The 288,358-nt window shown below is 38.2% G+C and overlaps 5 protein-coding genes, 1 long non-coding RNA gene and 2 pseudogenes across 10 annotated transcripts; 5 read left to right on the top strand and 3 right to left on the bottom strand.

Moving 5' to 3' along the window:
• Positions 1-61,131: 61,131 nt before the first annotated feature.
• Ndufb6 (NADH:ubiquinone oxidoreductase subunit B6) lies at positions 61,132-73,237 on the top strand. The gene is made up of 4 exons (XM_027931132.2): positions 61,132-61,430; positions 63,310-63,402; positions 69,857-69,901; positions 73,061-73,237. Exons 1-4 carry the CDS (start codon positions 61,251-61,253, stop codon positions 73,127-73,129), a joined length of 387 nt encoding a protein of 128 aa, XP_027786933.1. The 5' UTR covers positions 61,132-61,250; the 3' UTR covers positions 73,130-73,237.
• Positions 73,238-74,492: 1,255 nt separating this feature from the next.
• On the bottom strand, positions 74,493-75,358 carry Smim27 (small integral membrane protein 27). The gene is made up of 2 exons (XM_027930980.2): positions 75,191-75,358; positions 74,493-74,857 (listed from the first exon to the last, which is right to left on the bottom strand). The coding sequence occupies exons 1-2, from the start codon at positions 75,233-75,235 to the stop codon at positions 74,735-74,737; spliced, it is 168 nt and encodes a 55-aa protein (XP_027786781.1). The 5' UTR covers positions 75,236-75,358; the 3' UTR covers positions 74,493-74,734.
• Positions 75,067-85,657, top strand: Topors (TOP1 binding arginine/serine rich protein, E3 ubiquitin ligase). Of its 2 annotated transcripts, XM_071600686.1 has the most exons (3): positions 75,067-75,236; positions 76,674-76,868; positions 82,123-85,657. In XM_071600686.1, exons 1-3 carry the CDS (start codon positions 75,234-75,236, stop codon positions 85,051-85,053), a joined length of 3,129 nt encoding a protein of 1,042 aa, XP_071456787.1. In that variant the 5' UTR covers positions 75,067-75,233; the 3' UTR covers positions 85,054-85,657. The 2 variants fall into 2 exon arrangements, with proteins under 2 accessions (XP_071456787.1, XP_071456788.1); XM_071600687.1 differs by lacking the exon at positions 76,674-76,868.
• A 13,673-nt stretch (positions 85,658-99,330) lies between these two features.
• On the top strand, positions 99,331-100,884 carry LOC114089136 (TIP41-like protein; annotated as a pseudogene).
• Positions 100,885-103,738: 2,854 nt separating this feature from the next.
• On the top strand, positions 103,739-166,709 carry Rigi (RNA sensor RIG-I). Of its 3 annotated transcripts, none has more exons than XM_071600684.1 (19): positions 103,739-103,978; positions 117,879-118,013; positions 124,644-124,825; positions 125,683-125,830; positions 126,961-127,083; positions 128,695-128,790; positions 129,460-129,613; positions 130,090-130,348; positions 132,615-132,777; positions 134,324-134,428; positions 137,753-137,910; positions 139,010-139,145; positions 141,527-141,675; positions 143,801-143,891; positions 148,257-148,424; positions 149,511-149,662; positions 162,405-162,548; positions 164,588-164,916; positions 165,043-166,709. In XM_071600684.1, the coding sequence occupies exons 1-18, from the start codon at positions 103,873-103,875 to the stop codon at positions 164,894-164,896; spliced, it is 2,778 nt and encodes a 925-aa protein (XP_071456785.1). In that variant the 5' UTR covers positions 103,739-103,872; the 3' UTR covers positions 164,897-164,916; positions 165,043-166,709. The 3 variants fall into 3 exon arrangements, with proteins under 3 accessions (XP_071456785.1, XP_027786823.1, XP_071456784.1); XM_027931022.2 differs by having other exon boundaries at positions 165,841-166,155; XM_071600683.1 differs by having other exon boundaries at positions 164,588-166,709.
• Positions 166,710-173,433: 6,724 nt separating this feature from the next.
• On the bottom strand, positions 173,434-230,699 carry Aco1 (aconitase 1). 2 transcript variants are annotated; one of them, XM_027931020.2, is made up of 21 exons: positions 230,576-230,699; positions 213,710-213,828; positions 212,509-212,677; positions 211,349-211,486; positions 206,057-206,126; positions 205,746-205,929; positions 204,715-204,854; positions 203,017-203,188; positions 200,393-200,493; positions 200,098-200,214; positions 198,651-198,810; positions 197,265-197,400; positions 196,447-196,531; positions 195,585-195,741; positions 193,993-194,117; positions 192,360-192,464; positions 191,318-191,460; positions 189,506-189,653; positions 178,288-178,410; positions 175,165-175,350; positions 173,434-174,262 (listed from the first exon to the last, which is right to left on the bottom strand). In XM_027931020.2, the coding sequence occupies exons 2-21, from the start codon at positions 213,804-213,806 to the stop codon at positions 174,134-174,136; spliced, it is 2,685 nt and encodes an 894-aa protein (XP_027786821.1). In that variant the 5' UTR covers positions 213,807-213,828; positions 230,576-230,699; the 3' UTR covers positions 173,434-174,133. The 2 variants fall into 2 exon arrangements, with proteins under 2 accessions (XP_027786821.1, XP_071456786.1); XM_071600685.1 differs by lacking the exon at positions 230,576-230,699 and adding an exon at positions 228,959-229,020.
• LOC117794734 (uncharacterized) lies at positions 190,511-194,752 on the top strand. The gene is made up of 2 exons (XR_011704124.1): positions 190,511-190,739; positions 193,253-194,752. It is a non-coding gene; the product is annotated as an uncharacterized lncRNA (long non-coding RNA).
• Positions 230,700-282,641: 51,942 nt separating the features above from the next.
• LOC114089317 (sodium-dependent phosphate transporter 1 pseudogene) lies at positions 282,642-284,235 on the bottom strand (annotated as a pseudogene).
• Between the last annotated feature and the right edge of the window lie 4,123 nt (positions 284,236-288,358).

Here is a 288,358-nt window from a genome sequence, read left to right as displayed (position 1 = left end):
GCTGGCTAAGATCCAGGATTGGCCAGGAGACCTTGCTGATTGACAGTGGTTCTGTTAGCTGATTGGTGGTTCTTTCGTGCACACGGGTTGCTTGGTGCTTTGTTCCTCAGCCACCTCCACCAACCTAACAATTGTGACATGGCCACCTTGAAACTAGGAATATTTGCTGGCGTTTAAATGACAATTATTAAAATTTTAGTTTAAGAAAAAAATTAATGATGCAAGAACTGACATTTTCACCCTGTTCCTAAGCTCTGTCATAGAGGTAAGATGAGAGGTGAGGGTGCACCAAGTCATAGCAAGATGTCGACATTGAGCCAGAAGGCCAACCTGGGCTTCAGGCTGAAATGCTAAAATCCACTTCAAATGTATTAGAAATACGGTTCCCATTAACTCAAGTTTCCAAAGCAACACTTACATAACTGGAAAAGTACAAATTGACCCACTCTTGCTGAGGCAGACAGCATAATCAAGCTCAAAAAAAAAGAAGAAGAAGAAGGAAGGAGGGGAGGAGGAAAGAAAAGGAGGAGATGGGGGAAGGGAAGGGAGGAAAGAAAGAGGAAGGAAAGGAAAATGCAAATTTCCCTGTAGGGAACACAGTGACCTATCAAGTACTTTTATAATGAATGACCGAAATGAGAGACCACAGCAACCCTGAGAACATTCCTCCTATGGGCCTTTTTAAAAAATATTTTTAGTTGTAGATGGACACAATACCTTTATTTTGTTTATTTTTATGTGATGCTGAGGATCAAACCCAGTGCCTCATACATGCTAGGCAAGCGCTCTACCACTGAGCCACAACCCCAGCCCCTATGGTCCTCTCTTAACAGTGGTTTCAGTCAGCCAGAATGCTGAGACTTGGTACTACTACTTGGTATTTTAGTTTTCCAGAACTGCCTTAACCAACAAATTCAATAAGATATTGGTGAAGTACAAAGTGGGTGACTTTAGACAACAAAAGCATATTCTCTCACAGTTCTGGAGGCTGGAAGTCTAAAATTAAGGTGTGGACAGGGCCAAGCTCCTTCTGAAACCTGTGGGGGAATGATCCTCCCTGGCCTCTTCTTTTTTTTTTTTTTTTTTTTTTTTATTGGTTGTTCAAAACATTACAAAACTCATGATATATCATCTTTCATACATTAGATTCAAGTGGGTTATGAACTCTCAATTTTACCCCAAATACAGATTGCAGAATCACATCGGTTACACATTCACATTTTTACATAATGGCATATTAGTGACTGTTGTATTCTGCTACCTTTCCTATCCCCTACTATCCCCCCTCCCTTCCCCTCCCATCTTCCCTCTCTACCTCATCTGCTGTTGTTCAGTTCTCTCCCTTGTTCCCCCCACCTTTCCCCTCACAACCTCTTTTTTTTTTATTTTTAATTTTTTATTGTGGGTTGTTCAAAACATTACAAATTTCTTGACATATCATATTCCACACTTTGATTCAAGTGGGTTATGAACTCCCATCTTCACCCCATACACAGATTGCAGAATCACATCAGTTACACATCCATTGATTTACATATTGCCATACTAGTGTCTGTTGTGCTCCGCTGCCTTTCCTATCCTCCACCCTCCCCCCTCCCCACCTCTCCCCTCCCCTCCCCTCCTCTCTCTCAACCCCCTCCACTGTATAACCCTGAGGGTCTCCTTCCATTACCATGCAATTTCCCTTCTCTCTCCCTTTCCCTCCCACCTCTCATCCCTGCTAAATGTTAATCTTCTTCTCCTGCTCTTCGTCCCTAATTTTGTGTAACATTGACTCCCTGGCCTCTTCTAGTTTCTGGTTACCCCAGACATTCCTTGGCCTGTGACAGCATCATTCTAACTCTCTGTCTTCACAAGGCATTGTCCCTGTTTTCCCCCATGAATGTCTATCTCTGTCTCCAAATTTCTCCTTTTATAAGGACACCAGTCATTAGATGAGGGCTCAACTCAATGTCCAATTATAATTTGACTTCCACTATTAAGACCTTAAAAGTTCACATCATAAGGTACTAGAGGTTAGCACTTTGACATATCATTTTAGAAGGATACAATTCAACCCATAATGCATGCATGGGGTACTTTATACCTGGAGTAGGTAATTTATTTTATCTAATTTATAAGGCTTTTAATATGCCTCCCCAAAAGTCATCCAGTTACAAAAAAAATCACTAATCTATAGAGAAAATAAGATTAACCAAAAATCAGCAAATGTTTTACCATCATAAATGTGCTTTTGCACATATTTTAAATAATTGTATCTATATATACATAAGTTATCACAGTATTAGTGGTGAATAGCTGTGTAATCACAAAAGATGGAAAGCCAGTAAAAAGATGGAAATTACAAGGATATTAAATAGTTTTTTGTAGTCAGTATATTTTATAAATGCTTTAGCTTTATAACATGCCTATGAGGTTGTAGCTCAGCAGTAGAGTGCTTGTGTAGCACCTGTGGGGTCCTGGGTTTGATCCTTAGCACCACATAAAAAACAAATAAACAAAAAAAGGTATTTGTCTATCTACAACTAAATAGTGTGTGTGTGTGTGGGTATATATATATATGTGTGTGTGTGTGTGTGTGTGTGTGCGTGTGCGCGCGTATCTGGAGCCCCACCTGGACCTATCATGCTGGAGTGTTATAAGAATGAAAAATATGTCCCAGAATTATGGCAGAAAAACATGATTAGAAGTTCTGTGTAACTCTTCAATATGTTTTGACACAGTGCTAAAGTGGGCATGTATTCTTTTTTTAAAAATTAGCTGTTGACAGACCTTTATTTTATTTATTTATATGGTGTGCTGAGAATCAAATCCAGTGCCTCACACATGCCAGACAAGTGCACTACTGCTGAGCCCAAACCCCAGCTCCTGGGCATATATTTTTAATATATAGTGAAAGTTTGAGAGAGAATCGTCCCCTATCTCCTATATCCTCATATGGATGTGTGCACACTCAATGCACACATCTGGCAGTAGCTCATAAAGCAAAAATTCCTTCTGTATTTTCCCTCAGACTCTTTCTTACCCAGCCATGTGATCAGTCTTCCTCTCTCTCTCTTCACTTTCTACTGGAGAATAACCAAGCATAACTTGGAGAATAACAGTCTCTCTGATTTCTTTAGTTTTCCTTCCACTGTGTCTATTTCCCAGATGGTGAAGAGCAAAGGAAAGTCTGGGAACCAATCCAGCAAGCCAAATGCATCCTCCTTAGAAGGAAAAGTAGTAGAGGCCATGATCCTCATAGATTGATATTTTGCCAATGGCTACGCTTTAATAATTTTTGACTGTGTTCCATTTTTAATATAAGGTGAATGGGATCATGTCTTATTTATAGAAGACAGTTTCTTCCTGCTGCCCTTAAATAAATGTTGAACCAATATTTTAAAATATCCATCTGACTGAGCACCAAGTTACTAGCCTCCTGAGTGCACCCACACGTGTCTGAAGTTTTGGGAAGAAGAGTTTTTGAAATTAAAAGCAATAAGATATTGGTGAAGGAAAGCAAGGTTGAATAGTATGAGATTCAATGTGGAATGATGATGACTGAGAAAAGATATGGGGGAAAACGTCCATAAAACCATTAGAGGCATGGAGAGTACATGGAGATGAGCCTAGACCCCTGATCCCAGGATATAGTAGAACTAAGCCAAAGATGTGTGTTTAGAACCAAAAGGGAGGTTTGATCCCAAACCCCAATTTTAAAGTTTATTTCTTGTCATTTAAAGCCGTAGCCTGATGAAAAAGGGATTAAAATGAAGTCATGAGTCTCCACGGCTCCATGTTGGTAGTACTTAATATGGCCTCCCAAAGCCTGCCTAAGGAACAAAAACTTGCTGTGGCCGAGTGGGAGTGTCTACTAGAGGGAATTTCCACTAAAAGAAACACTAGTAAATGTGCTGAGTACCAACATCTGGCCCAGTGAAGAAGTTAGGAAAAGGCTTTATCACCCATTATTCTTTGCCCCTTACATCTGGGGTGTCTTTACTAGAAAACCAGATGGTTGCCTTCTCATCAGAAGGTTGTTTTCTGTGATAGGCAAAGTTGTGTAATCCCTCCCACACTAGCCCCATAATTTCTCCTATTGTATCATTTTGGGAATGAAAACTCCAAGTATACAACATAACCAGGAGTAGAAGGATATGATTTGGGTTCAAATCACAGGCTTGGATGCATATTAAGCACAGAAGAAACATTTTGGGAACGGAAAGAGAAAGGAAGAGCCTCTGAAAGTTGTTCTTGCTGGGGCGAAGAAGGTGGTGCTATTCAGACCCCACCCTGGGACAGGGGCAGAGGAGGCTTCTTGCTCCCTGGTGTCTGTTTCTCCCTGACTTCAGGAGGAATTCTCACCTGACTTCTGCAGGCCTCTGGTATTTTGGTGCCTCAGTGCACAAGGAAGTGGTATTCTCAAATGCTGAGTTATATTTTTGGTGATCATAAGAAGACCCATGGATAAATATAAGAAATCTGGCAACTGAGGCAAGTTCCTCCTTCCCTAGTTGCTGATGCTTAAGGCAGGATGGTTGTGAAGAAACAGATCTGCACAGTGGTTTCCCCCATTCCTTCTTCCTGAATAACTGAGAGTACCTACTGCTCCTAAGCAACACTGTCTCCTGTTGCTGGACTCACTTATAGCATCTTATAAACAAGTGAGGAACAACTGCTTCCCAGGATTTGCTATGCAATTCTCAGAAGTGTTTGGGGTTTGGTGTAGGACATAAAGAAATTTGTTAAAAGCCCAGATTCTTCAGTGTTTTCGGGTGGATACTGAATACGTTAAAATGTTATGATATCACAAGAAAAAGTGGTCCAACGAGGATGGTTTACAATTTGTAGACAGGCATTTTTAGTTTCCTTCCTGATATCTATTCCACATTCTTAGTTTCTAATTGAACTCTTAATTTTTATTTCAGGATTATTATGATTTGGATGTGAGGTATTCCCTGAAAAGCTCATGTAATTAGTCATTTCAGTAATGTTCAGAGGTGAAATGATTAGATTATAATAGCTGTAACTTCATCAGAAGATTATTCCATTCGATGGATTAATAATTTTAATGGATTACCGGGTGATAACTGGAGATAGGTGGTTGGAGAAAGCAGATCATTATATTTTATCCCTGGGTCCTCTCTCTTTCCTTCCTGTCTGCCATGAGCTGAGTAGATTTCCTCCACCATGCCTTTTTGCTGTGATGTTCTGCCTTACCACAGGCCCAGAGCAGTGGAGTCAGCCGACCATGGACTGAACTTCTGAAACCAGGGGCCTAAGATAAGCTTTTCCTCCTTTAAGTGATTCTTGTTGAGTAATTTGATCACAATGAAAAGCTGACTAACCCAGAAATGGTAATGGGTCTAGTTTAAAAAAAAAAAAAAAGACAACAAATCACTTTGCTAGACTACTTTGCAGGTAAAAGTGGTCATGTGACCTTCTGAGAGTTAAAAGGGAGCCATTGGAAGGAATTCTTGAAAGTCTTTGAAAAAGGACACTCTTACGTGCCTGAGGTGTGCCTTGGCTTTGTTGTCTTGCCTTTTATAACTTCCCCTCTTTCTGTCTGGGATGAAGAGGTTATAAGTATTTCTCTTACAGCTGAATATATCCCTGACTGAAACCTAACTCTCCCCCTCACTTCTGCCCCTTCTCACATCAATGGTTAAGGAGCTGGTTTGGGGGATTAGGGGATGAAATTCACAAAAGAGGATTAGGAAGTTAAATTTTGGAGTATGTTCCAATCTTTGTGAAATAGTTCCTCAGTGTTAGACAGGGACTGTGACACTACTTGGTTCCTATCATCTCGGGAATGAGGTGGGGCCAATTAACTTCCCTAAGATCCCAAAGAGTCTTTATTTGTTTATGTCACCTAAGGGTCTTGGACAGTGAGGATGATGGGACTTGGAAGCTGTAAAATCAATAAATATAGGAAGGTCTGTCCTCTGTGATGAAGGAACAGAGCACTATAAGAAAGAAGAGATCTGGAAAAAAAAAGAGCAAAACTTGTTGTCTAAAATGATTTTTTTAAAATGCTAGGAAATCCAAAGTAAAACAGGCAGAATTAAAAATCTGCATTGGAGGTTCCGAAGAGATTTGACACTTTCGAATGTTAAATCTATAATTTGTTCTAAGTAATATTAGAATGTGTTAAAGGGCAAAGAGCTGAAAAAAAGAATAAAATGGTTATGAAATACTGGAATCAGAGATGAAGAGATAAAATTAAGCAAATGAACACTGAAACCAAAATTGTGATAGTAAATAGTTCTTGAGCTAAAAATGGTATCTGCATATAGAAGGAGCTTGTCCTAGTACAAAAATGACCAGGGATAGGGGAATTAAGTGAATTATGTTTTATTCATGAGGGACTATGTTTTTAATGTAAAGTAATATTTATGAAGTATTTTATGCTTTGGAAAAATGTTTATACTAAAATAGAAAGTGAAAAAAGCCTAAAGCAAAATCACCTACATAGTATCGTATTTTATTTAGAATAGTTGCTGGCTATAAAATATCTCCCAAATCTTAGTGACTTAACATGATAAAAGTTACATTTCTCATCCACAAAACAATTCAATATAGGTGTTCAGTAGGTGGCCCTCCACACAGTAATTTAGAAACCCAGGTTCCTTCCATCATATAGCTCTGATTTTTATTAAATATTCTCCATTCAGCTGACAGATGGGGAAACATTTGAGATGGGCACACTTTTTTCTCAACCTTTGTCATGCACTGCCCGACATTTCAGTTAACAACAGATTGCTTATACCATGGTGGTCCCGTGAGATCATATCTTGGATTCTGTTGCCTATAAAGGATCATTTAAAACATTTTAGGTTTATTTCCTTCCAGTTTTATGTCTATCGATTTTTTTCATAGTTGAAACCATATGAACAATGGCCATTTCATTTTCCTTATATCATGATTTGATATATATCTTTTATATTTGGAGCTGAGCAATTCCTGTCACCTAGTGATGTCACACCTGAGGTAAGATCCTAGCACAACACATTACTCACATGCTTGTGTTGGTGCTGTCATTATAATACAAGTATAGCCCATACCATTCCATGCAGTACATAATACTTGATGTAATAAGTACTATACTATTATTGTTATTTTAGTGTTAGTGTAAAACAGTGAGCTGGGGAGTGCTGGTAGCAGCCTCATACATTTTATCCTTGTCTCTTGGTTGCATCAAGACACCAGATGGAGTGACTGACCTAGGCTTGTGTAAGTACAGTCTCGAAGCTAACACCATGACAAAATCACCTAACAATGCATTTCTCAGAATGTGTCCCTGTCATTAAGTGACATGACTGAACAAAGGCCTGGAAGGCTACCCATCATTTCTACTTACATGCCACCAGCTAGAACAAAGTCATACAGCCACACTTCACTGGAAGGGAGGCTGTGATGTGTGCCCAGAAGGAAAATGAAATGGCTGTGTTGAAAGCCATGGTCCATATGGTTTCAACTGTGAAAAAAAAATCCATAGAAATAAAACTGGAAGGAAATAAACCCAAAATGTTTTAAATGATCCTCTCTCAGCAGCAGAATCAAAGATATATATGTATATATCAGCCTTTGCTTCTTCATTGTTTCTGTACTTTATTGAATTTTTGTCAGGAGTGTATATTACTTATATTAACAGTTCCTTGACATAAATTGGAATTAATGATAGTACTTTACCACTTAAGTTGTTTTTGGAATAGATCAAATCATGATATAAAATGCATAACATAGTACCTGGTTTTTAGTGATAGTTTAATGTTATTATGTGGAAAGCATGAACATGGTCCACACTTTACATCTTTGTACTAACCAAAAGTCAGAAAAGACTAACATGAATCATAGATCTTAACCCACACCATATTTTCCTAACACTTAAAAGATACAGAAAGACACTGAGCATAGAGACAGTCTTTTCCTGAAAGAGGCTGAAGCCATCATAAGCTTGCAAACTCTGGAGTTTGCAAGACTGTACCTTTTTTTAGTGTATTGGATTGGGTTTTGGTTTTGGATTAATCCATGAATTTTGAATGTTGTGTATGAAAAACCTAATTCATAAAGAGAGCCATTTTCATTTTGAAGTGCTCTCATCTTTACTCCATCAATTATACAGATAGGAAAATATTTACATGACTACCCTTTATTCTCCAATCAGCTTCATTGTACACAATATGGGTCTTTTTTAAAGCTTGATCTTGGACTTCTCAGCTTCCAGAACTGTGAGGGATAAATGTCTGTTATGTAAGCCACACAGTCTATGGCAATTTGTTAGAGCAGTCACTGTCTTGGAAACTATATGCAGTGACGTAGCATAATACCTGTGAACATGGGTTCTGGAAGCAGGAAAACCCAGATTCAGAGTCTGGCTCTGCCATATGCTGACTGCGTATCATGGGCAAGGTACTTAAACTTTTGTGCCTCAATTTCTTCATCTGCAATACAGAAATGATAATATCTACCTCATGGGGTTATGAGTAGTCAAAGAAAACATGCATGTAAAGTTTCTTAATGCTAGACTCAATTATAAACACTCTATGAATGTAAACTTATCATGATCATGACAACAATAATTATTAGCATCAGACTAAAGAGCAGAATTCTGAGAAGGAAATAAATTGTGGGCATAAAAATCAAGCCTGATAAAGACTGAAAGGTACTCAGTAGACCCAGCAACTGGAAGGCCATTGGTGGTGCTAGCAGATGGGGGTGAGGCTGAGGCTGAACTGCAGTGGGGTGCAGAGGGAATAGAAAGTTGGGAAGAGAAAGCAGAAGGGAGGGGTGTTGGTTCTGACAGGAGATACTTTGAAAGAGGGACAGTGAGACAACATCTACCATATATGCCTTTTGCCCCCAAGTATAATGTGTAACAGTGTAGCAACTTATAAGGACAGTATATCAGCAACTCCCCAACCCCCTACAGGAAGTTTAGTCTTTTGCCTCTCTGGATTGGTACACTTCTAAGCTTTTCTTATAAGAAGAGAAAAATTAAACCCCAAATCTGTTTGTGGCTTCTCTGTAGTTCGCTATATTACAACTTTAAATATTTAGAGGTTTCCAGCATGTATAGCAATCTGATGATTTATATATATATAGATAGAGAGAGAGAGAGAGAGAGAGAGAGAGAGAGAGAGAGAGATCTGTAAAAAGCAGAGGACATTTTGTTAAAAAACTAAAAATTTATAGCTGGCATGGGAATGAATGAGGGTGCCTTCACTCATGTAAACCAAAGATGGTGGATTCAGAGATTTTAATATCACATACTAAATTGCAAGCCCATTTGGCACATGACTAGCTATCAATACTGGTAAAATATAGGAGCTGGTATTTATATTTTTCTGTGCCATTTGGAGAATTTATCTGTATAGTAATAAGCTTTCCAAGCTGGAACAACAAGGAAGATGCTTGAGTTGTAATATATTATTATTCCACTTAGTACCATATTTTGTGCCAGCAGTCATACTTTACCCCAGATCCTCCAAGTAATTTCAGTTCATCAGCCAGAAGGAAGAATAATTCCTCAAGGATAAGGACCGTGGTTCCTGCTTCTCTCCAGCTGAGCCAAATGCTGTGCCTTTACCTAAAAGGGGCATTGGGTACATTGCATAATGAAGTATCTGGAATATTTACAGAGCCAAGGAGATCTTTAGTTCTCTCCCTTGGGGGTGCATTTGGAAGTTTTAATAAACTGTTACTGTGGGGAACTAGAAAGGCCCTGGCCTAGAGTATGAAGTCTAATAGCAAATCCTAACTCTCCTACATGTGGCTGAGTCACCTCATGTCCTCTCTAAGCCTCTGTTTATCCTCTATGGAGCAGGGCAATATATCCACCTCATGGATAGTTGTACAGGTGAAATAAGAGGCCAAGTGTCAGAATGTCTAAGTTTCAATACACTTCTACCAAATGTGGGATTCCTAGCATATCTCTATTTAAATCTATAATATTTTGAATTCTTCCTGTGGACACAAACTATGTGATACCCTTTAAGTTTCATCCCAAATATGAAGGGAGTTGTGAATAATCTGCTGACCATTATTGCCACAGCTGCACAGCAGAACATGAATGTGAAATGATGTGACTTGGCAGCCCTGGAAGTCAGGACTCCTGGCTATGCCTCCAACCCACTGAGTGACCTTGAAAATGACATTGACTCTCTGAATCTGCTTTCTGATTTGTAAATCATGTGCCTGGGGGCTCATGGTCACATGGAATAGATGCATTCTAGTTTTCTTTTGTCTTGAATATTCTTGATGGAGATCAGAAATTTCTTTTAGAATTCTGAACTATTGAGCCATACTTATTGCTCATGGTAATTCATTAAGAAGCATTATTATCACCAACAACTCTAAATGATTTCCCCTTGAAGAATTTAGCAGCTAATGAAATCATTCACAATAAATGAATTTGCTAATTAAAATCTGGTATGGTCATCTCAAGAAAATAATTTGTTTTATTATAATTAAAATTTATCAAAAAGTTATCATTATCAGTTCCTGAATTGTGTGTGCTTGGATATCTGTTGATATACAAGTAAATAGATCCCTGCCCTCTGTAAAGGTAATCTAAAACAGGGTCAAACATGAGCACAAGCTATTTGGACATTTGAGAAAACGTGGAAGGGGATGTGCTCTGATCACTTGCTGTTTTGTGATGCTGTTCAGCATTGCTGTCCTAAAATATAACTTTGCCTACAAGGATCCTGCAGGCTAAATTTCAGCAGCTGGGAACCTTCCCAGACTGTCATGACTTTTAGGTAAGCTGCTGCAGGCAGTGACCAGCAGGCACCTGTCCCCTGAACCAGGGGGAGCTTACAGTGATGTGATCCCCAGCCCAACAGGAACCTAATGGAAAGTGATAGGTCATAAGATCCAAATAGTTTCATTACAATAAATGTGGGACTTATTTAAAAGTTGTATATACACAAAAGAGTCACCTCAACCCTCAGGAATTGATATTGTTATTACTCTGGGGCTATTGACACAGACTAATAGCGAAGTTACAAGTAATGATTCTTAGTGGCTACTGTATCTGCCATCTCACGGGGACCTTCTGTATAGTGATTGAGCTCTTTGGCCTTTGCAGTTGTCTAGGCTTGGATTCAGTTCTTACTTTTTCTTCTTACTAGCTGTGCAATCTGGGACTTATTTTCTCATCTGTAAAAAGAGGATAATAATTGTATGTACTTCATACAGTGAATGTGAAAATTAAATTAAATAATGTATTTTATATGCTTTGTAATGTTCTTTCAACATTGTAAGTCCTGAGGTATTATACTTTATTACTATTTTGTGTTCCTCTTATTAATAATAAAAACAAGGGCTATGTAAGGTTAAAAAAGTTGCCCAAGGTTACCCCATTAACAAATGGCAGGGCCCAGGTTAGTACTCAGGGCTATCTGTTGTTTATAACCTTGTGAATCAGTCATTTTGGGGCAGAACCTTGTCAGGGGCCAAAAAGCAGGACCCTGGGCAGTAGGGCTTATTAAAGTATTTTGGCCAATGTGATATCTTAGAATTGCCAAGCACCCCAGGAGGATGAGCAATATTATTTCCAGAACAAGCTGATGATGTAAATGTGTAACTTAAAGGAATATAATAGGTACAAGGAACATCATTTTCTGACAAGATTCTCAAATGCGTATTGCTGAGAAGAGATGGCCAGTTTAAGAAATAATCTTCAGGTCTGGGGTTGTGGCTCAGTGGTAGAGCACTTGCCTGGCATGTGTGAGGCACTGGGTTTGATTCTTAGCACTGCATAAAAATAAATAAAATAAAGGTTCATCAACATCTCTCTTTCTCTCTCTCTCTCTCTCTCTCTCTCTCTCTCTATATATATATATATATATATATACATTATAATATTCATGAGTGTTCATTTATTAGAAAATCTCTCCTGTGTTTTTGGTGAATAAGATAAAATGATATGAAATGGTAATGCATCTCAGTTCCCACGGGTCCTCCTGAGGGTACAGCCATAAGTTCCCTGTGGCCAGAAAGTCTTTCAAAACAAGCAGAACTTTGGGGCTGTTTTTCCTCCTCCTTTAGGCCTTTATGTCACACAGCTAGAATTTAGTATTGAACTGGAACCAGAGCACACTGTAGAATAGTGTCCAAGGCTCCACTGGGAACTCCCCTGGCAAAGGATGTATCTGGTCCTTGGTTCTTAGTTCACACTGATGCTGCTGTGGACTGGAACAGAGAACATCAGAAAGTTTTCAGTGGCAGTCCTATATGGCTGTTTTTTGAGAAAGCCCTTTGAAGTTGGAAAAAATACTGTTGGCCGTTTATTTGGCTGTGCTGTAAGGAAAATTTCCACTATACAAAGAATTCAATACAAAGATTTTACTAGATGGGAATGACTGTACTAGCTTGATCAAAACTGTAAAGTAGTAAGGCATAACAACTAACATTTATGGAGTTTTTAAGAAACTCTGCATACTACCTAAGGAAATTCACCAGTCTTGGGTGATAGGTACTATTATTATCTCCAGCTTGTAGATGATATGTAGAGTTCAAAGGATTCATCCAAAGCCACAATTCCCATAACTGAATGAGAGATGGAGTCTTTCAGAATCTTTAAGAGAGCTCAAGAAGAATCTGGATTTCAGAACCCAAATCCATTATTGCAGGCAAACCTCCTGAAATATGTAAAGATCTTCTTTTATTTGAACCCTAGAAGCTTGCAAGTGTGCTCATCTGTTCAGGGTGGGGTTGGTATTTAAATATTGCATTTCTTAACTTGTGTCACAGACAAGATTTAAGGTTGAATAGTTAAATTGTTTAAAAACAAAATATTTGTGAAGCACTTCGAAGGTGCTCATTTACAAAATTGATATAAAACATTGCTATGAAACATCAGGATTATAAAGAATCTCAGAAGAAACACATCTTTCCCCTCTCTTATCTTTCTCCCATGTCACTCATCATTCTCACCAATTCAATTAAACAATCTTACTCTTAGCAGAACACTGTTAGTTTTTAAAGCTTTATGCCTTTAAGACATTCTACAACTTGGGCATCTTCCTAGCTTGGTTTCTACTGCTTTCTTGATTAGACCAAAATGATGTCAATTATATACTGTTGCATGTCTACATATCCTCTACATTTTCTCTCTAGACTTATATATTTAATGATACTACTTACTTATTTGTTTTCTCTTTCTTTCTTTCTCCTTCCTTCCTTCCTTCCTTCCTCCCTCCCTCCCTCCCTCCCTCCCTTCCTTTCTCCCTCCCTCCCTCCCTCCCTTCCTTTCTTCTTTCCTTTATCAGAGATTGAACTCAGAGGCAATCAACCACTGAGCCCCATTCCCAACCTATTTTGTATTTTATTTAGAGACAGGGTCTCACTGAGTTGCTTAGCACCTCGCTCTTGCTGAGGTGAACTCGCGATTCTCCTGTCTCAGCCTCCCGAGCTGCTGGGATTCTAGAAAAAATGCACTGGCTTGTTTTTTCTTATAATGATTTGTATAAATCTGTCCTATCCAATAAGGCAACTACTGGCTAAGTGATGCTTTTGAATCCTTAAGATATGGCTAGTGTCAATGGAGAGGTGCTATAAGTGCAATACACACTAGATTTTGAAGGCAGTACAAAAAAAAAAGAGAACTTATCTCATTAATAAGGTTTTATATTATTTGCATGTTAAAATCATATTTTTGGATAGATTGGTTTAATGGAGCTTTTTAAACCAATTTCACCTCTTTCTATATTTTTAAAGTCACTATTAGAAGCTTTAAAATAGCATGCAGCTGGCATTATATTTCTATTGGACAGTGCTACACAAGAGCATAGATAGATTAAATAATAAAGAAGATGTAAGTAGAAAAGTTGATTAGATCCAAATCTTGGAATGTCTTGAAAGAACGTTTATGAACCACTCTGAGTTGCCAAATTATTTCCTACAGCTTACAGAAATGCATAATATCTTCAATTGAGTTTCCTGTCTTTATATTACATAGTAAGTACAACTTTAACAGGTCTATACTCACAGTTGTTTGGACCAGTCACCCCTTTCCAGGTCTTTGCTTGTTGTATTTTATGAAATAGTTAAGTAGTTAGAAAAAGCTACCAAGAACAGGGGTGAGAAATGAAGAGGGCACAGTTCTATGAGGTACTCAGGTAACACTGTGTAATTTCCATCCAAGAGAAAGGAAAACAAAGGCCCTACACGATGAGCTCGGGATGAGTTCTCTGGCAGTTCTTTGGCCTGAGGCATAAGATCTACTTAAGTGGGTCACAGACTGTTAATTTCCATTCATAGGGTCTGTTTCATCTTTCGGTGTCTCAGCTCCAAGGGGATGCTTTATATAGTAGTGAAGGCATTTGTGGAAGGTGTCAAAGTTTCCAGAGTGGTCACCATTAACTTCCTTTGTCAGTATTTCTCCAGCTTCTGATGAGTTTTCAGCAGAATCTGAGCTACTCCCCTGGAATCCAACCAGCAAGCTGTTATCAGAATTCTCCAGCCACTCCTGGATACCATTGCCAACGAGCTGGAAAGAATTGTGTAGGAGGAAAGGCCAGCCTTGCTGAGTCAGGCAGCTTCTTCAGCTCGAGGTTGACTGGTAATTAGTGTGACTGCAGCTATGGGACTACAGGAGACAGAGTCAGCCCAGACTTGGCTCCATCCAATTCACCCACCACGGGAGGCCTTGTCTAGGATAGTAAAATGTTTCAGATCCATGCAGAGAAGAGCCAGGCTACATTCAGGCAGCTAGTGTAGTTACTAGCCCTCTGGATTATAGGGTTCCTTGGGTGCAGTTAGATTATGGATGAAAGAAAGAATAAAATCTGAGAGCTATTAACACCTGTGCTACCCACAGCTCATGCTTTCCATTCAAATCTAGACTAGATGAGAGTGGGTACTCCAAGGTGAATACTCCCCAGAGTAACTATAATTTAATGGGAACCATATGTTATTTTTAAGATTCTAATAGTGATCTTAAAAATTAAGAAATAAAGAATTTAATAATATATTTAATCTATCCAAAATACTATTTCAACATGTAAACAACATAAGAATTTATTACTGAAATATGTTACATTCCCTTTTTGTACTAAATCTTCAAAATCTGGTGTGTATTTACACTTATAGCTTCTCTCCATTGGATTAGCCATGATTTAAGAATTCAAAAGTATCATTTAGCCAGTGGGTGCTTTATTGAATAGGACAGATTTATTCAAATAAGTTGCAAGAAAAACCAAATAAGCAAGTAGAATTATTGAATGTCCAAATCTCACAAAACAAAACCAAAATCACCATGGGCCTTGGAGTCCAAAGAATTAGGGTCAAGTAGTGATTCTTCAAGTTAACTATGTGATCTTGGCCAAATCACTTAGCCCTTCTGAGTATCAATTTCCATCTGTAAAATGTGCATATACTACTTTCCTTCTGGAGTAATCAGGCTTAACTGAAAGAGTTATGTAAAACTACCTGGCATCCAGTGCAAAGAATACAATGAATCCTCCTTTTCTTCCCCCTTCGTGTGTATTGTGAAAGAAGTAATAAATATCTTTCCTGTGAAACCAAATTCCAACTTTTGCATGATAGTGCTTACCCATGTTATTTTTTAAAGCTATTTCACTTGAAGATTATTGAATTATGACGATGATGAAGAAGGAAGGAGGAGGAGGAGACTTATTTTATTCAGCACCTACCCAGTGCTTGACCTTGTAAAATCATCGCAATGACCCCATAAGGCAGGTATTGTTATCTCTATTTTACAGATAAGGAGTGAGATTAAGAAAGATGAAGTGGCTTGCCCAAGGATATGAAACCAGATAGTAGTAGACCTGAGATTTATGTGACTAACTTCAACATTATCGCATATAACCACTAAATTATTTTCTATCAATGCTATTTGTTCACCTTATTTTTCCTAAAAATCAAGATTTCCATGTCCACAAAAGATACCAAGATGTGCTTTAAAAAGTAACCATTCCAAATTTTACATGTCTTAATTCTAAAAGTTTAATCATATTTAACATCTCATTTAAACAAAAATTATACTTAAACCAAAGACTGAAAGAATTAATTGCAGGGTAATGTATTTAATTTAGAAATGATTATAGTGCTCAAGGTTTTATTATTTACAGTTTATTATTTTTGAAAATGTTGGAGATATGCAAGCTTGTTTGTATTCTTTTAAGATTCTAAATGTTACTTTGGGTTTGTATAAGAGCTCAAAAGTTATGTAATATCCAATTGCTCCAATAGCACAAAGTATGAGACTGATAAAAGTTGAGAATATGAAAAATAAAAAAACCCAAGAAATTATGCAAAGCAATTTCCCAAATTAAAGAAATAATGCGGCAAATAAAGTGACAAATCTTTGAGCATTTTTTTCATTAAGTTAATAGAGTCCCATTATAATTTTTTGTTTGTTTTGCTCAAAGGAACAAAAGTCATCCTAATGCCAATATTATAAAAAGCTGTTTGTTCCTTGGACTTACTTTTCTAAAATTTGTCCCTGGTATTGCTCAGTCCATGGCTGTACTGCACTAATCAGTAACTGTTTTCTCCCTTTCTCTTGTTTGCTTGCTTGCTTTTTTATACTGGAAATTGATCCTACAGGCCTTAATCACTGAGGCACATCTCCAGCCCTTTTTATTTTATTTTTATTTTGAGACAGGGTCTCGTTAAGTTGCTTAGGGCCTCACTAAGTTTCTGAGACTGGCTTCAAACTTGCGGTCCTCCTGCCTCAGCCTCCTCAGTTGCTGGGATAACAGGCATGTGCCACCACAACCAGCCCATGAACAACCGTCGATCACACTTCTCTCTTGAAATACTTTCCTAATTTTGTTTGAGACATCACTTTCTTTTGGCTCATTCCACTGTTTGTTCAGGTCCTCATCATCTACTAATTGCTAACCATCGGAATGCTGTATGGGTTACTGTTGAAGGGACAAACGAGGCAAGGCACCGAAGACAGCAGGAAACAGTTTTATTGGCTGCAGCCAGGTTCAGAGGGCACAGCCTTTGCTGTAATCAATCAATCCCCTGAACCCCGAGTTTAGGGAGTTTCAGTGTTTTATACCCAGCATGTAAGGGGAGGGGCTCAGAAGTTCACAGTCTGCAGAAGTTCACATAAAAGCAGCTTTTTCTTTCACTGTTCTGGGCATGTTAACCCTTCAAGGACAACACCTGAGAAGGGGGGAGCTTCTTCTCCTCTTTCTATCCTCCCCCTGCCAGCTGTTACCATGGAGCCCATTTGTAACTTATCTTAAAAATGTAGACATCTCTGTGAAGCCCAGCTCAAGGCCAGAGGCCTTGTTTGCACATTTCTTCAAAGTACTATACTGGATACGTTTGTGAAAAATTAGTAAGGGGGTGTCCAGCACCTGGAGTGCTGGTATCTTCTCGGCCAATGGCCAAGTAAACAGGGTGACATAAAAAAAGGAAGTTTATCTACAATGGACTCTTTTGCTGACAGTCCTAAAATCAGCCATGGGGAAGAGAGCTTTTCTGTGGAGAAAGGGGGTGCCACTTCATTACCTCTAAAACCTTTTTATTTCTTTGTCTTTATTTACTTTCTAGATAACACCCTCTCCAGCCCCTGAGCTTTGAAAGCATCCATACCCTAATAACTTTCAACTTTACAATTCTAGCCCTGACTTTGTTTCTAAATTACAGATTTGTAGTCAACCATCGATTTGAATCCTCACTGAATAACTGACAGGACTCTCAAACTTAACCAGCCCCAAATCAAACTCCTCATTCAATCTCCATGTGCAATCTTCTATAGCTCAGTAAACATTTTCGCTGTCTATCTGGTTGCCCAGGCAAAAGTCTTACATCAGTTTTCTGCGACACCTCCCCCATTCCAGTTCATCAGTACATCCTGTTCACTTCCCTCCAAAATACTGAATGTCCAAAATGTGAGCACTTTGGATACCTCCGCTGCTGCTGTTCTGGTCCAAGCTTACATCATATCTCCCCCTCTTGCCTGAGTTATTTCAGTAACTTCTCAGCTGGACTCTCTTCATTTTTGTTATTGAAGCAGAGTAACCTATTTAAAATTCAGGTAAGATCAATTCACTCTTTTGCTTCCAAAATTTTTAGTAGTTCCTCACCTCATTCAGATTAATATCTGAAGACAATATAATGGCCTGCAAGTCCCTACTTGGTTTTTCCCTCAGATACTTTTGCCTCACAATTTTATCCCTTGCTACTTGCCCCACTTGGACACACTCCATCCCGGCTACACCTAAAATTGCCTAGAACAATTACCTATCTCAGTTTTGATGGTTATTTACTCGAGTGTCCTTACTTTGAAAAGTTCTTCCCTGGCAACTCTGTCCACCATCCTAGTATTCCTATCTCCCTTATATTGCCTTATTTTCCCAAAGCACACCACCTGATACAACAATATGTACTTATTTATTTGTTATCTTCTCCATTAAAATATTGGCCCATATTTTAAGTTCCAAGATGGGAAGACTAGATGATTTCAATCAAATCTCCCACTTGAAGACAATTTAAAAAGCTGAAACACACACACACACACACACAGAGAGAGAGAGAGAGAGAGAGAGAGAGAGAGAGAGAGAGAGAGAGGCAGGAAAGTATCAGAGGCCTAACAGAGATAAAGTAGAGCTTTTTTTTTTTTTGGAAAAGAAGATATGCTGATGGGTAAAAGGAATCCGAGAAGCAGTGCTTCACTGAGACCTTGGGAAAGCACCGCTCTGTATCCTGGAACACAAGAGCTGCCATTTTGGCTCTGAAGCTCTTTGGCAACTCACTGGCTGCAGCTGAGACATAGAGCTAAGCTGCGAGGACTCAGCTGCATGAAGGTTTGGGAACTGGCATCCGTCCCTCTCAAGGACAGACATGCCCTAATAAAATATCTTCTTCTCTGGCTTGGAATCATGGGGTATGGATTTTATTCCATCCTGCAATCTCCTCAAATCGTGCCCCACACTGAGAATGTGTTCAGGTGTCCATAGGGGAGAAAAGAGAAGATCTTCTGGAGGAAAAGACATCATCCTAGATCTCAAATGATCACTAAACATAATTTCAGTTTGTTCAACAAACTATGAAAGATTATAAAGCAAGTGAAGATTCAAGACATTTTAAGACAGAACGAAAAAAAATAGTAGGCAACAAAAACAGGAATATAAATATTAGAATTATCAGGCAGATGTTGTAAAACACCAGCTAATCTGATCATGTTAAATGCTTTGCTTAATTCATAAGAGGTGACATTGTAAAATAGGAAAAGAGCCAACCAGAAATTATAGAATTGAAAATACAATAAGTAAATTTTAAAAAAAACCTACTTGGATGGGTTTAACAGCAGATAACACATGACTGAAGAGAGAATTTGTAAACAGAAACTGCGACAGAGGAAAATATATAGAATGAAGACTAAGACTTTTTTTAAAAAAAAGAAGAAAATGCAGTAAGAAACATAGAGGATAAAGTGAAGAAGTTCTCACCTTCACCTAATTGAAGTTTAAAAAGGGTAAGAGAGAGAAAATGGAGCAGAGGTAATATTTGAAAAGATGATTTCAAGGAATTTCAGAGAAGTAATGAAAAGACATTGATTTGTTATTCGATAAAACCAAAGAGGTCAAAGGGAGATAAATTGGATTAAAACCCAGATATATCATAGTGAAACTGAAGAAAATTAATCCAAAGACAAAACCTTAAGCATAGGTTACCGAATATGTTAGAACAAAGAGACCAGGCTGGACGCAAACTTCACAGATCATTTCAGTCTTTATTCAGGAACGGGACCACACCTGCAGGAATGGACCCACTTTCCTGATGAAAAATGAGCCACTGAACAAAGGAAGGGACTGGGCTTATGTAGGTTATACTGAGAGGTGACTTAATTAGCGAAGGTGTCAGCTTGATCATTCAGGAATTTGGGGTCTATTTTACTGAGCAAAATGGGAGGGAGTCTAGGATCAGCAATCAATTTCTGGGATTTATCTTACTGGACCCGATGGAGGGCCTGGTGTCAGTGGTTGGTATCTGCAAAGGATTTGTTTACAGAAAGATTAATGCTTTGGCCTCTTCCAGAGACTGCCTTTCTAGGTTTGATGAACACCTCTTCCCCAGGGTTTGTTTTATCACTGGGAAAGAATGTATTGGGAAGGATCAATGGTCTCAATGTATGGCTTTCCTCTCACTCCCCTTTTCCCAGGCCTCACTATTTTGGGGGTTTGTCGTTTTCCATATACAATAAAATGTAAGATAAATGTAACAAAAACAATTAATTCCTATATTAATGTGAAGTTAAGTTTGTATACATGCACATCTTGAAATAATATTTACAACATCCCCAGAAATACAAAGAACCCAGGAATAAATCAACAAAAGATATATAGGATATTTATGAGAAAAGCATTATTTTTTTATTTGTTCTAATTAGTTATACATGACAGTAGAATGCATTTTGACACATCATACATAAATGGAGTATAACTTCTCATTCTTCTGGTGGTACATGATGTAGAGCCACATAGGTCATGTAATCATATGTACACATAGGGTAATAATGTCCAATTCATTCTACTATTATTCCTGCCCCCATGCCTTCTTTCACTCCCCTCTGTCTAGTCCAAAATACCTCTATTCTGCCCCCCTACACACACACACATCTTATTGTGAATTAGCATCCACATATCAGAGAAAACATTCAGCTTTTAGTTTTTGGGGATTGGCTTATTTTGCTTAGCATAATATTCTCCAGTTCCATCTATTTACTGACAAATGCCATAATTTCATTCTTCTTTAGGCTAAGTAATATTCCATTGTATGTATATAACATAGTTTCTTTATCCATTCATCTGTTGAAGGGCACCTAGGTTGGTTCCATAGTTTAGCTATTGTGAATTGAGTGGCTATAAACATTGATGTGGCTGCCTCACTGTAGTATGCTGTTTTAAGTCCTTTGGGTATAAACCTAGGAGTGGGATGACTGGGTCAAATGGTGGTTCCATTCCAAGTTTTCTTAGGAATCTCCATACTGTTTTCCATAGTGTTGCACCAATTTACAGTCCAACCAGCAATGTATGAATGTGCCTTTTCCCCTACATTCTTGCCAACATTTATTGTTGCTTGTATTCTTGATGATTGCCATTCTGACTGGAGTGAGATGGAATCTCATGTAGTTTTGATTTGCAATTCTCTAATTGCTAGAGATGTTGAACATTTTTTCATATATTTGTTGATCGACTGTACTTCTTCTGTGAAGCGTCTGTTCAAGGGCAATGTTGAATAAAAGTGGTGACAGAGGGCATCCTTGTCTTGTTAAAGTTCTTAGAGGGAATGCTTTCAATTTTTCTTCACTTAGAATGATGTTGGCCTTGGGTTTAACATAGACAGCTTTTACAATGTTGAAGTATGTTCCTACTATCCCCAGTTTTTCTAGTGTTTTGAACATGAAGGGGTGCTGTATTCTGTCAAACATTTTCTCTGCATCTATTGAGATGATCATATGTTTCTTTTCTTTAAGTCTGTTGATGTGATGAATTATATTTATTGAGTTTCATATGTTGAAACAACCTTGTATCCCTGGGTTAAACCCCACTTGATTGTGGTCCACTATCTTTTAAATTTGTTTTTGTATTCAATTTGCAAAATTTTATTGAGAACTTTTCCATCTGTGTTCATCAGGGATGTTGGTCTGAAGTTTTCTTTCCTTGATGCGTCTTTGTTTGATTTTGGTATCAGAGTGATACTAGCTTTATAGAATGAGTTTGGAAGGGTTCCCTTCTTTTCTATGTCATGGTATAATTTGAGAAGTATTGGTGTTAATTCTTCTTTGAAGGTCTTGTGGAACTTGGCTGAAAATCCATCTGGTCCTTGACTTTTCTTAGTTGGTAGGTTTTTTAAAAATGTTTTATTTTTTAGTTATAGTTGGACACAATACCTTTATTTTATTTATTTATTTTTATGTGGTGCTGAGGATCGAACCCAGGGCCTCAGACGTGCTAGGAGAGCACTCTACCGCTGAGCCACAACCCCAGCCCCAGTTGGTAGGTTTTTGATGGCATCTTCTATTTAATGCTTGAGGTTGATCTATTCAAAATGTGCATGTCCTCCTGGTTCAGTCTCTGGAAATTTGTTGATGTCTTCAAGATTTTCTAATTCATTGGAGTATGAATTTTCCAAATAGTTTCTAATTTCTGTATTTCAGTAGTGTCCGTTGTGATATTTCCTTGTTCATCATAAATTTTAGTAATTTTAATTGTCTCTCTTTCTTTTCATTAGCATGGCTAAGGGTTTATCAATTTTATTTATTTTTTTCGAAGAACCAACTTTTTGTTTTGTCAATTTTTGAATTGTTTCTTTTGTTTCAATTTCATTGATTTCAGCTCTGATTTTAATTATTTTCCTGTCTTCTACTGCTTTGGGTGTTGATTTGTTCTTTTTCTAGGGCTTTGAGATGTAATGTTAGGTGTTATTCATTGACTTTTATTATTTTAATGAGTGAGCTCAAAGCAATGAACTTTTTTCTTAGCATTGCCTTCATGGTGTCCCAGAGATTGTGATATGCTGTATCATTGTTCTCATTTACAGCTAAGTTTTTATTATTCATCCCTGATTTTTTCTGTTATCTATTTGTCATCCAATAGCATATTATTTGGTCTCCAAGGGTTAGAGTATCTTCTATTTTTTATTTTATCATTGATTTCTAATTTAATTCCATTATGATCTGATAGGATGCAGGGTTTTATCTCTATTTTTTTTGTATTTGCTAAGAGCAAAAAGCATTAAATTTTATTGACAAATATTAAAGGAAGCTTAAATGGAGAGAGTTACCATGTTCATCATGTTTGTGACTAGAAAGATTCAGGTTACAGAAATTCAGATCTCCCCAAACTAATCTACAAATAGAATTCAATTCCAATATATAAACCCAAGGATTTTTAATATAAAAATTTAATATAAAAATTTTTAATATAAAAAAAGTGGAAATTAACAAGGTATTTCTAAAATTTGTATGGAAAAGCAAAGATACCAAAACTATCCAGGATGGTTGTTAAAAAAAATCAAGGTTGGGAGCACAGCCTATGTCAATCAGATGTATAAGTATATTTTAAATATAATTAAGTGTGGAGAGTCACCAGGATACAAATAGACCAGTGAAACAGAACAGAAATTCAAAAGGACCCATTGTTATATGGTAATCTATTTGATGAAAAAGCCATCTATTGTGTCAAAACAATTGATAATGAGAGTAAGAGAAAGATAGAGACTAGATTTGGACTTTATCAAAAACAATACATTATAGATGATTTAAAAGCTAAATAAGAAGCAAAACTTTGAAACTTTTAAGAAAAACACTTTTTAGATTGAGAAAAAAGCATAAAGGAAAATTTGATAAATTTGACCAGACTAAATTTTATATTTTATATTAATCAAAGACACAATTAAAATAGATGAAAAGACATGACACAGATTGTGAAAAATTATTTGCAAGAGAATTTATGATATATGAAGAGCTCTACATGTTACAAAAACTACAACCAAAATAATACTTTAAAAATTTTAGGTGAATACAGTTAATTGTAAGAAAAATAAAAACAATTAGTCAATAAACATCAGAGCTACCCTTCAATAGGAACCAGAGAAATACAACTTAAACTCACTATATCATTATACAGTCATTAGATTAGGAAAAATTAAGACCTCTGATAATGCCAAGTGTTAGAAGGGATGCACAGAAATGTGAACTATTTCTCCCTGCTGCTGGGTATGTAAACTGCTTTGGAGAACAATTTCAGAACAGTGAAAAAGCACTTATTGTAAAGTTTAGTAAAACATTTCTAAGCGCATACCTTAGAGAAAGTGTCCTATATATGCACATGGAATAATGGAATCATTTTCACATAGTAGGAACAAATTTGAAATTATTTAAATGAACATTGATAGGAAAATAGATTATGAAATAAACCGTACTATAGAACATTACAGAGCCATTAAAAAATGAATGAATTAAAGTTGGATGGGTAAACATGGCTGATTATCACAAACATGCTATTCACCCAGGAAACACAATATGATGCCTTTTATACAAACTTTCAAGGCATGAGAATACTACAGGTTATTTAGAGAAGCATACATATATAGTTACATGTATAAAGAGATCATAAGAATGATATATCAAATTCAGAGAATGGTGAATAGGGAGAATTAACTGGTCTGGTGGTGTTTTAATTCTTTATTTGTGATGCTGGGGAGTAATGTTTTAATTCTTAAAATGAATGTTCATTTTATTTTTCTCTATATCTTTTGGCAAGCCTTAATATTTCATAATAAGGTATTTCACAATAAATTTCATGATATATACTATTAAATAAAGACTAGAAGCATATATTCCAAAATATTCATTGCATTTATCTCTGGATGGTAGCATTATTTATTTTCTCTGGATGGAAGGTGGTTTTTATTTTCTTTGTTTTTCAGGTTTATATTTTCTAGTTTGTATTACTTTTATTTTACAAACATCTTTAAACATAGAAGAATGCTATAAAGACCCAGAACTTCCATAATGTCTTTTCATATGTTACCTTTGTTGTTCTATAAGACACCACCCCTAAACTGTAGTGATATTTTATTATTACTGGTCTGTTTAGGTTTAGTGCTGTTTAATTGGTACCTAGTCATCTCTTGGTGCATGCATGCGTTTTACACACACATACACACACACACACACAACCCCTGCTTAATGATTGCTTGTTGAATTGGAATAAGTGAACAGTGACTAACGTCCAGTCTTTAACATGTGTTACATGATGTCCTCCAGCCCTGTAAAATCCTGCCCATTTCAAACTCTTTCTCTAACTTTTATAAGAAGACACTACTACTCGCTTCTCCAAACAAAATATGCTTTCTCTGAGTTCTTGGCCTTTATCCATGTGCTTCCCTGTTCCTGGAACACACATCCCCCATTTGTCTGTGGGGCAATCATCTATTAATCTGTCAAAACACAGTGTTTCTTCTTCTGTGAAACATCCGTGGTCCTCTCCCTTCGCTCATTAATTCACTCTACTGTTACTCACTGTGGTAGTAGGTTGAATAATGGTCCCCCGAAATCTCCCTTTCTTATCTCTAAAAGTTGTGAATTAATTATCTCATATGGACAAAAAAAAAAAGCCTTCAAAATGTGTTAAGGGCCTTGAGGTGAGGAGAAAGAGTCAGAGTGAGAAAGCAACGTAGAGACTGTAGTAGAGGCCTGAAGATACTCCACTGCTGGCCTTGAACAGGAGGAAGAGGCCATTGCCTGAGAATGCAGGATGCAGCTCCGATAGCTCGAAGAGGTAAGGAATGGATCTTCTCCTGGAGATGCAAGAAGGATCAATCCTTATGATGCTGATTTTTGCCCTGTATGACTCATTTAGAACTTACAACATCCAGAACTGAAAGTGAATAAATCCACATTGTTTTAAGGTACTAAGTTTACACTAATGTTTTTTTAAAAAAATTTTATTTACATATGACAGCGGAATGCATTACAATTCATATTACACATATAGAGCACAGTTGTTCATATCTCTGGTTGTATACAAAGTATATTCACACCAATTCGTGTCTTTTTAATGTACTTTGGATAATGATGTCCATCTCATTCCACCATCACTTCTAACCCTATGTCCCCTCCCTTCCCCTCCCACCCCTCTGCCCTATCTAGAGTTCCTCTATTCCTCCCTTGTTCCCCCTCCCAACACCACTATGAATCAGCCTCTTCATATCAGAGAGAACATTCAGAATTTGGTTTTTTGGGATTAGCTAACTTCACTAAGTTAACACTAATTTTTTACAGCAGTAATAGAAAACTAATATGCTCATGTAACTATTTGTCAAACATAAAGCTAGGCATCAGAAGCAGGCAAATACGACAGACACAATCTTTTAAAGAAGTCTAAACAACCAAACAGAATACACACACACACACACACACACACATACACACACACATATATACACACATTCATATATATTCATTATAACAATATATTTACATTGATAGCAATTACTTTAGATTGATGGGGACAAGAAAAGTCTGCTTGAGCAAATTACATTTCAGTTGGAACCTGAGAAATAAATAGGGCTTGGTTATGTGAAGAGTGGGGAATAGGTATCCGAAGGAGCATGTGCCAAGGCCCTGACAAAGGACAGTGTTTGGATGGTGTGAGAAGAGGCTGGAGATGGGCAGGGTCCCAATCATATCAGGCCTTGTCAAATACATTAGAATATGAACTTTATCTTAAGTGAATGGGAAGAATATGTAAAATAAGCAAATGATATATCACAGTTACATTTTAAAAGATGACTATGAATTCTTGGTAGGAATTAGATTAGAAGCAGGCAGCTACAGTAAAGAGGAGCCCCATAGAAGGCTATGCAAGGAATAATGTGTGGAGAGGGAGAGATTTAGTGGATTCAACATTCAATTTTCAGGCAATGCTTATAGTAAAAGTGAATCTGGGGATGAGGCGTTAAGGATATTTACTGTGTTTCTAACATGAGCATATGGACAGATGTTTTGTACACTTTTCTGAAATGAGGACCCCTGAAAGAATGCATGGAATAGGGGTGGTTAAGAGCAAATATTTAGCTTTTAAAATGTTAAATTGAGGATCCTATGGGACAACTGAGCAGAGATGTCAAGTAGGCAGTAATGAAACATGTAGAACTGTGAAAAGATGTCTCAGATGGCACTTTAAAGTCATTGTTTGGTTGAAATAGTATCTGAGAAGAGAAATCTCTAGGCTAGAGAAAAAGATACCTAAGGCTAATCCTGAAAAAGCTTTGATATTCAGGGTTCAAGTAAGGGGAGAAGAGGTAGCTAGGCAGATTGAGAAGAAGTGCCCAGAGAAGGAGACTAAACAAAAAACCCAGGAGCGTGGAGTCAACAAAATCCAGGAAGAGTAGAAGGCAGGAATGTTGAATGTCAGCAACAAGCAATAAAGATGAGAACTGTATAGCATTCTGGCATTGACCAGTGTTGGCAGCCATAAATGACTTAGCAAGAGCAAATCGGCCTCATGGGAGTCAGACTAAGGAATGAAAGAATTATGGGGAAGTGGACATTATGCAGGCAATTTTTCAAAACATGTGAATAAAGGAGGACCAGGGAATCAGATGGTAGCAAGAAGGGGATGCATAATCAAGGGGAAGGTTGTTCTTTAACAGGCGTAGGATGGAATTGCAGATTTAAACCAGTGGAGAGAGAGCGAGAAGCAAGAGTTCTGGGAGAAAAGGAAGGTAGCCCACAGAACCAGCTCCTGGGGAGGCTGGAAGAGTGGATTTGTCCCCAGAGGAGGGATGAGTTTGTGCCAGGAAGAGAACACTCCTCTCAGAAGAAAAGAGTACAGATATTGGTAGTTTTGTGCTCTGGGAGGCACTTCCCTTCTGATGACCCCCCATTTCCATCATGCAGGTCATCTTCTGAAAGTGAAATGAACCTGAAGGAGGATGCTCTGAGATTTTAAGAAAGCGGAGAAGTCACTGACTACTCATGGATGAAGATGAAGTGAGAAGAATAGGCCAGTTTCTCTGTGAAGCCAACTCTTTGCCTCCAACAGGTTCCCACTTGGGCACCACAATACCCTGCTGAGCAATTATTTCACCTCTGAGCACCTTAAAGGCAGAGACCTGGCCTTTTTCATCTCAGCAATTTCAGTCTTGCTCCTGGTGCGTAGAAGAAATGAAACCAAAGCAAATGTACGGTGAGTGGATAAGGAAGTGATGAAATGGAGAAGTGTTACAAAACAGAACTGATGTGAAAATGTCTGACTGATGGTATCTGACATCATTGCCTACCTTCTGAGAAATAACAGACCCCCCTGGAGAATTTGCCACCATGAGCACTGATCTTTCCAGGGATTGCAGAGCCAAGAAGAGAACAAATCCAGTGAAGCCAGAGAAACTGGGTCAGCAAGATATTTACTGGTAAAGGCTTCTTTCCTCAGACAGATAAAGGCCAAAAAAATCTGAAGAAAGTAGAAACCACTAAAATATTTCCTAATATTCTCCTTATCAAATCCAGAATCTAGAAAAAAGAAACTTTTTCAAAAACAGAGAACATTATCAGATATGATCACATATCTTATTTTTGCACGTTTTGGTTCTTTCTGAAAACAGAACATTTTGGAAAAACAAACATTTGAAAAAATGCACATTTTATAAGTAAGCGTGTTATACAAATAACTATGTACAGTGATTTTTTAAAACTATATGAAAGCTACAAAAATTAAGAAAATGTGGTATTAATGGAAGGTTAGACAGAATAGAAAGACAACCTAGAAATAGACCCAGACATATTTGGTCAATTGGTTTTCAAGAAAAAAAAAGGTGCCAAGGCAATTTTATGAAAGGAGTAATAGCCTTTTCAATAAATGGTACTGAAATAATTGAGCATATATAAATGAAATTTCACTCTGTACCTGTCTGGAGACATACCTAAACTTAAAATCTAAAAGAATAAAATTTCTAGATTAAAAACTAAAGAAAATCTTTTTGACTTCGGACAAGGCAAAGTTTCTTCAGATATAAAAAGCATGAAACACAAAAGAAAAAAATGATAAATTTGGAGTTCTTAAAAGCTTCTCTTCTTTGAAAGACATTGTTAACAAAATGAAGAAGAAATTCACAAACTAGTAGAAAATACTTCCAAAACATAAAATTCTTTAAACATTCTCATAATTCAAGAAAACAAACAGATCACGTCAGAAAATGGGCAAAAAAATCTGAATAAGCTCTTCAGCAAAAGTGAGTTACAATTGACAAGTAAGAAAATGCTCAATGTCATTAGTCACCAGGGAAATGTCAGTTAAAACCACAAGTTCATAAAATTACTCATCAATTTTTAAAAACCTGACTATTCCAAATACTGGTAAAGATGCAAAGCAATTGTACCTCACATCCATTGCTGGTGGGAAAGCAAAATAATACAGCCATTTTAGAAAGTGGCTATTAAAAAGTTAAACATACAGTTATCGTGTGACATACACTTATCATTTGACCAGAAATCCCACTTCTAGATGTTTACCCAAGAGAAATTTTATTAGTGTTTTTTGTTGCTACAATGAAATACTCAAGCCTGGATAATATATCAAGAAAGAGTTTTATTCAGCTCACAATTTGGAGGCTGTAATCGTGCTGGTGCTGGTTCTAGTGAGGCCCTGCCTATTTACATTGCCTCTCGGCAAATAGCATCAATGGTGGGGGGCATCACGCTGAGAACACATGTAAGAGGAAAATATTGGATGGTGAGACAAGAAACCAGAGAACAGAAAGGATCCAGGCTTACTCTTTTATCATAACCTTTCTTGCAGGAACAAACTGAAGTTCCACAGGAATATACAGCAGTGTCTCTGATGACTTCATCACCCTTCACTAGGACCCACCTTTTAAAGGTTCCACTATCTTTCAGCATCAACGCCCTGAGGACCACACTTACAACACATGAACCCTTGAGGGACAAAAACATCCAAACCACAGCAGAAATGAAGATGTAGGTCCAATCAAATACTTGTCCACAGCTGGTTATAGTAGTTTTATTCACACTAGCAAAAAAGAAAAAAAAAACAACAGGAAATGTTTTTCAACTGGTAAATGGATAAACAAACTTATAAATGCATAATGGAATATACTCAATGATATTTGCTTGGAAGAATCAATTTTTAAAGAGCTCACATTGACCCTTTCAGAGCTGCTCTGACATTTTGGTTGGCTCTGTGAATTGCTGACAGAACACTCCCTGCGGAGAGCAGGGCAGGCAGCCCCATCACTTTACATTCTCCCATTCACTTGGCTCACTTGGTTCCTCATCTGACTTGGTGCTCTTTCAGTCATTTCTGCTGTCTCCTGTGGTTTCACTCAGGTTCCCTGTGATAACCAAGGATGTTTTCACAGAGCAGCATTTGCTGTGAAGCTCAGATGTCTCACTGATTTGTCCAGTGTTCTGTTTGACCCAGAGCAGGAGGGAGGGATAGACTTGTAACTGGGGGCAGGATAGACTTGTACCTTGTGCTTCTCATGGTGCCCCATCGTCTGCAAGCACGGGGCTTTATATAGTGTAGCTGCCCAATACCCATTTGCTTTGGGTACCAATTTGGTTTCTTTTTAAGATGTTAAATTTAGTTCCTGTGTGTGGAGCAGAAGCAAACCAAAAATGCTGTAACAGGAGTCATGCTTTAATCCCTGGAAGAGAAATAATAATCTGAAGTCTTCAATTTAACACTATTGGCTATGTTTTTATTCATTTGTATATTCAATAAATATTTCTTAAATGCCTCTATGTCCTAGATTCTGGGCCACATTATTTAGGCTAAAGGGATGTATATCTGAGGACAAAATTTAATTGTTAAATTTTCAAAGATATATATTGGTCTTCATATTCTTTGCTTCTTAGTAAATTTATTTTTTCTTTTCCATTTTTGTAAATAAGAAAATAGATGTAATTATGTTTGAATACTCTAGGAAACTGATTGGCAACTGTCTTTTCTGTCCCAGAATATTTGGAGGCTTTGGTTCATTTTCATGAGTAGTGTAGACTGACATATAAGAATTCCAGAAGGGTTTCAGGGATGTTTGGGTTCCAGGTCACCTGTCCTGTCCCCTTTCTCCTCTAGTAGCTGGCTCAGTATTTTTCCCAAAGGGAACAGTTTTTCCATATTCTTCTTTCATGGGAAAGAGTGTATTGTTTGGCTTGGCTTTTTGCTACTTCAAGTTTTCATTAAACAATAACTATATTCAGGATGTTAAACCCATACAGTTAAATTAAGTTTTTTCTGCTAGTGTATTATTACCTAATAATAATACCTTGTTTCTTTTCTCCCTCCTTCCCTCCTTTCCCCTCCCCCAACCTCTTTCTGTGCTTTCTTCTGATGTTTTGTTGATTTGGGTTTTGTTTGTTTGCTTAGTTTTGGATATTGCATGTATTATCAGTTATTGGTGGGAATAATCATAAATAAATCATCCAATAATGTTTGGAAACTTTACATGGGCAATTGAATCATGTTTAATTTTATTGATGCCAAGGGGTGAATTTAAATCATTTAAGACAATGTTTTATATTTAATTTTTCACTTGAAAAAATAGTTGACATGTGTAACATTATGAAAAACAAAAATTGATATATCCCCATTATAAAACTCTCCCCCAAACTTCCTATTTTGCACTGATATATTACAACCCTAATGACCATGGTTGTACAGGACACTGTGGAAGAGAAGGGAATGGAGGGAATGGTTTAGATAGAACCTAAGTGATGTTCATTGCTGGGATTCAGGTATGTCTGGCCACTTCTGTCTGCTGCAGGGGTCAGTGAAGAAGTGGATTTTCTGAGGATCTCTAAATCAGGAATATGCAACCAGTGAAGCCGCACATTTTCAGCCTTTCAATACCATTTGCTATTACTCAAGAGTTATCTTCAGGAGACAACACCCAAAAACCTGACCCAAGGTAATTTTTATTCATTAGATAACAGATCTCTTTCTGTGGGCAGGGAGAAGGGACTGAGAATACCCTGGCCTCCTCTGAGAAGCAGCAAACTCTTCCTTTTTATTGGATCTTGTAAGCCAGAGGCTCCTCTATCATCCCTAAGTGACTAATAATGACTTCTCCCCAGCGGTGGATAATGAGGCTCGTGAGCTCAATTTATCTTGATTTGAAAAATAAAGCAACGTGACACTCTTTCTGGTTATATTTCTTGATCTGAAACTAGTGTATAATAGAGATTTTACACAGGATTTTAAACAATGAAAGGCATACACAAGGGCAGTTAGACTTTTTATATAACCTAGAAATGAACACAGGCACTCAAATAATCAAATTCTCAATACTTGCATGTTATCCTATGGAAGTCTCAGTGCTCTGTGAAAAAATATAGAAGGGAAATGGGCTGCATGCAACCAAATAGAGAGGTGAGCATCTTATTGTTGAAAGAATGATTCATTAAAATTTTATTTGGAAATGTGTTGCTTTTTATTTAAGTGAAAAAAGAAATTTCTACCTGATGGGCTGATCTGCCTGCCTTGAGGATGAGCCATCTCCATTCCTCAAACTTGGAGACCACTTCTTTTGAGTACCTCATATTTGATCTTTTAAACTATTTTAGAAGTTCAAGCTTTCTCTGAGGTTTTGTCTTTTCTATTCTTTTTAAAGTAATACTTTCAGTTATTTGTCATTCAGTAATTAGTTCTATATCCACCCAGCGTTCTGCACATCCAGAAGAAATTTAATATCATAAATGGTGAAAAATGCATTAATTCTAAAAACTCTTTAGCAGCCTACAGTCAGTTGCTATTGATAATTTTTATTGTGTTTTTTAAAGAATGTCTTTAAGACAAAGCAGTATGCCTCTCTAATAATACACCTTGGCTTTATCTTCTGCATATGCCATGTCCAATAGCTAAGGCAAGCTTTTACTGAGTTTTAAATCTCAACATGATTCATTTTCTTTTTAACTTATTGCCATTGCTGTTATTAATAATAAATGCTTCTTATGTATGAACACAGTGACAGATACTGATGAAGCATAAAATTCCAATTCTTGCTCTTCAATTTAAAATAGAAATTGCTTGCATTATTGTTGGAGACCAACTCCAACAGGGGGTCTCAGGAGATGAATGGATGGTGAGGAGTCGGCGAAAGAGGGGTGGAGAAACAACACAGACACCAAAGTGAAGGTGTTGATCCCAATCTTTACTTGTGAAGTTGATCATATATACTTTTCATTTTGGCAGGCTCACAGTACTTTGTGGTTACAAAACAGGAATCATTATTCAAAGAAACAAAATATTACGTAGCTACAATTAGAATAGAAGAATGTATCTTGGCTTATGCATAAGCAAGCATTTGTACTTCCAGTTCGCGTTTTGCTTTGAGCTGTTTCTGCTTAGTTAACTTTTAATAATAGTTAGAAATGTCCCAAACTATTGGCCTATACCTTGACTATTTTTTCTTGACTTACTGACTGGAACCGGTGCCATGGTTACGGCAAGTGGTTGACTTGTTATTAATTTTAATCAAACAAGAGTAAGAGCACAAACCATTGTGCACAGGAACAAGAACAAGTTGCCCAGTACCAAGCACTAATCTGTCTTCTTAACATTAATTTTTCTTCTCTAGATTTTAATTTAATTTCTCAAAAACTTCCTTGACAGGAATACAGGGAGTTTTTCACTAGACATTAACAATTTACACTCCACAGCTGAATCATTGCATTTAGAGCAAACAAATGCCTATTTCAGAGCTACCACTGAGGGCATCTTTTCTTTAGAAGTAGTTGCATTAATTGGGAAAGTCATGTTTTTTCCTTCATACTTAATGGTCATATGAGAAATTGCAACTATACTTATTAAAGGAATACAAAAACAAGTCAGCCCATTCCCAGAAACATACTGCGCTCCTCCAGAGGATGGACGCCTTGCGCCATCCACCTCAGTAGGGGCTTGCCATTGCCTGAGTCAGGGGAGGGGTGCAGCACATTATACATACATCAATTAGCTGTCCCAAAATATTTTCTCCTGGGATACAAATTATCACCAATAATGCAGATATGTGCTTCAGAAGATAACTCTCCTGAATAATCTGGAAGTTCTCCAACTCAAAGATTAAGACACTAGTGTAGTTTTTCATGTAGTTTTGAGTTGAGTTGAATGAGATAATTTTAAAAATCAATTATTCTCCAGACATAGAAATGAAACATGTCTTATAAATGTATACTCAATCTAATATAAATATTTATAAATCATGAGAGATCTAGAGAATAAATCATATTTGTAAATATATATAATTTAATAATTATATTTATGAATTAATATAAATTATATTTATAAAACAATAATACTCTAATTGGCAATATTTATATTTAAAAATAGAATTGTGCAGAAAAGAAAAATTGTGAGAAATAAGAATGCTTGGAATAACAGAATTATTTCAGAAAGAATTCTCTATGAATTCCCACTTGCATGGTATATGTATATACTCACATGTACAACAACAAAAAACTGGATAACTCCTTTGCCTAAAGAGCATTCCCATGCTTAACTATTAAAAACATGATTTTAAGACTGATCTCTATATCTTTTTGTTTTAACACATATTATAAGAGTCCTAAGGACATAAGGAAAAGGAGAAGCGATTCTGAATATGATTGTTAAGCACAATAGACTAAGAAACAAGGAAATCAGGAAAAACCGGGAACCATGTTTCTACAAGTACAAGAAGAAAAAGGCCCAGAACCCTAAGTTGCTGACCTATAGATCCTAATTTTCAACACATGCCTATGAGTTGCCAAGCCACATCTCCTGTCTGACTTCTTCCTGAGTTGTTCCAGTGTGAAGTATTTCTCATACATTCCTATTGCTCATACATACAATTTCTACAGACTGCTGACCACAAAGGCAGAGTGGCCAGCCTGTTGGTGTCACTCTGAAGTGGCTGTGTATAGGGGCTTTTGATAGCTAGAGTCCAGTCTGACACCTTCTAGAAATCCTATTTCCAGTTCTCTGTGTCTTTTGGACAAGCCCAGGAATCATGTTAAGACTTCTGATTTCCCTATTTCTTGATATCCAGTAGGAAGTGGAGATTGTAACTGGCAAGTTTGGGACATGGCTAAAAATATCTTTGGATGATGGTATTTGAATCAATAAATGTTCCCATTATTTTATTTTGAAAAGTCCAATGATGTCCTTTCTATATCAGTTGCCATTTAAGAAACTTGAGATCCTCCAATTAAGATCCCTAAAGTCTTTTTGTCCATGTCTTCGTTGCTATCTTGGGGCAACCCTGATGCCCTCAGTGGTAGCTCTGAAATAGGCATCCTTTATTTTTCTTTTTTATTATGAACAAAGTGGTTTCAACCATAGCTTATGGTTCATGTCCAATGTTCCTTCTGGTTTTTCTAATTTTATTATTATTTTTTAAAACCCAACATACTAATATTAAGAAAACACAATGTAGAATAAATATGAACACATGCAACAAACCCCTGTGTTAAAGTGCCCTTACTGATGGGCTCCTATTCACCCTTGGCTCAGCCCAGGCCCTGTGGCTCAGAGAGGGAGGAAGGCACAAAAAATGGGAGTGCGGTCGAGTTGTGTTGGTGGGGAAAGCAACGTGTAAATGCTGATTAATTGGGTATAATCAGAAGTTGCCTTAAAAAGGAAAGGGGAAGCAGGGCGCAGTGGCACACGCCTGTAATCCCAGATTTAGGAGTCTGAGGCAGGAGGATCCCAAGTTTAAAGCCAGCCTCAGTAGCTTAGTGAGGCCCTAAGCAACCTAGTGAGACCCTGTCTCTAAATAAAAAATATAAAAAGGTCTGGGGATGTGTCTCAGTGGTTGAGCACTCCTAGGTTCAATCCATGTTACCAAAATACCAAAAGAGGGGTGGGGGGGGGGCGCACTGGCGCCCTTATTTCCTGTCTTCAGCCTACTAGGAATCTACTAGGAATGCAATGGAAGAACCGCTTGTTTTTCTTTTGGGAGAGAGAAGTAAACATTGATCCTGTTCAGGTCATATTTTAAATCTCTATATAAGCAGCCAAATCTAATCCTAACTAATACAGACCTCATCCGTATTTAAGAATTAAATATGTACACCACAAGATGTACATGCTTAAACTACATATGTGTGCATAAAATTATCTGTAAGTAACAAACTGGTTAACAGTGCTCATCTCTGGGGGTTTGGGATCATAAACAAGAATGGGGAAGGGGCAGTTAATTCCTTTGTATTCTTTAAATTTTGTCAGTAAGTATGTGTTTTCAGGGAAAATTAAGATATTTCTATTTTTATAAAGAAAAGAGCTTTCTTGATCATTTCTTAAGATCAAAATACTGAGTAAACTCCCTTTCTTACTAGTCTCCTCCAGAAAAAAATGTCATCAAAGGTTATCAGCTTCTCACCCATCTATTTTTCAAAGCTTCCAGCATCACCTGGGAGCATTGCTTTCCCCTCCCGCTGTTAATATTCCAGGTCTTATAAAAACAAGTATCATGCAGTTTGAGAGGAAGCTCCATTTAATCATGGGGTAAATAATTGATTCAAATAAATAAGAAGGCACACACGCTACCTTGACAATAAAAGTGTTTTTCTTCAAATAAGACTTCTAATCATCACCAACAGTCGGTTGTTACCATGACTACTGTTCATTTCTGAGCAAGAATGGTCTGGAATGGGTTTCAGCAAGATTTGGAAAGGAGCTTTGACATGATTGGAGGTCCTGGAAGCCCAGGGATTTTTTATCTGAACATGCCTTGGCCATGCTAAGTCTCTCTCCCAATTGTGTTCAATTTTTCTGGATAACACAAAGAAACAAGTTCACAAGACATGATAAGAGGAAGAAGAACATGTAAAGCAGAAAGCGAAAGTCCCTCATAATTCTAGACCTCAGAGATAAACACTGCAGCTGCAATGTCATTGGTGGGATGCATGTATTGTATTTAATCATTCCTATGTTGATGAGCATTTAGATTGCTATATTTTTCTCTTTAATATACTCTACAAAAAATATCTTGACACATAGATCATGTGACCTTAGTGGAACATCTCCTTCAGAGGAATGCCTAAAGGTGAAATTTCTGAATCATTATGTCTGCAAATTTAATATTTTAAGCATATTGCCAAAATTACCTTCCAGAAAAGTTGCACAAACTCTGCAACCAACAATAATATCAGGATGTCAGTTTCCTTCTGCTGTGCTAGCAAGATTGAAGATGTGTGTGTGTGTATATTAGATATTTTCTTTTTAAAGTGATTTGTCAGTTCACATGGTGTTGACAATAGCTATGGTTTTCTATTGCTGTGTAACAAACTACCACAAATAAAACAGCAACCATTTTACTATATCATATGGTTTTGTGGGTTAGAAATTAGGACAGGACTCAGCCAGGTGATTCTTCATTCCACATGATGTTGAATGGCATTTTGGGATGGTGTGGAGTTGGCACCTGAGATCATCCAGGGGTTCACAATGGTCTTATTCACCTGCTTGGCATCTGGGTGGGATAGCTAGAAGGGTGCACTGAGGTGTTCTGGTCCTTTTCAATGTAGTCTCAGAGCCTCTCTCTAGCAGCATAGTCCAACTTCTGAGAAGCGGCTCAAGGCTTCAAGAACCTAAAGTAAAAGCTGCCAGTCCTCCTAAAGGGTAAACTCAGAGCAGGCATAGTGTAACTTCCACCATCCTAAATTAGTCAAAGCAGTTACAGGTCATCCCGATTCAAGGTAACAGTCATTAGGCCCAACTCTCATTGGGAGAAGTGGCAAAGAATTTGTCCCTATTTTTAGTCTGTCACCAATGTTGACATTAAATCTTCCCATTTCTCAAGGAACTCCTACTTGGATGTAGTGTAAAGCCCTAAATATGTTCTTTAATTTAATTTTTAAGTATATCACCTAAGATCTTTGCATCTATATTGATACATAAGACTGGTTTGATGTTTAATGTTGTTTTTAACTTTTGATGATGAGGTTATCTTAAGTTTCTGGTTTGTTTTTTATAATTAACTAAGTTTCCCATCTTTAACTTTGAAACAGTTTGGAAAAGAGGACAATCATTTTTTTTTAATAGTTGATAGGGTTTACCCACAATGAGATGTTTTTCCACATTGAATCTAAAGTTGTATGTTGTGGCTATGTGTATGACCTTGGTAAAGGCCTTTGTTAAGGAAGAAAAACATAATCAAACAAAAAAAAAGAAGGTAATACTTCTGGAAAGATTTGTGGTAGTCACAAGAAGAAAATTTTAGACCTAATCTTAATTATTTTCATAAAATTAAAAAAATAGGTTCTTTGAAATAAAAAAATGAAAGCAGACACTTATAAAATACTGAGATGAGACCAGGGTTTAAACAAGCGGTTAAGATAGAGCAATATGCCAAGTATGGCTCCTTGGAGCATCCTTAATCCTGGCAATAGGAATGTTCAAAAAATATTTGTTGGTGATGTGAAGAATAAATGAATGAATTAGGAGAATCATTTCTCATGTTGTGGTTTGGTCTCATGGAAACTGTAGGAGGGGACCTTGGGAACTCATTGTTGGCATTGCCTTGTTATGTGCTTGTCTCACCCCACTCCACACCTCTTAAGTCATCACTTGTTGACTCTCAATGCAAGGCTCCAGGCTGATTGACTCTCCTCTTGGTTTTTCTCTTTCCCTTGCTTTCTTTCACTCTCTTCATTCAACATTTCCCATATGAGCATTGTACTCAAGGCTGAGGGTATAGCTCAATTGGTAGAGTGCTTGCCTTGCATGCACAAGGTTCTGGAAGTCTGAACATTGTACAGGCAATACTTTTTAAAACTAGTTTATTTCCACATCAACTAATCACTATGTGTCCTTAAATTTTAGATGTTCTCAGTGTACAAGGCAAAGGAAAAACAAACTTAGACTCATAAAAGGTTATGTCCAGAAGAAGCTTTGGAACATCTGGTGATACCCATCCCATTAATTTTGTAGGTTGAAGGAACTACTGAGCTGATGGAAGGAGCAAGATTCATCTAAATGTATGTTCAAGAGACATGGATGTGGTTATTAGAAAACAAAAGACACTCTTTGAGGAAAAATTATCAGATGAAAAACCAGTCAAACTATGGGAATGGATAAACGAGAAGTAAAAAATGAAGTAGAATAAATAACAGTGGGATGTATGTTGAACATTTGAAGTCTTGAGAACTTAAATGTTCTATTTAAAAATTTTTTCTAAGTCACTACCTGGATCCAAAAAATCCTTCAGAGAAATTTTCCTTGATGATCTCCAAGATGTGAGCTCTTTGCAAGCAGATAAACAAACACATTCATCTCTTGTACCTCCAGTACCTATACTGTCCCCATCTCTGCAAAGTTAGGATATATGTGCTGCTTCCATTGATCCTTTAATGTGTAAATTCAATAATTCTCAGTAAGTTTACAGATTTTTGTAACTATTACCACAATCAACTTTCAAACATTTCCATCACCCCAAAAGGAAACTTTATGCTCATTTGCAGTCACTCCCCCTTCCCAGCTTCATCCCTGAGCAACCACTAACTTATTTTCTGACTCTTGCTCCTGCTATCAGCTCAGCTGTTACTTCTATCTACAAAGTTAATGGGATGGGTGTCACCAGATGTTCCAAAGCTGCTTCTAGATATAACCATCTAAGATGAGTTTCCTATGATGGATATTTCATATACATGGAATTGTATGGTATATGGTCTTTCCTGTCTATTTTCTTTCACTTAACAATATTTTTGAAAGGCAATCATATTGAAACACATATTATTGCTGGAAAAAATACTCCATTTTATGGATATACCATATTTTTGTTTATCCATTCACCAGTTAATGAACATTTGACTTATTTCCACTTTGGGGATATTATGGATAATGTTTCTGTGCACATTTATATAAAAGTCTTTGTGTGAATATAGGCTTTCATTGCTCTTGGGTAGATAAGTAGGAGTGGAATTGGTTGGCTCTATGATAACTCTAATGATTTAAGAAGCCAAATATTTCACAAAGTGGCTGCATCATTTTTTGTTCTCACTAGCAGAGTACAAGAATTAGTTTCCACATCTTGGCCAACACTTGTTATCATCTTTTATCCACTGGTTTTTAAATATTGTAAAGACTATGTAGAACTCCACACTGCCTTTGTAAATCCTTACATACATATCCTAAACCACACATCAAGAAGCAGATTAGTTATCCTTTATACAAGCTTAGAACTCGCATATACCTTTTGGCTACTGTATTAAAATCTAAAACTCTTCTACTTTCGTAACAATATCACTCTATTTGAAGCCTTGTGTGTGTGCCAGAAAATATTAATTATACTCCAATATCCAGTCTCCCCTTCTTATATATAAGTAGAAATTTTAGGTGGACACAGCCAATGAGAATATTTCCCAGCAACCTTTGCAGCTAGATGTAGCTATATGATGACTATTCAAATGAATGGGATGTGAGCAAAAGCGTTTTGTGCTTTAAAGCAAAATACATGAACCAGACTTTTACTTCTCTCCACACCTTTACCTACTGGAAAGTGGAAATGATGGAAAAAGCCAGAGTAACCATCTTTAGACCAAAGATAGATGCCAAGTGTTGAGATATGCAGGGCATCAAGAGAGAGGAGGCCTGGGCCTTTGGTGATTGCAGGGCCTCAATATCAGCCCTAGATTTGTAACCTGGACTTTAACACGAGAAATAAATACCTTGTTTAACCCAGAGTTGTTTTGAGGTGTTCTGTTGTAACAGCCAAAATGCAAAATTACTAACGTCTAGAATGGCTCTGTAAGATGACTACAATGTGGGTCTCAAGTATTAAATCTGATCATATCAGGAAAGGCAGGGCAAGGAAATAGAAAGAGTCTGGACTCAAATAAAGACATGGGAGTTTTAGTATTAATTTACCTCTCTTCAGCTTTGTGACTTTAGACTAATCTCTTGTCTATTTCTCTGTTCCTCAGTCATAAAATGAAGTGATTTTGCAAGTAAACAAAATATTTTTTAAATTTGCAAATAAAAAACACACGGTTGCAGAAATACTTCATTATATTAATATCTATTGAAAAAAACAACTCAATAAAAATTTAAAGTATATAAAGTATATAAAAGTGAACCTTCAGTATCATCCTTTTTAAATAAAATAATAAGATGCTAATTGTCTTCAGCAGCTTCTTCATTGAGAACATTTGCACATGAGGCTAAGAATTCTCCATGTATTAAATTTTTAAATCCTCCCAATGGATTCCAGTATTATCTTCATTTTAAAAATAGGGAACTTGTGGTTTCATGAGGTTAAATACCTTGCCCTGTCATGCAGATAGTAGTAGAGCCTGGATTTAAAATTCTGAGCCCAGAGTATGGGAGCTTAAACACGGTGCCCTACTCAACTACCAAAGAATCAGAAGTAATGGCTATTAACCATGCAGCCTCTTCAGCCATTGTAACTAGGAGAGAGTACTGTGCTTCAAAATGAATCCACAACTCTTTGTAATTTGCTCGCTGGGTTAAGGTGACATGTGGAGCAATCATTGTGAATCATCCAAGGAACACAGGCAGAATCAAGCTAATGTGAAGCACACCTGCCAAGTGCTGAAAAGAAGATAAGCAGCCCTCAAGAACCTGTGACCCAGCAATACAGCACAGCGTGATCACTGGACTCCAAGGACCAAGTCTCCTGAACTTTGGCAAGCAGCTGAGGTTAAGGGGGGGGCTCAGGCTCCAAGATGTGCGATTTCCTGCCCATTGCTCTTTGCAGAGACAGATCAGAGAAGCTGAGCCTGATGGACTCTGAACCCTGGCTGGGTTTTTCTTTTTCTGGCAACAAAATTAAACCTGCACCTAGGGATTTATCCACCCTTTTGCTGATCTCAATGTGAACTGTACGGTTAAATCCCCATTCACAGTACTGACTCTGTCTCCTAGGGTGTTGTTTAAAATATGGCTAAGCACTAGTGGAAAACATCAAGTTTTGTTGAAGTCAGCACACAGAATTAATCTCTAAAAGTAATGAAAGAATTATTTTCACTTTGTAAGATAAATAAATGTGAAGTACGGTAATGTCAGAGATGTTCAGCTCAGCTGCTTCTAGGACACATCTTGGGGAGAGGATATTGTGTACTTGGAACACATTTTAATGCCACTCTGATATCTTGTGTGATTATGAGGATGATTTGGTAGTTCTTCTTTCTAAAGTCTGTTATATGAGATTTTCACCCTGCAACTATCTATTGTTAGTGCTTTTTAATGTTGGGAAAGGTAAAAACTTCAGTTTGGACCCTTTTTAAAAAGCTCTTGGAAACAAATATATGATTAAAGTAAATACAAAATTAGAAACCATCTTAATCCTTCAGTCAATTAGAAGGCTCTCCATTTTTTCAATCCATCATTAATTTTTATTTTACCCTGACACTGAATTTCATGTTCTGTTTTTCCTAAGTGTGTCCCAGGAACCACCTGCCTGGAGTCACCAGCAGTGTTCAATAAACATTGTTCTGAAAGTTTGAGGTAAAGAAAATCAGATCAGAGAGCATTCCTCCTTCACTATCTAATGAAATGGACCAAATATATTGTGTTTTAGAAGGCCAAAAATTCATCAGCAGCAGATGAAAATAAAAAGAGAAAACTTCAGGTAAGAAAGTTTGAAAGGCAGCTCCTAACCTTGCTTACCACTCCTGCTTTCCAGAAAGAGAACTGAAGAAAGCTGTCAACAAAATACTGATACTTTTCTTCAATTCACCTTGATATGAATTCTCAGCTAGGGAAACCATCTAAAGGACATACCTGCCCCACACTGGGAAGTCTGGTCCCTATAAAGGATATTGCTCAGAAGAAAACATATAGTCAGGATCCCAGCAAGAACTGAAGGTAGCTCCAGAAGAGCTCTCCTTCTTCCCTCGCTCAAGTCCTTAGGCTACAGAAAAGTAAATAAAAATAATTCTCAGCCCTCATATTATTTTCCACAGGGGCAATAAATAGCTTATAGGGAAGAGAATCAAAAAGAACTATAGGAAAATAGGGAAACTGAAGAGTTATAAAGAACTGCCCAAGTTTAGCTTAAGAAAAATGAAAATAAATATTATGTCAACCTTGTAAATGTGCCATGGAGGGGAGAAGGGGATGGAAGAAAGAGAGAGAGAGAGAGAGAGAGAGAGAGAGAGAGAGAGAGAGAGAGAGAGAGAGAGAGAGAGAAAGAAGAAGAAGAAGAAGGAGGAGGAGGAGGAGGAGGAGGAGGAGGAGGAGGAGGAGGAGGAGGAGAGGAGAAGAGAGAGGACAGCAGACAGCCAGAAAATAATCTGAGCAGAAGTGAGACCACTAAGTAGAAGAAGGAAGTTGGGGGAGGGAGGAGGAAGGGTAAGGGAGTTATGGGAGATGTGAAACTGATCAGTTATGCTTTATGCATGTACAAATGTGCTACAATGAAACCTGCTATTCAGTATTATTATGTACCGATAAAAAAGATCTTATAATCAAGAGGAAAAAACAGCTGTATATCAAGAAAACAAAAAGTAAGTAAATAATAAAAGTAATTAAACAAAAAGAAAACAAAATCCAAAAGACAGAACACAACTCCCCCAGATTGCCTTGTGTGAAATGAAAAATTAATAAAGATATGTTATCAATAAAATTAGAGCTCAAAGAAAAATGCCAAAACAACAGAAAGCGAAGAAAGAAAAATTGCCAGTGTGAGGAAACCAATCAGAACCAAAATCAAATTCTTACATATCAGCAAATAAATTAGAAGCAAAAGAACAGCCTAGATACAGATAAAGACTTACTGGCATCGAAGAAAGGCTTAAAAACATCACTATGAGCACAGCAGATAATTACAAAGAAATTAAAACAATAAGAGACCAAATAAAGTGTTCAGATCCAGATGATACAAAATACAATTATTACCCCTGAACTAGCATACTCAACAACAGAAGAATAACAAATATTCAGAAATGTAATGAAGAAAAGTTTCCACAAAGTGAAAAACAAAATCTGTCACTGAAAAAAAATATACTGTATTCCTAGAACATGTTTGATATAAAATAATAGACATTGATTAATGTACTTAACTTTAGGGATAAAGAAAGATTTTCTGAATCATCCAAGCAGACAAAGCTAGCCACCTACAAGGGGGAAAGATGAGGCTGGCATCCTTTTGTTGCTGAAAGCTTAGTCCTTGTCCCCATGCCAATCCAATAACAAGGACACAGTTTTGAGAAAAAGGAAGAAGAAAGTTTATTGTTTTGCTAGCAAAGGAGAAACAAAGAGGACTCCTGTCCCAAAGGCTGTGATTCTGCCCATCAGTAGACACAGGGGGTTTTTTAAGAGATGATTCAGAGGCTACATTCCACGTGTTCTTTCTTGGAGTTGTAATTCACTCATTAATTTGGGAGATAGTCATTTCTGAGATCTTCTGGATTACTTTGTTCCTATGGTGGGTGTGTACTCAGGGACAGATAACTCTTCCTAGGATGGGGAAGAAAGGTAATCCTGTTTCCCTTGAGATTAGGGAAAGGGAGAGATTATGAAGGAGGAGGAGAGAAGAGGAGAAAGAAGCATGTCCATTTTAAAAATAAGTAGCACTCTATATTCAAAACTTGAAGTGGACCATGGTTATACTGCCTTCCACAGAAGATGGATGAGCAGTATCTACAAATCTCTATGGAAAAGAAAGTGGGACCCAGTGATATTATACAAACCCTGTTAATAGTCAAGTTGGAAGGCAAAAGGCAGACATTTTAAAGCACACAAAAGATAACAAAAATGGGGAAAACTGACACAGAAGGGAGGGAAGGTGGGGAAAAGGAAGGAAAATAGTAAACACACACACATCTAATACAAGAGGTCACCTCCCTGAAGTTTCTGACTAGCACAATTGGAGCAGTGGTGGTGCCAATCACCAGAAGCCCAGTTTGGCAGAGGTCTTGAATAGTAGTATTTGACCTATGTAATTTAAAGGAACTTGGAACAGCCAAAAGACAATATCAAGTAAGTGAGAGAACCATAACTCAAAACAAAAGCAGGGTGTGGGGAGGTGTTGTATTAATTGTTCACAAAGTGTGAGTCAAAAAAAAAAATCACACAGGTAGATCATTAGACACAGTTGAGCCCGAGTTAAAATTATGCTATAAGAAGGTCATACTCTGGTCTTATGAGGTGTATTTTGCCTCCATAGTTCTTGGATGCTAAATCACAAGTAGTCAAAACAACAGTGTTGGATTGTAGCCTGAATGACCAGGTGGTTGGTGATACCATTAAGAGAAACAGGGAATAACAAAATAGTGACTTAGGAGTTGTCCTATATCCACCTCTCACTCACCTCCCACAGCTGACTATTCTCACTGCCTGGACTATGTGCCTTCAAAATAGTTCTTGACTGTGTTCTTGTCTCTCCATTTTCACTGCCACCACTTTAGTCAAAGCTACCATTTAACTTTTGCCAAGTAACTGATCCTTGTGCTTCCATTTCTAGCTCCTTCCAAATTGTGCCCTCCAGAGCAGAATGGTCTTTTTGACATATATGATACCGTTATGTTGCCCCCTGCTTTAACATACTAATGGTTTCCCATTGCTCTTGAAATAATCTGGCTATACATTTACGATGTACTTTTTTATCTTTTCAAAGAACCAATTGCATTGATTTCTGCTCCTCACTTTTCCTTCCCTTATTTACATTTCGTTTGCTGTTGCCTTTTTAGTTTCTTAAAGTGGAAGTTTAAATCATTGATTTGAGGTCCTCCTCTACCTTCTTCTTTTTTCAACACTATTATTTAATGCTATCACTTTCCCTTTGAGCCCTGCTTTTACTTAACCACAAGGTTCAATGTGTTTTGATTTTATTTTAGTATCAGCTAAGAATATTTTCTAATTTTTCTTATGGTTTCTTTTTTGACCCATGAGAAATTTGGATGTGTGCTGCTTAATATCCAATATCTCTCTTCTGTTGTTAATCAGTTTAACTTTATTGTGGTTAAACAATGTATTTATATTATTTTGATATTCTTAAACTTGGGGCTTATTTTTATTACCAAGAATGTGGTTATCTTGGTGAATGTTCTGAGTGCATTTGAGAAGAATGCATCTTCTGCTGCTCTTGTGCGATATATCTTATAAACATCAATTAGATCAAGTAAGTTCGTAGTGTTATTTAATCTCTTATATTATTTTTTCTTTGTATTCTATCAATTACTGAGAATTTTGAAGTCTTCAACTGTAATTGTAGATTCATCTATTTTTTCTTTTTATTTCTATGATTTTTTTTCTTCATACATCAGAAGCTCTGTTATTATGTACATACACAATTATGATTACCAGTGTCCTTCTGTCCCTAGTAGTGTTCTTTGTTCTTGAAATGTACTTTGCCTGAAAATAATGTTTGAATGATATATATTTTTTATCCTTTTAGTTTTAACCTATCTGTATCTTTGAATTCACAGTATATTTGTTTCTGAGACTCCAACTTCACGTCTTGATATTCTTCCCCACGTCACTGATACTGTGTTTGTCTCTTTTTTTCAGTCTTTTCTTTCTGTGCTTTTCACTTAGAATAGTTTCTATTGTTCTTTCTCAAGTTCACTGATGTTTATTCTATAGTATTCAAGCTGTAACTAATATCAATAATTGTATTATTGATTTCAGAGATCATATTCTTATTTTACAGAAGTTCCATGTACCTCTTTTTTGTCATTCATCTCTCTCCTGATCGTAATTATGTTTTCCTCTAACCTCTTGACTAGATGGGGCATATTTATAATAGCTTTTTAAACTATTTGTCTATTAATTCCATTATTTGTCATTTTTCTTTATCTCTATAGATTGGCCTTTTCCACTAGTCTTCTGCATGCCTAGCCTTGGCTGGTGTACTGATTTCTTAGACCTTTTTTCTCCAACCTCGAGAATTTTTCTCTTACACATGCCCAGATCATTACTTAGCTGAAGACTTCAGAGCTCTCTCTATGTATTGCCCTCCTTCTCAGAGATTCTCACTGCTTTGGCCTCCTCAAACTTCAATCTATCTCTCCTCAACTTAGTGAGATTTCCTTGTTCTGCTTAGGATTTCTTTTCATGTACTGCAACCTAGAAATTTCCTCTAGCAGAGAACTGCGACAACTGTGGAGCTTACCTCACTTATTTACTTTCTATCAGAGATCACAATCCCACATTGCCTGTCTTCCAGTATCTTAAAACCATTGCTTCGTATATTTTGTCTGATTTTTCTAGTTGTTTCAGAAGGAAAGGTAAATCCTATCCCTGACATTTCATCCTGGCCAGTGGTGGAGTTACAAACACAATACCCCAGCCAACTCTAATCCTTTGACTCTGGGCTCCTTACTTTTACTCCCCACACAGACAAAAGCACACAGAATTGTACAATATTTCTTTGATTTATGTTTTAGTGGATAAGGAAGTATATGGCTGCCATACATTTGGAAGAGTTGGGATGGAAAGTGTTTTCAATGTAATACCTGAGATAATTCAGATGGCCATAATACTGGTGGGAGAGTATCCTTGCCTGAGTGTAGAGCTCTAATTTTTCATTTACAATTGTGTGATTAGAACTATTCAGTAATGTTGAGTGTAGTGTGAGAGCTCCATTTAAAATGCAAGAAGAGGGGCTGGGGTTGTGACTCAGCAGTAGAGCGCTAGCCTAGCACGTGCAAGGTGCTGGATTCGATCCTCAACACAACATAAAATAAATAAATAAAATAAAGGTATTGTGTCCAACTACAACTAAATAAATAAATAAATAAATAAATAAAATACAAGAAGAATCCTGAGGGATAGTAGGAGTAGAAGTTCTTTCTTCTTCTTTTTTTAAAATGGTCAATCACCTTTTGTTTTTTTAATATTTAGCTGTAGATAGACACAATACCTTTATCTTATTTATTTTGTTTTTATGTGGTGCTGAGAATCAAACCCAGCACCTCACATGTGCTAGGCAAGTGTTCTACCACTGAAACACAACCTCAGCCCCAACGGATAGAGATTCTTGTGTTGGCTTTCTTTGTTTCTGGGAATAAACAAATATTATACTATCAACTTGCTGGAGGGAGGATGAAAGCAGAAGTTGTTGTTGGTCTCACCATTGATATCCTTTGAGTAGGAACAAGGGTTGGGAAAAGGAAGAAATGAAAAGTAGGGTCCACAGTTCATTTCCTTGACTTTCTTTACCTGTAATCAGATGAACTCACTTTATGCTATGAGGGTCAACAACCTGATACAAAAAATGGCAGTATTAATGGATGCATGGATAGGGGAAAAGAGACAGTAGCGTCCTCTGTTTTGTCTCATCAGCAATTCTGTAAATGCCTTATAATGGCAAACACCAGGATCTGGGTACTAAATATTGGGTTTGAAGCTTTTTATTATAATCATCTCATTTCCATTTCAGAGAATATTTTAATTGGGTGGTTTGGACTTATTTGGAGTTGTCAGAATTCACATAACATAGCAGAATAACCTTAGGGATTTTAAAATGTGTGTCTCAAAATAGAGTTGGGAAAAATAGAGGTAGAATCTGTGTTGGCTTTAAAAATCCACTTGGAGCAAGGGAAAATTACAGCTTGGGCTGCTTTCTGAACTCTTGGAACACTACTGCTGATGCTGCATTTTGGGGAACAGGCTGTCATTTTGGTGCAGGTCTTTCATTTTAAATGATTTGTTCAAATCGAAATACTCTCTGTTAAGAAAACTTTGGACTAAATTATTTTACCAAAACATTTTCCATGTCATATTAAAAGATGAAATTTGCCACATCAATAGTATTTTAGGAAACGCAGCTACAATTGGTAATGAAGTGCCCTAAATACTTGAAAAAGTCTGAGTTGCAATAATCAGAAAGCAGCTTATCTCTAGCTTTGTAATGTTTTAAAACAGGGCCATCTAGTGGAATCCCCTAACTGTGAAACCATGAGCTCACCTTCTAAGACCTACTTTTGAGTTTTTAAAATAGCATTTTAATCCCTCTAAACCCAAGTTAACTGTCCCTGATACAAATAAGCCTTCTCATAAATAAATATATTTCCACTTCACTGACTAATGGGGTAATACCACGTTCTGTGGATTCATATTCAATTAAGTTTCCAAAAGTTCTAAGTTGTTTACTTTTCCCCCTCCTATGGAAAATAGTCTTTCCAGCCTGTCTCTGATACTATCACCCCTTCAATTATGAAATATCATTGCTGTATTAAGGAATGTTAATATAAGACAATATTAGAGTTATATAGAATGGTATATGACAGCCAGGCATGGTGGCACATGCCTATAATCCCAGTGAAGCTGAGGCAGGAGGATCATAAGTTCAAGGCCAGCTTCAGCAACTTAGTGAGGCCCTAAGCAACTTAGTGAAACCCTGTCTCAAAATTAAAAACAGCTGGCCATGTGGTTCAGTGGTTAAACACCCTGGGTTTAATCGCTAGTACCAAAAAAAAAATCATATATGATAAAGAATCAATATGTTACAGAAGTAACCGGGCTATATATGACCCATCAAAGGCATGGTTGGCATCATGTGAGGTGTCAAAGTGTTTTTCCATAGACTGGTTGGAGAGAACAGACCTCTGAGAAGGAGTATATGTAAATCTATTAGCCAAAAGAGGTGAGACACTGACCACCAAATTCATTTTATTACCTTACTGGAAACAGCTAAATTCCATTTCCCAGCATCCCTTGCAGTTAGGCGGGGGCCCTGTGATGGGGTTCTGGCAAATGGAATATTGGTAGAGGAGTTACATACTCCTTGCAGTCCTGGCTCCTGAAATATCCTGCATCATCAGGATTTCTTTGCTCCCTCCCGACCCCCATGTGGTGTATATCATTTCCTGGGCAGGCCATGGGAGCCTCTGGTGGCCTGGGTTTGATGTGTTCCATCAACCTAAAATGAAGTATGTTGTGGATGTGAAATATACTTCATCATGTTAAGCCAATGAGATTTTGGAGTTGTTTGTTAATTACCCTGATGAATACAGGAGAGAAGAAACTGCAAGAAAGGAAAGAGGATGATAAGAAGAAGAGGCTATACTTTCAGAGAGTTGTGTGAGCATGCTGACTCTTTCCTGCACATTTCAGAGTGTGCACATGAAGGACAAATATTTAGAACCTCCAGCAGAACAGCGGAAATAGAACCACAAAGTGCTTTCTGACAGAGTTCAAGCTTGTGGAGTCAGAAAGGCAGGCTATGAATGGAGAGGATGATGCTTAGATGGAGACACTTCCCACAGCTCTAGCCATGATGAGTGCAGTGTGAAAATGTCTACAGGATGGGCAATTTGGGAACAGGCCCTTGTCAGCTGAGCCAGACGTTTACTGGTGTTATATCTTCTTGCGTGTTGATTAAACTTTTAAATAAACTCCTCCCAGATGCTCTGCAAGAAATGATATGTGCCTGTTTCCATGTAACTGATGTTCAGGTATATTCAGGTTTTCAAAGTAGGATATTTTCACTGTACCCACTTGCAGAAACCAGACTTGGCACAGGTTTAACGCACAAGGAGGACTTTAGATGGACAGAAAAAACAGAAATAACTGTGCCACAGGTAAAACCATATTGGCAGAGAGAAAGACAGCAAGCATGACTGGGAGCAGAAGGCAAAGAGAGAAGAGATTGAGGTGACATTACTGGATCAAGAGACTGTTGGTCTTGTAGTGTAAGATTGGGGTAGAGGAAGAGGGGAAAATTGAACAGTATATAAGGAGAACAATGAGAGCTTTGAAAAGCATCACTAAAATTTGGATTCAGAACTACAAGCCAAAGCTCTCAGATCAATCAAATCAATAGACCAGCTGGACTTATCCAGTCATTTGCCCTGGTAGCTGCTGTCATTTAGTTTAGTTTTTTTTTTTTTTTTTTTTTTTGGGGGGGGGGTAGTTGTAGATGGACAGCATGCCTTAAATTTATTTGTTTATTTTTATGTGGTGCTAGGGATCAAACCCAGTGCCTCACATGTGCTAGGCAACTGCTCTGCTGCAGAGCTACAGCCCCAGCCCTGTCATTTAGTTTTCCCCAATGGCATACTCATGGTCCTTTCAAGGTGAGAGAAGATTTGCCTACCTCGATCCTAACTCTGAACAGTCAGAGAGAATGAAGATCACTTGTCCATGCTTCCTCCTTGCATATCCTTGCTCCTCCTCTGTCTGATAACAATGTCTCCTCTTTCTGCATCTTAGTTCTATGCTGTCTTCTCTGTCCTGAAGCCTCACCTAGGTGGTTGATAACTCTCTCTCTCCGAGCAGCCAGAGTACTAGATATATGCCTCTGTATTTCCTGCTTATTGAAAGTATTATCTGGGTCCCACATTATCCTGTATATTCACTGAGGTGGGGACTTTTTAATGCCATATGTGAACACTGAGGACAAGTCCTGCTGTCTGGTAAGTAGCAGAATAGTATATGATGAATGCATGAATGAGTGAATAAATGAAAAGTATATAATTCATTTTCCTCTAAAAATTAGAAAGGTTAGAGTTCCATTCACATCACCAGAATTGTTATATACATTACTTATCTATATGTCTTCCTTTATTAGATAAGACCCCTTGAGTCTTATTCATAAATTTATTCTCAGCATAGTTCAGTTGTTTAGCATACATAAAACATGAAGCCAAATGGTTCCTGCTATAAGCACTCACAAATTACCAGGATTTGATTTGATGATATGTGATCTTGGAAGGAAAGCAACAAGTGAAAACCTATACTAATGTGACTAGATTGTTGCTAGAAAAGGGCTTACGTATCCACACATGGTAAGAGGCAAACTTAGAATTAGAAGTTTGGTAGGATTTGGATGATGATTATGATATACACATTTGAGATCACCAAGTTATGGGGAACTTTGCACTGGCCACAGGAATGTTAGGGGTTTGATACTGAAACCTTTCCTTCCTGAATAAGATAAATCAAATTGAGCCCATTATAATTAGTCTCTTCCTTCTCCGAGTACACTTGTGAATTAATAGGCCAATAAAAGTGAGCCACTGTTTCTGATATGGTACACTTGGGGGATACTTGGACCAGGGAGGAGCCCACTTCCATCTGATAGACAGGAGTAGCCATGCTGAGCCCTCCTGTGGCAAGGACTATTGTGGGCTACATTCCATTAGATCATAAGATACTTTGAGATCCAATGTGACTTGGTTACCATCTTCCAGCAAGTGAAGTCACTGACCTTGCATTTATATCCATCCACATCCAAGACCAATAGAAAGTGTCTGGATATATGGTTTCTTTTCATTCTTGATCCTCTAAGAAAGTAAATAAATACACAGGCTTCTTTCCTCTACCCACTTTATAAGTCCTAGTATTAAGAGCATTTCCCATTTGCTCATGAGTGCCTTGGGAGGAAGCGAAAAAGACTACTTCTTCTTACCCTGACTTCTCTAAAAAACTTAAGAGTCAACAAAAATGCGGGCTCAAAAGGTTATAATGAGCACCAACAAAATATCTTCATGAAAGTACTGTATAAACCAGAAAGTTCCATGTCAATCATAGATACCATAATCAAGGTTTATCCACAAAATGTCTGCACATTGCTTTTCCTGAATAAATATCTGCATAATCAGTATGGGAAATATTCCTTCCCCCCAGATACAGATAGAACATTCAAGAAACATTCAATGAACTGAGCCATGTTAATAAGCATTGGTATAATTTTGACTAAAATAAATATTAAGGAAAGAATTTTATCTAGATTTGTGACTCAACTCTCCATTTTCTTTGTTTCAGTCTAGACAGTGCTTCACATTTTCCAGGTAGATAAAATGATGATAGTGGCCATGGTGTTACCTGAAGTAGGTATAGTTTATTCATGCCAGAGAGAGAGAGAGAGAGAGAGAGAGAGAGAGAGAGAGAACATGAGCAAAGAAGCTGGGAGAAGAACTCTTTCAGCTTGTGACCACTGCTTCATCATGCTAATGAAATGCCTGAGTACAGATAAGAGAACAAAGAAACCTTCCAAATATTCTCATTACTCATGTCATTATAGAAACCCATGCATCCTTCAAAGCAGATATGTGAAGATCGAAGATAAATTATTAGCAGTAAAGAAATATAACATTATTTCAGAAGCACAAACAAAAGACAGCTACATTTATACAATGAAGAGTTGTAATGTTAATTAAATTTTTTAAGCAATTCATTTCCTTCTTACTAACAGTAAGGACTTTAAGACACCTGCATCACATCTAAATAAAAAATGAAGGCAAATTTAATCAGTTATTATGTAAATTTGCATCAAAACCAGTGGAGATGATTCAGATCCTGCTCCTTCTCCCTCCAAAAACCATTGTTCACCCAAGAAAGTCAACTAAAGCTAAGGAGGAAAGAGACAGAATTAGTTGCTAAATGGGGTGGTGTGAAGAAAAGAAAGGAAAGAAAGAAAAAAATTATCCTTCTGAAAGATTTAAGAAATTTTGGGGTTTAAACACTTTATCCTTAATATCTTGTGAGGTATACATCCTATGAAATGTAATATACAAGGTTGAAATTGAAGAATGATCTCGTGTGTGTGTGTGTGTGTGTGTGTGTGTGTGTTTTACTGGAGACTGAACCATGGGCCTCACATATGGTAGGCAAATGCTCCATGACTGACCTACATCCCCAGCCCTTTAAAAAGTTTTTATTTTAAGACAGGGTCTCACTAAGTTATCCAGGCAGATCTCAAACTCACAAGTCCTCCTACCTCAGCCTCCCAAGGAGCTGGGATTACAGGTGTGAACCACTACAGTTGGCAGACTCTGACATTTAGGAATACTAGATTGTTTCTCAAAATACTAGAAATAAAGGTAACAAAATAAAAATAGAATTGTCATATGATGCAGCAATCCCACTTCTGAATACATATCCAAAGGAAATGAAATTAGTATGTCAACAAACTGATTGCACTCTTCATGTTCATTGAAACATTATTCACAATAACCAAGATATGCAGTCACCCTAAGTGTCCATCAATGAATGAATGGACAAAGAAAATTCAATGGTTTGTATACACAATGGAATACCATACAGCCTTAAAAAAGAAGGAAGTCTTATCTGGGGCAACATGAATGACCCTGGAGGACATAATGCTAAGTGAAATAAGGAGGCACAGAAAGACAAATACTGTACAATCTCACATGTAAAGTTAAAAAGTTGAACTCAGAGAAAAGAATTCTGGTTACTAGGGGGATAGGGGAGAGGAATTTCAAGGGATTGGGGAATTGTTGGACTCAACAAAGGATACATTTCAGTTCGACAACAGGAATAAATTCAAGAGTTCTATCATACCTAATGGTGATTACAGTCAATAACAATATATTCTATATTTGAAAACTGCTAAGAGTACATTTCTAGTTTCTTACCAAAAAATAAGTGAGGTGATGAATGTTAGCTTGATTTGATCATTCCATATTGTATTCAAAATATCATATTGAACTCCTTAATACATAAAATTATTATGTCAACTAAAAATATATTAATAATTTAAAAAAATAAAATACTAGATCTTACAAAGTTGTCTCTCTGGCCCAAAAAGGCAATGCAGTATTTATAATAATATGCCTACTCTACATTTCCTTACCTTATTCCCTTTTGGTAATCAGTAACTCTAAAGAAACAATCCTGTGTAATGTTATGACAGCATTTTTCAAATGCTTAAGTAATGTGATAAGCCCTTTTAAAGGAGGGAAAACAAATTCTTGTATATCCACCGTGTTAAATTATTTTAATTATATCTTTGCTTATATATTCACACCTATCAAGTTACATATAAACTTGCTTTGAAGAGTTTGTTTCATTTATGAAACTGAAATTAAGTTACAAATCAATTGCAAATAAAAGCATAAAACAAATAAAAGTAATGGACATGTTTTAATAAAACAAAAGCAATGGAGAGAAGCCTTTAGGCATTTTGTTTTATTGTGAATTGCCTTAAGAGTTTTTTTTTTAAAAACTTATACCTTTATTTATTTATTTATGTGGTACTGAGGATCGAACCCAGGACCTCCCATGTGCTAGACGAGCGCTCTACCACTGAGCAGGAACCCCAGCCCATTGCCTTGAGTTTTAACATGCTATAACATCAATTGAGTCATTGAGCATGTGCACCCATGTGCATATATAATTTTGGGGGGCATATATAATTTGGAGGTAATAATTCTATTAATTCTATAATTTTTCAGCAAACAAGAATGTCCTCTTGTGGCGATGTCTAGTAGTCTTTCAGGTATTACAGCCCATGTAGATCCACACTTCCCAGTCTTGGTAAGCTGAATATTCTTTCCCAGATTTATTTTTATTCAACTCAGCTTTGTGCGTTTCACAGCCTTAGGTAAATTGGAAAGGGTGGCAGTAGCCCATGGTATAAGAATATATCTTTCTAAACAATCATGATTTCATTTCTTTCTCTTTTTATTTTTATTTTTTTTCTCAAATGTGGTAGTGGTACTGTGGACTGAACCCAGAGGTGCTTTACCACTGAACTATATCCTCATTTATTTTTGTTTTTGAAACATAGTATCACTAAGTTTTTGGGGTGGTCTCATTAACTTGCTAAGGCTGGTCTTGAACATTTCAATCTTTGTGCCACAGCCTCCCCAGTCACTGAAATTATGGGCATGTGCCACCACCCTTGGCTATAGCAACACACATTTAATAATAAAAAAGCATAAAGAAAAAGTTTCTATTTTCCCTATTTATCACCTCACCTACTTTTTGAACTGTTGTTAGTGGGTGTACACAAAGTTGGAATCCACTATTCCTAACATTTGAATGATTGCAAAACATTTATTCAAAAAATGTGCCAGAACTTCACACTGCCTCCAACTGGATCCCTTGGGATTATAAACACACATGCAAATTTGGGGATTTGGCTATAAGTAAACTGGATAATATCACACTAAATGTTAAACTTTATTATTGAAATAAAAACAAAATATGAAAGTTGCTTCTGTGTTAGTGATTTTAATCAATCACTCTTTTGGTATTGGTACTGGGGATCTAACGCTGGGGTACTTTACCAATAAGTTGCTGAGGCCTGCTTTGAACTTGTGATCCTCCTGCATCAGCCTCCCAAGCTGCTGGGATTATAGGCATGAACCACTGCACCCAGCCTAACTAGTTACTCTTTCTAGAGGACTGATTAATATCACTTACCACTGAAAGTGCAGGGATCCAATTTGAAGTAAAAACTTGAGTAAATGAACATTACCTTGGACTACTAAAGGCTGAAGACATCAGATGAGTTATTCTGTTCTAATCTTGCAATGATACTAAAACAGTGGTAGTCATGACAACTGTGCTCCCTAGATGGAAACTAAAATTCAACTAAGGGTACAGCTCAGAATTTCACTTCTGGTACACAGAGTATGTGACCTTCTGCCTCTATCAATACTGAACTTCCCCATGAAGTTGTTGGTTATACTGGTTATGTCTCCAAGACTCTTTCAAAATAGGGATTTGAAGGAGAATGCCCTGTCTTGCACAACTTCACAGATTTGTTTTCAGATCAACACAGGCAAATTTCCTCTTTGTCATCTTGCAAATAATGATGGCTTGTTTGGTAGGGTAATACAAAAGTTTTTGAAGCTAAAGAATAAGATAAAAGAGGGCTAGGGCTGTAGCTCAGTGGTCGAGCACTTGCCTTGCACTGTAAAGCACTGGGTTCTATCCTCAGTACTACATAAAAATAAATAAATAAAGATATTGTATCCATCTACAAATAAAAAATATTATTAAGAAAAGAATAAGATAAAATAATCTAGTAGGGAGATAAAGGAATTTCCAGAGAAATTAAAAAATTTTTTTTCAATTATTTGGCTTAAGCAGTATTTAAAGAGAAGACATCATAAAGGCTCTTAAAAGAGAAAAGGGGAACTTTGATGTGGAACTCCTGTCTCAATTCCTGCTGACAGACTCAGTCTGGTGGTCAGGTTCTGTGCTCAGATCAGCTTTCTGTTCAAACCACATGAAATCCATGGTCTCAGTCTCTTGTTGGTCCCAACTAGCACACTGCCAGGAGCCAAACCAAGCCCCCTACTGGTTTTATAAACATAGCTGGAAGGATAGACCTTTACTAGACAGATCCAAAGTTATAAAGGTAAGTTTTACTGACAAAAAATATTTCCCCAATGTATCTCCTGGCCCTGTCTTTCCCAGCCCACTAAGCTTTAGATCCTTTCTAGTTTTGTGGACTGGTTATTGAGTCCTTATGTAAAACCAGTTTTATTGTATTTATAATTTTTCAGCAAACGAGAGTGTCCTCTTGTGGTGATGTCTAGTAGTCTTCCAGGTACTACAGCTCATCTGGATCTGTGAGTCCATACTTCCCAGTCTTGCTAAGATGAATATTCTTTCACTGATTTATTTTTATTCAACTCAGCTTTGTGAGTTTAACAGCCTTAGGTAAATGGGAAAGGGTGGCAGTAGTCCATAGTATAAGAATATATCTTTCTAAACAATCATGATTTCATTTCTTTCTCTCTTTTTCAAATGTGGTAGGGGTAGGGAGAGGGAGAGTGTAGTAATCTCCCAGAGTAAGCCAGAATGCTGATCCCAAATTCAAGAAATTATTAGATGTGCTTAATTCTACTCACAAAGGAAATATTTATTTGGGTTATCAAATGCCTCCTTGGAGAACTAAATATAGTCCTTCTTAGGATAGGAAAGCACTCAGGGATTTACTTTCACTGGAATATCAGTAGTTTGGGTCTCATCATAACAGAGTGGAGGGCTCTAGCCTCAATAGGCTGCAAACATTTTAGAACAAACTGTAGCTGTCATGGGACAGAATTCAGATTAATAGTTGCTTAAAGATATAGCTTACTCAATACTTCAAGCCATAGATATAATTTTTTTTATATATGATAGAATTTCAAATATATACAAAACAGTACATGAAAGGAGAATATAATGAGCACCCATTTGCCTATCAAATAGCTTCAACAATTGCCAACTCATTACTAATCTTATTTCCTCCATTCCTCCTTTCTCCCTTCACAATTATTTAGAAATAAATTCTATATCCTTTCATCTATAATTATTATAGAATGTATCTTTAAAATATCAGAGCTCTCTTTTAAGATATAACCACAATAACATCACATAAAAAAAATAACAATAATCCTTTAATATCATAAAATAGTGAGGTAGTATTCAAAATTCCCTCTGCCTCTTTTATTTTCTGGATTCTCCCTGTGTCTCTTTTTCCCCTCAATATATTTTTGTTTAATAAATGAAGTCAGTGGCATGTAGTCCCTACAATCCGGATTTATCTACATGTAACATATTGGTGGTCTATAAGAAGCGCCTGTCTACTATGATCTAGAAACACAATCAGACTCAGGTTCAATTTGTTTGGCAAGGCTACTTCATAGGCAGTGAGGCCGATTTCCACGAGGGGGCGCAATTACTTTCTTTTTGAGACCTGTATGACTATTGAATGATCACTGCACTGATTGATTCATTAATGAACTAAGGATTATAAAAGATGATAATTCGAATTCTGCCACACCTTCTTCTTTTGTTAGTTCTTTAATGATTCTCTGAGAAATTTTCTCTCTTCAACCATTTTGTTACTTTAAGATACAATTTATATAGAATGAATAGAAAATATACGCTTGACATTTTTCTGATTTCAAAATAATGAGTTGGTTTCCTAATGTCATCCAAAAATAACAAATTAAAATGTTAAAAACCATTTTGAATTCTTGTATGTGTACATATTTGATATTTTAAAATTCACTGAAGCCATATTTATTGATGCTCAAAAATTTCCATCTTTGACCTGTGGGAATCTATTCAAGTTGGCTCCCGAATCCTTTTGACATGAACCTACTAGTCTTTAAAAACTTCCCTCCTTTATGGAATGACAACAAGTTCCTAATTTTATTTTATGTTTCCTAACCCAGACCTAGAATCCCCTATTTTTCCAAGGCCGTGGTTCTCAAAGTACGTTGTGAGGAGTCATGGGAGTACCTGTGATCCTTTTATGGAGACTGTGAGATCAAAATTATTTTCATGATAATACAAAGATGCTACTTTCCCTTTTAAACTCTCCTTCTCTCACAGTTTTTTAGGGAATATTCCAGAGGGTACATAGTGTGTGATATTATGACTGAATACAACAGTAATTATAGAAATTATGCTGTAATTTATCGATAGATATTAAAAGCATTTACAAAAATATAAAACAATAGAATTCCTCTTACTAAATAACTTTTTTTAAATATTTATTTTTTAGTTATAGGTGGACACAATATCTTTATTTTATTTTTATGTGGTACTGAGGATCAAACCTGGTGCCTCACGCAAGGTAGGTGAGCACTCTACCTCTGAGCCACAACCCAAGCCCCACTAAATAGCTTTTAATGGGTATATTGTTATTTTAAATGGTTTAATTTCAAATGCAGTATACATCAATAGATATCCACATAGATAAAGCTCTTTGGAGTTTTCAACAATGTTTAAGAGTTTAAAGAAGTGTCTGGGACTGTGGTTGTGGCTCAGTGGTAGAACGTTTGCCTGGGTTCGATTCTCAGCACAGCAAATGAATAAAGTAAAGTTCCATCAACAATTAAAAAATACAGAAATATATAAAAAGAAATGTCTGGAGCAACACATTTGTGAACTGCTGCTTCCAAGAGTCTTTTCTTTTTGATGGTAAATGCGAGCACTGGAGGTGTAGCTCTGTGATACAGTGCTTGCCTAGCACACCCAAGGCCTGATCTAGGCGCTAGGGATGCTTGTGGTTATTGGGTGTTTTAGTCAGTTTTTTCACTGGTGCAACTGAAAGACTGGACCAGAGCAACTGTAGAGGAGGAAGTGTTTATTTAGGGGCTCATGGTTTCAAAGGTCTCAATCCACAGACAGCAGGCTCTATTCCTTGGGGCTGGAGGTGAGGCAGGACATCATGGCCGGAAGAGTGTGGCAGAGGGAAATAGCTCACATGATGATCAGTAGGCAGAGAGAGGTCTCCACTTGTCAGATATAAATGTATACCCCAAAGCCATGCCCCTAAAGCCCCACCTCCTTCAGCCACACATTACCACTTTAATAGCCACTCAAATTATTTACTATCTGGGGATTAATTCACTGACTGGGTTAAGACTGTCACAACCCACTCATTTCTCCTCTAAATCTTCTTGCATTGTTTCACATGTGAGCTTTTGGGGGACATTTCACATCCAAACCATAACATGGGGTTAGCCATTAATTTAAAGTCATTATCAACCGGCAGACCTAAGATAAAATGTTGTCTATTTTAAAAGATAATACTTCATAAATTCATACTGTTTCTGCCTATTCAGAATCCAGTACTATGGGTTTTTTACATAGCGTACAATGTATGTATTCATATCCTTTCTCCTATACGAAAAATAACAGTTCTTTACAATACTAACTAAATTTATTTTCAGTGTCATGAATACCAAGACCACTTCCAACAGTGTATTGCTTAAAACAGTGTAAAATATCTATATCTATAGATATAGATATTACAGTTCTTTTGTTGTTGAGGTTTATCCCTTTATGGATGTACAGAAATTGATGGTTTAAATTCTTTTGGAATTGTGTCTTTTAAGATCGTGTCACATTTAGGGCTGGGGTTGTGGCTCAGCAGTAGAGCACTCACCTAGCATGTTCGAGGCCCTGGGTTGGATCCTCAGCACCACATAAAAATAAATAACATAAAGGTATTGTGTCCAACTGCAACTAAAAAATAAAAATTTAGAAAAAAGATTGTCACATTTAGATCAGTTAAACTAATGTGTTTTATTTTACGTTTGATTTTAAGGGTCTGTCTTTTGTTAATTTAATTTTGTGTTATAATGATGTGAAATAGTTTCTTGGCTTTAAGATCAAATGTATGAAATAAGATACATTCAGAAAAGTGTAGTTTCCATTCCTGATTTATTCTGTTCCTTTCCTCTCCCTATAGGCAACATTGTTTAAAATATCAATTGTTTTCATTTCCATTATTCTTAAAATTTAAGCAATATGTATTACGTATGCGTGTATGTAGTGTGTGTATTTATACAATATGCACTTCTCTCCATTTTGCTTTTTTCACTTAATAATATATCTGGAGATCATTCCACAGCGGTATATTGAGTCCTTCTTTAATACTTTTGACCACTGACAGTAGCAGCACTTTATAACTTCGTGGCACAATTTTATTCAAACAGTCCGCTATTAAGGAATCTGGGGAATAACTTCTTGTATCGTACTAACATAAATCGTGCTACAGTAAGTGCTCATGCTCATCTTTTAATATTTTTACCACATCTTTGGGACAGTCTTACAATGGGATTCCTGGTTCAGAGGCACCTATAAAATCCTGCCAGATATTAAGTTACTCTTTTTGCTTCCCGCTGTGCAGATGGAGGAACAGTCAGACAGTAGCCCAAGGTCCCTTTACCAGTTACTTTTATGGCTGGGAGTTGAACTTGGTGTAACTATCTGCTGACTCTCTAGGTCATGGAGAAAGGAGTTCTAAGGTAGGAGAGAAAAGCCCAGAATTTTGCATCTGGACAGACATTCACTGAAACACATACGCTCATCTTTCCAGCTCGCGGGACACTAGTTGTTCTTCCTCTGACCTCTCATAGTCTCTGCTGGGCCCCTCCACTCTAATCCAAAACTCAGGAACCAGCCTCGCGCGCATGCGCACACGCTGCTTTCCTTCAGAGGAATTTGGCGCTACTGCAGAGGCGGGACCAGGTTGTGACGTCAAAACAGCGCGCCCTTCCCAGGCGTCCTCGCAAGGTCGCTCTGAGGAGCGGGAGCGCGCGGGACAAGACCCTGTTTCGGGGGCGCGCTGCGTCCCTTTGCTTTACTACCCGCGGCGACATGACGGGGTACACGCCGGATGAAAAACTGCGGCTCCAGCAGTTGCGAGAGCTGAGGCGGCGATGGCTGAAGGACCAGGAGCTGAGCCCCCGGGAGCCTGTCCTACCTCCCCAGAGGATGTGGCCTATGGAGGCATTCTGGAATAAGTTTTTGCAGGATAGGGCCCCTTGGAAGAATGTGGTGAGTTACGGACCTCCCCGTCCCTCTAAGCATAGCCCGCAGCGGCCACACGGAGGACTGACACTGTTCTGAGCCAGCGAGTCCCGGTAGTTCCCCGAGGGAGAACCGGGTGTGAAGTCTCAGGTTTATCCAGGTTGCTCGCTCCTCTAGAGGTTTGGGCAGGGAGCACGTATATAGCCTTGGGAGAATCGCACCCTTCGGCTGTCAAGTGTAGTGAGGAGGCGGCGAATCAGGTTTTTATAGGACGCTGCACGTGTGGTTCTTTGGACGGTAGAAATCTCTCGGAATGACAGCCAAGGATTCACGGACATGAAGGTTCTGCGATTTTAGTATTTGAGCGTACTTGTCTGCCTTTTAAAGTTGAGGTTATAGAGACAAACACTGTACCCAACTACCAGAAGGCACAATGACCCCCGGGCTGGTAGTACAGCCATATATGATTGTACAAAGGCAAGGTCTTGTTGGTACGTTTAGTGAGTCATATTTGCAAGCCCCCTTTCTAAACCACAATTATGTACTTCTAACACACCGTTTATTGTTGTTATATTCCTGGACTTCGCTAGGCAGAAAATTACTCATTTAAAGAATGGTCTTTATTTTCAGGATGCTTGGGTATTTTCTTGAAGTCTTGTTAAGTCATATCAATGTGATATTTTTAGAAGTCTTTAAAATATTATGTCGGAATTACTTTCAGTTAGGTGCAGCACTGGCTAAATAATAGTAATAATGCTTGTAAGCAACATTGGGTGCTTGCTATGTGTGTGCCTAGCAGTCTGCTGAGGGTTTTTTTGCTTTTGATTGTTTTTACATATGTTCCCTTTTTTCTTTACTCCTATCGGATAGAAACTGTTCCTAATCCTCTTTTTAATATGAGGAAACTGAGGCCTACAAAAATTCAATGATTTACCCGTGGTCACAGAGCTAATTGAAGGAGTTGTTGAAATCCACATGTATCTACCATCTTACTTTACTACAAAGTTTAGTGCAACAGAATTGGTGTAAATTTTTCTGAGAAAGTGATATATTTATAGTGGTAAAATTAAACTGTTTAATTCATACCTTCGCAGTATTCCATATTGATTTTAGCAGTCACTAGTTGAAAGGTGATATCTCACCCATCAGCCAGAGATTTAAGAAAGTAAATAATCATTTGTTGAATTCCATCTCTGCTTACTTTGAGTGGATCATTTCTTCTATAGTTATAAGTGTTATAATACTTAGACTCTAGATTGTCCTTTCCTTGAAAGGATAGGTGTGTTTCAGTCAAACTGGCTGCCGTCAAATAATTGAGTTCAGGTCTCTTTTGTCTTTGTTTTACAACGGTATGTCAGAAGGCATCTCACAGTGAGTTTGGAATACCCCTATCTCAGTATGTAAAATGTTCTTTTTCCAGCACTGGTGTACTCAAGGTTGTTTGCCTTTCTCCTAGAATAATGCAAGTAATATTGGTTGTCAGTACTAAAATTGATAGATTAGAGAGATGACTTTACTTGAAAAATTCTGTAGGTTGATAACTCGGACTAAATCCATTAAACTTATTCTTTCATTATTTATGCCCTGATTTATCTTTAACAAGTTTATAATGTTTTTAGAAATCTTTAAAAAACAAATCTATAAATGTCTTATTATAGTCTTGTAAAATGCTATTTGTCTTAAGCCTTATTTGCTCTGGACTCTGTTCATAATCCTATAGCAGGCCTACATTTAGTAAAAATATTTGAGTAAGATTAGCAGCAGACTGTAATAAAATATGCCCCAGTTAGAGATTTGTATAATAGTCATGACATTGTTATAGCAATTTTTGTTTTTGTTTTATTTTTTTAACCACAAACATAAAATGAGATATGTGTTTATTTTGTATATGTTTTTTTCTCCTCAGATCTATAAGGTATACAGGACCAGTATCTTTGCTGTTACTTGTGTACTTATACCCACCTGGATTGTTCATTATTATGTCAAATATCATGTGTCTGTAAGTATGTTTTAAGCATGTGCTTTTCAGAATCTATTTTTAATATTATGCAAAACAGACTCCTATGTGGGTATGCTGTACTCCCTATTCATATAGTGGAAATAATCTGCCACTTAATAGCTGATTTTGAAGTACTTTGAATCCTTTTAATTAAAAGGTTTAATGAAGATTATAAGTAATTAAGTATGGTTTTTCAAAAAAAAAATTAGTCTTTAGCCGGGCACAGTGATAAAAGCCTATAATCCCAGCAACTCTGGAGGCTGAAGCAGAATCACAAGTCCAAGGCCAGCTGGGGCAATTTAGTAAGACCTCATCTCAAAATAAAAAGGCTGGGTGTATGCTTAGTGGTAGAAATCCTCTGGGTTCAATCCCCAGTATGATGGGGTATGTGTGGGGGTTATTCTTTAGAGTAGTCTACAACTTAAAAATCCATTTCCTGGTAGAAATAGTGTTTAAATGATTAGAATGTGACTGACCTAATGATACTAGTGTATACTGAGAATTCTGAGCTGGAGAGGAAATAAAATAATAGAATGTTTTGAGCATAGATCTAATGTAAAATTCAAAATAGGCAAAGGTTATCTTTGTCATGATCCCGTTTTCATTTCCTTCATTTTTGTCTGATTTTTCATAATTCTCTTTCTTTAGAATCCAGGATAGCCATTAGCTTGAACTTGTTAAGTGAAAGTTCTTATGTGGACTGATTAAATGGAGCCAGTTGCCATATTTTAAAGGATAGGGATAGCACAATCAGGTGCATGGTATTGGATCAAGGCGAGATGAGGGGGGGATGTAATTTCTGGAATGGCACGGAAGGGGGAGCAACAGTGGCTGCGGTGTGTGGAATGCTGGAACACAAACATTGGGGAGGGCATTCTTGTAACTGAGTGAGGGGTTAGATCCTAAGTGGATTGTAGGGGAGAAGGCTGAGCACAGCTCTTTGGGGAGCAGCAGTGGGAATAATCTGTTGTAGGAAGTGGAACTTAGTAGAGGAAGGAGGACATCTGGAGGAAAGGTGGTATGAGACAGTGATGGAAGTGGCAACCCAGAGTAAGATGAAGAACCCAATGATTTGAGGTTATAATATTGGGGGTATGGTAATGGTAACAGTAGATTTGTTACCCCTAGGATGATTGATCAAATAAGTAAACATATTGATGATACTAGAACTCAGAATTCTCACTGTTGGAAAAAGAATTTACATATATGAAAAGAGAGAATTGGAAATATTGGTATGAACTCACCACTTTTACTATGTATTCTTAAATAGATATAGAAATAAATATTGGATATAAAGGTGTGTATGCCTGTGTGTTTTCATTTCCTAGCTCTGTCTACTGAGAAGGCCTAACTAAGGCCCCTTAGTTATTAGGATGCCTACCAACCACGTCATATTTTCTAAATGCATTTCCCAGTTGAAAAGCTGTAGAGCTTCTTGGAGAAATGGCTTGATTCCAGGGCCAGAGCAGAGAGTACAAAATGGGTCAGAAAGTAAAGAAGTGCTCAAAGAATAATAGGGATATATGAAAAAGACACTGAGTCAGGTTGAAAGGACTCTTCCTGGAACAATTTGAACATCAAAAAATAAATAATAATGGAATCATCTGAATAAATAAAATGAAAATCTGTGAGTTCATACTCATATAAATAAATTGCTTAATGGTAGAAAACAAAAACTTTTTGCAATAGATTGCTAAATAATAAATGGATGAGAAATGATAGAAAAGTCACCATTTGAGAATAATCATAGTAATATTTAATTACTATGTTAAAATTAACCTTAATCATCAAAATACTTACTTGTTATAAAGGAAAAAAGAATAACTTTGTAGTGACGAAATCCGGCAGGCAATACCATAATGTTGTCAGTAATGGGACAAACTGAAATTATGTAATTCTTGAAAGGATGTGATAGAAGAAAACAGCATGAATTTTGGGATATTTCTACCAGAAGTGCATAATCTGAATTCACTCAGGAGGAAACAACAAACCCATATTGAGGGACTCTTCTGCATATTTATTGCTTGTTTCCTTCAAAAGTGTCTAGGTCATGAGACCTTGAATATCTGGTTTCATGAATATCTTAAAAATTGTTCCAGACTGAAGAAGACTAAAGTGAGACTGCCAACTAAATGGAATTCTTGATTAATGGGCATAATCTCCTTAGTCAAAAGAACAAAGGTGACATTGGCAGTCAGAATTTTAAAGAGCCTACATAATCAGTGGAGAACAAGTCATGTAAGGGGTTTTCTGAAAAGTCCAAATAATTGTTGAAACAATAATTGAAATTGGGTGGGTTCTTTAAATCAAATAGATGAAGTGATATATTAATGTCAATTTCCTGATTTGATGGCTGTATTGTAATTATTTTAAGAATATTGCCTGTAGGAAATATATAATAGAGTTACTAACCAGTCAGGCAATTTACTATAAAGTGATTCAAGAAGCCCATTGCAGTGGCTCATGCCTGTAATCCCAGCTGCTTGGGAGTATCTCAAGTTTAAAGCCAGCCTCAGCAACAGTGAGGCACTAAGCAACTCAGTGAGACTCTATCTATAAATAAAAAATACAAAAATGGTTGGGGATGTGGCTCAATGGTTGAGTGCCCCTGAGTTCAATCCCTTGTACCCCCCAAAAAAAATGATTCAAGAAAAAATTTATTTTTGTCAATCTTGCAACTTTTCATAAGTTTAAAGTTATTTCAGAATAAAATCAAAACAAAAGTGAGGGTCTGCCTAACAAGTTATATATAATCTTGTTGAGATTTGCTTTCTCTTAGCCTGTTGAAAGAGGTGTGAAATAAATAAGGAAATCTGTTTGAGTTCTCCAAAAATCATCTCTTAACATGATTTGTTCTCTGTTGATTTTGTAGAATCTTTGATTGATGATGTCATCTTTGTTCTTTTCACTCCTTGATAAATAATATAGAGTGCTTAGTACATCCTCTTTCTTTATTGCTGAAGAAAAAAAATACAGGAGTAAATTCCTGACTTTAAATGTATATGATGTTAGACAATACATATGATTTAGGTAACAGTATGGAGGAGAAAAGTTATTCCAGGTAGAAGGAAAGACATGGAGTCAGTAATGAACATGAAAATGTTCCCAAGACTGAGAAGATGACTAGAATGGAAGGTTTCTGTTGATTTGGTAGGCTATGATCAATTCATGGGAGGTCTTAAAAAACTTGGCAGAAGAAGTTGATTTGTATGTGTTAGGCTTTGGGAAGCTCTCCATTTTTAAGTGGGAGAATGACTTGATGAATGTAAGAAAAAACATTGCTGTCTAGGGTGAATTGAAGGGAGGAAAGTCTGACATCAGGTACATCAGGTGGAGGCTGTTGCAGTTTAGTAGGTGGTAAAGTGATAGGAATCTGGTTAGTGTGAAGACAGCAGGAATGAAAAAGAAAAGTGAAGCCAGGAGACATTTTTGAAGAAAGAAACATCTGAAGTTTGGCAGCTGATTGGGTTAAGTATAAAGGCAAAGTTATGTCCTTTATGACTGTAAAATTTCTAGCCTTGGAGTTTATAAGTGGAGAATCTAGAAGAGAGTGCTTTCTGGTGATAAGAAGAAAGTTAATTTGTTTAGGATCATGTTCTGCCATAGCAATTTTTGGAGATATCCAAGTGGACATGGTCTGTTTTATGTGTTAAAATGTGAGATTATTTGGGTCTGGTAAAACCAATATAAAATCTTTATGCAACCAATAAAGGGAGATAACAATTTATATCTTCACAGGTCAGGTAATAGTTTATATTTCTATTGTTGAAGGGTTTTAAAATGTTTTTATATTTACCTATAAATCTATAGACCATTTCATATCATTATATTTCTATTTTATTTACTTTTTTACTATTTTAGCATGTAAGACCCTAGAAGAGAAAGATATTACTTTATGATTTTTTTAATATTTGTTTTTTAATTGTAGTTGAACACAATACCTTTATCTTATTTATTTATTTTTATGTAGTGCTGGGGATTGAACCCAGGGCCTCGCACGTGCAAGGCGAGCACTCTACTGCTGAGCTACAACCCTAGCCCCTTTATGATGTTTTTCTAATATCCAAAAGTGACTTTTATATACAGAAAGAACTGGTTACAGTTACTAGGAATATAATCTAATATTAAGTTAGTTTTAAATTTTAAAAATCTATTTTTTCTTAATTCTTATAAAATCCATTTTTAAAATTCTGTTAAATTCTTTATACAGCTAATAAAATAAGAACAGTCTGCTTTCTTTGTTCTCACCATCTTTGGATTAATTGGTGTTGAACTCTCCTAAAACAATTCCACTTACAAGTAAATATCAAATTCTCTTATAGGCTTTAAATGCTTTTATAGATTTTATATATTCAATTTTATTTTTAAGTATTTATAGAGTAAATTCATAACCCTAAGAGACAAAATTTTTTTTTAAATTTATGATCACAAGTCTAAATCAATTATACGTTTTAATTAGAATCCTAAACCTAATCTGTTGAATCGTTTAATAGCCACATTATCTTACACAAGCACACTCACTAATCAAAAAGATATTATATGGATTGTCCCATGTTTTCAGAACTTTTAAAAGTTGACATTTATCTATTTATACTTTGGGTTTAATTTACTTTATATATCTATAACTAAATTTAGGATTTAAAAGATCTTATCCTCTAGGAGAAGCAAATTTAACAAGCTGCGGTTACTAGGTTGATAATACAGTACATTCATATGCTTGCTTATCTGAGGCATTAACACTTTCAGGTGATTTTTTTTCTTAGCCAGTGTTAGACATTTAATTAATCGTTTTGTGCCAATAGAGGTCCCAAGGCCATTCACCTTATTCTTTCTCTTGATTTGGGTAAGCACAGGTCTGTGTCTTCAATAAGATTGTAACCAGTTTTCTTCAGCTAATTTTTTTGCTGCCTACCTGAATTCTACATCTCTCTGAAGAAATTTCAATGTCTTCTTGATTTTGGCCACAGTTCTTAAAAGATTTTAGTCTTCACATGTATTCTCTCATACTCTAGTTCCTCATGTCTTATATCCATGGCCTATGTATGCCAATGACCTTTAAATAGTCTGGTGGTGTATCTTGTACAGATGTACATGATTTGTAAGTACATTTATTCAACAGTTACTTAGCACCTCCTGTGTGCAAGGCACTGTTGTATTTATTATTAATTAATTAACAAACTTATTTATTTATTTATTATTTTGGTACTAGGGATTGAATACAGAGATGCTCAACCACTGAGCCACATTCCCAGCCCTTTTTTTATATTTATTTAGAGACAGGGCCTCCCTAAGTTGCTGAGGCTAGCTTTGAACTTGAGATCCCCGTGCCTTAGCCTCCTAAGCCTTGGGATTAGAGGCCTGTGCCACTGTGCCCAGCAAGGCACTGTTTTAAACACAGGGATACAGCGGTGAACAAAGCAGATTGCATACCTGCCCCCACTAAATGCTTATTCCCATTTTGGAGACTGGCAGTAAATACATGAACAAAGAGACATGTAATGAAAGTTACAGAAGGTGATCAAATCTCTATAATAAAAATTAAGCAGGGTAAAAGATTAGAGAATGATGGGGGAGAGAAGGAGGAGGGGGAATATAACTCAGTGATAGAGTGCTTTCCTAGCATGCATGAGGCCTAGGTTCAATCCCCAGTACAAACAACAACAAAAAAACAGGGGCCAGTGTTTTAATTTGAGAAAGTGATATTTGAAAAGAAATAAATGAAATGAGGTCATGAGCCAAGCAGATATGTAGGAGAACATTTCAGGTAGAGTAAGCAATAAGTATAAGGCTCTGAGGCATAAGCAGGCTTGACTGATTTAATAGCTAGGGAGCCACGGAGGCTACAGTACAGTGAGGGAGGGAGATGAGTGGTAAGAGATCAGACAGGTAGCCAAGGGCTGGGTCATGTCGAGTCTCAGAGATCACAGAAATGACTTTGAATTTTTCTCTAAGAATTATGAAACTTTGAGCAGAGATATGGTACATCTTAAAAGTGTCACTCTGCTCTGCCTGCATTGTAGAGGATACAGAGTAGAAGCAGAAAGGTTAGTAGGTGCTATTGAAATAGTTCAGGTGAAAAAAATAATAGAAGTTTGATCAGGGTGGTATTACTAGAAATGATGAGAAGCAATTGGATATAAGGTACATTATCAAGGTAAACCAAAAGGATTTGCTGAGGGGTCAAGTCTGTTGGCCTTTGGAATGAGAAGTGTCATTTACTAAGATAGGGAACATGGGGTGGGACAGTTTGGCGATGGGGAAGTTAATGGTTGGGACTGGTTGAATTTGAGATGCCTATTGATAGCCAAATGGAGATGTTGAATAAAAAGTTGGATGTATGTATGAGTCTAGAGTTCTATGAAAGTTTGGGGCTTAGGTTAAAGCTTTGGATAGGATTTATTTTATATTTCAAACAAACTCAACACCATAATTAACACAGTTACTTTCATTACAGAAAAAACCATATGCCATTGTTGAAAGGAAGCCCAGAATCTTCCCAGTAAGTCTCTAAACTCTTAAACTCTGAATTTTCTTTTAGTCATTATCTGTGCCCCACTTCCACTGATCATTAGACTAAAATGTTCTTTTCCTCTGTCAGTTTTAAGTGTGTGTTCTCTCTCTCTCTCTCTCTCTCTCTCTCTCTCTCTCTGTGTGTGTGTGTGTGTGTGTGTGTTAAATTAGTATGAGGTAGCAACTACAGTTGAAAATGGGAAGCGGACACACTAATTTTCAACACTCGTTTTATGACCTGATCTTCCTAAAGTGAGTTGAAGGTATCAACAGATTTTCACTGGTACTGTTTCATGTTGGATGAGGGACTTAGGGCACAAGGCTGAGCAGGCATCTGAGCACAGTGACAGTAACTGCATTTCTATTTTTTTCAAACTCTAATTTTCTTGTGGGTTTTTTTTTTTTTTTTTTTTGGCCTCATTTTCAAGGTTTGACCTGAAGCTCTCTGTGAATTTAAAATCCATTAATGTGCTTTAAATTTATGCTATTAATATGTAAGGCTTACTAATTTAAAATAAGTCATTTCAGGGGCTAGAGAATGTAGCTCAGTGGTAGAGTGCTTGCCTAGTATGTGTAATGTCCTGGATTTGATTCTCCAATACCACCAAAAAAGGGAAGAATTTTCTAAAATGAGTTAATTCAACATAAAAGACTACTCACTGGTCAGCTGGTATTTTTATTAGCTGTTGGTAAGGTTATTGTTTAGTATAGGAAAATAATTCATGTTATGTTCATGTCCATTTCTAGTCAACAGATAATGAATAAACTATCATTAACTGTAAAATCTAATCATGAAACTCAAAATTCATTGATGTATTTCATAATAAATCATTATCTATTACATCAAGGGAATTTAAGGGAAAATCACCACAATTGGCTAACTGTCCTAGTTGTAACTCTGCTTTAGAAAAGAAGAGGATTTCTTCTTTTACTTTCTTATGCATATTTGATGTGTGTTAGGGCCTATGTTGTTTCAAAATAGTAAAATATCTTGCTGCTTTCATCAGTTGGGTAAGTTATATTTATTCTTATGTTTGCTTATTTTTTATTTTGCCATTTCTATTCAAAAGGTGAGCTGTGTTCAGAAGACCACATCAATGATTCTGTAGCATTTCTTTATTTTGGGGATTTTTTTTTTCTTCCCTTTGTTGTGGTTCTTTACTGTGTCTGTACTGTTGACTCCCTAAGAATCTCCCTTTTTGAGAACCTGAAGACTGCCTATTTGTACATGTTTTAGAATAGGATAGGCAGTAGCAATCTTATAAATTTTTGGCTTAACAAGTTTATTTCTTGTCATCACAAATGAGTGTGGATCAGGCAATCCACCTGAGTCTTATAGCTCTGCCTCTGGAAAAGAGATGTCCAAGATTGTGGTAGGGGAAGAAAGCACTGGATATCTAAGGGGATGATTTTTAAAGTAAAAGTTTGGAAGTAGCTTACATTACTTCTCAAATCCTACTGGCCAGAAAGAATTCCCATTGTCCTTAGTGTCTATGTAGTTTTTAATTTAATTAATTTTTGTTTCTTTTTTGCCATTTCCCTGACTCTCATACATGGTGGAATCTTTGTCACAGTCTGTACTTGCAGTCATCAGATAGCTTTTTACTTTCTTCTCCACATATATACAGCATACTCAGTTCCTAGGGAGAAATCCCAAAGTCCTATTCCATCATGGTAGCCAGCACAAATTCATGATCTCCAGATAATTCTCAGAAGTATCTGTTAGGTTCAGATGTGATTTTTCTTGATTTGAGGATCAGTGAACCCAAAAGGCAAGTATCCCTTTCCTGCCCTAACCACACCCATTGTTCAGTGGTAGATTGTGGGTAGCACAGCAGTCACTAGGTGTGGCGGTTCCAAAATCTTAGAAGTCAGATGCTCCTCTGTGTGCTAAGTTACTTGAATAGGTACTGATTTTGTCTTCTAGATGGAACACCTTTGTTCCTTGTTTTTCCTGGTCCCTGGCTTTAACCATGGGGTTCTTTATTATCAACCTAGACCATCTGTAAATGGATATTGGGAAGCACACCCTCCTTAGCAGTTGTAGAGCCTTTAAAATATGCCTCCTGCTCGCAGGTTGAGTGCCAGAGGTGGTTTTATTTTCAAACATTCATAGGCTCTGTAGTCTGTATGTTTGGCATCTTTGGCCATGCATTTCCCTTAACATTCAGCAAGCATAGAAAAATACCTGGTAGATCTCATCTGTTTGCTTCTATATGGAGGTCATCTGAAATAGAATGGTTCAAAGGCTATTTTCACTTCACTCTGGTCTTTGCCATGGGACTGAATCTCTCTGCTTCCTAAGTTTTAATGGCATCTGTTGCTCAAAATCTGTTAACCATTACTATTTAGGAATTCCAAAGCAATTTGATTTTCTAGTACTACAAGATCCTGAATTTTTAGATTCTCTCCTTTATTTCTCCTCTCAAATCATCCACTTCTTTCCCAAGCCCATGTTTCTTAAAGTACATGCCCACGGCAGCCAGTAGTATCCAAATACATATATATATTCTTTTTTCTGAAAAGAAGTTCTCCTAGAACCTCAAGTTCATTAGGCACTTTGCTTCCAAGTTATTATAGGAGATGTTTTGCTAAGTAGTTTGCCCTTGCCTTTTGTTTCCATCTTTTTAGCTTTGAGTGCCTGTGCATTTGGCACCAAATGGCCAAACCAGTGCACTGTGGCTCGACTTTCATTATAGCAGCATTAAATGACCTCAAGGCCCCAATTTTTTGTGCTACTGTGCTAACAAATTGTAATCAAAACATATGTGGCTTAAATATAAAACTAGATTGTTTCTTCATCAGATGACAGTTCTGAGCAGCACCAGCTCAGGAAATGGCAGGGTGGGAGTGAGGAATGGGACAATTCTACTCTACTCAATCACTTGGGAACTGTCAGACTGAAAGAGAATCTGTTATCTAAAACATATACCTGAAATTGAAGCTAAGTAATTTGTTGAAAATTATACAGCTTGTTAACGAAGGGTCCAAGATTCTTCATACTTGGTTCTCACTTCAAAGCCCGTGCTCTTTGACCAGATAATGCGAATGCTAATTTTTCCATGCAAGGTCTGAACATAGACTAGAATAAAACTACCACTTCTGCAGACTTTAGATTTTTCTAATAAATGCTTCTTCATTTTCCCAGGGTGATACAATTCTGGAGACTGGAGAAGTAATTCCACCAATGAAAGAATATCCTGATCAACATCACTGATGACTACTTAAAACTTTCAAAGGTTTATGAGCCCAAGTTTGTTCCTATTGTCATATTTACTGAATATACTTCCTGGAAAAGTAACTAATAAAGTTTATTCTCAGAAAAGTATCGTCATATTTCTTATAAAACATTGTACAACTTGCAATTCTTTGAATAATTTTAACAATAAGTAAAACCCAGAAATGTCAAAAAGTAATCTGGGCCTCCACCTACTTTTTCTGGCCATTTTGACTTGAGAAACAGGATGTAGAAAAGTAGTTAGTCACTGATTTTCCCCCCTTACATAGTCTTTACTCCAGTTTTGGTGAGGGTATGCAACAGAGTAAAATATTGCAATAAGAAAATATAAAGACAAATTCCACATTTTTGTTTTAGAGATTAAAAAAAATTTGTAGTTGTAGATGGACAGCATGCTGTTTTATTTTATTTTTATGTGGTGCTAAGGATGGAACCCAGTGCCTCACATGTGCTAAAAGCAAGAGCTCTGCTACTGAGCTACAAACCCAGCCCCTAGAGTATTTTTAATTAAGAATTTTAGAAACTAGATTGAAAAACTTCTCATTCTATCTCTGTAAGGATGGCCTTAGCCTAAGCAATTCCACTTTAACTTCATTTAAAAAAAACCTAAAGTCCCACCAGGCACCAGCCTACAGAGCCCTCCAATATTGTTGTCAGGCATAGCCTGATAAAGACAAGTCAGTTTCCACAACCCTGATAAAACTAAGTCACTATCATTTGTCTTCACCCTGATAAGAGTCAATTGGATGGGAACCACCAAATTGTATGTCCTGACACTGGAATGAAAAAGTCACTAAGAAACCTGGTATCAGCCGATTGGGACTCAAAAGACGAGCAAAAGCCCCCAAATTTAGTATAAATGATGGAGCAAATGTACAAATATTCCCACATGCCAGAGAGCCTGATGAGGACTCAGACATCCCAACCCTTATCTGCCTGATCTTCTGCATGGGCCTCACTGCGCTCAAATTCTACAGCCACATCTTGACTCTGGTGAGAATGTTGACTTCTCCTTAAGACCCTCTCAACCAGATGTCAGCTTCACCCCAGGAGAAGACTTTAGAGGTTCCTGACCTGATCACTGCAGTCTGAGTGAGTGTACATCTGCTGGACTTAAGGCCTAAGGCTTGAGATTTTAAGCTTAGCATGCAGGGGGAATGTCTTTAATTAAAGTCTGTCATGATTACATATGTTTGCAGTGCTTAGAATTAACTTAGAATCGTTTGCTTTGGTTATATGTCTATTGCAGTACCCATCATTAAAGACTGTCATTTTCTTGATTAAGAATCTATAGAGTGAAATTGAATGATTTGAGTGAATAAAGCATTGAAAAAGGCAGAAGCGCATGGACATTCTTTATTTCTCCCCTCGAATGTAGATGTCGCACTCTTGCCCATCCTGAGAATCTCTGGTCTGACACTCAAAAGCTATAAGATCTATTTGAAAAATTATCCTGTTTGTGCTTATTATAAAAAACTATACAAAAATAAATCTGGGAAGTGTGGATTTTACTTTTAAATCTACATAGGTGTCAGATAAGCATGAAGAAAAGAACTGTATTGCAGAGAATTAAATCCAAAAGAACTACAAGTTTTCATTCATCCCGAAGATTTTGTCTGGGTATTCTTTCCTTAGCTGTCGTTGAGCAGCTACTGTTGAGGCATAGATGACATATCCCCAGGAGAGTAAAACGACTGCAAGCAGCAACTGAAAAAAAAAAAAAAAAGAGGAAGTAAAAGCAAAATATTTATATAAATGAGCGTAGTACTCCCGCTCCCGTCAAGTTACCACGTACCAGGTGAAAACGGGAATTATAGTAACAATCTAATAAATGGGAGTTCTAGGCGAGTACACCCAGCAGCTCTTACGTAAGAAGCGGAAGATCGTGTCCTCCAGGAAGAGGCGGAGTCGAGTTGAGGGAGTGAGACGCTCAATTCAGGAATGGGTTTTAGAGTTTCTGAGCGCTGAAGAAATAGGGGGCCTTCCTCCCGCGGGCCCAGGAAGTCAACGCTGTAGGGCCCCGCCAGTCACTGGACCTACCACTGAATAAATCCAGTCCAGGGTGCGGCGACTCACTGGCTTCATGGTAAGGAGGCGACGGTCGTAAGCGGGAATGCGCGGAAGCCTCAGGCTCTAAAGAAAACTCCGGGGCGGTGGCTGCTGGGCGGCAGCAGCCATCTTACAACCGGGCCCGAACGTCCGCCCACGCGCGTCTTGGAGCGCTTCCTAAGGGCCCAGCGGTCCTCTTCCGCCCGGAGTTGGGCTCGGTCACGTGGCCGGTGTTAGCCCGCCTTTCAGCGAGGGGGGGGTAAAATAAAGGAGAAAAATCTGTTTAAAATTGCTTTCCTGCTGCCAGAGATAGGCATGCCGCAACTGATTTCCTTTACAGATGTAGTGCAGTAGTGACTCAGAAAAATGTGCCATTGTGCGCGTTTAAAAGTTTGAGAAGTAATCCATGTTTTAATGTTACACCGGTGTCTACGCTGAAAGAATTAACGTTTCCCCTTTGTTCCACATAATATAGAAGGTCGTGTGTTGTTCTTTGACACAAACAGAAATACCACCATTTTATTTTATTTAACAGATGAGTTGCTGGCCTCTTTGTTAACTGAACCCTCTGAGATATTGAGAATGCACAAGCTTGTTGATGTAAATGGTATTTCTAAGAAATATGTGGTGTTACCAGGCATAATATACAAACTAATCAACAAGTGTTTGTTGAACGTTTGTTATGAGCTTAGAACCACATCTTGTGTGAGCTGTTAGGCCCAAAGTACCGCAGTTTGGCTCGCGAGACCGAGTCTTAAGTTCAGTTCTAGAATGTTGGGGACGGTGGCTTTTGAGGCCCGAGTGGTAGAATTTGGCAGTGGGCCGCCTTAGCTCAGGCGTTCTTTCACGGTATAGCTTAGATACCATTTTAACAGGATTTTAAGCCAGATTTGGGGGAGTAGGAAAGGGAAAAGCGGTTCTTTGAAAGAAAAACGTTGTTTGGGGAAGAGTTTGGGTAAGTATTTTTCCCCAAACCACAGATCGAGCTCTCTGAAGACTTTTAAGAATGCTGGTTGGGCTGTGGTTGTGGATCTCACTCGAATTCCGGTGTTAACTTCCTATCTGAGCTATCGGAGGTGGAACACTAGTTCCTTTATACATGGTAGAGATCATTAAGTAACTTCTCCCAGAGTTTGGTGGAGTTTGAATGTTATTTAGTTATTGTGCGTTTGGGGTAAGCTGGGAGCGAACATTTATTGTGTGACCCAGTAACCTCGAGTGATTTATCAATCGTTTGACACAGATCTGTGCCTCAGAGGGTCTTGTTGCTCAACCCAGGGGAACTGAGCCAGGGGGGAAGGGCGGTGTCTTGGGCTTAATGCGTTAAACCCCGCCCTCAGTGCCGGCGCTTGTCTACTGCGCATGCGTTACGAAAGCTGCTGCTGTGTTTTGACGCGCCAGGGGTTGGGGGAGTGGGTCTCGCTTTCTGCCCCGCCCCCAAGCTGCTTTTGGTGATGAGCATTTTACGTCACAGGGGTCGCAGCAGCCGCCAGGGTCTCCGCTGTCTCGCGAGGAGGGTGAAGCGCCCCCGCCTACTCCCGCACCGGAGGGTAGGCGGAGAAGTCGCCGGGTACGCCTTCGTGGATCTTGCCGTCACCGACCTAGCCTCCTCCGCCGTGGGGAGCTTGCTTCCAGCGCCGCAGCCGGGCCTGCGCCGGCATCTTCCGAGGTGAGCCAGATCGGGAACAATGAGGCGAGGGGGTCGGAAGTGCTGGGCGAGCTGGCGCTCCCCACTGGAGCGAGGCCCTTGCACGAGGGGTTGCAGCCTCTCTGGGCCTCAGCAGGGTAAAGGGTCCTAGCAGGCGGCTCCTGCTGCGCACCTGTGGATTGGTGCGGGTGGGCGGGTGAGGGTTGCGTTTCCAACTAGCGCTCCCGAGGGGCGCGAGCTTAGCGGTGTACTGGAAAGAGCTTGGACTCTGGGAAAAAACAAACAACCGCTGAGTCTGAATCGTGGCTTTGCCGCTGATAGGGAGTGTGACCTTGGCCAAGTCCCCAAACCGCAGAACCCGTCTGTATAATGGGAATAACTGTTTTAGTTCGTGGTGGTTATGTAATAACACATGATGCTGTGTTCCATCCTCGCCAGCGGCAGTTCTTAACCTAAGGAAACCACTATCAGGGTGACTATTGGAGTTGTCTGTGCAGTGGTACACATTCTGGGCTGGGCTTGTCTGCCTGTGATTTCATCAACAATCCAGTTAGTTGCAGCTTTCCTCATTCGCAGACTAGAAGAGAACAGTGCTGAGATGAGGTGCACAATGACTTCAGAGGAAAAATGAATAGAATTTATAGTAGGTAATATACCTAGTTATTTAAGACAAATTAGAAGCAGCTCCCCAGGACTTAAGCTAATAATGGTGAGGCTTTTTTGTTTTGGAGGGCCTTTGTTTTTATTACATGAAATCCAAACCTCTGCTGTTGGCCACAGACAACCGTGCTTATCTGGAATGAGTGGCTTTAGAGGGGAAAGGTTTCTCAAGCATTTCTTTTTTATTGCTGGAATTGAAATGAAATTTGGTAAGATGTGATCAGTAAATTGTATAATTTTGTATACCCTTTTGAAATTGGTGATAATACAGTTCAGAAAGGTGCAGAGATTTTTTTTTTTTTTTTTTAAGTAACAAGGAGTAAGACTGAGATTGTTTTTAATATTTTGGATGTCTTTCTAGTTCATCTACCTGTGAATCTTATTAAGTATATTATGGTTATTTAATTATTATAGACTGTCCTCTGAGCACTTATCAGTTACCAAAATTAACTTTTATTTTCACATAGGGGAACAGTGTTGGGTTCTTTCTGTGTATCAAGAGTTGTGCTGAGTGTTACAGGAAATATATCCCTTCACACAACCACCTTTTCAAGTGAGTTTGAAAAGGTTGCTGTTACTTTGCAATTTTAGAATTCAGAAATTAGGTTTATAATTTAGGTTTTGAGAAATAACTTCCTCCATGTCATACAAGTAAGAAGTGGTTTGATTTTCAACATTGACAAGTGCTTTAGGATTAACATTAATTATTCAAATGTAATCAGATTAGTAAGTTTTATATCCAGTGATAATTTAAGGAATGCTATAGAAGATGACTTTATAGAAAGTCTGGCTTTATAAAATATAATTTTGCAGAGCAGTTTTATTTCATTTTCATAGCACATCTATGACCTTCTTTAGATTCTAGCCTCCCAATTCTTTTTTTCGTCCATCTGTTTTCCTTAGATACCTCATGCCTGTTGATTTACCTTTAATTCCCCCAAATTATAACATAAAGAGTTCTTATCCTTGTTAGAACCAGCAAACAGATTTAAAGATTTGATAAAGGAAAGGTTTGGCTTAATCAGTTCATCCTCAAGATGAGAACTTTATTTTGGATTTGGGAGGCTCTTAAAGAAGTGGGATCAGAAGAACTGATTAATCTCCTCTATGGGGAAATTAATTTGCATTCCTAATTCATAAAGTGCTAGAGAAACCTTTACACAGGTGTTTTCTCAAACCTGCAGCCTTAAGTGTGTTTACCATTAGGTCCATCTTTACAACCTAAATCTAGAATCTCTCCTGCAAACTTCCCAGTGTCCTAGCCATACCAATTTTATGCCTTAATTTTATTTTTTAAACACCTTTGTTGAGCTATAACTTATATTCCATCATAAGCTTTGCCTATTCATGTAATTCAGTAGTTTTTAGTTTATTTAGAGTTGTGCAACTATCATCATAATCTAATTGTAGAAAGTTTTCACTATGCCAGAAAGAAACCTCATTACCAGCATTCATTCACTTTAGATTTCCCTATTCTGGACATTTCATATAAATGATATCATACCATATGTGGGTTTTTTGTGGCTGATTATTTTTTTCATTTGATATAAAAAAAAGGTTCATCCATTTTGTAACATGTATCAGTATTTCTTTTTATTGCCAAATAATCCATTTTATATATAAACCACATTTTATTATTCTAATCCAGTTGATGGACATTTTACTTTCCACCTGTGAACTATTATGACTAAGGCTGCTGTGAATATTTACATGCAAATATTTGGACATGTGTTATTTATCTTGGGTAAATATCTAGATGTGGAGTTCTTGGGTCATATATGATTTGTTTTAACAAACACTTTAACTTTCGTGATAATTTGGAAGAGGTAATTATCAGCAGATTTGAAATGATTCAAATATGACATATTTGATCTGCTTCATTTATCATAATTTCTGACAAATACCATTCCTTGTAGCTAAAGATATTCCTGTGTAGAAATACGAGAACTCTAAGTTACTCTTTTTACTTATGGTGGAGGATGTTGTTGGTCTGTCTTTAGTCATATGCTGTCAGAGTGGTTGATAGGCTTATAAAAACTAGAGAAGAAAAGACTTAAGATTTTATTTTTTAAAAAATCAAACTTTTAAAGATTTTGTTCTATTTGAATTTCAAGTTTAATATTAATGTCCAGGCTGGGGTTGTGACTCAATGGTAGAGTACTTGCCTAGTAGATGCCAGGCACTAGGTTCGATCCTCAGCACCACATAAAGAAAATAAATAACTAAAATAAAGGTATTGTGTCCAACTACAACTAAAAATTAATAAAAAATAATGTCCTTTAATTTATTCTGGGTACTATATTTTTTGGAGGGTGGAGGGTAACAAGGGATTGAACTCAGTGGCACTCAACCACTGAGCTAATTTCTCCAGCTCTTTTTTGTATTTTATTTAGAGGCAGGGTCTCATTCAGTTGCTTTAGCACCTTGCTTTTGTTTGCTGGCTTTGAATTCGGGATCCTCCTTGATCCTCCTGCCTCAGCCTCCGGAGCCACTGGGATTAAAGGCTTGCCCCACCCTCCCAGCCAGGGTAGCAGTTTTTATGTGAACAAGAAATGTTCAGTAAATACTAAAATTCTACCCTCCAAAGAAACAAATTAAGATAAAATGTATTGATTAGAAATTCACCAGCCTTTTTTTCCAAATATAATAATCCCCTTACCCAGAGGGTAAAATTAAAATATAGAGTTAATGTGAATTTCTTTGTTTTACAGAACTAGTTTTAGGTGAAACCTGGTCTTTAGTCCAGGTCATCTGATAACCCCTTCAGTTCCCTTCCTATTTTTGCCTATTCCTTCCCTCTAAGCCATACACACTATCCCTGGATCCTGCATGTTTTTATGCCCCTCCCCACAATAGGTGGATTAAAAAAGCATTATAAGTAGAAGGAGATGCTGAGAAATGTATGCAATAAAAAGTTTAGAATACAAATAATATTGAAAAGGGTTGGGGATATAGCTTAGTAGTTGAGCACTTAACTAGTATAGTGAGACCCTGGGTCCCCAGTACCACAAATAAAAAAACAAATGGACAAACGCAATTAGTATTACGTATGTATAATTGTTTTTCCAGACCTGGTAAATAATGAAAAACAGTAGGGATTTTTGTATTTCCAATCCAGAAAATAGAAGATTAGATGTATTTGAACCCTTGAAGGAACATTTATTCATTATTAATTGATTACCTTTTAAGTTATGATTCTGGGAAAACAAAGATGCCCTAAATGAGCAAATTTAATTTGAAAAACGTGGTGGAATTTTTCACTAATACAAGTGTTGTAAGGTTTTTCTTTTTTATAGTTGTTACGGGCAATGAGTTTTTATTATTTAGAAAATTGCAGTTCTGTTATTTAACTAACTTAGCATTTGGCTAGTGATGGAACTTACTATGATAGAGGAGCAGAAGAATATGAATAATAGGCCTAGGGAAACATGAAGAAATTAATATTTAATATATGCAAAATAATAAGTGCAGAATTTAGCAAAATAAGATTTATAGATAGCAAGTTCAGAATTAATGCATGTTAGATTTCAGACTGGCAAATTTATTTTGTAACTTATGAATTGATATAAACTGATGAATTTAAAGAAAACAAATCTTTAAGATCCTTATGATCCCTGTGGGCAAAGATAATAGGAAAGGGGACTGAAAACATGATTTCAAGATACTTTGTGGTGGGTTGACTTTGGGTTTAAAAAAAGGCTAAGGAAGGGTTCTTAGAAAGGAATCAGTGATTAACTGAACATAATAGTGTAGTAACAAAAGTGTCAAAATAGTAATGATAGTATAATAACTGCAGCTGATGTTTACTTAGCAGTTACTATGAGCCAGGCACTGCCCTTGAGTGTTTTTAATATTTATTTCACTTAATCCTTACTAAAAGATTGTTTCAGTGAATCTTTCACTGAAAATCATAGAATTAGTTTAAATAGATAAATTTTATTTAAATTAGCTCACTAAAGCTGTCTTTAAAAAGTACATATACAGTATTACCACAAGTAAAATAAATGGGTAGTATGTAATGTTAGGGGCATGTGTATATGAAAGCCATAAAACTGTGCATAAAAATGAAATAAGCTTAAGGCTGTGGTGGTTTTGCTTTTATTTTCCAGAGAGAAGGGTAAGAGGGGAAGGGATGTTTTAAAACATGTTAGTTGTTAAATCTGAATAGTAGATACATGAGCACTTGTTATATTTTCTCTTGTACTTTTCGTACATGTCAACTATTTCTCAAATTATTTTTTAAAAGAATAATAAAATGTTACATAGTATTTTTGAGCACTTATTATGTACCAGGTCCCCTTTCTGATGGCCTTTTACATCTTTACAAACCCATTAGGCAAATTTCTGTTGTCACTGACCTACAGATGATATGAAAGCATAGAGATAGTAACACTTGATAGTATGCCATAGGATTCAATTCTGGAAATCTGCCTTTTCAGGGCTTGTGCTTTAAGCACTATATTATTATGCTACAATGCCTCCTTATAGTAAAATAAAAATAAGCCGCTCAAGTGTTTTCATGAAGTATGTTCCAAGGTTTTTATTTTGTTTTTGTTCAGATTTTGTAGTCATTACTCTTTATCTGGTTACTGATATATTTCTTTCCCTTTTACAGATAATGGCATCAGCTGCTAAAGAATTTAAAATGGACAACTTTTCACCTAAAGCTGGCACTAGCAAATTGCAACAGACAGTACCAGCTGATGCATCTCCTGATTCTAAGTGTCCTATATGCTTGGATAGATTTGATAATGTGTCTTACTTAGATCGCTGCTTACACAAGTTCTGTTTTCGCTGTGTTCAGGAGTGGTCAAAAAACAAAGCTGAATGTCCACTATGTAAACAGCCCTTTGATTCTATTTTTCATTCTGTGAGGGCAGAAGATGACTTCAAGGAGTATGTCCTAAGACCTTCATATAATGGTTCTTTTGCCACCCCTGAAGTTCGACGATTTCGCTACCGTACAACAATGACAAGGGAAAGAAATGCTTCTGTTTATTCACCTAGTAGTACCATGAATAGAAGAACAACTACTCCACCAGATAGTGGAGTGCTGTTTGAAGGGTTAGGCATTTCATCAAGATCTAGAGGTGTTGAAATTCCTCAACTTATGAGACAGATTTCATTAAGGCAATCTACTGCAGATGAAAGGCCTTTGCGGAAAATTCAAGAACAAGATATTATTAATTTTAGACGAACTCTCTATCGCGCTGGTGCTCGAGTTAGAAATATAGAAGATGGTGGCCGCTATAGGGATATTTCAGCTGAATTTTTCCGTAGGAATCCAGCTTGTCTTCACAGGTTAGTCCCTTGGTTAAAACGTGAACTTACAGTTCTTTTTGGAGCTCATGGATCTTTAGTCAATATTGTCCAGCACATCATCATGAGTAATGTTACTCGCTATGACTTGGAGAGTCAGGCATTTGTGTCTGATTTAAGACCATTTTTACTTAATCGAACTGAGCATTTTATACATGAGTTTATCAGTTTTGCTCGATCTCCTTTTAACATGGCAGCTTTTGACCAACATGCTAATTATGATTGCCCTGCTCCATCATATGAAGAAGGTAGCCATTCTGATTCTTCAGTCATAACAATATCTCCAGATGAGACTGAGACCCAAGAGCTGGATATTAATGTAGCCACTGTTAGTCAGGCACCTTGGGATGATGAAACTCCAGGACCATCTTACTCAAGCTCAGAGCAGGTACATGTTGCCATGTCTTCCCTTTTAAATACTTCTGACAGTTCAGATGAAGAACTTGTCACAGAAGGAGCCACGTCTCAGATACAAGGAGTACAAACCAATGAAGACCTAAATAATGACAGTGATTCTTCTTCAGATAATTGTGTCATTGTTGGGTTTGTTAAACCACTAGCTGAGAGGACGCCAGAACTTGTTGAACTGTCCTCAGATTCTGAGGAGTTAGGCTCTTATGAGAAAATAGAAACAGGGAAGACACAAGAACAAGAGCACTCTTACAGTACTGGTGATAGTGATGTTAGTAGATGTTCATCTCCACGCTCTATTCTTGGAAAAGATGAGCAAATGAATAAAGGTCATTGTGATTCTGGTACAAGAATCAAATCAAGGAAGGAAGAGAAACGATCTACATCATTGTCATCTCCTAGAGACCTGAGCTCATCTATGAGAGGAGACAGAGTATATTCCCCGTATAACCATAGACACAGAAAGAGGGGAAGATCCAGAAGTTCGGATTCTCGTTCCCAGAGTAGAAGTGGGCACGATCAGAGGAATCATAGAAGGCATCATGGGAAGAAAAGAATGAAGAGCAAACGATCCAGAAGCAGGGAGAGTAGCAGACCTAGAGGAAGAAGAGACAAAAAGAGATCAAGAACTAGAGATAGCAGTTGGTCAAGAAGAAGCCAAACTCTTTCTCTAAGTAGTGAAAGCACAAGCAGATCAAGATCTCGTAGCAGTGATCATGGCAAAAGAAGATCACGGAGCAGAAATAGAGATCGCTATTATTTAAGAAATAATTATGGAAGCAGATATAAGTGGGAGTATACATATTACAGTAGAAACAAGGACAGGGACGGTTATGAATCGTCTTACAGAAGGAGGACTCTGTCCAGAGCCCATTATTCTAGACAATCTTCAAGTCCAGAATTTAGAATTCAGTCCTTTTCTGAAAGAACAAATGCTAGGAAAAAGAATAATCACAGTGAAAGGAAGTATTATTATTATGAAAGGCACAGATCGAGGAGCCTTTCTAGTAATAGGTCAAGGACTGCATCTACAGGGCCTGACCGGGTGAGAAACGAAAAGCCTGGAGGGAAACGAAAATACAAAACACGGCATTTGGAGGGTACTAATGAAGTTGCTCAACCATCTCGTGACTTTGCTTCTAAAGTAAAGGACAGTCATTACCAAAAATCTACATCAAAATTGGATGGAAATTACAAAAATGAGAGTGATAGCTTTTCAGACAGCCGATCATCAGAGAGAGAAACAAAACCTAAGAAAAGAAAAAGAAGAACCCGGAGCTTAAGTGTAGAGATAGTCTATGAAGGGAAAGCTACCGATACAACTAAACATCATAAAAAGAAAAAGAAGAAACATAAGAAGAAGCATAGGAAACATCATGGCGATAATATTTCACGTTCCCCAGTTGTTATTACTATTGACAGTGATAGTGATAAAGATTCTGAAGTGCAGGCAGATATGGAAGAATGTGACAATAATTGTCCTCAAGACCCTTTACAAAATGAGTTTTTGACTCCTTCCTTGGAACCACTTGAAACTAAAGACGTAGTCACAATAGAAGATGAATTTGGTGTCCTGGACAAGGAGTGTGATATCACCACACTTACCAACAACTTGAATAATGCCAATAAGACTGTGGACAATATTCCGCCCCAGCCAACTTCAGTTGAACAAACTCTTGATGTAAGAGAAGAGAGCACCTTTGCCTCCGATTTGGAAAACCAGCCCAGTAGTGTTGTATCTATTCAAACTGAGCCATCAAGGCAATTGCCATCTCCACGGACATCATTAATGTCATTGTCTCTCCATAGAGATTGATGTCTTAAAACTGCCAAAGCATCTCATTGAGGATTTTGATGGTATAGAAAGGAACATTGTTATCTATTACAGTCTATTTAAAGATGACTTTTGGTGAAAACTCTTCCCCTTTAAAATATTTTAAGTGATTTTTTTTTGTGTGTGTTAATTTGTAAAAATCATTATTTGTTCAAAAAGTATGTATGTCCCACCCTCAGAGATAAGCACTTTTAAGTAAAGAAAATGATATTGCTAGTGGTTTATTTAAAACTTTGGATCCTTTTTAAATAAAGTGTAAATTTTAGAAATTATTTCATAAAGCCATATGGTATTGACATATTTTTAAGGTAGTCAATGAGTATTTTTGAATTTTTTTTTTTTGAAAGTTATTCTGGAAATGTGTTATAAGCTAGGAGAGTCCCTTTGGACAGTCTTTATTTTTCCTCTTAAAATTTGTATGATTCAAAACATTTCTTCAGGCTGAATTGAAGCATTTTAATCTACAGTTTATCTTGACTTCTGCCAAAAGGAAAATTTAGTATCCTTTATATACTTGTTTATCTGGACTGCCAGTAAAACGTGTATTCAACAAAAGAAAATAAAATAGTAACATTTAAAACAAGAATTCAGGAGTTTTCCTATGCAATAGTAAAATATATGTGTGTGTGTATATATTATTGGAGTCAAATTGGTGAAAATAGATGATCAGCATTTATAGATGTCTCAGTTTCAATGAGTATTTTAGTTACTTAATCTGATTTTGAGTATCTTGCTTTCCGTCTTCAGCAGAATGCATTTTTGGAGGATTTAGCTTATTAGAGAAACAAAAAAAGCTTTTAACCAAACTTTGTGTTATTTTTTTTATCTTGTTTTAGAGAAGATAAAACTGCTCTACATCTAGCCTAATGTAAGATTGCTAGAGAACAGTAGAACTTGAATTAAATCTAAATTGAGCCTTCAATTTGCCTTGCTCTACTCCATTCATTCTTCATTGGAAATTGGAATGTCTGCTGTGTGGCAGGGTTTGATTAGATTTTAGTGGTAGAGCAAAGCATATATATCTCCTACCTTTGTGGGACTTATAATAGATTGTTGATTTAAGACAATATATTTGTAAATATAACATTACAAATTACAACAAGTTCTAAGTACATAATAGGGACCTTATCTCAGGTGGAAGTGATAGTTGGAGTCTAGAAAACAAGTAGACACTGAGTAGTTTCTGTTAACAAAGGAAAACCTGTGCAATGATCAGAAGTTAGAAGAGGAGCCCAGCATATCCCAAGAACTAAAAGAAGGCAGGGTTAGCCAAAGGACAGTTTGGGAGCAGGTTTTGTAGACCATGTTAAGAATTTGTTTATCCTAAAGGGCATGGAAAAATGGTTTAAAATTAGAAAAATCTAAGTTGAGGTTTTTAGTTAACTCAGCCATTGATAAATAATGGGAAGACTATAGTTAATCAAGGAATAAACTGAATTATAAAATTACTTTGTAGCTAAGGTGTTCGAGCTCAAAATGCTCATCTTTGATTCCTTTTTCAGCCTTCTCATCAAATCACCAAATCTTTTTACTAAATATTTCTATTGTGTGTCTATCATCCCAGTTTCAGCAGCAGGGATTTCTGCCATAGTGGGTCTCCTTGTATCTACTTTTGTTCCATACCCACCTATTTCCCTCATCTATTCTTTTTTGTAAAAAGTTTATGAATATTTTTTAAGTTGTTAATGGACCTTTATGTGTGATGCTGAGAATCAAACCCAGTGCCTTCCACATGCTAGGCCACTGAGCCACAACCCTAGACCGCCTGTCCTTTTTTTTTTTTTAATATTTTTTAGTTGTAGTTGGACACAATACCTTTCTTTATTTTTATGTGGTGCTGAGGATGAAACCCAGGGTCTCACACCTGCTAGGCGAGTGCTCTACCTCTGAGCCACAAACCCAGCCCCTCCCATGCCTATCTATTCTTGAAGTATTCAAGAGATCTTTAAAAAAATTTTTGTTTGGTTTTCATTGTCCTACTTAAAATCCTTTAGTAACTCCCCATTATTCTTAGGATATTAAAAGCAGACAAAAAAAATCCAGCAACATGGTAATGGTCTATAAATCTGTGTGCTTGGTCAAGCTCCAATCCATCCTTCATTGTGTTTCTCTTACCTCCTTTCCTCCCTCAAGCCACACTAGCCTGGTTCAGGTCTGTGGAGGTGCTGTGCCTTGGTATATCAGAACCTTCATACATGGCATGTTTCTCTTCCTGGGAACTTAACTCTCTCCTGGCTGACATCAAGGTGTGCCTCTTACCTATTTAGGTGCTGGAGATTTTTTAAATAGGCTAAGACTGCTGTCTACTTTCAGGAAGCTTCACTATCTATAAACTTCAACCTAGTAGCATATTATTTTCATCTGAATTTGGTGTCTAATATTTTATCTCAGGTTTTCAGTAGTTTTTGTAACTTGATTTCATTTTGATTGTTCTAAGAGAAATGCAACCAAGCCTTTTGTGCTTACTCACTAATGATGAGTTCACAAACACAAAAACTTGTTACTACCTAGTTTTAAGTTCTACTTCCTCAGCTCTCTGGGTTAGCCAGTCCAAGGGCTTCATTAGCCCATCCATTCTCTAGTAGGAGTAGTGTGTACAAAGGTGCAGGGACTTGTTGGAAATTCTTCCCTTATGAAGAGTAATTTCAGTCCTCTGTCATTTTGGGCGTTGACAACACTAAACCTTTAGTATCACATCTCTGGACTTTATAAGTTTTTCAGAAGGCACTTAGATTGCTGGAACCCAAGTTTGATCTAGTTTGGATTATCCCCAGCCCCAATCTCTAACCATCGGAGTAAGGAGTGGGAAGTAGAATTCTTTTGTGGTATCATTCAGAGCATTGAAAGATCTGTTTGTAACTAAGTTTGTTATACCGAAATCAAGGTGAAATGTTAACTGATCAAATTGCTATAATAATGTAGATGTCATTGAGATTGAAATTTATGTGCCCCTCCCCCAGAAGGCTCCAATCTGGGATTTTATTTTTTGTTTTCCTTAATCTGAAATTTAGTTCTTTTTTAGCCTTTGCCTTTCATACAACATTTGACACTAGATTTTATAGAATATCCCCCAGTTTCTGATTTTATTTACAATTACATTCAGATTGTGTATTTAGGGCTAGAATACTACATACATGGTATTGTATCAATATCATCTGGAGGCACCTGTTTGTCCCTTGTGATATTAATTTTGATCATATGGTTATGTTGTACAGTATCTCCACTGTCAGATTTTTTTTTCCTTTGTAATTAATTTGTAGGGAGATTCTTTGAAATCATGTAAGCATGCTGTTGCTTATGTAAATTTACCCTTATCTAAATTTTACCATTCTCGATGCTTCTTGGCTGAATCAATTTTTTACTGTGATGGTTTTAAAAATGGTGATTTTTCTAACTCCACATTTTGTTTTATACTTACTAGGTGGCATTTTTTCTGTAAGTAGTTTTCCCTTTGTTTATCTAGTGTGGACCTATGGATCCTTATTTTATGCAATGGGTTGTATTCATTATTTTGTTCTTACTTATGTCAGTGCTCAAATTTTCCTGTAGTTAGCCAGCGAGAGCATCTTCAAACTGGCTTCTGTGTACTTTGAATATATTCCAGCATTTTTTAAGCATTCAGTTTTCTGGTATAACAAGAATATTCCAGTCTCATTGTTTACCTTCTCTGAAGTCAAGCATTTCTTTAAGGAACTTGAGGGGCACTCTGCTTTTATCTATTACTTGTGGACTTTATAGTTCACCTCTGAGGACAATCTTGTTTCCCAAATTTATTCAAAAAGCTCTACTATAATTCCTACATACTGTTATCAGTGATCAATTTAGATTAACAAGAACCTTGCCATCCTTAAAGTGTACCTTCTTGCTTGAAGAGAAAACTGTCCAAATCTCTGCTTGACTTTTAAAGGTTGTTTAAATAATTTTTTTTAACTTTTACCTCTATTCTCCTTAGATTACACTGTGTTCATTTCCACCACTGAACACCTTGTTCATTCTTTTGTAATTACCCGAAAATTACTTTGTCTCCCTAGCCATCCAGCACTTTTAAAGAAAGTTTCTTAAATTGTGTCTTAAGTTTTTCCAAAATCAACTAACACTTCTCTGCAATATTTGTTTTTTCATAACCATATATTTACATTATTAAACCATTTCATAAAAACCTTAACTACATACTAGACACTGCACAATAGATGCTAGGCATTGTGGAGTGATATAAGATAGGACTCTGGCCTCATTGGTGAGTTCAAGTACAGAGAATTGCTAGATGCATCAGTGGCCTTATCTATAAAGTGCATTAAAGCTCAACATAGTGAACTAAGTCTGCCCAGAGACAGCAGCAAAGTCTAAATTGGCAAAATAGCATTGGATCTTGAATTCAAGAACATTGCAAGGCCTACAGTGGGCAGAGGAGGAATTTTACATTCCAGCTTGGGGGACAGTTCTGCAATACCACAGATTTGTGGACATGTGATGTAGTTGGGACAGTACAATATTTAAGAATTGCTGGAATGAAGTGTGAATAGGATGTGAGATGAAAGTTAGTAGTAGTCTAAACAAAGTATTGAGCCACCTACAAAGATTTCATTTGATTCTGTAAGAGGGAAGAATTTGGGGCAGAGGAGTATCATGAAGTTCTTTTGTATGTTCAGAAATATTAATGAGGGAGTTGAAGTTAGAAATATGAAGAAATCAGATTATTATATCATCCAGCTGGCCTGAGGAAGTCAGTCATGAGAGCAATTTCAGTAGAAGAGTGAGTTTATTTTATAGAAGAATGCAAAACTAAGTGGAGTGTTGAGGAAAAAGAACTATTCCTGGAGGCCTAGCTAAGAAAGGAAGAGTATAGAGTTGAAACTAGAGGAGTATAAGCTCAAAGGAAGGTTTGTGTTGTTTTAAATTTAAAATGGGTCTTTTTTTTTTTTTTTTGAAAAAAGACCCCTGGAGCCAGACATGTTGAAAATAAAGGAGCAGAAAGGGATGAATCAAAGCTCTGTATGGAAAAACATCCAAAACATGGGTGAGTGAAGTAATGGATAGAAGCAGAGGCAAGTCATACTCTCAAATGGCAGAAGGAGGTGAAAATGGACAGATTATTTGTGGGTAGATGTACTAAGATAGGTAGTATATGCCATAAAGCCTCTGTATTAGGAAGAATGCCATCCAAGAATGAATGATGTGTGGGGAGTAAAATTGGGCTTGAGATGAATAAAAAACCCCTTACAGAGCATGGAGAAAGATTTGCTGATTAGTGTGTTGAGGCTTCTCTGGTGGGGATATTTAAATCTGGGAAACAGATTTTTTTTTTTTTTCTTGGCTTGGTGTAATATTCAATACTGGGAGTAGAAACAGGAATTGTTTTGAGATGTAGTCCACATTCCATATTCATATGGAGATGGGTTTATCTGTAAAGTTCGGCTGGATATGAGCAGTAAACACATGGGCAAGAGATGTGGAAAATACTGTGGAGAGCAGCTGAACTGATGCATCCTGGTGTTGGGTTGCAATAGGGCAGGAGGTGAAATAAGAGGTGACCTGTATTCTTGGAGAACAGAGAAATATCAAGGGATTTGTTTTCCAGTGAGATTCAAGTAGGTATAGGGACAGGAATAAGATGACAAAAAATGTTTCAGCGTGTTTAACTCTAGTGTGCTTAACTTGGAAGTGTGGCTGAGATGAAATGGGTGGAGGCAAAGGTGATTGGAATTGAAGGTAATGATCTGCAAGGTCATTAAGTGTCCTCTAAATGAATAACCCTCAGTGATGGCAAGAGAGGAGGGGGGAAAAAACCTAGTTGAGTCACATAGATTAAATTCTATTCTTTATATGTGTTTCTTTACAGCAGTTGGCATGTGCACACAAGTAATTAAAATTGAGTAATAATAAACGATTACTTAATCATCCTGGGTTTTTTAGTCAATACCGGAGCCACATAGGTATGGAAAATAGCAAGCAGGATATGGTTATCTTAAAAAGTACAGTAAGTGTCAGGTGCGGTGTAGGGGAGGGGTGAGGCAGGAGGATTGCAAGTTCAAAGCCATCCTCACAATTTAGGGAGGCTTTATGTAACCTAGCAAGACCTTGCCTCAAAATAAATAATAAAAAGGGCTGGGGATGTGGCTTAGTAGTTAAGTGCCTCTGGGTTCAATCCCTGGTACAAAACAAACCAAAAAAAGACTTGCTTTAAAAAAAAAAAAAAAAAAAGTATGGTAAGATTGGGTGTTATAATGTAACAAAAATTAGTAAATTCTTTTCTGCTTTCCCTACAAGGATATTGGGGGGTGGTAAATACCATTGGATCTGACTAATAAAACAGGTAAATGGAATTCAAGTGAGACTAAGATTTGTCTAAATTCCTCCCTGTAGAATCTGCATCTATGATTGCTCTAGGACACTGAGTGATATATTTCTGTATACACACAAGGGAGTAAAACAAGACATGTTATAGTATTTGCCTGGAGGAGGCTGCTTATCTGCATGACCATCTTCATTTTAAATAGGTAAATATCTCTCTTAGAAGGTCTTTGCTTTTCTACCTGTAAAATGTATTTGCTCATCAAACATTGGGTACTTATAATCCAAGACTATAATAAATCCTAGGGATACAAAGGGTGAGTAGGATGGAACCTGTGGGAATTTTATTTTATTTTTATTTTATGTTACTGGAAATTAAACCCAGGGCCTTGCACATGCCAGGCCAGTGCTCTACCACTGAGCTACAGCCCCAGCCCACCAAAAGGAATTTTAAAGGTGTGAGTGAAACAATTAGATTTGTTCCTAAGAAACAACTAGCATTAATGAAGAAGAAAATTTGGAGCCAGTAAAGTCTTGCTAAAAGACCACTAAAGAACCTCTTTGAAGTAGCTCAAAACTAGAAGTCAGAAGAGCCTGTGACAATAGAGATCCAGAGAAAAAGATGGATTCAAGAGATTTCTGAGGTAGATTAGACAAGATTTGGGCGACATTTAGTTGGACATGGGCTGTGAGGAAGAGTTAGTCTAGGATGACCAAATGATGGTGAGAGTTTGGTGCATGAAGACATCAATATCCAAGGTAGGAAATACAGAATAGGGATAGATTGGAAAGGGAAATGGATTCAGTTTGAGACTTGGGTGCCTCAAGCTGTGTTGTCCAATATAGTAACTACTATCGAGCACTTGAAATATGCCTTGTAAAAATGACAAACTGAACTTTATATTTTATTTAGTTTGAATTTAAATAGCCACAAAAGACGAGGTGTGGTGGTATATACCTCTAATCCCAGCTACTTGGGAGTCTGAAGCAGGGGGATTCCAAGTTTGAGGCCAGCCTGGGCAAGACCTGTTTCAATTTTTTAAAAATAAAATTATAATGGCTGGAGATGTAGCTTAGTGGTAGTGTGCCTCTGGTTAAATTCCTATTACAATAAATAAATAAATAAAAATAAAGAAGTGGTCTGTACAAAAACAAGCCACTTACTAGATTTGGCATGCAAGCTGAAGTTTCCTTGTGCTACTTGAAGTAGCAAGCCTTATTCTGGATGAGCCCAACTCTCCCATTGTGCCTCTGTGCATCCTGCCATGTGTTCCTGAAGGAAATCAGTAACTGTAGATTGGTGTTGCCATAAAAGCAGCTATCAGTCTCAATTTTTTGTTGCTATTGGTCTTAGAGATAAGGGTCAGGTCTTCATTCCTGTGGTGTTGAAAATTAAACACCTGAGAAATGCTGAGGCAAGTTTAGGAAGCAAGTTTTATTTAAGAGAGGGACAAAGTAGCAGACTTCTCCTTGTCAAGGGGGCCCAGAGCTGGCTGCTGATGGAGTGGGTGTGTCTTGCTCTTTTACCTTCTCTTTCTTCTCTGTGTACTTGCCTAAGGGCAGGAAGGAGCTGCAACTCCTTGTACTGGGAAGTGCAATCCCTGAGGTTAGACACCCCTACTGTCTTGTCTTTGATACCAGGCCCTCATCTTAACCCCCATCATTCATTATCTACACTGACTGCCAGACCTTTTCCCCCTGCCTCAGTTTGTTGAAGAATGTGACATTTCTTGTCCCTTCAGGCCCAGCAGGACTGCAGGCAGATTGCTTTTTGGCACAGAAAGCATGTGGAGGTTCAATACATTGGGCTCATTTTATAGAATTATTCTCTTAACTTCAGGTTCTGACCATCCTCATCTATTTGTCCTCTTACAGTATGATACATAAGTAGGCAAGTTTTTTTCAGGTGTTGTTTCTCATTGCAGTTGTTATATTGGGTCTTTCACACCTTTTCCTCATTAAACTTCCCATTTCTACCACCTACTTTCACTAATTAGCTGGGCATTTCTGGTCAGTGCTAGGCTCAAACACAAACCCTGTTTGCCAAAAACAGTACCTCTCCAGGCATGCCTTTAATCCCAGCGGCTTTGGAGTCTGAAGCAGGAAGATCTCAAATTCAAAGCCAGTCTCAGCAATTTGGTGAGGCCCCATCTCTAAATAAAATATTAAAAAGGGCTAGGGATGTGGCTTAATGGTTATGTGCCCCTGGGTTCAATCTCTGGTACCAAAAAGAAAGGACGGGGGGAACAAAACAATATTTCCCATTTGTTAGAAACCTCCCTGTCTGGTTGGTCTTGACTAACATTCTCAAGTGTCTTTAGATAAGTGTGAGTCTTCCGATCTAAGGTGGCCTCAATTAGGGGTACTGGTCTCCATGTTTTCTCGTCTTTGAGCAAATTATTCTGAGCTGTTTTACATGGTGATCACAGGAGTCCACTCGCGCGAGAGCAGAATTGCACGTCTCCTGAAACCTAGGTTCAGAATAAACACCTTCCCTTCTACCTTCTATTGCCTTTAGTAAAGTCTTGAGGTGAGAATAGATTCAAGGTCTGGGGTTGTGACTTAGTGGAAGAGCACTCGCCTTGCACGTGCAAGATCCTGAGTTTGATCCTCAGCACCACATAAAAGTAAGTGAAATAAAGGTAGTGTCCAACTACAACTAAAATAAATATTAAAAAAGAGAATAGATTCAAGGAGAGGTGGGGGGAAGTCTCTGTTGCATATAGGAGGAACTACAACGTTACATCATAAAAAGGTATAAATATTGGAAAACTGAAGAATTACTTTCATGATGGACCACAGTATCCATTTTCTCTCTACTCAATTTTCTTTCTCTTTATCTCTGGTTCTCAAACATTAGCTTACTTCAAAGTCAACTGATGGGTTTATTGAAATATATTTTTTGGTCTCCACTCCTGGAGTTTTTGGTTCAGAAGATATTAGATGCCAAGAATTTACTTTTCCAACATGTTTCCAGGGTTCTGATGCTGATGGCTTATAGGTTATAGCTGGAGAAGTCTTCTAAATGAATCCCTTCATATTTGAATTTCACTTACCCTCAATTTAGTAAGCATTTCAATTTTAAAGTTATTCTTTTTGCCCCCACCTTTACCTTATTTTTCAATGACTTTCTTCCCAGAGTGAGGTCTGTTGACTGGCAGCATCAGTATCACTAGGAGCTTAGAAATATAGAGTCTCAGACCTTACTGGATCTGCACCTGCACTTTAACAGATGTGTAGGTGATGGTGCACATTAATGCTTGAGAAGCACTGCCTATAGACCATTCTTATCAGCAAGCTAGTGTGCATATTTTCAATTTCTTCCTCCAATGCTGCCTCTCCACTCTTCCCATACTAATGACATCACACCACTCATACAACTGCTCAGGCTAAACAAACGGGAGTTGTGACTCTTCTCTCTTATCCTACATCTGTCTAACTGATCAATAAATTGTATGGGGTTTTAGGATTTCATATTTTGCAAATTCACCATAACCATTACTACCTACCGTCCTTGTCCAAAATGCCACCATCTCTCATTTGGTGCAAGTGCTGCTTATCCAGTCTTCTTACACCCTTGTCCACCCGAGTTTGTTTTCCTCCAATCACCACAGTGATCCTTTAAAAATATGAGTCGAATCATGTTGTTCTTCCTCTCAAAATCCTGCAGTGATTTCCCATTATATTTAGGATTAAAACCAAAGTCCTCATCACAGTCTGTAAGGCCTCTGTAACCAGCCTTAGCCACTTCTCTCTCTCTCCCCTAATTCATTCCACTCTAGCAACCCTACATACCTCCTTTTTTTTTTTTTTTTTTTAAACAGTCCCAGTTTCCTCCTGCCTCTGGGCCTTTGTTCTTTTCTGTTCCTTGTGAGCAGAATGCTCTTTACCCAAAAGACTTGCTTCCCCTCTTCATTGTGTCTTCTCTGACCAACTAGTAGGCTCCATTATTACTAATTCCATTATCCTGTTTTATTTCTGCTCACTGAACTTATTACTATCTAACACCTACCTGTCTGTGTCCCACACTAGAACACAGTAAGCTCTATACCCATCTCCATGTTAGTCATGGTGGTACCATTCTCAAACCAGATACCTGAGTGTATCCTGTATTTTTTCCTTTTACTTTCTATCCAATCACTAAAATATATCGCAAACAATTTACTGTTTATAGTCCCTGCTGCCACTGTCCTTATCTATGTCCTCGTCATATTTTACTTTTGAGTCACCTTCCAACTGATCTACTCCTTCTGGATAGGAGCCAGAGAAGTCTTTTGAAACATGTAGTCTGATTTCTGTCTTGCTTAACCCTGCAATGTGTTCCCACTGGACTTCATTCCTTCCCTTAAAGGCCTGGCTTACCTTTTCATTTCCTCTGTGTACCATTTACTCCATGTTCTCAAAGTTCCGGATACAGATATCTCTTCGTTTTTTTAAAAACCCATTTGGGCACTCTCTCTGTCTGGCACCCTCCTTGCCCTGTTTTTTTTTTTTTTTTTGAATAGCCTGTTCCATCTCTTTTTTGGAGGGGCAGGGATAGTTGGTACCCAGGATTGAACTTGGGGGCGCTCAACCACTGAGCCACATCCCCAGCCCTATTTTGTATTTAGAGACAGGGTCTCACTGAGTTGCTTAGTGCTTTGCTTTTGCTGAGGCTGGCTTTGAATTTGTGATCCTCCTACCTCAGCCTCCTGAGCCAATGGGATTACAGACTTGCGCCACCACGCCTGGCTTCCATTTCATTCTTAAGGGCTCAGTTAAAATGTGTCCTGCTCAGAAAGGTACTCCTTTACCACTATACAAAATAGTTTTCTCCATATCACTTCACATTTGGCAGTTACCTAAGTAAATGTGTTTTAATATCTTTATTGTCTTCATCCCTTAATCACTCTAGAATCTCATAAGAGACTCTTTCCATTTATCTCTGTATGTTACATGCTTTTCACAGTTATCTGACACATAGTAGATATTTCTGTAAATGTATTGAATAAATTAATGCCCATGTTAAGAGAAGGTCTAAGTCTTACCATTCTGTGACACCCCTCTTCTTTCCTGGCCTTTGTCAAATTTTACTTATGAATCAGCCTAATGATTCCATTTGGGGACTTGAGTTCTTTCAGATATATATTATAAGTGATGTTTAATAAATTCATTGTCATTCAAGTGTATGTTATTTCACACTGGAAACATAGAAGGAGACATGTCTTTTTAAAAAAGAAGTTTGGGGTCTGATTTCTTTTTCCCAGTTAAAAATCCAAACCCAGATATAGCTTGTATGGGTAACAGTTATAAATGTGGACAAATATAAACAACAACCACTTTAAGATACTGAAGAAAAGTAAAAAAGCAGAAGTTGGAGGGAATTAGGCTCTTGAAATATAGGAATTGCATTATATGAGAATAATTTATTTGGCTTTTCATCTAAGCCCCCCCCCCCGCCCCATCTAGATGGAGGCTAGAATGCAAGCAGAGAACCGCAGTCATGTCTTAGAAGATGAACCCTAGAACAGCTGGAGTGACTGGATTTTGAGGGAGAAATATCAGAAAGGCGAAGGGAGATTCCTAAAATTTATATTAGATTCACTCAAATCTCTATCTGACCTTAGAATGTCTATGTGCAGGGAAAATTTCCAGGAATCTACATAAGAAATAGTTGGACGGGGAAAAGCTCAACAGAAATCTCAGCTGCCATCATACAGAAGACAGATTTTGGAGGGTGAGTCCCTAGGGAGGCTGAGGCTTTTCACTGAAACCCCTGCAGAGCCACACCTTTGCAGGGAAGACCAGGACCCAGGACTAAGATTTAACTTGGATTAAGGCCAAAACTGAGGATTGGGGGACTCAGTGGTAGAGCACTTGTCTAGCACATGCATAGCCCTGGGTTTGACTCCCAGCAAACCCAAAATAGGGGAGGGGAGTGAAGCTGAAACAGACCTCCCACAACAAGTAAGTGAAGCTTCTTTTAATTCAAAGTGATCAGCTAGTAATTTAGTGTCATACTAGAACAAAAAGCAACACACTTGAGAATAAAATAATAGAATCTAGAGATTCTATAACATATCCATAATATTCAGTGCAAAAATTACTAGACATGTGAAGAGTTAAGGAAAAAAAGGAGTAACAATTTTTTTTAAATAGCCCAGAAGAATGGGATTAGCAAACAAGGACTTTAAAGACACTTAAAAATATGTACAATAACTTAGAGAAAAGATGGTTAAATGAATAGGTGGAGGTTCTGAGCTGAGACACAGGTAGTGGGGGGCAATAAAAGAACCAGTGGAAATCCTAACTGTAAAAATCAGTATTTGAAAGGAAATATTCACTGGAATCCTTAACAATAGAGAAGCCAGAAGGGAAATGTCATCAGATGTAAATCCATATCTTCAAGAGGGAATGGATAGTACCAGAGTGGCAAACAGCACTGCAAAATAGAGAAGACTAATTTTTTTTTCTTATTTAAAAAACAACAGACTATTTACAACAAAGCTGTATTTACAGCAACATTGTATGTGTTTTACAACATACAAAAATAAAATTTCTGACAATAGTACACAAGATATGGTAGGACAGATGGAATTATGTGGTTATAAGGAACTTATATTTAACCTGTGTGATATTAATTCTAGACTGAGGTAAATGAAGGATTTATGTTGTAATCCATAGAACAACCACTAAACTACACACACACACACACACACACACACACACAGTGTGTGTGTCTAGAGACATGGCTAAAAGAATACCAAGAGTTATGGCTAAAAGATAATAAAGTTATGATTGACTAATCCAAATCAAAAGAACGGAGGAGCAAAAAACAAAACCAGATGCAATAAACAGCAAAACTGAAGTTCTGAACCATATATATATATACACACACACACACGTATATGTGTGTGTATTTATTTATTTATTTATTTGGTGGGTACTGGGGATTGAACTCAGGGTCACTTGACCACTGAATCATATCCCCAGCCCTATTTTGTATTTTAGTTAGAGACAGGGTCTCACTGAGTTGCTTAGCATCTCACTGTTGCTGAGGCTGGCTTTAAACTCATAATCCTCCTGCCTCAGCCTCTTGAACAACTAGGATTATATGTGCGTGCCACGGTGCCCAACCTAAACCACATTGATAATTAAATGTAAATGGATTTAGTCCTCTGATTAAATAGCAGTGATTGCTAGACTGGCTAAAAAATCAAGATCCAACCGTATACTGTATTCTAGAGATGCTTATTAAATATGAACAGACAAGATGAAAGCAACAGGTTGGGAAAGGATATACCATGCAAACAGTAGGTATAAGAAAGGTGATGTAGCTATAAGAGTATCACATGAAGTAGACTGATGTAAGAAGTATTCCCAGAAACCAAAAGAAACTTTTCATAATGACAAAGAAAACCAAAATTTATCAGAAAGACCTAACCATCCTAAATGTGAATGCTTCAAATAACAGCTACAAGATTTATGAAGCAAAAAAGTGTAGAACAAAAGGGACAAATGGATATATCTATAATTGTAGCTGGAGATTTTAACACCCTGCTCAGCATTTGATAGAACAAGCAGAAAGAAAATTAGTACAGATTTAAGAGACTTGGGTAACTTTATAAATCAATCTGACATAACCGACATTATAGAACACTATACTCATGAACTGCAGAGCACCATTCTTCTTACGTGTGCCTGATGTATATCAAAGGTAGTTCATATCAGAAAACTTCAAGACTGAAATCTTACAGCATCAGCCCTCTGACCACAACAGATTAAAATCAGAAGTCAGTAGCACTAAACCATTTAGAAAATTCCCAGTATTTGAAAAACAAACAATACTCTTCTATGTAAGCCATAGGTGAAAGAAGAAATCACAGGGATATTAGAAACTATTACAAATGGAGGGGCCGCAGGCATCAGAGATATGGTGATTTCTGCCACTCCTGTGTGTTCCAAGCCCCAGGGGCTCACCTTGCCAGAATGGTCCACAGCTTGCAGAGTAGCCACCAGGACTTCTCTTTCTGACTCTGGAAACTGAAGGCCACTAAGACCCACCTCATGAAGTCAGCAGAGATTTAAAATGATGTTAGAAGACAAGGTTTTAAGAATCCAACATGGGCCAGATGCAGTGGTGCAGGCCTGTAATCACAGCAGCTCAGGAGGCTGAGGCAGGAGGACCACAAGTACAAAGCCAGCTTCAGCAATTTAGCAAGGCCATAAGCAACTTAGGGAGACCCCTTCGAGGGAGGGAGCGGGGTGGGAAAGAGAGAAAATCCAGCATGGCTCTGGCTTTGGGATTGAGTTCAATGCTAAGGATGCATTCAGATGTATAAACAACTACCAAGGAATGCTTGAAGTAGCCTGTGCAGAAAAGTAGCTGGAAAGCAGAAGTGAGGGTGAACACTCGAGAAAGAAGTTACTAAACCATATGATTGGACCTATACCGAAGCAGGCCAGAGACCCCCCCCACCCAGAAGAACCCTGCCATAACTAAGCTTCTCCAGAGACCCTCAAAAATTCTGTTTAGATAATTGTTCTTAGACTATCTGCAAGAATTTCTACAACAGTTTTCAGGTGGAGAGTGTGTTTGCAGAGACCAAGTGAGGGACTCCAGCCTCCAGCCTGGGTCTGGAACCTTGATAGAGGCATTTGCATCTCAAAGGACTGTGGGAAGAAAGGAGAGGGTCACTTTCCCTTTCCCAGACACTGACTTTCAGAGTGTCCTTGGCCTGAATTGGGTGCCCAGAAGAGTAAAAAAGCTGCTTTTATGTGAACTTCTACAGATTGTGAGCTTCTGAGCCCTTCCCCTTACACACTAGGTATAGAGTTCTAAAACTTTTTTTTAAGAGAGAGAAAGAATTTTAATATTTATTTTTTAGTTTTCGGCGGACACAACATCTTTGTTTGTATGTTGTGCTGAGGATGGAACCCAGGCCGCACGCATGCCTGGTGAGTGCACTACCGCTTGAGCCACATCCCCAGCCTGAGAGTCCTAAAACTTTCTGAACTCAGGGTTCAGAGGGGTGATTTAATGGAGGCAAAGAGCCCCCCCTTTTGAACCTGGCTGCAGCCTATAAACCTGCTTCCTGTTAGGTGTCCTGCCTGGTCTGTCCTACTTAAATGCAACAGATGATAAAGGTTATAAAGGAATGTTACTTAGAGAATCTCTTAATAGAAAGATACTTGCAACAGATCATACAGATACAGAGAAATTGAAAGCCAGAGAACAGACAATTCTTTGAAGAAGTTCTCCTATTTGAAGATGTACTTCATTATCATGGTGTTTCAGGTCTGTAAAAATTAGAGTTATGCTTTCTAGCTTTTTTTCTGCTGTTGTGGTTTTTCTTGAGACTCGATGGGGGTGTTTATCAGAATAAATGACACTTGGCTTTACTATTAGGTAGAGGAGACCTACAAGATCATTACCTATAAGATCATGAGAGCAAAATTGCTTACTTAATGCATGTCCCACTTTCCCTGTTCAGGGAACCTAATGAAATATCACAATATTTACTAATAAAGGAGTCTGTTTGAGCAGCTAATAAAGAATCGATCTTAATCCTATAGACACTAATAAGAAAGTACACCTGTGGAATAGAAGGTGATACAGCATATACTCACTGTGGAATCTGACTGGATACCTTGACTATTAGGGTGCATTTTTATCCTGAGAATTAATTGCCTTATTTATGTTTAGATTTTTTATAGCCTTAAAGGAAAAAAAAAAAAAGATTGTTGGTTTCAATCAACTGTTGTTTGAACTACCTTCAAATTCATACTCCAGTTTTAGATATTCTGAGGTTAAATTTGGATTTCTGAATTATCACAGAGTGTGACCACAGCAGTAATGGTGTGCATATATCTCATTGGCGTGGGTATAATCTGCAACCATCATGAAACACCTGCCTTCTGCCATAAAGCGGTTAATTGAAGTAATTGAATCCCAATGCGTTCCAACTGTCATAGAATTCCAGATGGTGCATCTTCATGTATTAGCTCTTCCCTTTGGACTTTCTGATGTTTATTCTCACTTATGCAGAATTGCGAGTTGCTACGGTTTAATGATCTTCATCCACGAAATTTAAAAAATGTAATTACCCCCTAATTTTAAATTACCTTTGAGATTTAAAAATATTTTAGATATAGAACCAAACAAACAAACAAACAAAAAACCTAAACCTAGTATTTTGGAGAACTGAAGCTGTTACATACATAGAAATATATGAACCTAGGGTATCAGAATTGTCTTTCCTCCATCTATAAGTGCTTTTTGGCCTGGAACCTAGGTAGTACAGAATTTTAAATTGTACAAAAGTAAATTTCAAGTCCATTTGGTTATTTTGATGACAACCCTTTAAATATATTATATTGATTTTTGCCTTTCTAGAGTCTCTTTATAAGGAAAATTGTGTAAGGAATTACTTGAAGTGGATTTTTAAAAATGATATAAAACTTTTTTTTTTAAAGGGCAGGGGGGGAATCACCCTCTTTTTTTCTGACTTGAAATAATTGTTGTGTATATTACACTTGACGGAAAAGTCATAAAATAATATTTAATTGAAAGTATTAGAAAAGTTCTTCAGGTATTGGCTTGAAGATTAATTTTAGTGAAAAAAATACACTTGGATATTAATCACTGCTCTAATTTTGGTATGTTGTGGTGAGCCAAAGAGGCAGGGTAGATTTGGTCACACATAATTTTGGAATGTGTCAGCCTTCTGCATTACCTCCAAGGTATAGGGAATCAGAATTTGTTGTTCATTGAATACTAAATGTACTCATATTTAATGATTTCTCTTAGGACAGAAAAAAGTGTATATATACATAATATATTGTCAGCTTTGTTTTATTCACAGATCTGAACAGAATAGACTCAATTCGTGCAAGTTATAAGAAATGAAAAATTCATAAGAATGTTTATTGGAGTTTCTGGGCAACATCATATTATACATTGTGTGCAATTTTTTTTTTTTAATTGGAAAGATGTACCCAAATGATTAAAACAGCAGGGTACAAAATGCTGTTCAAATTCAAAGGAAGTTGTTAACCCTGCCAAGTCTTAATTCTTCCAAATGACAGGAAGCTTGAGAGGAGCAGGACTTTACTAAGACTGAATACTTTTAAAGTACAGGCGCTTCCATCTAGATTTTGAGACACCTGATCATGGAAGATAGCCATTTTGTAAGTTGTAGGTAATGCTTTCCATTGGAGATGAATGAGCTCTCAGGCTTCCCCTAAGAGAATAGGAAATAAAAGTCAGAAAACCGAAATGGAAACTAGAATAGGAAATAAAAGAGTCAGAACTAGATCTACACACATGCAGTCAATTAAGTGTTCAACAAAACAAAGAAAAGTTGTCAACAAATGGTGCTGGTATGTATATCAGAAGCATGGAAAGAGTGAACTTGGATCTCTATGTCATACTGCCCTAAAATTAATTCAAGATAATTATAGACGTAAAAGTAAAAGATAAAAATATAAGGAGTCTAAAAGAAAAAACAAAGTATCTTAATGACCTCCTGGCAGACAAAGATTATTTATTTATTTTTGCAAAGATTTATTAAGGAGCAATTAAAGCTCACAAAAAGCAGTAGACAGAAGAAAATGCTGATAAATTAGATTTTGTCAATGTAAACTTTTGCTCTTCAAAAGACAGCTTTAAGAAAATGAAATGGCAAGCCACAGACTGGGAGAAGATACTTCGAATACATTTTATTTGACAACTTTGTACCCAGAATAAGTAACTCCTGTCAGTCTATTGAAACACAACAACAACAACAACAAAACTCTCCAAAACAAAGCAAAAGATAGGGACAGACGATTTACAAAGGAAATTACATGAAAGGCCCATAAGCACAAGCAAATGTGTTCAGCATCCTTATAAGGAAAATCAAAACTACATTAATAACCACAATAATAAATGATTTCACATGGACCAGTGAGGAAGTTAACAAAGAAACCAATGCGTGTACTGGATATGTGTCTACTGCAGCTCTCTTGTGCGAGTGGGAATGCAACCTGATATGGTCACTTTGGTAAACAGGTGGCCATTTCCTAGGTTAAAACAATGCTGTTTACTAGGGGATCCAGCTGGGAGAAGAGGTAAAACCGGTACATGTCTTCCAAAACTCATCGTATTGCACACTTAAGCTGTGCACGTTTTACTGAAACTAAAACTGCTATCATTATAAAAGCGAAACCAAAAAATAAGATACATAAACATAAAAGCAATCCCCAGGGCTGCTCTTGGGGGCCTCTGGGTCGGCCAGCTCCCCGGGGTCCGCAGAAAAGGAAACTGAGCTGCGCGGAGCTGGGAAGGTCCCGTGCCTCCCCAGCCCCAGCGGCCGCTAGTTTCGGTTTCCGTTTTCTCAGTTGTAATTAAGTTCCCCAGCCGCTCCGCCTCTCAGCTAGGATCCATTTCTGGGAAAATCCCTACCCTCCTGGCGGTGGCCTCCTCCCCTACAGCTTTAAAAGGGAGCCGGCGCCCAGCCTGGCAGACCCTGCGCGGGAGCCGAGGCCGGGATGACGACCGAGCAGCGACAGAATCTGCTCACCTTCAGAGACTATGTCAGGAAGATTCTGGATCCAACTCACATTCTCTGCTACATGGCCCCCTGGTTTAGGGAGGGTGAGTGGTCTCCAACGAACCCCCCTTGCCTTTTACCTGAAGTCCATAGGCTAACTTTCTTTCTTTCTAACTTTACATATGACAGCGGGACGCCTTACAACTTTCCAGGAGCTGGGTTAGTGGCCAGATCCCCACAGCGTTTTATACTGGACATCAGAGTCTGAAAAGCCGTGGGAAGCCTAGCGCGGGGACCGGGCCGGGGGACTTGAGTTGCTGCGAGGTGGAATAACTTGTTGGGAGAGGGGGGTGTGTGTGCAAATGTATTTAGGTTCAAAGCTGGGGAAAGAAATGGTCGGTCTCATTTATTTCCGCTAATAATTTAGACCACTATGTGCCCGGTGTTGTACTAGCATCAGAGACTGAGAAATAAGATACAGGCTCCTCTTTAGTATATTTTATAACCTGAGATTTTTGAGATAAGGGTGGCAGGAAGGACAAGGACACATATACCCAAATGATTAAAACAGCAGGGTACAAAATGCTGTCCAGGTTCAAAGGAAGTTGATAACTCTGCCAAGTCTTAATTCTTCCAAATGATAGGAAGCTTGAGAGGAGCAGGACTTTACCAAGACTGAATACTTTAGGCTAAAGTACAGGCGCTTCCATCTAGATTTTGAGACACCTGATCATGGAAGGTAGCCACTTTCTAAGTTGTAGTGAATGGCTTTTCATTGGAGATGAATGAGCTCAGGCTTCCCCCAAGAGGAGAAAGGGAGGTGGTGATTGGAAGGAATCCAGGTGAGAGGGGATCTGGCAGTTTCTTTTCAGTCTCCAAGCAACTCAATGTGAGAGAATTTTTGAAATTGCATTAGAATAAGGCAGGTTATTCCAGCCCTGATGTGCTCTACAAAACCAAACCACAGTTGTGGAGAAAGAAGTGAAGGAATACTACCAACAAAAGTGGACCTCCGTTTACTGGTTGGCCTAAAGAGAAGTAATAAAATGGTATTCCAGTGACCAGAGTAGCTTGGGCCTCTGAAAAATATAAGTACATGGAAAACAACTCTTTTAGGAATGCTTGGATGGAACACTATCAAAGTGGTGTGAATCCTATTGTTTTGTGTGCTCATGTATTGACTCAATGAACGCTGAATAAGCGAATCATTTCAGGTATTATGTTAGGGTTGGAAGTAATTTACTAAACATATTAATTAATAGGAAGCATCATATTGAGCAATCAATGGTGAGCATAGTAGAAATGGTCCCTGCCTTAACAAATTAGTTATCTGCCTTCACATATACATTCTAACTAAATATTAAAATAAAGCACAGTAAGTTCTTTGACGGAAAACCATAGGGTGCTGTGGCAGCACATAGCCAAGATGTATACCTTGTCTGGAGAAGACAGGCAAAACTTTCCAGGTATGTGCCATTTGAACTGAGGTCTAAATTGGAGTCAGGAGACCAGCAGTTGCAGGTAGAGCTCATTATGTGCAAAGGTCCAAGGTGAAAGATAAACCAGTGTGTGCTAGGAATCCAGAAAATATTCACGTGATTTAGGTTGTGGAGAAGGGAGGTAGGGGTTGAGAGAATTGAGGCTTGAGAGGCAGGCTGAAGTGGGGAATGCCAACAGTCTTAATTGAATTTACGGTGTAGAAAGATAACTGGCTATAGTTTGAGGAATGGATTGGAGGAGTAGGAGGAGAGCCAAGAGCAGATGCAGAGATCCAAGATAAGGGAGTGGCAAACTGGAGGCAGACAGGCCAGATGAGAGAACAGAAGTCTGAAAGAATGTTTGAAGTGGATAGATTGAAGAGACACTTGGAAAGGATAATCAATAGTACTCTTGTGGTGAATAGGTCAGGGCTACAGCAGGCTGGAGGAGAGCTTCGGGTCTCTAGCTTAGACCTCTGAGTGAATGAATGGTGGTGAGATAGGTAATTTTGGAGGAGGGACAGGTTTGCAGTAGAAGATGAAGGGTTCAGAGTTGGACATGCTGAGGTTGTGTGCTCTGGTTCATCCAAGAAGAGAGATTCATCAGATGGTGAACAGCATAGGTCTGCAGTTCAGGGGAAAAAAACAAAACAAAACATCTAGGCTTGGGGAGTCATTTGTTTAGAGATTTTACTGGAAACAGTGAAGAATAGGTAAAATTGCCTTTTGGATAGTGAGTGAAAAGAACCTGGGACAGAATCCTGAGAAAGCCCATCCTTTATGAATAAACAAAGGAAGACAGAACTGGGAAAGAACATCCACATATGTGGACATGGCAGTGTTATAGACTTGATCTTGTCTTTGACTTTGGCATTATAGCCATCTGTGGCCTGCCATGGCAATGGTTTCTGTGGAATGGTGATGGGTTGAAGGTGAACTAATTGTTAAGAATAGACTAAGGAGGGGCTGGGGCTATAGCTCAGTAGCAGAGCGCTTGCCTAGTATGGGTGAGGCACTGGATTCCATCCTTAGCACCAATAAAAATAAACAAAATAAAGGAATTCTCTTCATCCACAGCTACAAAAAAAAAAAAAAAAAAGCAGCAGAAGAAGAAGACTAGAAATAAATAGCTAAGGGAAGAAATTAAATGTAGGCAGTTCTTTTGAAAACATGATTGTACTTAAAAATTACAATGGAAGCAGTGCTTTGTAGCATGTTCACACAGATCCAGACCCTACAATTTGTGTACATTGTGATTCCAATAAAAAGAGAACAAAAAAGGGTAAAAATAAATGGAAAAAAATTGAAGGAATTTTTTTCTAAGAAAGAAGCAGTGTGTAGTAAATGAGTTTATTGAGGAGGAGTCAAGTCTCAATAAATACTGGTAGGATTTTTATAATTCTGAGATGAAGAAATAATATAAACATTTGGGAAAAATCCAGTAGGGTAACTTGGGTCTCTTACAAGGGAACCAGTTTAAGTTGGTCTCTTGCTTCTCTATAACTCTCATGAAACTATACAATAAAACTGCAGAATTTTGAGAATAAAAGTCTCCCAAATTTTATATCCAGGCAGGTTTTTAGGTTGTGTATGCAAGAAAATCTTGTATAGGTGGGATCTCATATACATTTCTTATGAAAATCACCCATTGCAAACGATTAAGAACTGAAAAAATTAGTAATAACTCAATAAAGGGAGATCTTAGAGTTCAAGAATTGGTGATGAATGATGAAGCCCAGCAGGTGGAGTTCATTTTGCATAACTGTAAATCTGACTACAAAAGTAAATGCAACATCAGAACATTTTTTTAAACAAAAAAGATTTTTGTTTAAAAGAAAAAAATCTTTAAAGTCAAGAAATTTGGGAATTATAAGACATTTTTGCTAAATCAGATTAAATGATCTATTTTAGAAAATTGATTTAATAGCTATATAATCAATTTCATATCCTATAGAGAGACTCTCCCAATGCTTAAGGAACTTTGTCAAATTGAAAAGGATAATGATTTTTAAAATAATTATTTGGATTAAAATCTTTACCATTAGTAAGGAACTATGGAAAGTAACCAGAATGAAATTTCTTGCCTCTAAAGGAGAATATTGAAAAGATACCATTGTACTCTTCTATGATTTTAAAAATGATGTCTGAAAGGGTAAAGATAATGGTACATTAATTTAAGCCTGATTATATGTTTCATCCTAGAAAAGAAAAAAGAAAAAAAGTATTTAGTAACTGAAGCTAACGAGGAAACAGTAAAGGGAAATATAAAACAAGGCAGCGACTGAAGACATCAGCCAAGGCTATGTGATGGGGCAGATGTGTCTATGAGCAGAATTCAGGTCTTTGTTGTCTGCCAGAGACCCGGTTCCTAAAGTCAAGTAACATCAAAAATAAGATAAAGATACCTTAAATAGGGCAGGGGTTGTGGCTCCGTAGTTGCTCTCCTAACACGTGTGAGGCCCTGGGTTCGATCCTCAGCACCATATAAATAAATAAAATAAAGGTATTGTGTCCACTTTCAACTAAAAAAATATTTTTTAAAAAAGAGACCTTAAATAATGAAAACGAAAAGAAATCAGGAGATGCCGTTTTAATACTAAAAACCATCATACAGGCAGAAGGTAATAAAGGGAAAAAGGTTACCTAATTCACAGCGAAGATATAGCACATCTAAATCTTTGTGTATCAAAATAGAAGAAAAAAAAATCTTTAAAGTCAAGAATTTTGGGAATTATAAGACATTTTTGCTAAATCAGATTAAATGATCTATTTTAGAAAATTGATTTAATAGCTATATAATCAATTTCATATCCTTTAGAGACTATGTCTTACTCTCCCAATGCTTAAAGAACTTTATCGAATTGATGCTACATTATAGATAAATCTTTAATAAATTCCCCAAAGCATAGCTTTATTAATTCTCTAATTTACAGACTTTGTGACTATAGGGAAATGTCTTAACTCCTCCTCTCTGACTCAATTTCTTCCTCTATCAGATAAGAACAGCAATCACATTCAGAGGTTTTTGAGAATTAAAGTACATGGCACTAAATAACTGTTAGGTATTATTCTATTTTCCAGAAATTTATTATGGAACTTTCAAAAATTACCTATACTTTCAAAATAACTTCTAACAAAAAGAAAATCAAGCCAGTTATAGCCACTTTCACAAGAATAGCAGACAGCCCATATAATACATATTTTTGAGCTATACCTAATCTTCTAGTCAGAGGAAATAGATTTATAGGTATTTCAAAACAATAACACAAATGGATTAATAAATTTGACTCAAGTAACTACAAAACAAGAACATAAATAAATAAATAAATAAATAAATAAATAAATAAATAAAACAACTAAATAACCAGTAAACCTCAAAGAAAGCAAAAGAGACAATTTCCCCAAATTACTGGAACTAAGGAAGAGTTCATTCAGTGTCATTGCAACAGATGTTTAATGAGCGGGAAATTTGTTTTTTAAAAAATACAGTGATTAAAGAAGATAACAAACAAAATCATTAAAAAATGTTTGGTCTGTTTTTGTTTCTGTTTTGCAAAGACTATGAAGATTGAGCAAATTCAGGGTTGTGGAGGGAGTTGAGCAATAGGTAACAACATTTAAAAATTTTTTTAAATTGCTTTTTGTAGTTGTTAATAGACCTTTTTATTTTATTTATTTATTTATTTATATGTGATGCTGAGAATCGAACCCAGTACCTCACAAGTGCCAGGCAAGTACGTTACCGCTGAGCCTCAGCCCTAGCCCCTAGGTAACAACATTGAGAAGTATGTACTGTTCAATTCAAATTATACTTTTAGGAATTTATTCTAAGGAAAACTTTAAAGCAAGAAAAGTCAGATATCTGTACTAGATTTACCTATTAACAAAGAATAGATTAAATAAGTGTTTTTATGTGATATAATACCATGCAGCCACTAAAAATTGATGTAAATCCATATTTATTGATGGGAAATGACATCTATTACCTATTAATGAATGAAGGAAAGTATGTTTGTAGATGCCTATTTATTTTAAACTACATATAATTTGTACATATAATTAGAAGAAGGTGTTTTCTGGAATATTACATGGGTTTGATTCTATGTGGTGTGATTTCAGTGGGTTTTTTTTTACTTCTTCATGCTTTTCACAAAGTGCTTAAAATGTTTACATTGACACTGTGTTAAAAGACAGATAGCAATGTTCTCCCTCATTTGTGGAAACAAATAAGTCAGTCTTGTAGAAATATGGGATGGAATAGTGGTCTCCAGAGATGGGGAAGTTGGGGGACAGACAGTAATGAAGAGGGACTTCGAGGCCTGGGAAATGTACTGGGGGAGTGGGAGAAGTGAAGGGTGAAAGAATGATGGCTGAACATGATCAGTACATGGTGCATGCATGTATGGAGCTAGCACAGTGAATCCCATTTATCTGTACAATTAATATGGTAATAGCTTAAAGTCCAATTTAGGAGATGTTAGTGTTGTTGGAGAGGAGGAATGTCTTTGACAGATATTAAGGACATTTAGTGTAGGGGAAGTGAGTGATAGGTGTCATTAAATAAACACACAAAGAGGAATTGCTTCTGTTTCCAAGATTCTCCAGTTAGCATGAGACTCCACTTTATCTGGCGAGTTTTGGCAGATAATGTGCACCTGCTAGACCCTAGCTTATTACACAGATTTCTAAAAGAAATTCAGTTCATGGACTTTGCTCATAAAGTAGAAGGATACCCTCAGACCTTACTGTATAGGAATCTTCTTGTACATTTTATGAATCACTGCGTATCTGTCTAGATAGAGAAAGTGTTGATGAACTCAAAAGCATAATTTGGTTGAAAATCAGTTTACAACAGGTAAATTTGTTTTTCTGGTACTGAAGATGAAGCTTTTGCTTAAAATATTATTTTAATTAAACAGTGAATTGCAGCATGTCAATGGGTAACTATTCAGTTTATATAGTCCATAAGTCTAAAAAATAAAAGCAAAACAGCACCATCTGTCATGATACATCCAGGAAAATTGATTATTTTTGTAGGTATATGAAATGGATATACATTTAGCTTTGTCTTTATATGTGTTTATGATTAAACATTTAGTGTTTTTAAAAAAGAAAAAATGTTATTTGGAAAAAATACATGATATAAAAACTTATTTCTTATAGTACCAAACTTAAAATAAATGAACTTAACAAAATGTGCCAAAGTAATATGAAGGAAACTAGTCTGAAGAGAGTAAGATTTGAGGGAGGCTCTAGTCAGAATGGCAATTATAAAGTATACAAATAATAACCAATGTTGGTGAGGATGTGGGGGAAAAGATATATTTATGCATTGTTGGTGGGACTGAAAATTAGTGCAAACATGCTGGAAAGCAGTATGGAGATTCCTCAAAAAACTAGGGGTGGAACTACCATAAGATCCAGCTATCCTACTACTCAGTATTTATCCAAAAGGACTAAAACCAGCTTAATACAGTGAAACAGCCACATCAATGTTTATAGCAGCACAATTCACAGTAGCCAAACTAGGGAACCAACCTAGGTGCCCTTTGATGGGAAATGACATCTATTACCTATTAATGAGTGAAGGGAAGCATGTTTATAGATGCCTATTAGATGAATGGCTAAAGAAAATATAGTACATATACACAATGGAGTATTACTCAGCCATAAAGAAGAATGAGATTATGGCATTTGTTGGAAAATGGATGGAACTGGACACTATCATACTAAGTGAACTAAGCCAGACTCAGAAAGTCAAAGGTTGAATGTTTTCTTTGATATATGGAAGCTAATCCAAAATAAAGGGAAGAAAGAGAGAGAGATAAAGGGGGGATTCCATAAAAATAGAAGAAAGATCAATGGACTAGATGAAGAGGATTGAGGGGGAGGGAGAAGGGACAGGATAAGGGAAGTATAGTGGAATGTATCTAGGGTAACTTTTCTAAGTACATATATGAATGTACCACAGTGAATCTCACCATCATGTATATCCAAAGCACTAAACAACAATGACAACAAAAAACTAAAATAGCAGAAGTATCAGTAAAGTAGAGTAAGGGAACAGGAAGAGGGAGGAAGGGAGGGAAAGGGGAAGTACTGGTATGATTGAGAGCAAATTATATCTCATGCCTTTAAAGTTATGTCAGAATGAACCCCAGTGTTATGTATAACTAAATAAAACCCATAAAGGAGAAGGAGAAGGAGAAGGAGAGGAGAGAAGGAGAGAAGGAGAAGGAATATTTGCGTAAGGGAGGGGTTGCCCATGCTTCCACATGGGGTACTGCAGGTTTGTAAGCATGTTTGTTCTTCCTGTGCTAATGTATAGTTGTAAAGCAATAACATAAAAATATCCAAAGGTAAGTTTAACAGGCTAATTGAAAAATACTGTATTAATGCTCTTGAATAGGCAAAATATTAATATTGTCAAAATGGCCATACTACCAAAAGCACTATGCAAAATCAATATGATTCCAATTAAAATCCCAATGTCATTATAAAAATAGAAAAAGCAATCATGAAATTCATTTGGAAAAATAAGAGACCCAGAATAGCCAAAGCAATCCTTAGCAAGAAGAGTGAACAGGAAGCATCACAATACTAGACCTTAAACTATACTACACACAAAGCTATAGTAACAAAAATGACATGGTATTGGCACCAAAATAGACATGTAGACCAATGGTACAGAATAGAAGACACAGAGACAAACCCACATAAATACAGTTGTCTCATACTAGACAAAGGTGCCAAAAACATACATTGGAGAAAAGATAGCCTCTTCAGCAAATGTTGCTTGGACAAGTGGAAATCCATATGCAGTGAAATGAAAATAAACCCCTATCTCTCACCATGCATAAACTCGACTCAAAGTGGATCAAGGACCTAGGAATTAGACCAGAGACCCTGTACCTAATACAGGAGAAATTGGGCCCCAATTTTTTTTTAAGAGAGAGTGAGAGAGAATTTTAATATTTATTTTTAGTATTTGGCAGACATAACATCTTTGTTTGTATGTGGTGCTGAGGATAGAACCCGGGCTGCACGCATGCCAGGCGAGCGCGCTACCTCTTGAGCCACATCCCCAGCCCTGGGCCCAAATTTTTGTCACATTGGATTAGGCCCCGACTTCCTTAATAAGACTCTTAAAGTGCAAGAAATAAAATCAAGAATTAATAAATGGGATGGACTCAAACTAAAAAGCTTATTCTCAGTAAAAGAAACAATCAATGAGGTAAAGAGAGAGCCTACATTTTGGGAGCAAATTTTTGCCACACACACGTCAGATAGAGCACTAATCTCCAGGATGTATAAGGAACTCAAAAATCTTAACATGAAAAAAACAAACAACCCAATCAATAAATGGGCTAAGGAGCTGAACAGACACTTCTTAGAAGAAGATATACATTCAATCAACAAATATATATGAAAAAATGTTCAACATCTCTAGTAATTAAAGCAATGCAAATCAAAACTACTCTAAGATTTCATTTCATGCCAGTCAGAATGGCAGTTATCAAGAATACAGATAACAATAAGTGTTAGTGAGGGTGTGGGGGAAAAGCCACACTGATACATTGCTGGTGGGACTGCAGATTGGTGCAACCAATCTGGAAAGCAGTATGGAGATTCCTTAGAAAACTTGGAATGGAACCATCATTTGAGCCAGCTATCCCATTCCTCGTTCTATACCCAAAGGACTTAAAATCAGCATAGTATAGTAATGCAGCCATATCAATGTTCATAGCAGCTCTGTTCATTGTGGAACCAACCTAGATGCTCTTCAGTAGATGAATGGATAAAGAAACTGGTATATATACACAATGGAATATTACTCAGCATTAAAAGAGAGTAAAATTATGGCATTTGCAGGTAAATGGATAGAATTGGAGAATATCATGCTAAGTGAAGGAAGCCAATCCCCAAACACCAAAGGCCGAATGTTCTCTCTGATAAGTGGATGCTGATCCATAAGGGGGAGTGGGGAGGCATGGGAAAAATGGAGCAACTTTGATTGGGCAAGGAGAGGGAGGGTTGGGGAGGGTGCATGGGAGCAGGAAAGATGGTGGAATGAGATGGTCATCATTACCCTAGGTACATGTATGACTGCACAGATGGTGCAATGCTACATCGTGTACAACCATAGAAATGAAAAGTTGTGCTGCAATTGTGTACAATGAATCAAAATGCATTCTACTGTAATATATATACCTAATTAAAATAAATAAATTAATTAAAAAAGAAAAATACTATGTTAAATACTTTTTTAAAATTTTTGAATGGAAAAGGTATAGTAGAGGTCTTTCAATGCCCTCCCTACAAGCTAATGTAGTTAAAAAGTTGGTGTACTGGGCTAGACGTGTAGCTCAGTTGTAGAATATGTGCCTCATGTTTATGAGGTTCTGGCTTAAAAAATTTTTGGTTATATCTTCTCTATTCATGTCTCTGTGTTTTATTATGCACATATTTATCCATAAGTTTTTTGCTTTCCTCTCTTTTTCTACGTCCTATTTTATCATTAATATATTCTGTGCTGTATTCCCTCCCTATTCCCCTGCTCCTTTGAAGGCTTTAGATTCTGTTGGTGAACTTCAATTGTGAGAATTACATTCTGTTAGATATTGGGGCCAGCTAGCCGCAGGAACGGTCTTTAGCAAAGTACAAGTAAACAGTACAATTTACCTGGAAAGGCCTCTGCTGGGCCTGGGATAAATCTGGACCTCTGCTGATACCCAGTGTGTCAGTAATGGCTGCTGGAGTGTCTGAGGGAAGACTGAGCAGCAGTGAGCAAGAACACAGCTGTAAGCCCTGAGATTAAGAATAGGATGAACTGACTGGAAGGAAGGGTGGAGTTGTAGACCCAGGGAAGCTGGGATAAGTGATGAGATAGGTCACTATTTTTTTTTCTTTTACTGCAATAAACCAAACATTTAATTTAATTCAGAATAAGAGATAAGGAATAACTCTTCAATAAAATATATAAAATTGTACAATGTACCCTTTCAAAGGGATTAAAGTGTACTGGGGAAGGGAGATGGACACCAAGGTGAAACACCACCTGCGCGCTAACTACATGGGCTGTTTGACAACACCATTTTTAGCAAGTTAAAGGATGGCTTTACCCTCTGCCCCCAACATGTTAAAAAGTGTGGAAACTTTTCCTAATAAGTTTAGCACATACAATAGGTACACACACAGAGAAAGCATGATTTTTTTTCCTTCCTGGTTCTACTAATTGTTCAAGAATATTTTGCATATAGGTAAGATATTTGTTTTTTTTTAAGCAGAAAATTACTACACTTTCGTACCCCCCCCCCCAAAAAAAAAACATCTTTGCAATGTGTGAGTTGATGTACCTAGTATTTCATAGTAATCATCAATGCCTTCTGATACTCTTTAATTTTTTGCTCTCTGATGACTGACCCGAAATGGAGTTAAATAGCACAGCACTGAGAGAAGTTAGGAAGTATTTATTTCTGTTTTCTACCTTGCCCTGGGTGGTCTCAGGATTACTCTCACCACCTTTTTTTCAAGCTTATGAAAAATAAATGATAAAACCAACAATATGGAGAAGGAGGAAAATAGAGTCAAATATGGTAGCATCTCACAAGCTTTTTCTTATGCATATAAAATGCAAATGTGTTATAATACCTCATTTATTTGCCAGAAGCTTTCCGTTATCTACTTCCTGGATGCATCCTAATTCTAGTATTTGATTTCCATAAGTAGAAGTCAACTCAGCATATCAAGACCACCAAATTCGCACCAATTTGGAAATAACCTGTCTCCTCCTTTAGGAAAACACAACAAATGGACTTACAGTCTCTTTAAGGTGATATATGTTTATAAAGTTTGCATATGTTTATAAATTTTGCCTTTCAAAATAATTTGAATTTTTACATTTACTGTATAAAAATCTTATATTTTATCATATATATGTATATATATTTATTTATTTATTTATACATTGAAACTGCCAGAGCCAATTTTCGTGAAAGGAGAAGGGAACATTTAGGATATGACGCCGAGTAAACAGGACGTGGTGCCTCCCATCTAAAGAAGAAATTCGAACTAGGACTTGGGGCCCTTGGGCCTAGACACTTTGGACGGTGCCTGAAATTTCGTTGTAGGAGGACTGGGTTGGTCCCCTTCTTTGAGAGAGAGGTGAATCCTTTTAAACGAATATCCATCCTGGATTCTACGCGGTATCCCACTGACGTGGTCTTGAGTCGGATGGGCAGGAGGGGAAGAGAAGGTCTTTGGAAAAGGTAGGAGGCTCCGGATAGGGACACTGCTTGCAGGGGCGAGTTGATGGGGAAAGGGAGACCAAACCGGGAGGGGCAGCCTAGGTTTAGCTGCCATCTTCAGCTTTTCCAGTTATGCCCCCTGCAGGCTTTTTGCCTTGGCCCTGCCGTTCTGGAACCAGATTTTGACCTGAGTCTTTGAGGTTCAGAGAGCTGGAGAACTGCGCACGCTGTGCCATGGAGAGGCGCCAGGAACTGGGACGTGGTGAAGGGCATGCGAGAGGCTTCCGATTGGTCTTGTGTTTCCTCAGGGTGCAGGTGGTGGAGCTTCTCTCTAGACGGAGACGGGTCACCATTAAGAGTTGAACTGTGTTGCTCAAAAAGATGTTGAAGTTCTAATTCCCAGTACCTCAGAATGTGATCTTATTTAGCGATAAGGTCGTTATAACTAGTTAGGATGAGGTCGTACTGCATTAAGGCATGGGCCCTTAGTCCCGTATGACTGGTGTTCCTATAAGAAGTCAGCATATGAAGACACAGAGACAAAATGCCATGTGCAGACAAGAGGTAGATGGTGGAGTGATGTGGCCACAAGCCAGGGAGAGGAGAAGGCAATATGAAGACAGAGGCAGAGATTGGAGGGAGTGAGATCACTAGAAGTTGGGCCTTCTGGTGGTGATGGGCCACCAGAATCTGGAAGGAGCAAGAAATGCATTCTCCCCTAGAGCCTTTGGTGGAAATGTAGCCCTGCTGACACCTTGATTTCAAACTGATGACATTTAGAACTGTGAGAGAATAAATTTCGATCATCTTATGCTCCTGGTTTCTGAAAATTTATTATGCAGCCACAGGAAAATAATACAAATGGCTAAATGAAAAAGACAATAAGAAACATTGACAAGAATATTTTGAAATTGGAATCTTCCTACATTGCTTGTGGGGAAACAGTTGCAGTTCCCTACAATGTTAAAAATAGAGTTACCATAAGACCTGAGAATCTCACATTTCCATGTATACCTAAGAAAAACGAATTTATATGTCTACACTAAAAATTGTGCCTGAGTGTTCATAGCCTCTCTATTCATAATGGCCAAAATGTGGCTACAGTCAAATGCCTATTAACTGATGTGTGGATAAGCATGGCAATAAAGTAGTGAATGATACATGCTACATGGATGAATCTTGAAGACATTATGCTAAGTGAAAGACACCACAGCGACCGCATGTCATGATTCCACTTACATGAAATGTCTGGAATAGGCAAATCCATGGAGAACCAGTTGATTAGTGATTGCCTAAGACTGAAACAGGAGGAGGAGTGCAAAGTGACTGCTAGTAGTTAAAGGATTTTTTATAGCAATGAAAATGTACTAAAATTAGATAGTAGTAATGGATTTATAACTTTTAAACACCATTAAATTTTATACTTAAAGAGTTAATTTTACTGTTGGGTTACCAAAACAGGTCACTTAATATCATAAGGATATAAGGCATTCTTTCCTCTTTTTTTTTTTTTTCAATTTGCCTTTAATGAGTGTCTATAATGTGGCAGATCCTCTTCTAATCTCTAAGAACATAGTGGTTCACCAGCTTAGTCCCTTGGAATCTGTTTTTTAGCAACTATAGAAAAAAACGGAAACTTACTAAATGTGAGGTCATACGAAGGTGATGATTTGGTCCTATCCTTAGGTATGGAGTTAAGTGTGCAAAGTTAGAATGACCACCAGCAGGCTGGGAGATTGTTTGTGGGTAGCTGATCTGTTTCTTTTTAGTTCCTTTTCTTTTCTCTTTTCTGCTGTATTTGCAACCCTCTTAGCAAAAACCTAGAAGGGTCATGAGAGTATCCCTGTTCATTTTGAACTGCTTCCGAGACCACCATAGCTGTTACTAAAGTCCTTGAGCAGTGCTGCACTCGAACTCCTTTACTCCAGCAGTTGCCTTAGCCTTTTGAACAGAAAGAAAGCCTTTGTTTTTCCATCTAACCTAGTGCTGTGAGTTGTAATGGGGGAGTTTTTCAAACGTCTTAAGGAAACTCCCTTTTCTTCAAATGTTTTCAGACTTCCACACCAAACAAGAAGTTTCCATAGAAGATGGGAAGAGTGAGTTGGTACAGATGGGGTATAGTCAGCCTGGGCAGGGAATCTGCTTTCCTGAAGTTCCTGCCCATGATGTGACTTGTTCGAGCCCCTGCCCCATTCAGGAAAGTCTGGCAGCCCTCTTCTGGCTTTTCTTCCAGTAATTAGTAGTTCTGCAGTTTGATGTATTCTCGTTTCTATTTGTAGATAAGATGCAGTATATTCAAGCTGAGAAAAACAACAGGGGCCCGATGGAGGCTGCCTCACTTTTCCTACAGTTCCTTTTGGAACTCCAGGAGGAAGGCTGGTTCCGTGGCTTTTTGGATGCCTTAAACCAAGCAGGTGAGTTCATTCTCCTTACAAATCAGAGCTTATTTCTTTGTTTTGTCAGAATGCTATAAAAGTGAAGAGCTAATAATCTTGAGGTATTCAAAATACTGTTTTCAGGCTCATAACACACTTGTCTATCTGAAACATCCAAAGGAATCTACAGAGATTATTGTAACTAATGAGAGTGGTTAGCAAGGTCATTGGATGTAAGATCAGTATACAAAACTAGTTGCATTTCTACCTGGTGGAAGCAAACAGGAATGAAATGCCATTTATAATAGTAATAAAAAGATGATGTATTGGGGAATAAATCCAACAAAATATTTGTAAAATCTAGATGGAGAAAATTATACAATATTAGTGAGAAACATTAAAGACATCCTAAGTAGAGAGGTACATCCCTGCACATGGAAAGTAAGACTTGGTACCATAATAATGTCAGTTCACCTTACTTTTATCTGTATGTTTAATGCAATTCTAATAAAAATCATATATGCCTTTCCAATGGGCTTAACAAACTGATTTTAAGATCTATATGAAAGAATCATGATCTCAGAATAGTCAAGACACCTTTGCATAAGAATTAGGTAAATTGGCCTTTCCCTTCTGGGTGTTGAGATTTATAAAAATGCTGGACATGGTGGCATGCGCCCATATTTTCAGCTATTCAAAATGATTGCTTGAATCCATGAGTTTGAGACCAGCCTAGGCAACATGGTGAGACCACCATCTCAAAAACAACAACAACAAAACTACAGAGTCTCTTACAGAGACCCACACATCTGATATTTTAAAGACCCCTGGGAACAGAGGATCACTGGGAAACCAGGGAACTATTCAATAAATAGCAGTCGACCATTATAATTGAGATAATGTTAAAAACCAAATACACCCTAACTTTCAGATCCATGTGGATATAAATAAATTTGTATTTCTTACTTTGAATTCAAGAGAATTTAAAGACTTAAATATAACAGCCATTTTTTAAGCCATTTTAGAAAATAACAGAATAGTTTTATTACATGGGGGCATGGCAGGATTTATTCATAAGATATTAAAGCATTAGCCATAAAAGAAAACTTGGTAAATTTGATAAACTGTTCTTAATTTAATACTATCATAAGTCACTATAAAGAAAGTAAAAAAAAACAAGTCACAAGGTGGGAGAGGATAATTGTAAAATATATACTTACCAAAGAATATTTTAAAATCAATCAGGAAAAGGAAGAAAACACTCACTGACCAAAAGATGTGGACAGATATTTCGAAGAACAGGATGTATGAAAGGTGAATAAATAAATGAAAAGATTCTTAGCTCATTTAGCAATTAGGAAACTATAAATAGGAACCCACTGAGACAGCACTTTTTAACTACTCGACAGCAAACTTAAGTCCAACAGTGTGAAGGTGTGAAGAAGACATTTAATAATGGAAAATATTAAATATTGCTGTATACATAAGCAGACACAACTATTTTGAAAAACAATTTGACATTGTCTGGTAGAATTCAACCGTCATTTATCCCTTTTTCCAAGTTTTATTCTTTAGTTTGTGCCCTAGAAAAATATACATTTTAGAGTACACATACCATAATGTTTGTAGTATAATTATAATAACAAAAGCAAGCAAACAAAACTGGAAACAACCCCAGTATCCTCATAGAGAAGAATGGAAAAACAAGTTTTATAATGTTCACACAGTAGTCCATTAAACTACAATAAAAATGTGTGAACATACCTCTAGATTACAACTCAGAGAAATCTTAGAAATGTAATATTAATTTTTTAAAAAAGTCAGAGAAGCTTAAATGTCATAGGATATAATATGTATGAAGTCCCAAACAAATTAAACTAACCATACATTGTTTAAGGAAGCAAACATATGTCATGTGACCATTCCCAAACAAACAAATCAGGAGTGATATATCAAATACACAATAGTGATTTCTTTGGTGAGGGGATAGAAAGCTGGGGAAGAGAAGGTATACACAAATGTTAAGACATTCTTGTTCTTAATATAAGTAGTGGGTTCACATGTGTACATTTTGGTGTGTTTTTTATGTGTTACAAATATTCTATTATGTTATCAACCATTGCAAAGCTTTTTAAAAAAGTATTTATTTTTTAGTTGTAGTTGGACACAATACCTTTATTTTATTTATTGTTACGTGGTACTGAGGATCAAACCCAGGGCCTTGCATGTGATAGGCGAGCGCTCTATCGCTGAGCCACAACCCCAGCCCTGTTGCATATCTTTTAAATTTCTATTTTTAGAGCTCTGATATGTTCCTTAGTCTTTCTTATCCACACCTATAAAGTCAGTCTTACCCAGAGATATGAAAGACATCTTGGAAATCATGTGATCCAACCTCCCTCCTGTACGTGAGGAAACTAAGGCCTTGAGGGAAGGTTTGCTCAGGATCACACAGATAATTGGCATTTTTGCTAGAGTTAGAACGTAGGTCTACTGATGGCTTTCTCTTGGGGTAATTTGTTGAACTGAGATATTAGACTGTGAGAGTAGGCATTGAGTTTCAACACCAAATCAGCCACTTAACTATTTAAGGGATTTTAGCCAAGTTACTTGCCTTTCTGATTCTCCAGTTTACTCATTTGTCAAAGAAACCAAAGGATAATTTTCTTTTTGTGTTGTAAACAATGAGTAAGAGATACATATATGAAGAACCTAGCACAATGCATACAAAGAGGCACTAATCAAAATATAGTTGTTATACAATTATTATTTGCATTGTAGTAGAATGATTTAAAACCTGGGAAATTAAAGAAAACTTGTCATTACTACAGGAAAACAAATTCTGATGATGAGGTGTCTTCTATTACCTGTGTCCTCATATTGTAACACCAATATGTTAAATTAGCACAATGTTAAAAGCAAAACACACACTGTCCTTCCCTAGGTATTAGAATTCCTCAAGAGACACACATATATATAATCAGTATAATTGCAGTTCTTTTATGAAAAGTGATGTGGTTTTATTTTTCAAAAAAATTTAGGTGAAATTGTTTAAATCTTGGTTCCAATATTGTGAACTGAAACTTTTCTGCTTTTGTTTATAGGATTAAAAATTGTTGACTTATTTTCTTTCATTTCCTAACCTTGCCTTAAGATTTCTCTAAATTTGTTACTGTAATATATGCCTATTTATTCCGAACAATTTAAATGGTACAGAAGGGTAAAGTGAGTCTCCTTCTGTTTACCTTCCCCACTACCTCTTATACAACCCTCTTCAGAGAAACCACTGTTTCTCCATTTTGGGGATATACCTAATCTAGGTTATTATGAGTTACTAAAACCCCTTATTAATTTATAAGTAAAAATGGAACTTCTAAATTCTACTTTAAAATAAAATGAGGTTTAGCAATAAAAATATAAGAACAAATAGGCAAGAAAAGAAACAAAAGTAAAATTGGACAGGAAGAAATAAAATATCTTTGTTTATAGATGAGATGGTTTATGTAGAAAACTGCAACAATTTTAAAAGAACTGTTAAAACTGATAAATTCAGAGAAGTTTCAGGATACAATATCAAAAACCCAAATCAGTTGCTTATCCATATATTATATAACAACCTAAAAAGTTATAAGAAAATAATTCCATTTATAATAGCACCAAAAATAATAAAATGCTTAGGAATAAACCTAACCAAGTAGGTGAAAGACTCATACCCTGAAAACTACAAAATATTGCTGAAAAAAATGAAAGAAGATAGAAATAAATTGAAAGACAACCCATGTTCATGAATTAGAAGATGGTCTTAATTTTACGGTATTGCTACTATCCAAAGTAATCTACTGATTCAGTGCAACCCTTTCAGAATTCTAATGGCATTTTTTTGCAGAAATAGGAAAATTTATTCTAAAGTTCATGGAATCTCAAGACATCCTCAAATAGTTAAAATTGTGAAAAAAGAAAAACAAACGCATAAGACTTGCACTTCCTGATTTTTGAAACATATTACAAAGCTATAGCAATCAAAACAGTGTGGAACTGGTTATGGAGACAAATACACCAATATCCCAGAAATAAACTCTACAGAGTATAATGGTCAAATGTTCTTTAACAAAGGTACCAATACTACTCAATGGAGGAAGCATAGTCTCTTTCACATATGGCGTTGGAAAACTTGATACTCATATGGAAAAGAATGAAGTTGGATACTTATACATATGTTAGTGCTCTCCAGAAAAACAGAATCAGTAGGTTATAGTGTGTGTGTGTATGTCTGTATAAAGGGATGTATCTGTATACACAGGTGTTATTTATATGCATGTGAATCTACGTATCTACAATCTACGTATCTACAATCTACAGTCTACAATTGTAGAGACTGAAAAGTCCCATGATCTGCTGTCTGCAAGCTGGAGAACCAGGAAAGTCAGTAGTATAATTCAGTCTGAGTCTGAAAACCTAAGTACCAAAGGGCTGCTGGTGTGAGTTCTAAAGTTGTAAGATCAAAGAACTAGGAACACTCTTGTCTCAGGATGAGAAAATGGATGTCTGAGCTCAAGAAAAGAGAGAATGTGCCCTTCCTCTGGCTTTTTGTTCTATTTGTGTCCTTGACAATGGATTGAATGATGCCTGTGTACATTTTACAACATTTACTCAGTCCACTGATTCACATTCTGGAATCACCTTCATAGACATATCCAGAAATATTTTACCAGCTATTTGGTCATTCTTAGTCCAAACAAGTTCATACAAAATTAACTATCACACACTGTATACAAAAATTAATTCAACCTTAGTTAAAGGCATAAAACTCTTAGAAAAAAACAAGGGGAAAACATCATGACACTGACTTTGGCAATGATTTCTTGGATACGATATCAACTTGATAAATAAGAAAAGGAGAAAATAGACGAGTAAATACCCATCCCTTTAACATGTTATATCTTTACTATGGGATAATATATAGTAGTCAAAAGGATGAAAGACATCTATTCAGGAATACTGTATTAGGATATAATATTATATAAAGGAATCAAGTGGCAGAAATAATGTGCATCATGCAATTCCATTTTGTAAAAAAGGACGAACCCAGATTATATATGGGTTTTTCATGGAACTTCATTGAAAAAATATGAAAGGAAACTAAACTGTTAATGTTGATTATCTCTGTGAGGTTGGAGAGAGCAAGATTTTCAAGTGAAAGATGATTGTAAAATTTTCAACCTATATGCATTGCATTGTTTTAATTTCTGACTACTTAATTAAATATTGCATATATAGTTTTTTAAAATTAAGAATGAACCAACAATTATCTGGCAGTGTCTTAAGTTTTTTAATTTTATAGATTCAGCAATATTAAAAAGTGATAGAAAAGCATATGTAACAAAAACAAAAAATAAATGAGGCTATATCAAATCTTGAAAACTTTTGTGCATCAAAAGACACAATCAATAGAATGGAAAGTGAACCCATGAATTGGAGAAAATATTTACTAGTCAACATCTGGTAAGGGATTAATATCCAGAATATATAAAGAACTGTAACTCAACAAAAAATCCAATAACATGATTAAGAATTAGTCCAAGGACTTCCCGTTTCTTCATATGTGATATACAAATGCTCAACAAACATATGAAAAGATGCTTAGCATCACTAATCATTAAATAAATGAAAATTAAAACTGTATTGAATTTTCATCTCGCACTCATTATGATAACTTCTATCAGAAATTCATAGTAACCCATATTGGTGAGATATGGAGAAATGAACTCTTGTGCACTATTGGTAGGATGGTAAAATGGTGTAACTTATGGAAAACAGCATGGAGAGTCCTTTCAAACCTTAGAATCATCATATGATCCAGCAATACTAATTTTGGCATATTTCTGAAAGAATTGAAAGTAGGGTCTTAAAGAGATATTTGCACACCCATGTTCATAGCAGCATTATTCACAGTAGGTAAGAGATGGAAGTAAACCAAATGTCCATCATCAGATGAACAGATAAACGTAATGTGGAATTGGGTCAGGGATGTAGCTCAGTGGTAGAGCACTTTGCTTAACATGTGCTGAGGGCCTAAGTTTGATCCCATACCCCAAAAATGATATGTTTATACATGGAATATTATTCAACTCTTAAAAAGAAGGAGCTGGATGCAGTGTTGCATGCCTGTAGTCCTCACCAACTTGGGAGGCTGAGGCAGGAGTATCACAAGTTCAAGGCTAGCCTCAGCAAATCAGCAAAGCCCTAAGCAAGTTTGTCTCAGAAAGGGCTGGGGATGCAGGAATTAAGATTTATGTTTCTTTTTGCCTTCTTTACTACTTTCTACCGAGAAGATAGACATGAGAATTTGATTTATTTAAAGGCAAATCAGGAGTTGTAGGTGGAATTCATGGAGCATTTTGGAAGATTTTATACTAAGGCCAAATATAAGACTTCATGTTTGTCCTTACTTTACTATTTTCTCCTAAAAGATAATAAACATTGTTGGAAATCCTAACCTTATTGGGGAGCTAAGATGCATATTATTTTATTTTTGAAAAATCATTAATGACAGGTAATTTACAGGTGTTTTTGAGTTCTGTCACTTTACATTTAAACGTGATTATAGGATATTAACATCAAAGTATTTCTTGTTAATCTCATAAAAGTCCTCATTTTCTTTCTTTTCAGGTTATTCTGGACTTTATGAAGCCATTGAAAATTGGGATTTCAACAAAATTGAAAAGTTAGAAGTGTACAGAACACTTTTAAGACGTTTGCAACCAGAATTTAAAAACAGAATTGTTCCTTTAGAAATCCTTCCTGAACTAGCTGAATGTTTAATTAGTCAGGAATGTGAAGAAATTAGACAGGTAAGTTAACATAAAATACTAGATTTGGAGGAAATAGAATATGGGATGTATCTTTTGTTTTCTATACTATTTTAAACCTAAGAAAGATAATTGAAACTAAAAAAAAATCCTCATGTCTAAGATATTATTTCCTAGAATAGTACTTTTAATGTGAATTGAGTAATTTTTATGTCAAAGTTTTAAAGTTTGACCTATTTTCAGTTAAAATTACCTCATTACTTTTCTGAATAATGTTTAATGCAAATTTAAATAAAACTGAACTGTTCAGCAAATGAAAAAGGCTATAGACTAGGAGTTAAGAATTTAGGCTCTGGACATAAATAAATTTTATTAAATTTCTAGCGTAACTGTATACTAGCAGTGTGATCCTGGGCAATTTATTTAGCTTCTGTAAACATCTGTGTCTTCATGCATAAAGTGGGAACAATTATAGTACCTAAATAATATGGTATTTTTATAAGGGTTAAATGAGATAGTATATGTAAAGTGTTGATAGAAGCCTGACACATAGTGTATGTGCAATAAATTTTAGTTACTATGATTAACAATAAAGTCATGTAAATCCCTCTACCCTGAAGAAAACCACTTGTTAATATTATGATCTTCCTAATATCTATTTATGCCAATCTATCTCAGAGGAGATGGGAAATCTTGGTTTGAAATGATGATATCATGTTTAAAGGACAAGAATGAAGGAAAGAATATCTTAAGTGATAGTACTGAATGGAGTAAAAATGGCAATAACGAACACCCATAGGTCCTCAATTTGCAATGATTTTTAAATCAGATAATACTTGAAAACTCATAAATGGAAAACATTTTTGAAATAATCAATAAACTGTATTTTCCTTGCTTAGATTTGTTACAACAGGGGGATGATAGCAGGTTCAGAGAAACTGATCGAATGCCTTCTGAAATCAGACAAGGAGAACTGGCCCAAGGTTTTGAAACTTGCTTTGGAGAAGGAACAGAACAACCTCAGTGAAATGTGGCTGGTAGAGAAAGGTAGGGCGTGCCAAGAACAACTTGGAAAGGGAAGAGGGAAGGTTCAGAAACGTACTGTGCCCCCTCGCGACTCAACTTGGGACTTCCCTTATTGCCACCTGTTTTGACTTATTCTCACAGACACTTTTCCCTTCAGATACCTAAGGCTATATCTCTACTAAGAGGCCAGCATGATGCTGAGTTCTGGGAGGGAGGTAGCTACTTGCCTATGGATCTGGTTTGTTTGTATGTAACTCCTCAACATGGAACAGAACAAACTGCTGTCATCCAGAATTAGCCCATCAGGTCCAAAGAATTTGGTGCAGGCAGGTTCTGAGCTTCCGATTTAGGTTATCAGAGAAATAGCTTGTGTACTCTTGAGTTGAAGGTTCAAACTCCAGGACTTACTTATTTTTAGAGTAGAATCATGATAGACACTGCCTGGTTCTCTCACCTGGCAGCCATCTGGAAGTGAACAAAACGTGTGAATGAAGAAAGAATCTGCTGCGATTGTCTGTGCCATCATTTGGCTTCTTGAGACTGACATCTCCGAGCCTTGCCTTACAGGCTGAGTTTGGTAAACATCTGAGTGGCTAGTCTTGGTTTCAGCTAGACTTCTATTGATTAAAAGTTGTTCGGGAATCTATATAAATACACATCTACTTTTTTGGGTCAGGAATTAGTCAGAGATGGGAGACATGAATGTCTGCTAAGAAGAAGCTTCTCTTCTTTAGTGTACATATGAATTCCTTGGAAGCCTTTTTAAAATGCAGATTCTAATTCAGTAGGGGCTTAAGATTTGCATTTCTAACAAGCTTCCAGAGTTACTGGTTCCATGTTTTATACCTTGAATAATTAGTTCTTTGAAAAAAAAGTTTTTTGTGTGGTGCAGGGGATTGAACCCAGGCCCTTGTGCATGTCAGTCAAGCATTCTACCAACTGAGCTATATCCCCAGCCCTACAATAATTAGTTCTAAATGACTTTGGAGTTCAAACATCAAATGGAGACTTCACACTCAAGATGATTCTCTTAATTGTTTTGAGAAGTGAAGGGATGTGGTTGTGGGAAATTAATGGAAGTTTAAAATTTTATCAAAACTATAATCAGATTACGTTAAGGTTCTAAATTCTTCCTTTGTCTATTCACACAGGTGAAAAAGATATTGAAAATAAAGATCTGGAGGATGATGAAATGGAAACTTCTGAAATACACATTTTCTTCCAGGAAGATCCAGAATACCAGAATCTTAGTCAGAATTCCCAGGCACCCTCAGGTACCGGCATTGCTTGTTCTTTTTCATAATGGGGTTCTTCAGGTATTTGTGGGGGGATATATTTTGCACTGCCAGAAGTCACAGCCTTGTGATTTTTTTTTTTAAGGAAGGTTAAGAAAGAAAAGATAATTTAAGTTAAAAATAGATACTTTATGGTTAGAATTGTCATTTGATTTTCTGTGATTGCTTCTTCTGCTTTTAGCTTATCTTTTTTTTCTTCATTCTTGTTTTATCACCAAGAAATTATTGTGGCTACATTGAATTATGGCTACATTGAAAAGGCAAACAGAGTCCTCTCAGAACCTCAGTGTCCAAATCCAACAGCGGCCTTACTTTCTGAAAAAATACTTGTGTTTGTTAGCCACTTGTTCAATTCCTTTTAAGATCCCAGGGCTGCCATGTCAGCTATGTGCACTGCACAAATGTACCTAACTGAGAACCAGCCTGTAGTATTTGCCAGTGCATGGAGGGATTGTGTTCTCCCAGAGGGCTCCTTGTTCTCAAACATCAGGCAATGTATAAGTACTTATTAATGGTCCTATAAGGCCCCCTTATATTTTTTTTGTTGTTGTTGTTTTCTATGGACCTGTATTTATTTATTTGTATGGGATGCTGAGAATCGAACCCCGTGCATCACACCTGCTAGATAAGTGCTCTACCACTAAGCCACTACCCCAGTCCCCCTTATGTTTCTTGAAATATATTTTCATGACCATTTTATGAAGAGACCAGAAGGTTACATAATATGCCAGAACAAAATGATATTTATAAAAGGATATAAGGAACGGAATTAGGATTAATAATAAGTAGTGTTTGAAGAAAAAAAATGCAAATTTTAGGATAACATGAAAAGAAAATTTGCGTGTTACTTCTGCGACTGAATGATACCAGTTTCTTGTCACTCTGATATAAAATGGATAACCATAAGTTGATTTGAATATTTCTGACGTGTAAAGATCCTGATGTGTCATTTAAGTGAAGTTAATTCTCTTAACCTTTTAGAAATTCTCCCTTTTTAAAAAATTGGGTAAATTAGACTCTTTAGACCAAAGACTTTTCTTGCTCTTAACATGTCATATTCTTACCTGGTATTGAGATAAAATCTCTGAGTATTTTTTAAAACTTCTGGTTGAGTTGAGAGAAAATATCATTTGAGAGTCTGAAAAATCACAAAGCATGGTTATTCCCCAAGAAGAAATTGTTTTGAGAATCTGTATTAAGTTTGTTTTCCTTTAACCATCTTGGAGGGCATTTTTGTCTTGTTCCACATAGTGTTGCCTATAACTGGTAGTCGTCTGTCTTGCCCTGAATTAGGCCATTCTTGCTTTGCATTCTCTTTATCGGGATTCTGTATTGTTTAAGAAAGAATTCATTCCAGTATTTTCCCCCTTCTTGCCATTGATACTTTGGCATTGAGAGAAAATTCTGCACTTCAAATGATTGGAGAAAGCTAGAATGGTTAATGAGACACGATTCTAAGGAGATTGAGACAGGATACTCAACCAACGCCTTTCTTGCTAGAGTCAGATTCATGTCCATTTGACTACAGCTATTGCCATGATTCCTTAGAGTGGTAACCATTTGGTAATTTTTTTTCCTTTTGTATCATAGAAATGTCTCGAACTAACTTGAAACCAAGAAATTACCAACTAGAGCTTGCTTTGCCTGCTAAGGAAGGAAAAAATACAATAATATGTGCTCCTACTGGTAAGCCAATCGCTATTACTTATACCTCTCTGCTCCCTTTCCCCCTTAAAAAAAATAAGTTTATTTATTTATTTTTAATTTGTTCTACTTAGTTGTACATGATAGCAAAATGCATTTCAATTCATTGTACACAAATGGAGCGCAACATTTCAATTCTCTGGTTGTACCCGGTGTAGAGATGCACTATTTGTGCAATCATACATGTACCTAGGGTGGTGATCTACATCTCCTTCCACCATTTTTCCTGCCCTTATAACCCCTTCCCACCCTCCCCTTCTTTTTTCCCCCTTTTATTGAATACTGACAATGGGGAAGATTCAGTTTTTTCCATGTTCCATTTGCCTTTGAGAAAACTATCCTATTAATGTAGTCTCACATATTTTAAGGAATTTGAACAATGAAATTGAACAATGAAAGAAAAAGAATTTGAACAATGAAAGAAAAATGCCCTCTTTTAGTACGCTTTTGATCCTGGTTATTCAAGTGCAGGTAACTTGGGAAGTAGCTTGATTATTTTTTAGTTATAGCTTAAATTCTGCAGTCGTTCATCCCTCTAAATGATCAGTTTACTTACCTGCCCACTGGTGTTAGGAGAGCCAAAAGAAATACTTTTCCATAGCACTATCTAATACCATGTTACATGTTTTCTTTTTCCTTGTTTATTAAAAGGTTGTGGGAAAACCTTAGTTTCACTTCTTATTTGTGAACATCATCTTAAAAATTTTCCACAAGGACGAAAAGGGAAAGTTGCTTTTTTTGCTAATCATGTCCCTGTGTATGAGCAGCAGAAGTCTGTGTTCTTGAGATATTTCGAAAGGCTTGGGTAGGTATAACAGTCAGTCCAACTTCTTTTTTCTACCTTTATGCAACGAATGTGTTTTCTGTTTTGCTTTTTTAAAGCCACAATTTAAAAAAAATTGTAATAGATTCAGCTTTTATATAATCTAGATGTAATTCAGATTGCTTTTGTTAGATATGCCAGAAATTCTAATCTGATTTGCTCTTACAGGGTGATTAAATGACTTAATTGATAAGTTTGACATTTAAATGGCACATTTGATTTCTTTGATGATTTTATAATTTATTTGACAGTTCCCTTTTAAGTACTCTTTTTTTCTTTTAGTGACTTGAAAAAATAATATATTGTATCAGTTATAATGAGTTTGCGTTGGTCAATCACTTGCTCTGTGTCAGGATATATTCTGGGAGAACTTCATCAGTTGCTCTTCTGATCTAGTGCTTCATCTTTGTGTTTCCTCATTCACAGGATGGTAATATAGGATTTCTGTCTCTTCCCAGGTACAGTGTTGCAGGCATTTCTGGAGCAACAACTGAAAATGTCCCAGTAGAACAGACTATCAAGAACAATGACATCATCATTTTAACACCCCAGATTATTGTGAACAATCTCAAAAATGGAACTATTCCATCACTGTCTGTCTTTACTTTGATGATATTTGATGAATGCCACAACACCAATAAACACCACCCATACAATATGATCATGTTCAATTATCTAGATCAGAAACTTGGAGGATCTTCAGACCCACTGCCCCAGGTATCTTCAAAATCAGATGTACTCCTCAGAAAAGCTATTATCTTCCTAAATCCTCCTTTACTTACTTTTGTTTTTCTTTTGGTACCAGAAATTGAATTCAGGAGTGCTTAACCACTGAGCAACATCCCCAGCCCTTTTTTGTATTTTATTTAGGGATAAAGTCTCACTGAGTTGCTCAGGGCCTTGCTAAGTTGTTGAGGCTGGCTTTGAACTCAGTGATTCTCCTGACTCAGCCTCAGTGTCACTAGTATTATAGGTATGTGCCACTGTACCCAGGCCTATTTACTTACTCTTGTGGCTACAATTGAGGTTGTTCCTTTTAGATTCAAAGTTCATATTGTACAACTCATTGATGAATTTTGATTCCTTCATTTATTTATTCACTTAACAATTAGTTGTCCGTTAGTATTGAAAAGGGATTGGTTTCAGGACTTCTGCCTCCCAGATACCAAAATCTAAGGATGCTCAAGTCTCTTACAGGAAATGGCATAGTTTGTGCATATAACCTACATATATCTCCTTATATATATTTTAAATCATCTTTAGATTACTTATAATACCTAATATAATTTAAATACTATGTAAGTTGTTGTTATATTGTATTGTTTAGGGAATAATGACAAGGAAAAAAGTTTGTACATGTTCAGTTCTTATGTAGTTTTTTTCGAATATTTTTGATCCCTGTGGGTTAGTTGCACCTGTGGACATGGAAGGCTGACTATATGCATCATGCACCTCTCTTTGCCTTACACTGTTCTCAGCACTGGGGGTGTAAATATGTAAAGAAATAATTCTTGTCCTCAAACACCTGAGTTTTCATGGGGAGACAGATATGTAAGAATTATGTTAAAATTTATCATAATGGTGTGTTGTGGATACAGGTATAAAATACAGCCAGAACAGGAGTGAAAGTACTCCTATGTGTGCTAAAAAAAGTAAGGCAAGACCTGACAGAAGTTGGGTTAATAGGACTTAGAGGCTGAGGCAGGAAAATTGCAAGTTCTGGGATATTTCAGCAACTTAGCAAGATCATCTCAAAATAAAAAAAAACAAAAAGGACTGAAGTTGTATCTCTGTGATAAAGGGCTCCTTAGTTCAATCCCCAGTTAAAAAATAAAAACGGCAGGGGGTGAGGGCGTAGGCAGAAACTAATAGGAGTTTGCCAGGTAGATGGCTGGATGATTTTCATTAAGAGGGTGCTGTGTGTCCAGAGGCAGAGTTCTGAAAGAACCTGGTGTGCTCCAGAATCTTGAAATTCTTCAGTGATACTTGCGTATAGAATGTGAGGTAGGGAACAGCAGTAGGCAAGGTGGAATTAAAGAGGGGGAGCAGTGACTGGTAGAGCAAGATGCCTGGAGACACCAGAGGGTGTGGGGTTAGTGGGCAAGTGGATGCATTAGTGTGAGAGGAGAGGAATGACATGTTTGATGTCATATGAGAAGGGTCGATTCAGAGAGTTGTTATTACATGGATTAGGAAGCAAAAGAAATCTCTGGTGTATAACTTCTCTTTTGAACATAAGATATGTAGATCATTGCTGAGTATCATTGATATATGAAAGGGAGCGGGAGCTGGGGAGAGTGGAGAGAATTTGAAATCTGAGGGAGAACTGAAAGAGACACTGAAAAATTCCTTGATTGTATGGGGGACTCAACTGTGGTTGGAAACTATGAATTTATGGTATACCAGTCTGCACATATGTCAAGTTCAACAGCCCTAATAATTATCCATCTGGGGAGTGCAGGTTAAAAGAAATTTAGTATGGTGCTCACAGACCAAAACTAGAATCTTTCCATATGAATCACCTTTCTTATAGCCTATTCTTCTAGAATAACTTTGATGTTAATTACATTTCTTGCTGGTTAGATGGTTATTCAATAATTATTGCACAGCTGGTGGAGGGAGGTATCTTACTAAATCTGCACAGATACCACTGCAAATAAATAGCTATGATTTCCCAACTTTGCAGAGAGCTGCAGGTGCTTGTCCAAGGACACACAGTTATTGTGACATGGCTGAGATTGGAATGGATTTGTGTCAATTTCAGTCCTTTTCCTTTTCAGTATGATGTTCTCCACATCATAGGGGACACAAGGCAAAAGAAAAGAAAATCCTTGCCCTGAAAGTTTTCCCTGTCTCAGTTTCTAGGCTGCTTAGTGTTTAGCTGAGCTGCGACTCTATTCATGCTTTGCCGATTGGGACCTTTTTATTTGTAATTTCATAGAGAATGTTAGGGGAAAAAGCTAACATTAGAATGGTCTTACAGGTTGTTGGGCTGACTGCCTCAGTTGGTGTTGGGGATGCCAAAACCACAGATGAAGCCATGCTTTACATCTGCAAACTGTGTGCTTCTCTTGATGCAACAGTGATAGCAACAGTCAGAGACAACTTGGAGGAACTGGAGCAAGTGGTTTATAAGCCCCAGAAATGTAAGTGGTATCCAAGAACAAGCTCTTGGGAATTTTTAACACTCTCTGCTACCCCTAGTTCAGGGTGATTTACATGAACACTGAACTTTGGCCCTTTATTTGTTTAGGAGAAAATATTTAACCCCAAACCTGGGAAACAGTCACATAACATTTCCAGTCTTTCTTCCTGTGTTGTCTTCCCTCCCAATGGATGAACATTAGAAGTTGCCTATAAGGAGCAAAAATTTCTACTTTGGCTCCATAAAACCCAGATAAAGGTCCTAGCAATGTGAAGGAGATGATGAGAAAATCTAAGCAGGTAGAAAGCCAAAGGCTGGGCCTAATCCTTCCCTGTGCTCCATGCCTGAGCCAGGTACTGTGTGGTCATCATCGTTTAAATATATATCTGAGGGCTGGGATTGTAGCTCAATGGTAGAGCACTTGCCTATCATGTGTGAGGCACTGTGTTCCATCCTCAACACCACATAAAAATAAATTAAAAAAAAATAAAAGTATTGTGTCCGTCTATAACTAAAAAAAAAATATGTATCTGATAAATGTAGTTGAAATTACCTGAATTCACCTTCTTTGTCCTCAAAAGATCAGAATATTATCTTTAAAATAAGATTGACTTGCAAATGTTTGTTGTTTATTGACTTTATTATTATACTAATCCTGCAAGGGCAAGAGAGATTCAGGAGATACACCCTTGCTCTCTGAGCAGCACAGGACTGTATGAGTCTAAGGCAAAACAAATACTTATGTGATGGGGGGGACACGGGTAAGTTCCTGATGGGGAACAATCTGTAAGGAATGGAGAGGAGGTACCCAACGTTTTAACATCACGTATAAATTTCTTTGTAATCTGATCCCTCCAGCCTTCTGAGCCTTCTCTCTTCCCAAATCCTATAAACCCAACCATGTTGCATTCCTCTGGGTTCCCACACGTGCCATGAGCTTTCTCTCTTTGAGCTCTTGCCCATGCTGTCCTTTCCCCATGACTACTCTTGCTCCTTTCTCTTCTTCCCATAGTTATTCAACAACTCTGCCTCCCCCCAAAACATTAGATATTCTTCCCCTGTACTCCATGGTACCTTGCCCCTACTTAGGTTACAGAACTCTCCTATGAATGCAGCCCTCTATGGAGCATGGGTATGTTCTTTTCAACTCTCTATCACCAGAACATAGCACATGATAGGCAATTAATAAGATTGTGCTGAAAGAATACAACGATGTGTGGACACTCTTGGGGGCTGGGTAGGAAAGGAGAACAGCAAAGCACAGAGACAGGATTCGAGTGTACCACTTGCAGAACAGGAGGGCTTTGGCTTGTCAGAGGTAACAGGGCAGCTGAGTGAGAAACTAAAGCATGGAGAACAAATGTCAGAGTCAGTGTGGTGAGCAATAGAGAGCCAAGTTTTTTGAGCATTTGTTGTACGATTAAGATCATCTGCCAGTGAACTTGGGATCTGTAATTTTCCAGAGGAAGTAAAAGGTTTGAAGATACCCACTTTGAACTATGATTTGTTCTTCCCTAAAAATACTTACTTGCCTTTGATGGTTCTAGTTTCCAGGAAAGTGGAATCACGGCCTACCAACAAATTTAAATTCATCGTATCTCAGCTGATGAGGGACATAGAGAGTCTGGCAAGGAATATCTGTGCAGAATTTGGTGAGTTCTCTTAACTCTCAGTGAGATAAGTCTCATATATTGTGTCCCTTCCATTGGAATAGCCATAGAGCGTTCACTAGTGGCTTTTTACTTTCTCTTTCATTTAGACAATGTCAACACCATATTTTTTTAAATTTTAATTTAATTTAATTAATTTATTTATTTTTAGGTGGACACAATATCTTTATTTTATTTTTTTTAATATGTGCTGAGGATCGAACCCAGTGCCTTACGCATGCCAGGAGAGCGCGCTACCACTTGAGCCACATCCCCAGCCCCAGATATGGACTTTCTTAATCATAGGTTATTCAGGAGCCTAATAAGTTCTCCTTTATTCTCTCTTGCCTGTTTTTCTTTTTAAATGTCATGTAAATTGTTTGGACATGCACACCTTGAAAAATACATTTAAATCAGTTCATCAGCTTTCTTGACCTTCCAAATTAGCTTTCCATACTGACTTTCCTATTTATATAACATGAAACCACCATTCTCCTGCTGGTGATTAAAACCTAGAGGTGGTTTAAAAAAAATTTTTTTTTAGTTGTCAATGGACCTTTATTTATATGTGGTGCTGGGAATCAAACTCAGTGCCTCAAACATGCTAGGCAAATGTTCTACCACTGAACCACAACCCCAGCCACTAGAGGTAATCTTTGATATATATTTCATTTGAAACTCCCTCATGGAGTAACCAAGTTCTATCCTTCCACTTTTTATTCATTTTTCCATTCATGAAATATTTATCGTTCTAGGCACTGGGCTAGGCAATGGAAATATTGAGATTAAAGATAAAGTCCCACAAAAGAGAGAGAAATAGAGAGAGACACACACAGAGACCCTGCCCTCAGGGAACTCAAGAGTCAAATAATGGAAATCTGATGCAAATAGTTGCCATGGGGTGAGAAGTCTCACACTGGGCAGCACGGTGTCCTGGACTGGGAAGGGCTTTCTGAGAACCTAATGGCTGAGAAAATTCTTGAGGAAGTCAATCATGTCAAGGAGAGAAGCAAGTGAGGTTGGAAGGATAGCAGGCAAGGAAGGAAGAAGGAACACAATGAATTCTAGGAGCTTTTTGCTTTTACCTTTCCTTTTCTTACCAAGCTTAACTTAGGACCCATTCTAATAGCCTTATGGCAATTTTCCCACCTTCACTGTCTCTTCCATTTCATGTTCCATTCATTGGTTAGTCTTCTTGACATACCAAGTTTATGTTCATATAGCCTTTTGCCTAGGAAATAATTGTTGAACTCTAATGTGCATGGACAGTCTGCTTCCCTTTATATTTACAATTCCAACTTGGATTTAGCAGTTGCTTGAACATGTTCATTCATTCTCTCAGTGCCAAGCAGCGTGCTAGGGAATATAGCGTGAAATCCTGAGGTGTAGCTTCTGTCCTCATGAAATTTCCAATCTAAGGGTAAAGTCAAAATTATGTAGTGAAGCTTCTGGGTTGGCTGGGTGCTGATCATCAGCTATGTTTCAGGCAAAGGGAACTCAATCTGCAAAGGTCAGCAGACTAGAGAAAGTATGGGGAATTCCATTAGTCTTATAAAGTGAAAGAAGGGAAGTGGAGTGGCTAGAGGTGAAAATTAAAAGTAGGCCAAGGCCAGACACCAGAGAACCCTGTTCACCCTTTGTGAGTAGAGGCACTAGCCTGTTTTTACTATAATGAAATACCTGTGACTGGGTAACTGATAAAGAAAAGAAACTTATTTAGCTCATTGTTTTGGAGGCTAAAAGCCTAAACAAAATGGCACAGGCTCTGGTGAAGGTCTCATGGTGGATGGCATTGGTGCAGGAGTACATGTGAGAGAATGAGATCCCATCTCCAGACAGGAAGCCAGAGTGGAGCCAGGGAGGGGCTTCTTCTTTTGTAACAACCCTCTCACAAGAACTACTTTAGTCCCTTCTAAGGGCAGTGCTTCCTCCTAGGCCCCTTCTCTTAACATGGCCACACTGGGACTGATCTTTAAATGCATGAGCCTTTTGATAGACACTTAGCCATATCTAAACCACAGCAGCAGAGTAGGAGTTTGGCTTCAGGAATCCATTAGAGGCGTTTATGCAGTTGGGTAGCATGGTTTCTCACTTGAAAATTTGTAAACTCCCTCTATTTTCTGGGTGGGGAAAGAATTGAGGAAACAAGGGAAGAGGTGGGGAGAGCAGTTCAAGGTCATCTGGGAGCAAGGTGACATGGTGAAGTGGCAGAGGGAGGGAGAGATGGGGTGGAGTCACATGATTTTGTACTTTCTTATTCCTCTAACCCCTGGTACATTGCCTTCACCCTTTCCTTTGTATCCTTTCAATTGGTCATTTCCAAATTGCTTAAGTTGTTTTTACACCTATCCAATTCGGTAAATACTTGGTGGTTCATCTAGTTTCTGTTGGCCACCTTGTTTGCCACTAGGGCTAGGAAAGAGGCATGTTACATGTTAGGGCAGTCTCCTTTGTTCCTCTTTCTAAAAATGAATGGACGAGGGGAATTTTAATGTACTGTGCTCATCTGGAGGAGCCCCAGAGAACTGATATGTTTCAGGCAAAGGGAACTCAATCTGCAAGACCAAGCCATTTGAAAACAGCCCAGGCTTTGCCTTCCTCATCTTTTTATCCTCAGCCCTAAACAGAGCCTGGACCATAGCAGACTCTGTTTTTGAACCAAGGAGTTGAGGCTTAGCTTAGGGGATGAAGGCATACAGAAGCGTCCGTAACACGCATCTCTTGAGTTCCTGTTATGTTTGGCCCTCCTGTTCTGTTTGACTGCTCTCTGGAGATCAGATGGCCTAAGTTCACAGCAAAGCAGAGCAGACTGTGTTGAGTCCTGAATCTCCTGCTTTTATACACACTCTGGTGAAGCTCTTGAGACCTGTTATTTTTACTCACTGCTTCTTTATTTTTAAAGGCAAAGTCCCCCTCCCACCTCCCAAGTCCATTGTTGTATCTCTGTGATCCTTTAGTTGTCATAGCCAATAGAATTAGGGCATCAGACACTCTGGGTTTGAATTCTGGCCCTCCCCACTCTTTCTATCTGTGGGACTTTGGTAAATTACTTAGCTTTCCTGAACTTCCTATAAACAACTAGAAAGTGTAATCTCTACCTCATGAGTTTGTGAAATTATGAAAGTAAGACCCTGTGATTCTTGGTACATAGTTGAGGACTCAGTAAATAACCATTTGTACACAGAAACACACTGCTTAAGGCTCAGACTGTTGCAGGAGGCATGCCCTGTTTAAAGATAGTAAGAAAGGAAATCAGAGCATGGGGCGTGCTAGAACCTTAAGTGATTGACCATATGGCACAGTGAAAAGCTTTTTTTTCCTCCCCAGGAAACTTATTTCAAACTCAAAATGGGGACTTTGGAACACAGAAGTATGAACAACGTATTGTTGGAGTTCATAAAGCAGGCATGGTGTTTCGACTGCCAGACAAAGAGGAAGAGAGCAGGATTTGCAAAGCACTATTTTTGTATACTTCATACTTGCGGGTATGTTACTTCTTTTGAAAGGCTATTTTAGTCATAGCACCCCCTGGGAGCCGCACTGTGGCAGCCGAGAGACTATTAACATTTACCTCATCCTCTCCCCAAGAGCTCATTTAGGAACCTTTGATTTGAAAGGAAAGTTTGGAGCCAGACATGGTGGTGCATGCCTGCAATCCCAGCGACTTGGGAGGCTGAGGCAGGAAGATTGCAAGTTCAAGATTAGCATCAGCAACTTAGCAAAACCCTAAGTAACTTAGTGAAACCCTTTTATAAATAAAATATAAAAATGGCAGGGGATGTGCTCAGTGGTTAAGTGCCTCTGGGTTCAATCCCTGGTGAGGCATTATTTCTGAAATGATAATAGTGGAGGCAACAGGACTGAAACTTGACCATCATTTCAGCAGTCCCATGTTTGACACGGTTGGGAAAAATTGGGTGATGATAAGAGGACATTTTCTTGATATGTGACCAGTAGTAGCCATCTTTAAAGCCTATGTGAGTCCCATTGCCTGAACTTGTGATTTCTTGCTTCTGATAAAGTCCCGTGCTCAGAAATCTAGGGTCTCTGGTTAACCCAGGAACAACAGTAATAATCATCACCTTTACTCATTATGTCACTGAAAATATTTTAAAATGCATTCAGTTAGCATGTGTTTGTAGAATTTTAATTATCTTAATTGAATTGGTATAGGTGGTCAGTAATGTCATTCTGAAAGGTGTATTTATGATTTAGAAATTCAACTTCAGAAATTAAGTTGAATGTTTGAATTATAATGTAGGTGTAGAAGTTGATATGCTTTTGTTATTACTTTTTATGATATGCATTTTTCATGAGTTTCTCTACCTGCCCCCTCTTGCCAAGATGGAATTTTAAAATTGAAAGTGCTTCTAATTACTTAATGTTTCTAGCTAATTGAGATTTTTAAAAACTGTATTTGGCTCAAATTTTGATTATAGAACCGTCAGGGAACATTCATCTAAAAAACCCAACTGAAATAGACTTAAAAACGAATTCCTTGTTAAGGGCAGCTAATTGAATTTAAGCCGGGCAAATGTGTTAGACGATGGAAATATATTGAAAATCAGTTTTTATTTTAAACAGAAATATAATGATTCCCTCATTATCAGTGAGGATGCACAAATGAAAGATGCTCTGAATTACTTGAAAGACTTCTTCAACAATGTCCGAACAGCGGGATTTGATGAGACTGAGCAAGATCTTACTCGGAGGTTTGAAGGTGAGGGGTGTTTTCTGAGAAGGAAGCCACCAGAGTCTGGTAATTCTGAGTGGTAACATACAGACATGGTGTTGTATTTAATATACATAAGTTTGGTCGTGCTCAGGCAGTTGTACTGGGTTTAAGAAGATATTATGCGTCTGGGGTGTAGCTCAGTGGTAGAGTGCTTGCCTAGCATGTGTAGGGCAACAGTTCAGTCCCCAGCACTCCAAAACAAAACAGTGGGGACTGGCTTCAGTGAAATCTCATACCTATGGAGAGATTCGGTTGCTTAAACCATTACCTATTTGGAAGAAGGAAAAAAGTAGAATTTGCAAAGTATAATTCTCATAGAGTTGATGACTTTTTTTTTATTTAACTTTCAGTGATTTTTATAAAAGTCTAAAGAATACAAATAAGTATTCTAATGATCTTTAAAGATTATATGTATATATACCTCTATATGAAGAGGAAATCAAAATGACCCTTAATTCCACTGCCCTCATATTGTTACCAAAAATATGGAAACATATAGAGTGAAAAATTTTCTTCCTCTTTCTTTCAAATTTCTTTTCCCAAAGGTAATCATGGTTGTTAATTACCTTGTCCTGTACTGAAGTATTTATTATACATATGTATACCTAGTGGTGTGCTGTGCTGATAAACATTTAACAGTTTTCTGGGAAGAATGTGTGCATATATTATACATAAGTTTGTTATAAATTTTATTGATATAGAAGCTATATAGCATGCAACTTACAAATAATAAATACAATCTCCTTGATTGTAAATTCTACATAGCCAGTTGACTTGTATAAATGGCTTTTAGTGGTTTTGTAGAATCCTGGTACTTATTACCAACTTATGGTTGTAGCTAACAAACGAATATACTTCTGACATGGATGTTGGTATATATTTTCATTAATGTTGGGAATAAGATGGAAATGAAACAACAGAGACATTGGAGCTTCACTTGTTTGTCAAGGATCTGAGCAATTTTTTGTTGTTGTTCTGAATTGGACAATAGTTTTTCAAACCCTGGGAGATTATATCCTTTTGTTCAGTGTACTCTTTACAATGTAATAGCTAAGTTTGACCTGCATAATTTTCTCATTGCTTTCATAAGTCTAGATTGTCAAGAAAATAGATCAAACACTGATTTTCAGTGTTTCCTGACTTTCCTGGTATCAGTACTCCCACTGTCATCAAGTTCAAGCCACCAACATGTTGTCATCAAATGAGTGACCAAAAAAATGAACATAGCACACCATTCTGTAGTATCCCTACCATACAGATACAATAGATTTAAATAATTTAAGAGCATAGTTTATAGTAAAAGTCAATAAAATAATTAAGGGATAATGAGTGTGGGCTATTTATTACCTTCATTTTTAATATGTTATTGAGTGGCAAATGTATATCAATTATATAAATTTTAATAATCATTGTATTTAAAACTAGCTCATGCAATTCTCAAAAATTTAACAATTGACTATCAGTCTGGTATGATCTGGCTCTAGCACACCACAGCTTCATTCATACATATATATGTATGTGTATACACACACACACACACACACACACATATATGGCATGGTACTGAATATACTCTCTTGTATTTTGATTTTGTTTTTTTGGAACCAGTGATTGAACTCAGGGGCACCTGACCACTGAGCCACATCCCCAGCCCTGTTTTGTATTTTATTTAGAGACAGGGCCTCACTGAGTTGCTTAGTGCCTTGTTTTGCTGAGGCTGGCTTTGAACTCTCGATCCTCCTGCCTCAGGCTCCCGAGCCACTGGGATTATAGGCGTGCAACACCATGCCTGGCTGTATTTTGATTTTTTAATCTAAAATATCTTTGAAATCATTATGTATGTATTAATCCCTTATAAATTTTTTAAAATTTTTTAAATTGTGGATGGCCACAATATCTTTATTTGTTTATTTATTTTATGTGATGCTGAGGATCGAACCCAGTACCTCACATATGCCCGGCAAGTTCTCTACTACTAAGCTAACAGCCCCAGCCCAATCCCTTATTAATTTTAACAACTGACATGTATAGCCCATCATGATCTGTTGAACTGTTTCCCACCTTTTGGGTATTTAGGTTGTTTTCTAAATGAAAGTATTGTGACTATTCTTGGAGATATCTTCCATAATTTTCTGAATATAGTGGTATTTCAAATTCTTAGATATAGAATTATTGAATCAAAAGTTGTGTGAGCTTTATGTTTTAATGGATATTGCCAAATGACCTTCCTAAAATGTACCAACTTATATTGGTAGTTGTTAGAAAATTTTGGTCTAAGATTGAGAGATTAACTGAACTTTTAGGTCACGATGTGTTATAAATTTTAAGAATTTTGAAGCCATTTGTAAAATGTTCTCCATTTGCAGAAAAACTGGAGGAATTAGAAAGTGTTTGCAGAGATCCCAGCAATGAGAACCCTAAACTCAACGACCTCTGCCTCATCTTACAAGAGGAGTACCACTTATATCCAGAGACCAGAACCATTCTTTTCGTGAAAACCAGAGCACTTGTGGATGTAAGCCTTCCTTTTTCTTGTGAATAACAGATTGGCCTAGTACCATGTAAAAGACTGCCTTTTCCTCACTGCTCAGCAGTCAAGTGTCCATATGTGTGTGAGTTTGTTTCTGGGATCTCTATTCTGGTTTTCTCTTTGTTTATTCTTACATGAATACCTTACTATTTTCATCACCCTAGATTATAAATCCTGATACCTATGGATTAAGAACTTTATCTACCCACACAGAAAATTTAATTCTAGCCATTCTATGGATGTGTAATGGTATCTCACAAGAATTTTGATTTGCATTTCATTAGTGACTGAGATGGCTAAACATCATTTATATGCTTTTTAACTTTGTTGGGGTATCTGTTCAGTTTTTTTTGGTGCCTATTTTAAAATTGGATTGTTTATCATCTTATTGAGGTTTTGAATGTTCTTTTTAATGTTCTCACAAAAAGTCCTCTGTGAGACATGTGATTTGAAAATATTTTCATCTGGCTTATGCCTCCGCTCACCCCACCCCCTGCCACCCAATTTTCTTAACAATAGCTTTTGCAGATTGAAAAGGCCAAAGATTAGTTTATCAATTTTTTCTTTTCTGGATTTTACCTATGGTATATCTAGGAATTCTTTGCTTATTTAAGGTCCCCCAGATTTTCTTTGTTATCATTTAGAAGTTTTATAGTTTTACATTTTATATTTGGGTCTATAATCCATTTTGAATTTTTGTATGTGGTTCGAGGCATGGGTTGAGATGCTTTCTTTTTCTTTTTGAATATGGACATCCAATTGTTCAGCAATGTATGTTGAGACTCCTTTCTCTATTGAATTGCCTTTGTAACTTCTTTAAAACCAAAAAATCAGTTATCTGTATTTGTTTGGATCTATTTCTGGATTCTGTTCTCTGTTCCTTTATCTATCCATTCATCCATTCATTCATTCCACAACTAACTTGATTACAGTAGCTTTATGATGTCTTGAAATGGAATAGTGTAAGTCTTCCAATTTTTTTCTAAGTTGTTTCAGCCATAATCTTTTGCCTTTCCATATACATTTTAGAATTAGATTGTCCACATCTAAGCAAATTCTTGCTGGAATTTCACTTGGAATTGCATTGACTGTATAGATAAAATTTGGGAAGAAATGGCATCTTAACAATATTGAGTCTTCTAGTTCAGAACCATAATATTGTTATTAAGTAACAAATTAGTCCAAATTAATGTTAGGGAACAACAAACATTTATTATCTTAATACTCATGGATCAGTATTCTGGAAAAAGCAGCATTTCTGGCTCAAGGTCTCTTGTAGAATGCAGTCAAGGTGTTGGCCATGATTTCAGTCATCTTGAGGGGAAGATCAGCTTCTGAGCTTCCTTATCATGGCTATTGACAGGCTTAAAAGATGTGCTTCCAAGTTTACTCATGTAGGTCTCTCCACCAGGCTGCCTCACAACACGGCAGCTGGCTTTCCCTAGAGTGAGTGACCCAAGAGAGGTTGAGAGAAAGAAGGCCTGATTTGGAAGCCACATTCATTTTATAAATTCTTTTTTGAATTTGTATCTCATCATGTCTACTGTACTTCTTAGAAGTAAATTATTAAGTGAAATTCACTCTCAAGTTGAGGATTTGAATTTAGGAGATGGAAGTCACTGAGCACTACCTTAGAGGCTACCACTGTGTTTTCTTATTTGTTTTACCAATGTTTTGTCATTTTCAACATAGAGACCCTGCGTGTATTTTGTTAGACTTTTACCTAGGTATTACTTTTGGTTACATTATTATGAACGGTACTTTTAACATTTTTTTTCAAATTCCAATTATTTGTAGTATGTAGAAGCACAATTGATTTGTGTATATTGATTTTTGTGTCCTGCAGTTTTGCTGAACTCACTTATTAATTCTCTGTACCCACTATTTTGAACTTTACTTTTTTTGCTTAAGATATATCTTGGCAATTTAACCAGATAGGTCACAAAAATCTATACCACTAGTCTGTATTATTGCATGGATTTCAAGGTTTGTCAGTCTGATATCCATCTGTATACTATAAATCTTTTTTGTTTATATAAATATATATTTCAATATTGAATTAATAAAGAGAGTTTACAAGTAGTTTCTAACTGATACTTTTCATTTTTAGGCTTTAAAGAAATGGATTAAAGAAAATGCTGCACTCAACTTTCTAAAACCTGGTGTATTGACTGGTCGTGGCAGAACAAATCAGAATACAGGTACTTATATATGTAGTAAATCAGATTTAGTATACTATCTATATAAAATACCTAATACACATAAATTCTTTTTAAATGCTTCTATCAGGGTTCAGAGAAGCAAAACCAGTAGGACATTATACATATATATGGTATGTGTATGTGTATTTTTATGTGTACATATACCTATGCATAACCTAGAGATTTCTTTGTTGTTGTTTGTCTTAGAGTATTTTGCAAGAAAATACTCTTAAGATTTAATAAATGTTTTACAACTTTGAAATACAGTCACATAGTAGCTTTTTAAAATTAGTATTTGCATTGTCTCTGTAGGTGATTATAAAAAATAAAAAATAGAATGAAAACTTAGAGCCATGAGAAATGTCACAGAAGGAATTGGCTTATACAATTGGGTTGGCAAGCAAGTCTGAGATCTGTAGGGCAGGCAGACAGGAAGGGAAGATCAGAATCAGGTTTAAACCCTGCAAGCATGAACTATTTGAAGTCCCTGGGCTCAGAGAGGGCTGAGCTCATTGCTTCCCATCCTGTTCCCTTTAAAAAGTTCACCTGAATAGGTCAGGCCCACCTAGAATGAACTCCCTTTTAGTTTAAGTTAAATCCAACTGATTGTGGATTTTAATCACATCTGCAAAATCCCTTCTCAGCAGCACCTAGATGAGTAACTGGGAACTGTAGTTCAGTTTCACCCAGTTGGTGAATTAGAAGGCCATCACACTGCACAAACACCTCAAACACTTGTCTCTTTGCTGGTAGACAGTTGCTTCTTCTCATATGTCCAACCAACAGAGCCAAAGTTGTTTTCCAAATACTGGTTGAATGTATCCCTTTCGTTAAACTCTCATTCAACAAATTTAAGATTAACTGAAAATATAAATATTCTGTATTATTATTATTATTTAAACTGTTGACATATAGCTTTTATATATATTATATATATTATGGTATAAAAACAGTCAAAGGTGACAATCCTGAAGTCTAGCTAGGGTGGTCAAAGGATGAAAGGCTTCTCTGTTACCATCTGAGAAGGTCCTAGATGGCCAGCTCTCATTCTGACCTCTTCACAGCGGTGCTACCCACCCTCTAGAGACTATTTCGTCACCCGCAATAATGGGCTCTCACTCTGCTCTTCTTATTGAGTATTGTTTGTAGTAAGCAACTTCTCATCATCCCCTCATCTTGGTCCTCCGTCGTTGCTCTTATTCTTTCCCCACATATAATTTCTAAACTTTTGGAATATGAAAAGTAGATTCAGATTTTGAAACTGTGACTTATCAAGTGAAGTACAGCATCACCTTAGTGTGGTTGGGATTCAAAGTTCTCTGCAAATGATTCCAACATGAGTTTTCTGAGTAGGCACTCCAAAAATATTCTTACTTTAGAACTCCCTCTGTGCCAGGCGTTGTTCTTCTCCCAAGCAGCCACCATCCTCTGAAAATGAACAGAGGCGCCCTTCTTCTACATTTCCACAGCATCCATTCTACCTGTTTCATTGCTCACCTCATGGAATCACAGCTTCCTATTTATATCCTCCTACAAAATGTGAGCTCCTTATGGATAAAAGTGGAACCTATAACCATTTTGCTGCTATCTGACAAAGCATGATCTATGATTACTGAATAAATGTTTGATGAATGGATAGATAGGTTAAGATGATTTGGATAGATGGGTGAAGATAATTTTGACTAAATATTTTTTTCTGGTCTATCTTCTTCTTGTTACTATTTTTTTTTTAAAGAGAGAGGAGAGAGAGAGAGAGAGAGAGAGAATTTTTAATATTTATTTTTTAGTTATTGGCAGACATAACATCTTTGTATGTGGTGCTGAGGATCGAACCCGGGCCGCATCTTTGTATGTGGTGCTGAGGATCGAACCCGGGCCGCACGCATGGCAGGCGAGCGCGCTACCGCTTGAGCCACATCCCCAGCCCCTTCTTGTTACTATTAAACTAAAAAAATCGTGAGCTTTTATAACAAAACTTCAGGAGGAAGATAAATGTCAGTTCAGTTTGCTAAGTCTGAATATTTACAAATTCCCATTCCTATTGCCTTTTGATTTTCTATTTTGTGAAGAAGCAGGTTATTTAATCTATGCCTCATTTTCCTCATCTGCCAAATGGAAAAATAATAATATTCATTATAGCTCATAGGGTTGATGTGAATAGCAAAATACAGCTTATTGCCTGATTTTGAATGACTCCTGAGCTAAAAATAAGATTTACATTTTTAAATGGTGGAAAAAAATCAAAAGATTATTCATGACATTAAGCAGATATGAAATTCAAATTAAGTGTCTATAAAAAGTTTTGTTGGAACACAGTCATGTTCATTTATGTATTGTCTGTGGCTGCTTTCACACTGCAGTGGCAGTGTCGAGCAGCTATGACAGCATGGTCCACAAAGCCTAAAATATTTACTAATAAGCCCTTCATAAAAAACGGTTGCCAACTCCTGGTTTAGAAATGCCTGGCACATAGCAAGTGTTTAATACAGATTCAATATTAGCTTCTCACATATAGACTTCACGTATAGACTTCTCACAGAGTGGTCCACATGTATTGTTTCATTTGTTTGGATTCAGTTTTACTGAGAATCCACAGATTCAAAAGAAATAGAAAGTATGTTTATATCTTTAACAAACAGTAATCTGAGTAAAGAAACCCAAAAGTAAAATCAAATAATTAGGGATTAAATTTAAGTGAATTTCTACAAATAAAACCGATTGCACTTGAGTTTTCATGACTTGGAATTACAAATAATTAATCAATTTGGAAAATGGTCTTTGTACAAACTGGATCCCATGGCCAGCTAGGTAAAGGAGGTAATATTACTTTCCTCTGCTTGCTTGAGGTGGGGCTTTTCAATGAAACATTAAATGGAGATCTGAAGATGATTCCACTAAAACTTAAATGCCGATGAGTCTTTGGGGCCCGTAAAGTTTGAACTCAAGTGTGCATATTCTTTCTCACCATTTTTGGTGTTGCCATGATCACGTGAACTGGGTAATTACCACATCCTAACTTTAGTCTATATAGACAATTTAAATGTAGCCTTCAAGATCATACTGCTATAGGATATCATGGAAAGATGCGGCTATCTTAGTCAAGGTCCTTTCTTTCTCCCCAGTTAATAGAAATCTACTTAGCTAGTCTGAGCAGAATGGGGGCCAGCTACAAGGATGCTCAGGTCTGTATAGGAAGTGCACTTAGGCTTCACAGACATTTACAAATGAGACTGGGAAGTCCTGATTCCGTATGTCTGTTTCATTCTTTTTTCTTTACATTCTTTTTTCTTTTGCTCTCTCCATTTCTTCATTTAAGACTCCCCATACCTTCCCAATTTACTACCTGTCTCCAAAACCCAATCTCAGAATCCAAGAGGGAGGATGTGGCCCAACATGATTGAAGTGCTTATTTCAACCCAGTAGCTGCTATTTATCATCCCAGGGTGTCTCTACTTCCTCTACCATAACCTTATTTAGTCCATTGAGGAGAAATGGCAAGAGTATGGATGATTTTTAGGGTCAGTTTTGGAAAAAGGAATACACTGCTTTTGTCTGTATGTCATTAATGAGAATTAGTCATAGGCACTCCAAATGCAGGGGAAGCTAGGAAGTCTATTTTAGCTGTGTGCCCAACAAGAGGAAGAACAGATAGACAGATAGTGTTTTCTCTTTCCTGGAGAAACAATACGACTATTGGTGAACAGCAAGTGCTGTCTCTTTGATTGAAAAACATAATACAACTGCAGCTACCCAGAGTTTCACTCCTCAGAGCGTGAGAGGAATAATTCTCAGACAACAGAAGGCAGGGAGTGAAGAACACTCCAGGAGGCACTCTATTTGGGCATTAAACATAAGTTAAAGAAATGAAACTACTGCTTGCTAACCTGTCAGTTTACCATACCTCTGGAACTGTAAGGCCTTCATCTGTAAAGGGGAATCATGTCACAATTCCTTGTTCATCTAAAAGGGCCTTGTGAAGTTCCAGTGAGTGCAAAAGTATGAAAATGTTTTGTCAGCTGTAAATTCCTGTTTGCATGTAAAGCTGTTATTGTTAGTTGTTGATATTTTTGCAAAAAGGTATTTGTTTTGGAATGATATTGTTGAAGTCACACAACTAGTAAATGCCGCAGTTGGGATTTGAACTGTTAATGTTGTCGCAAAGTCTCAGCTATTAAAGGTCTCTCTAAATTTCCTCTCTAAAACTGGCATAGGAATAGATCCTAATGCTTATGGTTGTTGGGAGATCAGGAATATAAAGCACTTATTATAGTACCTTGCATATAATGTGTATTCCATAAGTAGTTGCTAGTTTTTCAAGTGGAAAGTTTCCTCTTTGGTGAGTTGTGTAATGTCTGCTTGATACAGGCATGACCCTCCCAGCACAGAAATGTGCACTGGATGCATTCAGAGAAGATAAAGATAATATTCTGATTGTCACCTCAGTTGCTGATGAAGGCATCGACATTGCTCAGTGCAATCTGGTCATCCTGTATGAGTACGTGGGCAATGTCATCAAAATGATCCAAACCAGAGGTGAGAGAAACTGTGATACAGTTCCTATATGGCTCCCACTGTATTTTGTTTGGTGTTTGTCTGTCATTTTGGCCTATTTCCTCTACCGAATGAGGTTGAGTATACAATTGATGGTACAGGGGACTCAGGTATGTGGCTAAATGGTGACTTTGTTTGGTCTGGATTGGGTGTTTATACAGTTGTACCCATTAATTTGTACCCTATAGTGATTCTGTTCATAATGATACTGCTTACTTGCCCAACACTGACATATTTGTGAAAGGATAATTCCAACTTGGCTTGAGACTTGGCCAGTGTAGATCTTTCTAACTGGGCTGGTGGCTCCCTGTGCTCCAGAGGAGATTCTTCAGAGTTCTGTCCCACCTGGACTAGAGAATCTCCCAACTAGCCTACTTCCTTTTCCCTTTTTTTCCAATTTCTATGACTACCACATTAATTTTCCTGAAAAACAGCTCTGAGCGTGTCACTGCCAGTACAGAAACTCTAATGTTTCCCCATTTCACTTCATGTTCAAGTTTTCAAAATCCAGGACCCACTCACCTTTCCAATCTATTTCCCATTCTTCCCCTTCTTTCATTCTCCATTTCAGCCAATCAGACTTCATCATTTGCTGTTGAAAGTATCGTTAGTGTACTGCTACTATTTTTACTTCTTCCTCTGCATCCATCTTACCTGTCCCTAAGTCTCCCAGCTAGAATAAGATCTTTGAATGCCCATAGCCCTCTATGTCTATCTTTGTTCTGGTGATTGTGAACATGTCATTGCCTAAAAGGCTCTTGAGGAAGGACCTATTCATTATCATCTTAGAATCATGCTCAGAGTCATACGAAGGGTTCATATTGAATTATCTTTAAAGTGGCATTTCTGATAATAAGGCTATACAATCACACTGTGCCATTGGAGACCTAAGAGAGCTAGCCTGAGGTGGGCTCCTGGTGTATCCATGTGTTTAACATGCAGGTGAAAGCAGGATTCAGTGAACCAAAGTTGAAATTTTAGGAATATCTCTGTCCTTTTGTTTTTGTGTTCTCATGATATATGAGTTTTAAGTCAAAAACACCAAATAAAATATTTATTTTCCAATAGGCAGAGGAAGAGCAAGAGGTAGCAAATGCTACCTTCTGACTAGTAATGCTGATGTAATTGAAAAAGAAAATATAAACATGTATAAGGAAGAAATGATGAATGACTCCATTTCAAAACTTCAGACATGGGATAAAACGGAATTTGAAAAAAAAGTAAGTCAAATTTTCATCTGACCATAAATAACAGACAACATGAACAGGGTTTGTACCTTTTATCATATTGTTCAGAATTTTGTGTTATAATAGTAAGTTTGTTTTTGTTCCACAGTGAACATTAAATTTACTGGGTTTTATTTTGTTCTGTTTTGTTTGTGGTGCTGGGGTTTAACCTGGGGCTTTGTACATGCTAGGGAAAGTGTTCCACTACGGAACTACATACCCAGCTAAATCTGTTATATTTTAGGGTCAATGAGATTAAAATTACTGAAGTTCTGTTTTTAGATCTAAAAGGCAAACAGAGGTATATTTTCTTTCAAGTGGACAGTTCTTGAGGACCACATCCTGACACTGCATGACACAGCTCTCCTTTGTTTCTTCCTGAAATCTCTCTGCCATCCAAAGTCCTCTGAGAGGAGCTCACAGGTCACTGGGCAGATGCTGGAATGCCTACATGTAGCTGTGGACAATAACATATACCTTAGAGTGGCACACTTGTTCAGAGTAGCCTCTTGGTAGTAACCCTCATTTTATTGTAATTTCCTTTGTACCACAGAAACATGAAATCAGATTGGAGAAGTCAAGAAACAGCCATGCAGGCATGCTTACCCACACTTTCTCTAGACCCTTTGCAGAGATTTTCATCTCAGAAACCTTAGAAGCACTGAATACTGCAGGACTGGGGAAGAGTTTTTGAAAATACTCAGTGTTTCAAATTCAGTTTTGCCAGTTGCATTGTGACCTCAGGCAACTACCCTGTCTTAAATAATCAATCTCCTTACATGTCAAGGTGGGAAATTTTTTTTTTTTAAACTCTTAGGGAAGCCATGAGAATTAAATGAGAAATATGTGTTACTTAGCACAGTACCTGGTATAAAATATGTGCTCAAAAAATGAGAGTTGTCACCAAATAGAGGTGTGAGGCATAGTTAAACTTCATTACGATGAACCTTACAACTCAGTATACTAATTCTGTAGTGTCCATAATTGCAAAAAGGTCACAATTTCTATGTCAGAAAAAGTATTTGGAAGCAATGATTTAAAACAAATTAACAATTATTTTTGGATAAAACCACAACTTTATGTCAATGTTTACTCATTTGAAAAACATTTCTTTCTTAAGTTTGGAGACTAATATGTCTAAAACCACCTTTTCTACATTTTCACTCTTAATTTTACTGACAGGTTCTTGTTTCACTGAGTCAATAAATGTTTTAAAATCCTATTGAGTTTTAATAACCATGGCATAATTTTTATCTCTCACTGAGTTACAATCCACTTAATAAGATACTCGTGACAGAAGCATGTCTGTTGAGAAAAGTGGAGACTGGACCAGATGTAGACTTTTTTTTTTTTTTGTGGTAGCTGGCACACCAAGCCAAGGTGTGGGATGAGGAGACAACCAGTGAAATATCTAAGACAGGCAGAAATGGTAAAGAATGAGAGGGATTAGTGAGGCCCTAACTTAATAAGACCCTGTCTCAAACAAAACAAAACACACATAAAAAAGGAAAACACCGGGGATGTAGCTTAGTGGTTAAGCACCCCTGGTTTCAATGCCTGGTACCAGTAAACAAAAACAAAAACAAAAAACAAAAGGGATCCCAGAATGAGTGGAGCCAGGAGTCACTGGTAGCTGGTGATCGAGGCAGCCGGGAACCTGGAGTCTTGATGCCATTCTGTCCTGTCATAGATGACCAGCCTAGTTGCTCTGTTTAGAGGGGGAAGATTTTGCTTTCAAAGCTTAGTAGAACAAGGTAGGAAAATCTTATATTCCTAAAATTAAAAGGAATTGTGGTTCTTGGGGTGAGATTCCCTTTTGTGGCATTTAAGGATGGCTTGAGGTTGAATTCGAACACTGTGGTCCTGCATTTCAGCTTTAACAGAGAGAACAGAAAGTCTGGAGCTCTTTTGGGCAATCTGCTGGGAGTCTGTACACTTTCTTTCCTGGCACCCCCACTGCATTGTCCATGGTCTGTGGTGTACGGCTGCCATCACTATAGCACTCTGGCTCCTGTGGGATTCTCTGGTTACTGTGCAGCAACTTAACATGTGGGCAGTCCAGAGGTACCCAAGAATTTATCTCCATGGTGAAAACTTCAGGATTTGGTCCTGTTTCATTGTAGAAGAGTAAGGTATAAAGGGTATTTTGAGCTGTTCTGATTAAAGTGTTATCTGAAAACAGCAAAATGAGGAAAGCTCCCTTCTTCATGGAGGATAGGACATAAAAGAAAGTTTCTTTAGAATGAAGAACTTCCAACATGATGTGTTCCTATGACTGCCCACCATCAGTAGTCCTGAGTTTTGCTTTTCTCCACCTCAGTGCATAGAGCAAGGCTTCCTTTCCAACCCTGGGTGTGTGTGGGAGGAGGGACAGCACACCTCAGATTTAATACTTATTTTGAACCTCTTTACTCAGTTATTGACTTCTATTTAGTTTTAAATATAATATAAATAACTTTGACCTATTAGGGCTATATTTACTGCCAATATTAACATTTAAAATACTTGAGATTGTACAGTTTAATTAGTATATGATTAAATGTCATCAGTTATAAGTGAATTTAAAAAACAATTGAATGCTTAAGAAGAGAGTTTATATTTATATCCCTCTCCAAGCCTCCCTCTCCTTTGCCTCTCCTTTTTCCATACCCCCTCACCTGTTATGGATCAGCATCAACTAATCAGAGAGAACATTCTTTGGTTTTTTGAGATTGGCTTACTTCACTTAGCATGATATTCTCCAACTCCATACATCTACCTGCAAATGCCATACTTTTATTCTCTTTTAATTCCATTGTGTATATATACCACAGTTTCATTATCCATTCATCTATTGAAGGGCATCTAGGTTGCTTCTACAGTGTATCTATTGTGAATTGAGATGCTATAAACATTGATGTGGCTTCATTACTATACTATGCTAATTTTAAGTCCTTTGGAGTGGGATAGCTGGGTTAAATGGTGGTTCCATTCCAAGTTTTCTAAGGAACCTCCATACTGCTTTCCATATTGGTTGCACCAGTTTGCAGTCCTACCAGAAAGCAATAAATGAGTGTGCCTTTTCCCTCTCATCCTCACCAACACTTACTGTTGTCTGTATTTTTGATAATTGCCATTCTGACTAGAGTGAGATGAAATCTTAGAGTAGTTTTGATTTGCATTTTTTTAATTACTAGAGATGTTGAACAATTTTTCACATATTTGTTGATTGAATGTATATCATATTCTGAGAAGTGTCTGTTCAGCTCCTTAGCCCATTTATTAATATATTTTCCAGAAATATAGATTGTTTGTTTTTTTGGTGTTAAGTTTTTTGAGTTCTTTATATATCCTGGAGGTTGAGCTCTGACTTGTGGGTGGCAAAAATTTGCTCCCAAATTGTAGGCTCTCTCTTCACATGATTGTTTGTTTCTTTTGCTGAGAAGAAGCTTTTTAGTTTGAGTCCATCCAATTTCTTTTTTTTTTTTTTTTTTTTTTTTTTTTTAATTTTTTATTGTTGGCTGTTCAAAACATTACATAGTTCTTGATATATCATATTTCACAATTTGATTCAAGTGGGTTATGAGCTCCCATTTTTACCCCATATACAGATTGCAGAATCACGTCAGTTACACATCCATTGATTTACATATTGCCATACTAGTGTCTGTTGTATTCTGCTGTCTTTCCTATCCTCTACTATCCCCCCTCCCCTCCCCTCCCCTCCCCTCCCCTCTTCTCTCTCTGCCCCCTTTACTGACATTCGTTTGTCCCCCTTGTATTATTTTTCCCCTTCCCCTCACTTCCTCTTGTATGTACTTTTGTATACCTCTGAGGGTCTCCTTCCATTTCCATGCATTTTCCCTTCTCTCTCCCTTTCCCTCCCACCTCTCATCCCTGTTTAATGTTAATCTTCTTCTCATGCTCTTCGACCCTACTCTGTTCTTAGCTACTCTCCTTATATCAAAGAAGACATTAGACATTTGTTTTTTAGGGATTGGCTAGCTTCACTTAGCATAATCTGCTCTAATGCCATCCATTTCCCTGTAAATTCTATGATTTTGTCATTTTTTAATGCAGAGTAATACTCCATTGTGTATAAATGCCACATTTTTTTTATCCATTCATCCATTGAAGGGCATCTAGGTTGGTTCCACAGTCTAGCTATTGTGAATTGTGCTGCTATGAACATCGATGTAGCAGTGTCCCTGTAGCATGCTCTTTTTAGGTCTTTAGGGAATAGACCGAGAAGGGGAATAGCTGGGTCAAATGGTGGCTCCATTCCCAGCTTTCCAAGAAATCTCCATACTGCTTTCCAAATTGGCTGCACCAATTTGCAGTCCCACCAGCAATGTACAAGTGTACCCTTTTCCCCACATCCTCGCCAGCACTTGTTGTTGTTTGACTTCATAATGGCTGCCAATCTAACTGGAGTGAGATGGTATCTTAGGGTGGTTTTGATTTGCATTTCTCTGACTGCTAGAGATGGTGAGCATTTTTTCATGTACTTGTTGATTGACTGTATGTCCTCCTCTGAGAAGTGTCTGTTCAGGTCCTTGGCCCATTTGTTGATTGGGTTGTTTGTTCTCTTATTGTCTAATTTTTTGAGCTCTTTGTATACTCTGGATATTAGGGCTCTATCTGAGGTGTGAGGAGTAAAGATTTGTTCCCAGGATGTAGGCTCCCTATTTACCTCTCTTATTGTATCTTTTGCTGAGAAAAAACTTTTTAGTTTGAGTAAGTCCCATTTGTTGATTCTAGTTATTAACTTTTGTGCTATGGGTGTCCTATTGAGGAATTTGGAGCCCGACCCCACCGACTGTAGATCGTAGCCAACTTTCTCTTCTATCAGACGGCGCGTCTCTGATTTGATATCAAGCTCCTTGATCCATTTTGAATTAACTTTTGTGCATGGCGAGAGAAAGGGATTCAGTTTCATTTTGTTGCATATGGATTTCCAGTTTTCCCAGCACCATTTGTTGAAGATGCTATCCTTCCTCCATTGCATGCTTTTAGACCCTTTATCAAATATAAGATAGTTGTAGTTTTGTGGATTGGTTTCTGTGTCCTCTATTCTGTACCATTGGTCCACCCGCCTGTTTTGGTACCAGTACCATGCTGTTTTTGTTACTATTGCTCTGTAATATAGTTTGAAGTCTGGTATCGCTATACCGCCTGATTCACACTTCCTGCTTAGCATTGTTTTTGCTATTCTGGGTCTTTTATTTTTCCATATGAATTTCATGATTGCTTTCTCTATTTCTACAAGAAATGCCGTTGGGATTTTGATTGGCATTGCATTAAACCTATAGAGAACTTTTGGTAATATCGCCATTTTGATGATGTTAGTTCTGCCTATCCATGAACAGGGTATATTTTTCCATCTTCTAAGATCTTCTTCTATTTCTCTCTTAAGGGTTCTGTAGTTTTCATTGTATAAGTCTTTCACCTCTTTTGTTAGGTTGATTCCCAAGTATTTTATTTTTTTTGAAGATATTGTGAATGGAGTGGTTGTCCTCATTTCCATTTCAGAGGATTTGTCGCTGATATACAGGAATGCCTTTGATTTATGCGTGTTGATTTTATATCCTGCCACTTTGCTGAATTCATTTATTAGCTCTAATAGTTTCTTTGTAGACCCTTTTGGGTCTCCTAGGTATAGAATCATGTCATCTGCAAATAGTGATAATTTAAGTTCTTCTTTTCCTATTTTGATGCCTTTAATTTCTTTCGTCTGTCTAATTGCTCTGGCCAGTGTTTCGAGAACTATGTTGAACAGAAGTGGTGAGAGAGGGCATCCCTGTCTTGTTCCAGATTTTAGAGGGAATGCCTTCAATTTTTCTCCATTCAGAATGATGCTAGCCTGAGGCTTAGCATAGATTGCTTTTACAATATTGAGGTATGTTCCTGTTATCCCTAGTTTTTCTAGAGTTTTGAACATAAAGGGATGCTGTACTTTGTCGAATGCTTTTTCCGCATCTATCGAGATGATCATATGGTTCTTATTTTTAAGTCTATTGATGTGGTGAATAACGTTTATTGATTTCCTTATATTGAACCAGCCTTGCATCCCAGGGATGAATCCTACTTGATCATGGTGCACAATTTTTTTGATGTGCCTTTGTATCCGAGTGGCCAGAATTTTATTGAGGATTTTTGCATCTAGGTTCATTAGAGATATTGGTCTGTAGTTTTCTTTCTTTGAAGTGTCTTTGTCTGGTTTAGGTATCAGGGTGATGTTGGCCTCGTAGAATGAATTTGGAAGTTCTCCCTCTTTTTCTATTTCCCGAAGTAGCTTGAAAAGTATTGGTATTAGTTCCTCTTTAAAGGTTTTGTAAAACTCTGCTGTATACCCATCCGGTCCTGGGCTTTTCTTAGTTGGTAGTCTTTTGATGGTTTCTTCTATTTCCTCAATTGATATTGGTCTGTTTAGGTTGTCTATATCCTCCTGACTCAATCTGGGCAGATCATATGACTTAAGAAATTTATCTATGCCTTCACTATCTTCTAATTTATTGGAGTATAAGGATTCAAAATAATTTTTGATTATCTTCTGTATTTCTGAAGTGTCTGTTGTGATATTGCCTCTTTCATCCCGTATGTTAGTGATTTGAGTTCTCTCTCTTCTTCTCTTCGCTAGCATGGCTAAGGGTCTGTCGATTTTGTTTATTTTTTCAAAGAACCAACTTTTAGTTTTGTCAATTTTTTCAATTGTTTCTTTTGTTTCGATTTCATTGATTTCAGCTCTGATTTTAATTATTTCTTGCCTTCTACTTCTTTTGCTGTTGTTTTGCTCTTCTTTTTCTAGGATTTTGAGATGAAGTATGAGATCATTTATTTGTTGGTTTTTTCTTTTTTTAAGGAATGAACTCCAAGCAATGAATTTTCCTCTTAGAACTGCTTTCAATGTGTCCCATAGATTCCGATATGTTGTGTCTGTGTTTTCATTAATCTCTAAGAATTTTTTAATTTCCTCCTTGATGTCTTCTATAACCCATTGATCATTCAGTAACCTATTGTTCATTCTCCAAGTGATATATTCTTTTTCCTTCCTTCTTTTATCGTTGATTTTCAGTTCCATTCCATTATGATCAGATAGGATGCATGGTATTATCTCTACTCCTTTGTATTGTCTAAGAGTTTCCCTGTGACATAATATATGATCTATTTTTGAGAAGGATCCATGTGCTGCTGAGAAAAAAGTGTAACTGTTTGATGTTGGGTGGTATATTCTATATATGTCAATTAAATCTAGGTTATTAATTGTGTTATTGAGTTCTATAGTTTCCTTATTCAACTTTTGTTTGGAAGATCTGTCCAGTGGTGAGAGAGGTGTGTTGAAGTCTCCCATGATTATTGTATGGTGGTCTATTAGACTCTTGAACTTGAGAAGAGTTTGTTTGATGAACATAGCTGCACCATTGTTTGGGGCATATATATTTATGATTGTTATGTCTTGTTGGTGTATGGTTCCCTTGAGCAGTATGTAGTGTCCCTCTTTATCCCTTTTGATTAACTTTGGCTTAAAATCTATTTTATTTGATATGAGTATGGATACTCCTGCTTGTTTCCGAAGTCCATATGAGTGATATGATTTTTCCCAACCTTTCACCTTCAGCCTATGTATGTCTTTTCCTATCAAATGCGTCTCCTGTAGGCAGCATATTGTTGGGTCTTGTTTTGTGATCCATTCTACTAGCCTGTGTCTCTTAATTGGTGAGTTTAAGCCATTAACATTTAGGGTTATTATTGAGATATGGGTTGTTCTTCCAGCCATATTTGTTTATTTATGTTACTAAACATGGTTTGTTTTCCACTTTGATTATTTTCCCCCCTTTAGTGTCCTACCTCCCACTGTTGGTTTTCATTGTTATTTTCCATTTCCTCTTCCTGTAATGTTTTGCCAAGGATGTTTTGAAGAGATGGTTTTCTAGCTGCAAATTCTTTTAACTTTTGTTTATCGTGGAAGGTTTTAATTTCATCTTCCATCCTGAAGCTTAATTTCGCTGGAAACACAATTCTTGGTTGGAACCCATTTTCTTTCAGTGTTTGAAATATGTTATTCCAGGATCTTCTAGCTTTCAGAGTCTGTGTTGAAAGATCAGCTGTTATCCTGATTGGCTTACCCCTAAATGTGATCTGTTTCCTTTCTCTTGTAGCTTTTAAAATTCTCTCCTTGTTCTGTATGTTGGGCATCTTCATTATAATGTGTCTAGGTGTGGGTCTCTTATGATTTTGCACATTCGGCGTCCTGTAGGCTTCTAGGATTTGGGGTTCTGTCTCATTCTTCAAATCTGGGAAGTTTTCTCGAATTATTTCATTGAATAGATTGCTCATTCCTTTGGTTTGAAACTCTGTTCCTTCCTGTATCCCAATGACTCTTAAATTTGGTCTCTTGATGTTATCCCATATTTCTTGGATGTTCTGCTCATGGTTTCTTAACAGTCTTGCTGAGCTGTCTATGTTCTTTTCAAGTTGATATACTTTATCTTCATTGTCTGATGTTCTGTCTTCTAAGTGTTCTACTCTGCTGGTAGTATTCTCAATTGAGTTTTTAAGTTGGCTTATTGCTTCCTGCATTTCTAGGATTTCTGTTTGTTTGTTTTTTATAACCTCTATTTCCCTGTATAGTTGATCTTTTGCTTCTTGGATTTGTTTATGTAATTCATTGTTGAAGTGATCTTTCATTGTCTGATTTTGCTGTCTGATGTCTTCCTTGAGACTCCAGATCATCTGAAGCATGTATATCCTGAATTCTTTATCTGACATTCCATCAGCTGCCGCTATTACCTCTTCTAAAGTTGAGTTGACCTGCAATGCTTGTGGTCCTTTCTTTCCTTGTCTCTTCATACTGTTCGCGTTCCTTTCTTCTTGGTGAAACTGTTGTGCTATTGAATTTTCCCCCTATATATTTATATTGGTCTTGTATAGTTGCAAAGTCTCCCTCGCAGGCACGGGCGGCGGCTCTGCCCCTCCGCCAATTGGGGCAATGTGCCTACCACGCCGGCAGGCCGCTGGGCCTGCTCTGCCAGTCGGTAGCAGGTCCGCCGTCCTTGCAGGCGCGGGCGGCGGCTCTGTCCCTCTGCGGGCCGCTAGGCTTGTTCTGTCGGTGGTCGCAGTTCTGCCTACTTTGCAGGCGCAGGCAGCGGCACTGCCCCTCTGCAGGCCTCTGGGGCTGTACTGCCAGTGGGTCGCAGGTCCGCCTACTTTGCAGGCCTGTGGGGGGGGGGCGGCTCTACCCTTCCTCAGGCCACTGGGCCTGTTCTGTCTCTCGGTTGCAGGTCTGACCTGTTCTGATGGTGGTCTCAGTTCCGACTACCTTGCAGGCGCGGGGGGGAGGGGGCGGCTCTGCCTCCCAGCAGGCCGCTGCTCCTCTTCTGCCGGTGGGTCGCAGGCCCGCCTACCTTGCAGGAGTGATTGGAAGCTCTGTCCCGCCGCGGGCCACTGGGCCTTTTCTGCCGGTGGTCACCCTTCCCCTACCTGGCAGGCGAGGGGGGTGGGGGGCGGCTCTGCCCCTCAGCAGGCCGCTGGGCCTGCTCTGTCTTTGGTCCCAGTTCCCTCTACTATGCCGGCGCAGGGGGAGGGGGCGGCTCAGCCTCTCAGCAGGCGGCTGCTCCTCTTCTGCCAGTGGGTCGCAGGCCCGCCTACCTTGCAGGAGTGATTGGAAGCTCTGTCCCGCCCTGGGCCACTGGGCCTTTTCTGTCGGTGGTCACCCTTCCCCTACCTGGCAGGCGAGGGGGGTGGGGGGCGGCTCTGCCCCTCAGCAGGCCGCTGGGCCTGCTCTGTCTTTGGTCCCAGTTCCCTCTACTATGCCGGCGCAGGGGGAGGGGGCGGCTCAGCCTCTCAGCAGGCGACTGCTCCTCTTCTGCCGGTGGGTCGCAGGCCCGCCTACCTTGCAGGAGTGATTGGAAGCTCTGTCCCGCCCTGGGCCACTGGGCCTTTTCTGTCGGTGGTCACCCTTCCCCTACCTGGCAGGCGAGGGGGGTGGGGGGCGGCTCTGCCCCTCAGCAGGCCGCTGGGCCTGCTCTGTCTTTGGTCCCAGTTCCCTCTACTATGCCGGCGCAGGGGGAGGGGGCGGCTCAGCCTCTCAGCAGGCGACTGCTCCTCTTCTGCCAGTGGGTCGCAGGCCCGCCTACCTTGCAGGAGTGATTGGAAGCTCTGTCCCGCCCTGGGCCACTGGGCCTTTTCTGTCGGTGGTCACCCTTCCCCTACCTGGCAGGCGAGGGGGGTGGGGGGCGGCTCTGCCCCTCAGCAGGCCGCTGGGCCTGCTCTGTCTTTGGTCCCAGTTCCCTCTACTATGCCGGCGCAGGGGGAGGGGGCGGCTCAGCCTCTCAGCAGGCGACTGCTCCTCTTCTGCCTGTGGGTCGCAGGCCCGCCTACCTTGCAGGAGTGATTGGAAGCTCTGTCCCGCCCTGGGCCACTGGGCCTTTTCTGTCGGTGGTCACCCTTCCCCTACCTGGCAGGCGAGGGGGGTGGGGGGCGGCTCTGCCCCACAGCAGGCCGCTGGGCCTGCTCTGTCTTTGGTCCCAGTTCCCTCTACTATGCCGGCGCAGGGGGAGGGGGCGGCTCAGCCTCTCAGCAGGCGACTGCTCCTCTTCTGCCGGTGGGTCGCAGGCCCGCCTACCTTGCAGGAGTGATTGGAAGCTCTGTCCCGCCCTGGGCCACTGGGCCTTTTCTGTCGGTGGTCACCCTTCCCCTACCTGGCAGGCGAGGGGGGTGGGGGGCGGCTCTGCCCCTCAGCAGGCCGCTGGGCCTGCTCTGTCTTTGGTCCCAGTTCCCTCTACTATGCCGGCGCAGGGGGAGGGGGCGGCTCAGCCTCTCAGCAGGCGACTGCTCCTCTTCTGCCTGTGGGTCGCAGGCCCGCCTACCTTGCAGGAGTGATTGGAAGCTCTGTCCCGCCCTGGGCCACTGGGCCTTTTCTGTCGGTGGTCACCCTTCCCCTACCTGGCAGGCGAGGGGGGTGGGGGGCGGCTCTGCCCCTCAGCAGGCCGCTGGGCCTGCTCTGTCTTTGGTCCCAGTTCCCTCTACTATGCCGGCGCAGGGGGAGGGGGCGGCTCAACCTCTCAGCAGGCGACTGCTCCTCTTCTGCTGGTGGGTCGCAGGCCCGCCTACCTTGCAGGAGTGATTGGAAGTTCTGTCCCGCCCTGGGCCACTGGGCCTTTTCTGTAGGTGGTCACCCTTCCCCTACCTGGCAGGCGAGGGGGGTGGGGGGCGGCTCTGCCCCTCAGCAGGCTGCTGGGCCTGCTCTGTCTTTGGTCCCAGTTCCCTCTACTATGCCGGCGCAGGGGGAGGGGGCGGCTCAGCCTCTCAGCAGGCGACTGCTCCTCTTCTGCCTGTGGGTCGCAGGCCCGCCTACCTTGCAGGAGTGATTGGAAGCTCTGTCCCGCCCTGGGCCACTGGGCCTTTTCTGTCGGTGGTCACCCTTCCCCTACCTGGCAGGCGAGGGGGGTGGGGGGCGGCTCTGCCCCTCAGCAGGCCGCTGGGCCTGCTCTGTCTTTGGTCCCAGTTCCCTCTACTATGCCGGCGCAGGGGGAGGGGGCGGCTCAGCCTCTCAGCAGGCGACTGCTCCTCTTCTGCCTGTGGGTCGCAGGCCCGCCTACCTTGCAGGAGTGATTGGAAGCTCTGACCCGCCCTGGGCCACTGGGCCTTTTCTGTCGGTGGTCACCCTTCCCCTACCTGGCAGGCGAGGGGGGTGGGGGGCGGCTCTGCCCCACAGCAGGCCGCTGGGCCTGCTCTGTCTTTGGTCCCAGTTCCCTCTACTATGCCGGCGCAGGGGGAGGGGGCGGCTCAGCCTCTCAGCAGGCGACTGCTCCTCTTCTGCCTGTGGGTCGCAGGCCCGCCTACCTTGCAGGAGTGATTGGAAGCTCTGTCCCGCCCTGGGCCACTGGGCCTTTTCTGTCGGTGGTCACCCTTCCCCTACCTGGCAGGCGAGGGGGGTGGGGGGCGGCTCTGCCCCACAGCAGGCCGCTGGGCCTGCTCTGTCTTTGGTCCCAGTTCCCTCTACTATGCCGGCGCAGGGGGAGGGGGCGGCTCAGCCCCCAATTTCTTAATTCTTGATTTTATTTATTGTGCTTTAGGAGTCTTGTTAAGGAAGTCAGGGCCTATATCGATGTGATGAAGATTTGGGCCTACTTTCTCCTCTATTAGGCAAAGGGTCTCTGGTCTAATTTCTAGGGCCTTGATCCACTTTGAGTTGAATTTTTTGTATGGTGAGAGATAGGGGTTTATTTTCATTTTGGTGCAAATGGATTTCCAGTTTTCCCAGCACCATTTGTTTAAGAGGCTATCTTTTCCCCAATGTGTGTTTTTGGCTAGTATAATTGTATTTATGTGGGTTTGTTTCTGTGTCTTCTATTCTGTACCATTGGTCTACATGTCTATTTTTGTGCCAATACCATGCTGTTTTGTTACTATAGCTTTTTAGTATAGTTCAATTTATGTATCTGAATGGATTTCTAAAATTTTGCCAGTCACTAAAGTGTGAAACGAGGTTCACATGACTATTTCATGAATATATTTAGTCCTTTTATGGCAACTTTGAAGAAGAAATTGAAAGACTAATTGGAGGCCACAAACATTGACTAACAGTCAAGAGAGCCAATAAACATATCCATGTGATATTTATAAACAAAGCAATATAAGTAGATATTGTCTATTCATAGGTGTATATGAATGATTATATATGTACTTACATGTGCTTTTATTTACACATATGTTCATTAGACTATGTTTATGAGGCTCTTCTTTTGGCACATAGGTTCACAGTATACAGATACATGATAAATTCATCAGAGATAGTCAACCCAAATCAAAACCTGTCCCTGATAAGAAAAATAAAAACCTGCTCTGTGGAAAGTGCAAAACCTTGGCATGTTACACGGCTGATGTACGTGTGGTAGAGGTAAGCAGCCTTTTTTATAAGAGCACCTGGTTGATTTTTAGCATAAGTTAAAACTTGATGAAATATTTATGTTAAGATTACTATTTTTTTCTGCTATGGTTCATCTTGCTTATGTGGTAGCTATAACCGTTGATATAGTAGAGAGACTAGTGGTCATTGTGGGCTAGGAAGGGTAGTGAGGAGGAGCATAAGAGGTTAGATAACAGGTGCAAAGTATAGTCAGGAGGAATACATTCTGTTGTTCTGCAGTATAGTAGGGACAACAATTTATTAAATATTTCATAAATCTTTTTTACAACAAAGCAATGATAAATGTTTTAAGGAGATGAAAATGCAAATTACCCTAATTTGATAATTATACATTGTACTCATGTGTTGAATTATCTCACTGTGCCCCATAAATACAGTTGTTGTGTGTCAAGGTAAAAATTACTGTCTTTTAAATATTATGAAGCTCTTCAGAATAATGGTTGTGCTAAATGCAGTGTAGTCTTAAGTAGATCCTAGAATAAAGAATTTTAGTAGAAAATCTGTAGTTTAGCTAATAGCAATATACAGATATTAGTTTCTTAGTTTTATGGTTTGTAGTATGTTAGCATTTAGGGAAACTGGGTCAAAGGTATACAAAGAATTTTCTTGCAACTTTTCTCTAAGTCTAAAATTATCCCAAAGTAGATTTTTATTTAAAAATACGATTATGAAGCTTATGTAGTATAATAAAAGTGGAAAAAATAAACTGGATACAAAACTATAAATATGCTATTTTAAAAAATCTTTTTTTAGTTGTCAATGGATCTTTATTTATTTATATGTGGTGCTGAGAATTGAACCCTTTGCTTCACAACGCTAGGCAAATGCTGTACCACTGAGCTACAACCCTAGCCCAATATGCTATTCTTATAGTTGCATGAAACAATAATACCATGGGGGGCGGGTACCTTTGTAAACGATATTAAAAGAAATATGCCAAAATGTTATATTCTGATGATGAGGTTCCGTGACTATTTTCTTCCTACGATTTTATTTTCTAAACTTTATGGGATATGGAACACTTTTCCAATGAAAACAAAATGTTCCTTTTCAAATGTGACACTTGCAAGTCGACCTTCTGTTTTTTTATTGTTGTTTTTTTCCTTATAAATAAAGGATTAGAAAAATCTCCAAAGACAGGGCTGGGGTTGTGACTCAGTGGTAGAGCACTTGCAGAGCATGTGTGAGGCACATGGGTTTGAATCTCAGCATAGTATATAAATAAGTGAATAAAATAAAGGTACATCAACAACTAAAAATATATATAAAAGTAATTTTTTAAAAAGTCTCCAAAGACAAACATTGAGTGTAACTTGCTGCTGATGGAGAGCAGGTCGAGTGGCTGGGCTAGTCAGGTGACGAGTTACTACTTGAGAATTCCTTTTGGTCTTCAGAAAACTAAACCTCATCAGCCCAACTGTTTGGGCGAGAAACATATTATGAGTGATACTAAGTTCCCCTGCCTTTCTTTAGCTGTAAAAGGTCCTTTTAGCTTCAATTTTTTTTTGTGATTTTTTTTTTCCTTGACAATGGCCATTTTAGAGTTTGTATTCCTGGAAGACTAGATGTTGGAGTTGCATTTGTTTCTGTGCAGTTTATTGTAAAGCTGACTGTATGAGTGGCCGATGGACATACCGTCCATGGTGTTCTCTGGGGCACACTGATCCTTTGCTGTTGTTCCATGTGTCCTTTGGATTGTGCCTGTCCTTTCATGGACCAATTTAACACTCCACAGATCTTCAACAACTATGTCTTTTGTTTCTGAACTCAGAATATGAACTTTTAGGGGGTAGGTTTCCTGAAAATTTCTTAATCTTCCTTTTGATGAGGTACCTAGTAGCATTTAATTTGAGGCCTAATGTGGCCTTCAGGTGATTCCTTTTCCAAACTGTGAAATAAGTGGGATTCCATCTGTTCTTCATCTCAGATTATTGTGGAGTATTTTATCTTAAATCACAATTGCGGATTGCTTCTAACATTTTCTATATTGTTCCAACTATTCATCTTAGACATGCCATTACACTGTGGTTGGAGATGATTTTAAGGAACGCTTTGTGAGTAAACCACACCCCAGACCGAAGAGCTATGGGGGTTTTGAGAAGAAAGCAAAGATATTCTGTGCCAAAGAGAACTGCAGACATGACTGGGGAATCCACGTGAAGTATAAGGAATTTGAGATTCCAGTCATAAAAATTGAAAGTTTTGTAGTGGAAGATATTGCAACTGGAGTTCAAACACGGTACTCAAAGTGGAAAGATTTTCATTTTGAGAAGATACAGTTTGATGCTGCAGAATATCCAAATGACTTCAGGGCCTAAGTCTTTAGCTACAGGGAATGGTGAGTGAAGAAATTAACCCTGTGGGTAATCACCCATTGCTTGTGCCTCTATGAAGGTATTTTACACAAGGCTTATACTGTATTACACACTTTCAGTTAACTTCACTTTCTGTTGGTTTTGAACAGTTTGTACTACATCGTATATGCAAAACACATGTGAGTGAATTCTCATACACTGCTGGTGGGACTGCAAATAGGCACAACCACTATGGAAAGCAGTATGGAAATTCCTCACAAAACTTGGAATAGAACCACCATTTGACCCAGCTCTCCCACTCCTCAGTCTACATCCAAAGGACTGAAAATCAGCATACTACAGTGATGCAGACACATCAACGTTTATAGCAGCTCAATTCACAACAGCTAACCTATGGAACCAACCTAGGTGTCCTTCAATAGATGAATGGATAAAGAAAATGTGATATATATATATATATATATATATATATATATATATATATATATACACACACACACACATATATACTATTACTCAGCTTTAAAGAAGTATGAAATTATGGCATTTACAGTAAATGGATGGAGTTGGAGAATATCATGCTAAGCAAAATGAGCCAATCCTGAAAAACCAAAGGTCAAATGTTTTTCTCTAATATGCAGATGCTAATTCACATTAAGGTGGGGGGCACTAGAGAAGAACAGCATTACCTTAGATTAGGTAGAGGGAAGGGAAGGAAGGGAAGAGAAGGGGATGTGGGATAGCAAAGATAGTAGAACGAAACAGATATTATTATTTTATGTATATATGTGACTGCATGACCAATATGATTCTACAATATGTACACTCAGAAAAATGAGAAATTATATCCCATCTATGTATATCAAAGTGCATAAATGCATTATACTGTCATGTATAACTAATTAAAACAAAAAAATCTAAAACAAATTCGGTTCTATCCTTTTCAGAACCACTGCCAATGCATACAATGTACCAGCGCCATACACACTGAGCTAAATAAATGAATGGGATGCTGAAAGGTTTTCCATACCCCTATCCCCATTTCCTTAACCACTGTAAACTGGCTTTTCCCCTTAATCTGCTGTTCTTTTCAAGGCTGCCAGTGACTCTGGTTGCCAAATCACACGGCCATTTCTTAGTCCTTTTGACTTCTTTGTTGCATTTGGCTGTCTTATTCTTTTCTTGAAAATTTCCCTTGGCTTCTGCCTTTCTATTTTTTTTATAAAAATAAAAGCATTTTTATTGCTTCTTCTTTGCTGATACCTTAAGTGTAGATGATTCCAAGGGTTCAGTATATACCTACACAAGTACAAGTTACATATCCTCATGTTTTCTTAATAGCAATGTGTGGCATGGTAATCATAAAATTCTACAGTAGTCCATTTTTTAGTGGTGAGGGCACATCAGGGATACAATGCTTCCTAAGAAGTTGTTTACTTGCTCATTTAATTTGTTCTCTTAACTCATGCCATTCTTCCTTTGGTATAGTCATCTCAAGCCATTTTTCATTAATAGAGATTGATGCTTAACACTTGGTTTATCTGTCCTCAGTTAAGCCCCTTGGTTGCTACTGTGGAAATGGTTCAATTTTGCTGTTCCTGTTACTTTAAAAAATTAGAATATGTACTCACATGGCATTCCTGTGTCTTTTAGCAAGGTTTTCTGATGCTTCAGAGAGCTTAGTTTGGGGTTTTCCAGACATGGTAACAGTGCCTGGGTTTATTTTATTTTTGTCTTGTGTTTAGTTCTGGGTAGGATCTATAGTAATTTAAGTATCACCCCAAAACAGATTCAGATTGGTTGGTTGTAGTTCATTACGACCATTAAATGACCTAAACAAAATTCCAGAGAGCACAAAAGGTTAGTAATATGTTCAGCACATGTGATGACATGACCTTTTCAAGTAAGACATATTTATATCTGAAGGCTATTTGGAAATTACCCAGATGAACCCTGGAGATTAATAGGATAACACATTACGGCAGCTTTACTTTCCATTTCAGCAGTAGTGCTGGCAAGTAGTCAAGTAAACTTGCCAGTTACATAGGCTCTTTGTAAAACAAGGATAACCCCAAACTGTCAGGGTTAGTGACAGCTTTTAATTAAAATATAAGAAAAGTACACGACACACACACACACACACACAAATAATTAATTGCTTAACAATGGTTACTATAATAGTATTCTTAGATGCAATAAAAAGATTATTTAAAACAATTTGTTGAGAGCTGATTTTTTCATTTTTCACTATTAGGATCTTTATATGTAATTACTATTCTTTGCTATTACTATTTAGGAACTTCAACAGGATATATTAAATATCTACTAGAAATGTTATTCAGAAGAGAAAAACGCTTTTAACATTTAATTTAGATGGAAGGCAAATAGTCCTTTCTTCAGACTAAAGCTGAAACAAAAACTTAGAATTTCCTCATTTGACTTTTATATGGAATCAAGCCATTGTCAGGCATAGACCTGAGAACAGAATAGGCACTTGGTTAATATGTATTGAATGAAGAAATAGGTCATTGCTGTCATCGGATTTCTTGATCAAAGGCTGCATTTGAGAGCCAACCAGGGAGTCTTTTTCATGGACATAATCCCAGTCCCCAATATAGTGTCCTAGCAGGGTGTCTAGCCATGTGTATTTCTGTAAGTTCTTCAGGTGGTTCAGATAAACGTGTTCTACCACCTTGTTATCTCCATGATTCTAGCTGGTGCTGACACTATGATGCTTTCACCCTGAAATGGAATCTTTCAAAGCCCTGATTGTGCAACAACGTCAGTAAACTGATTCCTGTACTTAAAACAGATTCTATATTAACTGAATTTCAAATAACAAAGCAGAAGCCAGTATTTCCTCGGGTGCATTCTGTGGAACACAGTGCCATGAGATTCTCTGAAGAATGTATTCTACGGTCAGGTAGGTTTCTGTACCATTTGTTGCCACCCTTTCCCTCAGTGACCTACAACATACACTGTCATTGTCACTGTCAATTCTTTAATAATTAAGACGTATCTAACACTGTGTCTCCCAAATACACTGACTCTGAAACCATAATGTCACATATCAAGAAATAATGAAACTTGAGCAGGACAGTGGAATGTGAATTTCCATGCTCGTCCTCCCACAGAAACATCCATTTGAACAACTGTCCACACACAAAAACACTGTCCTAAGAGCTAAGGCTACCAAGTGGGATATTTACGTCACCTAGACGTGGCACAGAAGTACAGATGCACTGAAAAAGGTTAAGAAGTGCTTTACCTCACCTGTGCCACTTCTCCCTCAATCTTAGGCAGCATAGTGCGAGGTACCCTAAGCTTGGGGCTAGGGAAGGGAAGTGAGCACTGGCTTTGCCTTGGACTCCAACACTAGGCTTGCCAAAGCAAAACCCAGTGTGGGGCAGGGCTGTGTCCCAGACTCAAAGCTTGTCTGGTAGACTGTTTCTAGGCCCATTCCCATGCCATTCATTCTGGTTCCAGGCCCACCTCAGAGTCAGGCTGGCCCTAGCACCAGACTAGCATCATAATTGCATGTCTTAGCCCTGCTGACCTGCAGTGCTACATATGAGGCTGGCTCCAGCAGACCCTAGTGGGGACAAGCTGTACTCCAGGACTGACCCTGTGAACTCAGTTCCAGAACAGTCCTCATGGACCCAGTTTCCATGCCAACCCTGCCTAGTGATTTTAGGCAGCAGGTCAGTACCCACAATTCCAGGCCTCACTCATATCCTGGCACCAGCCAATCCCTGTGGCTCAAGGCTCCAGTGGAGCCAGCATCTAGACCTACTTGAGAAAAATGGTGCAGATTCTAGGACTACCCCTGCAGATGTAGGGCTCAAGCCAGTCAGCATACTACAGTGATTCAGGCTCAAGGCTCACCCCAGGTCCAGGTTAGCTCCTGTGGACAGAGGCCAGTTCTTGCAGTCCAGTGGACCCACACTTTGAATCCAACCTGACTCATCTACCTGCTGATCTAGATACCAGGCTAATCAGCCAAGGACTCCAGTAGCAATCCCACCCACAGACCACTCCAGATAGCCTACCCAGAATCTCTAAATGGGTTAACCAGTGAAGGGCTTTCCCACTCAAAGCCAGCCCACAAAACTAGAATAAGACCTTTTTGAAATGTGCAGATACCAAGGCATGGCTATAAGGATTAAGAACAATTAGGGAAACAGAAGCCCATCAAAGAACAAAATAAAGCCAATCAATGACATCACGAGACTGGAGATTTATGATCTGTCTGATAAATAATTCAAAATGACTGTTTTAAGGAAGCTTGGCAAATTTCAAGAAAACAGACAATTCAATGGGATCAGGAAGACTGTAATAAATGACTAAAACGAGAATTTTAAGATATTGCATTTTTTTTTTTTTTTTAGAAAATCAAATTCTAGAGATGAAAACATGATGAATGAAAAGCACAATAGTGTCCATAGCAAGGACAATCCAGCAGAAGGAACACCTGTGAACCTGAAGATGGGTTATTTGAAAATATATAGAAGAAAGAAAAATTAAATGAACAAAAAGAAAACTTATGGGATTTATGTGACAGTATCAAAAGAAACATTTAAGTTATAAGAATTCAAAAAGAATGCAGAAAACTCCAAATCTGGGGAAAGACACAAAAATATAGGTCTCCAATCAGATTCAGTCCAAACAAGAAAACACCAAGGCATTATAATTAAACTGTTAAAAGTCAAAGACAAAGAAGAGCCTGTAAAAGGGAAGCAAAGCATATATAAGGGAGTTCCGCTAAAGCTAGCAGCAGATTTTTTTCAACATATAATTGAAAGTTCTGGGGAGAAAAAGAAGGGAAAAAAAAATAAAACCAAAATCAACCGAACCAAAAAACCCCCAAGAATATTTACCTGGCAAAACTCTCCTTCAGACAAAAATTAAGGAAGTTCATTTAAAGAACATCAGTTCTTCTCAACAATTTCAAAAAACTGAAGAGGAAGTACTTCCAAACTCATTTTATGAGCCTAGCTAGCATTATCCTAATACCAAAGGCAGACAAGGATACTGTAAGAAAATTATAGGCACATAAACATATATGCAAAAAATTTTTAACAAACTAAATAGTATGTTCAGAGAACTCTTCATGTTGAAGTAGGTAGGATACATCCCTTGGTTGCCAGAATAGTTCAGCATACTCCAGTGTATGTACTATATTAACAAAAGGGACAAAAGCCATAAAATCACCTCACTAGAGGTTTAAAAAACTGACAAAATTCAATATTCTTTCATGAGAAAAATTCTGAAGAAATTAGGATTGAAGTAATTTACCTCATTCAGGCCATATCTGACAAACACACAGATGACATCATACTCAATGGGGAAAAGTTGAAAGCTTTTCCTCTCAGGAAGAAGACAAAAGATGTCAACTCTTATCATTTGTATTCAATGCAGCACTGAAAGTCATAGAGCAATTAGGTCAGAGAAATAAAAGGCATCTAAATTATAAAGAAAAAAATTGTCTGCAGATAACATGATTTTATATGTGGAAAATGCTAAAAACTCCATGTTAAAAAAAAAAAAACTTATAATAAACAAATTCAGTAAAGCTGCAGGATACAAAAAAATCACCATAAAAATTAGTAGTATTTCTACAAATTAAAAATGAACTATCTATAAAAAGGAGTAAACCATTCTATATGTAACAGGTACAAAATAGTGCTTAGAAATACTTATACACCAAAAACAAACACTAATGAAAGAACTGAAGATGGTATCAAAAAATGAAAAGATATCCCATGTTCTTTCAGTGGAACAATTAATGTTAAAATGTTCACACTATCCAAAGCAATCTACAGATTCACTGCAATTCCTATCAAATTTCCAATGTTTTTCACAGAAATGAAAACAAGTCTGAAATTTATAGGGAATCACAAAAAACTCCATATAGTCATTCAAACTTGAACAAAAAGAAGAGAACAGAGGGAATTACCTTGTCTGCCTTCAAAATACACTACAAAGCTACAGCAATCAAAATAGCATAGTACTGGCATAAAAACAGACCATTGGAAAAGAAGAGACACCCAAGAAATGAAGCCACTCATGTATGGCCAATTGATTCCTGACAAAGGAGACAGGAACACATGATGGCAAACAGACAGTTTCTTCAATAATGGTGTTGGGAAAACAGGATAGCTACATGAAAAAGAATGACATTAAACCCTTATTTCATACCACGTATAAAAATCAACTTGAGATGGATTAAAAACTTCAACATAAGACCTGACATTGTAGATCATAATAGATGAAAACACAGAGGAAAAACTCCATGACATTGGTCTAGGCAATGATTTTTTTTTTATATGACCCCAAAGCAAAAGCAACAAAATTTAAAAGAGACAAACAGGACTGCATCAAAATTAAAAAGCTTCTGCAGCCAGGCAAACAGTGAAAAGACAACCTACAGAACAAGAGGAAATATGTGCAAACCATACATTTGATAAGTGGTTAATAACCAGAATATATAAAGAATTATAACTCAATAACAAAAAAACCAAGTAATTAAAAAATGAGCAAAGGACCTGAATAAGCATTTCTCAAAAGCAGCACATAAATGGCCATTGTGGAAAAGAAAAAATGCTTAACAATATTATCAGGGAACTTAAAATCAAAACTACAAGATGGCCACTCCAGACCTGTTACAATGGTCATCAACACTTACCTTTCATCAAAAAGATGAAAGGTAAGTGTTGGTGAGGATGTGGAGGAAAGGGAACACTGCACACTGTTGATAGGAATGTAAATTAGCATTGCCATTATGGGAAGCTTTATGGAGACCTCAAAAAGCTAAAATGATCACTATATGATCCAGCAATCCCATTTCTGGGAATATATCCAAAGAAAATTAAATCAGTATGTTCAAGAGATATCTATGCTCTTGTGTTTACTGCAGCATTATTCACATTAGACACAATATGGAATCAGTCAAAGTACCCATCAATGAATGAATGGAGAAAGAAAATTTGATATGTATTCATATACATACATAATGAATGCTATTCAACTTGAAAAAATAAAATCTTATAACTTGTAACAATATGGATGGACCTGGACGACACTATGTTAAGTTAAATAAGTCAGTACAGCAAGATAAGTACCACATGATCTTTCTTATGTATGGAATCTAATGTTAAATTCAAAGAAGTAAAGAATAGAAAGGTAATTAACAAGGGTAGTCAGATGTCAAAGGATACAAAATTTCATTTGGGAGGAATAAGTTCAAAAGCTCCATTGTACAACATGGTGATCATAGTTAATATATTCTTGGAAATCACTAAGTATTATCACTACAAAAAATATGCAAGGCAATACATAGGTTAATAAGCTCTATTTAGCCATTCTACAATGTTTATGCATTTTTAAAACATATATAGTAAACACATAATTTTCACTTGTCAATTAAAACAAAGAAAAAAAATTCAAAACACATTCCACTTTAATCAATAACAGAAGCACTGGCTGGATTGGAGCCAAGGCTCAGCTCTTTAGCTCTCTGGTTCTCACGAGATAGGGAACCCCAAAGGCACAGGTGAGCAGGCCCTCAGCATGAGAGGGTAAGAGGCAGCAGGCTGGCTTCCAGAGGGGGGAGAGAGAAAGAGAACAGTCAGGGAGGGAATTAAAGAAATTTACACCTGATCTACAAATTGCTAAGATTTGGAAGTCCCATACATTCCAGATGTTAACTGTCAGCCATTTAGAAAATCAGCTTTGAAATCTTGGCACTTCTATATATTAGACTTGTAAATTATTATTTAACCTCCCTGATAACTACAGTGGAACCACTAATACTTTTCCTATATTGCTAACATTATATTAAAATGTGAACTTATTACAAGATTAACTATAAGGTACCTTGTCATGAACCGAATGTTTGTGTCCTCCCAAAATTCATATGTTGAAGCCCTAACCCCAATGGTAGTGTGGAAATAGCAACTCTTAAGAAAAATAATTTAGACTTAATTAATATTAAATGAGGTCATAAGGATGGGACTGTTATCCTATATAATTAGTGTTCTTCTAAAACACCAGAAAGACAATCCTCTCCCTTTCCTTCTTCTGGTGCATATCAAGGAAAAGTCACCTATAAGTCTTGACCTACAAGGTCAAGAGAATGCTCACCACAAACTGAAGGAGGTAGAACCTTGATTTCCCAGGTTTCAGAACTGCAAGAATATCAATTTCTGCTGATTGTCACTCAGTCTGTAGTATTTTGTTATGGCTGCCCATGCAGACTAAGACATGCCCTGAAATGGATTTAGTGATACAAATGAGCAAATAAACACTAAAGCTAATCTGCCCACTATTCTCAACATCCTTGCTACTGCTACCAGGTACCAGGCTACTCTTCCTTCATCTGCTGCTCCCAAACAGGGCAGGAAATGTAGTAGTTCCTCAACACTTCTTCTGTATCTGCACAGTCCAGAGGTATGTTTAGAAATAGGAGAACATGAAAGTCATTCAGACTTCAGGATGAAAGTGCTTTAAATATTGTAAAACTGGATTTCAAAGTCAACAAATTTTCCATGAAAATATATTTAATCTTATTCAAATCAGAAATGTTCTATGTCTCCCAATCCATCTCCAAACAAAGGTCTCCTTGACAGATAAAATGTTTCCTGGGGAAAATTTCTGAACATAATAAAGAAAAATTTTTACTGTTATGTGGATCCATCAAAAGGTACATCATCAAAAAATTCAACGTTTGACCTGACCATGAGGCATCTGGATTACTCACTCTGAAGGGGGATCACAATCACTACCATGATTTGAAGGGTGAAAAAGTTCTTACCTACCTATGCCAATTAACACTGGTATAAATTGCAAAGGAACAGAACCCTTAAGAGAAGGGTTTCACTGATCAGAGGAAAACAGAAGAGCAAGGGAAGGGTAGGAGGGAAAACAGGGTAGGAGACATCTTCCGAGAATACTTGCTAGTGCTTAGCTGAAAATTAATAGGGAAGAGTGAAAACAAATCAATGTCACTGATTTAAAGACAGGTTCTCTTTCTGCGTTACTGATCTTCCCATGATTACAGCTTCCAAATTCTAGAAAAAGATTCAAAGATTAACAATAACAGAGAATGTAGAAACTTTTGGCTTTGTGCCTCCAGGAATGGCACCCAAAATGCAGTGTTTACTTGCTGTCTGCAAGGAAATTTCTCCACTAGGGCCCCAGCTGGCTGGGATCCCATGGGGTGCAACACCTAGTGCGGATCTTCTAAGAAACAAGGGCCTGCCTGGCCATCTTGCGTATCATGTAGTTGAGGATGCCTCCGTTGTGGAAATAAGTAAGCTCCACATCAGTGTCGAACCTCATGACAGCCTGGAAGGTCTTTCCAGTATCCAGCTATAATGAAAAAGAAGCAGAGAAGAATCGCTGAGGAAGAAGGTGAGACACCTGTCTTGGGGATTCTGTCCAGTCTCCCCTTAGTCTCCCACTTAAGGTGTGGTTCACATTCCGGTGCATTTAGGAACAGATGGTCTCTTCCCCCATCCTGGACAGTGATCAGAATCTGCATTTTGACAAGACCCTGGGAGATTGCTCTGTCCACTAAACTTTGAGAAGCACTGCACTGAAGAGTATAAATGATGGAAGTGAGAGGCAACTGAGAACTAGAATAGCTTCTAAGGGCTGTAGCCACTAGTGACAATGGAATGATATTTTCTAAACCTTCTTTGGGGTCTTCTTGTGGACAGAAGTGTCTCAGCATCAGAGGTTTCACTGAGGTTGTCCTTTACTACCTCTCTCCTACCAGGGTGCTAAGTCACCCTGGGATGTTGGTGCTGGCACTTCACCCTTATCTAGAGAGGTAGGATTGGAACCGATGAATCATTCTATAAACAGAAATAAACAATATATCAACAGGTATTATCCTTGGTATGCTGTGAAGGCAGGTGGGAAAGGTGTCAGCAGGACTCTGAGTCTAATGCAGTCCTGAGCGACTTTTATTTTTCCCTCTCAAATCCCATTCATTTCCTTCGCTGGGCGTGGTGGCACATGCCTGTAATCCCATCAGCTTGGGAAGTGGAGGCAGGACGATGGCAAGTTCAAAGCCAGCCTCAGCAAAAGTGAGGCACTAAGCAACTCAGTGAGACCCTGTCTCTAAATAAAATACAAAATAGGGCTGAGGATGTAGCTTAGTGGTCGAATGCCTGAGTTCAATACTGGGTACCTCCCAACCCCGCAAAAGAAAATTGTCTAAAAGGGCCCTTCAAAATGCATCCTAGTGTAGAGAAGGTCCGGCTTACCTTAACCTGGACTTTCATTTGTGGTTTGAGGTTCTCTGGAATGACAATAGTGTATCGTTCCCGTCCTGTGAGTCCCAGGATGTCTGCATTCTCACCAGGGAGATATTCAAGGGGGATCACCCCCATTCCAACCAAATTACTGCGGTGAATGCGCTCATAACTCTCAGCTAAAACAGCTTTGATTCCCTGATGAACAAAGAGAATAAGTTGGACACAGTCCCAATTTTTTTTTTTTAGGCATACAGAAACTTTTCAAAATGCTTAAGTCAAACTGTTCTCACAGCTAAATTCTCTCTAAATACTTGATAATATTTCACTTAAAATATCCTAACATTAATTAGAAATATAGTAGCAAGTCTTACCAGATTACCTATAGTGTAAGCACTGACATGAATTCTCTCATTCCACCCTCCACCAAATGGGACACAGCAGATGGTACCATTCTGCCCCTTTACCAGGTATTCAGTGTTGGGATCTGGTATTTGAACCTATGTGGTCTGACTCTGCACTCAGCCACTCTGAGATCCAAGATCTCTTAGCAAACTTCCATTATATCCAGAACTCATACCATGAATCAACATAAAGAAAATTCATTCCCTGAATTTTTCTATTATTATAGGTTTATCAGCAAACACAGAAGGTTTAACCAAAAAAGAAACTTTCTGAATACATTATGAAATAAATGATTACTACTTATATACTTCCTGTTTCAAGGATGAAACTGATTGAATACAGTCTTGATATTAAGCTTCCTATAAAGGACATTTTTTTTGATAAAGTGTAATTGGTCGTACGTATATAGCAATAGTCAATAAAACAGGGTACCTGACTACCTAGAATTCTCCATTAATTATTAATAGTTGATGTTAATTATAATATTGAGGTACTCTAAAAGGTACCTTGGTATCTAGAGCACACCTTTGAGACACCACAGACTGAGTGACAATCAGCAGAAATTGATATTCTTACAGTTCTAGCTCCTTCAGTTTGTGGTGAGCACTTTCTTGACCTTGTAGGTCAAGACTTACAGGTGAATTTTCCTTGACATGCACCAGAAGAAGGAGACGGAGAGGACTGTCTTTCTGTTGTAATTGTATAGGATAACAGTCTCATCCTTAAGACTTCAATTTAATATTAATTAAGTTTAAAAAATTTTCTTAAGAGTTGCTATTTCCATACTACCACGGGGGATTAGGGCTTCAATCAAATATATCATACTTAGGGAGTTTATTAAAAATTTTTATTATAAAAAATTAAATATTCTTGAATATTTAACCAGGTCTACTGAATCAGAATGTCTTGTATATGGTGGGAGGAACCAGTGACTTTTATGTGCTGGAGAACCATGGCCATAGAACAGTAGTTCTCCATTTGATTTCTTCCCCATTCGTGAAAAATCCAGGGGGGATCTTAATAATCTGATATAGTCAGAAGCATGATTCAGAAATCTCCATTTAATTTTTTTTCCCCAAAAACAGTGGTTCTCAAACTCTTTGTATATCAATCTCCAGGGAAGACTTTTAAAATCTAGTGTCCAGGACTTTGTCCTTACCAATTAAACTAGAATCTCTGGGGATGAATGTAAGACCAGACCAGGTATTTTTTTTTTCTTTTTTTAATATTTTCTTTAGTTGTTGAAGGATCTTCGTTTTATTCATTTATTTATATGTGGTGCTGAGAATTAAACTCAGGGCCCCACACGTTCGTTAGGCAAGTGCTCTACTACTGAGCCACACACAACCCCAGTACCTGTTTTTTTTTTTTTTTAAAAAAAGATTACAGATGCCTCCAATTTGAGAATCACTACCACAGAGGAAGGAAAGATTCTTTGGGGCAGTAGTTATTTTGTAGAGATTTTTGTACATTTGTATTTATTCTGGGGAAGAGGAAAGCCTTCTAAATACAAGGAGTCATGTCTCTAGCTCTGTGTAAATGGCTGTGCAGCAGGCACAGAGTTGGCAGCCATATGAGTGGCCCAGTTCGGACAGCAAGGACTCAGAGAAGTAGAGACTTTGGTATCCCTTTGATGCTTTTATTCTCTTTTTATCCCTCTTCCCCACTTGTCTTCACTGCCCAGTTCTCATTTCTGTCATCAGCTCTCAACTCCCTCCCTAAAGTCTTTTTCTTTTTATAAAATTTATCTGGTTCATTTTAGCAGTTTCCAGCAAAGTCAGGCCTCTGACCTATTACCAACTAATCAGAAAACATTATTTTTTTCCCCTTAGAGCAAAATGATCAATAAAATAATAGGTGTGATGTTGGAAGACATTTGCAGAGGCCAGGCTAGCTAGAGGGCTGCTAGGCAGCCAGAGCTTTTTACAGTACTGTGGATATTGACTTGTATTTTCCAAGTGCATTGATTTTCTTGAGCTATAAATTATTTAAATTAAGGTGAGCTAAGACATTTTTACTTTATCCTTAGGATTAAAGCCAGTAACATGGTTTTCCCCTGATTTCAGATCAAGAAAATACTCAAGAGGGAAAAGCTCTCTGCTTGGCCCACCCTATGGGGACACCTCAAACAGGGTGAACCCTGAATCTGCAGAAGGCTCTAGAGAGCTCTTCTCTCACTGAGATGAGAAGCAGACTTTCATAGGCAGTGAAAAACAACTCTAAAATGTACACACTCCTAGTTTTTCCAAGAGACCTGGAGCCTGTTCTTGTCAAACCAACTTCTGAAAAAGCCCAGGTTCCTTAACATTTCCCTTCTGTGAGCCTTACAATATCTGTGGCTTATTCCTTACATTCATCTGGGACAGTGGCCTTAAATAGATTTTGGGTCCCCAAGCTCTGAGAATGTTATGAAAACCATAGAACTTTTCCCTAAAAAAATACAATCTGGATATAATGAAGACTTAACAAACCTCCTCCCATTGATCTGTAGACAATGAATGTCTGACTTAAGGAAACCAGTTCAACTTTGTAATATTACTTTTCACTGAGCAAAATAAATCTAGATACACCAAAAGCAGAAGGTAAATAACCATTACATGTTTTCAGAGCTTACTCTTCCATGCCATCTTGGAAAGCAAAGCAACAGAATTTATGCTTGGGCACCTTCCCAGCTTCTCTTCCAGTTTGGAGGGGCAGCTACTTCCTTGAATGTCTCTGCTTTATACTCACCAGCAGGAAAGGGCCCTTGGCAGCCCAGTCTCGGGAGCTACCTGAGCCATACTCTTTGCCAGCCAGAACAATTAGGGGAAGGCCTGCTTGTTGATAACGCTCAGCAGCATCAAATACATCAAGCTGAAAGAGAGAAAAGGAAAATTTTACAGATGCAAAAGAGGCAAAAAGCATGGTTACAGGCCTAGTAAGCCCTGGAGTCACAGGGTCAGAGGGGTCTGTGAGAGCCAGGTCATAGAGCCAGTGCAGAACTCAAACAACTGGCTGTTTGGACTATAGCCCCCAATGAACTCAACCTATTTATTTCTATCAAACTGAATTTTATATTTTTGACTGAAATGCCTACATGTTGTCCAGTTTTCTAAAAAAAAAAAAAAAAAAAATTCAAATCCTAGGGCATGGGGTGGGGGGGAAGAAAACTAGATCAGATTTTCTTCCCCTTTTTCCATCGACTAAACTATCTAAAAACTCAAAAACCAGAGAATACCACCTATGCCTCAGTTTTTTTTTTTTTTAAATTTTTATTGTGGGTTGTTCAAAACATTACAAATTTCTTGACATATCATATTCCACACTTTGATTCAAGTGGGTTATGAACTTCCACCTTCACCCCATACACAGATTGCAGAATCACATCAGTTACACATCCATTGATTTACAAATTGCCATACTAGTGTCTGTTGTGCTCCGCTGCCTTTCCCATCCTCCACCCTCCCCCCTCCCCACCTCTCCCCTCCCCTCCCCTCCTCTCTCTCTACCTCCTCCACTGTATAACCCTGAGGGTCTCCTTCCATTACCATGCAATTTCCCTTCTCTCTCCCTTTCCCTCCCACCTCTCATCCCTATTAAATGTTAATCTTCTTCTCCTGTTCTTCGTCCCTACACTGTTCTTAGTTACTCTCCTTATATCAAAGAAGACATTTGGCATTTGTTTTTTAGGGATTGGCTAGCTTCACTTAGAATAATCTGCTCTAATGCCATCCATTTCCCTGTAAATTCTATGATTTTGTCATTTTTTAATGCAGAGTAATACTCCATTGTGTATAAATGCCACATTTTTTTTATCCATTCGTCTATTGAAGGGCATCTAGGTTGGTTCCACAGTCTTGCTATTGTGAACTGTGCTGCTATGAACATCGATGTAGCAGTGTCCCTGTAGCATGCTCTTTTTAGGTCTTTAGGGAATAGACCAAGAAGGGGAATAGCTGGGTCAAATGGTGGCTCCATTCCCAGCTTTCCAAGAAATCTCCATACTGCTTTCCAAATTGGCTGCACCAATCTGCAGTCCCACCAGCAATGTACAAGTGTACCCTTTTCCCCACATCCTCGCCAGCACTTGTTGTTGTTTGACTTCCTAATGGCTGCCAATCTTACTGGAGTGAGATGGTATCTTAGGGTGGTTTTGATTTGCATTTCTCTGACAGCTAGAGATGTTGAGCATTTTTTCATGTACTTGTTGATTGACTGTATGTCCTCCTCTGAGAAGTGTCTGTTCAGGTCCTTGGCCCATTTGTTGATTGGGTTGTTTGTTTTCTTATTGTCTAATTTTTTGAGTTCTTTGTATACTCTGGATATTAGGGCTCTATCTGAAGTGTGAGGAGTAAAGATTTGTTCCCGGGGTGTAGGCTCCCTATTTACCTCTCTTATTGTTTCTTTTGCTGAGAAGAAACTTTTTAGTTTGAGTAAGTCCCATTTGTTGATTCTAGTTATTAACTTTTGTGCTATGGGTGTCCTATTGAGGAATTTGGAGCCCGACCCCACTGACTGTAGATCGTAGCCAACTTTTTCTTCTATCAGACGCCGTGTCTCTGATTTGATATCAAGCTCCTTGATCCATTTTGAATTCACTTTTGTGCATGGCGAGAGAAAGGGATTCAGTTTCATTTTGTTGCATATGGATTTCCAGTTTTCCCAGCACCATTTGTTGAAGATGCTATCCTTCCTCCATTGCATGCTTTTAGCACCTTTATCAAATATAAGATAGTTGTAGTTTTGTGGATTGGTTTCTGTGTCCTCTATTCTGTACCATTGGTCCACCCGCCTGTTTTGGTACCAGTACCATGCTGTTTTTGTTACTATTGCTCTGTAGTATAGTTTGAAGTCTGGTATCGCTATACCGCCTGATTCACACTTCCTGCTTAGCATTGTTTTTGCTATTCTGGGTCTTTTATTTTTCCATATGAATTTCATGATTGCTTTCTCTATTTCTACAAGAAATGCCGTTGGGATTTTGATTGGCATTGCATTAAACCTATAGAGAACTTTTGGTAATATCGCCATTTTGATGATGTTAGTTCTGCCTATCCATGAACAGGGTATATTTTTCCATCTTCTAAGATCTTCTTCTATTTCTCTCTTTAGGGTTCTGTAGTTTTCATTGTATAAGTCTTTCACCTCTTTTGTTAGGTTGATTCCTAAGTATTTTATTTTTTTTGAAGATATTGTGAATGGAGTGGTTGTCCTCATTTCCATTTCAGAGGATTTGTCGCTAATATACAGGAATGCCTTTGATTTATGCGTGTTGATTTTATATCCTGCCACTTTGCTGAATTCATTTATTAGCTCTAATAGTTTCTTTGTAGAGCCTTTTGGGTCTGCTAGGTATAGAATCATATCATCTGCAAATAGTGATAATTTAAGTTCTTCTTTTCCTATTTTTATGCCTTTAATTTCTTTCGTCTGTCTAATTGCTCTGGCCAGTGTTTCGAGAACTATGTTGAACAGAAGTGGAGAGAGAGGGCATCCCTGTCTAGTTCCAGATTTTAGAGGGAATGCCTTCAGTTTTTCTCCATTCAGAATGATGCTAGCCTGAGGCTTAGCATAGATTGCTTTTACAATATTGAGGTATGTTCCTGTTATCCCTAGTTTTTCTAGAGTTTTGAACATAAAGGGATGCTGTACTTTGTCAAATGCTTTTTCCGCATCTATCGAGATGATCATATGGTTCTTATTTTTAAGTCTATTGATGTGGTGAATAACATTTATTGATTTCCGTATATTGAACCAGCCTTGCATCCCAGGGATGAATCCTACTTGATCATGGTGTACAATTTTTTTGATATGTTTTTGTATCCGATTCGCCAGAATTTTATTGAGGATTTTTGCATCTAGGTTCATTAGAGATATTGGTCTGTAGTTTTCTTTCTTTGAAGTGTCTTTGTCTGGTTTAGGTATCAGGGTGATGTTGGCCTCATAGAATGAATTTGGAAGTTCTCCCTCCTTTTCTATTTCCTGAAGTAGCTTGAAAAGTATTGGTATTAGTTCTTCTTTAAAGGTTTTGTAAAATTCTGCTGTATACCCATCTGGACCTGGGCTTTTCTTAGTTGGAAGTCTTTTTATGGTTTCTTCTATTTCCTCAATTGATATTGGTCTGTTTAGGTTTTCTATATCCTCCTGACTCAATCTGGGCAGATCATATGACTTAAGAAATTTATCAATGCCTTCACTATCTTCTAATTTGTTGGAGTATAAGGATTCAAAATAGTTTTTGATTATCTTCTGTATTTCTGAAGTGTCTGTTGTGATATTGCCTTTTTCATCCCGTATGCTAGTAATTTGAGTTCTCTCTCTTCTTCTCTTCGCTAGCATCGCTAAGGGTCTGTCGATTTTGTTTATTTTTTCAAAGAACCAACTTTTAGTTTTGTCAATTTTTTCAATTGTTTCTTTTGTTTCGATTTCATTAATTTCAGCTCTGATTTTAATTATTTCTTGCCTTCTACTTCTTTTGCTGTTGTTTTGCTCTTCTTTTTCAAGGATTTTGAGATGAAGTATGAGATCATTTATTTGTTGGTTTTTTCTTTTTTTAAGGAATGAACTCCAAGCAATGAATTTTCCTCTTAGAACTGCTTTCAATGTGTCCCATAGATTCCGATATGTTGTGTCTGTGTTTTCATTTATCTCTAAGAATTTTTTAATTTCCTTCTTGATGTCTTCTATAACCCATTGATCATTCAGTAACCTATTGTTCATTCTCCAAGTGATGTATGCTTTTTCCTTCCTTCTTTTATCGTTGATTTTCAGTTTCATTCCATTATGATCAGATAAGATGCATGGTATTATCTCTACTCCTTTATATTGTCTAAGAGTTGCCCTGTGACATAATATATGATCTATTTTTGAGAAGGATCCATGTGCTGCTGAGAAAAAAGTGTAACTGCTTGATGTTGGGTGGTATATTCTATATATGTCAATTAGGTCTAGGTTATTAATAGTGTTATTGAGTTCTATAGTTTCCTTATTCAACTTTTGTTTGGAAGATCTGTCCAGTGGCGAGAGAGGTGTGTTGAAGTCTCCCATGATTATGGTATGGTGATCTATTAGACTCTTGAACTTGAGAAGAGTTTGTTTGACGAACATAGCTGCACCATTGTTTGGGGCATAAATATTTATGATTGTTATGTCTTGTTGGTGTATGGTTCCCTTAAGCAGTATGTAGTGTCCCTCTTTATCTCTTTTGATTAACTTTGGCTTGAAATCTATTTTATTTGATATGAGTATGGACACTCCTGCTTGTTTCCGAAGTCCATATGAGTGATATGATTTTTCCCAACCTTTCACCTTCAGCCTATGTATGTCTTTTCCTATCAAATGCGTCTCCTGTAGGCAGCATATTGTTGGGTCTTGTTTTGTGATCCATTCTACTAGCCTGTGTCTCTTAATTGGTGAGTTTAAGCCATTAACATTTAGGGTTATTATTGAGATATGGGTTGTTCTTCCAGCCATATTTGTTTATTTCTGTTACTAAACATGGTTTGTTTTCCTCTTTGATTATTCCCCCCCCCCTTTACTGTCCTACCTCCCACTGTTGGTTTTCATTGTTATTTTCCATTTCCTCTTCCTGTAATGCTTTGGAGAGGATGTTTTGAAGAGATGGTTTTCTAGCTGCGAATTCTTTAAACTTTTGTTTATCATGGAAGGTTTTAATTTCATCTTCCATCCTGAAGCTTAATTTCGCTGGATACACAATTCTTGGTTGGAACCCATTTTCTTTCAGTGTTTGAAATATGTTATTCCAGGATCTTCTAGCTTTCAGAGTCTGTGTTGACAGATCAGCTGTTATCCTGATTGGCTTACCCCTAAATGTAATCTGCTTCCTTTCTCTTGTAGCTTTTAAAATTCTCTCCTTATTCTGTATGTTGGGCATCTTCATTATGATGTGTCTAGGTGTGGATCTCTTATGATTTTGCACATTCGGCGTCCTGTAGGCTTCTAGGATTTGGGGTTCTGTCTCATTCTTCAAGTCTGGGAAGTTTTCTTGTATTATTTCATTGAATAGGCTTCTCATTCCTTTGGTTTGGAGCTCTGTACCTTCCTGTATCCCAATGACTCTTAAGTTTGGTCTCTTAATGTTATCCCATATTTCTTGGATGTTCTGCTCATGGTTTCTTAACAGTCTTGCTGAGCTGTCTATGTTCTTTTCCAGTTGAAATACTTTGTCTTCATTGTCTGATGTTCTATCTTCTAAGTGTTCTACTCTGCTGGTAGTATTCTCCATTGAGTTTTTAAGTTGGTTTATTGCTTCCTGCATTTCTAGGATTTCTGTTTGTTTGTTTTTTATAACCTCTATCTCCCTGTATAGTTGATCCTTTGCTTCCTGGATTTGTTTGCGTAATTCGTTGTCGAAGTGATCTTTCATTGTCTGATTTTGCTGTTTAATGTCTTCCTTGATACTCCAGATCATCTGAAGCATGTATATCCTGAATTCTTTATCTGACATTCCATCTGCTGCAGCTGTTACCTCTTCTAAAGTTGCGTTGACCTGCATTGCTTGTGGTCCTTTCTTTCCTTGTCTTTTCATACTGCTTGCGTATCTTTCCTGCAGGTGCGGGCGGCGGCTCTGCTCTCTCCTTATTCCAATTGGGGTTTCGTGGCTACCACGCCGGCAGGTCACTGGGCCTGTTCTGGGAGCCGGCGGCGGCTCTGTTCTGCCCCTACTCCAATTGGGGTGACGAGTGTACCACGCCGGCAGGCCACCGGGCCTGATCCGCCGGTCGGTTGCAGGTTTGCCTACCCTGCAGGCGCGGGCGGCGGCTCTACTCTGCCCCTACTGCAAATGGGGTGACGTGTCTGTTGTACCGGCAGGCCACTGGGCCTGTCCCGCTGGTCGGTCGCAGATCTGCCCACCTTTCGGGCACGGGTGGAGGCTCTGCTCTGCCCCTACTCCAATTAGGGTGTCATGGCTACCCCGCCTGCAGGACGCTGGGCCTGTTCCTGGCACGGGCGGCGACTCTGCTCTGCCACTACTCCAATTAGGGTGGTGTTTGTACCACGCCGGCAGGCTCCTGGGCCTGATCCGCCGGTCTGTTGTAGGTCTGCCTACCTTGGAGGCGCGGGCGGCGGATCTGCCCTGCCCCTCCTACCACGCCTGCGGACCCCTGGGCCTGATCTGCAGGTTGATCACTGGTCTGCTCACCCTGCGGGCACGGGTGGCAGTTCCGCTCCGCCCCCACTCCAATTGGGGTCACGTGACCACCACACCGGCAGGGCCTGATCCGGGCGTGGGAGAAGGATCTGCTCTGCCCCTACTCCAGTTGGGGTGACGTGTGTACCACACTGGCAGGCCACTGGGCCTGACCCACCAGGCTGACACAGGTCTGTTTACCTTGCAAGCGCGAACCGCGGCTCTGCCCTGCCCCTCCTACCACGCCCATGTACCACTGGGTCGCGGGTCTGCCCACCTTGCGGTTGCGGGTGGCGGCTCCGCTCCGCCCCCTCTCCAATTGGGGTCACGCGGTCACCACGCTGGCGAGCCGCTGGGCCTGCTCCGGGCGCTGGCGGCGGCCCGGCTCCTTCCCTCTGGCTCGACGACAAATTGAGGAGACTCGGGTGACTGTGCCTCACCCCCCCTACCAGGAGACCAACTGCTTATGTCACCACTGGTATTGATGAAGTTCCCTCCTCCGCCGCTTTCTGCAGACGTCAGATCTCTGCCATGTTGGTATCCTATGCGAATGGCAGCATTTCGTTCCCCTTGCTGGGCAACCAAAGCACCGGGTGAGTCCTGACCGGCCCTCAGCAGGACCCGGACCGAGAAGCCGTTTCCGCGGGCTCCTAGCCCCGGGCCAGGGAAGTTCCGGGAGCCGGAACTCGGCCACTCCGTGCTCGGTGTAAGCTCCTATAAATGTAAGCTCCAAGAAGCAGTCCCCGCGGGCTCAGTTCCGGGAGCCGGAACTCGGCCGCTCCGCGCTCGGTATTCACTCTGATAAGATCAGGTTCTAAGAAGCACCCAGGCGCTGAGCCCTAGCAATCTGTCTGCAAGCCGCAGGCGAATTGCAGCCTGAAATTACCTGTTCTATGGCTGAATGAGCTGCGGTCAGTCAAAAACAGGGGTGGTGACGTCAGTTTACCAACATGGTGGCTGCTGGCCTCCTCTGTGGTCTGACCGGTGTGGAGAACCGAGATGGACCGCTTCCTTCCCCCGTCTCGAACCCAGAATTCAGCCCTGAGTACGGTGCTTGCGCGGCTGGCAGAAACTGCAGCGCTGTAACCCTGCGTCTTTATCCCAGACTTTAGCCGCGGGGCGATTTGCTGAATAAGCAGTGTTACCCTCCGTGCGACAAACCTCTCGCGTTTGAGTCCCCGTAGCCGATCCTCGTGCGATGGAAATCCTTCCTCCAGGTTCCGGAGCACCCCACTATTGCTGGAAATTCCTAACAAAATATCCTTTAGCCGTCCTGACTTGTCATACTCCCACACAGTGAAGCAGCACACGGGGACAATGCACTCCCCTCGCCGCCATCTTCCTTCTCCTCTATGCCTCAGTTTTGACTCAGTATCAGACCCAGAACTAATTAGTTATGAAGGGGAGAAAACAGTAGGTAACAGGCTCTATAAATCACATAAAATACCAATTTTTGTTATTTTCTACTTGTAGGCCATGGGTAGAGATAGCATAAATATGGATGAAAGCATGAATCAATAAAGATCAGGGAAGGATTAGCTACATTCATACATGAGAAATATCTTAAACAGATTTGTTTCTCACAGCAATCTGAATATTCTGCTAAGATGAGACTTCACCAAGACATTTGGTATTACTATTGGTAACCAAGTAATGAAACAATTATTTTTTCCTAGCTATGTAAGTCAGAAAATAAAATCCCTTAAAATGGAATGTATATCATTTCAAAGGAGCTCAAGACAAGCATTTAAAACTCTGAATAGGCTTTCCACAAATTAACTTGGTGGACTGATAAGAGTTAATTTTAAATCTGGGAAGATCCTATATATCTTCAACTGAAGAGAACTCATGAACATAAAACCTGTTACAAAAGCACTAAATGCCTTCTTCTGTTTGGTCAGGATCCTTTCAGAGACCAGGAAGAAACAACCTACTATTTTCAGAGATATTAGTTTTTCATATTAAGAATGTGTTTTAAGAAGTGTCTGTTTAAAAAGTGCTTTTGAAACTAGAGAAAATGGGCAGGGAGATAGCTCAGTACTATAGCACTTGCCTAGCATGCATGAGGATTAGGGTTCAAACCTATCACTACATTTAAAAAACAAAAAACAAAAACAAATCCCCAAAAAACACCTATAGCAAAACTGAGGATTCCATGGCAAAGCAGTTCGTGTTACCCAAGAGCAGAGGGATTATGCAGGTCTGGAATTCGGGTACCCTGATGCTCCATCTTCCATGTACTCTCCCTTCTCGTCTAAACAAGAAATATGCCATTTCTTCTGTTACTGTGCTGTCTCTGCTTACTGTTTAAACTGCTAGTTCTTGTTTCTCCATCTGTCATCAGTTCCCTACTTTGCTCAAGAGGATTTAGTTCTCTTTACCACTGCCCTTGCCAATACACAACCTCTCACTATAGTTATGCCATAAATTTTGATAAGCAAATATTTGTTGTGTACATTATTATGATTATACAAATTCTGTTTGAAGCTGAGCCATGTAATGTACTATGATTTCTTCTTGGCAATTTTGACAACATTTCTACTGCAATTAGTCATTTTCCCTTTTTGGTGTGCTCAACCTGTATCTATACTCCTACCCATTAACTAATCCTTAAACACTCAGCCTACAGCACAAACCATCTTTAATATATTGAAATATATCAGGCAATCTATCATTTTAAAATGTCACGGTGGCACCACTTCTGGAGCCCTTGGTGCTCTGGACTGACTGCTCTGGATGCTCAGTGCATTCCTGTGACAGATAAGCTTCTTTCCCCACCATCCAGGGGATTCTCTTCAGTCCTTTTTCTTGGATCTTGCATTCCTCCCCCCCCCCATCCCCATTTTGGTGGAACACATTCACCAGGCAGCTTCCAGAGAGAAGGACTGAGGGATATCTTTTAAGCTTTTGGATCTCTGAATATGTTATTGCCCTCAATGCACTTGGCTGGCAATAATTATTTTCCTCCATCTAACCTTCCAGTATTGCTATTTAGCAGCCTAGAGCACTTCTGATCCCATCATTGCATGTAAGCTGTTTTTCCCTTTCCAGAAGTTTCTAGACTTTTCCTTATCTCCGTTTTCTTGATTTCACAATGATGTGAATTAGAGTGGGTCTCTGTAAAGCACTGGTTAAGTATTCAGTGAATTTTTCAATCTGCATCCTCAGATGCTTTAGTTGGGGAAAGTTCTTTATTGTGTTATTACTCTGATAATTTCCTTCTATCTTGTTTGTTTTCTTTTTAGTACCTATACTTAGTCAAATGTTGGGCCTCCAGAGTTCAGTTCTTAATTTTCTTCCATCTTCTAATTTTCTCTTTGTCATTCTGTTCTATATTCCAGGAGACTTTCTAAATTAATTATCTTTTCCTCTGAATTTTTTGAGTGACTGTTTTGTTTTTAATTCATTTCTCTGAAGAGGTGATTCTTTTTCTTAAAGTTTTCTATCTTTTGCAAGGTCTCTGTCCCCCTACAGCACCCTTCTTTGTATAGGTTGGTTTTTCAAGTTCAAATCTTGGTTCAAATGTCTGCTCTTCCCTGATTATTTGTCCTTATTTGAAATGAGGCACTAAGCATCTGACTAGAAGTCAGTCCTACATCATGACAGAGTTACTCTGACATATTTTATTGTCCCTGCTCCCATCTTTCCCCTTAGTCTCTTGGGTATTCCATCATTTGTATCTACCTTTTCCATGTGATAGTTTATGATCCCTGCCACTCATTAAACAAGCATCTGCTGGGCTTGTTCTGGTGAGGATCCAATTATCTCAAAACAAAGCACTTGCCTGACAAAAATATAGTCAGTTGTGAGTATAGAAGCATGTGGGGAAGTCAAGGGCACTAACTTTAGAGCCAATCCTTGAGTTTTAATCTCTAATTTTTTTTTTTCCACTGCAACCTTAGAGACTTATTATGCTCAGGTTCTCAACTTAAGTACAGATAATTATTACATCTGCCTTAAGGGGTTGTGAGAGCTAAATAAGTCCATATATGGAAAGGCTTATAAGAATACCTGTAATATAGCAAGATCTGTAGAAATCTTGGCTGCTATTATTTTTAAATAAGTTGGCAAGGTTATTTCTAAAGCAGGCTAAACAGTTTACAAGCAGTTTCTCAGCATTCCCTAGGAAGGGGAGTGACATGAGGACCTACATCCTGTGGCAGACACTATGCCAGGTTTTACACATCATTCCATTTCATTTTAAGCCTCAAAGTCGTATGAAATAGGTATGATTTCTACTTCACAGGTAAGAAAAGAGAAACTCAGAGAAGGAAACCACCCACCAAAGGATCCACATCTCATATGAGGTGGTGCAGGATTTAAGCCCAGCTTCACACGGTTCAAGGTACAGGTTTCCCAGCTGCTCACAGGACCCACATTGTAACACAAGCCTAGCTGGAATATACCAACTTCAAATGGCTTCCCTGAGAACTCAGGCCTATAAGGGCCTCTGTATTCCTTGTTCTAGTAGATATAGTGCATTAAATGCTAATAAGTCATACCGTAACCCTTCTTGAGAAAAATATTCTCTAACCTGAAATTTTCCCAATATATAATTGGATGAAATTTCACTCAAACTTTCAACTCCCTGGAAGTAAGACTTGGTTAAACCACAGTGCAGAATCTCTTAGGTAAAAATTTCTATCAGTGATGAACTCCACACATATGGGCACATGGAAAGAGGAACTGGAGGAAGCCAGAGGTAGAATAGAGTTGGAAAACAAAAATGAAACCTAAAGGAAAGTCACTGTAAATAACCAGCCTCCAAGAGCCCAAAAAACACAGGTTTCTGAAGGAAGCAGAAGAGAGGATACTCACAGTTTCTCCAGAAGGAAGATGTATAGTCTGTGGTGCCTGCTTGTTCAAAAATTTGTTTAACAAGCGAATGTTGGCAAAGGTTCCCCGTGCCATGATGGCATCATTCCCTCGGCGGGAGCCATAGGAATTGAAGTCTCGAGGAGTTAGGCTAATAATGCAAGCAGAATAGGAGCTAGTTTAGTGAAGTTAGCCAAGATTAAACTTAGCTTACACCAGAAAAGAAAAATACCATAAACCTGCCATTTCTCTAAGTCTACTAAGGTGTTCTCCAAGGCAGAAGAGCTGTTGTTATAGCTTCAACTAGGGGCAGAGTGACAAGTCAGGTGGAGAAGGGCAGGAATCAATATTCACCTTGGGTCAACTCGGTGCATTTTATATTTGGATAGAAAAATCAGGAGGAATTCTAAAAAGAGTATTTATTACTCAGTTGGGTAGCTTATAAAGTTTCACATAACATAAAACAGCTAACTTAAAATTAAGAAAATAGAAATAAGAGAATAATCAGCGTAGATCAGTCTGATGGAGTCAAAGATGGGAGACAACAAAATACATTCCATAAACCAACCAGAAGTAAATTCAAATGCATACTCACGTTATGAGGAACTCAATGCAAAAAGAAGCCACACATTGGCAACATAATTTACAACTTTCATAATATAAAAAACCAAAGCAGTGCCAAAGAGGCAGAACATATATTTCTGGTCCCAGAACCAGAGAAATATCCTATTTGTGGGAACCAACAAAAGAAAACTATGTTGTCAAGAACATTATCTTACAATTAATATAGTGAACAGTTCACCAGCTTGTTCTTTAAAATACAAGGGGGTGGCTGGGCATGGTGAAGCAAACCTGAAATCCCAGTGGTTCTGGAGACTGAGGCAAGAGGGTCACAAGTTCAAAGCCAGCCTTAGCAATGTAGCAAGGCCCTAAAAAATGTAGCAAGACCTTGCAAAAAATGAGAAGGGCTAAGGATGTGGCTCAGTGGTTAAGTGTCCCTTGGTTCAATCCCCAGTACCAAAACAAAACACAAAAACAAAAACAAAAAACAACCAACCAAGGGATGGGTGTGAGTATTAACTTGATTTATGGTTACAGATTCATTTTATGACTGGGTGTCAAGAGCAGGCAAACATGCCTATGAATCCCTGAAATCCTATTCAAAATGCTTGCTTCCTTTCAGCTCACCAAGGATTTCATATGTCAAATGAGGTCAAGAATCACCACTAGAGAAAAAGTGAGTGGATTCTATTACTCAAATTTGCTCTGGGCCCCATCCCTGAAAGAGTTGATTCTGGAGGAAGGGACAAGAACCAGTAATTCTTATTTCCCCTTATAACTCTCATAGTCAGATTTGGGAACCACTGACTTCAGTTAATATCAGTATATTAGATAATAGGCAATACTGATATACTCCCTGTGAATATCAGTATATGTCTAAAGAACTGATGAATGGATGAATGAACTGCAAATTCCTGAAGCAGTTCTGTGTTTACAAAGAACCACTGCTATAAAGACATGGCAAAGGCATTTTGGGTTATATCACTGTGGGCCTGAAGCATAAGCTACATCCATCACTAGATAACAGATGAGCCTAACTTACACACTTGCTCAAAAAGAAGACTGTTTTCCCCTCCCATTGCTGGGATTCCTGCGCTATGAACAAACAGAAAAAGTGACTGATTTTTGAATTCCAGAGTTCAGTGAAAAACCAGACTCTGGTTCCACAAAGACCATGTAACGAGAAACACTGGCCCTCTTCATTTCATTTATTCTACTTTGGCCTTTAGTCTTTTCCACCTCACTCATACTTACCCTCTATTAGTTAAGTAACGAGCAGCAGGGCTATTTCTTGCAATATTTCCAGCTGGAGAGATGTGGTCAGTTGTTACCGAATCTCCCAAATTTAATAGAACGTAGGCATCCACTATAGATTTAGGGGGCTGAAGATCCAAAGTCTAGTAAAGAATAGAACAAGTCCGTATTTACCCAGGTTTTCTCAAAAAGTCACTAGGTGAGACTCAATAGTAGGAGTCCATGAAACTGGACCAGATGACACTTTTATATAAATGGATAGAATAGCTTAGTTTTCTGGTGCTTAGAAAAAGTAATGTGAACTTACTAAAAACATTCATATCTCAACCTCAAGAGAAGGCCAAGTATTGGCATGTCTGGCCAAAAGAGACATGAATGCAGCTGCAAATGACATTCATTCTTCTCCATAGAACTCAATTACCAAGGATAACTAGAATCCCGATTTCTCCCTTCCCCTTCCACAGTGACCATCGAGGAGCGGGGTGGGGTGGGGGTAAGATTTTAAACGTGGTAGGTCCTGGGGATGTTCTTTCGGAACAGTCCCTCAGACTTTGCAGGCCCTTATCCTAGTGGCAGCTATCATCATGATGCCTCTGCAGAGCCACACAGAGAAACTATCACTACAGCTAAGTAGCTGACTCCTAAAACATTCCCCAGCATTATCTGCTTGAATATACAAAGGTGGTTTTTTTTTTTTTTTTTTTGGTGCCAAGGATTGAACCCAGGGGCACTCAACAACTGAGCCATATTCCTGGCCCTTTTGATTTTTTTATTTTGAGGCAGGGTCTTACTAAATTGCTTAAGGCTTTGTTAATTGCTGAGGCTTTGAACTTACAATCCTCCTGTCTCAGCCTCCCAAGCCACTGGGATTACAGGCATGTGCCACTGTGTACAGCATGAATGTACAAAGGTTTTAATGAAATGGATAGTCAAAGCAAAAGTATGGAATAATAAAGTGGATTTTATAAGGATAATAAAGTGGATTTTATAAGGATAGAAACTTCTTAAAGAACTTGTTTTGTTAAAAAATAAAAAGTCATACCAGATTTTCAAAGAATGGTGGTGATTTAATATATGTAGATTTGGGATTCCAGAAGTACAGCTTATCTGATGGAGCTCCTAAAGCATTCCAGCTTTCATTCACAGTCTTTAAAAAAAAAAAATCTAATCATAATCTATTCCAGGGAAAATTTAAATATGCAAACACAAAACATTCAAGCTAAGAGGTACAATAGCAATCATTTTTATTCTAAATAGTCACATGCAAGAGTTCCTTTATACTAAGACAATGTCACGCTAACTTAAAAATAAATAAGCTCTGATATAAGAGGGCTATAAAATGGCAAGAATGGTCCTATCCCCAGGATTTATACCCTTAGGTAACCCCGCTCCCGTCCAGCATTGGCTGATCCTATGACTTATTTCCAAGATTAGGTTATAAAGACACTTTGCCTTCTGCTTCTCTTATTTACTGGCTCTGATGGAAGCCAGCTCCCATATTGTGAACTGTGAAGAGACGCATGCAAAAGATGCTTTAGGAGGTCCCTAGATGACAGCCAGTGGAGAATTGAGGATCTTAGTCTCATATTACATGAGTGAGCCTAAGTGGATACTCCTCCAGAGACCACAGCCCCAATGATACTTTGCTTCGAGTCCTGAAAGTACTGGCACCCAGTGAGGCTGCATCTGTATTCCTAACTCAGAGGAACAGAGGTAATAAATATTTTTTTGTTTTGATTTTCTCAGTTTTGGGGTAATCTGTTATATAGCAATAGATAATGAATACATATAATTAAAGATAATATTTAAAATAACAATCCGGATTGTACCAAAGGGGAAACTACTCTGGATATTTTTAGGAAGTAGACTTCCAGGTCATATGGATAGCAAATAACCGTTGCAATGTTTTAAAAATGAACTGAATTCTCTTCACAGATCCATTAACTTGGCCTTTGGAGAAATGCGTTTAACCAGATGGCTGCCAAGCCTCCTAAAATCCAGTGAGCAGCTTGTGGAAGGGTACGGGATGCCTCAATACAACTGACCATTTCACTCTGTCCCCAGACAGTCCTGCTCTCATTTCAAACCAGTCAGAAGTCTTGGGCAGCTTAACACAAAAAGCAACAAAAGGAACAACATCCAATGATAACAGGGTGTTTGAGCCTTCACAAGCCTCCAAGGAAAGGAATTACAACCAAGAATCTCCAAAAATGATTCAGATTTATAAAATGCACTTTACTTTTCTTATTTCAGTAGTTTGTGGCTAATTCCTACTGAGGTTTTCTCTCTTTTTTTAAACACCCAAATAATGCATTAAGAGGTACATTCAACCCACTGATTCCACCTCAGTGACACAACACAGTGACCATCAGGGTCCTCACCACAGATGACACACCTCCCAGGGTGTCTGAGAAAAGCGTGGTGCTGAACCTGAGGCCTTTCTTCTTGAGGCTCTCACACACTTGTCCATATCTGAGAACAACTGGGGAGTGTGAGATTCATAGAAACATGAAATCATGGGAGAAAACTGCCTGAGAATCACCTCCTTAGTTATCTGAAGAAATAAGGGTTAATTTCAATACATATTCCCATTAACTTCAAGGTCTGAAGTTAATGGGAGTATGTTAGAGGAGAGGCTTTCTCATATATCATTGGGGGGCTGCAAAGGGCCTCACCTCTATTTTCTGATAGACCTCCTTAAACATCCCAGGGATGACATATTGTCGCTCCACCGCCTGGATCTCATCTCGAGTGGGCCAGATATCTTTCAGAAATACTCGTTGTCCCTTTGCATTTGTCCCTGAGGAAAATATGTTTACCAATGAGAAAAGCCTCCTCTAATATCCTCTTTGCATTATTAATACAGTCAGATCTCTTTTCTCTCAATGGTTATGTTTGTTCTGAAAAGTATGTGTGAAGAGTCAATCAGTGAACCATTGCTCCTAGGAGAGATACAGGTTAAGGCCCTAGGTGCTTCTGACTACACTTTCATCCATACATAAACTTGTTTTAGGTGTCCTCCTGTTTAAAGATATCTTATTTACTATACAGTTGGGCCTCTGTATCTGTGGGTTCTGCATCTGCTGAACCAACAATGGATTGAAAATGCTCAGGGAAAAAAAATTTCATCATATTGTACATGTATAGATATTTTTATCATTATTCTCTAAACAGTACAATAGTTATAAATCTATTTTATATAGCATTAACATTGCATTAGGCATAATAAACAATCTAGATATGATTTGTGTAGGTTTATGCAAATACTACATCCATTCATATGAGGTACTTGAGTGCCTCCTGATTTTGGTATCCCCAGGGGTCTTGAAACCAATGCTCATGGATACTTAGTGGTGGGTATATATGTAGCCTTGGACTTATAATTGAAAAGCACTGTAACTTATGCCTCAATAAAGCCTACCTCAACATAAGGTATACCACCATGGTCTTCTTGTGCTCAAAATATCACAGTACTTCACACTATGCTCTAGGACCAATTTAAAAGTGGAACCACCACAAAAAAGCATAAAAATGAGGAAAAAATGGCTCTAAGTAGACTGTGAAAAGTATACTTGTTCAGAGTGTGGGAGCTGATACAAGAAGATAGAGTGCAGCCTTCATGGACTTTAGCATGGAAGATGTGTTGAGTGACTTGAGAAGTTTTCACTCCTGTGCATGTATGTGAGTGGCATTAAAGCATCAGAAGTACTGACTGAAGGTTAAAATACATTTTAGTGGGTAGGCAAAATTGCAAATATGGAATCCACAAACAATGAGGATCAACTGTACTTCTGAAGTTATGATTTCCTAAAAGTAAATCTAAGGGACAATGTTTGTGTATCATCTAAACTTCTTGGAATGGACTGACAGGGTACAGCAAGCAAGAGGCCCACAGGAAAGGAGTCAAAGCATCAGTTCTAAATTTTGAGAAGTTGAAATATCTTAACACGTTTAACAAAGAACATGTTAAAACAATGCCTATCATTAGAATAAAGCAAGAGTGAGAAAGGGAGGAACTGTAGAAGCCAGGAAAGCAAATCTCTACTACTTTTGGCATTTATTTCCCTTTGCCACTCTTGCCCACATTCATGTTTAGTTCAGTATGTGTCTTCCCTGTGTATGGAGAATGTTGAAAATATTCTCCTCTTTGTCTTATCTCTAAAGGTTCTGTGCTTCATTTTTAATCAAGAAAAGTAGCAATTTTCTTCCAATACTGTTTTTTAATTCACTGGAAAAAAAAATTATAGACACACAAACAAAATCTTACCCAGTGGTTGTTTCTCAAAGTCAATCCTGATGGTCCCAGCGATTGCGTATGCTATTACTAAGGGAGGAGACGCTAAATAGTTGGCCCGGGTGTTAGGGTGGACTCGACCCTCAAAGTTCCTGTTCCCAGATAGTACTCCAACAGCTACTAGGTCTCCCTGTATAAGGACAAGATGGCAAAAAATCAAGTCATAAAGAGGAAGAGACTGCCTAGACTTCTTATCATAGATCACTCACAACAGTTCACATAATGTGGGTGTGGCCCTTTCATTTTCACCTGGTACTCTCGGGCTACAGAGAGAAGGGTCTTTGGGAGCAGAGTTGTGCTCAGTGATCTCTTCTCATGAGAAAACTCCAAGCAGGTCAAAGCACAATCTCCCAGATACTGCTGCCTGAGCTGAAGAACAGGTGGGGAACATAAGCTGATAGCTAAAGGGAGCTATGGTGACCTATGTAAACTCAACAGTACTGGGGACAAAAGCCAATGCAATTTAGATTATTTAGGTGGAGACCAGTTTGACTTGGAACCAATTTTCAACAAAATTGTAGCCAGAACTAGCATGTACTGAGCACTTACTTAAGTGCCAGGCACTGTGCTAAATGTTTTATGTTGACTGTCATTTTAATTCTCACAACTCTATAAAATAGAAACTATCATCATCTCTAATTTACAGTTGTGGAAACGGAGGAACAAACAGGTTAACTAACTTAACCAGGGTAACAGAGCCAGATATTTTAAAGACCATATTCTTAACCACATCCCCTGTTTTTACAGTGTATCTTGAAATTACCAGCATTTTTGTCACATCTTATATGGGGGGAAAAAAAAGCTCTGAATAACCTACAGGTTCCTCTGTAATTACCTGAGTGATGGCTTCTACCACAGGTTCAGGTAAGGGTCCACTGTTGCCAATGCAGGTCATGCAGCCATAGCCCACCACATCAAACCTATGAGTCAAAGGGAAGCACAAGAAAAAGAATGACTTTCCGTGAACCCTTTGCAGGCAGTACTTCTGGGAGACCATGGATCACAAAGGAATAGGAGCGCCTTAGGTTAAGTTCAGGACAGTGTTGTTTTCTAAAGCTTTCCTTCTAACTTATAACAAGGAGATAAATGATTCACCATTTTAAAAAATTCAAATCAGATATGGTATTTAATATTTCCATTTACTACTGCTATTGTATAATCTCAAGGATTTTTTAATTTTATGAAGTGTACAGAAAAAAATGTCATCTAAACCAGGAATAATATGGACACTGGAGAAACTATATTTGGCAACTGATTTGTCTCAAGAAATTACAATGTTTTTAGCCATAGTAAATACTTATTTTCATGCCCAAAGGCATACTCTCAGTTGCAGAGCCTCTGCTAGCCCATGGCATACCTCAATACAAGTAAGAAAAAGATGCACCCTTCCTCCAGGAGGGTGCAGCCCCACATTAGGTGGTCTCAGTTTCAGCCCCTGCTTTGTCTTTAGGATCATCCTTGTATGATGAACAACCAGCACAGGTGGGCCATATTCAGTTGAAATGTCTGGGTTTAAATCTACCTACCAACTGATAAAAGACAATACTGTTGAACAGCATCAGATAAGCTCATAGCTACCACATGGTGACACAGCAAAATATATGAGGAAAAGCTACAACAAAAGCAACGGTGTAAAACAAAATACTCCCTCACCCAAGCTGAGACAGGTAAGGCATGACTCCACTTTCTCGCAGATAGTAAGTGACCACTCCACTGCCAGGAGACAAGCTGGTTTTGATGTATGGCTTCACATTCAGGCCAGCATCCACAGCCTTCTTTGCTAATAATCCTATAAAATGTAAGCACAAACAGGGTGTGGTGACTACCTGCCCAAGTTATGGGCACTTCAGGAAAGAGCCTGAATTTTCAGTCATATTCCCTGCCACTGTCAAGGCTTCCTTGGTGCTGGCATTCTGTGCCATTTCTGCTGACTATCAGAAATCAAAGTTCACTGGCTCAAAGTTGTTTACACATTTGTAATAAAGTCAAAACTAGTTACGAAAATAAAGAAAGAGACGTGTTTACTTTTCTTTTTTAAAGAATAAACGCAAAACTTAAAAATATGTTACAAAGTGAGTTTTTAATTTTTGGAGGAAGTGCAGTTTTTTAAATTGAGTTTGATCTGTGTGAAAATTATAATTGGAAGGCCTCTTTCTATGAATTGTATACTGGTTGGTGAGAAATATAGTGAGTCTAGAAGTAAAAATTTAGACTACAGATATTTCTCAAGAGCTCCTGGGCCTTTGGACTTTGAGCAAATACAGGAACTGTTACTGGAACACTGGGTGCTCTCACTTAGTTAAGTATCACAAAAGTAGAAAAGAAGCGAGGAATGGGGGTGAAGGTGTAAAGGGACAAAGAGCTACAGATAAGTTGGTGATGTGTCTTAAGAAAAACTGGTTTGTTCCAGACAAGGAAAGCTTAAACCCAAAAGATGAACTCTCTGACAAAGGTTTTCCTTATACCCATAAACAAACTACATTGACATTGGTCTGTGGACACAAAGGAAATTCGTGGGGATGATTAAACATTTGGAAACTAAAGAGATATTATATTAGTGAAACACTGCATGTAAACATTAACTATTTAACCAGAACTGTGTAACATGACAGGTGCACTGAGTTTTATCAACCAGTGCCTTGTGCCCTAGTTCCGATGCACTTGCCAATGCACCTAAACAATACTAAATTTCACTGGTCAGGAGTTTTACAGAGAACAAAGTCTGTGACAAGACAATAGGTTCTTTTTTTTTTTTTTTGTCTTCTAAAGTCTGAAAAGATTCTAGCTTCGAAAAAATTCAGATTCCTTTGGTTTCCTCTACTTATTTTCTCTAAAGAGAGAGACTATTATGCATCTTTGTTAAATACTCTGCTTTGGATGCTATTGTTGTATAGATATTTCTGGGCCAACAAATATCTTTATCTACAAAGACAAAGTTCAAGGAACTATGTGTGCAACTGTTATGACCCTGGGTCATATCTTGGGAGATTTCCGCAAGCATGTCCACATGGTAGTGGGGATGGACTCTAATGCACTTACCTGCTCCTAACATCACAGATGGATTACTGGTATTTGTGCAGCTAGTAATGGCAGCAATTACCACAGAACCATGAGCAAGGGTGAATTCACTGTTATTGTAGATAAATGTCTTCTGGTCATTGTGATGGTCTGCAGCAACTTGGAATCCTTTAAATCCTTGCTATAGAAAGAAAAAAACACAATTTAGGAAGAAAAAAGTGTAAGAGATATGGTTTTTAATATAGGAGGAAAATATATATATTGTCAAAAAGTTCTCACTTTGGAAGAAGGAATTGGTAACCACAATTTTAAAGGCCAGTTATTAACAACAAAAAATCTCTGCCAGTAATCTATGAAATACCACATAAAGTTTCTCTACATTCTTTTAAAATATTTACAAAAGGCAGCCATAATTCCTGAATCTTACTCTGCATTGAAATCAATAATGATTATTCTCTTCTCTCTTAAAAAATGAGAATGCTAGACAGGTGCAGTGGGGCCCACCTGCAATCTCAACAACTTGAGAGGCTGAGGCAGGAGGATCACAAGTTTGAGGCCAGTCTGAGCAATTTGGAAAGACCCCCTGTCAAATGAAACAATAAAAAGGGCTGGGGAGGTAGCTCAGTGGTAGAGAACCCCTGGGTTCAATACCCATACTATAGATAGATAGATAGATAGATAGATAGATAGATAGATAGATAAAATTACAAGTTTAGTTCAAAGTTGATCTACATAGAACTCCAAGACATTACTGTATGGTTTAATGGACATGGACTGACTAAAGCTACTAATTCGAACCTTAAGGAAATTTAGAGAAAGTTGTCATTTTGACCAGGTTCAATTCACTATGATCAATAATAGATAAAACAACTGAAAATCTTATATAAAGCTAATGTCCCATGGATAAAAATCCATCACACATCTTATTCATTTGGAAGTGTTCATTGAAAATCCATGTCCAAGATGTTGCTGGTATTCTGTGGGATACCAAAACAACTGGCAGTCTGGTAAGGGAAATCACACATGCAAACAAAACACCAACAGTGTGAGTTGAAGAATATGGAGTCTCATCAAAAGAATTCAGACCAACCCAGCCATGAGATGCTGAGGCCACACTGTAGAGGAGCTGGTACCTGAACCAAGCCTTATGAAGCTGACAAAATAGGATGTGATGAAATGAAGACAGGTAGGCAGGGAGTGGCATGAACAAAAGTAGATAGTCCTAAAGCATGGCTGAGTAGTGAAGAATGTGGTGAATCCAGTAAAGAATAAATATGCTTAAAAATGAGAGTCGTGCTGTGTTTACAAATAGGCACATGCTCTTTGGAAGCTGTGTGGCCCACAGCTAATGGGGGACTCATTAAGGATTTTAGGATAGAGAAGAAACATCCTCAGCACTGGGCTGAAGGAGATTCATCATCCAGTGGAGTGAAAGCCAGGGCACAAGGCAGAATTGGGAGGCCCCTACCTTTGCTCCAAGGCAGGTCTCAAAGTCATTTTTCATGTCAGACACAGCGACTTTGTCCTGAGGCCTCTTGGGTCCACTACAGCAAGGTACAACTGTTTTCAAATCTAATTCCACAACCTGTTCATCCAAGCAAAAAGGAATTATAGAATTCACACTATACCCACAGAAAAGAAACATAGCCATGACAGAAAATTTAAAGTCTTACAACAATAAAAATAAGCAAATAAAGAAGCAAATCTGCCACATTCCAAATAAAGGAAAGAGGAAACATGTTTGGTGGAAGGTGCTCTCATACCTGGGTGAAGTCTGGGTCTTGAGAGCAGTCACTAAAATCTCGAAACATTCCTACAGCCTGAAGATACTTTTTAATGTGCTTGACTTTGTTTTCATCCCGACCTAAATGGCATCAGGAGTACCAAGAAACATGTTAATAATAATATTCCCAGAAGCAGTCACATAATTAAACGTTTTATGTACTTATACCTTTATTATCTTTCAGCTTCCAGGCTTTAGACTGTGACCCTCTGGCTGATGCTGCATTTTATTAGGGACTATTAACTATTCCCATTCCTACCAAAGTGACTATTTTCTGGAAAGGTATTGGTTCTACCCATAGATACTCCTCCTCTTTTTGGCCCTTAATTAAGAGAATTGTAAGTCTGAGCTAATGGTCAAAGTGTGTATATATATATATATATATATATATATATATATATATATATATATTTTTTTTTTTTTTTTCTTTTCAATTGGCCAAGAAGACTCTTGGCACACTATATTACTCTTGTTAAAATCATTATCCAACCCATCCCAACACCAAGCCTCCTGATATTCAGCACTTTCTGTGTGCTTGACACTGTGTGTTAAATGGGATAACTACATTATTCCATACTCTAATCCTTTATCCTGACCTTATGAGACAAATACTTTTATTTAAAGATGAAGAAACAGTAGCTCAAGATTAGGTAACCATCCTGTAGAACACAGCCAATAAATGGCAGAACCAGAATTTGAATCTGAGTTTGCTTCCAAAGTCCAAAGTCTTAACTTACAGTGCTGTCATCAGGAATACAACCCTGAACCTTCTGCTCTTTTCAAGATCCTGGTATAGGAGATAATATACTCATGAAGTATGCCCAATAGACACACTATTGACCCATCTCTCTGATAGTTAAATGAGACTGAAATTCTGACCCATAGATCAGAATTTGTCTGTTTGTATTAACTGAATTGTAAAGATCATCAGCTTTCAGCACAGACCTCATAAAAGATGGCTATATGAGCTTTATTAACAATTTATCATGGCCTGTGGCAAACCCACTGTTCATTACACCCCATGCCATCTTCTTCATGAACATGAACAAGAGAGATTTCTCTTAGCGTTTATAAAGAGAAAGGATCTCATTCTTTTGAAGAAGTATGCTTACTTCAATTTAACAGTATACAAATTTGGCACTGGGTCACCACCAGTACTGCAGAAATGAGCCCAATCTCTGAATAGATTCTGCAGCTCTTCTCCCTTTCCCAGTCATTGTCCCTCTCCTTTTCTTTTTTCAGGTTAATGCTCTCTATTATTTATTCTGTTCCTTTATTACTATCTTTTTCACTTCAAATCCTTTGAAGGCAACAAAGGACTTGTGGGAACGTATTAATTCCAATTCAGTTATATTTGATAAAACACTTTTTAAAAAATATATGTTATTCATCATAATTTTTACTGCTTCCAGAAGAATTTCCTCATAGGGAGAAGACTTGGATTTATTAGGATTCTCACAAATCCCTTCCCATGGCTTGCCCCCTCCCTTCACTCAGACATCTGTCCAATTTAAAGTTCCATCAGCCCCTTGCTGACTTTTCTATAGAAAAAGTACTCTTAAACACTCTGACCACTTCCTGGCTTTCTTCTTCATTGTCACACTTTTGTGTCTGTTCACTGGTATTCCGTCTTCCTCCCTCATAGGAACATAAGCTGTATGAGGGCAGGGACTTTATTTATCTTGTCTACTGCTTCCTGTCTGGGATCTAGGCTTGATACTGACTGTAGAAAATGAGTAACAGAATGAACATTGAACATTTTTTTTTTGTACTGAAGATTGAATTCAGGGGTTCTTTACCCCTGAGCTACATCCCCAGCCATGTTTTGAATTTTTAAATTTTGAGACAGGGTCTGGCTAAGTTGCTTAGGGCCTGGCTAAGTTGCTTAGGGCCTTGCTAAATTGCTGAGGCTTGACTGAACTTGTGATCTTCTATTTCAGTGTCCCAAGCCTCTGGGATTACAGGTGTAAGCCATTGTGCCTGCTGAGAATTTATTTTTAAAAAGGATTTGTCAAAGAAAAAGTCAAATGTCTAAGCAAATTTATACCAAGTTAAAGATCCATTGATATAAAATACCTTCTTATGAAGTCTCTCATTTCAGTTATTGGACAACATGAGATGGGCATTGCAGAGTGAGGGCCCTATTTGGAGCCAAACAGCTGCAGGCTAGGATTCCAACTGTTACTTATTAGCCTTAGGTAATAACATTTCTCTGATCATCAGTTTTCTCTCCTACTATTTAACTAACTAATCCATCTCCCCTGTGGACATGTGAAGAGGAAGACAGCAAATGCATGCCAAGTGCCTGGTCTACTACAGCTATAATACTAACCTAACTCATTCATGTCAGAAACTAGTTGAAGAAAACCCAGTACAAGTATCCAGGTTTCTGTAGCACCACAGCTCTTCCTATGGGCAGTACTACCTCTGACTTATACCTCCTTAAATCCCAACAACCCATCTTGACTTCACAGAGTAAAAAAAAGCCATGTAACTCTACGCTAAGAGCATTGCGAGGGACAGAGAAAGAAGGCAGGGCTCAGATTCTCAGTGTTCCATGAAACTTTAACAAGGAACTCTCTGCTTTCACAGTCCTTCACTTACCTGTCTGCACCAGGTACTTGATACTAATTTCATCAACTGGGAAAAAGGCAGCTGTTGCTCCATATTCTGGACACATGTTTGCAATTGTAGCTCGATCAGCAATGGACAATTGGGCTACTCCTGGCCCAAAGAACTCGACAAATTTGCCCACAACCCCAACCTGGCGGAGGTGCTAACCAGCAGAAACAACAGAAACATTTGAGACTTGACAGCCTAGATTTAAAATGAAGAACTGTCATCTTGTAATTCTTATAATTCTTTACATTCCCTTAGTACTTGTAAACATAAGTAATAAATTAGCCCAACACATTTTAGATTATTTTAAAAAACAAAACTTAAAACGCAATGCCATCTGAATGCAACATGACATCCTGAACTGGATCCTAGAATAGCAAAGGGACATTAGTGAAAAACCTGGAGAAGTCTGTGGCTAAAAGTGCCATACCAATGTTAACTTCTTGGCTTTGAAAAATATATCATGGCTATGTAAACTGTTAAAAATAGGAGAAGCTGGGATAAAGGTAACGGGGACTCTCTATATTATTTTTTCCTGTAAATCTAAGATTTTATCAAAATAGTTAGGGCCAAAATTACAATAACATTTAGGAACTTTTTTCAAAATGAGAAGCACTCTTTGGATCACTAGAAGTGCCAAGTGTTAAAAAATTGAATTCTTCCAATCCAAATAAATCTAAATTGTTATGCAGTCATACTAGTTGAATAAGTAAATGACATATTTTCAAAAGTGTAATGCATAAAATTCATGCAACAAGTCAAATGTAACATCAATAACAAAAATATTTTCTAACCCCATCTTTCCACACAAGATATCAGCCTGCCAAGGCTCTGGGACTGCTGGCACTTTGCAAAAAGCCAGTTTCACAGAACACAGACAATTACACAAAAAAGCTCTTTTGATTATGTGGATTCTGAAAAATTGTGTGGGAAAGTTGTATATTAGTCCATGTTTGAAAAACAGTGTATAGATATTTGTGATAAGTGATAAGCTATGGTGTTCAAACAAACCCAATTCCAAATTCCACAAAATTAAATCAAAGAGAAACTTTTAAAATTTCTTTTTGGCCTTTTACAGTGTGGTGCCTATATAAAAGAAGCAAATCAGACACACCAGAAACAGATGGTTTCTTACAAAATTTTAAGAAAAAACACCCTAATATTTCCCAACCTGGAAAACCATCTCTTATAATGATGTAATTTATAATACAAATAAGTAAATTTAAAAACTCAAAACATCACAGGGAACTAATTTGCTATTTACAAATAAAGAGAAACCATGTGGAAAAATGTAGCCAAAGTATTAAGATATGCATGGAAATGATTCTTACAACTATAGGATAGTGATTATTTCTAGGAATGGGAAGCAGGGTTTAGCCATAAACACTATATATTTACTTCTTTAAAAACAGTCATGATGCAAATATGGCAAAATATTATCATCTGTTAAATCTAAGAAGTGGGCATATAAATATCATTTTAATTGCTGCGTATTTAAACTATGTCACAATTTTTAAAATTAAGAAAAGATCTGGGTAGCTAAAGAAGAGTAAAATGCACATAATCATCTAAACCACAAAATATTCCCATTATCTCATCTCCTTTTAAGACTATCAACGTATTGTTTTCTAGCATTTCCAGAGACCCCACTATCTATCTCTTCCCTGTTTGTCACAGAGTTACCTTGGTAATGGTGAGCACAATGTCAGTGGATGTTACCAGAGCTTGGGGCTTTCCCATCAACCTGTAGCCAATCACCTGGGGAAGCACCATGCTGATCGGTTGACCAAGCATGACAGCTTCTGCTTCGATACCACCCACACCTGCAACAAACAGGATGGCCAGAATAATGCTTCATTATTTCTCATTGTATCCCTCAGCTATCAATTCAATAAACACAATTATAATGTTTAACTGGTAGAGCTGTAGTTCTATAAGAAGCAGTTATTCTATTTTCCACTATACAATCTTTTACAAGTGTTTCTTAAAGTATATCCCTACCAGTAATTGTCATCAACATCCCCCAAAGCTACACCCAGTGGGGTGGGTAGGGTTTAGGAGTCTCTGTTTTTTTGTGTGTGTGTGAGGGAGTTACTAAGAGATTGAACCCAGGGCTTCAATGCCAGGCAAGCCCTCTACCACTGAGCTACATCTCCAGCCCTTTTTCTATTTTTTATTTTGAGACAAGGTATTACTATGTTGTTCAGGCTAGTCTCAAGCTTGGATCCTCATACTTCAGCCTCCCAAAGATGCTGTGATTACAAGTTTGTGTCACTGTGCCTGGCAGGAGTCTCCATTTTTTTTTTAAATAAGTTATACTCCATGTATGAATATTTTATTTCATTTATTTATTTTTATGTGGTGCTGAGGATCGAACCCAGTACCTCACATGTGCTAGATGAGCACTCTACCAATGAACCACAACCTCAGCCCCAGGAATCTCCATTTTTAACAAACATCTCAGTTGATTTTTATTTATGCAAAGTGTCCCTAACCTATTATTGCAGTTTATTTTTCCAAACAAAATCTGAGTTTCTATTAGATGCAAGGCACTTTCCTGGGCACTGGAAATACAACAGTGAACAGACAAAAACAATTCTCCTATACATGTGATTATGCAAATACATGCTACTGAGATTTAATTGCAGTAAAGTGAATTAAGGTACATGCTCCAGAACAGCATATATGGAAAAGGAACGTGGAAGTACACTTACCCCAACCAAGAACACCCAAACCATCAATCATGGTAGTGTGTGAATCTGTGCCCACGAGGCTATCTGGGTAATAATATCCATCCTGATCAAACACCACTCTTGCCAAGTACTCCAGATTCACCTGGTGGATGATTCCTGAACCAGGGGGAATAATCCGCATGTTGTGAAAAGCCTGAGAACCCCACTGGGATTGAACAGAAAGAACATCATGAATACCAACATAATTCCACTCTGCCCAGTCTGAACACCTCTCTCATGTACCCCACAAACAGAAAAATAACAAAAATAACAAAACCAAACTCTGCCCATACCTTTAAAAATTCAAATCGTTCTTTATTTCTTTCAAATTCTAGGTCCTGATTCTTCTGTAAACTGTCAGCCCTGTGAGAAAGAAAAACTAAATGTATAAACTTCAATGCTTAATGTATTATGGATGAAATTTATTAGTGATGAATAAACAAAATGGCAATTTTATAATCAAACTGCATTGTTTTGAGTCATTTCACAACTCCAGTTTTAGCACAGAGACAGTGCTCATAATTTGATTATCACAAATTGAAGAAACACAGTAATCAAAGACCGAAATCAGACTTTATAAGTTAACATAATTAAACGATATTACATGTTTCAGGATCCAGATCAAGTGACACTCCTTTGGACAACAATGACTCCTCACTTTGATTTGCCCCTTCTCTCTGGTGACTACTATATTAAAGGTGTGTGTTCACTTATCCTCTTTCTTCTTAAACTAACCTGTTTTCTGAATAAATACAGTGCTCATAGTATGTCCATTAAGTTGATTTAATTTAAAAACCCCACAACCCCCACCCCCTAAACCCCAAGAAAGCACCTCCATCCATATTTCTACTAGTACAGGTGAGAAAATATGGTCCTGCCCCCGTGCCCATCTTTTCTCCTGTACTTTGTGCACTTCTGGATTCTTGTCACTTTTTCCTCTTCCCTGCAGCACCAGGAAGATATGAGAGCTTCTCATAGCATAAACAGGGCTGAAAGGGAAACATCTACCTGAGGAAATGTTGGGTGCATCTATCTGATAGATGCAACATATTCACAGGATGAGCAGAGGCCAGAAACACTTAACGCTGTTCTATGATATGGTATTTCCAGGTACTAAACCTCATGAAAACAAAACAACTATTATGCTAAAGTTGGCTCAATTAGCCTAATTCTAGTTACTAGAATAAATAGAGTTCAGTTTTTTTTAAAAGCACTCAGAACTTTCCTAAATTAGCCCAATGTAGTAATCTTTTAATAAGGTCTCTGAATGTGAATGACCTCATAGACTAAAGGGAAAATTTCTTCTTAGTCATATAATTTGAATTCACATTTGGACATAGTTCATAGTTCCTGAGAATTACACTGAATGGTGCTTTAGCAGTTCCCAAGTAATATTTTATAGACAAGATAGTTTTCATACTCATAAAATCTGGTCAGAAATTGTGAAATTTTTGCTGGAATTTTTAAAAAGGGTATTTCCAAGGTAACTGTATAAAACAGTATAATAATGTGTTAGTTAGATCCTCAATTCCCAGATGATGTGAGGCCAAATAGTATTATTCAAACTAGACCAAAAATTATTTTCAGAAACATTTAACTAAAAAATGTTTCACCCTACCACCCCTTATCCAGTTTTTCTAGCTCGTTTCTGGAACAGAGATGAAAATAAGCTCAAAGCATACAGTTCCAAAAGAGTTGAGATATATCACATTTAATTCCTTTAAAAAATGACAAAATGAGAAAAGAGACCAGGAAGTGGAATTGCAAAACCAAAACTCAAGAAACAATAAAACACCACCAATGAAAATGTTTCTAACAAAAATGTTCTAATTACATATTTTCACTAGATTTGAATATTTGAATCAAAGCTCACCCCTGCTTTCACAATAAGGTTTTCAATACTACAGTATAAATGAAAAAGTCTATAAAAAAAATTGAAACCAGAGTTTCAATTTAAAAGGAAAAAAAAATCAGAGGGTAAATGACCCAGTGCATTAATAACCATGAATACTTTAAATTTTGAGTCAGCAGACTTCAGACATGAAATCAATTACAATTCTGTTTCTACTGGTACTTTCACCTTCCAGACGAGTGAAATGAAAGTAAACCTAGGAACATCAATGAATCTCTAAGAAAGATGGCTATTATTTGTGAGTCTACTTTTATAACTTTTGAAGCGGGACTTTAGGAAACAACCTTACTTTCAAATAGAATAACATTTTATGCCTATATTTTTAACTCTTCTTTTTGAAACCAAGATATTGAATTGAGCTCATGTAATTTAAAAGGAAAGAAAAGACAGAGAAAGAGAGATGTTGCCTAAGGATGGTTTCAGGGTTGAAAGAGAAAGTTAACATTTGTCAACTTCAATCTCTTTGTCCCAAGAACTGTCAATTTGGGACAAAGCACATTTTTCTTTACCCTGAATTTATCTTGTTTGGATATTTGCAATATTAACCCGGGAATGGTTATTTTATAACTCTGAGCCACATCTCCAGTCTTGTTTATTTTTTATTTTTAGATGGGGCCTCACTAAGTTGCTTAGGGACTCACAAAGTTGCTGAGGCTGGCCTTAAACTTGTGGGATCTTCCTGCCTTAGCCTCCCAAGTCACTGAAATTATAGGCCTGTGCCACCATGCCTGATTTATTTTATATTCTTAAATCACTTTTTAAGATTATCAAAGTAAAAGCTTCTTAATATAAAAATCAGTTACAATCCTAGAGATAACTGCTATCTGGTACCTCTTTCCAATCTTTTAGTATAGCTGAGATCACTCTATATATGAAATTTAGTATCTGGCACACTGAACTACAACAGGAACATGTTCCAAATGATTAAGCACCTTATAAATATGACTGAGAGGTTACCTAATAATTCACTTTGGGCATGTACCATAAGTTAATAAATCATTCACTTTGTTGAATGTTTAGATTGTTTCTAGGCTTTCATTTATAAATAATACTTTAATGAACTTTATTGGCCAGTAAGCTCTTTTTTCAATTTTAGCTACCTATTAAAGATATGCTTGGAAGAAGAAATTCTAGGACAAAGGATATGGAAATCTGTAAGGTCTTACTATATACTGTTTTCATCATTTCTAATTTACAGTGCTATTAGATTATAAAAGTGCCTCCTTCATGACACTTTTTATAATTAATGTTTATTTTCTAATCTTACCTACATTGATAAAAGAAAATGCTATCTCAAATATTATACTTTATTACCCATAAGACTTAGGCTGCAATACTGTTTACCACTTGGAATACCTTTTAGTATGAATATACACTTTCCTTTGCCTGTTTATCTGCTGAGTCTTACTATTTTTCTAAATGAGTTGTACACACTCTTAATAAATTAAGGATATTAACCCTTTTTTATATTTGTTGTGAATATTTTCAAGTTACTTTCTCTTAACTTTTAAGTCATTATATCTATGGTTCTTTTTCCTTGTTTTATTTATTGATTCTAAATTTGGAAAGGCCTTTCTCATAAAGACATTTGGCACTTGTATAATTACATTTCCTTCTTATTTTTTTAAACATTAACATTTTCATTCTTATTAACTGCTTTCACTAAATGCCTGATTTCCTCAGCATTATATGTGGAAATTCTTTCTTTCTCTATCGAACAACTTTATGTAGTCATAATTAAGATACCAGCCTCTTAACAGTACCTGAAATCCAAGTCCTAGTTCTGTAATACTGCAGTTATTCCTACCATATTTCCATACCGCAATTCTTGGCTTGCCCATGTAACTTGCTCTGATCAGTGGCATCAGGAACAGATGTGATCTGTGCTAGTCCTTAAGAGGTACTGCACTTTTCTTATTGCCCTTCTGAGCCTCTGAGATCACCAGGAACTGTTTTCCCCTTTAGCCTGGGTCCCAAAAGAAACAAAGAAGCAGAGCTGTCCCAGCTACCCTGCAAGTGGTGGTGCAGGATAAGCAGGAAAACCAGCCACTGCAGTGGGAAAGTAGGGTTGCCCAGTTGACCTCAACCCGATCAGCTTACTTCCCAACAAATTTGTGAATGTGTTAGAAATAAATTCTTGTCATTGACTGCCACTGAGATTCTGGAGCTACTTTGTTACATAGCAATAGCTGATTTTATATCTTTATATTGAGATTTCATGGTTTGATGGTAGAAACTCTGCCTTTTAGAGCAAAGGACAAATGGCAGAATTTCCTCTCATCTCACTCCTGTCTATACTATCTTGACTCCAAGGGCAAAGGCGATTGTTCTTTCCTTCAGATCAATGTCATCAAGTGCCCTTTTGGATTCTATCAAATCACTAAATGCTTCACTTGGATTTTGCTATGGTACTTTTTTTTTTGGTACTGGGCATTGAACTCAGGAGCACTTGACCACTGAGCCACATCCCCATCCATTTATTTATTTATTTATTTTTTTAAATTTTGAGACAGGGTCTTACTAAGTTGCTGAGGCTGGTTTTGAACTTTCAATCCTCCTGCCTCAGCCTCCTGAGCTGCTGGGATTATAGGCATGAGCCACTGTATCCAGCTGTTTGTGTCATTTATTTTTTAATGATTTTTTTGGTGTGTATACTAAAGGAAACTAGGAATGCATGATGTTTAATGTCCTGATGTTATTTTACGCCAAAGAACACCTGCCATTTAAAGAAAAGTCTTTGGGAAAATGAGATTGAGGGATACAAATTCATTAAAATAAATTGAATCAGGAAAATTGACCATTACTACTTGATTGTTGCCTTGGTAAGTGTTTGCTCTCCAAATATGAGAGCTGAGAGTGTAATAGGTACTTAACATACTAAGCCAGGTGACCTTGAAGTTATCCTTGGATTAAATGAGAATCTTGATGGCTAAGTTAAAGTGGTTATAATTCCTTTAGAAAGGGAGAAACTAAATTCCCCAAGACATTGGGATTCTCTTTTATCTGTCTTCTCACCATTGGCATCAAAAGATAATGGTATTAAAAGGTCCTAGTAAAAAAACCCTTTACTAGGGAATGAAATTGACCAAATTATACTATTATATTGTGTGTATGTGTAACAACAAATTCCAATGTTATATATAATAATCAACAATAAAAAGGGAAAAATTAAATAAAAAGAACACTTTTTTCAAAGAAGAAAATTTAATATGCAAGTATACTTTTGTGAACTAGCAACTTAGGCCTGGCCTCTTAATAAAATTTAAAGGTAAATAAATACTACTTAAGCTAAGAACATGTAGCACTATTAATCTTGGCCCACTGAAGAAATAACTGAGTCTATGAGATTAACAAGAAGAGGATTTAAGCTGGCCAGGAAAGACATGTAGGGTTTGGGCAGAACACGAGAGGATATCCCAAAAAACAGAAGAAAAACAAGCAGGGGGAAAAGGATAGACACTATGAAAACCCACATGGAGAGGCACAGACAACCAGGTATGAAATTTACTTGGGCTCAAAAAGGAATAAAACTCCAATGGATGAAAAAAATCCTTGCTTTTGCTGAGGCTGGCTTTGAACTTTCCATCCTCCTGTCTCAGCCTCCTGAGCCGCTGGGATTACAGGTGTGTGCCACCACACCCAGCCCCAGGTGTTCATCTTAATCCTTCCTCACCTTCTGTTGAAGTCAACCTGGATAGAATGGTCAATTACAAGATCAGCAGGACAGACAGGGTTTATTTTCTCTGGATCTCCTCCCAACTTTTTCACAGCATCACGCATTGCAGCAAAGTCAACCACAGCTGGCACACCCCTAAGAAAGAGAGAATTAAGCAGAAAATAGCTTTAAACAGGTATAATCAGATTTTGCAATTTTTGCCACCATTGAAGATACTGATGAGGGACTACCTTGTCAGAGTTGATAACAACAGGTGACTTAGAAAAGTGAAAGTTTCTAAGCATATTTCCTCCAATAGAAGTCACATAGCTAACATAGTCACATAGCTATGACTGAAGGGTCTTCATCCAATTTTACCACTATATTAAGTTTAATGACAATTAGGTCTAAACAAAGAAACTGGGAAAGCTGGCACATACACTCAGGAGCTTTTACTGCTGTGACCATTTCCCACTCTCATGGTGGGTATACAAAGACCTGGAGAAGACAGACAGATCATACCTTCAACTTCAGCCAAATTTAAAAGAATGGATGTAATTTAGAAAAGTAGGCTGTGAATCAAATTTATGTTAAGTGAATCCTTCCATTATCTTAAAAGTATAAAATTTGGTGACTTTCCTCCAGAAAAATGAAATTAGGCTATTTGGAAAAAAACGGTATCATTTAAAAATGGAAAGACTGTCTCAGAAAAGGGAATGTGATAGGAAGCAAGGATTCCTAGGAACAGCAGGATGTGGACTAATAGTCAGGCCTGTGAAGTACATATTGTCCCTCACAGACAGAACCAGAATGTTCAAGTATAGCTGTCAGGAACCTGGCTCTCTGGGCAAAAGTTTCCAGGACAGCTCTGCTCCACACATTTTCTTTTACCTTTCCCTGGGATACTCAGGACTAGATCTTCAAGACCAAGGATGATGACAACTGCCACTGGAAAAGTGGGTAGACAACACATCTGGGATCACCTGAGACAATACCAGTTTATTCTTGCTACCAGGAACAAGAACCCCCTTTTTCTTTTGAAAGTGTCTGGATATTAGGTGTTAAATTAAACAATCAGTACAGAGATTTTTTGGTTGGATTAAAAATATAAAAATAATAAAAATTTTCTTGAAAGGCTGAAAAAGGAGCAGTAAAGAAAGAAGTAACATTAGGCTCACGTAAAGTCCTGTAGGATGACACGAGCAGGCTTAAATGGTACTTCTATGTTCTTATGCTGCATGATATTCCAATTTAGAATATTTTCAATGTCATTTTTCTTCACCAAAAACTCATCACAGTTCCGAACAGCTGCCTCCAGGAGAACTCTGATTGAAAATGGTAAGCGTACTGCGAATAAAGGAGGAAACATTAGAAAACAACAAAAACTAAAAAAAAAAAAAAAATGAGATACCATAAGAACCCTCTTTAAAACCTATCATTATGCAAACTTGAGATGAGGCATCAGATCATTCTTCCAACAGGTTAAAAGGGTAAATTAGCTGACAGTTCAAGATAATGAGTGGATTTAAGAGACATTCAGTAGTAGAAAATGCTCAGATTAGTCAAAACCCAAATATTACAGTTTATTTTTTCCCTCCTATTAAAGGTTGCCTTGCCTTGGATTCAATAACACAGAGTTATCACATCTCACTATCAGTCTAGATTTTAACTGTATTATGCTGGCAAGTATTACATATGTTCATATACTTGCACAGAAAAATATTTCTTATGAAAAGTAATGCTCCAAAAGTGAGAAAAAATAATCCTTTTACAATCACTATAATTGAGTCCATAGAATCTTTGATATGAAATAAAACTCTAAACACTACATAGCACTGTCACTGGTAACTGGAGTTTCTAGGACAAAACAATGGTAATTCATAAGAAAACATATTTTGTTTATTTACAAAACAGAAGTTAAATCTTGATATATGAAAATTATTTACCAATACTATCTGAAAAAGACAGTGAAAGAGAGAAAAAAGCTTTGGAATAAAGCTTTTTACTCCAGGATTTGGAATAAAAATAACTTGTGTTCTTGTCCTCTTCTGCTGCCCACACTTGTTATCTGAGCACACATCATTGACTCACTCTGGGCCTCAGCTCACTCAGGACTTTTTACATTTTATAAACATGACCCCATGTGGTTATTACTCACATAAAATCATAGGCTATTTATCTACAAACACTATATATTATGAAGTGATAAAGTTACATGTAACTAAAAATAACCAATGTAAGAAAGGTGTGTGTGTGTGTGCCATTCTGTTATTCCCTCTTCCAATGCTCCTCAAAGTGAATTAATAATATAGCTTAATTATTATGCAAATGAATCCCAATTGCTATCTGAGAAAATACATTATAGAGCCATGTACCTACCATATCTTGAATCCTCCAATTTATTCAAATTGAAGAATTTCTTTCCTGGTTGTGCAGGATCCAAAGGCTCAGCAAGGTGTGAAAATGGGTTCTTCATGATTACTGATAGTCACGTGTCCCTAAGAAAAAGAACTTGTTACTTTCGAAGTTGGGCCTTCTTTTAACGATTATAGCACACAGTCACTTACAGATTCTGTACTTGTTATTTTTTCAAAATTCAGGGATGAGGGGAATTAAATGAAGACAAGAACGACACTCTTAGCAAATGTAATGGGCTTTTGTATAGCTACTGTGAAAGCATTTACCTCTCTAGACAGCACAAAACCACAAACTTCTTTAGTCCTATTTCTACAACTTCCCAATATTCTTCCACTGTTAAGAGCTGGGCAAAAGGGAAATGAAGGATGTGTCTCACAGAAGACCATGAGAATGTGAACAGACCTCTGAGATGGACTCGTAATTTTATATAATTAAACATGCAATTACATAAAATCTGAACATAAATGGAGACTTGACAGAAGTCATTTTTGGTACTTATATATTTTCTATTATAACTATTTCTGCAACATTTTTTTACTTAATTTATTTTTGGTACTGGGACTTAAACCCGGGGTGATTTACTACTGAGCTACATCCATAGCCCTTTTTATTTTTTATTCTGAGAAAGGGTCATGCCAAGTTCCTGAGGCTGGCTGGCCTTGAATGCCTCAGCCTCCCACATTTGCTGGGATTACAGGCACACAACCAGTCTTTGCAGCATTTTTATTAAACCTGAACACCATAGTTAGAAATCTTTCTGATTTGCTTTGGCATATGGTGGCATTAGTATGTTGACATAGGGGAATCCTTTTGTTTTAAGCACTGGGGATTGAACTCAAGGCCTCGTGAACATCAGACCATCTTTAAAGTATTCTGTGATAGCATAAAGGTCTAAACTCCCCAGATATGTTTACAGAGGACCCTCTACCCCAGAACTTCTCAGATATCTCTTTACAAATTATAAGCAGTGAACAGTGGAAGACAATGTTCCTGACCCTTACTACATAGATAAAGAACAATTTTAAATAATTACATAACTCAGAGCAAAATGAAGTGGGGTGGGAGTCAGAGGACTTGCTTTTCTGGTCTTACCTCTTGAGCAAAAAACCTGTTAGTCAATCCATTTCCCAATTTTTTTTTTTTTTTTGAGACAAGGTCTCACTCAGTTGCCTAGGGCCTCATCAGTTTTTAAGGCTGGCCTTGAACTTACAATCTTCCTGCCTGAGTCTCATTTAAGGAAAGAATAGTTAACACTGTCCTGCTTTCCCAAAGTTTATATGAGTAAATATTACTCACATATTCAAAATATTTAAGGAATGACCTATATGGAAGGGATCAATATATTATTATAAAATGAAAAAACACCATGTATATAAAGGACTGTTTGTGAGGATAAAATGTTACAAGTGTGCCTTGTCTCTATAGACAGGAGTTTACCTTCATTAAGGACATAACAGGGACTGATTCCCTTAAGAGGAACACAGACCTAGAAGTTAAGACTGGGATGAAGACACAGTTTTTAGTTTTTGCCTTTTTCTTTTAGCTATGAATACAAATAACAACAAAAAGTAAAAACCTAGTTAAAATTTTAAAATAAAATAAATTTGTACGTCTCTTCTGTACAAGGCCTAGTACACGTTGAATATCTCTATTCCAAGAATCTGAAATCCAAAATGAAGAAAAAAGCAAACTTTTTGAGTGCTAACATAGAGCCATAAGTGGAAAATTCCACACCTGACCTCACATGAAAACACTGTTACGCTAAAAATACTGTCTAAAATTACCTTTAGGCTACCTGTATAAGGTACATATGAAGCATAAGTGAAATTAATTTTGAGACTTGGGTCTTGTTCCTGTGACACCTCATTATGCACATGCAAATATTCCAAAATCCAAAATAATCTGAAATTTGAAACTCTTCTGGTCTTAAGCATTTCAATAAACAGTATGCAGCCTGTACTAGGTGGTTTGGGGAAGAAGCAATTGGTTGAGAAATGGATTCTGTCTTCCTGGAGTTACCAGTGCAGCAGGCAACAGGACATGGCACAGGTATCAGACAATGCCGAGTTCAAGAAAGGGAGGTTCTTTGCAAAGCCCCTTTCTTTGGAACTCCTTGTTTTACCTCATCTCACATGATATTGGCAGCAGCTGCCACTTGGCAGTAGTGAGAGAAGGTATTTGACCTCATCTAGGCCAACTTCCTTCTCCAGGAATTATGAAATGAAGACTAAATAAAAAAAATCCAGCCAGGGAGGATGGAATATCCCTAACTGCTTATAAAAGTACTTATCCTAGTCCACCTGTATGATAATTACCTTGGACATCTTTCCGGTTAAAAATAAAAATGCCTGAGTACTTCCCTCCCCACCCCTTGAACCACACTGACCAGAACAGACAGACAAAAGGGCAGGAATCACCATTTTAGCTTCCCAAGTGGTCAGTTTGAGAATCACTACTGGAAGCTGAGGGATGCCAGATGAGAATTTACAGGAGGTAAATTTACAGTAGGAAGAGAATTTACAGTAGGAAGCAGTAGGTAGCACAGGGAGCGGGAATTCCTAGAGTCACAACCAAAATGCCTTCAGGGCAGACAAGGAATCTGTGCAAGTAAAGCAGGCCGCACTGGCATGGTGGCCTTAGTTTTGGAGGTGACAGTGCATATAAGATAAAGTGCCACACAAATGCAAAAGATTTGTTAGTAACTGCCACTAAGTGAGAAGCCAGCCAGGAGAAAAAAAACCTGTCAATACTGTTTTTTTTTTTAAATTTATTTTTTTATTAGTTGTTAATGAATCTTTATTTTATTTGTTTATTTATATGCAGTGCTGAGAATCAAACCCAGTGCCTCAAACATGCTAGGCAAGCACTCTACAATTGAGACCCAACCCCAGCCCAATACTCTGTTTAATAAGAAACATACTGCTTATCTGCCTGCAGAAGTTTACAAATCTGTGGGCTCAGAAATAAGACATCATTCCACTGACTGGAATTCCAAAAGCATACATTTAAAAAGACCATACTGCTACTCTCTCTGTTATCCATGCCACAACCCCAACTTAACTTTCTTACTCCAAATAGCAGTAACTTCAATAGTAAAACTAGTTTTTTACCTGATTGGAGAAAAGGATCAATAGAAGAACATCTTTACAAAGGCTGTGGGACTTTTTAGTGTTTCTGAAGCTAGACAAAGTGGTGGGAAACCCTTGGAGAATAGATCAAGATAGGTCATTCCTCTGTCCAGAACTTAGGGTTCTGAAACGTGCAATCTCTGTGTTAGGTTCTAAAGGGTCAAGGGCCCAAAGTCTGCTAAGATTCTACGGCTAAACCAGTTGCTAAGCTATACCCATATTTGCCACCATACACAGGGGACCAGATGTGTCTATTTACTTTCTCTGTAGCTTACAAACAGCCTTGACATTATTAACACTGGAAGCCTCACATCATTCCTGCTATTCCCACCATCCTTCAAAGCCCATATTTCAGATGGATACAAGACCAATATTGACTCTTAGAGAAAGCGGTTTGTTTGAAGAGCTCTACTGTCTGCCTCCTGTTTCCTTTCAAAACTAGCTGTCTACATTCATTAGTCATGAAGAAAATTTGACTTGTAGAGGTTAGGGGAAAGAGGAAGCAATTACCACTTGCTAAACAGGAGCATGTGCCAAATTCTTCAAACTGTCTTCTCTAATCCTGGCAACAGCTTCATAAATTAAAACATATCATTATTCCCATTTTATAACTGTGGAAACTGCAGCTCAAAGGGATGGAAAAACTTGCCCATGGGAATATATCTAGTAAGAGGAAGAGCTAGATTTTGAACCCTGGCTCTTTCTATTGCCTCACTATACCTCGACAGATGCGGCAGCTCCTGCTCTGAAGGTCACTACCAGGCCCCTAGAGCTGAAAATAGCCATAAGAAATCCTCTAGAGATTCAGGTTTGAAAGCTGGTGCTGTCTTTACTTCTCTCCACTGGTCCCCTGGCACCTAGTCAGACCAGGAATTGTCACTTGTCCCTCCCACTCTTTACTGAGCCATAGGTCAATAGGAAATAGTAACAGCTATATTAAGGCAGAAAAAAAAAAAAAAAAGGCTTTGCTTGGAAGGTGGGGAAAAGCCCCTCCACAGAAGTTGGCAGGACACAGGAATCCAGAACTGCTCTAAGGTTCCACCTATATCACCCTTGTGGCAAATCTGGAGGTCTCTATGGGTTAGTAACCCCCTGAGAAACCCCCTTCATAACCTTAAAATGACCCCCTTAAACTCCCTTACAATGGCCTTTTAATGCATTTGGAGTTTTCTTAAAAAAAAAAATTCAGACCTTACAATTGTTTAGAAAATTGTTTATTTTTTTTTTATTTTATCAGTAGACAACAAATATCTTAATATGGCAGTCATGATATTTCACATCTTTTTTAACTACACCATAAAAATCTTAATAAGATAATAATTTGCTTCAATCCTTTTCATTAAAATACTTAGGTTATTTTCAAGTATTACCATTCAAACAATGCTGCAACTCTTGCATACAAACTTTGGAATGTCCTTAATCCATTAAGTTAAATAAATTCCTAGCTTTCAGTTTCTAGAAATAGGATAGCAGGGTTAAAGGATTTACATTTCTTCATTTTGTTACAAAGCACCAAGATACCCGGGAAAGGCTGTCTTAATTTAATGACCCTTTTCTGAAATAGTGAATGCAGGTGCCCAAACCAGGCAACACAATTCATTTTTATCTTCTGCCAAAACAAGTGATTAAAAAGCTAATCTTGGCATATCTTTAATAGCTAGTTAAATTAAATGATTTCCCACCTATGTTAGACATCTGAATTTCTTCATTTATATATCAACTGTCTGTCAAGACTGATCAAACCGAGAGGCACTATGATGGCCTCTAATGACCAATTGTTCTCATCTCCAAGAGATTTTACTGACATACTGGATGAGACTCAGTTCTGTAACCTGGAGAGCTTGACACTATCCTTGGCCTCTACCTAGACTCGAGACTTGCAATCCACAAGACTTCCCGTTACATGAACAGCAGCCCTAAAATATTTGTACAACTTGACTTTATGCTTGTGTACATGCGAGACTCACTAGTTACAGCAAGATACAAAGGTGGTTAGTTAAAATAACAGGCAAAAATCCCCATTTAGGTCAGTGAGTTTTGCTATGTGTGACCCCAGACTAAACTTCCAAGCCGGGTAAGCAATCTAGCAAATGGGTTTTTTGAGTACAACATATGGATGAATGCTATGCTATCACTCATTAAGAAAATCATGTTGGAAAAAAAAAAACACATTGGACCACATCAGCCAACAGCGAACGGTTGAACATTAGCATCAGCATTCAAGAGAAATGTCATGCTATGATGTTTATCTGTCACAGCTGGATTTTTAGGGTTGTTTGAAATAGGTGACTTACATTAGCTAAGTACCAAATATCAGGAAAAAAAATTAGATCCTCTGGGGGTCTCTATCCAGTCTATGGAGTACATAAATCTATGATTTAACTGCCTCTGCTGTCAGAGGTGAATCCTCTTAGGCTGCCTTATGAAAAAGAGGAAAGGATATTAATGGGCCCTACAACCAAACACATACCAGTAGGAAGTAGCAGAGGTGAGGAGTGACCCTGTGCAGCAGAGCTCCTGTAAGTAGTAGGGTGAGGACAGAGGGGTTTTTGTTTTGAGGATAAACGTTAGTTTCCAAGGGACTTTTGTAGTTTAAAAACCCTTAAGGTAATCAGTTGGGGATCACCTGTTTTCTATGGTGTATATAGAACATATATTCTCTGCATTGTTTATTTAGGATATCTAAAGATATGCAAGAGGAGGTTTTCAAAATGCATGTAAACAACAGTAAGATCTCTTTTATTTTTCATGTGATGTGCCCACCTCCTTTCTCTCTTCCTCTGTTTTCCTAAATGTACTCATCCTGTATTTTCACAACTTCCAACTCTTAAGTAACATTACTGTATTTTTTAGGGTTTACTTCAGTTCACGAGAAAGATTAGCTATGTTCTTTTTTCTGTTTAAAAGAAATTAATTGGTCCTGCTCCCAAACTGAATGTTGTGTATCTGAACTTTGTGCTACTTATAAACAATTTTTTTGTCAAATGAATGATTCCAAGGAGGTCTACAAAGCGTAAGCAATACTGAGGTCAGCACTTCCCAAGCCAGCAACATCACCATGGCTTGTCAACTTGATTCTTTCCCAAGCAGAGAGCTAGAAACGTTTATTCTTTCCTTTAATTGATGGAGATGCACGTGGGAAATTGTATCCACTAAATATCTCCGAACTATACCAGACAACAGGTCACCTCTCTGATCCTTTCAGCTATTCAATGAAAGTTATTTCAATAAAACAAAAACCTCCTAATTTGTAACTAACACAAGCTATCTCTATACTTGTAACTAAAAGAACTTCCAAGGAGAAGAAGCTGGAAGAACCATTTTGAAAGAGAATACAAAAACACTGGTGCAGAAGAAGCATCCTACAGAAATGAATGGTTCTATCACAAAATAATCAAATCCAGAAGCATATTTCTTTCTTGAGCACTAATTATATGCAAGGCACACAATGTGCTACAGAGATGAACACACTGCCTTCTATGTTAGAGAGCTCAGCCATCACACAGTAATTTGTCTTTTCTTGCTAACTTTGTAGATTATCAGCCTATTTTTTCTGTTTTCTGTCCCATCTGGATAACTGACCAGAATGTTCCACATACATTTCTAGATTTTTTTAAAAAGCTATAATGGTGATTAAATAATTTTCACTTTTAGTCAGCCGTAACTTTTCAGTGCTTCAGTTTCCCAATGTCTAAAATCAAGTTGGTCAGTGATCTAAAATGAAGTTGGCTAATGATCTAAAAAAGTCCTTTCTAAGGAAAAAAGTTCATGATTCACTCATTTAATCTATGTTTATATTAATTGTTCAATATGTGCAGAGTCTGTTTTAGGTCCTGGGGATATATGAGTGAACAAAGAGACAATTTCTCTTCTCTTATCATACTTCCATTTTTGTGGAAGGAAACAGACTAAACAAACAAATAAATAAATATACAAACAATGTCAGAAGGTGACCCATTCTGTGGGTAAGGGAGAGTGAAGGCCATAGGGAGTGTGAAGTCTGGGGTCAGTTTCACCTGAGCAGAGCCCTGAAGGAAGTGAGGGGATAAACTATGTGCAGTCTGGGTGAAGATAAGATCTCATGCAAAGGCCCTGAGGCAGGGGCATGCTGGGGCAGGGGTTCCAAGGAAAGGCATAGGGGCCAGAGTGAGTGCAAAAAAGAGAAAAACTGGGGAGACAGCAGAAGCCAGACTTCACAGGGCTTTGTCGGCCACTATAAGGACTCTGAGAAAGACAAACTACACACTCCAGGCTCCACACCTAATTTAACAGTAGATTACCAACATCAAAATTTGTTAATGTTTGATAAGAAATGAACTCATAGTAACCATAAGAAATGGCTACTTCTTGAAATCTGACCTAACCTTTTGCTTCTCTGAACTTCATTATTAAGTAACACTGGAAATTCTCAGGATGTGCCACAGAAATGATCGTGAGTCACTTGGCAGATACGCCTAGCCACCACCAAAAATAATGGTTGGGATTCAGGGGACTAGGGCCCTGCCACAGCAATGCCTGATTGAGCCCCTCTATCTCTTAAATATCTCCAATTCTGAGCTCACTTTGCAAGTGGAAGCAATGTCATACATAGCTCCCAAAGAGAAAGATCTAATCCAACATATCCTCTAAGCTCACTTCAAATTAGTTGTAACAACTCAAAAGAGACTTCATTTTTACTTTTTTAGTTTCACTGTGGGATAATAAAAGCAGAATATCACAAAAATCTTGGTGAACTTTGCCTTTTATACATTCCAGAGACAGGCTGAGAAAACCAGGCCATGAAGTCATGAAACATTTGTCCTGAAAGCAGAGGAAGAAGTGGGGGCAGCACTCTTCAGATGGGTCCAGACCCAGCCTGATCTCATTTTCTCCTTGGAGAGGTCACCCCCAGCTCCTTCCTAGAAGACAAGTCTTTACCTTGCAACTCCCATATCACCAGTGGAGCTTAGTAAATGACATCTGCAAAGAACACAACGATGTTCTACTGTATCTATCTTTTGGAGGAAAGGAAGGCAGATTTTAAAAGCACTCCAGAGAAGGCCTAGATGAGACTCATTCTTTAAGAACACTGCATGATTTCCTGAATTCTTTTCTAAACCGTGATAATCTTTTAACTTAAAATTCAGGAATAAGAAAGAAAGGGATTCAAAAGTCTACATGTCCAGCTGCCAAATGTCTCCCAGAGCTACCTTCATCTCTGTGAACTCATCAAGTTTCTGAGGTCTTTGTGGTCTCATCACAGTCTCATACATGTTTGGATTCAGGCATGATGACTCATGCTAATGAAGTTCCCAGAAGCTTAATATATAAATCCTAATCTTACTGATTTTCTGTTAAGAAGGACAGCAACCAGGAGGATCTCATGCTCCTGGGCTGTTTGTTTTTGACAAGCACATTGTTTATCCACAGCAGGATAACAACATAGTTAGGCACTGAAAATCTAAGTTATCTGATACCTGGGCTTCTCTGGACTCTAAGGAACTGATGGGAATTCATTAATGCATTTGGTATTTGTGGACCACTAAGATGAAGGGACCAAAGTGCCCTTCTCCTTCACTCATAGCCTGAGAAGGGAAGCTGGTGAGATAATCACAGCATTGGACAGTCCACGCTGCAGCAGTGGTGGACCAAGGGCAGTAAGGAAGCAGCCAGAATGAGCACCTAGTCCAGAGAGGGAGGGAGTCAGAAAGGTCTCTAGGCTCAGGAAACACCACACGTCTTCCAGAATAACAATGAAGTGGGAGTCTGATGAAAGAATAGTCTGGCAGAGAAAATGATACATGTCAAGCACAATTGAGTGATACTGTGAGAATCATGAAGTTGTTCCATGTGGATGAAGTACAGGGTGCATACAGGGGAGGGCTAAGAGAACAGGGGCGGGCAGGGTCCAGATCATCAGATGTTCACTGAGAGATCTGGATTTACAATGAAGATAAAGAGGCCCCAAACAAGGATTCCAGGCTGTAATCAGTAAGACCTGATTTGATTTTTCAGGTCACTCTGGCAGTGGTATGGACTGACTTACAATGAGGCGGCTAGACTACTGTCAGAAAAGCAGGTTACAGTACTATTGCAGTCATCAATCAGAAAGGGCCTGGGGGAGAAGCAGCAATGAGGAGAGGCAGAAGGCAAAGATCCCAGGGACAGTTATGACAGCAGAATGGACTGAGGGCAGGTGAGACAGAAAGAGAGGTCTAGGATTGCTCCTGTTTCATTTGGGCAAACTGTCAGAGCCAGTAACCCAAATGGGAACCAGGATGTTCGTTTTAGACAGAGAATTTGAGGCAAAGAGGCCAGCAGAAAGCTGGAGCTCAAGAGGTAGGATAAGACAGAGGTAGGGATGAATGGCAGCAATGTGGTGCATTATGCAGAAGGTACTATGTGGTTCCAGAAGCACAGTAGCCTGGAGACAAACTGAGAGCCTCTGGGGTGCAAGCTCCCTCACCCACCAGGTCTAACACAGCAACTCTATGACAAAGGCACCACACCCTGTCTTATGGGGGTGAAGATGGCATCAGAGGGATTAGGTTACTTGTCAAGGTCTTGTGCCTGTTAAGTGATCAGGTGTCCTGATGCCAGAGCCTCCCAACCGGCAGCACAAACTATCTTTTTAAGGTCAATTCACATAGGAAGATCCAAATTAAGTGAATTAAATAATTAAAACTTACTTTAAAATAATCTTCAAACTCTAAAGTACCTAGTGAGGACTAAATAGTCAACATCAAGCTCCCTAAAATGTCCTTAATTTTGGCAAAATTTGTACGATAAATAATTTTGAAAGGATAGATTTATATAAATAATAAAGGCATCATGGGCTCTTAGACAGTGACTGATTCCTTACCTAAGTAAATAAGGGTCTAGTAAAACATGATATCCTTCTACCCAGCCTATCACACAGTTCCACCTTATCACACAGTTCCACCTTTCATACATCTGCCCTAGCATAGCTCTCAATGCATAACAAATTCTTGGCAATTCACCATTCCCCTTCTCAATAAAAATTCAAAACTGGTGAATCATGTAGGAGGACACTTTATCTTACAGTGATGCACCTTCTTCATGAGCCATGCCACAACTTGTACCTTCTTTGTAATTCTACAATAACGTTCACAGAAAGGATTATGAAGATAATGAATAATTAAGTGGTCCATATCTGTCTGTTAGAGCAATGGCCCAAGGCAAGTCACATTATCCAAAGATGGGCTGGCCTGGAGTTCTCCTTAGGACAAGAGAGAATGGATAGAACCACATCCACACTCAGGTAGAGAGGCTAATTCACTGAAAGTGGATTAACTCTTGACAACAAAGACTAAAAGCAGAACTTCAGGGATCTGAGAAAGAAATGGCTACAGAGAGTGTGATATCATTTTAGTAGTTTCAAGGCATTAAGGGGCACAAGAATCTGTTCTGAGTCTCAAAGTCACACTGTTTAGTAAGATGGTTTCATGTCTTTGCATAATTGCAACATCTAATTCTTAAATCTTGTTTCTAATCTGCACTTAATATCAGACTCTGTCACTTAACTGCTATGGACAAAATTCCCTCTTGCCTGTTAAACCTCAGTTTACTTCTTTGTAGTTCTAAGATAACAATGCCCATCTTCACTTGCTCTGCCCAAATGACAAGGGCTGCTGGGATAGTTAAATGAGGCAAACACACGAAGCACAGTATACACCAGGAACTCCATCTCTGTGAGCTATCGTAATTTATGAGACTACTATTGACTTACTTCATGGGACTCATTGAGCTCTAAATGTAGCCTATTTCTTTGCTGAAGATTTAAATCTACACTTTAAAACAATAAATATTTAAAATATAGTCAAGAATCACTCTTATCCAATAAAAATGATCCAATACTATTTAGCACCTCTTCCGAGGTATTATTCCTAAGGGGCAAAACATATAAAGATCAGAAAAGACCTAAAGGCTCCAGATATATATATTTGGGAAAAATTTTTTTAGAAAAGAAGCCATTTTTTAAAATGCTGGTTCAAATTAAAGATGTTTTTCATCATTATTTAAAATGTTTAAAAATCCATGAAAGTAGGAGAAAATGTTCGTGTCCTAGATAATGCCTGAGAATTTTTCTTTTAATGTGATGAATTTCTTTTATATTCAAAATTTTACTCCACTGACCTTGAACAATTCAAATTAATTTAGCATGTATTTCTTGAGTATCTTCTTTTCATTAAGCATTGCTAAATACCACAGGAGAAAGGAAGATAAGGAAAACACTCCTTTTACCCAAAGATTACAATTTAACATGAAGACTAAGATAAGCGTACAATTAATTACAATAAGATAAGGGTCAGAAGAAAGGTCAAAGGAAAGAGAGCTACAACTGGGATTCATGAAAGACTTTACAGAGAACTGGGAAAAAGAAAAGATGGGTTTAGATTCACAGGCAGAGGGAAAAGCAAAATGCAAAAGTAGATTCATTAAAGATGTTTTTCATCATTTTTAAAAATGTTTAAAAATCCATGCAAGGGGGTGAAAATGCAGCAAGTACTCAAGGACCATTCAGAATTTCAATTTGGCTGACATTAGAAAGACTTCTATGGTGCTGGTACATGTGCACTACCAAAGAGATGCAGCAAAGAATAGTTTTTTGTTAAATAGTTGAAAATGAAGATGCCAACTCCTGGCAGGAGGAAAAGAAGTGAGGTCAAGGAAAGGTACAGGTGAAAACAAGATGGGCCAATTATTAATGGTCATCCTTGTAAGGCTGAGGGCTTATACTCTCTTCTCTACCTACTTGTATATCTGAAATCCCCCATTAAAAATTTGTTTAAATGCCAGGTGCAGTGACTCACACTTGCAATCCCAGTGACCTGAGGAGGCTGAGACAGGAGGATGGCAAGTTCAAGGCCAACCTCAGCAACTGAATGAGACCCTGTATGAAAATAAAAAGGGCTGTGAATGTAGCTCAGCGGTAAAGCTCCACACAGTTCAAACCCCAGCACCCCTAATCCCAAAAAAGTTAAAAAAAAAAAAATGAAGACCAGTCAATCTAGGGAGCTGGCCAGCTGATGGCTTCTGAAGTGATGGTGCCAAAGAACTTTCTAACCTCCTGGTCAACTGTAGGGGAAGAGTTGGAATAGACTCCACAGAGAAGTCCACACAGCACAATGTGATTACAGTTACAAGTGTGCCTGTTCTGGGTTTCCAATGCCTTACTCTCTTCACCCGTTCTTCCACTTTACATTGGAAATGTAAAATGCAGATTTCTACTACCAGGCATGTTGGTGTCAGTCTAAGAAAAATGGAGACAATGTGATCTCAATGTATCTTGTGTAAAAATATCCACAGGGGTTGATTTTAGACATATAAAATCCAGTATTTGTTCATGTTGGAAAATTTGTAAGAAAATTTAAAAGTCAACTATATCCCACCACCAAGAGAAAACCACTCAACATTTTGGCAAATCCAATGCCTGTGTCCAGACAGATGCCCACTCATATATTTATGTACATGCTTTCTCTCCTCAGAAACAGAGGATTGCTGGGAAATAGTCCCATGTAATCTGGTTATTAGTTTAAAAACTGTATAATAGCAATTTTATAACACCAGTGTAAGGGTTATAAAGGCCCATTAAAAGATGCTTTGATCTAGTGCTTCCAACTTTGCACAGGAGTTTAAGCCAAACATTAATATTGTTTTGACTTGAGACGGCTCAGTCTCAATGCTATTTGAGTCAATATATATTACTATTATATACTCTAGTTAGGAAATGTGATGTGACAATGGAAGTAGTTTGTCGTACTGGGGGAGAAGGGTGGTGGCAGTATTCTTACCAAAGAAATAATACCATCTTCCTTTTAAAATATAGGTGTTGAGATTTTAGTTTTTTGTTTTGTTTTTAAGTTGTAAAAACTATGTATGAATTTTGTTCCAGACATCTAATATTACAAAAAATAACAAGTAAAATTTCCCTGCCTTCCTTCCATTCCATTCCACTTCTCAGAACTGGCTACTGTTAGCAGTGGTACATCTGTTTATCAAACAATTATGAGGCTACTTTAAAATACATAAAATGTATAATCACATGTATATTCAACTTATGTACATATACAGATATACAACTGTGCATGTATATACATGTAAACACAGTATACACATACCACAATGTATAAGATAACACAAATATCAGGAGGATTTTTCTTTCTTTTTAAATACTTCCTTTTTCCCTGCCCCTGAAATAAAGACAGCTGTTAAGAGACGCTACTGTTTTTTTGCATGACACACTAGATCAGACTACAGGTCCACCCACTCCAGCATAATATATGGAGATGGCTCCAGAAAAGGAGTTAGGAGTAAAGATTTCCTCACTATCCATGGCTGTGTTCTCAAAACTTGAAAATACCTGGGCTTTCTTTAAATAATCTACTATGGATTCTTCTATGATTGACTCCAAATACTTTCCAGTTCTGACTGCCAGCTGAATCCATCTTGGAGACTCAGGTCCCTGGTATTCATGCATAAAGTCCTGAAGAATTCTTGTTCTATGAAAATACCTCCTTGAAACATGACTCCTGTTCTCATATTTTAGGAAAAAAATCTGCAAACTACAGCCTAATGCCTGTTTTTGCAAATAAAGTTTTACTGGAACACAGTCATGCTCCTTTGTTTCCATACTGTCTATGGCTGCTTTCACAGAACAGCAGTAGAGCTGAGTAGTTGCAATAGAGACTGTATATCCCACAAAGCCTAAAAGTTTTACTGTCTGCCCCTTTGCACAAAAAGTCTGCTGATCCATATTCCAAGATAAGTTCAAAACATACTGTGTTTTCTCTATCAAAGATTGTGAAGGACTTGAATCTCCCACCCCATAACCAGTGTGTTGGTCCAGGCTAAAGAGTCTGTTTTCTATTAAAAACAAATCAAAAGCAACTTGGCTTTGACAATAATAGTGGTGTGCAGGTAAACTTTGAACAATCTGCTCTCCAGGGGAAAGGAGCCCAGATTTGCATCACTGGCCTATTTCCATGATGTAAGTGTTACTATTGTGGCTTATTTCAAGCTAAAAAACTAAAAACAAAACAAAACAAAACAAACAAACAAAAAAGACTAAACATTAGAAACAACCAAGCCAACCTGTGATTCTCACTGAATTTTTTCAGGAGGCCAGCAAGATACATCATAAAATGAAGAATACGCACAAATAACTAGCTGCAGTAAACCCCTGGTTATCTGGGACACCTGCTATCAATGGTCCAACTCCTTACTTTAAAGTCAAAGGCACTAAGGCCCAGAGAAGTATCTTCCCCAAATCTGGCTCAGTGAGTAGCATTAAGTTGGAAGTAATTTCTCTATACAGAGTCTGGCTGCCTCAAAGGGAGTTACTTCCTCAATAAAAGGGGAAAAGGCAAAGAAGTTGTTGCCAGGCACAAGTTAATAAATGTTGGTTTTTATCATCACCTTCACAGTGTGGAACTCTGGTTGCTTAAGCTCATGTTTTTGAAGCACACTTCTGATAGGAATATTGTTCTTCATATAGGGCCATGTTTTATTAATATTCTGACAAATGATTATCCCAATTAACCAGCAGCTTCCTAAGCTGTTAGACTGTAAACTTTAGAAAGATAGAGACTGCATCTTTTGCACTCATTACTTTTCTAGCTGGTACAGAACTGGGAATGTGGTAAATAGGTGGTCACCAAGTATCTACTGAAAGGATGAAGAACAGATACCCCACAATCAAAGTGGAGTCTTATTTAAAGAACCCAATATGTGCTCCAAGTTTAGATCACATTCTTTTCTCCCACCAGAGGACTGTGCATTTCTAAAGTACTGGCTGCAGTGTCCAAACTGATCCATTGAAGCAGTACAAGCCTTACTGTTGTAAAGCTTGTACAACATACAAGCTTTACTGTTGTAAAGCCTGTACAACAGTACAAGCAGTACAAGCTCTTTGGGTAAAAAGATACCTGAGTTAGAGAAATTTTTCCTTTGATTATACACTATATAGTCATATATGTATATAGTATATCTGTATACTATATATAGTATATATTTTCTATTTTAAACATGTGCTGTCAGAGAATGAAATTAAGGAAAGAATTCAGTGAAGGATCCCACCTACCACACACCAAAATGCTGGACAATTGCTTTCCAGTAGAGGCCAAGGAAGGACCATACACAGTGATTCACCTTTAAAAGTGAAAAGTGAAAGAACACCAAGATTGGTAAGCATATTCTAACAAACTCAAGGTTAACAACTACCCAAGTGCAAATAGAAATGAACACAAGGAAAGGAGGCAAGAGCATGTCTCTATTACTTTGGAAATAACTTCTCAACTACTTGGTAATTCTCACTCTAACCTCTACACACTTGGCATGATCACCTCATTGGCACTTCTCTGAACCCACTGATCCTGTTTGCCACAACACAGCTGTAATCCTGATGCACACACAGGTCAGGTCTGCAGGCATAGAAGCAACCAAAGGCACCTGTGAATCTTGCTGAGTTTTTCAGGAGGCTTCCAAGATACATCATAAAATGAGAGGACCTAGTACTTGGTTTCAAAGTGATGTCAAGCTTGATCCCACAAATCAGAGGTTAACCCTATCCATGGCATGTGGTGGGTTGTGCTCCCATTTAAGAAGAACCCCCAAACAAGAAGCAGGCCCAGTGAATTAAGTCTTTAAAGCATTTCTTCCCCTCTGGTTCTAAAAATGTTGCAAGGTCTGCAAGTTCAAAACCACTTTCATAATAACACTAAGATGTTATTTGCTTTTATCATTTTCACATTCTCAGGAGTCCACTGTGGAGCTCTCCAGAAGTTACATGACATGTGACAGTGCAAGAGACTGAATAAAGCAGATACAAGAATCCAGTTTTCTTTTATTGAGCCAGACATTAAAAGAGGTTTGCAGAAATGTAAAACAATGCCATTATTCTTGATAACTTTCTGTTCTGGAAAATACAGGTTTTTTTTTTTTTTTCATAAAAAAATGTTAAGATATAACTGGTCTATTATTTTAAAATGTTATTAAATACTGTAAAAGGTTCTGAGTTTTAATTATATATGGCAAATATCAACCTATACAACCCACATAAACAATGGTTCCTTATGATACTAATTTTTAAGAGGGTAAAGGATACCGAGTCCAAAAAAAGTTTGGAAACTTCTGTCCTAGAGATTGTCCCCTGTAACTAGAGTTGTGTGTTCTGCACGTAGGAAGACGTGCCATTCCGGTATGCTGATCAAGTAGGGAAGGCAGCCGGTCTCCTTAGAATTTGGGGTCCATTAGGGTGGGCTTTGTGTCCCACCCCTTCCAGAGGTCTTCCTCCCTCACCCCATTTCCTCTTGATGGGAATTCCCAGACCTGCCACACAAGCTCAGGGACAATGACCCGCCGTCCAGGCTCGGGACGGACTCCCGGGTGAGGCCCAAACACCCTGGGGTCAGGACTCCACGCGGCCCGCAGTGCCTCGCCGAGGGCTCCCGGGCAGCACGCGCAGCCAAAGCTAAGGACCGCAAGGAGAGCCATTCCAGTCTCCGTCGCGACAGAAACTGAGGGATGGCGGGGAGGTCACTCCCCAGGAACACGTCTCCTCGGCCTCCCCCGAGCTCTGCCCGACTCCCCCGGGCCGCTCTGCCTCGCGCGCCGGGAAAAGGCCCTCACCAACTCCAGGGAGGACCCTGTGGCCAGCGTCCCCGCCGGGGGACGTCAATCGGGACGAATTGGTACTCACCAGCGACAGCACGGCGGGGCTCCGGCGACTAGCGAGCCGGGACAGAGCAGCGGGCGCACTCGCAGGCGGTCCCTGCCACCGCCTCCGCGATCCTCCCCCGCCGCCCCGGGCCGTTGGCCGCCGGGAGGAGCAGGGGCGGGGCGGGCGCCGGCCAGAACCAGCCCGGCCGCGGACGGGGCGGGGCTTCCACGGGGCCCCGCCCCGCCCCCAGCGGCCCGGGAACTTCGCCCGGGAGGGACTCTGGTTGCTGGAGGTTCGCCGCAGAAAGTCGGGAGACGCGTCTTTCCGCAGGGCTTTCTCTTGCCGGCCCTGGGCCCGGGGCTACGGTGACGGTCGCTCTCTGTTGGGGCCTAGGGTGTGACTGCCCAGCTCGCGCTAGGGCCGGAAAGAAATGCAGTTCTTTTTTTGTTTGTTTGTTTTTGTACTGGGGATTGAACTCAGGGGTGCTTAATCACTGAGCCACATCTTCGGCCCTTTTTATGTTTTTATTTTTGAAATAGAGTCTCGCTAGGTTGCTTAGGGCCTCGCTAAATTGCTGAGGCTGGCTTTGAATTTGCGTTCCTCCTGCCTCAGCCTCAGGAGCCGCTGGGATTACAGGTTTTGGGCGTCATGCCTGGCAAAGAAATGCAGCTTAAAAAATGATAATAAAATATTTTGCCGTAACTGTAGAGGCTTCACTAACTGGCTGCTCCTGCATCTTGCTCTTCTTATCTCCTTGCCCTTCTCCCCATTTCATCCTTCACCTCCCATCCCTACCCACGCCTTGATTCTTTGTTCAAAGTATGCCAAGTGGGACTCTGGTTTAGGAATGCAACATTTCTAGTATGAATGTATTCTTTTCAACTTGTGACCACACTTCACACCATAATTCATGATGTTCTCAGATCTGTAGGAAATGGCTTGGGCCTTCTCCAGACATGCTTTAGGTGCTGGTTGGAGTTGTGCCCTGTAGGTAACTGTGAGTCAGAAAAGCGATTATATCTTTGTAGGTGAAAGGTGGTGATGTTTTCTTGCCCAAATTATTTGGGAAAGTCATTGTAGTTTTCTATCTGAATGAACAACTAATAGCTAATACTATTAATAATGCCAACCACTATCAGCAATCATTTACTGCCTCCACTAGGCCCAAAGCCCTGTGGCTGGATCTTTACTAATGTCTATTCAATTCATTTCATGCTTCCAACCACCTAGGAAGTGAAGACTTCAGAGCTGTGAAATGTGGCACAGCTGGATTCAGTCCTCTGACTTCCACAGCAGCATCTCCCCAAACAAGCTACACTGTAGGGCACACCTACCTGGTGCTATTCAATTTTGAAAGGGTGGGGATGGTGTTACTGTATTTCCAATAGGAGAAGACAGTTTCTTCCACCCATTTCCCAAATCCCATCCTTTCATATTCATTGAACAAATTTTCCTTAAATGTTCACCATATGCTAGAGTTTTACCACAAAACCTGAAAAATAATAATGCTAGTGTCTCCTCAAAAGTTAAGGAGAGTATAGGGAAGGTGAGAGTAGATAGTAGGCTGTGGAGTAGGGCCAGAACATGTCCAGCTAAATTTTGATTTGTACTGAGGCAGCCCTTCAGAAAGCAGAATGTTTTAATGTTCAACACCAACATACATATAACTGATAATCTTGACTCAAAGTAATTAAAACAGGGCCATAAAAGGAACGGAGATTAGTAAGCACCTTAGCCAAAACCATGAAGGGAATGTTTTTCACCTCTCTCCACTCTTTGACTTGTTACCAATGACATGCTGGTTGAGAATCCAGTGGCCTCCCTTCTGTTCTTGTTCTTCCTTCTGCTCTGTAGTATTTGGCAGCAGTGATTAATCCTTGAAATTTTAAACTCCTTTTGAATTTTCAGCCCTCCACTTTTATAATTCACCTCTTCCCTTTTTAATCCTTTTTTCTTGAGGCTCTTTCAGTATTATCTCTCTTCTCTTGCTTTTCCTGCCACTCTGCACACTGATGAGTTTTCCTTTGTCTATTTTCTCACCATGCAAACTCCTTATCACTTCCAGCTGAAGCCTGCTGTCCTTCATTGGTCTTACTTCTTCTGATCCTCACACTCTATTTCTAGCCATTTGTAGTATCACCACTTGGACATTCCAAAGGCATCTGTCATTCATCATATCTAAAATGGAAAGTTATTATCTTCTAACCATCTGTCCGTCCTCTCCTATCCATCCAATTTCTTCCTCATTCTGAATCCTACATCTCGAGTTGGATCCCATAGTTTGTTCAGAAAGCTAAATACATGGGTTGAGAAACACATCACTGTGCTCACACAGGGTCTAAGTATTTCTGACATAGTACCAAAGGTTCTGCTAGTGGCCCAACAGAGTGCTTATACTTTATGGACCTTCTGAGAGGAAGCCATTCAAACGTGATAACTACAAAAACAAAGATTCCATTGGAGATTGTTAAGCTGAGGAGTGCCTCATTGTATCACACTGATTTTAGTTGTAGTCCGGTGTGGTTAAACATTGGGAATACATTCTCAAAATGCATCCTTAGGCATTTTTGTTGTGCAAACATCATAGAGTGTATTTATATGAACTAAGATGTCTACAATGTCACTAGGTGACGCAATCTTTTGTGACCATCAGCCTGATATTGACTGAGACATTATGTGGTACATGACTGTACTTGTATAAACTGGACTTAGTTGATTAAAAGGTCTGAAGAACTATATCCCAACTGACTTTATATCATGATTTGCAATTGATGGTACACTTTCATACACATGGACTTAATAGAAAAGAAGTGGTATAAGAGAAAGACAAATCTAGCATAATGACTCAAACTTTGGAGTGCACTGAAAACATACATACTTTACTCTTTAGGCTGAGTTTGATGGAATCAATCAGAGACACACCCTATGAGAAATACTGGTGGTACTTCTCAGATTTTAGATGTTTCCCAGAATCATTAGAGGACACTTATTAAAAATAGAGCTGCCTGTATTCCCTATATCCTAGGATGTCTGATTTGTTAGAGTAGGGGCAGGATCTATGCTCAGATTCTGAGAAAGTTAAAATTTTACTTCAGGAGATTCTGCTTTAGCATATCTGTAGATTGTCACCAGGGACCTGATACCTATAAATATAAATTCCATGAAGGTCAGAGGACCATGTCAGTTTGTTCATCACCCCCAACACAGAGCCTGGCACATAGTAGGTGCTCAATGCAGTTTCATCAATTCTGACTCACTGTGGGCTTCTTTGTTTTGTGTATTCTTTGGCTCTCTGTTGGCCTGCATGTGGTTCAGGGTTCCTCCATGTGGTTCAGGGTTCACAGAGGGATGACATTTGTTTGACAAGGAATGGAGAAGTATAATGTCATCCTGAACTTCTTGCTTGAAGGGACTCTAGGATCTCTGACATTTTCAATAATGTATATCTTTTTCATACCAGAGAAAGTTTGAAATGAATACTTTCTGTTCCTTTAAAAACCAGAAAGCTATATTTATATAAGAAAAGGCAAGTCTGAGTCTCCTCTTGGCCCCAACTCTGCCACATTTCCACATACTTAATTTCCCTTCTCTTTCTTAATGTTTAAGCATTAAAATATCCCTGGGTAGTTTCCCAGAGTCTTCTGGCCAGCTGCTTCCAGTTAAGCACCATTTCTCTCCAAATAGCCAATAATAAAACCCAAACCTTATTAAATGTCCCACTAAATCTTCACAACAACCATTTGAGGCTGGGAACATTACTGTTCATACATAGATAATAAAATTGAGGTTCGCAGTAGTTACATCATTTGCTTCAGGTCAAAAATTCCTGACTGATAATCCTGGGGTCTGAATGGAGGCTGATCTCACCCTCACCCTATACTTTTTAACTTATAGGCTCCTCTCACCCTATACTTTTGACTTTTCAGCAACAAAACAGCTGGAAGTTAGAAATTTGTAGAAAAGATGACTTAAATGTACTAGGAGAGAACACCAATCATCATACAGTCTAGAATTCCTCACTTATTTTCTGGGCCTATTTTCCCTGGTGATAGTAAGGGGCATCCCTGTTGCAGCCTTATAATTTGGGAGCACTCAGGTAAAATAACCTGGGGATGAAGGTGTTGGAAATCAGGAGACAACTAAAGTATGAATTTCAGGATTTGCACATAAAAATTAGATATCTAACACCATCTTTCATATGTTATTTTGCTGTATAAGTTTTGAATGGGTTATTTATTTTATATGTGTGTGTGTGTGTGTGCGCGCGCGCATATATATATATATATATATATATATATATATATATATATATATATATATATATATATTTTTTTTTTTTTTTTTCCAGAGTAGAGAGGGGGAAATCTGCAGGTTTGATCTATTAATTTTTTTCATGTACAGAAAATGTAATTTTATGAGGTTTCTGATACTGATTTTCTTATTTTATTCCAAGAAAATGATTGATAACTTTGACATATGAGAATGGGGGAAAATTTTGCTAATTCGTCCATAATTTGGCTCATTTCTTTTGCCAGTTTTTGAAGAGCTTGCTTTCACATTTCAGTTTAAATCATTTTTAAAATGGAAAATCCTAGCTTTTGCACCATTTTCCTCCATTCTTGGTGGTAGGAAACAACAAAAAATATCAAGGTGCATGTGTCTATTCCCTGTTAAGCCTTCAAAGTATCTGAAAGACTAAATAAAGAAGATGATGGTCAGCTACTGCCCTCTGTTGATAGAGTGTGAATTTGCAGTAAACACATTGCCAATTTCAAAGAGCAGAGAGGATGGTTAGGGTTAAGAGAGTGAATGTTAAGAAAACACTAATGGACTAAGAAATTTACTTGTGTCTTAATTTCATAGTTGCTGCACACCCTAGAAATTAAAGAGAAGAAACTTATTCGGTTAACAAACTGGCTTCGCTTGGTGTGAAGGGTACAAAATCAAACATGATTAAATCAATTCCTTCTCTGAGGACCCTGAGAATTTATTGTTATTATTTTCCAGGAACTCCTTCAATATTGTTTTAATATTTATCCAAGACATTACAGCTTTTCTGGTGTGGGGGTACTTGGGATTGAACTCAGGGGAACTCAATCACTAAGCCACATCCCCAAACTTTTTTGTATATTATTTAGAGACAGGGTCTCACTGAGTTGCTTAGGACCTGAGTCACTGAGGCTGGTTTTGAACTCACAATTCTCCTGCATCAGCCTCCCAAGCCTCTGGGATTACAGGTGTGCACACAGTACAGCATTCATCCTTGGCATATCAAAATCTAATGTTGCTTACTTTTTCCTGAATAATGCCAGATTCTTATAACATTCCATTTTGACCCTTCTTTAAATTTTTATGCCATTTTAATTTTTTATTTCATACACATATGTGCTAACTCTTCAAGACATTACTATTGTTTTATGTAGTTAAGATTTATTTATCAAGATTTAAGCACACACTTGCCATTTTTGTTGTTCTTCATTCCTTACTGTCTGGCTTTCCTTCTGGAATTATTTTCTCCTATTTAATTACTAATTCTCTTAATATTTTCAGAAGTGTGAGTCTGTTGAGGGCAGTTTTTCTCAGGTTTCTTTTACTATTGTTCCTGAAGGGTATTTTTTTCTGGATATTAAAGTCTAGGCTGGCAGTGATTTTCTTTCAGTTTTTTTTTTAAAAAAATATTCACATCTGCTGGCTTCCATACGTTTTCATGGAGAAGTACACTGCCCACCTAAAACCTCCTCCTCTGAAGGTAAGAGGTCTTCTTCTCTGGCTGCCTTTATAATCTTCTGTTGTCTTTGGTTTTCACTAGTTTGAATTTTCCATAAACATATTTTATTATTTTTTCTGCTTGATATTCATTGGACTTATTGAATCTTTGTGATATGAAAACAATGGTCAACTGGTAGGGTACACTGCTTGCTGAGTTTCCCTACATGGCCCCTGTAGGCCAAGGAAGGAGACACACTGAGTCCCTGAAAATTTTACAAAACTCCCTTTTTGTATAGTAGTTTCCCATTATAGGTATAACAAATTACCAAAAAATTACTGGTCAGCAAATAATGATAGTTTGAGTTCTTCTTTTCCTATTTGTATCCTTTTAATTTCTTTCATCTGTCCAATTACTCTGGTTAGAGTTTCCAGGACTACGTTGAATAGAAGTGGTGAAAGAGGGCATCCCTGTCTTGTTCCAGTTTTTAGGGGGAATCCTTTCAATTTTTCTCCATTTAGAATGATGTTGGCCTTGGGCAGCATAGATAGCTTTTACAATGTTGAGATATGTTCCTGTTATCCCTAGTTTTTTTTAGTATTTTGAACATGAAGCGGTGCTGTATTTTGTGAAAAGCTTTTTCTGCATCTATTGAGATGATCATGTGATTCTTATCTTTAAGTCTATTGATGTGATGAATTACATTTATTGATTTCCATATGTTAAACCAACCTTGCATCCCTGGGATGAACCCCACTTGATTGTGGTGCACTATCTTTTTAATATGTTTTTGTATTTAGTCTGACAGAATTTTATTGAGAATTTTTGTATCTATGTTCATTAGAGATATTGGCCTGAAGGTTTTTTTTTTTTTTTTTTTGATGTATCTTTGTCTGATTTTGGTATCAGGGTGATATTGGCCTCACAGAATGAGTTTGGAAGGGTTCCCTCTTTTATATTTCATGGAATAATTTGAGGAGTATTGGTATTATTTCTTTGAAGGTCTTGTAGAACTCATTGTGAATCCTGGGCTTTTCTTGGTAGTAGGCTTTTGATGATATCTTCTTTTTCATTGCTTGAAATTACTCTACTTAAATTGTGTTTATACTCCTGATTTAGTTTGGGTAGATTATATGACTCTAGAAATTTGTTGATGTCTTCAAGATTTTCTATTTTATTGGAGTATAAACTTCCAAAATAATTTCTAATTATCTTCTGTATTTCAATAGTGTCTGTTGTGATATTTACTTTTTCATCATGAGTTTTAGTAATTTGAGTTTTGTCTCTCCTTCTCTTGTTAGGGTGGCTAAGAGTTTATTAACTGTATTTATTTTTTAAAGAACCAACTTTTTGTTTTGTCAATTTTTTCAATTGTTTCTTTTGTTTTAATTTCATTGATGTCAGCTCTGATTTTAATTATTTCCTGTCTTCTACTACTTTTGGTGCTGATTTGTTCTTCTTTTTTTTTAGGGCTTTGAGATGTAAAGTTAGGTCATTTATTTGTTGATTTCTTATTCTTTTAAGGATGAACTCCATGCAATGAACTTTCCTTCTACGACTGCCTTCAGAGTGTCCCAGAGATTATAAGGTAGTTCTATTTTTAATTTTTTGAGGAATCTCCATATTATTTCCATTATTACTATATGATTTACATTTCCATCAACAGGGGCTGGGGTTGTAGCTCAATAGTTGAGTGCTTGCCTAGCATGTTTGAGGCCCTGAATTTGATCCCTAACACTTTAAACCAAACCAAAACAATAAAATTCCCACACCAGTGTACAGGACTTTCCAACAGAATGCTTTGTTAAACATTTAGATTTTTTTGTCATTAAATGGCTCCACTAAGTAATAGATAATTATCATGTTTTATACACTGTTTCATAGTATAGAAAAATATTGAAATTATGATAGTTTTCCCTTTTTCACACTTGCATAATGGTATTAATAATGCTCATGCAATACTTTGAAACTGCACAGAAACAAGACTGACACAGATAAATAAAAAAATTCTGTGTCCAAGGATAAAGTAACTGTGCAAAATGCCCTAAACTATTTGTTGGCAAAAGCAATATGCTTTCTCAACACTTAAAGTAGAGAAATCTTGTTTTTTTATCTCTTCAAATTTTACAGTTTATTATACTCAGATTTGAGTCCAGAACAGCTTTTGCTATAAAATAAACCTCACTGTTAAAAGTTCTTATTTGCTTATTTTGAGATAATAGATATAAAAGGGAACATCTAGAAAATTCTCCATAGGTTTTTTCATTTCATATGTATTTTTGACATTCATACATATTTTTATGAAAGCAAATTTGTCACTTAATATTTTTTTTACCTTTAAAACATAGCCATGGTGATTCATACCTATAATTCCATCCAGTAGCTCAACTGGGGAGGTTGAGGCAGGAGGATTGCAAGTTTGAGGCCAGCATGCGTAACTTAGATAGACCATCTCTCAAAATTAAAAAATTAAAAAGGCCCTGGTTGTAACTCAGTAGTAGAGCAGCCCTGGGTTCAATCCTCAGTACTGCCAATTTTTTTTTATACTTTACTAATTAAATAATTGTTTTTCTTGATTTATCTATAGTCTCCTCAATATGATATTTTTTTTAGACTACATTGCTTTTCTCATTTTTAGATGAGGAAACCAAAACATTCTTCCCAACTTTGCCCTAAGTTAAATATTAGCTCAGTATCCCCTCCTAATAACACCATCTAGGAGGCAGCCTATGGCCCTTCAGGACCTGTTTCAATCCCCAAACTGAGCAGGGAGAGGCCTATAGGACCTCATCACGTATTTCCAGTTCAGAACCCCCCTTATCAGAGTGGCCCCAATTTATATGGCTCCCTGCCAGAGAGTCTGGGGAGCATAAGCTAATTTGAGTTCGTGCTGAATATCTAGATATACTTCCTGCTAGGGAAAATTACTAGGAGATACATCTCCTTACATTCCAAACACATTTTCCACTGCGTTTCGAAATCTTTGAAATCTGTAAAGGCTAACTAAGTCATCATATAAATATCAGTGCTATTAACAATCACAGAATTAATAATGAGCACAAGTGTGTAAAATGCCAGCCTTAGCATAAACGTGATGATACCTCCGTGTGTGACATTTCTGTTTTGCCACAGGGAAAAGCTCTGTGAGCTAGTTACCTAAGTATAGCCAATACTTTATTTCTGTAAATAAATTGCTCATTATCTTATTTTTTGGGTAACTTTTGAAGAATATATTGTTGTGTGGTGAAATATAAAAGTTGTTTTAAACAAAAGGGAAATGAACAACAATTCTATATATCACTTTCATTATCATTATAAAAGTAAGACATGTTCACTTCAAAAAACCTTGAACACACACACACACACACACACACACACACCCCTCTTTGAAACTACCATCCATGGATTACCTATCAGTTAATAAGTTTAGTTCTATCATCTATCTCATTAAGTGAGGAACAAAGAGTAGGTAGTTTTACATTGCATTTTCCTCAAACCTAACACCGAACCTTTTCTCAGCTTTTTGAAAGTTAATTTAAAACACAACTTTTGTGTTGTGGCAGTATGGCCACATAATGTAATACTACTTGACTATGACAAGGAACAAATGATTGATAGATGAAACAACAAGGAAGAATTTCAAAATGATTATTATGAGTGAAAAAAGCAATTGATTATGGGTCACAGAATTGTGGAAAGTGTAGCTGTGGATAAGATGGGGGGAACTATGGTAGCTGGATTTTGTCAATTTTTTCCCTTGTCTATGAAAAGTGGAACTATTTATTTATTTATACATACATACATACATACATACATACCAGGGGTTGAACCCAGGGGTGCTTAACTACCAAGCCACATCCCCAGTACCTCCTACCTTTTTGAGTTGCTCAAGGCCTTGCTAAGTTGCTGACGCTGGTTTGAACTTGCAATTCTCTTGCATCAGCCTCCTGAGTCACTGGATTAGAGGTGCGTGCCACTGTGCCTGGCAAAAAAAGTGAGTTTTTAAAGGTGATTTTGAAATTTGCATTTGCCATCTCTTTCCTATTATTTTCTTAAGATTTTTTTCTGTGGTTTCCTTTTTCTCCTTTTTTGGGTCAGAAGCTATACATTCTAAATTTATCCATTTACTTATTAATGTTAACATATCTTTTTTTAAAAATGCTTTTATTTATTTATTTATTTATTTACGTGGTGCTGAGGATTGAACCCAGGGCTTTGCACAAGCTAGGCAAGCGCTCTACCACTGAGCCACAACCCCAGCCCCTGAGCCACAACCCTAGACCCTAACATATCTTAAACTTTCAAAATTCTGCAAGACTGAAAGAGTAAGGGAACAGGTAGATATTTAGGTTGTTGCAACATGGAAAACACTCAAATGCAGCTTCTTTCTGAGTAAGGATGACAAGGGGCAGGAACTCACACTACTGAAGACTTGCCCTGCTAATACCAACAAAGGTGATTAATGATGGCAGTGTTAAATGCAGAAATATATTTCTTGTTACTTAGTTAAATTAAGTGTTCCAGCTCCTTCCCAGACTAACTCATAAATACTGAGCAAGGTGCTTAGAGAGGCTTTTTCTGGAGGCTTGTATTGCCTAGGTGCACCAATGTAGAACAACTCAGTAATGTTTAGACATCTTTAGAAGAAGAAAAAGAAATTACCTGACAAAAGACTATTAATAGTCACAATGTGCCAGGCATGAGGTGCACACCTGTTATACCAGCAGCTCAGTAGGCTGAGGCAGGAGGTTCACAAGTTCAAAGCCAGCCTCAGCAATTTAGTAAGGTCCTAAGCAACTTAGTGACACCTTGTCTCAAAATAAAAAATAAAAAATGGCTGGGGAAATGGTTCAGTGGTTAAATACCCCAGGGTCAATCCTTGGTATCAAAAAAATTCACAATGTTGATATTAATATTAGTAATAACAAGTACATAGAATTTATTGCTTTATTATAATCTCTAATAAATTTAAACTTATTTATATTTTTTATTAGGTTACATTTCTATCTTGGGTGGTAGATTTTTTTTCTTCATTGTTTTCTTTTTATTAGGTACGTTGAGCATACCTACCATCTATGTGACTTCCAAGTGACTTGATTTATTAAAATGTTCCTGCAGGGCAGATTTGTATTTGCATTTGATAGATGCCCCAGGATTATCACTGGAATCATTACACTTTATGTGATAATTTCTCAGATGGATATTTCCTATACCAACAGCATACTGGAGCATACTACATCTGGAGTACAAACCACCCAAAGAGCTTCACTTTTCTTATGAGGTTGCTATTAATTTGGTTTGGATGCCTAGCATACCCTGGCTCTCAACTCCCTCTTCACTTTTCGCTCCCTGGGGATTTCTCTTTCTCTTTTTCTAATTCTTCCATGGATTCAAGTTTGAAAATATTTTTTTCCAGTATATAGAGATTTATGTGGGAGAACTTCAGACTTCTTACTTTGCCATCTAGGCAGAAGCTCTTTTTATCACACAAATCATCCCAGTTTGCTTCCATCATTACCACTGGGTGGAAATTACTGTTGTCAGGCTTGTGAATGACTTCCACATTGCCAAACCAACAGTCGCCTTTCTTAGCCTCGTGATGGCAGTGGTCTTATTTGCCTTCTAATTACACTTTCTTTCTTCAGACCCTCCTGACACGCCATTTACTCCATTGGCTACACTCTGTCAGTTTCTTTTGCTCTATCCTTGTACAGTCTTGTTTTAGTCAACTTTGTGACTAAAACACCTGACAAGAACAACTTAGAGGAGGAAACGTTTGTTTTGGCTGACAGTTTCAGAGGATCAGTCCATGGTTGGCCAACTCCATAGCTCTGGTCTGATGTTGAGGCAGAACATCACGAGGGAAGTGGGTAGCAGAGGAAAGAAGAAAGCAGTTCAGGACATGGCAGTCAGGAAGTGGGGAGGGGAGAAGAGAGGGAGGGAGAGAGAGGGAGAAGGAGAAAAGAAGAAGGAGGAGGTGGGGGGAGGGAGGAGGAAGAGAAGGCGGAGGAGGAGGAGGAGGAGGAGGAGGAGGAGGAGGAGGAGGAGGAGGAGGAGGAGGAGGAGGAGGAGGAGGAAGCGTGTGAGTGCACTCCACTCACCAGGGTCAAGATATAAAACCCAAAGGAACATCCCCAGTGATTTACTTCCTCAAGACATATCCTACTTGCCCCAGTTACCCCCCAGTTAATTCATCCAAGTGGATTAATGCACAGGTTAGGTGACAGCTCTCATTACCTAATCATTTCACCTCTGAACATTCTTGCATTGTTTCACACGAGTTCCTGTCAAAGTTGTCAGAATTAAAATGGAGTCACTTGTGCCAAGCCCTCAAAAAAGTAAATAAATAAATAAATAAAGATGGGAGGTTATGAAGGAGAGGATCTCATACCTGACAAAAAGAAACATCACAAATGAATCTGTCAGGACCATGACCTGGCACAAAATCCAGGACAATATTATACACCACACACACACACACACACACACACACACACACACACACACTTCTGCAAGGACATCTGCTCAGGAACTTCCTTTTTAGTCATGGACTGATGTTACTCTTATTATTGATTTTTATATACAAGGATAATTGTTTCAAAACAACATATATAAATCCCTTTTCATTTTACCTTTACAAACCCTTGTCTTCCTTTACCTCCGTAGACACGCCCACATGCATTTCCATTACAACACTCATTTCCAAATAAAGTAATTGTCTTTGGGGAACCTTTCTCTGTTAATTATTTTAAATGTTGGAGAGCATCAGGATTTTGCTGTGGGCCTTCTCTTTTCCATTTACTTTTTTTCTGGTGATCTCATCTACAGTATTTGTTAATCACTTCCATAATTAGATCTCCAATTGTAATTCTCTCCTAAGTTCTGAACTCATGTAACACACTCCCTACTTGAGATCTTCATCTCATACTTTAACTGCATCCAAACTTAATTGTCCAAAATAGAACCTGACTCCTACTTCCTTCAGAAATCCCCTCTTCCTCTCCCCAACTTTTTTGTTTGTTTGTTTTAATCTTAGGAAACAGCATAATCATCCACCTTATTTCTTAATAAGAGTCAATCTTAATTCATCTCTGTTCCTCACATCCCACCTCCCATCTAAGTACAGTCAAGTTTTCCCTCCAAAATATCTCCCCATATGTTTATTCCTCTCCATCTTCAAGATCATCTCCTTACCCCAGCCCACCAACATCTCCCTTCTACCCCTCTCAATAGCATTCCCTTGAGCAGCCTGCTTCCAGTCACATCCCACGATAATCCACAAAACTTTGAAATTTCCTTATTATGTGTAATTATAATTCACTAACAAAAGCACTAAAAATGAGGCAAAAACTGTAAATCAGATTGCTTTGGACTATTGTCAAATCTCTCAAATGGCTTCCAATAGCATTTTGAACAAAATCCAAATGCCTCACCTTCATCAACAATCCCTTAGGATACTTTGAGTTTTGCCTCTGCTTCATCCCATGACATAACCTCTCCTGGCTCATTGTGCTCTGACTTTGCTGGTCTTGCTTATCCTCACACTTGCCAGGTTTAAGCCCACCTCTAGGTTGCTGCTCTTTCTTACATGATAGGCTCCTCTGATCTTTCTGATCTCAAATCAGATGTCACTTCTTCCTCATATCACATCTAAGGTACACTGCAACTGACAGCCTCCATAATATATTCTGTTATATAACCTCTTTGTAATCTCCTTAACAGCACATTCTAGGTACTGTATGATATATCTTTTGTATTTTATTGATTATTGCCTTTTGGAATAAGTAAGAGGGACTTTAAAAAAATAAACTATTTTTAGAGCAGTTTTAGGTTCACAGCAAATTGGAAAATCTTGAGAACTCTAATACATCATTCCCACTCTATCCCCCACTACTGACATCCTTGTACACAGTGGAGATTTTGTTGTAAAATAACCGACACATCATTATCACCTAAGTTCTTTGGTTTACATTAGGGTATTGGTATTGGACATTCTATGGATTTGGACAAATGCATATTGACATGTGTCTAGTATTGTGTATCATACTGGTAGTTTCACTGCCTTAAAAATACTCTGTACTCTGCCTATTTATTCTTTCCTCCCCACCAACTCCTGACAATCTCTGATTCTTAGGTTTGATTTTTCTAGAATATAAGACAAGTGCAAAAAGTATGTAGTCTTTTCAGATTGGCTTCTTTCACTTAGCAATACATGTTTATGTTTATTCCATGTCTTCTCATGGTTTGCCAGTTTCTTTCTTTTCAGCACTGAATAATATTCCATTGTCTATAGGTAATCACAGTCATTTTATCCATTTATTTACTAGAAGAAGATTGACTTTGGTTGCTTCCCAGGTTTGGAGATCATGGATAAAGCTGCTATAAACATCTTTGTGCAGGTTTTGTATGAACATAAACTTTTTCATCCATTTGGGTAAATACTTAGGAATTTGATTGCTGAATTTTATTTTAAGAGTATGTTTAGTTTGCTAAGAAACTGCCAAATTGTCTTCCAAAGTGACTGTACCATTTTATATCCCAATCAACATTGAATAAGAGGTTAGAGTGGACTGCCTGGCTGATTCCTGTGGCCAAGTGTAGGTGGGCCAGCTGCCTGCCTGCTGCTGAGAGCCTTGGCAATTGTAGCTGCTCAGAACTGGCTGTTGGATCTTTTCTCCTTTTACAAATGTTTTAATTAGTACATTATAATTATATATAATAGTGGGATTCATTGTGACATATTCATGTATGAAACATAAAATAATTTCCTTCAATTAATTTACCAGTATTTCCCTTTTCCCTCTCTTCTTCTCTCCTCCTGGTCAACTTGCTCTACTCTTTTAATCTTCCATATATATTTCACTGATGCATTATAATTATGCATAAATGTGGAATTCATTGTGATATATTCATATGTGCATATAGCAGGTGAGAGAAAACCTTTGACACTGGACTTTCTGAGTCTGGCTTACTTCACCTAGCATGATATTCTTTAGTTCCATCCATTTTTGAGCAAATGAAATAATGCATTCTTTTTTATGGCTGAGTAGAACTCCATTTTGTGTGTGTGTGTGTGTGTGTGTGTGTGTGTGTGTGTGTGTGAGAGAGAGAGAGAGAGAGAGAGAGGGAGGGAGGGGGAGTATGCACGTATCTATCTCACATTTTCTTTATCCACTTGTCTATTGATGGGCACCTAGGCTGGTTCCATAATTTGGCTGTTATAAATTGTACTTCTATAAACATTGAATGTATATATTGCTATAGTATGCTGATTTCAGTTCTTTTGGATAAATACCAAGAAGTGGACAGCTGGGTCACGTGGTGGCTCCATTTGTAGTCTTTTGATGAATCTCCATACTGATTTCCATAGTGTCTGTACTCATATGCAGTTGTTGCATTTTATTTTTTGACCCACTCTACCAATTTCAATTTTTAATTGGTACATTTAGACTATTGACATTTAAGATGATTATTGATATAGCTGCATTAATATTTACCATATTTGTTATTGTTTTTATTTTTTGTTCTTTGTTACCTTGTGATTTTAATTGATCATTTTATGTGATTCCATTTTCTTTACTTTCTTAGCATATCAATTAAGATCACCACCTACCACTTTTAAAGTTGTTGCCCTAGAGATTTGAATATATCTGTACAATTAATCCAGGTTCACTTTTCAAGTAGCATGGGTGGTCCAAGTACTTTATAGGAACAACATATTCTTAACTCTTCCCTTTCTTCCCTTGAATTGCTGCTGTCATTAATTTCACCTATATATACATAAGCATGTGTATATCCACAAAAGTGTAATTAAATACATTATTGCTTTTATTATTTTAAACAAACTATTTTCTGTTAGATATATTACATGACCTATCTCTTTTTACATGTTATTTGCTTTTCCTGTGGAACCCTTATAATGTTAATCATAGTTTTTTTTTAAATTCCTGGTCAGTTAATTCTGACATTCCTGTCATATATGACCCTGTTTCTGTTGCTTGTTCAGTATCTTCAAACTGTGTTTTTTGTTGTTGTTGTTTGTTTGTTTTTCACCACTTAGCATGCTTTGCAATTTTTAGTTGAGTGGTGGATGTAATGTCCTGGATAAAAAACTTGCAGTAAATAGACCATGACTGTTAAGTTGGGTGAGGGAACCATCTGTATTCCCACAATTACTCTTCAGTCCTTTGGTGAGCCTGAGCCCTGGACTGTGGACCTGATCAGTGCTTCTCAGTTTTGGTGGGATTGAAAGGCTGAGTGGAGCAGTTCTTGGTCACTGCTCTTCCCCCAGGAAGGTAAGACCTTAATAAACTCACAGCTCTGCAGAAATGATTTCTGAGGGTAGACCTTGTTAAAAACAGAATATTCTGGTATATTTCAGTATTCTGGCATGTTGCATTCCTGGCGACAAAAACACTTAGGGGTCATTCCCTGGGCTGCACGAAATAACCACACAAGAGACAAAGGTACCTTTTTCTTTGGGGGTCCTGTGATGGCTCCTCTGACCTTAAGGATCTGCAGAAAGAGAGAGAGAGAGAGAGAGAGAGAGAGAGAGAGAGAGAGAGAGAGAGAGAGAGAGCAAGCAGGTGCTGAACCCTTTTATTGAGGTAAAGCCATTCAAATGAGTCAAGGGGTCAGGTTTCAGGGGGTTGAGTCTAGCTTCCTAATGTCTGCTGTCAGCAGGTTGACTTATTGATATCTAGAAAGGCCACACCCAAAGGCAGAGTAAGAGAAGGGGACAGACAAAGGGTGTTTCCATGGAATATTCTATCCCAAACAGGGGAAAGGGGTAATATCACAAAGGAACAGGTGAGCATAGCTCAATCCCTGGGGCTGCAGGAAGGCCCATGAAGACACATTCTTCGAGGATCTGTGGGATCCCCTGTGGCTAGCTCCCCAGTGGATTTTAACTCTCAGACTGTCCACACTGAGCCTCTGCCAATTCATTCGTTCCAGCTCAGACTTCCTACTCTGGCTCTGCTTCCTATAGAGGTTTCAGTTTACTGGTTTCTTCTCCAGTCAGTTGTGATTTTCTGGATCTGCCTGTCTGCCTCTACAAGTGTAGGGGCAATGGTTTGCCCTGAGATCTCATTTCTCCAATGGATCCAAGAACAGTTATTGATTTTCATTTTTGGTATGTTCACCTTTTTCACTTGTTAGCACAGTGGTGACTTCTGAGCTCCTTACTTGCCTGACCAGAAACCAGAACTTCAGTTATCTTTTATTGGTCCTTATTTTCAGTGAAATGCTGTTCTCAGCGCTGGGACAGCCCTTCTACCTTGGCTTTACTGTAGCCAGAACCCCGCACTCCCCATTTCTGCTTTGCTGGCTGCTTTGTGAGGCTTCATTGATGGGGGAGCCCTCTAGAGGGAGACTGTAAGGCTGAGGAAACTGAGGAAGTTGAAAGTATTCACTATTCCATCTGTTTTTTTAAAAATTATTAATAATTAATTAATTTTAATTAGGTATATATGACAGCAGAAGGAATTTTGATTCATTGTACACAGTTGCAGCACAACTTTGAATTTCTCTGATGTACATCATGTAGCATCACACCATCTGTACAGTCATACATATACCTAGGGTAATGATGTTCATCTCATTTCTCTATCTTTCCTGCCCCCATGCACCCTCCCTACCCTCTCTCTCCTTTGCCCAATCAAAGTTCCTCCATTTTTCCCATGTCTCCTCATTCCCCATTATGGATCAGCATCCACTTATCAGAGAGAACATTCAGCCTTTGATTTTTTGGGATTGGCTTACTTCACTTAGCATGATATTGTCCAACTCCATTCATTTACCTGCAAATGTCATAATTTGATTCTCTTTTAATGCTGAGTAATATTCCATTGTGTACATATACCACAGTTTCTTTATCTATTCATCTATTGAAGTTTATCTAGGTTGTTTCCACAGTTTAGCTACTGTGAATTGAGCTGCTATGAACATTGATGTGGCTGTGTTACTGTAGTATGCAGATTTTAAGTCCTTTGGGTATAGACCGAGGAGTAGGATAGCTGGGTCAAGTGGTGGTTCCAGTCCAAGTTTTCTAAGGAATCTCCATACTGCTTTCCAGATTGGTTGCACCAATTTGCAGTCCCACCAGCAATGTATGAGTGTGTCTTTTCCCCCACATCCTTGCCAACACTTATTGTTGTCTGTATTCTTGATAACTGCCATTCTGACTGGCATGTGATGAAATCTTAGAATAGTTTTGATGTTGACATTTTTTCATATATTTGTTGATTGAGTGTGTATCTTCTGAGAAGTGTCTGTTCATCTCCTTAGTCCATTTATTGATTGGGTTATTTTTTTGGTATTAAGTTTTTTTTGAGTTTTCTATATATCCTAGAGATTAGTGTTCTATCTGATGTGTGTGTGGCAAAAATTTGGTCCCAAAATGTAGGCTCTCTCTTCACCCCATTGATTATTTCTTTTGCTGATAAGAAGCTTTTTAGTTTGAGTCCATCCCATTTATTAATTCTTGATTTTATTTCTTGTGTTCTAGGAGTCTTGTTAAGAAAGTCAGGGCCTATATCGACATGATGAAGCTTTGGGCCTACTTTTTCCTCTATTAGGTGCAGGATCTCTGGACTAATTCTTAGGTCCTTGATCCACTTTGAGTTGAGTTCTGTGCATGATGAGAGATAGGGGTTTATTTTCATTTTGCTGCATATGGATTTCCAGTTTTCCCAGCACCATTTGTTGAAGAGGCTATCTTTTCTCCTCTGTATGTTTATGGCACATTTGTCTAGTAAGAGATAACTGTATTTATGTGGGTTTGTGTCTGTCTCTTCTATTCTGTACCATTGGTTTACATGTCTATTTTGGTGCCAATATCATGCCATTTTGATACTATAGCTTTGTAGTATAGTTTAAGGTCTGGTATTATGATGCCTCCTGTTTCACTCTTCTTGCTAAGGATTACTTTATCTATTCTGGGTCTCTTATTTTTACAAATGAATTTCATGATTGCTTTTTCTATTTCTATAAGGAATGATGTTGGGATTTTAATTGGAAAAATCACATTGAATCTGCATAGTGCTTTGGGTAGTATGGCCATTTTGACAATATTAATTTTGCCTATCCAAGAGCATGGGAGATCTTTCTATCTTCTAAAGTCTTCTTCAATTTCTTTTTTTAGTGTTCTGTAGTTTTCATTATAGAGTCTTTCACCTATTTTGTTGATTCCCAAATATTTATTTATTTATTTTTTGAGGCTATTATTAATGGGGTAGTTTTCCTAATTTCTCTTTCAGAGGATTCATTACTGATGTATAGAAATTTATTTGATTTATGGGTATTGCTTTTATATCCTGCTACATTGCTAAATTAATTAATTAATTCTAGAAGTTTTCTGGTGGAGTTTTTGGATCCTTTAAGTATAGAATCATGTCATCAGCAATTAATAATAATTTGAGTTCTTCTATTCCTATTTGTATCCCTTTAATTTCTTTCTGTCTAATTTCTCTGGCTAGAATTTCAAGGACTGTGTTGAATACAAGTGGTGAAAGAAGGCATCCCTGTCTTGTTCCAGTTTTTAGAGGGAATGCTTCCAATTTTTTTCCATTTAGAATGATGTTGGCCTTGGGTTTAGCCTAGATAGCTTTTACAATGTTGAAGTATGTTCCTGCTATCCCTAGTTTTTCTAGTGTTTTGAACATGAAAGGGTGTTATATTTTTTCAAATGCTTTCTCTGCATCAATTGATACAATCATATGATTCTTATCTTTAAATTATTGCTGTGATGAAATATATTTATTGATTTCTGTATGTTGAATGACTTTGCATCCCTGGAATTAACCCCACTTGATCATGGTGCACTATTTTAAAATTTGTTTTTGTATGCCATTTGCCAGAATTTTATTGAGAATTTTTACATCCATGTTGATCAGGGATATTGGTCTGAAATTTTCTTTCCTTGATGGTGTCTCTGCCTGGTTTTGGTATTAGGATGATACTAACTTTGTAGAATGAGTTTGAAAGGATTCCTTCCTTTTCTATTTCATGGAATAATTTGAGGTGTATTGGTATTAATTCTTCTTTGTGGGTTTTGTAGAACTCAGCTGTGAATCCATCTGGTCCTGTGCTTTTCTTGGTTGTTAGACTTTTGATGGCATCTTCTATTTCCTTGCTTGAAATTGTTCTGTTGTGTGTCCTCTTGACTCAGTTTGGGTTGATCATATGCCTCTAGAAATTTTTCAGTGTCTTCAAGTTTTTATATTTTACTAAAGTATAAATTTTCAAGATAGTTTCAAATTGTCATCTGTATTTCAATAGTGTCTGTCATGATTTTTCCTTTTTCTTCACAAATTTTAGTAATTTGGGTTGTCTCCCTCCTTCTTTTCATTAGAGTGGCTAAGGATTTGTCAATTTTATTTGTTTTTTTCAAAGAACCAGCTTTTTGTTTTGTCAATGTTTTGAATTGTTTCTTTAGTTTCAATTTAATTGATTTCTGGCCCAATTTTAATTATTTCCTGTATTCTGCTACTTTTGGTGTTGGTTTGCTCTTCTTTTTCTAGGACTTTTGAGTTGTAATGTCATTTATTTGTTGACCTTTTTCTTCATTTAATGAATTAACTCCATGTAATGAACTTTCCTTTTAGCACTGCCTTCATAGTGTCCCAGAGATTTTGATAAGTTGTATCAGAGTTCTCATTTACCTCTAAGATTTTTTTAATCTTCTCCCTGGAGTCTTCTGTTATCCATGTGTCATTCAATAGTGTATTGTTTAGTTTCTAGGTGTTGGAGTAGCTTCTCTTTTTAAGTTTATCATTGGTTTCTAATTTCATTCCATTATGGTCAGATAGAATGCAGTGTAGTATCTCTATTTTTTTGTATTTGCTAAGACTTGCTTTGTGGCATAACATATGCTCTATTTTGGAGAAGGATCCATGGGCTACTGAGAAAAAAGTGTATTCATTAGGTGATGGATGGTCTATTCTATATATGTCTGTTAGTCCAAATTATTGATTGTATTATTGAGTTCTATAGTTTCTTTTAGTTTTTGTTTGGAAGATCTATTCAGTGGTGAGAGAGGTATATTAAATTCACCCAGTATTATTGTGTTGTGGTCTATTTGGTTCTTGTAGTTGAGAAGAGTTTGTTTGATATACATAGATGCCCCATTGTTTGGGGCATAGATATTTATGATTGTTATGTTTTGTTGATGTATAAATCCCTTAAGCAGTATGTAATGTCTTTCTTTATCCCTTTTCACTAGCTTTGGTTTGAAGTCCACTTTATGATATAAGGATGGAAACCCTGCTTGTTTACATGGTTCATGTGAGTGGTACATTTTTCCTCACTCTTTCACCTTCCGTCTATGGATGTCTTTTCCTGTGACATGAGTCTCTTAAAAAATATAAAAAATAGCAACACTATTGGGTCTTTTTTTTTTTTTTTTAAATCCAATCTGTCAGTCTATATCTTTTAGTTGATGAGTATAGGCCATTCACATTCAGGGTTTTTATTGAAATATGATTTATATTTCTGAACATTTTGGTTTATTTTTGATTTTTAACTTAACTTGGTTTCTCCTTTGATTGACCTTTCCTTTAGTGTAGTTCGTCCATTTGTTGATTTTCATTGTTGTTTTTCATTTCCTCCTCCTAGAATATTTTGCTGAGGATGCTTTGTAGTATAGGCTTTCTCACTGTAAATTCTTTTAACTTTTGTTTATCAGGAAAGGCTTTTATCTCATCATCAAATCTGAAACTTAATTTTGCTGGATATAAAATTCTTGATTGGCATCCATTTTCTTTCAGAGCTTGGTATAGTTGTTCCAGGACCTCCTGACTTTGAGGGTCTGGGTTGAAAAATCTGCTGAGATATGAATTGATCTCCCTCTATATGTGATCTGATTCCTCCCTCTTGTGGCCTTTAAAGTTCTATCCTTATTCTGTATACTAGACCTTTTCATTATAATGTGCCTGGGTATAGATCAGTTGAAATTTTTATATTTGGTGTCCTGTAAGCCTCTTTTATTTGATTTTCCAATTTATTCTTCATGTTTGGGAAATTCCATCTTTTCTTATTGCTGCCCTAAACTTCATTGTTGTTAACAGATTCTTGACATTTTTTCTGGTTGTAAATCAGCCTGCTTTCAGGTTGTATTTTGGGGTCAGAGATTCAATAAAAGAAGGATATAGAGGTCAAGGGAATTATAGGGAAATGTGAAAAAAAAAACTTTTCTTCTTGTAACAACTACAATACTACTAAAATCTACCATTTATTGACTGTTTACTAGGTGCTAAGTATTTTTGAAAATATTATCTTATTTAATACTCACAAAATCCTGCAAAGTATGACTCCTATAACTCCAGAAATAGAGCCAAGAATCAATAAGTGGGAAGGTATTAAATTAAAAAGCTTCTGCACAGCAAAGGAAACAATTCTTACCTGGAAGTAAGAAGAGAGAGCCTGCAGAATGGGAGAAAATCTCAGCTACTCTTCAGTAGGGGATTAATATCCAGAATATATAAAGAACTCAAAAAAAAAAAAAAAAAGAAAGAAAAGAAAAGAAAAAACAACACCAATCAACAAATGGGCAAATGATCTAATAAGATATTTCTCAAAAAAAGAAGATATACAAATGACAAACAAACATATGAAAAAATGTTGAACATCCTTAGTAGTTAGTGAAGTATGATTCAAACTACATGGAGATTTCATCTCACTCTGGGTAGAATGGCAATCATCAAGAATATAAAGAATGATAAATGCAGGCAAGGATGTGGAGGAAATGGTATATTTATACATTTTTGGTGGGAATAAAAATTAGAACAACCACTTCAGAAAGCAGTATGGAGTTTTCTCAAAAAGACTAGGAATGGGGCTGGGCATGGTGGCACATGCCTGTAATCCTAGTGGCTCAGGAGGCTGAGACAGGAGGATCACAAGTTCAAAGTCAGCCTCAGCAACTTAGTAAGGTCCTGTCACAAAATGAAAAATTAAAAAATAAAATAGGCTGGTGATGTGGCTCAGTGGTTAAGTGTCCCCGGGTTCAATCCTTGTTACCAAAAAAAAAAAAAAAAAAAAAAAAAAAAAAGACAAGGAATGAAACCCTCATAAAACCCTATGCCATACCTTGGTATTCATCCAAAAGAACTAAGATCAGCTTACTGTAGTGGTACATGTATACCAATGTTCATAGCAGTGCAATTCATGATGGCCAAGTTATGGAACCAGCCTACATGCTCGTTAACAGCTGAGTGGGTAAATAAAATATGGTGTATATAAACAATTGAGTTCTATTAGCTGAAAAGAAGAATGAAATTATGTCATTTGCTGGTAAATGGATAAAACTGGATAACATGATGCTAAATGAAATAAATCAGACTCAGAAGTCAAGGGTCAAATGTTTTCTCTCATATGTAAAAACTGGAGAGAGAAAGAGAAAGAAAGACAGAGAGAGAATTTTTTTTTGACAAGGGGAAGGATTCACAAAAATAGAAGAGACTCTGATAGAGCAGAGGAAGGGGATCCAGAGGAAAGGAGAAAGGAAGGGCACCTGGAAGTAAGAACTGGGGAATGAAATCTACCAAATTATCTTATGTCCATGTGTGTGTATGGATATACCACAATGAATTCCATTTATACATAATTATAATGCATGAGTTACAATACTACTATACTACTCTTACTTCTACTACTACTACTACTACTAATAATAATAATAATAAATAGAAAGGATATCAGTACAATATAGCAAGCAAATCAGAGGAAGGGAGGAGGGAAAGGAAAGAGACCATACCAGGGAATGAGATTGATCAAATTATGCTATGGGCACATATATATGGCATAATGAACCCCATTGTTATGCATAATTATAATGCACCAATAAAAAAAACTTTGCAAAGTAATTCCTACTATTTTCATTTACACATGAAGAAAGAAACTCATAAAGAGAAAATTGACTTGTTCATCATGTCACACTTTGTACAAGTGGAAGAGTTGGATTTTTGTCTTTGGTCTTCAGGGAAAAATACAGGACATTTTACATATATATATATATATATATATATATATATATATATATATATATAGAGAGAGAGAGAGAGAGAGAGAGAGAGAGAGTCACAGAGATTGGAACATCACAAGGAGTTGGAGAACATTTTACTGTTAAAAAAATTTTAAGGGTGATGTATTTTGTTTAAGAGAACTTAGGATTACCTAGTCAAAGGAAGGGAATGAATTCCTCAAAAGTAGAGATTTGTTGTTGGGTGAGAATTGGTGAGACTGCTAGAGGTCCAATATTTGGTGTTTGTCTAGGGTATATTATGAAATGGATTGGCCCTTTTAGATATCCATATTTTTTTATTCATAAGCTATTTCAAACAAGGATTAACATGTTGCATTTCCAATATTTTACTCAGCCCTTAAACATGGTTTAAAATGGCAATCACATCTTAAGTTGTTTCTGATTAAATCTGTGCACAATACCGCTTCATGTGTTTTTACCTTATTTTTGAAAATTTGGCTTGGCTTCTTTTGAAGTAGAGATGGTGATCCAGGACTCAGTTTTGTGATAATCATGAATTTAATATCTGTAAGTTTATAAACTCCTGAAGGCAAAAAGCTTAAGACAAGGGAGGTATATGTAAATCTTAAGAGTAGGATTTTTTTAAAAAAATATTTTCTTAGTTGTCAATGGACCTTATATTTATGCAGTGCTGAGAATCGAACCCAGTTCCAAGCACTCTACCACTGCACTACAACCCCAGCCCAAGTGTGGAATTTTTAAAAGAGATATATTGAGAAAACATCTCCATAGAGTAATCAGGGAATATTTGATTCAAGATATTATTTGCAATATTAAATTGTGCCAATAGATGGAGAAGTTGTTCCATATAAATCAGAAGGCTTGGTTCCTATTATGAGGAATAAAGAAATTCAGGTTTCTGGTAAGTTCAAGATGGATTTCCTTAATAAAAATGAGAAGCAGGAAAATTGGGTTACTTATGAATTTTAAAAAGAAATAATGTTAATAGGGGACAAGAATTTTACTAATTTCAATTAAGTGAACATCAAACCCTTATTGCTTGTACTGTTTTTGAAATTTGGCCATAGTACTTTCAGATATGTATGTAAGTATGTACTTATACTTGGCCTTGTACAAAAAGGGCTTTAAATAATGAACAAAATTTTGTAGGATAAGAATGATAAAGCATAAGGACATAAACAAAGTAGAGTAAGGAAGAATGAAATGAAGTTGGGCTACAAAGCTGGCCTGGAGTTTCCTAGCAGTCAATGGAAATAGGGAAACAGGATCAGCTGCATGATCCAGTGTCCACAACACAAAAACAAGTTGGGTGCTAGGAGGCATGCAGCGATTTATAATACAAAGAAACAGGAATTATTTCCTTTGAGGAGACTGTATAATGTAATAAGTAATATCTTTGTATTAAGTACCATGATGCTTTTCACATGGCTGCTTCTTACAGTGTCAGTGAGTAGTTACACTAGAGTATTATTTCATAAAGGAGATCAAGGTGGAGGGTGCAGGGTGAATGTCATGCATCTCAAACACTTTCTTGGAGTGTAGATTTCTGATTCTCCAGTTTCATTGAAAGAAAAATTTATAATCCATCATTTCTCCATGAGCATTATTTCTTTATCAGAGCGATTAATAAATAAGGAAGTTTGCTATGAAGATTAACACATTACATGCCAAACAATTAGCCCTGAGCCTGGCAGGTAGTGAGGCCTCAATAAGAGTCATCTCTTACTAGGCACCACCTTCAGCCAAATGACATGTCATACCTGGGGTGGCTGACCCACGTGGACAGCTGTGTGAGGCCTGTTAAGTGCCGTGGTGTGTTTTTCTAATCATTTGAACTTAGGGATCCCCTGCCACCTCCTGGAAGGATTCCCTTCAGCCTCACATTCATGGCTTCATCTTGCTTCAAACCTCCGAAGTTTCTATGTCCCTGTGGTGCTTTTAGAGTTTCTACTGAGATCTTTTCTTGCTTGCTCCTTTATTTGCTTGTTGGGACCTTCTTTATGTCTGATGTTACAGAGAACACGACTGTTCTGGACCCTGAAACCTAAGCCAAGTTCCCACTGTTCTGACCTTTCTAGAATACTGAGGACCAAATCAGGTTTCCCTTCCTCTCCAGGAAGTAAGATCAGACCACAAATATCATGTTTTATGGCTTCATTCTTTAAATTGTTTTTGTAGTGCTTAATGGACCTTTATTTTATTTATTTATATGTGGCACTGAGAATCGAACCCAGTGTCTCACACATGCAAGGCAACCACTCTACCAATGAGCTACAACTCCAGCCCTTTGGCTTCATTCTTGATCAACGTCCCCCAATTTCTGTGACACATACATTTTTCAGAGCAGCTTCTGGGACCGGAAGCTGATTTAAGAAAGTTTTCTCAACTTCATCCAGCCATCACTTCATCTGTTCATTTCCATACTCTTTGCCTTCAAACATGGAGTCACTGCAACCCAGGAAGTGATCAGAGGCCATCAAACTCACTTCCCAATTACACCAATGAAGACCCCACACTCCAATTTACCTACCTGTCTTCACTACAGTATTGATTGCAAACTCTATCAAAAAGAATATTGCAATGATTTTGTATTCTATAGCCTGAGGGTAAGTAAGAGTATATTTTTGCCTATATTTCTGGCGCACTGGTTGAGAGAATGTGTCCTGAATTCTGCTTTGTTTCCATTAACCTTTTTCTGAGAAATTACTGACCCTGAATATTAGAGCTGCAAATGGTTTCTTTCAACGAGTATCCTGTCAGGAAGCAACCTCTGTGTATTATGTAGCTTTTAGTCTGCAAATGCTTCCTCTCAATGCATCAATTCCCTCAGGTTATTTGAGTGACTTCTCATGTATGAAGATTTTAGGAATATTTCTCTGCTGTTTTTAGGAAACCTACATTCAGAAGAATTTATAGTTCACCTATTTTTATAGCTGAAAGTAGCTATTTAAAACCTTGCCTCTCATTCTTAGCTGCTTGAGATCTTCCCTAATCAATTATTCTTCTGACCTCTCCATAGACTTTGTCTTTACCCTATGCACTTGGTCTTAAGTGAGATATTTGTATCCTGATAAAGTTTACATGTTTCTGTCATTCTTGAGAATATCAAGGAAAATTCTTTCCTAGCTGAGTGTAAAGCCAGTTTTGTGCCACTATCATTTAGCCTTGAGTGAGATACTGTGTGTGAAGGCAAAGCAACAACACAATTTTGATCATACATTATTCAAATGGGTCTTGTGCTGTCCACAGTAAGACTGTCGCCTGTGAAATTGCTCCCCAGAGTTGCCTTCAGAGGACAGTTCAGGATCTAATATACTTCTACAGAGCAAACCCTGTGGGTAGTCACACATGAAGTCTTGGGCTCACTTGTTTTCAGAGAATAATAATAATAAAAGGCTCACTATAAACAGTGCTTTGTTTTTATTAGCATATTAGCTTCTCCAGAAAGAGCCGCTAGGATATATGCTTATAGATATAGGCGAGGTGATTTATTAGGGGAAATGGCTCACATAATTATGGCAGCTGAGAAGTCTTACAGTGGGTCATCTGCAGGCTGGAGACCCTGGGAAGCAGTAGCATGGCTCAGTCCAACTCCAAAGACTTTAGAACCAGGGAAACTGTTGACGTAACTGAGTTCAAGGCTGAAAGCCTGAATACTCGGGGCCACCCATATAAATATATAGGGGCCACCGATATAAATCCTGGAGTCCAAAGGCTAACAAGTCTCCAGTTCTGATGTCCAAGGCAGAGGATGGACATGTCCCAGCTCACAGGAGTGGGGAGATACTAGTTGATTTTCTGTATCTGTCTTCTCTGGCCCAACATATTGGATGGTGCCTGCCCACATTGAGAAGAGTTCTTTTCCACCTCATCGTCTTATACTTACATGCTCCTGTTCTCTGGACATCCTCACAGACCCTCCCAAAATAATGCTTTTCTGAGTTTCTAGGTATTCTTTAACCTAGTCAAGTTGACTCCTAAAATTAGGTATCACAATTTGTGAGTACATCTTGAAAATTCTTGGAATCATGGAGTTATACAATGCCCGGAATCTTGGAGACACACACACACACACACACACACACACGAATATTATGTGTATATGTGTGTACATAAAAGTCGGTGTACAGCAGGGGGCACAGAGATGAGACAGAAGATGGAGATATTGGGGGATACTATCAAACTAAAAAAGCAAAATCAAGTCCTCCCTAAAGCCTTGCTGGAAAGTCGGCCCATAAAACAAAAAGAACTGCATTTCACTTGCTTTCTAAACTACTTTCAATATCCTGACTCTTAAGCTTCAGTTATTGGTAACAGGTAAAATGAGGCAGTCTGGTTTCTATATAGCAGGTTGGACTGCAGTGAAGTATCTCAGGAATACCTTCACCTTGTCAGAAAGTTAAGGAGAGTGAACTCCAGATGGCACCTGAAATCTTTTTGCACACATTACTTGTATTTGCATTTGTGAGGTATAATCCATGTGGTGAAACATAGGAAAGACCTTTTAACACAACAATGACACATTGGTTTCAGTTGCTTTGGGAATAAATGGGAGCTGGGAGTCAGGGAAGAAGAATGAGATTGGAAGTCAGGAAGGTGGCTTTAAATGGTTGGATGAATGTGTGCTTGTGTGTGGCAGCAGCTAGCAGATTCTTCTGGATGCAATGATTTTGTAACATCCCTTCATTAATTGAAGTGAGGAGTTCTCCATTTGAGTCATTGGCTCTGCTAGATATAGGAACAACTTTTAATGAGCGTGTTAAACCAAGGGAAAAAAGAAGAGGACCAAATGATATTTTCCAAAAATGAAGCTGAGAAATCATTTTTGGGTGGAAGGAAGTGGAATGAACAAAGGGAACCAAGAAAGAAAGAAAGAAGTAGTGGTATCCACAGAGATGAGCAGAAATGAAAGATGAAATGGGGAGAAAAGAAATGGGAGAAAAATAGTTCAAAACAAGACACAAAAGGCAGGAAAGAATAAGATTAAATACCTCTAAGTAAAGAGAAAATGTAGTTAATGGAACTCTGGTCTAGCAAAACTGAGGTACAGGCCATGACTTCTTATTTAAAATAAAGCACAGGGAACACTCCACAGAGAATGATGCTGTCTCTCCTACATTCAAATAAAACTGGCCCAGTCCCAACACTGGTGCAGGCAGGGCAGCAAACATCAGGAGGCTGTCATTGGAACCTGAAGGCTGTGGACAGGCACATCTGCTCTGCCCTAGCAGAGATGGTCCTGGGATTGCTGCCTGGGAATTGCTTTCATGGGGCCTCGTCGAGGCTAATTTGTGGTGATTTGAGAGGGCTACTAAAGCTGTTGTTCTATCTGTTTGGTAGGAGCCTGTTATAGGGGAGAAGGGGGAAGGAAACGAGAAGCAGAAGAAGGGCATCATTTGGCCCATCTGTACATCTCTGTTCCTTCATTTATAAAATGGTTAAATCTAATAGCATCTAACTTAGTCCTTGTGAACATCAAGGGAGATAAGGGAGTAAGATAACATAAGGGAGTAAGGTTCCTGCTCAATAAATGCTATTTGTAGGGTCCATACATGTAGTCTTTTAAAAAATGCACAAGATATTAACAAAGAAGTTTTATTAAGTAAAAACATTATTTAAAACCAAAACAGTATTTATAGCTTACCACACATGAGTGGACACACACACACACACACACAAGAAAAGGAGGAATCCTTAACAGTGATTACTTTTGAAGAGTGGATTATTGCTATTCTATTTTTTCTTCTTATGTTTGTCTATATTTCTACAATAAACATGAATTATTTCATAATAAGAAACACATTATTCTTTACATAGTACTGATGCATTATCAGTCTTTTTCACACCTCCCCATGTATACATTGAACATCATCCAACATCAGTTCTTGTTCTCATCTTGTCCCAATGTAGATTTATTCCAGTTGAGAGCTTGGATAACTACCCCACTGGTGCCTTTCTGCCCAGAGAGAGAAGCACACTTGCATTTTGGGTGAAAATCAGAAGTTACTCTATCCTAAGTGTTTCACCTGTGCTTTAAGAAAAGCACCTGAAGTTTATAACAACAAAGATTTTATTTTCTCACAACTACACTGATTAAAGGAGCCAGAATTGTAGGCAGGCTAGGAACCCTCATGATTTTCCAAGATCTGCAATTGGAAGCCTAATTATTTGGAGGGCTATCTCTTTGCACATGTTTTATTAATCTGTGGGTATCATCATAAAAATCTGGCTTTTAGCTGAGGCAACCTTCTGAGGGAGGTTCAGTGGAGCAGCTGCTCGAGACTGGAAAGTGTCACTCTCCAACTGGGCATGCGTATGAACCACCTGGGGGTAGCTGAGAGTGCCGGAAGCAAGCATTTGTCAATGGAGCAATGCTTTTCCTGGGTTCTATTTGGAAATGGAAGATATCATGTCAAGTTTCCATTGCCTGCCTGCCAGCATCCAATGATTAGTATTGCATGACACAGTGGGAACTGGGTGGTTTTGGTGGTTATAATGGTTTTGAGAATCAGGGTGAGATTTCAAAAAGAGGTGATGTGGTATCCACTTAGGTTTCCACAGTCCATCTGGAAATTAGTGATAGAAGGAAAGAAAGAGTTTAGAGTTAGAAATTTGGTCTGCAAATTGCTCTCCACATCAACTGAAGCACTGCTTCCTACTTTGATCTGCTTTGGCACGTTTTGATTTTGGGCAGGGATTCAGCCTTGTCCGTGTTGCCAGAGGCCCTGTATGTAATAGAGGCATCACATGCAGTGACAAGCTTGTAGAAAAGCAATCTTTACTGATAAAGATCAAATGGGAGCATTTCCATCGAAAAGGGTAGCCCTGGTTGTCCTCCATCCCAGTGGTCATGTGGCGACTCAGAGTCATGCTCAGCAGCTGTCCAGGTGTGTAGACACCCAGTGATGTTGATGGATGTTGAACCTAATGTCTCAGGTAGGTTCTGAGAGGAAGCTTCCAAGCAGGGGGGCCAGGACTGTGGATACAGAACTATGAATATTCCCGAGCCTGAGTGTTAGCTCTCCAGTTGTTTAAGCCTTGGGCATCACTCTGATCCTTTGTCAGAAACTGAACTGAAAGCTGAAGGGCAGGGATTATTCATGCTGTTTATTCCTCATTCTTCTTCTGACTATTGTCAGCTCCTATTGAGGGTTCTAGAAGGCAAAAGGCAGAAGAGGGAGGAGAGAAAATTGTGGGACAAGTTTTCCTTTTTTCTTTATTAGTGACTATTAAAAGCCATTGTGGGGATGGGAAATTAATGGTAGGAATAAAAATGTTGGATAATTTTGTGCTTGAAATTATTTTTCTACTCTTGTTTTCTCTATGATTGATTGCTAAATAACAATGAACCGCTTTCATACATAAGGGACAGGACCTGCTGCCTTGAGTTATACATTTGGTGCAAAAAATTTGCATTAATCCATTTTCATGTCTAATTAGACTGATGAGTAGTTTGGCCACTAAATATTATTGCATCTTCACTTTTGCTGAGGCTCTTTAAATGTGCTCTGCAAAGATTGAGAAGTCCCTATAAAACACTCATGGAGTACTGCCATATACCAAACCTGGAGCAGAGATTCAGGCAACTCAGCCAAGTGCACCTCCGCCTTCATGGTATTTAATATAATTACATGGACAGAAAAGTAAGCGAACATTAAGATTCAGTGTAGTAGGGGGCTGGAGATATAGTTCAGTTAGTAGAGTGCAAGTCTTTGAGTTTAATCTGTAGCACCCACCTCCCCTCCCCCAAATAAAAAAGAAACAGTGTAGTAAGCACTCTGATAAAGGAAGTCTTGTGTGCCTTGAAATGGGTAGCTGGGTCTTTGAGAAGAATGAAGAAGACATTACGGGGTAATTGACTTCTAAATCAAGATGAAGATGAGTGGAGGTAACAAGGAGAAAGGGGTGGAAGACACTAGTGTTCTAAGCAGAGGACCAGCCTGAACAACACTTGATAATTTCTGTGTACTGTGTATTCATATTTGGAAAGATGTGAGAATGTATCTAAGTATCTTATAAGTATAATTTGGAAGATGGTTATTAACAAATCCCTCCACATTATTCTTCCTCATTTAAAATTGAATTGAGCTAAAAAAAATTAAAATATCTTGTGCCTTGCTTTTTCAGACCTTTAGAACTTCTCTGATTACTAGACACAGGTAAAATAAGGATGATATCATCATTATTCATTAAACAAACATTTTAGTTCCATTTATTTCAACACATTTGAAAACTTCATATGCCCCAGATGTGTAATATATAGAAAGAATACTTATCTTCCTACCTTACAGCAGGTGCTGACATAATAGTACAGAAGACAATTAAGCAGAACATCTACCCTCAAGTTACTGGCAAATATTATATGCAAGGGGTTCAAGTAAGAAATGGTGGTGGGGTTGGGGGTGGATGGGAAGGTCCCAGCATGAAGATTTTGGGCAGCAGTTCTCCATGACACCAATAGGGAGGGAGTATGGTCTTGATTCAGGAGCTTCTAAGTTAATTTAGTCAGAAAATAGGATCTGGCCCTTTGTGCGGGGGTGGGGGGGGTGAGTGGGGTGGGGTGGGGGGGAGGGGGAGGATTATGGACTGTTTCTGCACTTCTTTCCTTACTGGTGGTTATGAAACTATTTGTGTTCTTTCAGACTGGGTTCTCTTTGAATTTTATACTGAATGGAGGTAATGTTATAAAAGTTCAATGGGAAAGGGTGAGGAAGATTTATACCACCCAGATTTTAGACTAGTTCTCTTGATTTTTTAATAAATTTTTTATAGTTGTAGATGGATAGAATGCCTTTATTTTATTTGTTAATTTTTATGTGGTGCTGAGGATCGAACCCAGTGCCTCACTCATGCTAGGCAAGCGCTTTGCCACTGAGCTACAGCCTGAGCCCAGTTGTCTTGATTTTGAAAGAATCATATCCTCTCATATCACCAACCAGAGCAGCCTGCATCCATTTGTTCAACACAGAATGGTGCAAACTATTTGATTCAAAACAGCTGTAGGAATTGACTGTAGAGAATGAACTTCGTTGTCTATATCTTCCTGTCTGGATGTTGCTTTTGGACATCAGGCCATGTTGGTCCAATCAAACACCTCCCAAAAGAGCAGCCAGACAATTTTAGAGTGCCATTTTTGAGTGATTTTTTTTTTAAAAACCTCAGTCATTTGGAATATATCACTTCAGAATTTGTGTTTTTTTGGGGGAACAGTTTAAGATGATTTATATTTTTCATTATCTAGAAGCATATAAAACTGGCATTTTAATTAGAAATAATACTTACCTTTTCATGTTGAGGTCAGGTCTCTTAATAGAATTCCTGTTATATATACTGCTAAAACATTCTAGTGCTAACTTTTCACTATGGGAAGCTTAGGATAGCTAGTGCTGAGTTTTCAGGTTACAAATCACCTATCTGTGTTGTGCAAAGAGATGAATTAACAATGACATAAATCTAAAGGGTTGTTTATTTCCAGAAGTAGCGCAAGCTGAAAAACCATGGTAACCAATGCAGTTGGAGAGATGAGAAAGTGGCTTAAACTCTTGGCAAAATGAATTGAAAAAAAAAAAAGTCCTAAAACACTCACCAACAGTTATAAGCAATTTAACTTTTCCTTTTTCATGCTGGTGGAGGAGTATTTGTTGTTTTCACTGAAACCTTTATTTTAGAGTCCTAAAGTTAGTTGTAAGGTCTGTTGAAAGACCAAGGATGCATTTTATTTTTGTTTTCAGGGATGCATTTTAAAGTGGGGGTCGTGATAATGATAGTGTATTAGAAGTCTACAAAGAACTCCATGTATGCGTGTATCTTAAGCCAGATTCTCCCCCTGTAACAGTCATCTTTTGGGATCTACATGCATGCCATTAGAACATGAGAAAAATCACTGTGTCACTTCACTTATTTGCCAAACAATGTTAGCTGCTCGAGCTGAGTGTGTGGTTGGTGAAATTGGTGGTTGTATTCAGTTGTATTATAAACCTGAGGGTGCTTATTCAACCAGACCAACCTGCATCTTATCATTCAACAAATATTGGTGCAAACTTTCTGATTCAAAACAGCTAGAGGAACGAGATATCCACTATGGAATTAGTTGTGCACTGTCTGGTTATTGCTGTGGAGACAGGCCAGGGTGGTCCAATCAAAGACAAGGGGAAAGGGCCAATCTGTCTCCTTCTTACCTGGAATTTCTCAGCTTTAATTCAATTCTGGAACAAGATATGTGTCTCCAAAAGGCCTCATTGAAAGATAGCCAAATTCTTCAGTGGAAGTAAACTAATACTTCAAACTATGAACTACCCAAAGTCTGGGCCTCTATTTTTGGATAAGGATGGGCCCAGGCCAATTTCTTAGAAAGAAGAACCCAGAGGCAATGTGACATGATCCAGTAATTGTGGTGGGGAAACAGATTGAGAATAGACTGGAATGTGAGGCCCGGGCATCCTGGATGGGCAGCACCAAGGGAGGTCCTAGGTAGTGTGGGAGTCCTGTGATGGTCTATAGGGGATTAAGGTCTTAGTTGTCATAGTTTTGTGGAGGATTAACTTTACCACAGAAGTTCATTTCTAGGCCCCACTTTGGTGCAGAGAAAGGAAAGAAGTGGTTCCAGTTTATATAGCTGAGTAAAAATGATCCCCACATTTATTGGCTTGAACAGTGACAACGATTATTTTGTTCATGGATCTGCAGGTTAAGTAGTTCATGAGGAATGATTGCAACTGATGTAAATACTAATTTACTGTCACTATAGATTAGTTTGTATTTTTCCTAGAATTTAATATAAAATGGAATCATACAGTAAACACTCCTTTTTTGTCTGGCTCTTTTCACTATTATTATTATTTCACTAGCATTATTATTGTGACATTTATCCATATTGCTCTGTGTATCAATTGTTCACCCCTTTTTATTGCCTAGTCATTTTTCATTGCATGGATAAACCCCACTGGTTCATCTGTTCACCTATTGGTAAGGCATTTGGGCTTTTTTTTTTTTTTTTTTTGCCATTATAGATAAAGCTTCTACAAATAATTACATACAAGCCTTTGTATATGTTTATATTTTAGGAGAGGAGTGACAGGTGATAAGGTAGGGGCATGTTTTACCTTTTAAAGAAACATCTAAACTGTTTCCTGTAGACTAGTTTGCATGTTCTAGAGGTTTATATGATTGGGGTCATCCAGAATTTGCTCTTCTTTGGTTCCTTTTACTTGGCCTGTCTGCAGGCTGGAGAACTTGGGATGCCAGTACCTAGCCCAGTCCAAGTCCTAAGGTCTCAGAATCAGGGATGTGGAATGTGTAACTCTCAGTCTGAAGCCACAGTCTGAAAACTCAGAAAGCTACTGGTGCAAGTTATAGAGTCTAAAGGCTGAAGAGCCTGGAGTTCCAATGTTCTAGGGTAGGAGAAGCAGAGCCTCCCAGATTTAGGGGGACAGGAGAGAGGGAGAGGGGGAGGGAGAGAGAGAGACGGGGGGGGGGGAGGGAGAGAGAGAGAGAGAGAGAGAGAGAGAGAGAGAGAGAGAGAGAGAGAGATTTTACCTTCCCTCTGCTTGTCTGTTCTATCCAGAGCCCCAGCCAACTGATGGTAGGTCTCTGTTCAGTCTGCCTGCTCAGAGGCCAATCTCCCCTGGAAACATCCTCACAGACACATCAAAAAATGATACTCTATCAGCTATCTAGGTATTTCTTAATCTAGCCAAATTGATATAAAAGTAATTATCACAACCTTCTAAGAGTTTCATAGTTTTTGCTCTTATGCTTAGATCATAGATTAAAGTTTTGTATATGAAGTAAAGTCCGGGCCCAACTTCACTCTTTTCCACTTGGGTTTTTAGTTGTCCCTGTAATATTCGTTGAAAACGGTATTTTAAGAAAACGTTCATGGATTAATTTTATATATTCTACATACTTTATTTTAGTTGACACTGAAGTTTGTACTTGGTTAGCTTAGTGGACATTTGTATGATTGGACAGTGATTTCCTTAAATTCCTTGACCAATAGATTGTCTGCCCTTTGCCAGGGTGTTCTGTGTATGTGTTGGGACCTGTTGGATGCCTAAACCTCACCTTCCGGTCTTTTCCCAATGGTGCTGTCTATAGCTCTGTCTTAGTTTCACTGACTGCTTGCTCAGAGCCTCACAGTGAGCCAGAAGTGGGAGACTGAGGTCTTAGGTATTTTCTGGGCATGCACATGACCTTGCATATGTATGTGGCCTTCTTGACCCAGGATTATCTTGTAGCTTTTGAAAGCTTCTTATAGGTATTTTATTTTTAGGCTTTTGTTTTAAAGTTTTCGGCCATTTTCTTCTTTGATTCAGTTGGTTTCACAGCTTCTGGCAGTTATGATGTTAAACAATTGCTACTGACTGGTTTTGATAAATGCCATGGGTATAGGGTTTTCCCTCACTGGTGAGCTCTGCTTCAGGTCAAATAAAGAGAAGCTTTAGGGACGAGGGCTTTTCCACAGAGCTTCTGGGCCGGTCACGTAGTGGCAACTCTTTGTGGCCTTTTAGGAAACTCCAGCCAAGGCTTTCTGCTGTCTCCACTGGCTGCAAAGCTGCAGTGGCCACCGAGAGGGAAATCTGAGAAAGATAAAACAATCCATTTATTCAAATGAATAAATGTAAAAAATACATGATAAAAACTAGGCTGATAGGCACTAGGGGCAAGCTAGGAAATGAAACTCATATGACATCCCTCTAGAAAGGTATCCTTCAGTCTTCCCCAAGCTTATGGGGCTGACATTCCTCATAGTTATTGAGGCTGTCCATTTTCAAGGCTACCAAAGAAACAGGGAGAATGGGATGGATAGGACAAATTTTTAACACCACAAAGCTCACTCATGTTAACTGAGATTCAGCCGTTTCTCTTGGATAAATACTTCTTGTATTTAAGCAAGCCTTTAGTTTTTTTTGTGGAGTTCTGGAAAAGTTAATTTCAACTTTCATCTTATGCCAGTGTCCTCATTGCTCTTATGGAGGAACGGGGTTTTGGAGATTTTTAGTCTACTACTCTGGAGGTACTCCTCTCCAGTCCCTTCATTTTTCCTGTGTGTAATAAAAAAAAAGTCAGTGAAAAATAAATGGGCTCCTGTATGCTCACACTTCTCCACAGGCACTAGACAGTAACACTAATGTGGCTGCCCAACATGAGTGTTTGCACACTAAGTATCTGGTGCTTGATGTTCTAGCAGGAAACTTTCTTAACCTGGAGAGGAACAAACAGTTAAAAGCCTAAAGAACAAAGCAAACACCACTAGTCAACAGCAGCGGTTATATGCATATAGTTTTCTGGATAATGGTGAATGCACTATCTTAAACTCATGATTTTTTTTTTTAAACAACAGTTGCCGTGGCTCATTTTTGTTTCATTTCACAGTAGAAAAATATATCAGACTGTTAAAATGCTTGTCTAGATTCTTGTTTTTAATGCAAACTTGGGGGCTTATGTTTAGAGATAGGAGATAACACTCATGCTTCCATTTTTGGATTTCCCCTTCATTGACAGGATTCTTTCCCCTGATTCTCTCTTGCAAGAACAGGGTCCACAGCAGTGAATTCAGATGTTATCATATGAATTGGGAAATACTTGTATGGAGCACTGGGTTTTGCATTTATTAACTTCAAAGGATCAAATGAGAAAGTTTATACCAATGGACCGTTGCTGTGTAAGAAGGCTAGTTTGCATCCAATAAGGAGTTATTGTCGACCACAACAGCTCTAGATTTAGCTCAGTTGTCATCTCCTCGGTGACAGTCTTCTCATCTTCCTTGGTGGAGCAGGTGTGTCCTTGCATTGCACTCAATAGGTTTCTTATTACATTTTAAATATTCATTGCATGTCTATCTTGTCCAGTGGCTCTCAGCCAGGGGCAGTTTTATACCCGTGGACATTTGGCAATTTTGGCTGGGGTGCTTAGTGTGATGTGATGCTGGCACTTGGGGGTAGAGGCTATATATGTTCTAAACTCCCCACCATGTGCGGGATGGCTCTCTACAACAAAGATTTCAATAGTCATAAGATTGAGAAACTGCTCTAGTCCATGAGATTTGAGGGCAGGAAGCTTGTAGCTACATACTTAAGGTACAATAAATGGTAAACACATCAGTTAAAGAGCAGAATAAAAAGTCTGTTTCCTATCAGTTCTTGCAGTTGCAAGCAGTGGTTTGAGGGCTTAAAATGACACATTTAAATTTTTCTTTTCTTGGGTGGCCACTGAGAGGGAAATCTGAGAAAGATAAAACAATCCATTTATTCAAATGAAGAAATGTAAAAAATCCATGATAAAAACTAGGCTGATAGGCACTAGGGGCAAGCTAGGAAATGAAACCCATATGACATCCCTCTAGAAAGGTATCCCTCAATCTGCCCCAAGCTTATGGGGCTGACATTCCTCATTCATCAGAATAGGCATCAGAAGAGTTTGTTTCACGCTTCAGTGTGACTTTGGGATGTGGACTTGATTTGCCTTTCTCTGGGATGGGTAGAGTCTCAAGATAACACATCTGGAGAGACAAGAGAAGGAAGAGGGATGGCAGGCAAAATATAAATAAAGGAGAAAGTTTCTGCTCCTCTTTAGTCCCCCATGAAAAGAAATCACCTCTTGCTGGTTAAAGAGAAAAGGTAAAGAGCATGGAGGAAGAGACAGCTTGACTCTGCAGACCTGGAGGCTCACTACACCTTGGCTGGCTCTGGGTACAGCCAACTACCCCCAGGTGGTGTGCTGCATCTTCCAGGTACTGTTCTTGCAGAGGAGGCGAGCACAGGCCTGACAACACACATCAAACCCCTAACAACAGAGTCCCTGTGGGGATTTGGGTGCACAGGACAAAAGCACAACACCCAGAAATGTTTGTCAAAGGGATGTAGGCAACCATGAATTAAGGAAGGAATGGTTGAAGAAGAGATGAGAGCTTTCATAACAATCCAAAGAGTTACTGAGCATTTGCTTTTTTCCAGAACCTTTGCTAAATGCAGTTTTTACTTAATTCACATATCATGATTCCTGTGAGTTAGGATTGTCCACCCTCCTTTTACTGATGAAAAACTGAGTTTCAGAGTTGGCCAACTTGGAGCTTGTGTGGTAGTTAGGACTTGAACCCAGGACCAAAAGGCACTGCTTCAAGGGAAAGGCTTTCGTCCTGTGAAACCTACAAAAAGCAAGACAGTGGAGGAGGTGCAGTTCAGTCAGGGGCTGCTTTGATAAGTATCCAGAGTCCACTCTGTTCAGCAAAAGCCCTATTAGGTGTTCTTTTACTGATTTTAAAGAAGACAACAATGATACCTAGCAAGGGCTCTGTACCTGACACACGTAGAAGTGTCGGTTTTTGCAGAACAAACACCTTGGCGTTGGATTTTGTAAAACAAAGACCTACATTTAGGGTCAGCTCACGCAGAGGCAGGAGGCACACTCAAGTCTGTCTCCCCAATTGACTGGTAGTGAAGGAGCCTAGGGTAAAGGGAGATTACATCTGCCTGGTGGTTGATGGGGGAGTTTCCAGTCTCTCTGTTATTCTGGTCCATCCTACAACTGTTAACAACACCCCTTGCTTCTAATCTAGATCTTCAAGGCCCTATTCTTCTTCTGGTTCTGGTTGGTTCTCAAGGTCATTATAGGTCAGGCCCTTGGGTTCTGTGCTCATGTCCTGAAAAACAGGGTGCCTAAAAATGTATAGAAATGGAGAAGACATCATTATCCTAGGTACACGTATAGAGACACAATGGTGTGACTCTACTTTGTGTACAACCGAAGACATGAAAAATTGTGTTCTGCGTACTATGAATTGAAGTGCATTCTGCTGTCATGTATAACAAATTAGAATAAATAATTTTTAAAAAATAAAAAAAAGAAAAAAGAAATGGGGAAGTTCATTAATGGGATCAAATAGTAATGACAGAATCCATACTCTGTAATAAGAACTGTAGCCACTTCTCTATAAATTCATGGTTTGTGGCTCTTCAGGCCACAGACTGTGTCATTCCCACTGCTACCACGCATGTGTCCACCAGCTAGTAAGAAAACTTAGCCCTCTGTAAGACCCTCCTAGATTTTCTGTAGGCCTCGGGGTTTCTATGCATAAGTCAGGCAGCTTCCTTGAAGCACCCTTCATTTCCATCCTTTGTCTTTGATCTGACCACTGCCAGGCGCCATCAGTGTGCTGAAGAGCTTCAGAGTATAAATAGGAGTCAAGCTTATACTGTCTGGATCTTGTTTATCACTAACTCACAAAGAACTTGGATAATTTGCTTATGTCTACTTTCAAAATTGTAGAAAAAAAATGTTTGTTTCTAAATCTTCAAGCTTCAAGATGAAACAGTCCATTCAAAATACTTCGTATGGTGTTGCTAATTAGCTTTCCATCATTGTGATCAAATACCTGAGAAAATCATCTTGAAGAAAGATTTATTTTGGCTCATGGCTTCAGAAGTTTCCAAGGTTGGTAGGCTCTATTGCTTTGGGCCCGAGGGGAGGCAGAATACGATGGCTGCAGGAGTGTGTGGTAGAGGAGGCTGCTCACCTCATGGCAGCCAGGAAACAAAGAGTGAGAGAGAAGGGGCTGGGACAAAACATACCCTTCAGGGACATGCTCCTAGTGATTTAGTTTCTCCAACCAAGCCCCAACTCCAAGAGCTTCTACCACCTCCCAATAGCATCACCATTAGGGAAAAAACCTTGAACACACGAGCCTTAGTGGAATATTCCAGATTCAAGCTACAACAGGTGTCTTAAAAATAGAATTTCTTAGTGGGGTGCAGAGGTACACGCTGGTAATCCCAGTGGCTCAGGAGGCTGAAGCAGGAGGATCACAAATTTAAAGCCAGCCTCGGCAATGGTGAGGTGCTAAGCAACTCAGAGAGACTCTGTCTCTAAACAAAATTCAAATTAGGGCTGGGGATGTGGCTCAGTGGTTGAATGCCCCTAAGTTCAATCCCCAATACCCCCCAATAGAATTCCTTAAAAATTATCTATCATTATGTCTAACTCCACTATATCTCCAAAGAAAGAAAAGAAGCAACAATATTTTGAAACTACTTGTTTGGGTGGAATGTGCCTTAGAGATCTACCTGGGTATATCTGTGGGGACAGCAGATTTCTGACCATGGATGGAAAGAAGGGGTCAGATGGTGAGTTCCAGCAATGTGGAATGGATTTCTCTCAATTCCTCTTCACATTTCATAGGCATGTTGAAGAATTTTATTGATTCAAAACTATAGGTTAATTTTTAAAATTAAATATCTTATGACAATGTTATATCTGAAATGTCCATACATGTAATTTGTGTTATTTATCTTGGAGTGTCTGGTAAATTCTTATGTGTATATTGAGGAGGAAGACAGTCCTTTTGTGTGATATTGATAAAAAGAATTTGGTTCTAAAAACTTTAGAACCAAATTGAAAAAAATATATATTCCTGGTCCTTATCCCAGAGATTCTGATTCAGGAGGTATAGCATGCAGAAATAATTTTTAAGAAGAATTTCGAGGATTTTTGGAGGGAGGTGGTCCAGAAAATGCTAGAATGAACCCAAGGTCAAGTTCATGGACCTGATTATTTGGGGGAAGTAAAAAATAGGTCCCCAAGGGATGTCTTGCATTGTTCCTTTGTTGCTCTTCAGAGAACTTTTTTTTTTTTTTTTTTACACAGTCTCTTTGGGGAGTGTGAGAGCAGGCCCTACTGAGGAGGAGGGAATTGCTTCTCAATCTCCCTGTGGCTTCCTGGGACTCTTATTTATATGCTTCAATGTACATATAAAGCTGTAGCATTCCTACATCATAGGCTGCAGAATAATATGAGTATGAGGTTGTTTCTGCTCACCACCACTATAGGTGAGAAGCACATGGTATTAAATGATACCCAAATTTATTCACATGGGGAAAAGCTTAAACTCTAAAGGCAGATTTAATGGAGACCATATTTAATTTTGCTTGTGAGCATCTATTTCTGCCTGAAACACGGATCCTCACTACAATAAGCTTGGGTTCTTAATCACAATTGTGAGAATTCACGTTATTCTGTCAAAGCACAAAAGAGATTTATTAGAGAAAATAAAGATGTTTACAGGACCTCCAGGAAAGCCAGAGGACTCAGAGGTCAGGTACAATGCTCAGACACACCAGGCTTCAGGGAGAGCCACTGCACTGCTGTGGAACAGACATGGCAGCTGACACTGTTGGTCCTGAGACTAAACAACTCCCCAACAGGATGCTTCCTCTGCCACATTGCAAGAATGTAGAGTCCATGGGGAGCCTGCTGCCTTGTAATTCTTTCTTCTTTCTACAAAACTTAAGTTTAATGTAGGTGTATCTGATTGTGGAACCTTTTTTTTTTAAAAAAAATATTTTAGTTGGACACAATGATTTATTTATTTATTTTTATGTGGTGCTGAGGATTGAACCTAGCACCTTGCACGTGCTAGGTGAGTGCTCTACCACTGAACCACAACCCCAGCCCCCTGATTGTGGAATCTTTCAGTGGAATGTGGAAGTTGGCTCAAACTACTCATGAGAAATAGTTGTAGTTTCAAGGATATTTAAAACCAGTTTTAAAACTGTTAACTTGAAATAGGTCACATGAGGAATATTTACACAATATAAATAGGTAAATGCAATTTCCAAATCAGGGATTACCCCCAATATCCTCCTCCCTGGAAAACCAACTGTGAACCATTTACCAGATATCACTGCAAAGGATGCTGGATAGTTTGGCTTCACATCTCTTTTGGGAAGGTGACCTTAAAATGTGGGAAATACTCTAAGCACAGGAATGATGTTTAAAATATGCTGTGTAACACTAATGTAGGAAAGTCATTTATTGCAACATTTCTTCTACCCTGGTCCCTTGTCAAAACATCATTTAATGTCCACTAATGCAGAGTGATAAATTGCAAATATGCTTCAGGTTATTGTCAGAATTACAGCCCTGTCTCCCCTCCACTGGGCATCCTTCCAAGTAGTTCAGTTTTTAATGAAATAACTCAGATTGTTTATTAAAGGACAAAAGGGAACCATGTGGCCTTTTGAAACATCACTGAGGTACTGGTCCATGACCATTTTGACTGAGCATAGCAGTCTTCTAGTATTGGGTTCCCAGGAATTAATCCCAGAAGGGAAGTAGAGAGAATAGATTCCAAAGATAAACCGATGGTGGAAATGGTCAGACAGCAATTATGAGAGACAATTATAAGAGAATTGTATCAAGTGATATGGCCGTTTCTTTAAAAAGATTTTAAAAAGAGAGAGAGAAAAAAGAAAACAATAAAACAGAAAAACATTAAAAGATGGAGGGAATAAGTCAGTAGAATCAGAGGTGGAAAATCATTTTGATATGAGAATCTCTCCTCTGGGAATGAAAGAAATTGGGCAGGGAATGGTGTGAAAGTAGAATTGCATCTAGAGCTATTAAAGAACAGCGAGAGGCTGTAGGTCCCATGCACTTTGCTCTCTCCCACCTTGTCGTCTTCTCTGGGAACCTGGCAGACTCCTGGGACTTCAAGGAATGCAGAAGAAATAATTTTGCTTGCCAGAGACGGACAGCTCATCCGAACAAGCCAGATCTGCAGCAGGGCTGTCTCCCACTTAAGATCTTCTCAAACACAAGCATTCTAGAACAATTACCCTCTAGTGGGCACAGAGAATAGTGACCAGGGTAGGGTGATCCCCGGTTGGGATGGCAGAGATGTCTTTGGGGGCCAGAAGCAGAAACAAAGCTCCAGGTTCCAAGCAAAGTGCTTCAAAAGATTCGTTTTTGTGAAGGACCACAAGACCTTCTCCTAGCCCTAGAGGGCCTTATCTCAGTGTCAGCATGATAGGTGCAGAGCAGGACAGACTCCCCCCCAACCCAGGCATCAGTGAGGAGCTCCTGATTGATATCAAACACTTCACCCCACTGTCAACTAACTCAAAATAAAAAAGTCACTGATCATAAGAGTCATACATGATTTTGTGAAAAAAATTTAAACATTTTGGGAAGGATGGAGAAAAAAATTTCTACTATCTTGCCATCTACTTTGACACTGTCAACTTTTTCTTTCAGTCGTTTCCCCTATGTATTTATATTTTATATGTTAAAATCATACTGTAAATTATGTAGATTATATTTTTATTAACATCAAGTTAAGAAAAGTATTTCTCTGTTATTATATTTTAAACTGTCATTTAAAATAATTGCATGTATATTACATGACTCTCTCTCTCTCTCTCTATCTAATTGTCTACTTACCTATATAATCCAGCATAAATAAGACTAGGATAAATATCAATGTTTGTGCACATTTATGATTATTTCCTTAACTTAGATTTCTAGGACAGAAATAAAACTATTAAATATTTTAAAGCCTGTTGATATGGCTCCTTAACAGAACTTCTTGAATGACCATATAGTTTACTGTGTTAGGTACAGTTCAGTATTGTGGTTAAGCATGGGCTTTGATACCAGAAAGAAGTAACTTGAGTTCTAACCCTACCACTACCTACCTGTCTTATTTTGGGTCTTTAATCCTCATCTGTAGGGTGGGGGTTAATAATTTCTGCCTTACTGGATTAAAGAGAAGAATGCATGGACAGCCCTTAGCCCATAACTTGTCTCATAGCAAGTGCACATCTGAGAGGCAGCCTCACTTTTTATGCCAATATGGGGTGACCAGTTCCACAAAGGCCTGACCCACTTGTTTCAGGAGCAACCTGACAGCTCCTTACCATTCTCACTTTCTTCCAGGGCTTCTCTGATACTTGCAATGGGCACTTCCATACATGTAACTCAGGAGTGTGAGAGATTAATATCCTTTGGGACAGCCCTTGACCAGTGGGGGAAGGCAGCCAGTGGATGAATCCTGCCTGCTTTCTTCCCTGGATAGTTCTGAGAAGCATTTCATAAAGTGTCTCAGGGATCAAGTGAGCAGTGACCCATAGCAGTGGACAGTGCTTTCTGGCTGCCTAGTATTGGCTTTCCCTGCTTCCTAGAGCCATTCCCTGACCCACCATTTTTCCTGCTCTTAGGTCCCATTACCAAATAAGCTACCAGCTGTGAGCCTCTGTTTCAGATGCTGTTTCTGAGGGAGTTTAAGTGAAAATAGGAAGCATCAATAATTTTTAGCTTTTACTAACATTACTGGCAATATTTAAAATTTCTCCTATCTAGAATATTTTTGCAGAAAATTTAGTCGCCTACCAAATATTTCTGGGGCTTTCTGGAAGTCCTCATTCTGTTCTCTGCAGGTGTCTGAGCTTTTGTTATTTCCACCCCTCCTCTTGCCCGATCACTGCTCTGCTACTCCAGCCTCGTCTGCTCTGCCTCTGCCCAGACACAGGTACCTCATCCCCAGTCCTCTCTTAATCTAGCACCTTAACCTAGGACTTTGTGGGTAACAGACAGGCATGGGGATAACCCAGGGGATACTCTGACTTTACCAGATAAGGATGTTTCCCTTTTTCTTGGAAAAAAGAATTAACAAATTACTACTGTTAAGTAAATGTTACTAAAATCTATGTGCCCTTTCCCAGAAGATATAACATGCATATTTTAATAAGGGAAGAGAACAAACAACAGCTTCCAGAGGCAAAGGAAACAGATGATTTATTTTCCTCCTTTGAGAGCATAGCTCAAGAGGCCAGGCTTTTGTTTTCAAGTAAGTAATCTCAGATTCATGCTCTACATTCCTGTGCTCCCCTGGGCCTTTGTTCTGACTTCCTTATTTCCCCAGTGGCTGACTGGAACTGTGTTGTAACTGCCCTTTCCCTCTCCCCTTCCATCAGAATTGCCTTCCTAAAACACAGATGTGATTGCTGCACTCTACAGCTTGACGTCTGTCAATGGGTCTCACTGTCCAGATGGCGAGTGGTCTCTACATGGATCCAGAGCCCCTTGATTCAGGCCCTGCATATTTTCCAGCACATCTTTCTCTACTTCTACTTCTCACACTGCATCTAAGGCAGCAGTTCTCAGCATCAGCCCCTCCTGGGAACTTGTTAGAAATACAAATTTGTGGCCTACTTCAGATCTATTCAGTCAGAAACTCTGGGGATGTGGTCCAGCAATCTGTGCTTTAACAAATCTCTAGGTGACTCTGAGGCAACCTAAAATTTGAGGGCCACTCACTTAAGCAAGTGCAGTGTATGCCGTGTGGAATGTCCTTAACCTCTAATGCATCCGGAATTTCCTACTTATCCTTAGAGCATCAATTCAATCATCACTTCTTCCCCATAAAGACATGTCTGTCTTCAGTCGACAGTTTACTACTCCTAGGTCAACCACTCTTACTTGCTATTTCTGTTGTGAACTGTAATGTGCTGTTTTTAAAAATTATTTTAATTTACTGGTCTATCTTCCTGATAAGGCCATGAGATTCTTGGGGGGATGGAGACTCTCTAAAAGGTTGTTTATTTCCTCCCCTGCCCGTCTGTCTCTACGCACATGCACATACACATCTCTTTCATAAAGGAGCACACAGAATAGAAAAGAAAACCACTATTCAAAGTATATGGGCCTCTTCCACCAACAGGCTCTCTTTCTGGCTGCCACATCTGTCTCCCACCACAAAGTGGTGTTGCCAATTTTGCCCTAGATGTCAAAGGAACACAATCATCTTCAGCTCGAAAGAAAAGGGAACCTATTGTCGGAAAGCAGTCAGTTCTTGGTGCTATAGCTACATAATTCCACCTTTAATCTATGGCCCTGTGTTTCTTTTATAAATGGATCAATTGAAGCTGTGGTTCATTGCCCTTTCTCTTCTGTTTGAGAGCTACAATGGCTCTTCAAAAAAACCTTAAGCCACTTCAAGAAGCCTTGAAGTTGCCCGTCGAGGGGCAATTGTCCTCATAGAACGGGGACAGATCCTGACTTTCTTCTATCTGATTGTGCTCTAGGACTCAGGCTTGGGTTAAAGGGGTCTCTGTTATGAACCCAGAAAAGGAGGGTCCAAGGAAAGCCAGGGCAGATGGGAGAGAAGAGATCCTGCATTCACCTTTCTCCAACAAGGTCTCTATAGATATAAAGAGATTGGAGAGTGGCTTCCATGGTGGGCAACCAAAAAAGAGGCTTTCTGTCCATCTGAAAAGGGGCAACCATAAACACTTCTCAATTGGTTCATGGGCCAGGTCCCTTTGTATTTCCTTTATTGGGTGGCTAGAACAATGCCTAGTATGCAATAAATTCTAGGTAAATTGTGTTTGAACTTTTTCAGTTGTAAATTCTAGGATTTATGGGCATTACACTACAAAAAATAATTTACCTTTCTCCTGTAGTTTGGATTTGACCCTAGACTTTCTTGAAAAGTCTTAATTTTAAAAGATAGAAGCAAAAAGCCTGCAGCTGCAGTGCAGTTTTTCTCCAGGCCAGAAGCTCTCCTATAAACCATTTGATGAAGTAGCAGATGGCAAAGTTACAACCTTTGTAGCTCCAAGACTTAATAGAAGCCATGATCAACTACAGTAATGGACTGTCTTGTAACCCAAATTGATGCTTTTATTGTGCTGTGAATGGGCTTGTCACTTGTTCTGCTTCTTTGTTAATTGTGACAAAAATCACTATAATTATACATTCCGAACAATAAATCTTTGGTCAATATCCTTTGGATATAATTTGTATGACTGAATACACTGTTCTGACTATCACTTTAAGAACTAAAAAGAAAGGAAAGAGATGACTGACAAATCCAGGGCATTTCTGAATAAGCATGAATTGGATTATAATGGACTGCGGTGAGAGTGCTAGGATATGGTGAGATACTTTATATTCAGCAGAGCTCATCTGGGTCCTGGCAGTCAAGAATTCTGGGACATGGATTTTCTTCAGTAAAACTCTTAATTTATGCCCGTAATAGGCCGATTAAGGATGTGGCAGTGGAGTGATATGATTATCAGCTCGGCTTCTTCAGGCTGAAGTTATAGATCCCATGAGCCACATATTCTGTTTCTGTGTGATGCTGCCTGGATGTGGTCCCTGTGCATATATGAGGAGTGAATGGACGCCCTCCTAGTGGAAGGTACCTGAGATTAATAGAAAAGCCTGCCTTTGTCAGGTATTATAATCAGGAAGATGAAGGTTTCCTCTGGAATACAGTTTTTGCTTCTACTTCCAGGATGCTGCAATTAAAAGCCTGAACAGAGGATGGGGACGTGAATAATGGGCAGCCCGGCATTAGCACAACACTCCATTCATCATTGCTGAAGGGCAAATTCATAACCCTCAAAATGATGCCAGGAACAGAGAAGGGAAGGAGAAGTACAAGCTCCTTGGAATGGTGATTTAGCTCTAAGTGGAGGATGGAAGAGTCTCCATAGTAGAAGGGACCTTTAACATAGATAATGATATTTATCATCTGACCCTTGTAGAGAGTTGATTAATCACATAATTGTTTTTTCAGACAGGCGTTTGATTTCACTGCCTGCTGATTGAGGGCCATCTATAGGACCAGTGTTGAGTGGAAATTGGTCTCATATTGCTAGTCAGAGCCAATCCCTTTATTTCATATCCTCTGTACCCTTCTTTAATGGCAACATACTTTCATCATATTATTCATTTATGGTTTGTAGGTGGAGGCTGTGGATTTGACTTTGTTTCCCAAACAGTATGGAATATTCTGAAGAAGAATAGAGGGTTGGAGACCTCTAGTTCAGATCAGAAGAAATGGGAAAAGTCTGACTTTGGTGAGGATAGAGAAAGTTCAATTTAAACGAGGTCCCCAACCAAGGGCTGGGAGAGGAAAGAGGACTCAGATTCCCAGAAGAGGATGGCATAATCTCTGCACCATAATTAGGTATCCATGGGCTCAAGGAGTTCCCAATGGGGATCGTAAGGCAGGAAAACCAAGGCAGAAGTGGTGTCCCAGAGTCTGGACCAACACTCAGGGTGGGGATGGGTGAGGGTAGAAAGGAGAGCTGGAACTGTGGGTTTACCAGTTGGTCCAGTGCAAACCCAGAGTCCTTGAGATCAGGTTGAGGTACAGCCTCTTGGAATCTGAAGCTGCTGCTATACTTTCTGTCTCTGCCACAATGAGCCTGGGCTGTAACTGTGTCATCAAGTATCCAGCTGGGAGGATCTGGGGAAGATCAGGGAAACCAGGCAGGAGCTTCCTGCTTGTGTTACTCTTGGAAGTCTGTCATGGCATCATGGTTTAGAAACCAGAAGAAGGCCTGTTCTGAATAACTGATCATGGATTGGAAAATATGCCTGTGATGATCCAGGCAGTAGGGGATGGGAAAACAGTGGAAAGCTGCAGAATGAGTTCTCAGCTAATTCCACACTCATGCTCCAGGGACAGGTCCTCATACAGGCAGGTGTTGCCCATTGGCCAACACAGCCAACACCCTGCTCTGCTTCAGTTCCTCAGAGGCACAGAATCCTGTCTGTGTCCCCTCTTGTCTTCTGTCTCTAATTCAGTCATGAGATTGTAGAGGATTAGTTACCAAACAGGCGACTTTGAACTTTTTCTTCTTATTGTGGATTCCTTGCACTCAGGGAGCTAAAATGTTATGAAAGCGCAGGATGGCAGCACTCTAAAGGCGAACTGGGCTACAAAAAGTCTTATCTTCTGTTTCTGAGACGTACTATCTTCTTTTTGTTGCCTACTGAGACCTGGAAGCTACTATTTCTGGTGGGACTAAAATCTTCTGTTTCTATTGGTTTCTGTGTTGTGTGGTTCAGTCCTGGTTGGAGCTGAAACTTGAAATAAAACCACACTGATCTGAGCTACACATGCTGTTTCTTAGCCTTCCCCTGATAGAACCTTGTTTGGAGAGAATTATAACTGAAAGGGAAACAAATTCCCTCTGGCGAGAAAGTTGGCTTAGAAATGCTCATTTGGGGAAGCTTTTTTTTTTGTTTGTTTGTTTGCTGCTTAAATAACCCACTGCTATAAATCAATGTTTGTGAGTATTAGGAAAGACCAAGTAAATAAACAAAGCCCTACGTATTTATTGCACACAGAAATGCCCTTGAGATTCTCTAGGGGAAGAAAAGTGAAAGAGGTCATCATTTCCTGCTTAGAGAAAATTAACTGTTTCATTGTTTAGATATAAACCTATTTTTCTTTAAAAAATAGTTGCTACTGAAATCTTGCTAAGCCTGTCCCTCTTACTAGGTCTAACAAGCCTCAAAAATTTTCAGTACAAGTAATTACTATTAGGATGAGTTCTCACCTCAATCTCACTAGGTGGATATAACCACTGAAAAAGAGAAAAGCAGCTCTTGACATGAGGGATTTGGCCTGACATACACAACGTGTTCATGGTGTTCTGTTGGACACGAATGATCTCACAGAACATTGACAGGACAAGGCCACTCTGTGATGGTGGTGAAGGGAGAGAAAAAAACAAGCGAGATGACTTAATAATTTCCTCTAAGCACACACAAAAATAAACCACAAAGATAACAAACATCTCCCTGCTTGGCTAATATAAGTGGCTATCACAGCTTTGGCCTCCATCCATTCCTCTTGACTTACAGTTAAGAGGTAGAGAGATAACCAGTCTAGAATTGCCCCCATTTCCTGAAAGCCTCCTTCCATGGAAAAGTCCCACTTCCTTTAACCCTTCCCTAGCCCATGTCCAAACCCTATAATTGATCTTTTCTTACTCTTTCTTACTGAGATGTCCATGGTTTCCCATGGCATGTATTCTCCTCACTGCCGTAAGCACTGAACACACCTGGCTCATCTGTAGGTTTTTCCTGGTGGTCTTTGGCAGGAGGATATTGACTTTATTCACTGGTTTCTCAACAGCCAGTCCTCCCAGCCTCTCTTTCCTGCAAACATAGCCATAATTCTGTGGCTAAACCCTCTTGGTCTTTAGGAAGGTTGGCTTCAGGATGAAGCCCAGGATGACTGGGGATTGGTTTTTGTAAATGTGGACATGAGAACCAAGTCTGGTCAATGTGACCTCAGGAGAAATAGATTGATTTTTTTTTTTAATCTATAACCGGAAGTACATGCTTTATTTATTTATTTTTGAGAGAGAGAGAGAGAGAGAGAGAGAGAGAGAGAGAGAGAGAGAGAGAGAATATTTATTTTTAGTTTTCGGTAGACACAACATCTTTATTTTATTTTTATGTGGCGCTGAGGATCGAACCCAGCGCCCCGCGCATGCCAGGTGAGCGCGCTACCACTTGAGCCACATCCTCAGCCCAAGAAGTACATGTTTTAAAATGACTATATAGTATTTAGTAGTATGAAAGTCCTTGATTTTTGAAAATGTAAACCATATCATTTATGGTAGAGGGCAAAAACTGAGAAATTTAGTGTATTTGTTTCCTTTCCTTCTTCCCTTCTTTTTTCTTTTTCTCCATTTCCTTTTTCTCTCTTCCTTCCCCATGCTCCTCTTCCTCCTTCTCTTTTAAAAAAATATTTATTTATTTATTTTTAGTTGTAGTTGGACACAATACCTTTATTTTATTTATTTTCACATGATGCTCTGAATCGAACCCAGGGCCTTGCACATGCTAGGCGAGCGCTCTACAGCTGAGCCACAACCCCAGCCCTCCTCTTCCTCCTTCTTGATATGTGGTTCACCAGCACTTCTTTAATGCTTTATTTTTTTCCCTTTCACACAAATTAATGCTGGATCACAATACTCTTTCTTTGAAACTCTGTAGATGTTGCTTCTTTATCTTCTTTTCCCCCTGAAAATTGTAGACCGTTTTATTTTGGGAAGAGATAGATGAGCATGGGAGACTGTCTGTTGCAACTTGTCTAAAGTTCATATTCCACTTCATTCTCATTTATGCCACACTTCCAGAATCTTAAAGAAATATCCAAGATTGCCAAAACACTCTTTCTTCCTACTTCTGCTTAGCACTAATAGCGATGATTACTTGCAAAGAAGTTATTACTGAAATTTTCACTGTGTCTAAAGAACTTCATCCCCTAAGAAGTTTCCATATTTGTCAATAGGATCTGCCACAACTGATGGGAGGGAAGATTCCCAATGACTACAAGGGACAACAGTTACATTTTTTGTTGTTAAGTCCTGGTGGATGTTAGGACAGAAACTGTTGGAACCAACAAAGCAGATTGTGCTCTGCCAAATGACTCTGCATGGTTAACACACACACACACACACACACACACACACACACACACACACACACCTTCAGAGGCAACATTAACACACTGTGGAATTGAAGTCTGACACAAAAAGTAGAAAAATATGCATAGGAATTCACAGCCCAGAAGGAAAGGAGACCTCAGTAGGAACCAGTGGAAACCTGGTTATTTTACATAGCTAATTTTGAGACAAGTCATATTTAGCACAAAAGCAATTATAGCATAAGTAACACTTCCCTCCCACAGCTCCCAAACTTTAAAAAGACTCTTGTCAGTCTTCAGTAACACTGTAATCATTCTTCAAGACAGCAGGAATGTGTAAGGTGGTCCCAAACATTGACATGAATTTTAATCTCAACCAGCTTCACACTCTGAGGATGACACATTTGAAGACTGCCATGGTAGCAACACTAGTAATGTCAGAAATGAGAACTGTGATGAACCAGGCCATAAATATGTTGGGAGAGAGTGGCCAGTCAATAGCCATCTTGACTGGAGCCAGTGAGCGGGTACATAAGAACCCACTTTACAATGTGCTGCACTGATGGAGTGGCCAATATTTAATGCAATTTCCACAGTGAGAATAGATGCCAGTTCAATACTGAAGCCACTAGAGGATGCAATTGGTGTCAAATCCTTCTCCATGATCTGGGTAACTCTTTTTCCCTAAACCCACAGACCAATACAGATTCCATCAAGACCATAGAGTAGAAGCTGTATCAGTGTCACCACTTACAAAGAAATATCTCCTGATCATAAACCAGATACAAAACAATTAGAGGACAAATGTCATTGCTAACATCAATGACTCTGTAGGTGAATGACCTGAAGCAGGCTGTAAGGGTCTGCAGGGACCCAAAAAGGAGACAAACTTCAGATTTTTTTCTGATCATACCATTCTTACAGAGAGCTACTACTTCTTTTTCTGCCATCTATACCCATCTTTGCCTTGACACCCATATTCATCTCAGATGCAAAGTGATGGTCAGACATGACATTGAATTCAACTTTACTCCTTGATGTCTGCATCAGGCCATGCCAGCTCCTCCATTTCTTCACCCTTATGTTAATTTTCTTTGGCACAGAATGAATCTAGGTGCAAGTCACAAATTTCTATGATGTAGGAATCATAGTTATTTTTGCCTTTCAAGCGATTGCCAGCAGAATCTCTCATGCAGTCTCCTACCTTATCCAGGTGTAATTTATGGAACAGCTATTTGTACAAACCAGGATCTTTATGCATGGTGTGATGCTTATGGTGGCCACGGGAGTTTACTTGGTTGCTGATGGCTTGATAGAACTGAACGGGGTACCCATTAGATAGTAGTTGCACTGCATTCTTCATGTTGCTGTCTCTGTTGATCTCTCTCCTCTGATCCATGGCAGGGGAGAGCCTTTCATCCTCTGGAGTTTCCAACAGGTCTCTGAGTTTGAGTGAGACTATTCTGTCCTTCACCACAGCCCAGAGGGGCACAGTGGCAGATTCTACCTCAGAAGCAGGATTCCTATTTAGAATAGTGAGAAACAGCTTTGTTTCTTCATGATCTTTTTTCAAGCTATTCTTTTTTTCCCCATTAAGGGACTTTCAGAAGAACTACACTGCATTTCTTGTTTGATTTTTCTCTTCATCCCAAGACAAAGAACAAAGTGATGAAAGTACAGAAAATATACATCCCACTGAGATGAGAATAAGAACCCTCAGAGGAAGTTTGTCAAAGTCCAGCAATGGTGTTCCAGTATAAATGATGGAAAAGAGGTTTATTCTAACTGTATAGGTATAGAAAGCTGGAAAACACCCAAACCATTAGGAATTGGATCTTCTTTGTGGAGGATGAATGTACAAACAAGGAAGAATAAAATTCCAAACATAATAACAGAAAGCAGTGGAGAGATGAACTAAGACATTACAATCTTTATCAGTTCAAACCACTTGACAGCCTCCTGCCCTTTGCTATGAGGGAGAAACAATGGTTTCACTGACAATAAATACAGGCATTATGGGTCCCAGAAATGGTGAGCTCCAAAAAATGAAGTCCCTGGTTGTCACACAGTGGAACCAAATGGAGCACTGACTGGGAGGAACTCAGACTGTATTTATTATCAGATCTTATGAATATTCTAATTTGAATGTCTGGGTTGATGTGATCTGGAAATGAAGGTTTACAACACATAATATTGGAGATACGTTGACACATAATATACCAGTAATAAAAAATGACAAAATATAATTAAAGCAACAAGTTTGTAACTACAGAATTCTGCTCCTTCAATAATGCAGCCATACTGCAGGGTTTGTGACAGACACAAATGTAATATACTTGCACTGTACCCAAAGCTCTGATGGGGAAGAGTGTCTGCATTAATGATGTAAAATCATCTCCCTCTTCTCTGTAGTTTGTTGCTACAAGTCTTTGACTTTTTTAAAAAATTCCAAACTTGCCTCCTGTAAAACGGAGGAACCACCTTGAGGAGTTCTTGATTCCTGTGTTAGACAGGAATTATCTAACTACTTGGAAACAAGGAGTGCAAGGTCACTGCATTCAGCTTCCTGTGGTGCCTTTGTCACCTGATTCTTTGTCCCAGAAAGAAAAGTTCTTGGTTCCTGTGTTTATCTATTCTAAGAATCTCTTGAACAGGGGAGGGTCCCGGATCCAGTGCCAGAGGCTTATAAAATTCAGGATAAGGAAGGGACGGTTTTATCTGAGAAATACTAAGTCATACTAGAAGTGACCCATGTCTGTTAGAGTTATGAAAACTTGGCCAAATAAAGAGAAAATTTTGTAGGACAGAATCAGAGTTTTAAAAATTAAAGCTAAATAGCAGAAATTAAAAAAATAAGGCTTTCACAGAGACTCCCTAAAAAATAGTACATTAAAAATTAAACTTCTTCATTGTTGTCTCCTTTCTTCCTTCATTTTCTCTATTCTCTTTTCCTACTTTCCCCTTAAATTGAAATGTGATATGTGTCTTAGAAAGTTTTAGTAAATTCAAATTTTCTAAATTTATTTTCTTGATTGGCTTTATTATGAGAACATACAGATCACAAACGATCCTCTCCATCGATGGAGAAGTGATGGTAGTGTTCAGTTAGTAATGCTGAGCAGTTTACCTGTGTGTCACATTAAAATCTATTGTCTAGAATCACTGAACCAGAGCAAATAGACCCATTGACACTCAGGCACATTGTTAAAGTGTTGGTGTAACAGCAGTGAAAGCTCTTGAATGCCATTTCTTCTTGCCAGGGAGACTATGTTTGGAAGCTTCATTCTGTCACTTAGAATCAAAACTATAGTTGTTCTGCTCTGATATTTTTTCATAGCCTCATAGGCAGCTTCTGCCTGTACTCCTGAGTCCAGTGGCAAAGGGAAGGGGTATGCATTATATTCCTTTTAAAGGTGCCATACAAAAACTGCTCCTTCCTTCATCAGTCAAAACCAAAAAACTTCATTTGCAAATTGATTCATGCAAATTGCTTCCTTTTGGCTTCCTGCTCTTTCACCAGACATTTGCAGATAGACATGTTTGGATCCATGTTTAGAGTCCATTTGTTATTAATAAAATATTCATCATGCTCATGTGATATGGATTTCTGATGATTCTGGTTTACCCATTGGGAAAAAAGGACCACCCTTAAATCAAAGGCTTTTTATGGAAATATTAAAGCTATTTTAATGACTTTTCACTTAATCACTTTTCATGTAGGTCGGGTTTGATAAATGTCAAGAGTACTAGTTGTAGTGATTTTGAATGACCCTCAGTGGTTCTCTGATTCTGGGCAGAATCCATCTGGCTATTTGAAGATTTCAGCATATGGGCTATTGCATATCCAGTAATTACTTGATAGCTTCAAAGTGCAACTAGCATTCACATCACTCAAAGGCCCTGGTTTTTCATTGATTCTATGTAGTTGGCCTTAAGTCTCAGAGCAGATCCCTCCCCCCATTCTTTTAGCCTTGATGCATTTGAGGTAGGAGGAGCAGAAATCTGTCTTTCCATGTGAATCTTCCTGGTCTTTAGTCCAAATGAAAAGACAAGTCTTTTGGGAAGACAGTGTAGAATTTCATCAGTATAAAGCTGCTTTAAGTAAGTGGAAAATGAATATGTAAGTGATTACATCCAGGCTACAATAAAAAGGGATGATGTAATCACAGCAGAAAAAAATTTGATGTTTTGGAGATTTTTGTCTTTGCTTCACTTCCTGAGTTGCCAGAAGGTTCATTTGCATGCATACACAGGAGTGTATCACTCACATACCATTATTCTCTGTGTCTTGATGCCAAAACCACATGAAAGGTTTTTAAGATAGAGCCTAAAAATGTAGACACTTGCTGACTTGTAATCAACAATAGAGTGTTATTCTATTTTGAAAGTCTCATTGCTATGACACAGGGCTCTACTTATGGTCTATAGTCACTTGGGTTAAAATAACATCTCATCTTATATACAAATTGACAGTGTGTCTGCACAATTATTATTTTACTCAGTTATTCCAGTAATTCTATGAGGAAAATAGGACAGGTTCTACTTTTCTATAGTAAATGAGAAAATTAAGAGTTTATCATGAATTATGAAGGTTCTGAGATTTTACTCTACTCATGAGGTAACAAATTAGCTTGTTACTGCTTTCTAGATCTTGGCAGATGACATGAAATTTCTAGATCAGAGACACAGCAGCATAGCAACAGCATGAGCATCCTGTTGCTTCCATTCCTCCATGCCCTCCAGTCCTGTGGGGTGACACAGATGGGCCTCGATAGAATCTGCACCTGCAGTGAGCTGTGTTACAGGAGAAGAATTTAGTGTTTCATACTAAGCAGTAAGAGAATCCACTTTTTGTCTGGGTGTAGACATTACCTTATCCATCAAGGATGCTTGCTGCAAACACAAACCTGAGAGATGGTTGTGATAAAGAGCCTTAAGTTGTAAGTGGGATATTAAAGCCCTCTACTATTATACTATTATACAAACTATGTCTTGCTTCATATCATTGAATATTTGTTTTATGTATTTTAGTTGTTCCAATGTCTAATGCATATATATTTACAATTGTTACATTCTCCTAATGAATTAATCCCCTTATCATTATATAATGACAGAGACTCTTTTTAAATCTCTCTCTTTTTTTTTGCTAAGTTTTCTTTTTTATTTATTTATTTATTTATTTTTAGTCATACATGACAGCAGAATGAATTTTGACATATAATACATACATGGAATGTACATACATCAATTATATTGTTAATTCTATTCTGCTGCCCTTCATATCCTCCTTACTCCTCCCCTCCTCTCCTATCCTTTCTCTCTATCCAATCTAATGTGGCACACTTTTTTTTTCTCATTACAACATTATATATGTATTCTGTATAACAATGAGGTTCTCCTTCCATCTTCCGTGCAACTTCCCTTCTCCCTCTTTTTCCCTCCCACCTCTCTTCCCTATTTAGTGGTAGTCTTCAAGTTTTCAAGGTAAGAAATGAAGAGATTGGGTAAAGAATACAATGGTAAGAATTCTCTCCCAGCAGGGCGTGGTTGTTCACACCTGTAATCCCAGCAGCTCAGGAGGCTGAGGCAGGAGGATCATGAGTTCAAAACCAGCTTCAGCAACAGCGAGGCACTAAGAAACTCAGTGAGACTCTCTCTCTAAAGAAAATACAAAATAGGGCTGGGGATATGACTCAGTAGTCAAGTGTTCCTGAGTTCAATCCCTGGTAACCCTCCCCCCCCAAAAAAAGAAGTCTCTCTCATAAATATCCCCCCAAGGCTGGTCTTCAGATAAGTGCTTCTATTCAAGCTGATTTATCCTATCGTTCATGACAAACCATCTATATTTGTATTTTGCCCCTCCCTGCTCCATCTCATTGGTAATCCTCCAAATTCTAAGGTATGACAAAATGTATTCTATAATTTATGGCATTCGTGAATGTCAGATTAACATTTGAGAGAAGATAGATACCATTTTATCATAGTAGATTGAAACATTTTAATATGAAATCAAAACAGGGATGAGAGGTGGGAGGGAAAGGGAGAGAGAAGGGAAATTGCATGGATATGGAAGGAGACCCTCAGAGTTATACAAAAGTA

Source organism: Marmota flaviventris, chromosome 13 (assembly GCF_047511675.1).
Source record: "Marmota flaviventris isolate mMarFla1 chromosome 13, mMarFla1.hap1, whole genome shotgun sequence".
Classification (NCBI taxonomy): Eukaryota; Metazoa; Chordata; class Mammalia; order Rodentia; family Sciuridae; genus Marmota; species Marmota flaviventris.
This window is presented reverse-complemented; position numbering and strand designations above follow the sequence as displayed.

Coding starts and splice junctions, on each gene's coding strand:
- Ndufb6 (XM_027931132.2), top strand. CDS start 61,251: ATGACGGGGTACACGCCGGATGAAAAACTGCGGCTCCAGCAGTTGCGA. Junction 61,431..63,309: donor GGGCCCCTTGGAAGAATGTG/GTGAGTTACGGA, acceptor TTTTCTCCTCAG/ATCTATAAGGTATACAGGAC. Junction 63,403..69,856: donor ATGTCAAATATCATGTGTCT/GTAAGTATGTTT, acceptor CTTTCATTACAG/AAAAAACCATATGCCATTGT.
- Topors (XM_071600686.1), top strand. Junction 76,869..82,122: donor CTGCGCCGGCATCTTCCGAG/GTGAGCCAGATC, acceptor TCCCTTTTACAG/ATAATGGCATCAGCTGCTAA.
- Smim27 (XM_027930980.2), bottom strand. CDS start 75,235: ATGAAGCCAGTGAGTCGCCGCACCCTGGACTGGATTTATTCAGTG. Junction 74,858..75,190: donor TGGACTGGATTTATTCAGTG/GTAGGTCCAGTG, acceptor TTTTTTTTTCAG/TTGCTGCTTGCAGTCGTTTT.
- Rigi (XM_071600684.1), top strand. CDS start 103,873: ATGACGACCGAGCAGCGACAGAATCTGCTCACCTTCAGAGACTATGTC. Junction 137,911..139,009: donor TGTATACTTCATACTTGCGG/GTATGTTACTTC, acceptor TATTTTAAACAG/AAATATAATGATTCCCTCAT. Junction 143,892..148,256: donor CAGAACAAATCAGAATACAG/GTACTTATATAT, acceptor TGCTTGATACAG/GCATGACCCTCCCAGCACAG.
- Aco1 (XM_027931020.2), bottom strand. CDS start 213,806: ATGAAGAACCCATTTTCACACCTTGCTGAGCCTTTGGATCCTGCACAA. Junction 212,678..213,709: donor ATTGGAGGATTCAAGATATG/GTAGGTACATGG, acceptor CTTTATTCGCAG/TACGCTTACCATTTTCAATC. Junction 200,215..200,392: donor AAGACCCAGACTTCACCCAG/GTATGAGAGCAC, acceptor TTGGATGAACAG/GTTGTGGAATTAGATTTGAA.